Here is a 275,756-nt window from a genome sequence, read left to right on the forward strand (position 1 = left end):
GTGCTGTAACCTCTGATTTCACAGGTGCAGGCGCTTCGGCGGTGCCCCCTCAGCACCACAGCTGCCTCCTCTGTACCCCAGAGCCACGGCACAGCCAAGAGAGCCCAGGGTGGTTCAAAGGAACATTTAGCAGGCTCATTTTTGAGAAGGAGGCATTTTGGAGTCTCCTTTGGAGCTATTCAAGGCCTGTCTGGATGCCTACCTGGGCAGCCTGCTCTAGGGAACCTGCTTTGGCAGGGAGGCTGGACCCGATGATCTCTGGAGGTCCCTTCCAACCCTGCAGTTCTGCGATCCTGTGATTTCTGAATACCTTTAAAATTGACGATGCCACTAGTTGTTTTTTTTTTTTTTTTTTTTTTTTTTTCCCTGGCTGTTAATTAAAACCTGTCTCAGACAGAAGCACTTTTTAGCCAGTGACTCGAAGGAGGAATTCACCTTTCCTTCAGAAGTCCCTGGAAGTGAGCCTGCACAAAGGAAGCACAGCCGTCCTCCCAGGAAGGCAAACCTCGCCTCGGCTTTCATCTCTTCATGAAATGCGTTAATAACTTTTTTCTTTTTTTTCCCACCCATAATAACATGTGTCAAATGTCTAATAAACAGCGCCCTTCTCCTCTGATGCTCAGTAATCAGCCGCATGGCACATACACAAGTGAAGATTAGAGATGAGGCCGGGCTGGAGCTCTGCACCATGATTACAGCACAGGAGTCTGAGCAAGCTGGCAAGAGGCTGGGACTGCTCCTCCTCGCATGCTAGGAAATGGGGATTTTCATAATTCTGCTTCCGTGGCTACCATTTCATCCAAAATATAAATGGAGTTTTGGTTGAAGACCTGTAATTATTTAAGAGCTGCTTATGTTTACGCGTTACCTAACAATACTCTGAAGCACGTTATGAAAAGCAGTTGCATGCTTTTGATGAGCCCTTGCTAGGATTAGGAGAGGATTGGTTGTGCTTCGTGAGGATGAGCTCCACAGCTTTTATAACACCCTGGCATCGCATGCAGAAACTGATACTGGGAAGAGTTTGCTCAGTGCAAGGATGTCTTATTATGAGCGGGCACCTCGCAAAGCTTTCTCACCTCCGGCTGTTGCATTTGTTGCCTCCTGCATGGAGGGCACCAGCTCCGGGCTGGCTCGAAACAAAGCAAGAGCAGGGGATGGAAAGTGGGCAGGGAGGGTGGGCAGGGAAAACTCAGTGAAACCCATATAATAAAGAGAGAGATCTCCAAATCTTCTGACACAGAAACACAGCAGCTGAGAGAGAGGTCTCTAATAAACCCAACGTATTTATGGCACTTCATGGCTATAGATGAGGAGAAAAAGTTTGAGATAAAAGGAGAAGATATTGGAGGATTAGTGAATGTGATTTTTTTTTGTTATTTCAATGTGAAATAGGTTGGATTTGCATGAAAATTATGGTGTCAATTATAGTGAAAATGATTTCTGTTTCCAAAGACCCAAATTTTTAGCAAAATCATTATGAATCTGATCTACTTGAAATCTGGCTCTACAACGGAGCAAATATAAAACTTCATTTCAAAGACATTTCTATCTAACTAAACTTTACTATTTTTACATTATTTTTTTATTATTATTATTTTTTTTACAATTTTCATACTAAAATCAAAAAATAAATGAGTGTTTTTGTCTCTCTTGATACCTGTGTTATCCTACAAATGCTGACAGGGCCAGCCTGTCCCTGTATGTTTGATGACAGCAGATATGTGGCATCTCCATCTTTTCCAAATCCCTTCTTCTCCAGTTTAGGATTATTTAATGAACAGACACCAAGAAACCTACCCAAAGTAGGTTTAATTATTCCCTTTATCCCCTGTAAAAACAGAGAAAATAAGGAGGAAAAAAAAGGCAAAGCAAAAAAAAACAAAACAAAACACAAAGCAATCAACACCCAACCTCCCAGGCAATTAAGCAACATTTTTAGTTTGCAAATGATCTCTCACTTTAGAAGAGTAAACTTCTGAAAGATGTTAAAAAGCCTTGTTTTTACTGATTTTTTCATTTTGATGCTAAGAAGTTGAAGCTGCACAGTCAACATGAAATTATCCAACAGAGAAAATTCTTTGGGGACTTTTCCCCCGCCACCTTCTCTCACTTCGGACTCTTCTTCGTGACAAGTTTAGCGACACGGTGGAGACTTGCACTCAAAAACTTACACTCACATTCGGACCTCAGCATAACGAAAGTCCTGCTGGCTTTTGGAGTCCCAGATCTTGCTGTGCTTCAGCATCCTGTGCTCCTGACCGTGTGTCCTCCCCATGGAGTGCTTGCAAACTCCAAGGTAGTCCAGTGCTTTCCTCTTCTCCTTCCCTAATAGCAGGCTCTACTCTCGCTTGCCAGTTTAACCTGGAGCCCGCAGCTCTGTGCTTGGCTTTTGTGGCTCCGAATCTTCTCTTCTGGTGATTTTCAATCATGTCAAGGCATACTCTGCTCCCTGAGCCTCAGCCTGCACCAGGGCATTGCAATCCCAGGGGATTTCGCCTAGCTCTGCCCTTGGGTTCCCTCGGCCTGTTTTTTCCCAGACCTCCTCCCAGTCTGGTTTCTTACCAGGCACTCAGCCCGGGGCCCGGCTGGCTCCTCAGCCCCAGATCGGCCACCGGCCACAATCTCTCTCTCTCCTTTTTAATTACTCTCTTTAAAAACAGATTCTTCATGCAGACCAAACTTGCACTGGGTGGGTGCAGTGTTTCTTACACTTCACTGCTGCCCTGTCATAGACGGCCTCATTTACATGGGGTTAAAGGCACTAATTTCAAACGCACAAAGCAGGTGCCGCAGAATGAGCCCTAATCAGAAGTTAGGCCCTGTGAGGTGTTCTTCCAGATATTCCCCACTGACCAGGAATTTTCAGCTGTACCAGGCCTTTGAACACCTCTACTCAGCCAGCACATGGTGCCAGCTCTCTGCTGGCCTGCCCACGAAGCGGGGACGCTCTCCAAGGAACAAAATCCAACGCATCTTCCAAAAAAACCATGAAAGCCACGTGCAGCATCACCTCCCACCGCAGTCCAGCCTGTCTCCTCGTGCTGTGATGAGCCCTAGTGTGGTCCTACAACCCCCCAGAACCCCAAAAATGTGCATTTCTCATGGCTCACGCCCTGGACTTTGCTCTGTCAGTGCTCTCTGACTTGGCTGGACCCAAGCCAGCTCGTGGGTGGACACAACACCTACCCCTTGGTTCCCAACCCCGTCACAGGAACAAGGCACGGGAAGGGGTCCCCGGAGCGCACCGGCACAGCTCTCGCATGGGCCTCGGCTGCTCCATGCACGATTCGTAAGGTAAACTGCAAAGGCAAAGTAAATGCAACTTGTTTTATTTGAAGTTGGAATAAATTACAACTGGAAAGCATAATTTATTGCTTTATAAATTGTCTGCTCTCAAAAAGGCATTAATATCAAACAGAAACGAAACAAAGACACATTCAATTAGCAGTTCAGTTCTCTCAAGCTGTATGAACGACTCAGTAGGGTGATTTCACTCCATATACGACTGAAATCTGATCATAGGCTCATAAACTTGGCTTTGACATGCATTATGACAATTCTGACATACTGAGGGGCCTGTGGACGTGTTTGTTCGTTTGCTTTAGGATATCATTTTTATTGCAGTTTTCCCTAAACGTACACCATCGAATACCCAGTCCTTCATTCCTCACTTAAACACAGATCCCACTGGTTTTAAAAAAATCCTTTCAAGATTCTTACGTTTTTCGACTCCTGCAGAAGGAGGGCTTCCGAATCTAAAACACAAAATAGTCTGGTCCCAAAACTAAGAGAAAAACAAACTTTTCCTAGGTTAAAATACTGAAATCCCACATACAGAAAATGCTTGCTTCCATTTTGAAAACTCTAGAAAAAAAAAAAAAAATCCCAGCATTATCTGCACGAGCTGATGTGGATATTTAATATTTTTATTGTATGGTTACTCCGTGATTGAGACTGGTGTGAGTTTTGCTCAATGCCTTACTTCTTTAGGATGCAGACCCAGCCAAGCCCAGTCTGCCCTGAGTGCTGGGGCATGAGAGGCTGCCCCGGGAGGCTGCAGACACCCAACACTATGCCACATCCATACTGAGAGTGGGATCTGCCTAGCTCCTGCTAGATGCACCATTTAGGAGAGCCACGATGTCGCCTCCTTGGCTTCCCAGGGAGCCACAGCTCCTGGAAGCCAGAAAGAGAATGGACACTGATGGCTAACTCTCCTTGTACCAAGAAAAAGGATTCCACCGAGGCATCCTGCCCTGCTCTGGCCCTCTCTGGGAGCACTGCAACAGCCCCATGCTCCCTTGATGCTGGCTGCAGAAGAGCATCAACCTGAGCAATTCCCTGAGCGGGGAGCCTGCACGTCTGCTCTTGCTTCCCTGGCCATGTCCAAAGCAGCACAAAGTGAGCTGCCCTCGATCACACCAGAGGCAAAACTCTCTAGAAACGGAACCAGAGGCTCCTGTCTCAATCAGCATTTGGAACAAGCCAGACGTTTGCAGAGCAAATCTCCAGGGCAGCTTCTCTTCAAACCACGAAACTGACTTTAAGAAGAATGAATCACCGGCACGGAAAATCCTTCTAAAACTGGCTTGGTATTACTCAGGCAAATCCTATTTAGGGAAGGGTTTTATTTTCCTATCAGCACTCTCATGTTCTTTTCATGCCTGCAAACAGCAGAGCGGGACGCTGGGTTATTTTACACCCTATTACTGAATGGGGATGGCCAAGTCTATCACTGGATCCAAAAAACACATAGCAAACTCAAAGCAAAATACTATCACATTGATTCTAGTGCAATTCCAGTTTCCATTAAAATTTCATCAGTCATGATGTACATTTTATGCAGAACTTCATTAAAAAACAAACACCACCACCAACAAAAACTTTCTCCTTCTAAGCAGTGCCCTCAGAAGTTTTTGTTTTGTTTTTGTTGGGCCAGAACAGATGGCAGCTGGATCTCTGCGAGGCGATAAAGCAGATTTTGGGGTGCTGTGCTCACCAGTAACAGCTCCCAAGCAGTCAAGTGCCGTGGTGCTGAGCTTCGGTGGGGGGCTGGGAGCTGTAACTGGGAGCTACGCCCAACCAGGCCGATCGTTCGGTGCTCCTCAGTGTCCTCCTCATTTGGGGACGGGACAACCCTGCTTTAGCTCCCAGCCACACAGTAAAGTGCATAACAGTCGTTCCCCTTCCTCCACCTCAGCTCCTGCTTCGGGAGGACCTTTTGGAGAAGTGGTTTTGTGGCCGGGTTGTGCTAGCACAAAGGTATGCACAAAGGCAAGGGCAGGCACACAGCGCACACCTGATGCGAGAAACATAACTCAGAAACACGCAGGGCTTAAAATCATCAGTCATCTTCATGAACAGATTCTTGGCTGACTTCTTTCCTCAGCAGTTACAAATTTGTCTTTGAAGATGAGAGGGAGGAAAGCTAGCCTTCAGGGGGAGGGACAAGCAGAGACACTCGCAGATTAAAACGCACGCACAAGTCATCCACCACACCGCTGACCTGTGCTTTGTGCTTCACCTGTACTTTGCAGCACAACACCTTATTATTTGAACCTTAATTCCTCATCCCTTTCAGAGGTTCCCAGGAGCACTCCTTTCCGTGTCAGTGAGATGTCCTAGGGCACTCTGCAGAGAAAACTAATGAGAGCTGTCACCAGAACAAGTACAGGGTTGCATTCAAGCCACAGACTCCGGAGGAGCAGGACAGAGACCAGACTTATTCCAGGTTCTGGTGCAAGAGCCACAGGGGAACAGCCAAAGCAGCAAGTCTAGCACGCACAGTGAGAAGGAAGACAGCCTACTCTGAGATGTGGCTCCTGCTCTCCTATCTTTATTTCTAGTTCACTGAGTTTGGCCTCCAGCAAGGCACTCAGGCCAGCTCTGAGGTCTCAGGGAGTTTCAGTTCAGAGCCCTCCCGACTGACCGGGGACACCGCAGTAGCTGGCACAACCTGGGAGCAAACCTGGAAGCAGAGCTGTAACCGCTGTGCTCTCTTGCTTGCCCACAGGGAGCACGGTGCTCACCCACTCTAACAAAACATGGCAGGCAGCAATTAGTGGTTATAAAATGTTCTAGCTTTTCACAGCCCTTTGTAAGTGCCGAGCGTTTTAAGTGGCATGCCTGAGAATTCAGTGTAGGGTTAGAAGCCACCGTTCTCCTCTCCTGCAGTCCTTCCCATCACAAAGTGTCTCAGTGTCTATGCTGCGATTTTACCAACAGAGGAGCTGGGTCAGAGTTCCAGTGGCTGGATCAGGCCCCTGAAGCAGACGAAAGACTTAGTCAAGCCAAACAAAGTCTCCTGATGCCAGGCTCAGTGCTACATCCCCTCCCCGAGAGGTTATGAACAGGATACAAATAATTCCCCGAAGGATCTGATGCATCACCAAGGGCAAAGAGCCTCCGAAGCTGTGCACAACAGCATCAAGTACAGCACCTGTATGTTACATATTCAGCTCCATCCCTCTTTCCCTTGTCACAAGGGCAGTCAGTTGCTCAGACAATCACCTTCTGGTCAGCCTCTTACGTTATTTCCTACGGAAACGCGGGTAAAGGTGTGTATGCGACTCAGTAGTAGAACAGGAGTTTTGTTTTACACGGGCTGAAAGAATGCTTCTTATACCCAAGTGAGACTTTTGCATGCACTCACCCAGAAGCTGCCTCTGCCGTGCTCCATGCCTGAGCTTCATGCCAGGTTCGCCCTGTGTAGCAGGCATATCATACGCACACAGTGACCTGGTACAAGAGCACATTCTGCAGGCCAGGTCTCAGGCCAAAACTCACCTACAAGACCTAAGAATGTTGGTAGCTCTTTGCAGAGAATTGAGCTTTCACTAGGAATTAACATAAGCTGCGAGGACTAATCTCATACTCTGTGCACTTGCTTATTTTCTTTTCACAGTTCCACCGCGTTCTTCCTTAATACTAAAATGCTGAAGTCTTACGTAGCATTCAGAGCATTATTTTTTGCTGGCTGTGTTTCTCTATGCTCTAAGCCTCTAGCACAATGCATGCAAAGGATAATGTCTGAACTTGTAATGCTTTTAACTAAAAAAATACTTTTAAAAACATAAAACATAAATTATTTATTCCTCTTTGTCCATTTTTTTAAGCACTGAGTCTTCTCCCAGCATTTTACACAGTTCGTTCAGTCTCTGCTGCATTTTGGGAATTCCTGCAAGCTGGGACTCCAGTCTCTGTTTCTCCTCACTCAGCGACAGACGGACGGCCGTGTTCAGCTGCTCAAAGCGCCAGCCTCCTTGTCCATCAAACTGCAGCAAGTGACTGTGGTACTTCCTGCGTCAGAAATCAGAACATCAGTAATTTTGCACACACGTTTTTGCATGCAGTTTGGGTGTCTGTGTCTGTTTTCAGTGGTGTCTCTCAGGAAGATGAGTGTTGTCCAGTCCTGGATCACTGGTAAGACTTCCACAAGCTTTTCAGTGACTCATAAACCCAGGGTGCTCTCCTATAAGGGGTTTGGGTATTTCAAAGCCTGTCACCAGGACTTCCCTAGGCCTTCACCTCCAGTGACATTACAGATATCTAATCATAACCCCTGACCAACACTCCTCCCAGCTGCAGTCTGTTGCACACACAAATAATACCTTCTCTTCAGAGTAAGGAAAGGGAACGTGTGCCCCAGTGCATTCAGGCACGATGCACCTGATGCTACTGATAAAAGCAGCTTGTTCAAATTACACCCCAGTTTGTTCCCCTTCATTTTATAAGGTTGGGTAAATAAACCTCCAGTCCTAAAATACTGCAAGGAGCCAAATTAAAGTCTGTGTAAGAGTCACAGATCTTTTGTGTGTCAGGGTGTGTGCACTAAAAGTATTCAAAGGTGTACGTGTGTGTGGAGTTTGCCAAGACCTGACAGGACATTTATCAGGAGGTGCAAGAGTTCCCTCAGAGCTGCTGTTACGGCTGTGTAATTTATCACTATAAATTATAGAAGATGAAACATGTCACAAAACAGTGATTAGAAATTCCATCCGGGGAATGTGACAGTTTAATAAACTCAATAGCTTATGACATGAGGCTCAAAAGAGATTCAACTTCAGGCTTACATTCACCCCTTCTTTCATATTATTCTTTGTGACACAAAATGCTTAAACCGTCCCTCTATTTTTTCACCCATAAAAAATAAAATAAAAAAAAAAATCAGGAAGCTAAGATAGATGACTGAGACATCTAATTGCTGTGGTACAAGAAGGTAGCCAATATTTTGAATAAAAGAGCAAACAGTGTCTGGTATAATCATAAGGAGAAAGCAACATGCAGCCCTGATCTTTGTCTATACAGTGCAGTCCCTATGGAAGCATACCTGATGAAAGGCATTTGATGTTTATTTCTGAATACTCAGCACTTGTTTTTTACTTCTCCAGAACAAAGCCATCACATCCCATCTATCCACCAGCTTTTATCAATTCTTGATCCCCATAAGTTACCAGATTTCTGATAATTTCATTAATACTGTGAAGGCTACAAACCTTCCTGAACAGCATTAATACTAGAAAACAAGAAATGTCCATGGGAAACTGAACTCAAAGGTCATTCTCACAAGCTCTTTGGCAGAACTTCCCTCTGCATCATCACTATTTGTAGGTGGGATGCTCTCAAATACCTATATTCTTGAGCAGTGGTTTGAAATAATGCCAACGTCAAAAAATTTTTAAAAACCTTTTATTTTTAAGTATAGTTTAAATCATTTTAAAAATAAGTGTCTGTATGATTTTATTTTTCCTATCAGAACATCAATTTTTTCTTAAAATTCAGGTTCTGATCCAATTTTGTCATCAGCTTAAAAAAGCAAACAACCTGACTCTAGTAGAGACCAAGGACTTCAGAACAAATAGTCTCTGCTAATGTCAGCTTACACCATCTTATCTCCTTTTGCCCTTTAAGTATTTGGTTGTTTTATGTATTCATCAACTGTATTTACTTCCTTTGAGGGACTTGTCCATAATTAGCATCATCTCACTAGAACGATTTTTCTCAGAATTCTAGTGTTTATTGTTTTGTTTTTTTTAATAGACAATCAAACTTTGAAAGCTCATGGGCCTTACAGATACAGGACATGACTGAAGTTATGTCATATTTTTGACACAGTTTTTAGAGGACATAGTTTTAATATGGATGCATGGATTCCTCTGAAAGAACAAAGTGTAGGTGATTCACTTGCCATGTTCCCCATCTTCTCCCAAGCACTAGTAAAATTCCCCCGGACTGCTCATGGATCTCGTCATCTTTATAGAATAATCTGGTGAGAGGTATTGTGGCTGTGGTGTAGTGGACTAATTAACTGCCCCTTAGCTACCTGCATGTTGCTATTTATAGTTAATAACTGCCACACATTTAAAAAAAATTAGAAAGAGGAATATGTATGTGTCAAAGAATGAAAGAAATCAATGTTAAATGCATTTACATTGCTATTATTTTAGACAGGTTACCTTAAAAAGTGCAGTAGCTATTGATTAAACAACTGTCCTAGTTCATAGAACAAAGGCCAATCTATGTCTGCAGAAGGCTAAAAGCAAAGACCATGACAAATTCTTGGAGATACTTACCAAAGAGAAGGTCTGTGTGTTATAGAAAGCAGGGATATCCCAGCGGCTTTCGCAGCTTGGAATATTTTTCCTTCAACATCAATGCTTACCGCGCTTGTGCATTCATCCAGCAGTGCATATTTTGGCCTTGCAAAAGTAAATAAAGAATGTAAGTCATCTACGCTTTGGACAATATTCCCACATACGATGTTTAACTGAGAGGACAAGAAGAAGCAGAGAGTTGTTTTTTACAAGCCAGCTGCCCCTCATTTGCAGCTGGAAGCTGCCTAGCACCAACTCCAAGTTCCCAAGCATTTTTTAGGTGCAGACGTGGCTTCCAGGAAAAATGAGTTTTATTTCCTGGTCCCTGTGAGCACACAGTGATCTAACTGCTGTGCCCCAGTTTGACCTGGTGTTACTTCGTTCTGTCAACAAGGCATGCTGTAACTACAGGCAGCTCGGAAAGTTTCTGTTCACTGCTGGGTATGGACTGGGCTGCCTCTGCAGGGTTTGCCGTCTCCAAAATTAAAAAAAACAATGTGGAGCTTGGCTTTCCAACTCCCGTAGCCTCTAAAGCAGTCATCAGAGTGCTGCAATATTTGTAAGACAGATGTTGGGAAGGCATTTGTGCCCGATTAGATGCAGAAAAGAACATGCAGAAAATGTAACGCTACATTTCCAAAAGCAAATCTTAATTAAGAAGCATTGCCCAAACTAAAAGCAGAGATTATATGAGCAAATGACAAGGTCTGCAGTCCTACACAGCAGTCTAGCAGTAGGGCACACTGCATGGAAATCTCCATCTACAAATGCTCAAACTATTACAGCAAACCTCCAAAACTCTTCCTCGTTTTCAAATATTATTTAAATAACAAACCCAAATGCTTACTTATGATAAAACATGCGAGCCATGCCCATCCTTTGTTTTTCTCCTCCTGATAAGACATCTTTCCAGTCCATGATGGCATCCCAGCCTTACAAAAAATGCAAACAAAACATGTCAGGACAACGTGAGCTGATGAAGGAAATACACCTTTACTTGCAACATCTCTGCAATCCCCAACCAAAATCATGACAAGCACTTCCATTGCAGGAGAGACCTTCAGGGTTCTGGATCACTTCAGAAATACTTCAGTGCTTTTCCACTGGCACTCAGTTGGAAAAATGTCACAAATACTATGCCAACTTTGAAAGAGGAATTTAACTTTCTCCATCGTATGTTTACTGTCAAAAAACTCCACTTACCATCTCTGTGAAGAAACATCTCTGACCTGTGTGTAACTAACCGTTTCTCTGCCATGTTTGTTTTATGGAACCATTTGCTATACCTCCTTGAAAGGAAAGCGGATTTGAGTGGAAATTTAAAAACAAGTTCAGCATGTAGAGAGAAAAAAAATCCATAAACAGCAGCATCAGATGACAATGTTTAGTGCCTGACTCCTCTCACTGCTGTGAGTCAGCAAACTCGAGAGAAGCACAGATGCAGACCCAGGGCTGCATTCTGTGTGCCCAGACAAGCAGCTAATGCACAAACCCGTGCATGCAGACAGGAGGCTTTTACATACAAACTTCCTGCTACCTTGTATTTAGAAGTGACTCACAGCCATATAGCACTGGGTGTTATTATTTAATATTCTGCAGGCCTCCAGCTGACTTTTATCTTATCACTGTCAGCTGCATGCAAAAGGATGGGGATGTGTTGCTGTATCTGCAGTCTTACAGGGGGCTTGTGAATTATAAAGTAGTGTCAAGATTTTTTTATAAATGTGTACATAGATTTAAAAAGCACACGTGTGCATCAGAAATACGTCACCTTTGCCGATCCTACAGTGTTTCCTTAGTTTCCTTTCATTTCTTGCTTAAGGATCCCAGTGCTTCCCAGCACCTGGCTCCCAGCAGAGAGGGAGCTGTGAAATGCTCAACTGGATCGCCACCCAGATCAGCTCTGGGACAGGGGACAGATGCATACAAGCTGTTTCTGATGATCAGTCCCAGCACTGGGACCACACAGAAATAAAGCTGCAGCGCTGCCCCACCAACACCTGTAGGTTCCCTAAAAGATTACAAAATGCCTGGAGCCCTCACGAAAGCCACAGAAACAGCTACACTTCTGAAGGTGACATTCGAACTGCTGTTTATGTTTGCTGATGTTAAAGCTGAGAATATCGATGATCTCCAGGGCTGAGTTGTGATGGGAGCTCTGGATCTGAGCTAGGCTGTGGGTGGGTGTGCTCGTGTGCCCATGGAAGCGGCTCCTCTGCTCAGATCAGCTGCTTTATGAGTAATGGACAGAGAGAGAAGGAGGTTCATGGAAGGGCTGCAAAATGGGAAGGAAATCATAGAATCACAGAAGCATTAAGGTTGGAAAGGCCCTCCAAGATCTTCTGGTCCAACCATCACCCTGCTGCCAATGTCTCCCACTAAACCATGTCCCTAAGCCAGCAAACCCATTCTCTGATTTTCCTGAAGGGGTAAGAGCTAGCCTCAGCTCACCAGGATACAGCATTTCTGGGGTCACTTCAACTTATATTCTGACTTAATATTAGCATCTTGCCTCCTGCTACCTCGCTCCCTCTCTCAACTTCCCTGCTCAACCTTTGGAACGTCTTAAACAATAGACAAGGAAGGATCCACTTTCACATCATCCCTTTGCCATTTCAAAAATTATTTTCTAACGTCTGAGCTATTTCCTCTGAACACTTAAGGCAATCTCACTCCCAATAAACTAACTTCCTACTGTGCATTAACAATAATGCATCTGCTTGTTTCTCTTTCCTTGCTGCTGGCATGGAGCAGGTCACGAAAGGACCTTAGCGTTCCAAAACCATCAGCCAAGTCAGGGGCTTTCAGCACCTACAGCTACAGCCGTTTTACAAATAAAGAGAAGAAACGGCTTGTCCATGAACGCAGCACAACACTCTCAGAGGTACCAGCATAATCCTGGCTTTCAGAGCCCAAATTCCTCACCAGGCTCCTTGGTACACACAGCCTTTGACTGCAAATGATACGATGCAGATGCGATGAACAATAGATGCCACAGAAACGCCTTCTGCAACCAGGAAGACAAATAACACACGCAGTGTGCTGGGGCAGAGCACTGGTGACAGAAACACACACAGCTGTCAGTAGAAATTAGCGATAGCCTCATGACAGCAGCAGCTTGTTTTCTTGCAGGGTTTCTTTTACAATTCTTTTTCCTAAGTTTTCTGAAGGAAAAACAAACAAACAAAAAAGCTAAATTTGACTTTAAAAAAAGGATTACATCTGGGGTCTGTAGTGCTATGCATCCTGCATCCTTGTCCATCATTGCACTTACATGCCAGACAACATCCAGATGCCAAAAAAAAAAGAAAGAAGTTAAAAAGCTCCATTTCCCAATTTATCATTTTCCAATGCAGCTCAACAGACATGGGCTGGAGGATGGTAGCAAGACAGGAGAGAGGCCACAGCAGCAAACTACAGCCAGGGAGCCCACTCCTGATGAACAAAGAGATGATCAATGGCATGAGGCCCAGCTCAGCGTGGCACTGCAGGGATTTGTGGCTCTTTCAGAGCCACTGGAAAAGCCAGCAGAGCACGCCAGAGTTGCTGTCCGTGGCATTAACACAAGCAAATCCAGGGCTGAAATGATCAGATGGAAAAATCTCGGCGAGAGGAAATGTGCTTGTCAGTGTGCTTATACGTGGCTTAGCATAATGGCTCCCTGGACAAGACCCAGAGAAATGACAAATGTGCAAAATAATGAGGAATAATTATAATCTGGGGTGCTGAGAAACCATAAACAGGTTGAACCCGTTCAGTAATGTCATCAGCCCTGAGCGGGCAGGCCTGGTCCTGTATCCAGCAAGCTGCTACACGCACTCACGGCTTCCCCCATGTGACAGGCTGCCACGAGCCTATGGCTCCAGCGCTGTTGACACTTGCTAAATATATGCAGATTTTCACAGCAGGTCAAAAAAGACATTTTATGGATACCTACTGTACATCTCCGTAGTATTCTTCAGACTTCTGGATGTGCCTTTTCTTCACCCATGCTGCATATAACCTTGTTTTCCTCATTTTGCTAGCAACTTTGCAGATATTGATGGGGCACCTTACTGAATGCATTACTGAATGGCATTAATATCATGCACGCAAGTTTCTTTGGGATGACTCACTGCACCGATTACAATACAAGGTAATCTTAAATCATCAGCATCACCCCGCTCAAGCTTCTGCCAAGTTTTCTAGTATTTTACATGAGGACAAAGTTAAGGAGTGCAGACAGGCTGGAGGGCAAAGGTAGGCAGGGGAATGGCATTCCTCTAAACGCCGCTGTGGGATTCTGCAGGAAGGGCATCCTGGCCCCTGCTGCAAGGGGGGCTGCTGCCACGGGAATTGCACCAGATTTATGTAGGGCTTGGGCTCAGCGACGTCAGGAGTGGTGGTGTTGTGGGGGTGGTACTGTCAGTGGGGTTTCTGTTTGCTTGGTTTGGTTTTGGTGCATTCAGCTGCTACGGATTAAAAAAGATTTCGTAAGGGTAACACTGAAGATAAATGCCAAATTGGCCTCTTTATTCTTCTGACTATTCTACTTACTTCTAATTGGGTCAAGCCTTATTGCTGCAAAAAAATGGGAATTTATGCCGTTGGCAGCGAGAATAATATCAGGCTTTTTTTTTTGGCCACTTTACCCTTGGATTTTGGTGACCCTTCAACTGATGCAATGTGCAAATAACTCAGCCAAAGACAATGAAGTCACTCCAGGACAAACACATTCAGAGCCAGAGCTGTGTAATGCTGGCTCCATCTGCCTTTTCCTAACTGCCCACAGGGAGCAGACTTGCACAAAACTGTACAGCGTGGTATTATATGTGTGTGGCATTCGTGGTCAATTAAAGCAACGGGGCCGTGCCCTGCGGACCTACTGTCTGGTAGAGGCACAGCACTGCAGGGGATAGGTGAAAGGGGAAGAGACAGAAAGGCTACGGAGGTGAAGAGGATCTAAAGAAAAAGGATTGAGGAATTATGTTTTGTTTCTGTAACTAGGTGATTGATAGACAGCTCCATTCTTGGATCTGTTTATGGAAACTGGTTGAAAACAGCATTGATGTATTGCATATATACCCAAGAATATGGATAACTAAAATTGGTTTTGTTGCTGGCTTTTTTTTTTTTCTTTCTTCCAGATGCTGCACATTCACAAAATGTGCACAATACGAAAACAGAAACTCACTGGGAATTTTTCAGCAAAACTTTTTCCTATTGGGCAGCATTGTTTTTTGTCAACCATCAAAGCAGTTTGCCAAAAAAAAAAAAAAAAAAAAAAAAAAAAAAAAAAAAGAGACTATTTGGGGTAAATCCTTTGTTCTGCAAGCTTTACATAGGACTTTTCATTATTTTGCAAACAAAACATTCAATTTCTAATAGAAATAATTTTAGTTTAAAAATCTAATTTTAAGTAAAAGACTGAAATAAAAAATAATAAAAATAAAACAGCTCTGTATAAACAAAAAAAAAATAATCAATTGTTCACTCTCAAGAAACGTTTCTCTGGCTTGCTAGTTCAAAACCCTGAATACAAGCCTTTGACCCAGACGGGGGGAGCTCTGAAGAATACCTAAGTATATGAAATCCGTGTAACGTGTCGAATCATATGTCACAGATTTCCTGTCTCTCCTCCCTTTGCACTGCAAATGCCCATGGAGAAAAGTGACTAAGTAAGTGTATTATGGTCTTAAAAACTTCCTGGTATGTGGTAATCTCTCCCTCTGTTTTCCGGCTTTGCCCACTTGTGTCGTTTTAGATTGCAGTCTAAGAAAGTTTTTGTAACATTTGTTTCTGCCAACTTTTGCACAGTGCTCCCTTATCCTGACTGCAGCTTTGATACAGTACCAATGAACGTTAACACTGTCCTCTTTATAGATTGCTTCCTAAGTCTCACTTGTGCAGTTAGACAAGCAGAAGAGCAAGAATGGGGTCAGCAATAAAACAGGATTACTGTCCTTTGGCACAGAAGGTGGAGCAAGACTGATCCAAACCTGGGTTTTGAGCTTGGCAGCTCAGAAAACCAACCCGAGGCACTGGCATCTGAGAGGTGGAGCCCAGTATCTGCCCCATCATCGCTTACATGCTCCAGCTGCAGGGTCACAAACCACAGCGATGTGCCTTCAGAGACCACTAGGGATATGGTTTTGGCTGCTGAGGACCACGTGCTGTTCAGTACGCCTACAAGTACCAACAGGCCATGAACGCACACTCCGCCGTGGCTTCCTGCCACTTACATCTTAACTGCTTCTCCTCGTCCAGCTCCCCATGCCAGCACATCTGCTCATTCTGCAATCTGTACACCCCACGTAGAGAAGTGAATGACTCAGGGATACTAACTAATAGCTCTAATGTCAGTGCAGTGAGTACAGGCCTTCTCTGCAATTATTCCAATCACTGCGTTTAGTTCCCTGCCCCTTTTTTCAATCCCTGTGTCACAGTATCAGACTTGAATAACAACAAGAATTAGCACGATGACAGATTTTTATGTTCTACTGTATCTTGAGGGTCAACAGTCATTATTACTTTCTTAACTAAGAAGCATTAACCCACGACAAGATAAGAGTCTATCAACACAGCTGTGAGGTGGAGAACTATCTGTAGTCATACAATTGCTGCTGTAAATGATTACTACTCCCCACTCTAAAATCCAGTACACCTTCTGCCTTTTGAACAGACCAAGAGGCTGCCACGCAGGAATGGGAATTTAGACTCTCACTGGCTGAGGCACTACTCAGTCGTCACAATGATCCTGAGAGACTCCAAGCACACGTTACAAGGCAATGCACCCAAATGACTCTCTCAAAAAGGAGCACTGATGATTGGCAGAGTACATCACTGGTAGGGTACATCCAGCACTTCCAATGCCACCTCCCTGGAGGGGTTTGGAGAGCCTCCTTCTTCCCTCTAAATGGTACCAACTTTGTCCTATGTTTGTTTTAAAAGTGTAATGTTGGGGGTGAGGGGATTCAAACTAGATACTAGTGGCTGCTAGTGTGAACAACAGGAAGAAAATTAATGCTGTGCTGAGGGAAAGAAAAGCCATGAAAAGCTTCAGCAGAAGCCTTTAGCATTTCAACTTTTACTGTACCAGTGTATTTACACTGTCTCCTCTTTTGCACAGTTGGTGTAGTCAGTGACACTACAAGGTTTTAGGACACAACATTTTCTACAAATATGAAAGGAGATCTCATAATACCATGAAACGACTGGACTTTACAACAGAACAAGAACATTCAGCTGGGCATGGATTTGCTGCAGAGGAAAGGAGCAATTTAGCTCCTCTCCCTCCATTAGCAGCAACATGAAGTCGTGCAGCTCCCACAAACACAGGTCTGGATCCAGCTTTGCGTGTTCAATAAGTAAAAGTCAGTCTCACTAACACACACACACAAATAATGGATTTTGTGAAGCTTTTTACAAAAATAAGCAGTTTACCTCCTTCTCTTTGAACTATGTGGTACAGATGAACCATTTGCAGGATACACTCCAGATCCTGATCCTGGTAGCCTTTCTCATGCATGTCTTCCACGGAGTCTGGATAGATGACCTGATCACGTAGCGTTCCAATGGACATATAGGGCCTGTGAAACAATACAGAGAAACTGGCAATCCAGAGCTGGCTCCAGGTGAGTGCATCTTGCTGACAATCTGTGAGCACAGTATAATGCTTTAAGCACCTAAAATTGGATTTATCTGTGGTTGCATCGTGGGTGAATGTTTTCCTAAACTTACCTTAGGGACAACACATTGTTTACATAACAGCAGATTACAACATAGCAATATGGGTATTACTACCACAGAAACAAAATGACAGAATAAAAATCTACCTCAGAGCCCTTTTTGAAGGTTTTTATTTGCAATCAGGAGCTTCTTCTGAACCTCCACATTCCCTGACCTGGCAATCTCATCTGTCTTACTAAGATAAGCTGTCTCCACTTTGGAGCCAGGGCCTCAGTCACAGCCCAGTCCCTGAACCATGGGCAGTTTTCGCGTTTTGGGCTGTGCACAGCCCCTGGTACAGCCCAGGCCCGAAAAATTCTCCTAGTCTCTAAACAAAGTCATCCTGAAGAACAGTTTTACAGCTATTTAGATGGTATCAGGCCAACCAGGCTAGGATAGCAAAGGCACCCTAAGACACCAGCTGCCTCCCACCCATGTATGACACCACTTGGTGAGCCTCACTCACAGGCCAACGGAGCACATGCAGGACCTCTGACACAGCTTTTGTTTTAGTTTTCATTATTTCCTAATTAGTAAGGGAAAGAAATACACAAATGCCAACAGTAAGTGTGAAAATAGCCCTATCTATTTCAAGTGATCCAAATCCAGCTTCAGTTTCCAAAGGCCAGGCCTGTTTGCACAAAACATAAAGGCCCCGTGTTGGTAATTCCTGTTTTCACCTGCCCCATCCAGTCACAAACACGGTCAGTGACTGTGGCACCATGTTGGACCATGTCACCATGTATCAACCATGTTGGTGCAGTGAGTGGCCTGGATACTTTGTGAGGACTCACTGTAAGTCCTGGAGCTGATGTGACTGAAGCAGTTGAGGTACTTTAGGCCAAAATTTGGGCTAGCCTAGGGAACTCTAATGCCTCCTGATAAAATGTTGGTTTATGTACTCTGAGGGATCATTTTAGCAATCAGGCCGAGGATTGCTGGCCCTGGCAGCAAGATGAGGTGGCACCGCAGAAGATTGCCCTTGCAGCTTCTATCAGCCACCAGAACACTGAAAAGCAGCTGGAAAATCATGAAAACCATGAAAATCATGGCCCAGTGGACTGGAGGAAGAACATTCTGCAATGAGCTGTACAGGCAGCTCCGTCAGCCCTGAAGGAAAGGGCTCAGATGTCCACAGTCCTGGGAAGTCACCTGAGCTCCACGTGCTGATACAAACTGGCTTGTAGAGTGGTTAGCCAGAGTACATAAAGAGCCTGAGACACGGGTATCTGACCATCTCTTCTCCTATGGTGTTCCAAGGATTTCTTGTGAAGGACAACTATTCATCCTGTCTCGGAAGCTGGAAACACCCCAGGAATGATTTGTAGGGTTTTGAGTTAAGAGGGGAAGGTCAGAGCTGAAGAACAGTCAGGCTTAAGACCCCATCTTGCTTTTGGTACCAGGAGTTAAACTAATTCCCTCGAGGTTCATCTGCCAAAATAACACTCGTCTTACTAAAGCTGTGGTGCCCAGAGATGACGACATGGAGGAGGAGATTGGGCCAGCAACGAGGAATCTTTCAGGCAGCTTGCTCTTGCCACAGAGAACAGAGACTGTTGTTTGTGCTGCAGACACAGTCTGTACCCACCTGTAGTCATGCTGCTTCCACCACCAGCTGGCTGAGGGTGGGAAGAGCAGGGAATCTGAACTGCTCACAGACATATGATCATGTCTCTGCTGCAGGCAGGATGGAGCAAAACCAGAACCACAAGTCAGGTACTGGCTCTGGTGCTCCTCTTTGCTCTGTCTGTTCTGCTTTGGGGTTAGTGGGCTGCTGTACGAACACCAAGAGCAGTGAACCATTTGTATTAATGGAGACACTGCAAGACCTTAACTATAAACATGTAACTTAATGAAGTAACGATAACAATACTTTTCCACAGTGCTGTCCAAAAAAATCAACAAAAGTCTTTACTTATTGCACAGAATCCCAGAATCATTATTGTATGCAGAAATATGCATATGGAGAAATCACTTCATTTGCTCCAGACTGCTGCCATCTCTGGGACAGAAGACAGCAATTCCACCTCGGCTCAGAAAAGTTTAGATGTAGATGAAGGATGTGCATAAGGCTGTGTAATTTACGTGAAGCTGCAGGAGAGAGCAAGGAGGACAGAGTTACCTGTCATATAATTTGTCTGGGGATTAACACCTTACCCTGGTGAAGCATGACCCTATAATGACTAGCAGCTGAGATTTAACCTCCAATACAAGCAGGAAGGCAGTGCTCAGAAGCACCACACTAGGACGCTCGCTCCCGTGCTGTTTATTGAGTCAGCAGCACCGCTTCCTGGTACAACTGGATTTTCCTTGTGGCCTCCCATCTAAACGCACCAGTACTACCAGGATCACTTCTCCCCACCTAGTCTGTAAAACTGAAAGAAAAGCCCAGCCTGCAGTGGAATAGCAAAATCCATCAATTACTAACTAAGTAAAAGAAAAATGGTTTGTGGCTATGGGTCTGTCCCTGGAAGTGGGAGAGCAAGCTCTGCTTCCCCCACCTCAGAGGGAACCACTCACATCTCTGAGGGCACAATTCATCTTTCTTGGCATCTAGTTCAGGGCTGCGACTCTTGACAACAAAGAGAGGCAGCTCTGCGGTTGATTTATCCCAATTATTTTAGGGTGGGGATGAATTTCATCCTGGGGTTGTCTTTCTTCCTCAGTGGGGAGACAGTGCTTACAACTAGCTTAGGTAACTACCTTCTGAGCGTCTAGTTAGATGAGGTTAATCTCATACCAAACCCGACTTCTCTACCCATAACTTGAAGACAATAACCTCCTTACCTACCCATGGATGCCACAAAGCCTGTTAAAAGTCAGACGTTATTATAATCGAGTCTACACGTGTGTGATAGCTACATATTAGGTAGCAGAAGTCTGAGAAACTGGATACAGAAGGAGTGAAGTCTTGTCTTTGCTGGTAAGCTCCTTGTTAAAATATTGTCTTCATTAAATTTTTAGCAGTTCAAACAACAAAACCAGTCTTTTTGTCCTGAAGTTCTCCTCCAGTTTAATCACTGTTCATAATTGATTTCTTACGAAGTATTCCCTTTCAGACAGTGTCTGGGTATCCAGCTCAAAGAAAGCATTCTTTAGACTCCAAAAGGCACTTCTGTGCTGTGTGGGGTCATGTCTTTGACAGTAATAGCTTTGCAATTGCTATCTTTCTTTTCTCTCTGACAAGAGAGCTGGTTTTGAGAGAGGATTTAAGCCCAGTAACTCTTTTTTAGAACTTTGGTGTCAAAAGTTCAGAAAGCTGAGAAAATGTACTGATTTTTTCCTGTTTTTCTGGAATTTCAAGGTATTTATTGGAAGAGGCAATTCTAGATCCTACAAACGGACCTTCTTTAGCCAGTTTGATGGTTTTATTGCATCAAAAGTACCAGTTTGGTGCACTTAAATTCCTAGTAACGAGCTGTCATTCCCAAGGGTTAGGAATTCTCCCTTGGAGCACAGGCTTGAAAGAAAGATAATCCCAACACATACTGCAATCTGAAGCCTGTAGTGTGAACGATTCCCCAGTGCCCTCTTAACACATGACATTGTGTATGACACTGACAAAATACTAGAGAAATATAATAGGGAGGATGGAGATGTATTCAAAAGTTATTTTGGTCTTCTACACAATATAAACTCTACTGACAAAACTTCTAACCTGTTCTGACATCCATAATGCTTTAAAGAATTATAGTAACTAATCAATATACACTTTGAAAGTCTATAAAGCAATCTGAATGGGTCCCAGACCTAATTATAAGCACCCTGAAATAAATAAGGGACTGAAAATACATCTCAATTAAGTGGCTGGCGTCAGAAGTTAAGGGATTAGTCCAATGTAAGTGCCCAAGGAACTGCTTCCAGGTACAGTCAGATGATCCTATCTTCCTTGGCATAGACCTTGATTAACATTTTCTACATGGAAGGTGAAGTCTAAAAACATGAGGCTTGTGATTCTGGAACCCATCTCCATGCCACTAAATCAAGACCTAACTTGCCATTTTTGCCAAGTCTGTTTGCAGTTAGTACTGCACTGTTATTCTAGTTATGTTGCAAAAGCTCTATCCTCTAGAAAACAACGTGTAATACAGCTATAAATTCTTGGCTGACCTATCTTTTAAGTTTCTGTCTCTGTCTGACAAGGTCCCTCCATAACATACCCAAGGAGGAGAGAGAAAGGGAAACACTACTCCTGAGATTCTCCATTTCAGCTTGGATTTTCAAAGCAGATTGGGATGGTTTCAGAGTGCAGAGTGACGCTTTTGACACCTAAAGTAAAACACACTCCAAATGTAGGTATACCTATTCAAGAAGATAACACTGGAGCCCAAGCTCCAGCCGTGGAGATGCTTTCCTAGGAAACCTGAAAGATTGTGATGAGCCTGTGATTGCACTGAAGGATCTTCAATCCAGAAAGCTAAGGGCACAGCTCACACTGACAGATATGCCCAAATGCTCTTGAAATCCCCAGAAGGTCCACTACAGCAGGGACAGTGAAAAAAAGTTTTAAGTTCAACACAAACCACAGTGGCTACAAGAGATGCAAGATGAGGGGGTGTATATCAAGCTAACAGTTAGCAAACCTCTTCCAAGAACTAGGTTCAGACTAAGTTCTCAGTTTTCAGGGAATCATTTTCCCATTTTTCTAGGCTACCATCCAGGCTAAAGAGGAGTCAAAGACAGGGCACCTTCTCATCTTCCCAATGACGCAAGGAAATTGCTTCTAAGAGGCAGCAATCATGTGCCCAAAGATAAAATTATTGGAAAGGGCCTAATTATATACTACAGTGGTCAGAGGCCACAACTGGAAAGAAGGAGACTTTAGCACCAACCCCCATGAGAAACATCATCTACGTTGTTCCTTTTGTGTTCAGTGCTCTTTAATATGAAATGCAGTAAATGTCCCACTCCTTCAGTAGTGTTGTAAAACCAAATTAAAGAGGGTTCTAACCTTATTTAGGTGCCTGCTCTCAGGAGAGGGCTCATTATAGATGAAGGGGTTTAATGTTTAGCTCTCAGCTCGGCACCTAAATGTCCCTAAGAGGCAAGAGTTCATACATTCATCTTCAGAGATTCCTATGGCTTAACTCTAGGTGGCTCTCTGTACCTACCACATAGGTTTCCTGGATAATCCTCCTGAAGCCCTAAATCTCTGACTGCCTAGGGAATCCACCTGTATTTAAAACTTCCCTTCACCTTTCTGGTGCCAAGATCCTAATTTTTAGGTGCTGTAATGCCTCAGCAGGAGTCACCTCAGCAGAACTCCAGCTCTTGCCATGTGCCTGGTTTAAGTTAACAGGAAAAACTCCACATTTTCAACAGCAGCAAAGCTTGATCAGTGGTGATGCTCAAGAAATTCCAAGTTCCACTAAGTAAAGTGATCTGGGTTCTTTGATGGCATTAATGAAACAAGCAGCAAAGAGGCAAAGACAGCATCACCACTTTGAGAAATGAATGCTTTACAATTGGGGTGTATCTATTACTTTCTCTCACACAGAGGGTGCTATCACTAAAGAGTTAAAATAGAGAGAATAAATAATATTTAGCAAATAGGAACAAAAAGGAACAGGCTCAGTTTATTGCACTGTGTCTAGTTTAAAGGATTTTAGGGCCAGGTAAAGTTTCAGCAACCCTTCCAAAGACATAAATAATTGATCTCTCTGCAATATACTCTGCGCTGAACTTTCCTCCCCACTTGCACAGAACTAACGTGAACATCCTCTAAATATTTCAAATAGATCAGTTACCAGAGCGGAGTGTAACCAGCCTATAGCCATTAACATAGTTTATGGGAAATGAAGTGCTCAGAATTAAAGTCTTAGTTTTTCAACAAAATTAGGACCAAAAAAAAAAAAAAAAATCACACCAGTCACTTTGTGGCTTCCTCTGCAAAGGAGCCTTGTATACATCTTCAAGAAAATAATCTGGGAGAAAATAATAAAGAGAAAGATAAAGGAAGCCTCTAACTTAAAGCATTATTCATGCTCAGGTATCATCCCATCTGATGATTTACTTAGTCACCTTAGATCACTTACAATATAACTAGAACTGATCAGGTGACATAAAAGTTTATGGTGAACAATTCATGAATTTATCTTCGTGTTCAGTTCATTTGTTTCTTCTGATAGTGAGAACAGAAAGCACGCAGGAACACGTGTATAATTAAAAACAAAGCCCCGGCAATTTGTACAAAATACAAGCAGATATGCAGCCTGAGATAATTATACCTCCTGCAATGAATTGAATCAACCAGCTTGAGAAAGGAAGGAAAAAAATCCCCTTAAACACTCCATTTTAGCAGGCCTAGGCTTTTCATACAGGCAGTCCTGATGATAAAAGGATCAATTGGGTGCATGATCAGGAAGGTCAACAAACTGAAGAAAGAACTTTAAGTTACTCTTAAGTAACTTAAAGAGTAACTTAAAACAAGAGTCTGGCCTGCCAGTCCCACCAGGCATACCCCACCGAAGGGATGCTTCTGACCTTTATCACAGCAGTGTTACACAGTGAGCGAGGCATTTTCCCTCTTTTACAAAGATCCCAGCCTTTTCATGGCTTTGCAGCTCACCAGTGACACCTTACTTCAGAGAGATCAAGTGTAGGCAGTGAAGCAGCAATAGGAGAGGCTGCTTTTGCTCTGGGTTTCTACAATCCTTAGCTGCCCGTGACTTTGCTCTCCAATCCTCTGTGCAACACTTTGCTTTACACAAGGCAGAATGTGACAGCACGTTAACAGAGACACACCACATATGTGGACATACAGAAAGTTCAAAACGCATTATAGCCATTTTATGAGCATTTTGTCACAGCTGACCTGGGTGGGCACTGTCTCGGGCTGCGCTGCAGATATAACTTGGCCTTCAGGCCTGTGCTGCATGGCACTTATCACTTGGCCCCAGCACAAACTTTGCTGACTAATCATAAAACAGCTGGAGGCAGCTCCTGCTTGGCACTGGCAGTTACGCCACCTGCGTGTCCTTGTCTTTATCTTGAAGCGAAGCAGCATGTTATCATGCCAACATCCCTTTGCTTGACAGGAGAAATGATAAATGGAATTGCTTACTTTTAAGAAAGTCCTATCAGAACTCCAGAGACTGTAATGCCAACGAACCTTAGCAGGGATGGGATCAGGGCAGTATGTGACTGGAAGTCCACCTGATGCTGCAGAACTCTGGGCTCCAAGCACCCAGAAGGACATGGTGGTCACCGAGATGAGGAGGGAACTGGAGCTTCTCACATGTGGGAGAAGCTGAGAGAGCTGGGACTGGCCAGCCTAGAGAGGAGAAGGCTTGCACATGTTATCAACACTTATATATACCTAAAGGGAAGGTGTAAAGACAAAGCCAGGCTCTTTTCAGTGGTGCCCAGTGACAGGACAAGAGGCCACGGGCACAAACTGAACACAGGAGGTGCTGCCTGAACACCAGAAGCACTTCTGTGCTGTGCGGGTGACCAGGCACTGACACAGGTCACCCAGAGAGGTGGTGGAGTCTCCTCCCTGGAGATATTGGAGATATCCAGCTGGATGTGGTTCTGGGTGACCTGATGGCCCTGCCTGAGCAGGGGTGTGGATGAGATGACCTCAGGAGGTCCATTCCAACCTCAACCATTCTGTGTTTCTTTGGTTACCTATGCTATCAACTTATTCATTCCCATCTCCAATAAGAGGAATTTTAATTAATGCCTAACAGAGTTTGAATGCCTTTCATACTGGGATCAACAACCAACACATTCAGTGGCACACTGCAATAGTGAATCATCCCTTGGAGGCAGTCATTATAAAGCTCACCCAAGGAGGTCTAACCTTTTGCCTACATGAACTTAGACAAATTCTACCTTCAGTGTATGAGTTACTCGCTCTTTATTTTAACTTGTTGGGGTAGGGAGGGTTGAACATTTGTGTACAAAAGCAGCTGATGCTTTTCCCTCTGGGAAGTGGGTAGTTCCTAGTGAAGTCTGCATTGTTTGCAGGAGAATGGAGAACAGGCTCACCATGCTGAATGAAACCTACATTTGCCTCGGACACCATGGTGAACTGAGGAGGGAAAGAAGGTGACATCCTCAGCCTGCAGGCAGGCAAACACAGGACCAGACCCTAAGGAAGGTGTCTGAATGAGCAGATCACAGAGGCCAGGAGAGGGCTGAAGGTGCAGTTCACACTGAAACTGGGACACAGTCCTGAAACCCAGGCAAAAGACAGATCCTACAGTGCATGGGAAGGACTGCCACCTTCTCCTCAAGAGAGAGGTGCTGGCTAGGTCTACTATGTGGATACTTAAAAGCACAGGACTTTGTGATGAGTGCTAAAGTAACAAGGTGAGGAAAGGCCTTCTTCCTAGTGGAGAGGATACAGTTGTTAGTAGGGCTTTCAGCTGTCCCCCACCCCAAAGGTCAGCATCTTTTCGTATTAAGCTTTTTATATCAAGCAAGGTTGGGTAGATCGTTTTGCCCCTGTGCTTCCCAGTTGTATGCTGCCAAGCTGTCTCCCATAATTTGACAGTATCAGGCATTTGAAGCATACTTTGTGATATTCCTAGGTAAAATATTATTGAAATACTATTTTTCATTCTGTTCATCTATCAGAGATCCCTTACTGAACAGCTGCAATGTAGGGCATGAAGCTGGAGGGCACTGGCCAAGCTGGACACAGTAATGGCACTCCTCTGCAGGAACTAGTCAGTTTAAATGCAACCACCAGATTGCTTCCTAACATACAAGCTCATCCCTACCACTCTTAAGTTACACAATGCGCTTAGGTAACCTGTAAGTGACATTTTCCTACAGCACTGCTGTTAAAACTACGTTTTAGAAGAAAGTGAACTTTTTATCTTAGCAAAACGAACCTAGCACAGGTTGTTCTGCTGGATAGAATCTGTAAGAATCAGCCATGTACTTAGCTGCTATAATCTGTTTCATGACTTCGTATTTATAAAATGTTTGTCAAGCTTAACCTGACAATATACTACAAAAAAAATCAAAGCCTAATTTTCCCAGTTTTTAAATGAAGTTCCATAAACAGTCCAGCACATTGACAGATGCCTCGTAAGTGTTACAAGCAACATGTAATTACTGGTGCTGGATGTCAACTTCTGATACTCCAAATCCTATCAAAAGAAGGAGGTGGAGGCTGGAGGTATTGCAAGCTCATGCTGGCAAGAACAAGGTGTCCAAAATATGCTCTGAGAAACAGAGCAGATGATTGCCAAAGATCCTTGTGGAAATATTCCTGCAAATAGGTGTACTCACAGACAAATATTTAGCTCTGTAATGTTGAGGAAGACACTTCAAAAGAATGTAAATGGAGGAAGTTCTGCAGATTAGTGACACTCACTCTTGTGCAGGAGCCAAAAAAAGATTTATGTGCTTAATACTGAAGCAAGACTCAGAATAGGAGGGATGTTGCTTTGACTACAAGAATGGATTTCACCTTCAGGTTGCATACACGTCATGGTATTTAATCAGCCTTGCAGCTGACAGCACTTTACATTAAACCTTTGTGTATCTGTCACTGAGGAGAAACGCGGTGAGTTACTGAATGGATCTTAATCCTCGGAATGTTTGATTTCTTTCATGGATCACAAATAAAAGGAACTTGGCTTGCACTCTGATTCAAGCGATCACATTGTGCGCTGAGTGAGCCATCTCCATGAGTCTGGAGAAGGAAGCCTCTGCATCCAGCTATACAAAAGGTGGCAGTAACAGAACCTGCTTTGACAGAAAAGACCACCAGTAGTAAGAGGTGATACTGAAATTTCTGTAAATAACACAAGCCTGGACTTCCCTGCTGATTCAAACCCACCTTCATTTGTACCAAGTGTGGTGCTGGCTTCCGCGCTGCAGACAACTGCCCGCTAGGAAATGGGCTGGTCTCCATACGGACCAGAAGTTGAGTACAGGTCAACACATCTTGGTTCCTCACCCACGTTTAGTCCTTTTGGAACCTCCCAGAAGCACAGCTTGCCCCAGACAACGCCCCCGTCTGAAGGGATTGAGGCACCAAAACCCCAGAGCATTTAAGCCCTTCACAAACATCAGTTTAGCTGTGGCCTTTAAGACAGATGTTGGATTCATGCAAATACATTTTAAATCTAAACTCTAAACCCCAATGCAACAAGCTGACTAAAGCCTTCAGTCTGGGATTTCTGCAACTCCTTGCCTAATAAAAGAAAAGGCTTGTAAGCTGTGCTTTAATTAGCTAACTCTGTGTCTGGCCAGTAAGGAAGGCACCTTGCGTGTCTTGAGAGGGAGTAGCAGTTAATCCATAAAGCCATTTTCCACCTCTGACTATTAGGACAGGTGAATCTTGTTCACAATGTGATATGAAAAGGTACTGTACAGATATCCCTGCAATCAGTAAGAATAGCACAAGATAAAAACCTTCAAACTCTACAGCTGTGAGTGAGCCTTCAGTGGAAACAGAGGTCTCCTAAGGATCCTGCCAGGCAAAGCTTCAGCTAACCTCCAGGCGGCAAGGCAAGAACTTCTCTGTTCTACATGAGGCAAGAAAGGACTCCCTCCAACCAACGTGGAGAAGCACAAGCATTTCTACCTGAGTCACGGCAAGATGAAGTAGGAGAAGCTGTGCCCTGGCTGAGGGGATAGTCAAAGGGTCCTCACAGATGCCAGGCCACTCATTTTAATGATGAGCAGAATAGTGTGTTAACCCGCCTTCACTTGCTTCATCTTAAAAAAATAAATAAATAAAAAGAAAAAAACAAACAAAGTAGTAGGTAAAACTTCAGAATAAACCTGTATCAAAATTATCCTGCATAACTGAAGTACATTATTATATGTTTTACTTTAACACCATCTATCACAGGCATTTTTCTCATCTGTCAGATAAGTGTTGAACTTTGGAAATACGCATATTTAAAAGCAGTGCCATGAACTTGATAACAATAAGTATCACAGAGATGAAGTATGCAAAGGAGCAGATATCTGTACAGCATGACTCGAAATGATGGCAAAGTACTGAAGCAGCGAGTCAACGTGGTGGTACAACATCAACAAAATGCTGATGGGCAATGAAAATTGCCAGTGTGGAGTTGGCATGTGCAGAGTACAGAGTAACTCCGGCTGACCTCCACTAAAGGGATCATAAAGACACAGCTGTGGGAGCTGACAAGAGACATCAGGATGTGTAAAATATAACTTAGCATTGAGACATCTGAGCTTATCTAAATGAGTCGAGGCTACAGGACTTGCACAGGCATATTAGAACAGCCTTTCACTTGGACTTGTCTTATCAACAGCCCACACGCTAACGAGAAAGTAGTCTGATGCAGAAGAACTACATACATACACTCCATATGCACATACGTTCGTGTTATATAGGGTACCTGGAAGTGAGCACAGCAATTCTGCAAGATGACATTGTTTAGGTAGTCAACAATTGTCTAGAAAACAAACAACTTCTAATTGCAGTGGCTGCTACTAACTACCCTACTACCTACCTCCACGCTTAAGATAACTCTACAATTACATTGTAATTTGCAAGGTTTCATGTGCTTTTAATGTAAAAATTACTCTTAATTTATCACTTGTTTTTATTTATATCACTCAGAACTGAAATACTCTTGTTTGGTCTCGCCCATGTGATGAATACGCTTGGACTACTTGAGGCAGATCACCTCAGACATTTGGATTCCTCAGTAGAGCTGAGGAGAGAGAATGCATCTTAGTAGCTGATGCAGTTTTGTTTAGTAGTTGAGGATATTTTTAGAATAGAGAAGGAAAAACACCAGACAGGAAAAGACTTGCAGAGGATCTCATGATAAAACATCAGAAATAGAGCAGACATATGCAAAAACAAGCAGCTTAGGAGGGGCACAGAAACATTTAGTCTGCTATGTTCCATACTGCCCTAGCATTAATAGGGAGACAGCAAGATACAGAAACTTTAATGATGTAGAACAAACAACATTTGATACTGGTACCTCTTTGCTTGCCTCTGTTTTAGCATCTGACAAGCCAGGTATTGAAGGAAAACAATATTAGAGCTCTACTAGAATGAGCAACAGAAGGAGAGAATACAGACCTAGAAGCAGAGAGTAGATCATAGAGGTTGGGAAAGACCTTCAGGATCACCAAGTCCAACCATCAACCTGACCTACCATGTCCCATGACTAAACCATGTCCTTTGGTGCCATGAACCATGTTCTTTCGTACTACAATGTCACCGTCCTGACTGCTGAGCTGACCAGGGCTGTGTCTTCTATCAGAACACCACATGGAATTAGAGAGAAACTACACCTGCTGCTGGAGAAACACAACCCTCAAAAAATACCCAAATTACAGTAGAAACAAGATTGAGGGAGAAACCAGTGAAAATGGGCATGGAGAATGGAGTGCTCTATGAATTTTGCTACTTTGCTCTACGAATACAAATCAGTGAATCAATCCTCAAGGAAAACAGAGAAAAATACTGATGGATGTGTTAGGCGTGTGCTGAGAAGTCTGGGGAGTCAGGGTAAAAGGTTAGGGAACCAACAGGGACCGCATGATATATTCCTCCATGCAAATCAGACACATACAGCAGAAAACAATGAATAATTTATATCAATATCCCAACGGTGATTACAGCTTCACTGCAGCTTCGCAGTGGAGAGACACTGAATATTCCTGTGGCGTTGTCAAGGTAACCTGCAAGTATGTAGGTGTAAAATTCTGCTGGTATTTATACCGAAAGGAGAACTACCAAAATGAGAACCAACACACGCAGAATCTGTGTTTCCTTACAACTGAGGAAGCTGAGACTTTCAGTTAGAGGGCAAGAAGAGCACAAGTGTGTTAGGAGGAACTGTATGCTAAAGCTCACTAATTCCTGTCGTCCCATGTTTAAGGTAAATAGAGTAGGAACAGGGCACAGCTTGGGGAAATCAGACCACCTTCACATATGCTGCTGATGTGTTACGAAAATATGTTATTTAAAATAATGCTTCTGAATTCTGATTTGAATCGTGATTCCTTACCAAGCAGAGCACCCCCAAGCATTCCTCTTTTCTGTCCTACCACCTTCTTGACCAGTTAATTAACAGAGTAACGCAAAAAGGTGATTATCTCAAATGAATTTTACTTTGCAAAGGAGGAACAGCAAAGTATAAGAAGAGGTAAAAGAGTATATGCTCTGCTAGTCACTGAGGCTCTAATGAGATGTGATAAATTGTTAAGCTGTGATGATCAGGGGACTGAAGCATCTCTCCTGTGAGGAAAGGCTGAGAAAGCTAGGCCTGGAGACAAAAGAAATGAGAGGGGATCTTATCTTAAGGGAGGGTCTCAAGAGGATGGGGCTAGAGTCTCTTCACTGGTGCCACCTGATAGTACAGGAGACAATGGGCACAAACTGAAACACAAGAAGTTCCAGCTGAATATGAGGAAAAGCTTCTTTACCGTGGGGTGACTTGAGCACAGGCTGCCCAGAGAGTCTACAGAACCTCCTCCTTTGGAGATATTCAAAGCCCACCGGGATGTGATCCTGTGCAAAGTGCTCCGGGTGTCCCTGCCTGAGGAGAAGGGTTGGGCCAGAGGGCCTCCAGGGGTCCCATCCAACCTCAGCCATTCTGTGACTGTGACTCTGTGACAAATCATTCTCATCATACCATAACATTAATCCATTCCTCAGAATGAGCTGTGTTTGTCACCAATATGATGCTGGACTGCTTAAAGGGAAGACAGAAAGTCTCCCTCCCTTTTGCCCACCTCTTTTACAGGCACGTCACAGGCAGTGGTAGACATTCTCACAAAAATCCCTGGGCTTTTCTCTTCCTGCTCCCCAAAAGGGCAGTTTGTCTCATCAATATCCATCAGAACTGTGACTGATTAAGGCCAAATTCTACAGGCCTTGTCCCTGTGTAAGGGGAGAAAAAAATATCTAATATGACTTCAGAGAGGTAAAATCAAAAGAAGCAGAGTAACAATGCTAAGCCCTTGAAAGATATAAAATAGGGACTCTTAAGGCTCTGTTTTAAAGCCTACATAATGCTAGGTAAAGCTAACTACAAAGTGTTGGCACTGGTGATAAACTTTGGAGCATGCAATGAGATAATTCACTCTTTAATAACTCATACCTCTGTGTGTAGCCTTTGAACTCAGCAAAGACATGGTTTCCCACGCATTTTTGCAATGCTACAAACACTGTGATGTTTCAAGCAGAGATGAAACAATAATCTTTTCAGTGAGCTCCTATTTACTGCGGAGTATTTTGTGACTTAGCAGTCACTGTATTTTCCACCAGTCCCCGTGTGCAGATGAGGTTAGTGCATACGACTTGAAGAGGCCAAGAAGGCTGATGCAGAATTACATTCAGCCACAGGCAGAGATGAAGCAGCTCTCACCAGGCTCAGCTGTAACGATATTGATTCACAGAGAGCCATCTCCCATGTCCTTGCAACAGAGACACGTACACAATTACACATGTTGTCCTAATTCACTGCTCTAATAGACGTCCATCAACCTGAAAGCCTTTTGCTATGTCCCAGTTTCGTTTACCCATCAAATGAAAGTGTGAGGTAGATGATACCTCACCAGGTGATACCGTCTTACCACCTCCCAAATCCTCTTAATCTGGAGCCCAAATTTTCTCTAAAGTAACACTGCAAGATGTAGATGATGAAATGGAGGCAGGGCACCATCTTTTCCAGTCTGCAATTTTAAAGTTATTTCTAAACAAACAAACAGAAAGTTTTGACCAAGCAGCAATTTGTACAGGATTAATAAGCAAAATGGTTGCACCAGTGTGAACTTCCATCATAAGCTGCTTTAATTTCAGGACTTCACAATGATTTAGTAACCACTGCAGAAATTCTATATGTAATTTGGAGCCAGGGACAGACAAAAAAACAACAACTAAATGTGTAATTTATATAGGCCACAAATAAATGAGCTGTTAAAAAAACACTCTGAAGTGGAATAAAGGCAACAAAAATTGCCAGGACCACATAAGGCAATCTCCTGAAATGTATAAACCTCAGTTTAAAACTGGATCTCCTTCAAGTCTCTCCTTGGTGTCTCTGCTCTGTGCAGTGGTCTCCAGCAGCTGTTTCAGACTTGTGCACCACCTTGAAGAGTGCTACTCCTTCCCTCCCCCAACCTTGAGCACAGTCTGGGACCGTAATTCCCAGACGTTTCAACAAACTCCACCTGTTTGGAAAGAGGGTGGATCCAGACCCTGCCCTTCTTCCCCAGCTGCTCAAACCTTTCATCAGATATTCGGCAAAGGCTCTCAAAGCCCAGCAAGCAAATACGTTGAGCAAAAAGCAGCAGCTCAGAATCCTCACAGTCATCTGATGGCTGTCCTCTGCCAACCCCTTCATTGCACTCAGTCACACTGACCCACAAATCCCTCCACGACCAAGTCTCACAGTCCCTTTCGAAATACGAGGCGCTTAAAAGCGACGGGCCATGCTTCTGAGCCCACAGAACCCACACCGAGACAGCTGAGCCCTCCACCAAAGCAGACTTCAAAATATTCAGCCACAACGTGGGGCACTCTTGTCAAAAGAGCCCTCTCTGTCACTAACTGTTGCCCTCTGAGAAGGGAACACCCCTAAAAAATCTTCCAGGAGTGCAGAGCTCAGGCAGAGCCAAGGCATGACAATGTCACTCGGATGCACCCTTTCTCCTGGGGGATGGTATTAGGATGGACTTCATGGGATTGACACCTTCAGGGTCCCCTGCTAGGGTGATATGCCAGTCTCCACACGGCTTCAGTCACACAAGGCTGCAGAGATGCTGGCTGAATCTTGGTTTCTGACCAAGAGATCTGAAATGAACAGGTGTGCTGGAGCAAACTCCTCCAGCACCCCAAAGTTAGAGGGAACAGCTAAGAATGAACCACGTTTATGGAAACCAAACCCCAGCAGGTGGGATTCAATCTCCTCAACCAGCACGACGGCAAATCTGCCTGAACACCATGAGTCTACTGATTCTCTGAGAGTAAAGGGGACATCAGTGGGGAGGGCTGAAGGCCTCAGATGTTGCTCTGGGACAGAGATAGGATCACACAGAGAACAAAAGTGGTTGAAATTCAAAATTTTCTGCAACAGGAAAACACTCAGAATAGTTTTTGTTCCACCTATGAAAAATAATGACTTTAGAAATGTCTCACACAACAGGAATTCTGAAATACTGTTCTGAAAAAATTAATAAAGCATTTTGCTCCAACTACCTGAATGAAGCCCTCAAGCTTCTCGGAAACTGATGACTCAGTGTTCAGTCTGTCCCACAAGGGTGATGCTAGTGAACGTTGTCCTTCACATCTCTTTAGTTCTGATTTCTCTACAGAGTAAAAGCTGGCCAGGTCACTTAAACCAAAATGTCCACAGCTGGTCACTATCTGCAATCTTTGTTTTCTGCACATATGATGAACTTGATGAACTTTTAGAAAAGCTGAGCATTCACGAATCCAGCTGGAATTACCAGATCTTAATAAAAAATGTGTTATACATGTAGAAGACTTGAATAATCAGTGAATAAGAGCCCTGTACATTTCAAACTGATGATCCAACATTAACAGACACTTCAATAATATGGAATTTGATTTCTGCATGCATCCGTCAGTCAGGAATAAAAAATTGGGATTATAACTCTTTCCAAAATACTAAGGAAAAATAGTTTTCCACAAACATTCTATCCTCTGAAAATTACAGCTAATTATTACTCAGAGCTGCTTCACACTAGTCATTTTGAAGGTAACAGAATAAAAAAAGATTATGTCCCAAATGCCTTATAACAATTAATTGAAGAGAATAAAAATTAGCAGTCCTATTTTGTAAGCACCTTATAGACACTAATGTACTTAATTAACCTGTTAGTTTTATATACCATCTTATTTATATCTCCCTTATAACTGCAAGCTCACAATGGCAGATACCCAGTAATTATCAACTTAAAACATGCAAGTAACTTTCTCAGACAAACATATGATGAAATATGCCATGCAGTATCTTTCTACACACGTTTTACTTCTTGTTAACCATGATTTACGTACGCCACTGTACCTCAAGGAGGAGACATTTGTGCAGGTATAAACCTGGGACAAAAAATAAGAATTAAACTGCAAAACACTTAACAACTTGCCATAAACTCATAATGCTGTGGTTCTTGCAAAGGTGTTAATGAAAGGCTGTACTTCATGAAGACACAGGTGTAGAAATCTATGGCTTTAGAGCTAACATGAGAGCCATAAAATAATGGTACTAAAGAAGAAACCTCACATACTTCACCTTCCAACTCCATGTCTCTATTTCATAATCAAGTCCTCTTGATTTTTTGTTAGGAAGACTGCGTGTAGATAGGTAAAAATATATGTACAATTTACTTTTGTTGTCTAACTTGAAAATGAAATTTATTTTCTAGGCAGTAGCATTCAAATAACGTAGTGCTTTGTAGGAGAGTCTAGAACATTATCTGTGATGTACCATGATTTCAAAATTTTCTCTGGGTAGAACTCCGATGACAGTAGCTGGCAGTGAATTATACATAAATTTGAAAAAGTTATAGATAAATTGTCTGCATTACCTTCAACTGCAGCAAGGAAAATCTATTCATCAGTTAATGTTTTCCATTCAGCTTAATAACTTGTACTTTTTAAACAAGACTACAAACTGTGCCATGAATACTTCTTTTGCCCATGGGAAGAAATGAACTACAGAAAGCAATCAAAGATTCTCAGTGTTTGATTTTGCTTTCACAAAACAACCTAGTTAGAAGTCTCTGAGGAGATATTCAAGATCAACTGCATTAAATTATGTCCAATAACACGTCAGAGCACAAACGAAGCATAAAAAAGCCGTTTCCCTTTAGTGAAATGAACCTACATTATGAAAAAGGCAATTTGCCGTTAATATCGGATTGGATTCTTGTCTTGCAGTGTAAAAGCTGAAAAGCTGAAGTTTTTACCATTATTATGAACAATTCAAAATCTGGGAACCAAAACACTCTCAGTTATTTTAATCTTTGATTTTAAAATGAAATCAGAATTAAGATTAATTAAGTCTATTTTAAATGAGTTTCAGATTCTAGTCAGTTCCCTTGATCCCTTGATTCTAGTCAGTTCCCTTGATCCCAATCATAAAGGACTCTTTAGCCATCAGGGAAGCATAGTGTCCATCACAACAGTATGTGAGCTATCCCTTCTCAGCAACTAAAGGTTTGCATCACCAACAAAAAGTACTCTCTTCTTTTAGCTCTCTCGGTACAGCTGAGGTGGTGCTCACCACCTTATAACTGGACTCTAGATATCATAGATGGGAAACATGAGAAGCAGGGTCAAAATTCATATAACCAGGAAAAAAAAAAAAAAAAAAAAAGGTATCACCCTGGGCAAAACACATACCTTTGTGGTATATAAAACATGTGCTGCGGAGGGGGTTTGTAGAGAACTCCTTCATACACAGGCCACAAACCGCTTAGAATTCTGAAAAGCGAACTCTTTCCACAGCCATTAGGACCAGTGATTAGAAGATTCATGCCCTCCTCGACCTACAATAATAATGAAAATGAAAAGATGTCACTGTGCAGTAGCTATGACACAAGGTGCTCTAAGAACCCTAGAGGGAGGTATGCAAGCATTTATATCAAATTATCAACCCTTTTCATTAATCACCTGTACATTTTTTTATGCAAACATTCTGGAAACAGTGGAATTAGCTATAATAATGAAAATAACTTCTATAATGTCCGAGTGTTTCTATATGGTATGCTAATTATATCAAAAGATCAATACATCACAGTCAAAATCAATTATTCTAATGTGGATCAGGTCCAAAGTTACTGATGGCATACAGAGCAGTACTATGCCCATCACTAATACTAATTTAAGCTACGCAAAGATCAAATGATTTGGAAAAATTACTTCATGTTGTCCTTTCCTACTTAATTAACAGTGTTATTTTGGGTGCAATACACTTGGCTTTATTCATTTACATATTAACATGTGTACATAGGAGTATATATTTATGCCTAAACAAAATGTCAATGTTTTATATAAATATACTGACTGTAACATTATATTTTTTGTTGGTTTTGTCTGCTAAATAAATAAATAAATACTGACTGCTGAACAAATAAATAAATAAAACTGTTTCCTTGACTGTAGAGTTGTAATTTTACAATTCTGAAATTCCTACACTGAAGGCATAGGAAGCCCTGCTATAAGTAGGCCCCTGTCCTTCTAGCTTCTAATGCCTGTACTGCATAGAGGTGACAAAAGGAACACTCTGCTTTAGCTAAATTAAAGGACCTGCTGGAATTATTCAAGTTAGCGTTCCGGTAATTTCAACCATTTTTAAAAATAGTAATACTGGTACATCAGGATATGCATGGGAGTAATTCAGTAAAGGTCAACAATTAAAATCACAAGCATGTACCGAGTGTTATCTGTAAAAGCTTTTTAAAAACAATCCAAGTTTTTTACAGAATAAAAACTCCACTTTTACCAAGTAAAGGCTTGTGAACTATACTGTCAACTATTAGTACTGCTCTTTGTGATTCAACTATTAGTACTGCTCTTTGTGATCATCACCTAAAGCTAACTACATACTACATTTTTTCACTGTTGCTGTGAACTCAGACCTTAAAAGGAGCCCATGTAAGTAAAGCATCCCAATTTCACCAAGATTAAGTAAAATGGATGCAGATTCTCATATATGCTCTTGAAAATCCCAGGTCTCCTTTTTCAGCTGTCAACAGCAGCAGAAATCCTCTCTTCTCCTTCTTTGAGCAGGATAAACTACACATGTCTGCCTCTGTCGAGCTACTATGCCTACCTTTCTGGACTTCCCCTTTTATCCATATGCTCCTCCAAGTACTTAACATAAGGTACATGAATTCTGTGCTGTTTATGTTAATGGGATGGCAACAATCAGAAGATTCTTGCATATCATCTTACTTTGAAGTTTAGTCTGGAAACCACCACATCGCCATTCGGAGTAATAATAGGAACATTTTCACAAATAATTCCATGTTCAACGTCAATAACTTTTCCTAGAAAAAAAAACACAACAGCAATGTTTAATGTTTTTGAAACCTCCCATTAAGCAATATCTTGCAGCCTTTGTGCACAGCTGAGAAGTCTAAATTGGTGAGTTTCAACTTGAATAAAAAATCCGGGCGATGTATCTTAGGTGGTCAGAAAGACACGGTAGTATTAGCCAAAAGTGTGTAATGGATCCAAAATTTCATTATAGAAGAAATGCACAATATGCATTAGAAATACATAATTCACTATAAAGAGACATTTATTCATATCCTACCTGTATTTGTTGTATTTTGTTTTAAATAGGTGGTTGTTATCAATCAGTAAAAAAGTTCAAGGATAACCTTAGACACAGGCAGTCTGGTTCACCACCTGTTGGAGATTTCATTGGAAAATGGAATCTCCTTTAGCTACCCGCTCTGAAACTGAAAGCCCAGTTCAGCCTCCTCCAGCAACAAGAGCAATAGATAAAATATTTAATGGCTTGCTTCCATCTCTTTTTGAAGCCACAGACAGTGTAAAAGTCTCTAAGTATTTGTGGAAACCTCTATAATATTATTTCACTCCGGTAGGTATATTTACTATCTGGGTTAGTGGCAAATTTAAATATACAACACCCATCAGACATTTGGATGTATATAACACATGGACTTGGAAACAAATTCTTCTGGGAATAATTAAAAAAGAAATCAACTCTACCTTCTTGGTTGCCTGCAGACGGGTTTGTCTCACAGAACCCAACAGCTGGGTTCCAAAACAAGTACCAGAAATTACGTGTAAGATGCAAAGAAATAAAGATCTCCCTCTGTATTAGAAGGCTGCACATTTTAAAACTTGGACTAATCTGAATAAAGAAAAAATGAATTAAAGAAAAGTTGAGTTTATTATAAAGGGATCTGGTAGTTTTCCCTTCAGGTAATGTAAAGTCTTAGTCTTCCTTTAGGAGGCTCTTTGTTCAAGTTCATCAAACTTTCTCGAACTATAACGAAATGGGCAAAAATTTGTGTGTCATGTATCAGCCCAAATGTTCTTTTTTTCCTAAAGTAAGTTCTATTTATAACAGTTCTGAGGTGTTCAACATGAAATTATGGAAAACAAATGTGCTTTGCTATTGAAAAAAAAATGCAGCTTTATCATAGCAGGCTCTACTGCCTTCAGACTCCTCAAAGGCACCTGGTATGCAACTGAGAGATCAACCACATCACAGATTTTGACAGATTTTGACAGATTTGGCCAAGACATACTTCTGTAAAAGAGGGCCGTACCAGTCACTCCACATGCATACATCCACTGGAGTAAGCATTTATTTGCCTATATGAAGGATAATTTTCTGTGGAGACAATCTCAAGCAAATTCTGTAAGTCATGCATATTTTTGAGCACTTGGGTACAGGAGAGAAATTGTAAATAAATTTTTAAAAAAGGCTATGATACAAAATAGTAAGCCAAGTGAATATTAAGGAAACTTAATTCTCATTTCCCAACTTCAGAGTGTTTGACTGAAAGCTTAGCCTGCCCTTAAAGCTTGGTGTATGTATATAATCAGAAATACAATTTGCCAGTACTTCTGCAAGATGTACACCAGGATATTTCAACTTGAAAATTCTGAGTTGTTAGACATGCAACATATATAGTGGTATTATGGTCTGTTAAAATATTCTGATGTTTTTCCTATTTTCATACTGGTCTTATTGACAGTAGTGAATGCAAGGCACACAGCACAGGCATTATTTAGGTACAAAAGTTTACCTTTGATTATTTAAAAAGAATACATGTTGAAAAAGCCTTTGGAGAAGCTGAATACTACAATTTTTCTTTTCTAACACTGGAGAGGTACACACTGTGAGCACGTGTACTTTTATCCTCACATAAATCCACTCTGCAGGGATTTCTGAAGTATCAAGACTGAAAGACAGGAGGAAAACCAGTACACAATGGAACTTGTCATAAAAATAATATGGAACCTGTGGCCTAGATTCATCTGGCCTAAATTCCGTCTAAGTCCTTGTGTCCTAATGTTTTGCATTGGCTAGCTGCCTCTGAGAGCCTGCAAGCACTCGGTAGCAAACACTAGTCACTGCGACTTAGGAGGAATTCAAGCCAGATGAAATGTGCCTCTGTGGAGGAATCAGACCTCAGGAAAAGGCTGTAGAAAAAAAAGGAGCAGCGTATTACTGTACTAAACCAAAAGGGAACAAAAACAGCATTCTGTCACACATAAATGTATTTGCTTTTGTTTTTAAAATACGTATCTAAAATGGTCTCAAAATGACTTTGTTGTTCCAAACGGACTAAAACCCTTTTTTCTATAAGATGTCATTTCTTTCAGTGCCAGCCAAATATTACCAAGATTTACAAGATTAAGACATCAGCTGTTTCCACAGCTATCTATTATGCTACATCAGACTGTTTGTTTTGAAGAACCTTCTCAGAGGACCATTGAGAAATTTGTGCTGAAGGGCAATGCTGTTGAAATTGTAAAAAAAATATTTCATAAAGAGCATTCTGGTGCCTTCAACTCAACTGGTATTTTAGTTTTCAGAAGCCAGAAGGTGGGAAGGAGGCTTTCCAACACCAAAGAAGAGATGGAAAGCAGAAGGGGGCTGTTGGGAAAATTAGGAAAAGCTCATTGCAAAACCTGTATGATGTACCTCAGACAAAAAAGGAGAGAGATGGTACACAGACAGTGCTTTGAGGAGGGTGCAGATAGAAAAACAGTGGCACTAAAAGGATACAGGATAGAGACAGGAAGAACTGAGGAGGAACTGCATATTGATCAGATCATTTGGGAGATGGGGGCAATGGTAAAGTTGCCAGCCCATTTTCAGTTGACAATTCCCACTAAATGATGAAAAAATGAGCAAAGGCTAATAGTAGCTGACAACAAATTATTATTATCCCTTCTACCCCAAACAAAACAATGTGGTGTATGGGGATGAAAATTAATGTTACAGTCTCAGTTTTCTGGGGAAAAAAAATGTCAGAGGAAAGCAGGCACTGTTCCTGTAAAGATACTAATACCACCAGCACAACCACCACCACTAATGGTATAGTTGAAATACCTTTTTCACTGAAAGTTTTCACAGAATATACTTGAACAATCTTTGTGGAAGTGTTTTAGAAAAGCACTAAATAAGCACAGGGTTACAGAACAGCAGGAAGATAGAATAGAAGGCAACATGGTCTCTGGAGGCTGGTTTGCTGCAGAAACAAAACCTCTGTTCAACTACGGCCCTGTTGTACCAGCCAGGAATTCCCCCCCGAGAAATCTATAAAAATGTGACTTAATTACCCTTGATTTCTAAGGGCCCATTGATGTGTAACTCTGTTTTATCTTCATTTTTACTGTTGTTTTCAGACTCCTGAATAACGGCAGTTCTTTTGTAGATGCCTCTCTTCACCTCGTCGAAAACAGCAAACATGTTGTAGACACGGGCAGTGTATCCTGCTAACTCAGTTACCTGCAAAACAGTAAATGCCTCATTTCAGTTACACATCCCAAATTCAATAAATTAGATGCTTAGCCAAAGACTCACGAAAACCATTTGCAGCTATTCTAAGTCACTGCTTCTCAGATGTTATTCTGGAAGGATCAATGATGCATCTTTCGTCACCTATCAATTTGCCTCCGTTGAGATTCTGTGCTAGCCCAAACGCCACCCACAGCTCCTACCAGCCAGCAAACACAGTTTGAGGGGGAAGGATTTCAGCCAGTGTAATTTCCTATAGCTCCAGTAAATGAGGAGGTTGCAGGGACTGCTCTTTTCCACTGATCAGTACAGACTTCAGCCTGTGGAGAATAGCTGTTAGGTAGCTGAAAATAGCCTATCATACAGAAGAAAAACAAAATATCTGCATTTCCCAGGCAAATAAAGGCCAACAGCAGTGAGAAAAATATACACCCATAATTACTCATTTCCCTGTGTTCCCTAAACCCCCTTGTGAGACAGGCGTGCTTTTCCTTTGTAAAACAGGTAGCACCGGGGCACACGCTAATGTAAAATACAGTACAGAAAAGAAATGACTCTCCTATCAGCTGCATGCCAGAGCACCAGAGCTAAATCTGAGACCCTGGATTACAACTGGGAATTTTTAAAATGGTGAGGTCTCTTAAAGGGCTTCCTCATTTTTAAAATCCTTTTATCTCTGTGACCACCTGGTGAATACAGAAAGAACAGGTCTCTTGTCCTGGTGGTCTCTTATTCACAGGCACTGACACCGCCAAGAATGCCCAAAGAACTGCCTCCATCTGCCGGCAGCAAAGAATTAAACCTGGGCATCTTACTATATAGGTATGATTAGATGATTTTAAACAGGTAGATTTTTATACTAAATGCAGAGAACAAAATAGGAAGAGCAAGATACAATCCTGTGCAAATTTCACTGTTTGTGCAAGATTCAGAAGTGAGTACCGGGCAGGGCCATCATGCCACTGGAGGTGAACTGGCTACAACATCTCAAAAAACTCAGTTTTAAGAAAGTAATCAGCCACTGTTTCAACTCCATCACTTGGACATTGTCTTGCACTATTGGTAAATGCATTTACAGGTGGGAAAAGTACTGGGCTAACAGCACCTGAGGCTGTAGGAGCTGTAACACTGTTCTCCACACTGTAGCCCTTCTAGCACTGATTTCAGTGGTAACCCTTCTAGCAAATAGCAGTGATGCTTGATGGAAAAAATCCTGCATATGATGAATGAAATGTGTACCAACGGCACCCCACAAGAAATATAACTTGTAGTAAGTTTCTAAACCACGATTCTACAGCCTCACTTCGTCAAAACATGAAGTACTAACAAAACTATTGACCTGCAAACTGAGCAACACTGACTGGAAGAAGGCTGCTGTGGTGGATCAGGTGGGTAAGAACTGGAGCCTCACTACCACTATCAGTGGAATGAAGCATACTGTCATTTTTTGGAAACTGCCTGAATTTCTGCAGTATTTCTTGAAGAAAAGTATAAATACAAAATTAAGATGGAAGTTCTAAGAAGTGATCTTTGATCACACACTGCCTGAATTAAAATTTCACCACGTGGTAAAACAAATGAGTTTGCTCAGCTGTTGCTACTACTTTGCAAGGATTTTTTGTTTCCAAAAAATGAAACCACAATGTTTGTAAGTCCCCATGTACGTTATATAAATGACTAAATTATTGAAAATAAAATAGAATAACATCAGTGCATAATAGGTTATCTGGCAGTCTCATAAGAGCAGAGGTCAAGAAGGGACACAGCTATAGCAGCATAGGTCAAAATCATAGTCCATTAGAGAAGAACACTTTGTGAAAAAAAAAAAGAAAGACAGGCTCTGGCTTTGTCAGAGACTGTGTTTGAAGGCGCCAAACTACCTCTCCTCTCCCAATTTAAAAAGCTGCAGCTATTATGGCTGGATTCCAAGTAATGGAATCCATAGTCTTTGATTAGCTGCCCAGCTAATGTGTGCCTCCTCCCAGAAAAGGGGTTCTCACCAAAAGGATGAGCAAAAACCAGCTAAACAAACACAGAACCAAATGTAGAAGGGACTGTTGAGGAGAATGACACAGCTTTTCCTCTGCTTAACAGTCTGCACCTAGAGAAATCCCCCAGAGAGAACACAGATGAAAGTCCAACTTGACTAGAACTGGGGTGAGGTCCTGAACCATCTCTGATCCTCCAGATGAACATCCTGTATTTCTGGGCTGCCTGCAGTCCTAAGGTGGACTAAAATTTCTCTACTTTGCAAAATTATTTCAAATTTAACAGGTTCAGAAAATACTAAAAATGGCTCTATGGTTTAGGTGTTCAGAAAGTAAGCATTCAATTATTTTTTTGCACTTCTAATATTTCTTCATATATGGATGTATGCATATGCATAATGCATATATATGCATTTTTTTAAATAATTATTCAATTATTTTTGCATTCCATACACTTTTCTTACAGGAGGACAACCTGAACGCAGGTCTGTGCTCTGAACAGAGGAGGAATCTGAACCCTTATCACTCAGATTCCAGGAACTGTACTCTGATGACACCTGAAGACAGGTACAACAAATTACATTTATGTGTTGCATCATACTGGCAGCTGTGCACTTTTGACTCTTTGTGGACTTAAATCTAAAGACCAGACTTTAATCATTTCAAAGATCTCCATGGATTTAGTTGCAGTAGAATTTTCCTTAAAAATAACATACTTTCTATTGTTTAGTTTTACATTAGATATAAATCCTGTTTTGCTTTTCTTTCCTTTCTGGTTTGCATTTGACTGATGTACGATACCTCTTTGTATGAAGACATGATCCTTTCAATAGCATCTGCAGCAGAGATCAGCAGGTTTCGTGACGTGGTAAAAGTTTCTGTTCTTTCACTAACTGTTGCCTGTTTCTGGCCATCTTCAATCTCTAAAAGTAAAAAATTAAAAAAATGTTAGATATTCTTCTGAAAGTTCTCTCTACACAATAATGATTAAAACGTGAGTAATTATAAAGCAGCTTTTAAATTAAGAAAAATTTAACTCTACAAAAAACAGCCTTTGGAAAGATTTGGTGAATGCAATTAGCTTAGATAGCTTGGGAACAAAAAATAAGTGGGAATATAAGGAATTCATCTTCTTATGCAAAACATCCTATTCTTTTATACTGTTTGTCTACCTAAATAATTTCCTTTTAATACATAATGATGTAAGTTAAATTTTTCAAAATAGCAAAAGGTGAAACCTAATCTGAAACAGATTTCTGATAGAACGTTTACTGGTTTTGCAATTATTTGTTTTCAGCCTTGTTTACTCACTTAAAAAGAAACATTCATACTGATGCAAACTTGGCAACATGGTATTTCTGTAAGAATGCAATAAGTTATTCTATTATTAAAGGCATGTGTTTAAATAAGATATTTCTCTCTGAAAACATAGCTTCTCTGTTCATCTGACCTAAGAACAAGAGAATAGCAAACAGTATTTTTTTTCTTGGTAGCTGCCTCATTTGACTGACAAGATCAGGTTGTAGAAATCTACTGTCCAGAAATCTGCATGCAGTATCAAAGCCAGATGTATCTTTCTGTCCTCATTAGATACTTCAATCTAAATGTGTATTTTTTTCATTCACACATTCAAAAAGGTATCCCTATAAGTACATCTGAATCACTGAAACAGTCTATAGATTATTTACGGGAAACTTTTTAAACTTCTCATTTAATACATTTGTTCATATACACTATATAATCCTTTTTCTGTCCTCAGATGGTCTTGTAACTTTTTAGCAAGTGAGATACTTGTTCCCATTTTCTAGATTAAATTATACAGCACCAGTACACCATCAACTAGTTGCATGTCATGGAGCCACCTGGAACACAATGAGAGGTATGATTTTTTTTTTTTTAAAAAAAAAAAAAAAAAAGACAGGAAACCTCTTGCAAAGAAAGGAGGTATTACAAAACTCTTGCCCATGCAGTTCTCACTTATTTGGAATGTCATTTTCACTCCAAGAAGAGTAATCTTTAGTTAATTCATTACTATAAACTAAATTGAAATTTGTTTCTTCCTTCTCAGAGAACCAAATTTTACTGGTCTTGTTGGGAGCACAGCCCATGCAAGGTATGTAGAACTACCAAAAACATGTCATTTAGGAACTGCCCATGGCTGAACTACACTGATGCTGTATTACTCTTGGATGAATTTATTTAACACTGCTTCCAGCACCCAGGCTAGCTCATTTCGAAATAGTTTGGAGATCTCTACAAACCACTGCATCAGCCATTTCAGGCATAATTCTGGGGGTATTTGACAAATTAAAACTACAAGGCATTTATGAGCATTTCACTGTTGTGAAACAGTCTCTAATATTATATGCCTAACCCACCAAGACTGCTTTTCTCTAACTTTTTTTTCCCCAAGACATTTTTCATACAGCTTGCCTCCTTTGTTTAAAGTGGGGCACTGCAACAGGTCAGAGAGGTTATATATGCCTGAAATCTCAGGTCTGATCATGATACTGGTTTTGATATTTGGTATTGGTACTTTGATACCGATTCTAAAGCAATGAATCCAGCCCATCTAGTCCTTCAGATCTGAACCAACTTGCTTCTGACCTGCTGAGACACGAAGCACTGTTTTGCCAGCTAGATAAATGTTCGATCAAAGTTCAAGTCTGCTCAATTATTTGGATGGCTGTTATACTTCTAGCTGATCTTGACGATGTTGATTTATCATTAATAATGTGTTTATGAAGCATCATTATGATATGCCTCAGGGCTTGATAATAAGTTCTGTGCTTTAACATTTCATGTTGCTGGTAGCAAATATTCTGCTGCTTTACAGCATGAGCTATCTCTGTGTCTTTTTTCTTCTCCCACATTTGAAAAGTACTTATCAAAAGAATATCCATGAGTAACAGGAATGTTATTTAGTTTTGCAAGCACACAAATTAATTATCGCTCTTTTGTTCCATACACTTTCACTGTGGCTTAATCCCTGCAAAGGACATTCTTTTTCATTTTTTAATTCATGCTGTTAATACAAGGGAGATACTCACACTGTGTGGTCTTGACTGTACTCATTCTCATGCTAGCAGACAGACTCTTAAACTGATTCATCACTTCTCTGTTGTGCTGAAAACCTTCACTAGTTGCATGAAGTGAAATGCCTTGGTACGAATTAGTCTGTTGGGAATAGGACCTCCTGGTATTTTTGAAGCTGTTACCCAGATGCCAGCCTTGGTCCTGATATAGTGCCCTCCTGAGCCATGTGACGGCCAGTGGCGCAGGCAGCTGAACTCCCAGCCACGTGCAGGCACAACAGCAAGCCAGCTAAATAACGTGTGGGCAGGTTAAACCAAGCTTGTCCAGTTCAACAGCCCGGATTTGGAATGTAATGACCAAGACCTACACTGGAAACAATCCATTCATTCCTGGTTAAACGTATCAAACGTAGAATGCATCCTTCTGCTTACACTGTATCATCAGCACTTAATGAATCCTAGAAAATTTGTAATATATTCTGTGGTTCCAGTTGTGCATAAGGAAACCTTTTGAAGCAAACTCCCTGACTCGTCTCTCATTACCACTCCCTAATTATGCTTTTTTTTCTGCTCTCTTGTTCTTATACCATCTGCAATAACAAATTACTTGAGTCTTGTATCACTTCCTGGGAAGTTGTGACAGGATGACAAAAATGATGCCATGCCGGCCTGAAATATGAACATCATCCCTCTTCCCTCACTGAGTCAGGGGAAAACAGTGGTTCCTACCAGGCCAACATGTAATAGAATAACTAATTGTAATTACAGTATGGTTTGTGGGATGAGGAGATAAGCTCTCTAGGAATGTGAGTAAGTATCAGTTTGTAAAATAGCGGTAGATGTTGCAAGAACCAGCATGCCATCCCAACCACTAGTGAACAGGACTGCGAGTGTCATTACAATCTCACGTCACACCAGTATCCATTAAGTCCTGAAATCATGATGTTTATCAGGTCTATGTTTGAAGCTGTTTCTTTTGTATTGCTCCTTCCTCAGCTGACTTCCTATGCCTGAAAGTTACCCACGAGGCATGGATCTGGTAATAAAGTCTGTGAACAGTAAATAAATCTGAACAACGTTTAAGGAAAGAATAGTCTTTTGAGGAAGTATCAAGGAAACATTTGGAAATCAGTAAAAATGCTATTACCGCCATCCGCAAATCCCGTTGCAGTGATGATGGGCACAGCGACCATAATCATACCACAGCTACTCCAGACGTATTTCATCAGGAACTGCTCTATCATGATGTACCACAAGCGTTTGGATAGAATGAGATTCATTTGATCCGTCAAAGACTTGTAGCTTTTTTGCAGTTGTTTCAGTTCTACCTACAGTTAAAAAATAACAATAAGTAAAACATTTACACAATGCAACAAAGATGTATGTGCCATACAAGTACATTCACATATCTGCAGAAGCTAATCAATTATCCAGAGTTGTGGCTTTTAAATCTCATTTTCTGTGTGCTACTTCATCTTCACAGTGCTGCATTCTCACAGCAAAAGTACACAGCTTTAGGGAAGTCAGCAGACCTGGCTCTTATTTACATCATTGTCCCTGGATGGCCCACTGGCAAGTTTTCAGTTCTTTTAAGATCTCTGATACATGGAGGAACAACATACCAGGCAGTCACTATAGCTGATACTAGCAAAGTAAGATTGATTCTACATCCTTTTAATGAAGATGCAGCTGTAGAGTTTCACAGCAACCAAAACTTCCCAAATTGGAAAGCATTTGGGGATCAATTATCTCTGACTTGCAAGGGCTCATCACGGAAATGCAATGCTTCTTGTTTTTGTGAGCGGTCTAGAGGAAGAGAGAATTATCCCAAGAGGTTTAACAAGTCAAAGATAGTTCCAAGTCAGTGTGACATAATGCGTTCTGTTCGAGCCAGTATACGTGGGAATAAAAGAAACTGTTTAATGTAGCTGCACTTCAAAGACTACTACGGGCAGCTTTAGAGAACAATTGCTTTTACCAAAACAAACCATTTGCATTATATAATCGTTGCTAGCACTGAAAGTGTTAGTAATAGGTCAGGCTAGTTTCCAGTTTTCATTTTCACTTTACATGACACCACTTGTTTTTCCAAATCATGTTGGAAAGCTGCTACAGCCAAGATTCACTTCCAATAAAATATGAAGAATTGCTTAGTAAGGTGGCTTTAAAACAAGCCACTAGTTTATGTAACTGCGACTCCTGAAGTACTGTACTTAAGCTATTTTAAGACTCTGATGACTACATCTTTGCTTAGCTATGTAAAAGAGTGTCAAAGGTTGTAGCGATCTCTACTATCACTGAGTTTTTCCCTAGACTTTCCGGTGTGGTTTGGTTTTGATTTTGGCAGCATTAAATCTGGTAGCTCATAAACAAGGAAGAAAAAAAAAAAAAGCCTGGAAGAGTTAAGCGGAACACAATGGGTGGGGGAAAAACAATACCCACGATTAGCTTTCTAGAAAGGCATAGGGTACGGCTGCAAAACAGGAACACTGTCAGAGCATAAGGGAGCTACGCTCTGCTCCCCCCAGACACTGCCTGTGAGATTGCATTTTCCTAGGAAACGGGAAGTGCTAGCTGTAAACAGGTTTAAATGTCAGAAGGACTCTAAGTGCTCGGAGAGGGCGGCAGGGGAAGTCGGGGTCAGCTCAGGCACTGCAGGAGCAAGCCCAGCACCCTTGGATTTCTCTCCTCCTTACCTTGTGCCCCCGGTAGAAAGCGATCTCCTCCACGTTGGCAATGATGCGTGAGTGCACGAAGCGCAGGTAGCCCTTCTTGTGCGCCTCCTCAGCCACCAGCTTGCCAAACTTGGGCGAGCAGGCTTTGAGCACGCGGGCCGTGGCGTAGACGACAAGCCCGGCCAGGACCGTGGGCCCGATGGGGTTGGCGCCCCGGGACCGCGCCGTGCGGATGAGGGTGTAGGAGGTGAGCATGACATCCAGGATGGGCTTGGTGAGGTTGGAGTAGAGGTGCGCCACCGACTGCGAGAACATCATGATGTCCTCGGTGAGGGACTGGTCGGGGTTGGCCAGCCGCCCGTCCATGCTGATCACCTTGTAGTAGGTCTGGTTGGCGAAGTAGGTCTCGTAGGCGCGGTGCACCAGGCGCGTGCGGAAGGCGAGGGCCAGCTTGCACTCCAGGTAGCGGATGGTGCTGTTCACGAAGGTGGCCGGGATGGCGATCATCAGCCATTTGACCAGCTTGACCACGAAGCTGCGGGGCTCCTTCTCCACGATGCTCTTCACGATCTTCCCGTCCAGCGCTGCCACATAGATGGAGAGGAAGGTCCTGGACACCAGCGCAACGGAGTGGAGGCACAGCAAGCCCAGCTCGGCGCTCACCAGCTTGGGGAAGAACAGCTTGCGCAGCTCCAGCAGCTGCCTGAAGAACTCCGCGTTCACCGCCGGGGGGGCTCTGCCGGGGCAGCCGGCTCCCCGCGGCTCCCCCCGGCCGGCATCTTGCTCGCCCGCCCGCCTCAGGCGCCTCCGGATGACGGGGCAGAGCAGCCGCAGCCCGTAGGCGGCGGCCAGCAGGCACGCAGCCCTCTTGGCGGAGCTCGACCGGCTCCACTGCACCCTGCGGGCCGCCTCCTGCAGCATGCGGCTCATCCTTCCTCACCCCCCCCCGCCACCCTCCTCTTCCTCCTGGCGGTTCACGCCCGGCGGCGCGGGTCCCCCCGGCGGTCCTTCATGGCGCTGCCGCCGCCCGGCTCCCCCCTCCGCGGCGCCGGCCGACTGAGGGCTGCCTGCCCCCGGCCGCTGGGCTCCCGCAGCGGGCGGCCCGGCTCCTCGCAGCCCGCCCCACCGCCCACCATTGGCTGCGCCGCGCTGGGCGGCCCCGGCAGCCACCCGGCCGCCGCCGCTCGTCGCCGGGGCGGGGGGGAGCGGGGCTCCGGGGAGGGGAGAGGCTGAGCCCGAGGCGGCTCCGCCGAGCGCGTCCCTTCCCTTCCCTTCCCTTCCGCCTGCCCCGCGGCGTGGCGCCGCCTCCGGAGCGGGGAGAGGCGCTGAGGGGGGGCGGCGGGGCCTCCGCAGCTCGGAGAGCAGTGAGGGGGGAGCGGGGAGCGCAGAATCACAGAATCGTCCACTTTGGAAGAGACCTGGAAGGTCACCGAGTCCAGCCTCTGACCTGACACTAACCAGTCCTCCACTAAACCATGTCACTGAGCCCGACATCTAAACGTGTTTTAAAGACCTGCAGGGATGGTGACTCCACCACTTCCCTGGACAGCCCATCCCAACGCCTCACAACCCTCTCAATAAAGAAGTCCTTCCTAATATCCAACCTAAACCTCCTCTGGGGCAACTTTAGCCCATTCCCCCTCGTCCTGTCACCAGGCACGTGGGAGAACAGACCAACCCCCACGTTGCTACAGCCTCCTTTAAGGTACCTGTGGAGAGCAATAAGGTCGCCCCTGAGCCTCCTCTTCTCCAGGCTGAACAAGCCCAGCTCCCTCAGCTGCGCCTCATAAGCCTTGTTCTCCAGACCCCTCACCAGCTTTGTTGTCCTTCTCTGGACTCGCTTGAGCACCTCGATGTCCTTCTTGTAGCAAGGGGCCCAAAACTGAACACAGTACTCGAGGTGCAGCCTCACCAGAGCCAAGTACAGGGGGAAGCACGCAGGGAGCCCTGCAGTATCGGAGGGAGCTCGCCAGGCTCCCCGCTGTGCCTTCCCTCACCTCAGGGCTAAGGGAGAGCGGTGTCAGGCTGTGGCAGTGCTAGGAGATGGAACCAGCTGCCCTCAGCCCTTTGGTGTGGTGTCTGGCCACGGGAGCTGGCCGCAGCCATGCCAAGGGGTTGGCAGTAAGGGCAGTTGTTTGTTGGTTTGTATTTTCTCGCTCCCAAATTCCTTACCGCTGCTGCTTCACCTGTTTGGTTAAGGTGGTGTATCTGAAGGCACTGAGGGAAGATCAGAGTCCTTAAAGAGAGATCAGAGTACTTAAAAAATGACTTTGTGTTCTTCACGCTTTAAAAATGAAGTGACTGCGTCTACCGGTATATCACAAAGCATCATTTAAGATGTGGGAGACAAGCAGGTTCAGAAAACATGCTACAGGCATTCAGAGGAGTCCAGCCTTCCCCCAGGCATGCACTGTGAGGCCACGTAACCTCGCTGTGACTCAGCACACGCAGAGTTAAATTAAGTCTCATTACTGATATAAAACATCCCTCTTTGGACAGAGTACAATGATGATGTTTAGATAGTAAGGCAAGCTTCGGGGTGAAGAAATAGTATCTTTGGTTTGAGAGAGACAGCTTTGCTTATCATAACCTCCAGGTGCCATCCAAAACACCCAGCATGCCAAGGCCAGCAAGACATGACCATGTAACATCCATTGCTTGCTTCTTCCGTGGGAGGCTGCCCAAATCGTGTCCACAGTGGACTGAAAAGTTAGGTCAAGAAGATGTGGAGTAATCCTGGGACTTAACAGAATTTCTGCTGGTGAGGAAAATGGTGCTCTAGGTGGCTCTGCTTGGCGGGGGATAAGACCTGGTGGTCTCCAGAGGTCCCTTCCAACCTCAACCATTCTGGGATTCTGTCTGGACAGGCTACTGATCTGGATAGAGGTCCTTTTATTTTTTTAAAGCATAATTCAAAGCCAGGAAGATGTCAACATCTGAACTAGAGCAGTACAGCTAACTTTCAGTTTCTAAATAAAAGTAGGCCTGGTTTCGCTGCTGATTACTTCGTCAGTAAAGTAAAAAGGGTTTTCAGGACAGGAAGATATTGGCAAGATACAGTGGCTAAGAAATCGTCTTGTTTAGGATTTCTTATTTTTTAATCTTGATCTCCAGACTTCCCATTCTGGTTTGTGTGTATCACAGCATGCTCTTAGGGCTGTGTTGCCAAACCACAGTTATTTGCAATATTTCATTACTCCAGCATTTTCTTAGCAAGGGGAAAGTTCACAGATCTTTCTCAGTTCTGCATATCTGCTGACCTTTTGCTCCACAAGATCTTCTGATGACTTGGTAACAGAGCTGCAAGTGCAGACGTACACCCACAGTCAGATCTTTGGGAACATTTAGGTAAAGCACATCTGACTGCAGTGTTTCAGTCAATAAAAGCAATGTATTTCCTTCCTTTGATGAAAGTATGGAGAAAAGGCCAAACTTGTTTTAAGTACACCCTTTCTTCTGTTCTTGCTGCCTCCAGGCTTTTTCTTTGCCACAGTCCTGCTCTGTAATCCATAGACAAACTCCTTTGTGCGGAACATGGCCTTAGCTGGTAGAGTTTTTTGTAGTGGTGAAGGCAGCAATTTTACTATTTTTAGGCATAATAAAATTTCTCACTGAAATTTCTTACTGAAAAAAAACAACAACCAGAGATGCCGCAATATTGGTGTAGTGATCAGTTCTCGGTTACCTCCACAATTTCTACTGAATTTATTTAAAAACTGTTAAAGGTAAGCACAATCAAGTACTTTGAGTAACTGAGGCTGGGGGTTTGGAGGGAAGTTGGTAGCAGAACCAGAATATCTTTTTTCTCCTCTCTTAAGGGGAACTAGATGTTTTTTCTTAATGCCAAATGATTGTCATTTTAGTCGTGGTTAGTTTTAAGCAAACACATTAAAAAAAACCCTGAAGTTCTGAATATAGGAACCAATAACTGAGAAAATAAGAGGATTTTATTCTATTTTTATTATTTTTTAGTATTCTGTAATAATTTTTCATTAAGACAATTTCCAGCAGAACAGAGTGCCATAATTCTACTCCCAACTACACAAATAAAATTATTATCCAAACAGTGCTTCTGTGATAATCAAAGTAACAGAGTCACTGTATATAGAAACGATTTGTGCTTGGATGCAACCACTTTCTTTGGAGCAGAAATGGAAACAATGCATATCAGGCTGACTAATCTCCATGAATATTTGAACAAGTGGGAACCAGCATGTAATCACAGCAACACTGATGCCTCTTTTTTCTCTGGTTTTATGCCCATTGGCTCCTACACCACCACTTCATACAGGGTTTTGTGACTGCTGTGGAGATAGAGGCATTGGAACATGCAGGTCATGTAAGATCTCATCTAGCTTACCCAATGATCACTTTTTAATACTTTTGATTTAATGTTTGAAAAATTAAAATGTGCAATTTTTGAAGCAAAATGCCCTTTACCGGATGACGTACATACTCCTACCACAAGGTCCAATGGCTATAACATCAGTCTTGGCAATAAACTGGATTTTCCTCACTACTTACAGAGTTACCCAGTGTGCAATAAGGAGATACAAAGTGGAATAAAGGTACTGAAAAAATAAGATAAAAATTACAGATTTTGTATCATTGCTATTTGAGATATTTAACATTTAAACACATGTGGAACATGAATAAAGTACGTAGCTGTTTATAGGTGGATGAAATACATGTGAAAATGTGAATCCATGCAGTGTCCATTGTTTTCAATTTTGTACTAACACTGAACAGTAAATCATTTTAAAAATACCCTGTGTAGTATACTCTAATATGGTGAGCTGAGAACTTCTGGATTTTTTTCTTTAATTTTGAGCTGTATGGCTACATACTGGTGTGGGAGTAGTAGGCCTCAATTAGAGCCGATTTCAGCAGAGGACACTCGTGCAAACCCTTACTCAAGTAAATACCAAACTGAAGCGCTTCCAAAGTTTCTGTTGACTTTACTGTAATCACTTACATAACGATGGAAATACACCTAGAGATTTAGTTTGCATCATCGCGGCAAACCAATGACCAAACAGGCCTTTTCATCCAGAAACGGGGACAAGACGTGACATTTGATTTTAAAATTGCAGCAGCAGAAGGTGACTGCTTATTATGCCAGCTTGGCGTAACATTGGCTGTAGTCATATACCCTGGTAGAATATCCAGACGCTGCAACTTGTTTGGGATCTGGAGATCTAAGCTGAGCAAAAAGCTTCAATTTTAATGTGACAGATGTGGGAGCTCGCTGAAGAAGTGTCCCTGCGGTTAGGCTGACCTGATCCTACTGAGCTGCTGGTTCCAACTCTTCTGCTCCTAATCGGGCAGTGTTGTATCCAGGCTGGTCCGAGATGTGTTATGGCAAGAGGGGACAGAGGAAAGGTATGGTCCTGCTCTGTTGCTTGATGGCTGTTTGTGGTTTGAGTGTAGGCACCACAGCGATGGTGCAAATGGGGAGTGCAAATTACTGCATGAGTAGTCTCTACCCCTTAGTCTGTCTCCAGGGAGATACATGCTTGGTGCTGTAGATTTAAATCCTGCATGACTTGAAAGTTATGAGAATTTATCCATAAAGGATTTGAGTCGTCTGGCTGACAGCGTAATCCATAGCGGACCGATTGCACACAGTTCCAATTAATGAGAACAGCCTGATTCTAGACAGAATATGCCTCTAGAAAGAAGTGTAAACAAGTCATTTTCCCAGTAGAGAGAGATAGAGAGGGAAAAGGCCAAGGATATCGACGGTCAGGGTCAGCTGCCCCAATCACAGTGAACTGCTGACTAATGACACCAAACGAAGAATTACACATTTAATACTAAGGCTTTAATACATAGAAACTTTGACATCTGAATTTTTTAGACATACTTCTTTTGTTAAATTTATTTCTTATCTCATCCAGCTAACTCAGCTGAACCCAGCAATTCCAGAAGAACACAATTGTGCTCTTCAAAGCCTTCAAAGTCTCATATATCTTATTTATGTTTTTCATTTTTTGCTTTACAGCTCTAAAGGTTTCTATTCTCAGATCATCTGAGAAAATGCTCACATTTCTGTATCAAACCTTTGCTCAAGTGCATTGTAAACACTTCAGCTACGTGCCAAGTACAGGTATAAGTGGTAAAATCATGTAACTGGTATCATTCAGCAGTGGTTATATTGCTTATCTTGTTCTGCTCTGCAAAGGTGCAGGCAGGATTGAATCCACAAAAATAATCTATCCCACTCACGCATCTCAAATACTACATTTGCTGCCATCCTTTCGTCATGCCTCTAGAATTTATCTTAGGGGGGTGCAGCTGGTACACAGGACAACAGAAAGATTGTCTGCTGTAATTTGTTTATTAACACATATTTGGGAGACTTCTATGTATTAACAATACACAAGCTGGTTCAGACCAGTGCTCCACCTAACACAGTATTCTGTCTCTATCAATAGCTCTAAGCAGATACCCAAGGAAGAGGAGGAATTGTAATTACACGTGGTGCTGCCCTCTCCTCCAGCTTCATACTCTAACAACCTCTGACCATTTTTAGCTGTGTGAATTTCATGAGACTGTGAGGTTTTTACTATTAAATATTCCACTCTTGTGCTTTTTGAGTCTCTCTTGAGCTCCTATAAACTATTCCATAAATAATAACATCCCCTGGTAAGTATTCCCTCAGCTCTACTATCCCATATGTGAAGAACAAACTTTCTGTTTGTTTGGACCCCGGCTCCCACAAGCTCCATTTCATGGCCACCCATACCCATTCTGGAAGAGGCATTCAATAACAGAGCCCCCTCTCTCTAACTTTTCTATACCACTCAAGAGTTTGTCAGCCTGCGTCCCATATCCCCACCCTCTTCCCAGCCCCTGAGTGCATGGATGTAACTAAATATTCCCTCTACTATTCTTTCTGCCAATGGCAGGACCTTCCCCATTATTTCACAGCTTCTTTCTTAAAACCTTCAGATTTTTCCTTAAAAAGTCCATCAAGGCTATAGCAATTACTCTTTCCTACATGTGTATAAGGCAACACTTCTAAACCCAGAAGCCATATGCTGGCTCTTCATATGTTGGCCTATATTATAGTTTCTGCTATTTTTTGTGATACAGATGCATTTTTCTGGATTGGCCCAGAATCTTTTTGTTTGTTTTTTAATTGTTTCAAGTTTTCTAGCCTCTTGTCTCTAAAACCGAGTTTTAGCTGGCTCATTACACGCTGCTGTATATGTAATGAATACCATTTTGTCTTGGTGCTATGCTAGTGTTCATTATGTCTTATTGTCCTCTCCTATTGTTATTTCCACGTTGACCAGTTCCTCTGCTAAGTTCCCTAGAAAGGATTCCTCCATAAAGTTCTTCCCAGTTTCCTCATTTATGAATACCATTGTAAAATCTAACTTAACTTTTCTTTAACATCCATGTCTCCCCGAGCTTTTATTTTGTACTATGGCCATCAACTGTCCCTACAGACTTTCTAACAGGTTTTTGCTCGTTTGGAGTGTAGGAAGAATTATCTGGTAGTTCAGTGTTTTGTTGTTGCCCAACTCTTCTTGGCCTAATTATATTTTTGTGTTTATCAAAGTTTAGGTTCCCTTCTTTTGAATGTGGGATAGCTTTTTGTTGTGGTTTGAACAGCTTCTTTTCTACAAGTCTGGTATCCTTCAGCTTTCTCCTAGCCACATGTAAGAATTTAATTCTTTTAGCTCTCGCCCCTAATTTCTTTTTAACAAGCTTCACATTGTTCCCTTACTGGAGTTTAGCACAACTGTAGAGGATTCTTTGGCCTTTGTTGCTCCTTGTAGGAATGTTGTTTTTTTATGAAGTGGGGATTCCCCTGTGAGACTCTGAACCAGTTCTTGTGCATTGTTCTACGTCGAGCCAAGGACCGACTGCGCTTCATCTTGAGGGCTCATACTGTGAAACATAATCCCCTCATCATAATACCATTTGAACTTCACTATAAGAATCCCAGTGCTGGTTTTTACTGTTGTTGTTCTTTTATTGTTACTACACATTTATCTGCTTAGTAATCCTTTTCTTATAATCAGCATTAAGCTAGGACACTAGTAATGTTACAATGCAAGATTCATAAAGATACACAAGAACCATGTGGAGATAATTCAAATAAATTATTTAGAAAGACATCTTTCTTCTCTCTCACTCTCTCCAAATTTTGTATAAGCAGTGTCAGGTCACTCAAGGGAAAGATTGAAAGACTATCCTGCTTAGGGAAAGAAGAGTATCCAAATCTTCAGGATATGATAATGCTGTGGGCTGCAGAACACACTTTCACGTGATGCAATTTCACTTCATTTATCTAACTGAAATGCTGTTTTCTCTCTGGGTGTTGGGACAGTGTAAGAGCCTAAAACATGCTTTGAGTCATCCATTGGAAGACTCCCTGTGTCTTATTTGATTATACAGAAGTTCAGTGAGGATTTAGTCAAAGGTGGATGCCGAAAGTTGCATGGTCAATCTTTCAACACAAGCCTTCCTGGTGAAACATGGTCTTCCATCAGATAGTACACTGGTTTGGACAGCTTTGCAACATTGCTTTTAACTAGAGCTGATCTGATAATGAAGCAGCAGGTCAGAGAAGAAGACTCAAGTGTTGTAGGACTGTAGCTGCTTTATTTTAGCAACAGCTGGAAAGCTGCTCCAAAGAAGATGCTGCATAATACTTTCTTAACAAAGAAACACGAGATCTAGTTATATTGAAGAGTTAAAAAGTTAGAAAGTTTTTGTTAAAAAGTTAGAAATACGGGAAATCTTCAAGGGTCTTTTCTTCCTAATACTTCAGTTCCTGAAACACTGAAGAACTCTACTTGTTCTTTGTTTACTTCACTTCCCAGAGCAGTTATTAGGCTCCATGAAACTCATTATTGTGACCTTTTAAAAATAATGTTCTGCAGTTTTTTGAAAGTATTGCATCACTCCCAAACTCAATCAACTCTTGTAATTTTCTAATGTTGACAGTCAAGGTGCAGCGTTTAGCCATATGTGTCTCAGGTCTTACCTCACAGTTTACTTTGCCTTCAATGAAGAAATAAATAATTCTTTGTTTTACAACCATTCTAATTTTTTTTTTTTTTTTTAGCTTCATCTGCAGAAATTAATTTTGCATTAAAATATACCTGTCTGAAGCTGCCACATCACTTTTCCTGGATTCTGCTTCTGTTACTTACCAGATTCAAGAAATCACACAGAAAGAAAAGTGTAGTGCTTTAAATCCAGATAATGCTGTGGAAGAAAAAAAGTAAGGGTGGCACAGAAAATATCAATACTATGTTAGAAAAACAAATGTAAAAGGGATTTGATTACGCCACACCTGAAACTGTCTTTTAGAAATAGTATTAACAAGTTAAATATTTACACTAGGTGGAAATACAAACAAAATGGAAAGGATTATTTCAAGTAATCAAATGAGTTTAATCTTCCAGTGTCATCTGTCATAGTAGCTGTCGAGTTGCGCGTACATGCAAACACTTCAGATGTATATTTTACACTGAAAATTTTAATGTAGAGTGCTACAAGAAAAAAAAAATCATGTTAATCATAAATATCTGGGATATCACAATAAACAAAAAACATTCTGTCCAATAACTTTATTCAGTTTAATTGGTAATATTTTAAAGAAGCAGAAGACGTTTTCACTTTCCTAATCCTATAACCATGGTTCTATAAACTCTTATTAAAATTAAAAGAAAGAAAAAGCTTTGGTCATATTTAATAGTAAGCTCCTTAAATCTCTCTGAGCACTCCACACATTGTTGTACCAATGGCTATCCAGCATTGACACCTCAAAAACATTAAGCGGAAGATATCTCAGCAAAGGAACACCTCAGGAAAATATTTATATCAAATCGTAATGGTTGTTTTGTAAGTGGCAGCAAGTTGCTTCAAGGAGGAGGGTGCCTGCTAGTAACAAATACTCACTGATTCCCACCTCACCCCCAAAATACCAGAGGGTGGTAGGGTGGGAAGAAGGGTGCTTACCTCTTGCCCTACAGATGATGCCAATTGTAGCTGTGGCACCACAACATCAGCAGCTGTGTAACCCCCTCCAACAGCTGCAAATTTGATGCACATGGTACAGCGAGAGGACTGTGACTCCCCCACAAAGGGGCAGTGGTTTCTGTCAGCGGCCTGTATGGAAATGGAAGCGGTAGAGGAAAGGGGTCCGTGGTAGAGGAATGGTGGCAGCAGGCAGAGCTCATCCCTGTCCTTCTCCTCCTGCTGTCTGTCCCTGTGGCACCCTCTCCTTCCTCTCTGCTGGCACTGGGCAGCCTGGGAGCATGGAAGGCTGCCCTGTTGCCACTGGGGAGGAGGCCGCCACCAGTGGGCCCTGCACACCCAGGCGGGCGGCACATCATCCCTGTGGGGGCCATTGCCTGCCCTCCCCATCCCCAGCCCTGCACAGAGCAGCCTCTTCTGCTTCCTCTGTGGCTGAAAATGAACTGGGTTGGAGGCAGCCGGTGAGTGAAATATCAAGAGCTGCCAGAAATGGCTCCCGTTGGAGAAGTGGAGCTCTGCGTTTCAGGCCCAGTGTCCGTTCAGAGACCCACAGGGCCATGGGGTGTGTGGCAGGCCCCATGCCCCCTCACAACAGGGCATATTTCAGAATCACTGAAATATTAAAATAATCACCAGTAGACTGGTAACATTAAAAAACAAGTATGTTCAATTATTGAATAAATATTCAGTTTCATTGGGTGCCAAAACACCTGCCTATCTATTAGAAATTTAAACCTCACAGGTTCTGTCAGCATTTGAAAGTAGCTTTGCTAAGCACCATTTTGTAGTCATCCTGACAGTATATATAGAATCAAACTAAAATAAGGCTTTACGCAAAATAAGGCTTTCCAGAAAAATGAAGTTTCTGAAAGCTGCTGTGGTGGGTCAATCTTGGCTGGCCACCAGGTGTCCACCAAGCCTTCCTCTCACTCCCCCTCCTCAGCTGGACAGGGGTAGAAAATCCAATGGAAAAAAATTGTGGGTTGAGATAAAAGCAGTTTCATGAAAGAAAAGGTCATATGTGGAAGCAAAAGAAAATATAATATTCTCTACTTCCCATCAGCAAACGATGTCCAGCCACTTCCTAGGAAGCAGGGCCTCAGCACAAGTAGCAGTTGCTTTGGAAGAGAAACACCTTCATAACAAATGTCCCCCTCCTCCTCCTTTCTCCAGCCTTTTATTGACACCATATGTCATGGTCATTTTGGGTCAGCTGTCCCAGCTGTGTCCCCTCCCCACCTCTTTACCCCCTGAAGACTACAGCCTTTGGGCTTCTAGTTCTCAAATAAAAGTGCTAATCCTATTGACATAAACATTGCAGCTGTATTCACCACGTTCACAATAGTGACCCAGAGCTCCTATTTTATGCAGCGTCCTGCAACCAATCAATTTAAAACTATGCTTAACAAGTGATACATGTATTTTAAAGTATACCTGTCTCCTGTACAGCACAAACAACAGCAGCTCAATGAAACTTGTAGTAACAATCTTATTTATTTTTATTACAAACAAAATGTTCACAGTATGCTGTAAAGTTCTGAAAGATAGGAAGTTGTGCTGTGCTCCTTTGCTTTCTTTGCTAATGTGCTTTTGTAACTGTGTTGCAGCATGACGTAGGAAATTAGAAGAATTAAATATATCGATGTAGATTTTATGTAATGTTTTACGAAATTAAGAATTCATGATTTCTTGCATTACAGGTTAAATGCCTAAAAGCTTTTCCTTCTGAATTATCAATATATTTGATAACCTTTCCAGAGTAAATCAGAATCAGTCCAAGTGACTTCAACAGAGTTATATTGACTTTACTACCTGAAGGTTTGATCCATTGTAACAGAACAGGATAATTTGTTCCCAAAATTCTTAATAACATTGATGTGTAACTCAGGCCATGACTCAAGATTACACTTTTACAATTAAAAGAATAATTATTTGCATCTTTCAGGAGCAGAATCATATTAAAGCAGGAAAGGAGAAAGCAAAAGGTAATGTAGTAAAAGGTAGTGTAACACTTGTAACCTGTTTGCCTGACTGTGCTTAGCTTTTAGAACAGAATTAATTTCCTAGGTTTACTACACTGAATTCCAGCAGGAAGAGGAGGGAGTAGGAGAAGGCATGAATGAATACATGAATGTGCCCAATTTAAGTTTTACTGAATTACTTCTGTTACTATATTTTGGTGGTATGTGCTGACACACAGGATTGTTTCGAGCCTCACGGTGACAACCACATGGTCAGCTAGCCTAACACGTATACACAGCAGTTTTTTCTGTGCTACATAAAAGAATGTTAGGTTAATTGATGTATTTATTCTGGCACTCACAAAAGTAGGCCAACTTATTTGTATTTTAAATCTGAACGTGCAATAATAGAATCAAATTTATGTATTTATATCTGGCTTAGCAGAATACATTTCAAACGTGGAAGGGGAACAAAACAGTACAAGAAGATAGTTATAACTGTAGTAGGAGAAATCAGTTTTCTCCTCAGCAGCTGGGAAAAAAAGAGAACATTATAGGGAATGGAAACCCCACTGTCAAAGTTGGTACCATCCAATGCCCAGAGCAGATGGACTGGCATGTACAGGAGGAGAAATAACAGGCTGATGGTATGGAGCCAGTCTCTGAAATGAAAACTCTCCACCTAAGAGACAGTGAGAGATCATTGAGATCATTGCCTAGTCTCCTGAAGGCCTGTGAGTACTCAAAATACTTGTTTTCTCAGGGAGTCATTGGTCTAAGCTGCATCATTTACAGCTATGCAATTTGCTTCAGAGTAGGAGAGAAAACAGGAAAGGATCCAAGTAATTTAGTACTAAATTGTTGCACACAGTGGTGTTTAGTACTAAATTAGTGAACCCAATGGTAAGTTTGTAATTACTGTTACACAATTAATAATAATTCAGTAATTTAGAGGTGATTCAGTAATTTAGAGGTTTAATTTAGAGGTTTTTCTTCTTTACTTTCTCTCTCTCTGTGTCACGAGACCTTATTTATTGTGCCAAGGAAGACAAGTTTAGAGAACAATACACTGTTTGTTTCAATATAGATGACCACATGTATGTGATCTTGCTGATTTGTTTGCCTATTCATTAATAAGCTGCCTAAAAAGCTCAGGTTTAATTTTTTTTAAAGACTTTTTCCTTGCAGGATTTTGATATGTCTTTTATTTTAAAGAAACACTTTTAATGATCATACTTTGACTTTATTCAAAATATATATTTATATTTATAACATGTTATATATATATTATATGATACTTTATTTATTTATTTATTTATTTATTTATTTAGATTTATTTTGAATATGACCAAATTAAAATAGCAATCTTTTTCAAGTTAATAAAAATAAACTAAATTATATAGACAGAGTGTGTGAATTTTGAGAGATTTAATCATGTGTTTTTATTATTAGGATTTTTTTCAATATAATTATATATACTGCTAAAGTGTTATGAAGTTTCTGTCAAAAACTTGTTCTGTCTTTTTTTTTTTAAAAAGGAATTCTTTGAAAAGAAGAGACTTAAATCAAAGATGAAGCTTCTGGAAACATCATCTCCTAAAAGTTCAGCAGTCAGTTTAGATCTTCTCAATCTATATGTTGTTAACCAAATATCAACCAAAAAAGACAGCACTGGTGAGTTTAGTATACAGTGTTCTGACCTCACACTTAACCCAATCAGTTATCCTTTATTATTACTACTATTATTTCAGTTCTTTTTCCATTGCATTAATAAAATAAAATAAAATGTTGAAATTATAAGTAAATATGAAAATAATGACTGAATAAAAAATCAGGGCCAAATTATATTTCCAGGAACCAAATAACCTGGGCTACTACCTATTTCACCTTTAAAGCCTTGTACTCTTATGCATCTTCCTCATTCCATTCATTAATTTTAACCTATAACCATTTATTTTTCATTTTGTCATTAAATGGGTCTCCATTTGTATTCCACTGCCTGATTAATAACCTTTTTTCTTTTTTTTTTCATTTGGAATAGTCTTTCAGTTCTACCCAGAGAACTGACAGAGAACTTAAAATCTGTTATTAAGATCCTAAAAAATCCCTAAAACTTAAGTCCTACCTCTTATCCTCTGTAAGATATTCATAGACTAGACTGGGAAGCACTTGCTTTTCCGTGCTTATAAATATTAGGAGGTGACTGAGCAGGGCAAAAGAGCCTGTTCATACACCACAGTTGACCATAAATAATTTTATGCTATGCTAACATATAGAATAGAGCTCTTACATTGCTAGTAATAAAGAAAGAAAAAAAAAGGGGGGGGGGGGGGGGGGGGGAGGGCTTTAAATAGATTGCCTTTCTCCAAGTCCAGTGCTGACATTATAAATGTTTTCATTACAGTGAATCAGAAGAAGCCAGTTCACATTGATATCACTGGAGACTTTAAAGCTCCTGTTAGAAGGTACAATCTAGAGCTTCCCAAGTCACCGCTGCATAAACAATATACAGAAAACTTAGACCTCATCCAGAACAGGTACTTGTATAAAACAGGCAGTAGTTAAGCTACACTGAAGTTCTGAAAAAGATGTTTCATGATGTACTTTCATCTGCTTTCTAAAAAATTAAAAGGAGTTACCATTGCAGTGCAGAGGAAAATAAACCTGGTAATGATCTATTTTTTGTGTATATATTAACATGAATGGAAGGGTGTCACTTTGGGAGCAACTGGGTAACTGGGAGAAGAGGTCTAGGCCAGTACTATAGCACAGGAGTGTGGAGAGAAAGACTGATCTGAAACTGACCAATCTCCTGAGCATTTGATTAACTGATTGATCTCTTTTATGCTTATGCTCATGTGTGTCCTGCCTTGAAAGGACTGAAAAAATGTATATTTGGGGTATTAAGTAAGCATAAATATAGTATTCTAAGACAAAGAAGTTTCATGACACCTTCTGACATTCCAGTGATACTCCTATAGTGAGAGAATAAAGAAACATGTAAATTCAAAACATGAAGCTGAGTGATTTAAATATATACATATACATCTTGACTCATGTCAGATTGTTCATGCGCTAAGTGTATCTCACAGAGCAGACTATTCAAACAGCATCTTCCACTTACAGCATTTTCCGATTCATTTCAGACACCCTTATGTGACTGATTCATGGACTTTATGGTCAAATCTGCTTAAAATCAAGCCCTTTGTAGACATCTGGAAAAATATTGTTAAATTTCTTTGAAATTAATACTCTAGTTAGGATGCTTTAATCTTACAAATCTCATATTTCATGGGCTGTTTTTTATTAATTTTACAAGGTTACAAGAGCAAGTATTGGACAGCAGAAGGAAGCATCTCTTAGAGAAGGGAAAATACCAGCATGATGTAAGTTTATTGTTTCACTGATGTCAAAGTAAAAATATGTACTAATAACTGTATTTTTAAGTGATTTTTTCAGTGATCAAATCTCATGAATACATGTGAAGGCTTCTTCCTTAAGGCTACAATGATATGTTATTTCACAGTCATGTTTTATACTTATTCCTTCTATTTCTCACATATATAATGAAAAGCTCAACTTGTTTTAGGCAATCCAAAAATACTCAAGAATGCTCTAAGTAATGCTCTAACTAGTTGCAAAGGACAGAAATTATGGGAAAGTAACTGAGGCCAAGATTAGGTAAATTAAATACAATTTGCATAACATAAATTGATGAAATGTGAGAAGTATATGCAGAAGTGAGTCTTTAAGAGAAACTTATGTACAAGTCTCAGTGGATACAACTGGGAAGTTCACACTCTTATTGAGGTTAAAGTGCATTTTCTATATTAAAATCAGGATTTGTTAATGATAAATTCCAATGCTGCGTTAAAAAAAAAAAAGTTAGAAGATAGTTTATATTACTCAAGCTTGCTTGATAATATAGCTCCACTGACTCCTGCTGCCTATATCAGAAAGGATTCTGAGCAGAGAGCAATTGCAAAAAAAAAAAAAAAAAAAGCTCACTCAGTACTGTTCCATATCTTCTTTGCCCTTTCATGCTGCCAAGCCATCTTCTGACAGAAAGATAGATGTGTTCCTAGTTCCTCTTGAGTGGGGAAGACTTGCTTAGCAGGGGTGAAAATTTATCCGTCTAATGTGTTTCAATCAAGATCACCATGAGGTGCCACTACCTTTTTGGATATCGCATTAAGTCAGCCTTCTTTTACTACCCTTTTTCTTCTGATGCTTGAAGATATAGAGGCCATATTTCAAATTCAATGTGTCCAGGAATAAGGAATCAAACTGACAGCTAAGTTTCTCCCCAGACACTACCAGAATGAACAGGTTTATATCATTTCATCAAAACACATGCAGTGCACACACAGAAATTAATGTATGGACCAAAGAATAAAGGCTAAATCATGTTTATTGAAATAAAATGTTTTAAAAAGTTTTATGAGGTAAAGTGCATCCCATTAAAATAATTGTGTTATATCTGCTTTATTAGGCAGAAAAAGGGGCCATAATACTCATAATTTAGCTTTCTAGAAACTGGTGGCACAAGGATTTTGTGCAGGTTATGTACAAAGCTTTTGCATTGCACTAGTTTCTTGTATAGCTTTCACTGAATAAACTGGATTACAGGCAGTGCTTCCATGTAGCCGTGGTTGCAGAAGCATTTAATGATTTTTTTTTTCTTCAAATTTCTCCTGTGCTTGAGATAGCATCGTTGGTCTCACAACATGCTGGAGTTTTCTTCATACTGGAGTGAAATAAGTTTAATTTTCTACTTAAGAACCAATTCAACAGGTCATTTACCTAAAGCTAAAACTGTATTTATACCCATCTCCCCTCAGGATAACATTTGTGTGCATGCTTCAACTTCAGTAGGTACTTAAGTGTTTTCCTAAAATAAACACTTACTACTTTATGTTTTTAATTAAAAAATCATATCAGAATACATGATTTTTTTGTCTTTTTTTTTTCATATGTGGAAAGAGATGTAAAAGATATAGAAAGGTTTGATCTTTTTGAATTTTATGCTTAGATCAAAATAGGCTTAAATAAATTAAATCTCTTTGCTATCTTTTATCTAGTTACCACAAGTAACAGAACTATCTTATGCTGACTCTGGTATGGAACATGAAGACAACATAACAACAGCTTTTAGCACCTGTCCATTGTCCCCTTCTGTTTTTTGGTCCTCCAACTGTGCACAGTTTTCAGAAGAAAATTTCAATACAAACCTAACGGGCAACCCTTGGGAAGAGACCTATGAAGATAAGCAGCAAAACCAGGTTTGATTAATATTTTTCATTTCCTCAGAATTATTTTAAAATAAATTTCATTTATTTGGGGTATAGAATTAGTGTAATGTTGAAGCTAGTTACGAACAAGCAACATTTCTTGTAGGCTAGTGGCAATGGTTATTCTGTGTATACATTTCTGTGTATATATTTCTTCTAGTGGCGTGAAACAGCCTCAATTTGAGCCTATATTTGCTGAACTCTCAGTGTTGCTGATATCTGCAGGAAGGAAGTTAGCCACATACTGTGGCTGACTTTCATTTCTGTCTTGTAACATTGCTTGAAGAAACCTGAAGTATATTATTACAGTTATAAATACAGCTTTCTTGAATGTACCGTTAGTATAAATGGGCGTCGTATGATCACAGGTGATCCCATGGCCTAAGGAAACAAGAACTTCTATAGCTCTGTCATCAGCAAAAGAAAACCAAAGAAAATGCTGTCCACTGCTAAACAGAATCGATGACCTACTGACAAAGGACATGGAGAAGTCTGAGGCAATCAAGACCTACTTTGCTTCAGTCTTTTCTGGCAAGGTCTGCTCTCTGGCACGTTTTCAAGCCCAGTGTTGGAGAGAGACATACAAAACAGCAGTGAAGCAACAGGTTAAGGAATCCTTAGTAAACTGGACACAAACAAATGCCTGGGACTGGACAAGGTGCATCTAAGTATACTAAGGGAGATGGCTGCCATCACTGCAGGGCAGATGCCCGTTATCTCTGAAAGACTGTGGTGACCAGGACAGCTTCTCAGCGGTAAGAAATACACAAAAGTTATGCCCATGTGCAAAGAAGACAAGCACGATCCAGGAAAGTTCTAGATCTTCAGCTCACCTCTATCCCTCACCTGTTACAGAACCAGACCTCCTGGAGGTCATTTCAAGTTGCATGAAGAACAAGAAGGTGACTGAGAACAGCCAGCATACATTTCCCTTGGCCATGCTGTGCCTGACAAATCTGATTAACTTCTGTGATGAAATGACTAGCTCTATGGATAAGGGTCAGCAGTGATTACTTACTTTGACTTTAGGAAGGCTTTTGACAAAGTTTACCTCGTGGGATCCTTGTAGCAAAAGTGGGGCAGTATCAGCCAGAGGAGTGGATGATAAGTTGGGTAAAAAACTGCCTGTACCATCACGCTCAAAATAATTGTAAAGACAATTATTTTATGTCTAGTTGGCAACTGGCAGGGATGCCCAGGATTTAATAGCAAGTCTGATATATCTTCATCAGCAATTTGGATAATGGGACAGAATGCACCCTCAGCATCTCAGTGTGTTCATAAATGACACCGAATTGACAGAGTGGTCATTACAGTTGGAGGGCTGCTGCTCAGAGGGCTCTTGACTTGCAGAAGGCCAAAAGAGACTTCATAAAGTTCAACACAGACAAACGGAACTTCCTGAACCTCAAAAGAAATAACCCCACACATCTGTGTGGGTGGGGGACTGACTGAGTAGGCAGCAGCTTTGCAGAGAAGGACCTGAGAGTGACTGAGCAAAGAGGGTTTGTATAGCTTGGGAAAGAGAAAGCTATAAGGGGATGAGGTAGGAAATCAGACTCTGTCTTCCAGAATCTAAACAGAGTTACAGACAGCACAGAGTAAGAGGTGCACAGTGAAATGACAAGAAATAAAAGTCACAGGTTTAAAAAATGGAAATTCTGCTTCTATAGTAAAAAAATGTCACAAAAATAGCTGAACACCAAAATAGGTCATCTAAGGAGGCTGTGGAGTCTCAATCCTGAGCAATCCTGAGCAATCTGGACTAGCCTTGAAGCTGTCCCTGCTTTGAACAGAAGGTTGGATTAGGTATCTCTTGAGATCCCATCCACACAACAGCATTCCGTGATTCTGTGACCTTCGGTGGAATGTCAGCTTTTTCCAGTCTATCCAGCTTGTCGATATCATGGGAGCATGGGATGCTTAAAAGGGCATTTTGCATGCTAGCAGTGATATGTGAATACGGAAAAGTATGAACTGTATGGAACTCAGTTGGGCTGTAATATTTTGGCCTTTACTGTGAAGATAAAAAGGAGTAAAACCAGTTGGAAATCAGGTATATTGTTTGCAAACCCAACTTTAAAGTTTAAAATGCTATAACTATTCTATAAATTCAGAGTTTGACAGTTTTGATCATTTTCTCAGCCAGGAATTATTTCGGATCAAGACCCTTGGCTTTCAAAACACCTGAGCCAGTGTATTTTAAGGAAGTCTGATACAGCGCCTCCGGAGCTGTTTGAGCCAGTGCAAAGGTAGGCAGTGATCTGATATTAGAGAGAGCAAAAATCACAGTGAAGTAAGTAAGGGCAATACCTGAAACTTATTGTTACTTGATTTTTCACATATTTTTAGTGCTTTTAAAATAGAAAGTAAAATTAAATGAGAAGACCGAACATACAAAGCTGTTTAGATTTGCAGAGAGGCAGCAAACTATGATTTTGGTAGGTTCTTGGAACCACGGTCTAATTTTTGCAATGTTGTAAACAGAATGGTATTTCTCAATTCATCCAGAAGCATGGATTCACTGACAGGCCAAGGAGAGGGGAGCAGCTGCCACTCTCATTAGTTCTGGGCACTGTTGCAAGCGCTTTTCTGATGACCTTGATGTTGTAGCAATTGAGCAACTTTTCCACCTCCACTGTTTATATTTGGGATTCCAGGAGCAAAAAGGTTTACTCCCCTTCTCTTTCATATGTGATTCTACTATATATTCTACATATATTCTATATATTCTACTATAGCTAGAATTTAGAATTGATTCATAAATACTTTAATGAGAAACATAGTTTGTTTTTAAAAGAATAGACAGAAATCTAGAATTGCTTTCTCTTTACATTTGCTGATTAAAAATCTTTTAATCACAGAGGGTTTAGGGCCAGAGTCATTGGTACTGAACAGTTTATTTCACTGAACAGTTTCTTTCTAGGCGTTATTTCTTTGTATCTAGGCATCTTACAAGGCTAATTTTCTTTTATTCTTTCTATTCAGTAAGTCTGCTTTCTGACTGAAAGTTCCTATCAGTCTCTGGAGAGAGCCATAAAAAGACCATACACTACTCTGCAGTTCCTGAAGTATCTGCACTCTCTTTGCCTGGGGGGTCAATGCGCTGGGTAGCCCACTGACCACAATACCTTGATGGACACAGCAGTTTCCAGTCTTAACCACCCTAACTTTCTCAATTTTCCTAGCTCCTCTTAGCTTTCCCCAGCAAAACCTAAAGTTAGGACAATGCTCGCCTTGCTGTATGTCTTGGTGACTTCCTGATGAATACCTTGATGTTAAAGCCCTACATAATCTTACATTGCCTACATCTCCCTTTTCATTTCTCCACAGGCCCTCAGGTCTGCACTCTCCTCAGTCACGGCACCTCTCACAGTCCTCCACCCACTCATGGCTCACTGACAATGTGAAATCTCCTTTCCAACAGTTCTTCAACTCCATTTCCGTGTGCTTTCCTTGTGTTTTGTTGTTGTTGTTTGTTTGTTTGCTTTTTTGCTTGCTTGTTTGTTTTGTTTTGTTTTGTTTTGCTTTTCACCCATTATATCAATAAATTCCTTTACCTTAGTAGCTGTCAACTCTCCTGGGAAGGACATATCTTTCACAGTATGTGAAAAGTATAAACTTAAACAAGCATTTAACATAATTGTAGCATACTGCTGATGGAATAGATGTGCACACATCTGAGAGCTGTGAACCCTCAAGTTCATTAAATATTAACTAAAAATTGTAGGTGTCTTGTAAAAATAAGTCTTTCACTCTGAGTAGTGCTTAGCCGTTTCCTCATCTACTATTATCTTTTACTTAGTATTACAAAATGTTCAGCTGGAATTGCTCCACAAAATGTTTTTACCTTCCTCAGTTGTATCCAACCTTCTCTACATACAAACCGTATTATGTTTAGTCTTTTACAACTGATTCATGTGCACTTTCTCCCTTAAGTTCTCTAGGATCTTTTTCCAGTTCCAAGTATTTTCTGATCAAGACATTCTTTAATAAGTTTTTTCTTTAATAAGTTTTTACTTTACCACATTTCAATTTTCAAGTTCCACTGATAGCATTGTCTTTTTATGATCATTTTTGTTTTATTCTAATAAAAGGCATGTTTTGAATGCCCATGGCCATTTCTGCTAATTCTCTGCATATATAAATCTCTTAACTCTTCACTCAGATTTTCTGAAATGTCAGGCAAGAGATCAAACCTAGAAAGAAGTGACAAAATGTTAAATTAATATCCAAATAAGTGAAAGCATGATAGCTTTCACACTAATGATAAACATGATAGCATTCTTCAAAACCACTACTACCAGAAGTGGGGGAGGGAACTATGGGCAAAACAAAATGCCTGACTGGCCTCCTGACTGTAGAGTAGAAAACCTTTGTGCTTAATTAGGATTACAGACCTCAATTACAAAAAAAAAGTTGTCTTGCTGAAGAGACCAGGAATTAAGCAATGCTCAGATCTTGTAATGGGCTTTCAGTGCAAGAGTGAACTGTAGTCTTGAAGAATAAACGTTTTATGAACTGAAGAAGCTGTCTACCTCTTCTTTTTCTTCTTTTTCTTTTTTCTTTTTTTTTTTTTTTAAATTCAGAGTGGACTTCTTTGGTCAGTTGAGTGGAGCAGCAGTGACATACTGTGGCTGATTTTATAAATCACAGTTTCCTTCTCAAGGATATGCTCCATGTCTTAGCATGTTTGGAGATAACATAAAACAGAACTCTGTTTAAATCAGCCTTACTTTAACATGGAAATGAAATACAGGCACTCTTTCAGTGGAAATAACATACACTCAGGACAGAAGCAAGTGTGTTGAGAAGCGAAGTCTGAAATTTTTTTATCAAGTTGATCATTTGTAGTGTTAGCAGTTAGCATTTTGTTAATTTATATACTACACAAACTATTTTTTTTTAATTCCCTTCCCCCAAAGGCTGGACTATATGAATTCTGCCAGGAAAAATCCGGTGATAATGACCAGTAAAGAATCAGAAAACAGTGAAGGAATAAAAGAACCATTGTTTGGTGTCATGAAAGAAACCACAGAACTGAAAGCTCCCCAGCATGAAAGTGATTGTCCCTTTCTGGCACTGTTTGAAGATGAGAGCCAATCAATCCATAATACTCCTTCCACAAGGCATTTTAATCCTTTTGTTAACCAAAGCAGTACTCCCAATTTTTTAATTGATCTTGAAGACAGAAATCAAATGACCAACAGAGATTATACTTATGATACTGGAGAAGCTCATCCTGCAATTAAAGCCCAAAACAAATCCATAGACAGACACCTGAAAGGCATTTTCACAGCTCCAGAACAGGTTTTGTGTAAAAATAACAATGCATCACTTGCAAGCTACCAGAAGGGCAGATTTCATAAAACCCACCTGCAGGACTGTCATGAGGGACAGCACTACTTTGTACCATCTGGAAACAAAGAAGAGCCTTCGATATTTGAAAAAAGTGGTGAGTGTCAGCATTTTAGGGTCATATGTTCTATGTTTTATTCTTTTAGACACACTTTTATATATATATATATATATATATATGTAGGTGTGTCTGCTCTGACCTAAAACAGGTTATGAATCTTTGTGGTGCCGCAGTTTAATTTTAAATCAATTACTTTTAGAAACTGACAGTAGATATTTTCAAATTGTATTTATGCTACTGCATTTTTAAAACAAGATTTATTTTTGATTATAGAGACGTTTGCTTATTATCATGATCAGCAGACCAACTTAAAGGAGAATGTGCAGAACTATTCACTAAACAAAAGGTGAGTGCAGTAAAAATAGTCCATCTATTAACTAGTGACAACTGCAGACATCTTGCTGAATTGCAGAAACCCTGGCTAAGAGGACCTGAAGGCATAATTCTACACAATATTACTGAAGGCCTATTCCAGTGAAAATAATAGTGAGAAATGTGAATAAACTTACGTGCATGTAAGCTCTTTGTACATCTGTCTGTAATAACTAAAGAGGAAGATTCCCTGCAGTCAAACTGTTGTGATTTTGTTCTCTAAAAGACCTTGTCTCCTTTCACTGACTACAAAGGAAATTAGTGTCTTCCCTGGGCCAAAGTTAACACATGTGAGTGCCCTGCTTTTTTCATCAAGATAGTTTTGTCACAGACAGATACATAACAAAGCAGTGCTGTCTTCAGTCATCTCATAATATATTGGATTGTAACAAAAGTGAAATTTGTTAAAAAACAAAAACAAAACAAACAAACAAACAAACCAAAACAAACCAAAACAAAACAAAAAAACTTGGTGTAAAATCTCAGGTTCATAACTTAATTGAATTATCTCAGTTGTGGGAAACATTTCATGATTACCAAAGACAAAACAAAAATCGAATGCAAAGAAGTCAGCAGTAGTGACTTTATTTCAGAAAACAATTAAAACTACGGGGGAAATCACTTTTCAGAGAACTCATGTTTGCATCCCTCAGAGATGAGCCTGTGAAAGAAGCAGTCTGGAAACAGAATCAGCTCTTTGGATTTGAAGAGGTAACTTTTTAAAGATTTTTTTTTTTTTTGGTGTTACCTACTACTAAAGTGCTTGCACCATTCATTTGGGGTGAAGAAGGAATACCCACAGCAGTTAGAAACTGAATTTAGCTTCTCTGAATTAATTTACTTGGAATCTTCTTGCTTTATATGAGGAGTCCAGAAAGAACAGCTTCCAGTTAAGTGGTTCAGCCAGTCCTTTCAGGTCCCTAATTTACATGGTTTGATTCACCCCTAAGCTGATGCCTGAAATGCATTATAGAAGTTACTCTTTACCCTAAGGTCCGATTCCGTGGCAGGGTACAGAGGTTATATGCAGGATCCTTCAGTATTATACTGGAGCCCTATGCCATCATACATATAAAATCCGTAGATACTTTGCCTGTAGCAGTCACTCAGGTGGATATGGTGTTGCTCAGGGGTTTTGTACCCCTTAGCATAATCTGCATGGAGTCCTTTATGTAATAGAGAAACAGAAGGTTCCTCACCTAACCTGAGGTACTGAACCAACTGAGCCCTCGCTATTAATGCCTGTTTTCAAAAGTTTGCAACAGCACAAGAGGAAGAATGTAAGTTGGGAGTGAGTTCAAACCTTCACAAGATGAAGAAAGGTTAGTACCATTTATATATTATTAAGTCAAAAATCAAAATTTTCTCTATAAATGAAACTGAAACTTACTTTTAAAGCCAGGGAGAAGTGTTTTCATCTTTGTAGGGGTTTCATTTGATGCAGGTTCCTATTTTTGATTCATGCAGCACTGTATAGAGACCATTACCAGGTAACTAAGTATTAGCTTTTTCCTGAAGAGAGAAATTCAGATTGCCTTCTTTCTGGTGAGTATTAGCCACATATTTTTTCATTGTCCCATATCCTCCAAATTTGTCCCCTAAACTGAAAAGCCAGCTCTGAAAGTAGGGCTAGCTTCAAAATAAATGAATAAATCCATGAGAGAGGTCAGGTGTGTTGAGCTGAACATCACAACTCCAGAAACATCACCGTCTTGTAACAGGACCAAGTAAATGCCAGACATTGTCTTCCTTTCTATTCCTGAAGATCTCCACTGGTGGGAAAAAAAATCTTGGACAAGCCTTTTATATTATTTAATAAGCTCATGAAAGTTTTGTTTCATTTTACTAGTCTAGCCTTTACCAGTCTGTAGTCTCTTCCACCAGACTACGCTGTGCAGTTCAACATGTGCACGGGGTGAGGGGAGTCAGCAGAGAGATCCCCCATCCTTTTTGCTCCCTCAGTAGCTGTATGGGTCAGCCGTGCTGGCTGTATTTCAGAGCAGAAGACCTCTCAGGGTCCTCTGAGCGAAAAACATGAGCATAAGCCCACATAACTTGTACGGTAGCCAATGTCTGCAAGGTTTCTGCTGTATTCAATCCATTCCCCTGCCCTGCAGAACCCCTCCTCTTGGGTAGCACAAGGCTGCTGCCAGTGCAGATTAGCAGTTTAGCTTTAGCTTTGGGCCACCCGCCTCGCACATTCTGCTGTGATGTGCTGTCTCGAGAGAAGGAGAATTGACTCTTGCCGTATCCCAGACTGACCTTGCTAGCATGTTATTCCTGAAACGGTATCTTAAAGCTGCTTCAGAAGTAGTAGTTATGCTTAATTCTGCATTCTGTGCTTGGGAGTTGGATGTTTGGGGAATATTTCGTGAGTAACTTTTCTTTGTGTTTGAGCTCAAATTTCAGATGTGGAGTCACCACTCAGCAGCCCCTCACCCAGCTACTCGCCAAGACCGACAGAAAGCTGCTTCAGCTCTAGTCCTGACATGGTGATCACTGCTCCCTGATGAGTTTACAGGGGCTCATTTGAATGATATCTGTATGTCTGGGCACATCTAAGGGTGGTTGCAGCTGGAATCTTATTTATGGTTTTGTTTTGTACAAGGCAACTTCATATGTGAGCGAAACAAGAAATGATTAGATGTAAATTTTCCTAAGTAGTTAAACAGCCCCGTGGTCTGGCCTCTTGACAATACCGAGCCTAGTGGAATTACAATAACCCAACTGTGGAAAGATGCTAAGCAAGCTTCTGCTTTCTTCCTTGGGGTGTTGCTGCCTTTAAGTGCCAGTAAGGGAGGAGGATTAGACACTGTGTGTTTTTTCAGCCAGTACTAAACAAAAAAGGCCATAATATATAAATAAAAAAATCTGCATGACAGGAAAGATCCACCTTACCCACCTTCTTTCCAACAAAGGCCAGGCGCACACTCCGGCAGGAAGAACACAAAAACCCAACAGACACTTCTGGCCTTTCAGTCTATTGCATAACGTAATTGGGGGTTGATTGTTAACTTAGTTATGGAACTGCTTTAACAGTTACTCACACAGTTCTGTTCATACAGTCTGAAGAGGAAGACACAGCCAAGAAGAAGTATGTGGACAAACGGTGTTACCAGACAGGCAATGCCAACACCTCCGGCTCAGCAAGCAAAGAGACCCCCAAGGCCCCTCACAGTGGACCTGAGCCTCTCCAGCACTGCAGGAGTTTGACCAGGGCGGAAGACAACCATCTTCAGCAGAAACACACGACTTCACATGCCACAGAGGAGGCAAATAAAGACCAGGCTGCCCCAGGTGAGGGCGGCTCCTTACACCAAACCCGTAAAAAAGAGCACGTCAGTGCCAGTACAAGGCGTGATGGTTGGTCACAGACTGAGAGCTGTGCCCCAGAAGCAGGGAGGGTGGATGTTGCCACCCAGTGTGACACCGTGCGGGTGTGCAGCTGTGGGAGCTCCCTCCTGTCTGCCCGCAGCCCCGAGGGGCTCCCTCCTCCCGGCACCATTGGAGGGCACAAAATGCCAGAGCATGAGGCAATGCAGCCTGCAGGCACAGGCAGCGCAGCAGGAAAGGCAGCGTTTTCTTCTGAAGCCGAGTATCTGAGTTTGGCAGACAAAACAACTCTAGAGGTTCTGAACTACATCGATGTCATGAAGGAGAGAGAAAAGCAGTGAGCAAATAGAATGGCCTGTAAGGGATACTGAAATAAAACGTCCAAGTTTGTCTTGTTCTCAGTAGGTTTAATTTAATTGTCATATCTTGATTTTTCTAGCCTGGCTAGACAAAATATTGTTGTTATAACTTATTGTTGTTACTTATACATTATTACTTACTTTGGATCTCTATCTACCTTCTCCAACTATGGATTTCTGTAAATCTCCGACTGTTAACAATGATTTTACAACAGCTTATTGAACATAAACCTTAGGAACTAGATTTGCTTTCCCACCATATACCTGTAGGATTGTGTGTTTTGAGGATGATTTTGCTTCTCAGGAAGGTAGTGGAGAGATTCAATTTCACTTCAAGACACATAACTCTTAGTTCAGAACTACTGTCTGATTTTTACCCATTTTAACAGGCAAACTAGCCTTTGCCCTATGTTTGTACTAAATATAAAAACAAAAACATAAAAGTGACACAGAAAATGCAGATCTGCACACATAAAATAAAAGGTACTTTTAAAGGAACTAATTTATTATTTTTTAACAAAACAAACAAACAACAACAACAAACCCAAATGCTTAACCTTCCTTCCACAGCAGTCTATTGATTAGTCTCTGTTAATACTGTTAATACTGACTGTTAATACTGACAAATCTTTTATGTGTTTCTGTGTTTTGCCAGCAGGTTGAAAATATGAAATGATTTTTTTTCCTTATTACAGTATTCGTTTGAAGGTTCAAATAACAAATAAAATTTCCTGATAATATTGTTTCTAGGTTATATTCTTTCCATTTAAAATAGTTCCTAGTAAAGATGACTCACTGTGTTGCTGACACCTTCTGCTTATATTTCCATACATCCTTCCATAAACGCATGTAAGCTATGTTTCAGGCTAGTCCTTACACACTGCAGGTCAGTTTCTTTTATTTCTACTTTTTGTAATGAAAGGTCTTGTGGATGTTGGGATGTGTATCATCCAGCACTGAAAAGTTCCTTCACCATTCTTTGTCTCAGTTCTCATCATCAAGCCAACGGCTGTGTTTTCTTCTGGGTTTTATATTTGAAACCAAAAAGGCAATCTTCACTGCTGAACAGTTTGCAGGTTTATAGCTACACCATGTTAAAAATAGCATCTCTCGGAAATGTCAGTGGACTTTTCTTCACTTTGAAGAAAACAGCATTGTCTTTTATACATAAAAATTGCATACACAGGAAGTGGCTTCACAGCCGGACTTCTGAAATGTGGAACTATCATTTAGCCAATTCACCGCCCACTTCCTAAGGCTTGACATAAGCGGATTTTCTTTTTTAGGTTGCCTCAATTTATTGTCAAAGCAAGCTCCCTAGTCATTTCTTTAGCTGAAACTGCAATGATCATCTTCTTCACAGGGGGTATAATTTATCTGAATAATGCTCGTGATTTGCTGAAAGCTCAGCAGTTACCAGTATTTTGTGAGGCGCAGTTGTTCACTCAGCGTTATGAAACTTGCTCAGACTGTGCCACAGGAGCCTGATGGCTGGAATTAGGACATCTCCAAGGCAAGCATTGTCCCAGCTACACCCTGTACATCACCTGGCTGAGTCTTGCAGTGAGTGAAGCTACCGCAATTCGGGCAGATACATCTGATCTGCAGGGCGAGGCAGATTCCCAGTCTGTTCCAGTGAACCTACTGGGCAAAGACGGCAGGTCTGAGCTGGGAGAGGAGGACTGGTAGCACTGCATGGACCAGTGCAGGTGTTTCAAAGGAAGCAACACCTCCTCAGTAAGTTACTTCTCACATCTCACACAATTTAGAGCCTCTTACTGGCTGTAGCTTATTTTCTCCACTGCACTGATGCCACCGTAGAGAAGCTTTTAAAATCAGCCAGGTCTCAGGCTGGATTGCACCATTTCCCAGTAAGGGCTGAAAATATGCAGCTTGGAGCCAGACACAAATTTTCTGACTGCATGCAAGAGTTGCACACTTCTCTCTAACATGGCAATACAGCACTTGGGTTATGTCAATCAAAGCAGACCATCATGTTCCAAAGTCTTTGGCTGAGAGCCTATAAAATCCAATTGCTTTGCAATTTTTTACCTGTGATTACAAACCAAACGCAAGGATAAAAACTATCTCTGTAGCGGTATGTGTGCTGGCAATGATGATAAATAAAGCAGCATGTTCTTTTAAGCCACTGGAGGAGTATTTTAAAGTATTTATGTGACTGTTATTGCATTAGAAGAGCACCATGCCTCCTCCTTATCTCAGTGTCAGTCTCCCACTGCGCTCAGGAGCTTTCTTTCACCTCTGATTTCTTGTGACTTTTGGAAAGAGCTGAGCTCGGTTTGGCAGGAGTCTCCTCTGTCTGGAGTGGCAGCCTCCAACCCTGATTCCTTCAGGTGACATTTGAGCAGTTGGTGCTATTTAGCCACCAGTACTATGACCATCACCCATCACACACATCCCGTCACCACAAGCTTTCTCTGAGGCAAGGACAGACACAGAGCTGCTCCTTTTTCATCCATAGTAATCTTGCTAGAAGAGTGATGAGCCTCTGGGGAAGCCACAGGAATATACGTTGTTTAACTGCGTTCAGTGAGAATCAGTTACAAAATGAGTTTTGCTGGGGAAAAGGACAGAAGTGTACCTGTAATTAACCAAAATTAATTTGTTAATTTGTTGTATTGGTGCTTGAACATTTACAAACAAATATGGATGGAAAGACAGCTTCTCTTACTGAAAATATTACCCCAAGCTTCAGTCCTAAGCAGTTTTCATGTGCAGCTGGTAACCTGTTTTTCCTATCAAACCAGCTCTAATTACAGTAGCGTGCAAGGTAAGGATTCAGACAAAGTTTTCTGGGCAAATGCCACCAGGACCTTCATTGTGTTCCTCAGGCAGTGTGTAGCTGGGCATTGTTATGCCAACAGCCTCTACGAACTTTGTAGAAATCCTGATTTCATTTTTGTGAAGGATTATCATTGTGAGAAATGAGAAGCTTAAAGTCTTCATACAAGTGATTATTTCTCAGGTGGAAAGTGTTTGTGAATTGGCTTTTTAAGGGTTTTAGCAGAGAGCTGATTTAGAAAGAATGAGGTTTTCTGGAAAAAGCATTAACTCTCTGCATCCAAATCCTCCTCCGTCCCCAACAAATCAAATGGCATTTCTGCTACCGTCCTCTGACAGGTTGGAGGTGACAGTCTGAGTCAGAGCTGGCTTTTCCAGGGCTGGTGATGCTGAGCTCCAGAAAGGTCGCACGACTCTGTGAGCCAAACACCATCCTCCCTCCCTCTCACCTAGCCACAGCAGCCTACGGGCAGCTCAGGTGCAGCACCCAGATGGCTGCAGAGGTGCTGATATATCAGGTGGGTGCAAGGGGATGGGGAATGCTCCTCCAGAAGACATCAGAGAAGGTAAGGCAGGAGGCTGCAAGGGTGCTGTTGTACTATTTGAGGGTCAGATTAAAACATTTCCAAACCAGCTGTGGTTGTGCGAGCTCACCCAAGCCCTGCTCGGATCGGGGCCAGCTGGAGTTGAGCTTTGGGCTGCAGCAGCTGCGATCACCAGGCACCCAGGGAGGAATAAACCACACCAATGCCCTCAGCACCTCCCTGTGGCTCCCACCCACCATAACGTAACGTGACATATGGAGAGCATTTAAAAGCTGTCCCATCCACTGCCAGGCTGGGGGTGGCAGTCATCCTCCACCCAGCTTATGAAAACTTTGCTTGCCCTTAATTCCTTCCCACCACTCCTAGCCTTGGTCCCTGCCTGTGAGAGGAGAGCTGAAGGGATGCCGGTGCCAGCCCAACTCTGCAGCCACCTCCCCCTGCCCCAAAGGTACCCCAAAGGCCAGAGGACAGTGCGGAAGAAGCTGTGTGGCATCAGAGAGTGGCTCTGGCTGCAGCCATGTCTTGTGGCAGCCCGGGAATGGGGCACGCTGTCACATCAGACATCCTGGACAAAACAGGACAGCACTCAGATGGGGGTTGATGCCATCCTGCAGTGAAAAGATTAAACCAAGCACCAATTTAGCAGCAAGGCTTACTCCAGAGCATCACTTCCCAGCAGGGATGAGGCCACCCGCTGCCGGCCACTTTGGGGATGGAGAAGTCATCTTGTGTTAGCAGGGTGACACGTTGTGGGGCTGACAAGGAACCTCCTCTTCTGTTGTGATGCCAAGCAAGTGGCAACATGGAAACAGGCTATGAGCAAATGATAATGTTTGGCTCCATTTAAACAAAATGCACCAAAACACACTCACTGCTGTGCAGGAGGATGGCTGGAGGTGCTGGCAGGGCTGGCATGGGGTGCTGAGGGCCCTCCCTGTCCCGGTGCAAAGGGGAAGCCAGGGGCAATCCTCTGTATGTGTGTGGCTTTGGGAGATTAAGCGCTGACCAAATGCTGCCGTGCCCAAAAAATGTCAAAAAAAAAAAAAAAAAAAAAAAAAAAACAAAAAGAGAGAATAAAATAAATGGAGAAGAACAAGCTTATGAAAATCTGAAGTCTAGATAAAAACACACGGTACAGAGAGATTTAGCCTGTTCAATCTGTTTATCAGAAGGAGATTGAAAAGGAAACCTGATTACTGCATGGAGGAGGCAGCACAGGGAGCTAATGCAGGGACTACAAGGCTCCGATGCCTTCGATCCGCCCCTCCTGGGCTCTGGCAAACCTCTGTGTGCCGCGGTGTGGTGGCAGCTGCACCCCAGCCCCACGCTGCCCTGTCCCTGCTGTCCCTACAGCCTGAGAGCTGGGGGCTGTGATGGAGAAAGAAGGGGGGAGCCACATATTCTCCATGGCGCCGTGTCCCCGTGCTGTCACACTGCCGGCCTTCCCTTGTAGCCCCCACCCCACTTCCTTCCCCACCTGCTTCCTTCCTCCAGCCCCTGTTTGGGATCTGCTCTTTCCACCCTCGTTTCCTCGGCAACCTGAGCCGGTCTCAGTTTCACATCAGGGCTTCATCTCCACTAACCCAGCCCCTTCAGCCTGCTCCTGCACCTCCAGCCCTGATGGGCCCCAAAATGCTCCTCACTCCCTCAGACTTGGATCTCCCCGACCCAAATTTCCACCGGGGACGGGCACGTGGCTCAGTGCTTTGCTGGAAGGGGGCATTCGTTTGTCCTTCTCACACCTGGATTCCCCGGGGGCTGGAAAAGCCTCGCCCTGCTGTGGGGGCAGCCACCTGGCCCTGTTGTTGTGACGAAACGCACCCCGCATGGTGCTGGTCTGAACGCGTGACAGGGCTGCTGAATGCAGGACTTCTTTCTCCATGCCTACCCTGCACATCTTACAGAGCCGCGTGAGATGCCCTGCTTTGATTTTTCAGCATTACGGATTCTGTTAGCACTTCCAGGGGGTATCAACGTCCCCCAGATCAGTGTGCTAGCTAAGTCAAAGGGCTCGCTTGTGTGCCAAGCAAATGGCTGCTTGTATCCTCCTGAAACCCAGACCCAAATGTGTCCTAAAAAAACAACTAACCAAACCAAATCCTGACCTCTGGAGCCCTCTCATCCCTACCACGGGGAGCCCTCAGGGGGCTGTGGGGCAGCTGGAGGGATGGTGCTGGGGGGCAGTCACCAAGATCTCTCTCCAAACAGCTCAGCGCCACTGCGCTGGCCACCACCACGATCAGCAAGGCAGGGTTGTTACGTTTCACCGTCTTTAATTCCTGCTGGTGCTTCCTCCCACCTGCAGCAGCCCCAAAGCAGGCCCATGGTGCCAGGCCCGCAGCAAAGGCCTCACAGCACCCGGGGGGTGGCCTTGGTGCAGATGTGGAAGCACCCAGCTGTGATGTCCAGGGGCCAGATCCTAAAAAGCTGACAAAAATTTGGGAGCAAGTGCTGCTGGATGCAGATCAGCCTAGAATCACGTCAGCAGGATTAGATCTATCAGTAATTGCTTTGTGAGAGTAGCCGGCATGAAGGAAGCAAAAACCAGAGTGTTTGACAGCAGGGCCACCAGCTTTTCATTACCCCACAAAGCAATGTGTGGTTTTGGTGACAAATAATCTGAACAGCAGCCATCCGTCACCTTTACAAGCACTATCGGCCAGAAACCTAAAAACATAACCTGTCAGAGTAACTGATTAGCCTCCTCTCCCCGTCCCGGAGATAAGATCCAGCACCGATAGCGGCCTGCCCAGTGCTCTCCTTGTGCCTCCATCTCCCCACCAGGGGTGGGGAGCCCTCTGCAAGGGACCAAAAGGCCACACAGCTTTGTCAGGGGTGATGCTGAACTTCCCAAGGGCTCAATAGTGGGTGGACACAGCAGGGAGGAGCAGGACCCATTTCCACTTCATCTAGAGGATCTCCCACGAGGGTCTTCACTCAATTTTCTTAATAAAACACACAGAGCTAGAAACAATCTGTTTCTGCCCTTTCCCCCATTGGTAATCAAGTCTGAATGCACAAACTGCTGCCAGAAAACTGCTTTGTGTTTGGGTAGAGGACACTGAACCCCTGTTGGTGGATGTCAGGATGCGGTAGTAGTGAGCAGAGCCCCCTCCAGCCCCAGCCCCATGCTGGAGTTTGCTGTTCCAGTGGTGTGTTAAGGAGACACTTGGGCCACCCGTGCCTGTGAAAGGCCACAGAAGGCTTTTCAAAGAAGTGCATAAACCCCATTTCCCTGGTCATCCTTCACCTTGGTACTTGTCATCTGCCGCTCAGTGTGAGCTGTGGTTAATTACAGCCTTTAGCAACTCCGTCCCGGTGTGCCAGTCTCTCTCTGGCTTAAAACATATTATTTAAGACTACACCAATCATATTGAAAATTATTCTTCTCCTTCACTTATCTCAGGCAAGCCCATAGCCTGTTTTAGCTCATTTTTCTGGGCAATGCCGTTTTCCATCTCTAAAAGGTGACCTGAGTACCCACACAAATAAAGCATTGAGAAAGATTCTGTAATTAAGTATCTCACCTTTTATTTTGTTCATTTACACTTCTGGCACTGACAATTCTTTGAAGATATTTACTTTTATGTAAAGACCAAACTTCATTAAAGCAATCAGAAGAGAAGTCAATTAAATAATCATACATCACTGAAGTTTCAGAAAATGTACAACACTTTCATACATTATAGGCTTGACTGGTTGCAAAAGGAAATGGCACGCTCGACATTGTTAAGAAATAACTTGGACAACCTGACAATTAGTTTTTCCAAAACCTGTTTTGTACTGAACACCATACCATGTGTCCTGATGGCACCATATGCATGTTATTACTGAACACAAAAGTATTTATTTCTATCAATTTGATCTCCAATAATGTCCCCAAAAACCTTGAATGGAATTTGCTGCAGAAAGATCCGGTTGATGCTTTTGTAGGGTTGTGAGATTCCAGATGAAAAGCAGACACACGACTCGTGCCAATTCCCAGCTATGCCCCGGACCAGCAGGACACCCGAGCACATGAAGAATTTCAAGAATAATAATTCTAACAATTTCATGGGTACTACTCAAATACTTAACATCACACAGATGGCAGGCATGTGCTAGGCAGGAGCTGCGGTGTAAGGTGAGGCTGGAGCCCCAGCACCACAGAAACACGGCACTTCTTTCCCTGCCGAGCATCCCACCTGCCAGATGAAGTTTCTCCTGCAGAAGTCATACATTCAGTCCTCTCCGAAGTCTGTGTAATGTTTAAGGCAGCAAGAGAAATTTGCCTTTACTTTAACGCTGACGTTAAACTGTTTCCTTTAGAAATACATGGACATTATTCGTAATTCATCAGCGCTCCCCTTATTTATACAAATGCGATGAAATGGAAAACCAAATTTTGAAAAATTGTATCTTAGCAGGACTGAAGAGTGTAACTGAACCATAGTTGAAGCTTTATAATTACACAAACCAGGTCATTCAGATGTAACACACCGAGTAGGAACAACGTGAGGGATCTGGGTGATCTCTGGGTTCTTGAGGCCTAATTCTGGTCCAGCTTCCCCTGGTGTGCATGAGCTCTACTGAAGCTGACAAGTGAACGCCTCCAAGGAGAGGCATGGATAAGATTAAAAACATGCCGCTGGTTCACACTAACAGGTCATCGTGGCTAAAGTATATGCTCATATACAGAACTCTGGAACACCATTAACACCCATTTACAAAACACTACAGTGATGGTTATTGGCACATAAAAAACTCCTCCTCTATATGAAAACATACACAAAATAGATAAGAACTGCCATTTTTTTTCAGACTTTTAAAATCTATAATATAGTTGCCTTTAAGGAGTTTTTACCCCCAGTATCACAAACAACAATATTTCTTTAACAATGTTCACCTAGATTTTACTGTGCTGACGTTTTTAACACTGCCACAACCTAGACCACTTTGTGGATTATGCTTAACTGTACTGTACACAAGGCGATGAAGATCGATAGAAAACCACTAAGATTTTTGCACAAAAATGTGACTTGTTAAAATCCAGAGAACAATCGAGTCACTTGATAGGCAGCAGCTACATGTAAGCTGTAAATGTTACCCGCAATAAAAACACATTTTGCCATAAAGCACATATTGTGGAATTATCTGCTTCTGGCCTGGTACACAAAGCTCTATTTTCTTCCCAATGCAGAGGAATGGGTTTTGGTTAGCTTGACTACCTCTGAAAAAGTGCACAGATATCTTACTCTTTAAAGTGCTTCGCAGAACCCGCTCTTCTGTCTTTATTTCTACTCTGAGACCTCTGTACAACAAAGACTCTGCCCCTTCCTTGCCTAGCAATGTTTGGCTAACAGAGCCTCTTCGGCAAGTCCAAGTAGACTTCCCAGACGACCATGTTGGTGTAGTGTTAACATTGAGACATGGGAAGTTGGGTATAAAGCTGAGGAGCACATGGTCTAGCTTTAATTAGCCCGTGGAATGGCACCCAACACCCTCGTGTCCAAAGGGAAGACCCTCGCTCAGGGCTGGGGCCTTGCAGCTGCCCTCAACATCAAACCTTCTCCTGAGGCCCAATCGGAGGACTTGAAAGGGCAAAAGAGATTTCACAAAGGAAACTAAGCATTAGCTTTGCAAACTCTATTGCCATGTCCTCACCCCCTTCCTCCCCTTGGTCTGCCCATCCCCATTCCCATCCACAGGACCACCTGTGCTGAGCACCTGCTCTCCAGGCCCCACCTCTGGGTCCCCTGGTCCTTCTGCCTCACAGGAGGGAGGTCACCGACGGCTCCTTTCGGCTCTGGCACCCGTCCCTACTCAAACATGACTTTGTGGAGCTGTCAATGCATCATTTCTTCCTTCCCCGCTCCCCACCCTAACTCCCACTCTGGTGAAATGCTGCTTTTTCCAACTCTCACAAAAATAAATCAGCACTGGAACAACGCTCCTTAGGACGTATCCTCTCTTGTCACAAGATGTCTGACGGGGCTGTCACTGCAGCTCGCTGGGTTTCAAAAGTTTGGGAGCAATCTGAGGCGCATGCAATAGTGCAACTTCAGCCCTCCGAATGAGTCCTAGGGGCTTGATTTGTTTTATGTTTATTTTCAAAACAGGTTTGTTCCGCCTTTTAAAGCCTGATTTTGATCAACAAAGCGACAAGGGGAAGAAACTAGTTGTAAATTACCTCACCGCCCACCCCAACACTTAACGATTTAACATGGTTAATAAACTAGTATAGGTGAATTAAATTTTAAAAGATTAGAAGTGCATCAGGAATTGTTTCTTTTATGCTCCTCTTAGGCCAAAACCTGTAAAGAATCAGAACTACTAAAATATCTCAAATTGCTGTGCGCAACCAAGACGGGATTCATGCAAAGCTCTACCAGCATCATTAAGCTAGCACTCCTGATGCACAGAATACCTGAATGAAATGTGCAGTCCTTGTGAAGAAACCATTTCACATCTTCTGCAGAAAGCTTTCAATAGAATGATATTGTGCTTAGACACACTATTTATGCTACTTCATAAATTTAAGAAATTATTCAGCTTTTTATTCTTTTGTCTGGAATGTTACTACGTCTACCCCTAGCAAAATCTCTTAAAACTTAAAATATGCACAAATATAAAAAATCTTTGCAAAATAGAAACATTTATTTAATTTTCTCCATACATTATAAATGTTCACAGATTCTAAAAATAAAACCCTAATTGTGTAAGATTAATTTCAAGTATTTGACCTCATTTTTATGATACATAATGCTTGGTGCCAGGTTGGGTATTTCTAAGGTGTGGAATGTTTTCTTTGTGTAAAGCAACCTTTGTTGTCCTGCTTTTGGCTGGGATGGAGTTAATTTTCTTCCTAGTTGCTGGAACTAGCCAAAACCAGGACACAACCCTAGGAGGAAGACTTTAACCCAACTCTTTGCAGGTGGGAAACGGGTGACAGCAAAGAAGCCGATATTTTTTGCACCCTCATAACCAGTAGCAACTGGTGATGAACAAAATGGTTGTGTTTCGATCGCTTTGCCTCCAGAAAAAGGGCACGGGATGCAAAATTTCAGAAAACTGCTTCCAGTGAGACTGATTTGGTGTGAGAAAATGAGCCTAGCGCCGCACACAATCCCATGCTACTTTTGAGAACATCTGTGGAACAATGCTGGCAAAGAAAGATGGTCTGCTGCTGCTAGAAAGCCCCAGCACTGCCTGAAAGAAATAAAAAGAGGCTGATCTTGTGCCAGCGATCTTTATGGGGACTTTGTTTCGGTTATGCCACGGAAATGCTGTGGTTTCCTCTGCCTGTGGACATGAGCACAGCTGAGCAGGGGGTAAGCGCTGGAACCAGGAGCGCAAACCACTTCCACCAAGGGACCTGCAGCGTGAGGCGTGGGGTCGTTTGGGGGGATCAGAGCTGTAAGGCCCTCTTCTGAAATGCCAGTAAAGGCCCACTGAAATCTGTCTCTGTGTAGGGCACCAGGTGAGCACAGGGCGGGCGTTAAACACCTCTTCACGTGCTGTTCTGGACAATAAAACTGCTCTGAAGAAGGGTCTTCCAGCACATGGGTTTTCACCCTGAATTCACCCTGATTTTTTTTTTTTTGTCTGTGCCAAGCACCCCTTTCCTCCTGTTAGGTACTGCACCTTCGGTGGAGGCTCTGAAGAGTGCATGCAAGGCGCGAAGCACTGTGCGCTTATGGGAGAGGGAAGATCGAGGGCTTCGAAGTGCAGCCCCCTCGCCACCAAGGGGAGGGAGGCTCAAGGTCAGTCAGCTCCTCGCAACGACTCATTTGCAGTTCCCCCTGCCTGCTCTGCTTTCCCCTTTTTTTCCCAGTCAAGTTACAGAAGGATGCTCTAAAATGTTCTCTTTCTAAAAATACTTCTGTGATAAACGAAGTAAAAAAGAAATTAACCCAAAATATATCCAATCACTGAAATTCAATAATTCGAGTAAGAAACCCCCCCGTATAAGATCAGATAGTGTAGTGTCAGACTTCATCATTACAATGAAACCCCACAGATTACCCAATAAAAATAACTTAGTAACAAATGTCCAGTTTCATTTTGACAGTACTCCTACCCTCAAAATATTTTTCAACCTTAAAAAGTGCACAAAACATATCTATAAAAGCTAGAGAACCCAACAATTTAATCTTAAAAAAAATAAAAATAAAGGTATTTTTACCAAATAAATGGGGAGCAGCCCACAGGCAGAGGAAGCTTTCCACATTCTTTCATGAAGCAAATGTTTCAAAGATAAAAATTTGAGTTTTCGATGCTTTCAAACTCACATCTCTGAAGAATTAAAGCAGTGAAAGGAAACAGGAGAAGGAAAAAAACAGTATTTTTATGTAGCTGCATAAAATTCAATTTGCCAAGGCAAGCAATCATGGCAGGTGAATAAAATGCCATTAATATTTTCATTACCATGCTAAAGGCAGCCAAGTTGATTTTTGTGCCTGACATTTTCTTGACAGTTTTGCAATGCTTCAGTAAGGCAATTAATATGAGATGTAGGCTTCTGCCCAACACGAATATTTTTCTTTAGATCCAGCAAGACACTGGTTGACTAAGGGCATTTGAAGGAAAAATGTGCTGGGATTCACTTACTCTGCATATATGAAGATAAACTGAAGGCAATATGATTATTCATGAGCAAAAGGCACAGGAGGGATGACCACTGTGCATTTTGCAGCAGAAAACCTCTCCCCTCCTTCTATATCTTTTAGCTCATGAAATTTTGTGTTCAAAACTAGGCACAAACCCAAATGTTCAAATGCGAAAAAGGAAAACAAAAATCGTTCATTTCCAACTAACTGCAGCCTCTGTGTTGTCCATAGCAATATGCACCAGCTCATTTGTACACGCGGCCACATGCTTAGCTCTGTTTTCCTGCTACTGGGATGTTATTTTTGGCAGTGTATCTCACAAACACCAACTACTAATCGTAGTGTGTCCTCAAAGAGCAGCAGTGGCCAGACGGCCTGGGATAACACAGCCTCAATGCCACCCTAGTTAGACACCGCCTAGGTGACTATGGCTCTCTACTCGTTATCTCAAATGAACACAAACGCAATTCTGTTGGGGTAAATTTGGGCAATGTTCCCTCTGATAGACACATCAGATATTTGTAGTTTCATGATCAGATAAACCTTTTAAATGGTTACCATTACAGCAGCATCATTCGTTGTGTTACATAGCAGAGCTATTTGCTAGGCTGCTATGGGATGGGGATCGGACAGATGTTGGCTACTTTCTGATTAGCTACTGCATGATTTTAATTTTTGTCAGTATTGAAGATAAGGACAACCACCGATCACCTATATAGCCTTCTATATTCACCTGGTACAGTGCACTGTACGAAATACCTTGTGATGGTGTGGGATTGCACACACTTGGTTGATTTATATAATCGTGGAATTTAGTCTCTGTTGGAAGCCATTGCTTTTTGTTATCAAGAAAACATGAGCATATTGATTTCCTCCCAAACGGAGCATTTTTGAACATGAAGGCATTTTTAACTAGACAGTAGAAAGGAGAACCAGACCAGAAGCAGGGCAGTGAGGTCACCAGAGAGCTGCTTTTCCCCCAGAAGGCTTTTAAATGATTAAATACATCAGCAGCTGAAAATTATTCCACATCAGAAGCATCATTGTCAGAAAGATGGTAATTACTTCCCTTCACCCGAATATACTCAATATACCTCCCTTCATCAGAATCTGACATACCACATGTACATAGCCTGTTTTCAAACAAAGATTCAATTTCCTCTAGTTTTTTCCCTTTAGTCTCAGGAAGGCAGCCATAGATGAAAACGAGTCCCAAGCCGGCAAACCCTGCGTAGAGGAAGAAGGCTCCTGCAATGTAAAACAGTACGCACAGTCAGTTACAGAACATCCCATCCCCTCCTCTGCCTCCGCGCAGGGGAACGGCAGAAGCAGCAGGCTGTGGATATCAAAGGGGCATGTAAGAGCAAAGGGGGGGACACCACGAGCTGCTTGGCTGTGGGTGTAGAAGACTGCTTTACTACATCACTGCAACAATTAACAAAAGCAATTTAATTTAATATGGAAGAGAAGACTCGTCCTTTTTTTGGCAAGTCATTCTGCTGTTAAGATAAACAGCAACTAGTGCATAGCCAATAAAAAAAGCAGATATGGAAGACAAGAACTTTCTTAGTTATTCTTAACAGCAAAGGAATCACTAAGACAACTGCCAAAGATGAGAAGTTTCAGCAAAAAAGAAACAGGATTAAAACAATGTTTGTGACTCTGACATCTAATTATTACTTATAATTCCTCTGCAAAGAAAACTGGCAGTGAGAAAGAGCTCATCCCCCCCTGCTACCCACCTCAACCAGAGGGACAGAGAAAGGACTGAAGGACCAAGAAACATTTACCTGCCATTTGTTTCCAGACCAAAGACTCTAAGGAATGACAAGTGCTGCTGAAAGGCTCTGCACTAGTAATGTTATGAAGGGCACAAAAACTCAGTAGCAACTTAATGTAATTTAAATGACTCGTACTGGAGTGGCTGAGCAGTAATCTGACTATCTCTCCACAGGCTTCAGCAGACAGGACTTAATCAACAGCTGGGAGCAGGACGATAGCATCTTCAGCTACACGGCTGTTTCTGCAAGGACCATCTAATAATGGCCTTGGATGCCATCGCGAAATGGAAAATTGCTGATGCTGTCTTTTTAAGTGGAAGACAGCATTTTTCACCAAGCCAAAATGTATTTTTTTTTTCCAGCTTCTCTGCTTTATGCAACTTTCTAGATTTTCCTTCAAGAACAGAAAGAAATGTTTCTTATGAAAGCAGGATCAAACTCCAGGCAGGTCATATCAGGTCTCTGGTTTTACTAGACCACAGTTAGCTGAGAACACTGCGTTCACAGTTGGAATTTTACTGCAAAAACAACTTTGAGTCCCAGAACCCAAACAGAAGAAAATCTATGCACCAGTGCCAGCACAGCACCCATGGACACACACTGTTTCTTACCATAGTATGTCAGATATTCAGCTGTATGCAGAAAGGTCAGTGACACGAGCACGTTGAAAACCCAGTTGACTCCAGATGAGCACGCGTTTCCTGTACTTCTAGCCCAAAGTGGGTAGATTTCAGAATTGACAGTCCAGGGCATGGGACCCATCCCTAAGAATTAAAGAAAGATCAACCTCAACTTAATGGCTGGACTGAAGAGCAAGTTTAATGCGTAGCCTCACCATTTGACATTTTACCTTTATAATTTTTTACACTTATGCGCAAAAACAAATGTTTGCTTACCAGGTGCAAAGAAAATCAAGTACAAAATAAGGCCCAGAAGTGCTGTCCAAGAGTACGGAGTGGGGCAGAAATTGTATGCCCAAAACAAATCTTCCTTTTTGAATACAGTTTCATTGGAACACCTGAAAAATAACAGTAAGATCCAGTATTAAAGAATTTTCAGGGAAATAGATGACATCTCAAAATAAACATGGCACATAACATTGTATGAAAAGCTGACAAGTGTGAAATTAAGAGAGCAAAGCTCCACCCTGTTTTATCAAGAACTTTTGAGCCAAATACTACATTCAGAAATGTACTTTTTCCTGTGCCTTACAGATAACATTGTGCTTGATTGTGTGGCCTTAGGGAGAGCACCCAGTAGCACACTCCTGAATTTAAACATTTGACCTGTATGTACTCCTTCAAATGCATCGTCTTTACTAAGCCAGCAGTCATACCAAAGCCAATGAGGCTGTTCACATGAGTATCACACAGCGCAGCAAGAGCTGCAGCAGCAGGACTTTGAGCTCAAGATGCAAGAATTTAGGTCAAATGAAAGTTAGTCACCGTTAGTCACTGACGAGCTGTACGCAGTGCATGGTGGGTGTAACGAGTAAAGTCTATGGAGTGTGCCACAGCCAAGTGAAGTTGTACAGAAAAGAGAAATAAACTTTTTTTTCTTCACAGTGAAATAATTAAGAAGGCGGCAGTATTTCTAACTAGAAAGTAAAAAGGAGAATAAACAGAAGTAAACAGTGCCTGAGCTACTAAAAGAAAAAGTGATTTCATTGCCAGGACTATGCAGAAATTGCATATTTCTAGGAATAGATATAAAATCATGTATTTTCATCTGACTGCTAACAATATATTATATTTTAAAGGGATACTTGCAACTTAATCTTTTTGTTATAAATCTCAGTTTTGAAAATTAGCATTTGTCTAAATGGACAAGTTATTGCTGTAACTAGAGAAACTTCAGCTGCAATCACATCAATTGCTACCTCTGAAAAAATGCGCACTTCTGGGAGAGCAGACTTAGGCAGACACCTCCCTTTCATATGCAAACCATGTTATTTACTTGAGGAGCAGAAATCACAGAGTGCTGAACATCTGCCTGGACTACAATTTCCAGATTAGCTGAGTATGTATGTGAAGGATATACCCTCTCATCTGCACAAAAACTGGAATGAAGCCTGCAATGGGTGATAAATGATAGCTGGACAATGAAAAGTGAGATGGGGGAGCAAAGACACCCTGAAATGCTTCAGGGGACCGACCACTGCAGTTGACTTTCAAAAGCAAGTTCCAACCAAACATTTCCTCTCCAACTTTTCTGTTCTGCAACAACCAGCTGGCCCCAGGCTGAGCTCATGCTAGTGAGCACTGGTGGCCAACCCACCACGTGTTCTGGGGCAGAAACCATGCTCATGTTGGCACGAATGTACCCATAAAACAACATTTAAAGCAGAACAGCACTATGAAGTCCTAAACCCAGTTTCAGGACAGCTGGAAATCCAGAATTCAAATACACTTAAAAGGGAGGTTAAACCAAGAAATCCTGGAAAAAATCCATGTCCAAAACCACAGACAAACCCTTGCAATTATCTCATTCAACACACACAGATACAGTTTGGGGGTGAGTAATACATGGACAACAGAGTTCAACCAAATACCCCTCAAAAGATGTCCCTCAAACCCGAGTACAACAGGCCCGTGGCCTCAGCTGCCACCTGGCCACCAGATCACTCAGCAGCCTAAGATGCTGGCAGCTGCCAAATCTGATATTTTCACTATCTCTCAGCCAAAAGTACAACTGCCAGCCTTGTTATTTCTTCATTGTGCTTCTCTGTATTGCCCCAGGTTCTTTCTTATGTCACTTTGCGCTTTCACAGCTTAGCTTGGCGTCTCTTTTATGTTATGACAGCTAGGCCGGGATCACTCCCTGTTGGCGTCCACCTGACACTTCAATACTGCCCTACATTTCTCTCATCACAGATGGCTTAAATCACTTTTGCGCCATGTCTCAGATACAGAAGACTGAACTGTGCTGGAGAACTATTCCTCTGTTTAAGCCAGCAATTCCTTACACATTAAGAAAACAATGTCTGCAAGATTAATTACTTAACCCCTGGAGATGGCATTGCCGCCTTCCATCCTGGCCTGCTCTGTATCTGCACCACTGTGAAACCACGGGATTGCTCAATGTCACACATTTGTACAACTGCACATTTGCTTCTTTGCTGGTACTCTAATTTCATTTGCAGGTGTTTGGTAATGAATACAAGCTGATTAGCATTTTAAAATGTCTTGATGCTGAAATTGGTTTCTCCAGTTGGTCCAGCCAGATCGGCAGCTCCTCAGAGAAGAGACTCACGCTTTCTCTCAAATGTTGCTGTAAACAAAGACATACTTGGTTTATTATCTTGCATCCATCTCTGTCAGTGCAAACCAACCTGCTGATTCATACGGACACAACCGCAGGGAGGTCTGGATGTTTCTTTCCCCCACTACCTCTCCCAGATGTGTCCTACTTTCGACAAAGTGGAACACAAAGTACATAAAGGAAAAACAGATGTCTCTAAAGCCTCCTATTGCTGAAGCCACTGACTTCTCTGCTGTCTGACAGCAACTGAGAGGAAATTCAGTTGCAAGAAAGCAGATTCAGGACATTGAAACAGGAAAAATAGCACTGAAGACTAGATTTAACAGAAACCTTGCAGCAATAAGCTTCTCTGCTTTGCTTATCCTTTGGTAGCAAAATAGGATGGTACACGGAATAAAAGCAAAGATATCTGCATTTGCTGGAGTTTTGTAGTTCTGGATATGTAGAAAAATAGTACATCGCCAAGACTACATGTCTAAGGATTTACTTAGGCACTGTCACTGTGCTAATTCTTGCTGCACTAGCAGTCCTACAACTGCTATTATTTTGCTAACAAATACATTAATAATGGCTGTATAATATCAGATAAAATTCTGAATTTGGTTCTGTATTAAGGGAGCATCTATGATAGAAAGCAGTCAAGAAGCTACTGATCTCTTCACCAGCTGAAAAGCACACAGAAAACTCCATGTAAAGAACTCACACATGAAATTATGCAGTCAGGTACCACCCCAAGGAGTGTGTAAATAAAATGTTCTGGGTAATTAGTACAAACTGTGAAGAAAGACCACATCATTTCCTCTGAAATTACTGCCAAAGTGAAAACACGACAGAATTACGTTGAAAATCTTTACCATGAATTTCTTTCATTATGTATTTTCCCCAGACGATTTAAGAAGCTCATCTGTCATAATTAGTGAAAACCCAACTTTCTGACAATTGATGTGAACAATTCTACTGACTGGAAATAAATCAGAACAGCAGCAGATTTCTACATTATATGCACTATATATTTGGTTTCACAGTCACAGAATCCATCCTTTCTCAGACGCAGCCTGTAGTTCAGAAGATCTAAAGCCTTGAACCTCAACTCCTAAATTACTTTTATACAGCACATTAAAAAGGTGAAAGAAGGGTTGTTGCAGGTTGTCTAAGATGTTATTGTTAATAATAAGAGGATGAAACAGGATAAGACCAATTCCTTGATAATCAGTCTAAATTATCCTAATACTTGAGCCAATTTAGAAGTAGAATAATTCTCAAGTACAACATAGAAAACTACAAACTAGGGAAACTGTTAGATGTTATGTAGCAAAGGCCATGTTAGCACAGCACAGGAAAGCTGATTTTCTTGTCAAAATTCCATTAATTTTTACTTTGCTGCAGAGTGAGGACTGTGTCTCTAAAGATATGGCTTTTGTTGGAATTAAATGTTTCATTCTGAACAGTTCATATATTTTTAATATGAAGGTTACCGACTTCTCATTGTCTTTTATGCCCTTCAGAAGCATCTTAAATGGATTTAGATCTAAAAATCCTAAAAGGTCAAAATTCAAATCAAATCAGACTATGAAAATAAATTACTTCTAAAGAAAATCACTAGCGTTATCATTCATATCCCTAAAAAGCTTGTTAGAGCAGGCTTATTTCAAAATTACACATCCTGCTCTGAGATAAATTTTAACATCGGGGTCTGATGATACATAAAGAATTTAGATCTAATTCACAGTTTTACTAATCTGCTATTTCTTTGTTCCAACAGGAGTAAAATTACTTAAGGGCTGTTATTATGTCAGACTTTTGTGTCTGGGTTATCAAGATGAAGATAATTGACAATTTATCAACTTAGTCTCTGGTGTAACACCAATTCAAGGGATTTTAAAAAATCTCTGTGAAAGAGATTAAAAAAAACCCTCCTTGTGTAGGGTGCTGACTTTTATATCATGTCAGTCAGTCAAAATGAACAATATAAATTTGTGTCAAGCTTATTGACTCAGCTTTTCAGCAGAAATCTGGTCATGGAAAGGACAGAGCAGAAAACAGACGTAGTTAAGAGTAACAGGTTCTAGGACTACGAAAGGTTTTTATGAAAGATGTTTGAGGAAAACTAAAATTATTTTTCCACAAGCAATTACTAGTTCTGTGGAAGAATCTGTTCCTTGACATTTGGGTTAGTTCTTACAGTTTCTCTGTCTCTGCTGAAGATCTTGAGTTGTCTGAACAGACCTCTATCTTTAAATTACTTAAAGGAGATAATTTAGTATGGTTACAGTTTAATTGTGTAATAATTTCATATTAGTCAGACAAGTAACTAAGGAGAATTTTGGAAACTGCCTCTATAGTGTCCATCAGGTGAAGCTTGGGCTCAGGTTGATCCAAGATGTGCCTGGAATTAATATTCACTGGCTCTAGAGTCAGGGGAGTTCACAGCTACAGGTTCATTCATCTGGCTTCTCTAATCCACCAATATGGAAAAAAGTGACATTAGCATAATCCATAGAAACCAGTGAAACTGTAGGGTATAGTTTCACTATCAATCAGTATATTCTGATTTGAAGAAAAAGTTCTGCTCCTTACAGCACCTAATTTTATTTATCTGTATATATATACACATATATGGCAAGATGCTATCTGAAGTCTCAAACAGTGTAACTCTTTCCTAAAGGCAAACAATAAATTAACTTTGAAACAACTAATAGCTGAATCAAAACTGCCTCAGGATCCCCTAGTTACTGGACGCTGTGCTTCAGAGAAGAGACACTGGAGATCCATGACTCTCTGGACAAGTTTGCATCCAGTGCTTTGACTTTGTAGTTGACATGGAGAACTAACTCACCCATTAAAACAAATGTTGCTAAAAATATGCAGGTGAAACTTCTTATGACAAATGATGGCAGTTGAAAAAAACAGACAGAAAAGCATAAAACAGATGCAGCCTTGAAAAATGTACTCATAGAATTTAATAGTATTCACCTAGACATTACTTAACCTTCATTACATAAAAATATCATCAGCATTTCGGGACATTTATTGCAGCCATTTGCTAACACTGGAAATGATTTTTTAAAACATTAACATGCAGTCTAAAGTCTTGGAAATGCAGTTCAGTTTACTGCAAGAAAGCTCCTGTCAAATGAGTTTGCCCATCAGTGAAAAACTGTCTTTATCACTGTGAAGCTATAGGATCTGTCAGTTAAGCATGTAGAGCAGTGAGCAGAACTTGAACAAAGAACTGAAACCACAGCGATTTAATTGGACAATAGCTGCAGTAATTGCCACTGTCCAAAATATCTAAAAAATCTTATATTCAATAAAAAAAGTAATTTCTTTCTCCATGCAATGCATTCCATGCCAAGTATGTTTAGGAGCAGCTACTATGGCTAGCACAATGCCAACAGAAGGATGTTCTCCTTGGGCTGAATGACTGGCACTTCTTATTCTGCATCTGGGAGACTGAAAGCAAATATTCAAAGATCAACTGAAAAAATAATAGAGAAGCCTGGTCACTTTGCACATTTCAGAGCCAAAGAATTCAGAAAAGCCTTCTTTATTGTGTGCTATAGGATGGGAATTTCTAATAGTGTTTTACATTTAAATGAATATTTCTTACAGATCTGTGTGGAGACAGCTAACAGATATAGAAATAACCATCAGTTATTCACCATGACCACCTCTTTCCGTATTGGCTGTTGTCTTCTGATCATTCATTTGACTTCTTTCTTACAAAGAGACTGAGACCCTACAGACTGCTAAAATCTAAAATCAATCATAAGGAGTTTTTCACTGTAACTCATACACACTGTTAAGGTAAAAAAAAAAATACTTAATATTTATTGAAGCAGAAGACCTTACTGAAATAACTACTTCACAGAAATATTTCTAAGACATAACTGCTTTCCCTCATGCCTCTTGGTCTTGTCAGAAAGCACACCTGCATCAGATTCAGTACTGATTTACCTGTTTCTGACCACCTAGACACAGAAGCACATGCTTTTAATACATATGTGCAAAAAAAAATAAAATAAAATAAAATAAAAAAAAATGTTAAGGACTTTTAATTCAAACATTTGCATTTTCCCCAACTGAGAATTTTTTGCTTTGCAACTGCATCTGAAGCTGTCCAGTAAAGAGAATGTCAGAGCTATTCTTCAATGTGAATAGACTGAGACTACCAAATGACTGAAAACAGGACCAATTTTTTCCCATGAGAAATAACTCGCCCGTATTCATCACACGAAGAGGGTTTTTAACTGTTTGCCATGCTGGCTGTTTCAGTATTTGTGTGACTACTTCTGAGCCGAGGGTGGGCAGCACAGGTCCTGCATCTTTTGCCAAAGGAAGCAGCTCAGCTGTATGGCAGTATCCATTTGGGTGCTTTGTTAGCTGCTGGTCTAAGCCAGCAGCTTTTTGTGATTAAATAACTCAATGCCTGATGACAGATGTTCAGTTTTGGATTTGTTTTGGGACTGGAGGTTCTCTTTAATATTGCAATCCTATTCCTATCCTTTCAAAGTTCAACTTGCTACTCCTTTAGACTTCATTTACGCCACAGTGCTGTCTTCTGAGCTCTGCTGGCCTCCTCCAGGCTGCTGGCTACAATTGTCCCACACTGCTTTCAGGCCACAGCTGCTTCAAGCTTCATTTTCCATCACATCTACCGGGGACAGAGAGAGGCAGACCCTTGGTACCTACTGCACCGTTGTCAGGCATGCTTCTCTCATCATCTGCTCTGCTCTCCTTGCCTTGACACACAGACTCAAACAGGACAAGGGAAAATGGCTTATATCTGACGTTAAAGCCCTCCCAGCTGAGATACCGCAGCAGCTGGTAGCATTTGGTAGGTACACCCATAAGCCAGTCTCAGATATGGCACACTTAAAAACTAGGAACAGAAATATGTGAACACACATTTTTTGTTACATGACACATGATTACCTTAACCACACCATATATATTTGATTTCGTTTTCTTCCTGAACTTTTTTCCACTATTCTGAAGTAACAGATGGTAATAAAATTGTCAGGAAGCATCTGACGTACCTGTGTTCAAGAGAGTGCCCCCTTCTCGTCCTAATTCTGATCCTGATCGGACACACTCAGTTTCCCCCAGCATAAATTAAAGTTAACTAGCAATAATTAAATCGTATGGTTTCATAATTCTGTCATGAACAAATCATAAATAATTCAAATATTACATTAATAATGCATAAACTTGTGGGGGCTCATACAACAACTATGGAAAATAATCATCATCTGTTCACCTAAACAACCTGCAGTCATGCCTGCAGAATTTTAATGGACAGAATTAAAATTAAAACCTGATCAAAATGCAAACTCTTAATTAGATTTGAGTATAAGCATCTTAGCTTAACATCACTGTCCTTCATGCATTTCTACCTGTGCTCATTTCAATGACTTCAGTCATTACATAATAGGTCAGAGTTTCAAAATACGGTAATATCCTGTATTTCTAAACATCAGACACTTTCAGGTACCAAATAACTGATGGTACAAAAGTAGCTGCTCAGTCAAGAGACAACAATGAAGGAGAAAAAAAAATTAACAGAAAGATCATAAATCAACATTTTGTGCTTTTTAAAGGCTTTTTTGCACTTTCTTGCAGAAAAAGGCTTATAAATATGTTTAAATATGCATTTATAGACAATGCACATCTTAAAACAATACTTTAAATATAAAACTCAAATATCTAAATATATTACCACACAAACTGAGTGTACAGAGGTCCAATCTATAATATATATATATATTGGATATATATATATATATATATATACAAGTCTAAGGCTTAAACATCAGGCAGAAGGCTTGGGTAACACCCAGCTAAGGGATTCACAGGTTGAAATCATAGCTGTAAAAATCAGATGTGGTATTCTCAAGTTAGGAAGCCATGACACAAATGTATTCTTATGTATACCCAGAAGACTATTTTTAGGGTTTGGAAAAGTAAGGTTCAGTGACACCTACAGTAAGGAGAGATGACTCTTAAGATGGAGAATCAAATGCCAGTGTATACAATCAATAAACAAGAGTATTATCTGGTAATTATTTTGGGATAAATTCTTCATAAAACTTAGTAAATTATTTAAAGATACTTTTTTTTTTCTTTGTAGTCACATAGAGATGCTTTTGTTTCTTTAAAAAAATATATACACTCTGAAGAGCTTTTTCCCAGATGTATGACTCACTTATTAGCTTGATATGCTGATATTTAGCTGCAGAAAATATTTCTCCAAAATACCAAACAAAGCTTCACTGACCCTGGATGTCACACAAGGTCAAAGTTGCAGAAAGGTGACACTATAGAAGAAGCAAAGCCCACATCTGCTAAATGCTTTCGTAAGAAGAGAAAATAACATATTTTTGCAACTTTAAAGATCAATCTGTGTATTTGAAAGCTAAAAAAAAGGAGTATGAAAATGAATCAACTAAAGAGTGCGCTGTTTCAGGTATGGCTGAGACAGTGGACAATATAAGATTTTTGTCCTTTTTCCCCTTTCATGGACATACTCTAATGATTCACAGTCATTGACATTTGTTTACTTTAAAGACCAAGGCCTTCAGTAATTTTTCCTGCTTTTTAATTTATAGAACAAAACTTGTTCTCACAGCACTAACCTGTTTGGCAGTCCTTACTGAAATATATGCATGTAAACATTGGTTTTGTCCCATTTATTGACAGGCATATCTTGCTGCTAAAGCTTCTGCATCTGCAAGAGACTGTGCCTGCTGGTACATGAGAATTTTACCTGTCTCCATGAATTTTTGATTGAACAACTCGACTAACCCAAATCTTTTATCACTATTGCTCCATTATGACAGATTCTACCATTTCTTGCAGCTTCCAAACTAATGATGTGCATGAGGACTTCAACCACTTCACAGAGAAATGTGCTCCATCCAGCACAGTACCATAGCCAAGTTATGAAGCCTCCCAGATTCCAGTGCTATATTTAAAATGGTCTAAGCTGATCTCGACAAGGAGCAAGATCCAGTAAGAGAGAAATCTTTAGTTTGGTCCTCAGTCTTATACTGAAGAATTTCATGTACTAAATGCTGTAGTTTTCACTAATTCTTTCATCCAAATATCATCAAGTTTTGAAGAACTTCACCGGGGTGCAAATAGAAAATAATGTTTAGACAAAGTGAAATGCTCAGTTTGGGTAAATACAGTGGAAGCAATACAGGTTGCTTCCTGTGAATGGAGTGAAGAACTCAGTATGATGAGGCAAGCCCCTCTGGTAGAGCATCTTAAGCACCACGTACTGTTGTGTAGGGCTGGATGGTGACAGGACGCGAGAGAAGTGATGTATGAGATGGGGTTGGGGCTCACATCATGATTTGCACATGAAGCAGCTGGTGGGACCTGAGCTGCTGCCACCTTGATGACTGCCACTAGCCCCCCTAGCCCTTCTGGTCCTGCTCAGAGCAGTCAGGACTGAAAAGAAATATCTCTTCTCATGGTCATAGCCCTGAGAAAAAGCACCTGGGAACCACAGAATCGTTTAGTTTGGAAAAGACCTTCAAGATCACCAAGTCCAACCATCAACCTGACCTACCAAGTCCAACCAAGTCCAAGTCCTACTAAACCATGTCCCCAAGTGCCACGTCCACACATCTCACAAATATCTCCAGAGATGACAGCTCCACCATTTCCCTGGGCAGCCCACTCCAGTGTTTGACCACCCTCTCCATGAAGAATTTTCCTTAATGTCCTATCTAAACCTCTCCTGGTACAGCCTGTGACAGCTTCTTCATGTCCTATCCCTTGTCACCTGAGGAAGGAGACAGACACCCTCCTTGCTGCAACCTCCTCTCAGGTGGTTGCTCTCTACAGAGAGCAATGAGGTTCTCCCCTCAGCCTTCACTTCTCCAGACTAAACAACCCCAGTTCCTTCAGTCACTCCTCATACATCTTATTTTCAAGTCCCTTCACCAGCTTTGATGCTCGTATGTGCACACACTCAACATCCTCCCTGTAACAAGGGGACCCAAAGCTGAATGCAGTACTCAGGGTGCAGTCTCACCAGTGCCACGTACAAGGGGACAATCACTCACAATTTTTAGTATTAACAGGAGCACAAAGCTATCTGTGCACCACAACAGCTAAAAGGTGTTGTGGAGGCAGTCTGGAGACCAAGTGAACTGTTTATTCATTCCTGGCCATAGTGAGGGTTGGGAAAGACTCACGGACTCCTTGTGACCCCTGAAGATGCTTCACAGCTTGCCCAGTGAGTTCCTGGGGCTATACAGAAAAAGCTCACTTCTTTCTAGAACTGCTTTCTAGAACTGCTCCAGCAAGGAGCGCTCACACGTGCGTTCATCCAGCTGTTACTGGCTTCCCTTACTTCTCAGAAATGAGCTGCTCATTAATGATGTGGGAGCGATAATTTTGAGTTGGAAGAAGGCTGTCTGACACCCCAGCGGGGTCCTGGTGCGAAACTACACCATGCTGTGGTTTCTACCTGAAAACAAGCAGATTTGGGCACTCTCCACTGGCCTGTCCCACGTTATTATTTGGTACCTACTGGTGCCTGCAGACAGGCAGGCTTTATTCTGTTCCAGCTCCTTCAGGAAAATGGTGCTCAGAAAAGCAGGGCCTGTATGTATCTCAGTGTCTGTGAGAGAAAAGCACATCAGATATTTCTCTGCTGTGCAAACTCGGTGCTGTCTGTCTTACCCTGGGGCGCTTCTGCTGCTCCTGCCACACGTTTTTTGTCTTGTGGATATTTGGAGTCATCACTGGTTTTGCAGGTTTTTGGGAGCTGAGGGAGCATGCACAGGGCTCTGTATGGAATTACTGACAGAAACAGGGTCACAGAGCTCAGGAATTCCTGGTTTCTGCTTCCATATGTAAAAGCAGTTAGTCTCTTCAATTCTATCACCTTGCAGCATTAATACTTAATTACTGAAGGAAATTGATCTGAGAATTAGGATATAAAATGCAGCATTTTAGAATTTCATGCAAGTTTACTATCAAATAAATCCCTGCATGATATTTAATCTCATTTGCCTTTTTTTTGTTGTTGTTTTTTTTTTTTTTTTTTCCATCCAATTTTACATTTAATTTCCCTCATAATTAGAATTGTAAAGTTCTTCTGGTTACAAGTTCCTGGTTACTGGTGCTTCTGTGAGCAGACCCCTCTTTCCTACTTTGTACGAGGACAGATTGCCTTGGGAAGTCATGCTGGCACGGGCTAAGCACAGGGCCCAGCTCTGAGTTTAGAGGAGAAGAGGGAGAGGGGAAGGATTTTTAATCTCTGTGCAAAAGGGTTACGCTTAAATATTAATAAAAATATCAAAAGCAATGACTAATCTGTGATACTCTCTTAAAACTTCTCCTTTAAAATATTAACAGAATAGTGTGGAAGAATTGCTAGCACGATGGAACAAAGTCTGTTCTATAAAACACAGGCAAAGGCCAGCTGCACAGAAAGAACAATATGGACCAGCATCTTTTATTCCATCAGTCAAGGTGCCACAAGAGAGATCAAGGTCAACATTTCAGACATCTGAAGCTGAGTAAGACAAATCCCACCCACACTTCTTCATTGCACTTACAAGTACTCTTCGTTCACGTTTGTGCTGTTCACAGTGTGTCAGCAATACCAGCAGTATTGTTCAGATGAATGCCGTCAACACCTTAAAAGTATCTCTTCAGTTAGAGTTGCCTACAGTAAATCTAAGACCCTGGTCAGAAAAGACCAAAGACAAAGAAAGCCAGGGTGTTGTTGTAACTCAGTCTGAACGTGACTTGACAGAAATACTGACTGGAGGTTCACCTCCAAATGAAATAGGTTCTATTTCAGTGTTATAATCTTATCTTTCTGAATGCTTCTAAACACTCCAGCAAGCAATAAAGAGACAGAAAAAATCATATTGCTTCTAGTTACCCCAAAATTTTAGATGTGCAAAAGAATTGTGAAAAATATGCTTTTGTGTTGAGATTTGGTATATGAAGTTAGAAGTGAGTGGTGAGACTTTGCTGTCAAATAAATAAAAAATCCCACCCCAAACCCACAGGTGGGAAATGCTGGCAAAATTATACTGAGTTACAGATCTAGCACATAAAATTTTTATCCTTCTGAAATTTCCACTGAAGAGAAAAGCAGAAGGGTAAAAATACTTTTCTGAATCTGCTCTTTTGTTAAACCTGGGCAGAAGGACAAAAAAGTAAGGACAAAAAGCTTAAAGCACAGATCAGTATTATGTGTATTAGCATGCCTTTTTTAGCACTTCCACACTTTATTTTGTTTCTAGTTACTGACATATATGTGGAAAAATTACATGTTAATAGTTCTGTTAATAATGTTTTGTCCAACCTGCAGCTGAAGTACTGAACTGTTACGTTCAATTGCTGTAACCATAATTTAGAAGCAAGTCTTGCATTTTAACTATTGCCAGCAGCAGTTTTTCTGCCAGTACAATCAAAATCCATCTAGACTAAGAAACGAAGACCTTGTGTTCTTTCCTTAAATAAATTGTGGAAGAGCATTTTTTAAAACTAGCTTTTCCCTGATGCCAGTAGGTGGCAATGTCTTTGCCCTAAAAAACTCAGAGAAAATGCAGCTTCATAAGGTAAAAGCAGGCAGCACATCCCTTCCATACAGGGGGTACTGGGGAGGGTCTCAATTAAATTAACCAAGGGAGCTATATGAAGAATGATTCCTCAGCTGTCAGTCCTGGTCAATGCTCTGGAAATCATTAATTCTGTAACTGAAAATGGAGCCCCAAGGAGATTTTTAAAAAAATACCCAAAGCCCACTTATAACAAGGCAATTATTTTACATCCCATTTGTGAGAGCAGCCATTTAACATACAGTGTCACTCTGCTTTGATTTGTGCATGTGGGTACAATACCTATGGCAAATGCAAGGAATTTTATAAAATACAGAAACTATAAAAGGTTACACTTTCTCTAGCTTATGATGTTCATAAACGTTGCATACCGAGGCTCTCATTATTACATTAAACTCAAATTATGGTATCTGACAGTAGAAGAACTTAGCAGAAATCAAAATAATTCCTATTTTCCTTGGCCTCTGACAGATAAAATGAACTTTACATAAATAAGTGCTTTTTAACAGCGGTTATTTTACAAAGAAAGTGTGGTAAATGGGCATATACATCACCCTAATCCCAGGTCTTAAGGAGTAAATAATCATGCAAAACCTCAGACTTCTCTCTCATCAACTGGGTTAAAGGTTGGACTTGATGATCTTTGAGGTCTTTTCCAACCTGAGAAATTCTATGATTCTCTGACCATCATCTGTGCAAAGCTATCGTGACAGGGGTGGAAAGCCAAGGGGAAAAAATAGTCCAAACAGCCTACAAGCCAGAAGTGCCACTGCTCAGCAGCACGACCTGCTCTCTAGCAGACTGCCCATTTCCTAGCTGTATTAACAGATACGGCAGGTTAAAGTAAGGTCGCAACTTTAAATCAAATGAATCGATAACTCTGGCTCATCTTGTGCCACGGAAGGAGTGATGGTACCTTCTCAAGGAAATGACCCACACATGCAGACAGCACATACAATAATTTATATGAATTAAAATCATCAAGCATCCTGAATTATTCAACAGCCCTAACGTAGCAATGTGTTAATTTATTTTCCCCCAAAAGAAAAAAAAATAAAATCCTCTGAATAAGCTTTCATATTATGAAAAGAAGGGAAGAGATCACAGTTCTACTATATCAGATGATGTGATTGCTGAAGAATTACTTATTATGGAATAAAGGTGGGTAAAATAAGGACTTTGCATGCTGTTAAAGGTATAAGCTCCTGTGAGGAGAGCTGTTTTTGACCCTGGTGAATGTTCTTTATCAATAAAATTCCCCAAGAAATCAGCCTTTAAAACGGTCTTTTTCCTCAAAAGAAAGAAGAAAAAAAAAAAGAGAGAGAAAAAAAGAAAAAAAAAAAAGAAAAATTATATTTATTCAATTCAATTCAGAGTGTAATAACCTAAAAAATCTGTTGAGACAATTTTCACTGAGGATTTTTATTTAAATCTGAATTTCAGAGTCATTAGTGAATACACAAGAAAAACCTCTACTGGCAGTATTCCTCTCTCAGAAAAAAAAATATAACTATAATAATCCACGTCCTTCAAAACTTGAAGCTCTTGCCCTTTTGCTCTGGCTCCAAGGCAGAAGGGGAACTTCCCAGCCCTCTCCCAGGGGCAGCTCCCTGCTGTGCTCCCAGGAGAGGCAGCAGGGTGAGGCAAGGCCTTTCCATCTGCCCCTGCAAAGACGAGCAGCTGAAGAAGCTAATTAGCAGCAGGCTCCTACAGTCGAGAAAAGATCCTTTCCCCCAATGTACGTTTTGTGAGAGGGCGAGAAAGAGGCTGCAGGAATTATCCCTATAGTCTAAGCACCTTGTCATGAGACTGGCAATTCTCTCATGGATGTTGGCATGCTTTTTCTTCCCTTTCCTATCCTATCTATCTCCTTTGTCAACTGAAAGCTTTTTAAATGGGAAACAAGATTATTTCCCTTCTAGTCCCATCTCAGCCAGCGAATGGCTAGAATAACCAGAATGCTTTCTACTTCAACAGGATGTGAATTCAGATTTTAGACACTGCAGCATCTTCTTCCTTGGACCACTTTCAAGCAGTGAAGAGCAGTGACTCAAACATATTTTCCATTTAAATAGCTGTAACACATTTTTTACTGACATAAAGCAGCATTTGGGAATGGTTTAGCACAGGGGCCACTTTTGCTTTTCCATTCCAGTAGCCTCAGTGCTTTGCCATTTGAGTAGTAGCAACAGCAACTAACCCAGACAGCTGTCAGGATCTGTCTCTTCCTTGTTTTTCTTTCAAAATGCCTCTTAAATAGTAATATAGACTCAGATCTGGAAGCAGGGTTCACCAGCGACCTGCAATATCTACAAGCAGGTAGAGAACAAATGTCCAAATGGCATTTCAAACTAAGCAGACCTGCTTTAAAATCTTATTTTGTGCTGGATGTCTCCAACAAATAAACATTTTCTTCAGCAAATAAACTAAATGCTTCCAGAATCAGAACTTCACAACAGGACTGACGAGGCGTGGATTTTGTCCTTCCTTTCCTGCATCCAGAATTTGCCATTGGTTGAGTAGATGTAATGAGTAGGAGCTATTAATAGTAATTCCCAAGTAATTACCCTAAAGGAACATAAACAGTTTCGGTTTAGATTATCATGTAGCTCCGCTTGTTATTTCAGACCTAAGATACAGATGCAATATACAAAGGACCTTAATTGTTCAGGCATTAGATGCAGTCAAAAATCTTATAATTTCATAAAGTGAGATTATAAAAAATGCTCCCCCAACATTAAAAAGAATCATCAAAGGATTGCATCTTCTGTTAGGGTTGCAACAATAGTCCAACCTCATTTAAATTATTTAAGTAGATATTTAGATTTCACCGTATTTTTAAATGCTTAAAAAGATCTGATCAAAGTTATCAGGCCCACCATGTAATAATTTCCTTTTAAAGGACCTTAAAAACACAGTGCCTTAAAGATTTGAGGGGGAAGAGTGGCTGAGAGGATCAGAACATTAAAATTGAATCCATTTTGCTACCTGCTCCTGTGTCACCGAGAGCACAGGCTTCATCTGCAGCTGAGGACGCAATATTCTGCATCACCTTATCCTGTTCTTCCTATTTGCCCTTGGCCATTAGCATTAAAATAAGCACACAAGATTTCTGAAGTTCCTCCTCTGCCTCCCCAGCTCTCAGGAATCACCCCTCTCCATCCCACATAACCACGGTGATTACACCAGTGCCCCCCTCTCAGAAAAGACCTTGTTCTTAGATTTTCCGCCGACAAAGACTGTAATCAGTTTCAGACCTTTCTTTCATTTCTGTTTCCACACACCTCCCTAGCTTACATTAGGCATTATTACCCTGAAGGATGTCCTCCTAATCAAAGAGGACAAAGAGCACCGTGTGCCGAAGCCCTGCTGTTCCACACTTCCATCCTTACTGGCAAATGGTGACTGTAATCAGAATTTAATTCTATTTGAAACTGCAACTATTTTGTTTTTCTTTCTTAAATGATACCTGGAGGGAGAGGGGGGGGATTCAGTGTTCTGGCTCCCAGTGCGGTGATGAGTATTTCAATTTAGTAAACATTTAGCATGGTCCAGACAGAAATTTTACTAAGACTACTGGTTATGATGACAGCTCTTCTCAGCAATGCTGATGTACACACAGATGTAAATATTCTGTAGATATTGCCAGTTCCCTGAAGCAATTTACTCCCTTTACCACATTTCTACTTTACAAATGTGAGAACCACAATCCTATGCATAATCTTTATCATTCTGAAGACTTTGTAAGAGAAATACGAGTTTCTCTTCTAATTGCTGGTGAATTTGGTAATGCTTTTCCATACCATTTTAGAAAGATTCCAAATAATCACTTCAGCAATAAAATCTTTCACCAGCCCCTCCTGCATCACAGAAGAAGCCATGTCTACACATGGACAGAGGAGTTCTTCATCCTTGGAGCGCTCCCTGGTGCCAGCCTGCCCATGGGAACAGGAGAGGTTTGTACCTCCCTGCCCAACCAAGTCCTGAAAATAGGGTCTCAGTCTTTAACTGAGCGAAGACACACACATATTTTTGGTATTAGTAAAGCAGTCACAGCAACGTTTGCTAATGGACTTGTCTCACTGCAAAAGCATCTGCAAAAGATAGCAACTAGCAACACGAGTATAAGGAACTTATTCACATCTCTTCACTTAAGCAGCTAAAGGAACCTGATATTTCCAGAAAAAATCTATCATTGATCCAAAGAAAAAAGCATTCTAATAACTTCTATCACTCTCATCTGCTATGGATTAGACAACAGGCAGCTCAGTACGGATTTAAAACTCTCCAGAATATTTACAAGGCTGTGACAGATTGGCACGTCCCCCAGTGGACATAAACCAGGCTGTGGTCTGAGAACTCAGCTAATGAACTCCTCTTTTTTCTTGTAAACCACTGGAATCTAGTCAGCGTCCAGGCTCGAATGCTGAGGCCATGAGGCACATTCCTGTGGTGGAAACTCTCCTGAAGGATTTAGCTGCCACATCAGCTGCCTTGCATTGCCCATGCAGTTTAAACCCAGTTTTCCCCAGAACAGGTTTCTGAGGCACAGCTATGCAAAAAATGATGGACGTGAGCAACAGGCCCTGGTGCTCATATTTCACCTCCATACCCAATGTCCTCGGCGAGGAGAATTTTATATTTGCAAAAGCCGGATTCTCCATCAACCATTAAACTCCCATGGCAGGAAGATGTTCCCCTAACAAAGTTAATAAAAATGGCAGAAGAAAGCAAATCACTCAGCTCTTCTCCCTTTATAGATTTCTGCTCCCAATCGTCCTCCTCAGGGGACTGTGGAGACCTGCCAGCTAATTTTGTGGACAGGATGGCTTCTAGGCTCGCCTCTGATCTGCAGATGATGTTATTATTTCTTCATCATTGTTTACTGTATAAAGTCAACATCTTTCTCCCCAGAGGGAGATTGCTCAGAGTCACTCATGAGAGCCTTTTAGCTCTCAGTGGCGGGCCTACTGTGGTCCTGACAATATCCTCATGTCAAGGTTAATGTCATGTCAAGGCACTATTAGTAGCTCCTTTCCTTCCACGGTCATTCATTCAGCTGTAAGAATATTAATGTCATTTAAAGTTTCTTCCAGAGCACTCTTGGCTGGCCTCTAGGGTTATTGCAATTACACACAGGGAGAAGTTTCAAGGTTTCTGAGAGCACTGGGGGAGTAATTGAAGTTGTGGGGAAGAACTAGATCCTGGTTTATGCTGTGGAAGTGCAGAATTGAATGCAATCTCCTCCACATTCAGCACTGACTAAGAGCTGACTCTGCTTATGACCTCTGCTGTGCCACCCGAGCTGTGTATTGCAATTTTCACATCGCATCCCCATCTGTAACACCAAGATAATGCTTTTTTTATCAGCTCTGTGGGGATTTTATAATACGATGTTCATGAAGAGAACAGAACTGCCAGCTGTCCAGAACTGCCAAACACAAACTTTTGCAGACCTCGGAAAACAAAGTCCCAACACAGAACCTCAAATAACACCGAGAGAGAAGATGCAGCTCTTCTCCTTTTATTACAAAGTGAATAATTTAAGGATATTCTCGCTTACTGTCTTGAAACCATCCTTTATATGTCCCTGGGCAGAGCTGGAGGCAGCCAGGTTTGCACGTCAGCCGTTGTTTGTTAACTGATTCAGTGATGCCACGGGCTGCGAAGCACTGACTGTGCCGGTGAGGCAGACAAGATGCTCCTCTGTGTGTTATCCCAGTGTGAGAGTCAGGCTTATGTAACCGATTAAATAACAACAACAAAAAAAAATCTCTTCTCTTTGCCTTACGTGTATGATCTCGCAAGTGTACCAGTTGTGCACTACCCGTGCTGCTTCAAGGCCAGGCTTGGACTTGGTCTGATTTATTCTCACACTATTTCCATGGCATCCTTCCTCCCCTGGGACCACTGCTGGCCACGGAGTTCTCTATATTCAAAAGAACCAAAATGCTATATTCTTCTTGAAAAACATTTGGATGGTCTAATTGTCTCCCTTGGTTCCTATGACAACCCACAGCAACATAAACAGCCTTGTTGGCAGCCACAGGAGGCTGAAATCTCTGCTCTTTCCCCTCTTTTTCCCTTCCTTCCTTTCCCCTCCTCTTCTCCATAACTTCTCAATTTAGAACATACTGTAACTGAATAAATATGATTAACAACAACAACAAAAAAAATAGAGGTGGTGTCTAGTACACAAGGCTGGCACTGGGGAAACTTCTTGCAAATAAAAAAGCATTACTGTATTTTAAGATAACAGTCAAAACATTGCCTATTATGTCAGCGTTATGGAAGTACCTTGGGATCAACTGGGAAGAGCAAAGCTATAAACACACAAACAGAAGGGCTTTCTCTGTCAGCTTGTGAGGCTGTAGAGTGCTGTGAAAAATACAACGAGATCTCTCCTGGTGCCTCTGAGCACTTCTCACCTGGCTGGTGGGTTACACACCAGGAACAGACAAGCCCCTGAGTGCATGTCAGTGTGGTTGGGGTTACGATGGGTGCAGTTATGTGGCTGTACATACATCATATGATGTGACCATATGCACCTGTCCATGGCTGCAGCTCCCATCTTTCCAGCATGAAAAGAATAAAGCAGGCTCGAGCACAGCAGCAGAGAAATGCACCGCGTGGCACCATTAACACGAGTGCAGTAGAAGCCATTTCTCTGAACCTCCCACAGCATGGAAGGCGGCCAGAGCTGCTGCTTCTGCTAATACCCAGGCAAACTGAGGTCCAACAGATCCGAGACAAATAGCCCAGGTCTTCCTCCTCCCCTCGGCAAAATTTCTGGCCAAAGAAATTGGCCAGAATTAATTCTGGAGGTTTTAAGACATTAAGACACATTCAGCCAACCCTGGATGGCATTAAACCAGCAAAATACACAGGAGGCAAAATACAAAGAGGCTGCATGTGGCCCTGCATGTGTAGCAGATGTTCACAAGTCAGAAAATCATCTTTTAAACCATTAAATTAGTTTCTGATCATAAAAATGCCATGTATTTTTAAATACCCGCTGCTGTAAATCTAGCTTGTGACAACATAACTCTGAAACGAAGGGGTTGCAATATCTAGCATCGGCGCAGTCGTAACTTCTTCACCAGTGCAGTTGGTTTGCCTTAGGCACTTGTTCTCCCTGTGCTGGCAGAAGGACACAGATCCCTGCTGCTCAGAACAAATGAAAATGTAACTACGTGGTTTTCCCTGCTGCAGTCCTCTTGGTTGGAGAAGAAATCCTCTTTGTGGGACTGATTTTGCTGTGAAGCAGAGTCAGCATTTGAGGAACCAGAAGGGAGGGATATGTTGATGTGAACCCTTGTAAGTCAAGACCTGTGGACTATTATGTAGAAGTACACATATTTGCAAGGAGGAGAAGGAGGGAAAATGCATGCCTGTCCCACAGGGTGTGGAACAGAAGGTACCACCTGGTGCTATTTCACAGCTTGAAGGACCAGCTTGCTAGAAAACTTCCTGATTACACAGACCAGGTGGAGACAAGATTAGAAATTCATGAATTAAACACTAGAAATGGGGATGAACACATACTCTTTGGAGAAAGAAATACAGTTATTTCATTGAATTTATTTCTCAAGGCAGGAATTTTACTCTAATGACTACCAATATAACAAATTTAAAAGTGTAGAGTTTTTGCTTGAAAGACTTTGAACAAGGTCCTTATACTATGGAATTATTGTACAAGATGTAAATACTTAAATCTGCAATTTGAAATGGAAGTATTTCTTCTTTCCTATCTAACTTGCTCCAATAGGCTGTACAACAAGGAGCTGTGAGACTGAATCATGAATATAAAAGGATTTCTGATGCCTACATTTACTACATGTTATATAAGACTGCTTAATAAATAAAGTTTGACTCTATCAATCAACTATCCGTAACAAGTTTATGCTTCCATTTATGTCATAGCGCATGCTTTTATGATTTTGCTAAGTATAGACATAGTATTCAAAACTACAGCATATATGAAATGAATGTTGATGAAGACATTTGTTACTAGACAAACGTGAGAGTCCAAGTGCTGCTGAGCACATCAGGGTACTAGGTAATATGCAAGGTATGTACAACTGAAGACAGTCACAGAATATGCAAGAGGGACGAGCTATTGTAGTCTTCACAGCTACTTATTAACAAAGAGTAATTGCCACAAAATGATCCCAGTACTTTTAAAATAGGATTACGAAGGACACAAACTACCCTCTTCTGCATATAGAATGAGCCACGAGGCATAACACCCTAACAGTATTGAAACCAAAATGAGGGCAATTTTAGAGTAATTTTTAATTAACAATTTTACAATTAGTGGATATCTCCATACCTTCCAAATTCTGCCCAATATGACTCACTACCACTAAGATACTTGGAATTAACTTCTGAGAAACACATATGAAAAAAAAGCCCAAACTACCACACAAACTTTTGCATATTTCCCAAGTATGTTTATGATGCGCAGGTGGCATAGATAAGGTTTTATCAGCAGTAATTAAACATTTATCAGCAATAATTACACGATTCATTTATGGCATTCAACCATTCTTTAAAATATCTTAGCCCTGATCAAGTTTAAAGTATTGATAAAGAAAGCCCTTATGGGACTTCAATCCATCTCACAAAGTCATTTCTTAAGAACAGTCAGTATTTTGGAAAACCTGAAAACTGCTGTGACTTCACAGGGAATCATTGTGCTGCCTAAGAAAAAGAGGTGTGATATATTTTGCAGTTATGTTGGAGCTTTTTTTCTGTGAATTCACACATTTTTACACCCCAAGTGCAACGTACACCACGATGCTCACTTTAAGCCCAGTACAGAAATCTGTGCCTGCAAAGCATGCTTTTGGCAATTTGTACTTTTCAGATTTTTATAATTTTAGATTCTTCAGCAGAGTAATTAGGTTTCCTTATTAGGCCAATATTAAAAGTGTAGCTTAATTAAAGCATTTTAAAAGAAAATTAACTCAGAAGGCTTTAGATGTATATCTAGGGAACATGCCACTTCAAATGAATGGAAACCTTAGGGAAAAGTTAATTTAACTAATTGCTAGTACACTTTTGCCATACTTTCTAAGGGGCAGAGCTGGCTGCACACACCAGGGTCAAGGCTTTTATTTAGAATATTTGTTAGAATGTAATTACCCATCCTTTACATAGCTAAGGATTTCTTCCAGAATATCCTAAGAGTAACATTTTGTGTTTAAAAGTGTACTCAATAGTGCAAAATACACAGTCAGTAGATCATAAGACCAGAAAATCTTGAAAAGTGACATACCTGCCCCAAGCTGCTTTCATTGTAGAATCTTTATCAACAGGGATGCACGAGGACTCGACAACACTTGATTTATTCAGTTTGTAGCAGAGACCACAGTCTGGATCTAACATACATCCATTACAATAACTGAAAGAGAAAGAAATAAATACTTTAGGAAGACTTTATTTATTTGTACGTGTCAAAGCCAAGAGCACCACCTAATCATTTCTGGGATGCACATAGTCAAGCTGTCAGTGTTGGAGACAAGATAATAGAAACTACCCAAAACAGAATACAAATAGCTTTCTCCATCTTCTGTACCACGTTTTGGCAAAGGGTGAGCCCAGTTGCAAAGCTCCCAATGAATCTTGATCAGGCTGCAGGAGAATTCACCCAAAGAATGAATTTTAATTTAAAAAACAACAGCAGGATTTGGGCACATATGGATGTGGGAGTCAGTTTGAAATTATGACACCATGCGCCTCCGTGTGAGAACTCAGGCACTGAATTCCCATTATATTTAACGGACAGAGTGCAGTCAATTCACATACAGGCATCTAGTGCCCAAAAATACATCCTGCCTGCCCTTCATGGCAGTGAACAGTGCTCTTGAAGATCATTCCTGCGCTTCATACTTGCCAGCTCCATGCAGATGTCTCAGATTGCCTTGGGGTTCTCAAAGAGGAAGAAATGCTTACATTTTAGGCAAAGTTTGGTCAGTGCAGTCTTGCGATTGACTCAAGTGACAAGGCAGTAAACTTCTTCAGACTCTATTGACCATGTCTCCACTGACCCTACTGGGAGCTTAGGTGCCAAAAGCCCTATAGATATTTCATTTAGGTATCAATCTAAAACCTACCTCAAATGGAGTGGGATTCGGGCATGTAAACTATGAAGACATTCCAAAACTTTTCATACAGTGCGAGTTATCTGAAAGCTTCTGGCACAATCGTCCACAGATCTTACAAATGCTCAAGACCACTGATACTGTGGTTAAACTACCTGAGTGTTTAGCTTCCAAGAAGCCATCTGAGACTTGGAGATACACTCTTATCAGTAAAGTCCCTCATAAATTCTGAGGGACAACTTTAGGAGTTAAAAATAAAAGCATAAGAAACTTTATAACCTGGAGCAAACTTGTAAATTTTAAATTAAAATTAAACTTTGAAATATATTATCTGGGAATGTATAATTAAGGTGACCAAAATACCTTCAAAATGTATACGTGTAACAACAAACCCAATGAAATAATCCTAATAATTCTGAGTGTGCATCTATAACAATGACTCAGTGAACAAAGAAATAATCTGCTTAAGTAACGATACTGTTATTAGCAAAAGTAAAAGTAACTGCATAATGAAGTCACAAGAAACTAAATCAGAAAAGCAGATTATACAGATTTTAAAAGTCTGAAAGCACATTTGACATCTAGACATTTCAACTTTCCTTACTAAGATGTTTCTAAAAGTGGGATAATAAGGTCAGTTTGTATGGTAGTTGGCAAGAAAGAGTCTAGGAAAGCATTAAAAACAATGTATTCCTTTGAACCATGCATTTTCCCACTTTTCTGCAGTCTAAGAATGTTGTACTCTTTAACACTGAAGCTTTCTAAATTATCAAATTATTGCAGAATTTCCAGATTGTCTGCTCTTTAGAAACTAAATGTATTTTAAGTATACCTCCCTCTTCCATAAATGAGAGATCAAATCCAGGTTTGGAAAGCTTGCTCTTTTTTTTTTTTTTTTCTTTTTAATTGGAAAAACTGCATTACATTAGCTCTTATTAATCGAGCTATAAACTGCAGAAATAATTTTTTATAATGGAGATGAAACAAAACATTCATGCAGAAGTTGATCATATCTGACAGTAGTAAGCATTTCTTTCTTCTCTCACAAGCATAGATGAGAAAAATATAACCACAATTATCAACTATGAAAGGAAAGGACCACTCCAATATTATATTAGAGAAACTTCATTGCATTTCATTAATCAATATTAGGACAGCAATGGACAGCGAGCACCACAGTTGACAGGTACAGAAGACAGCACATAAAAAAAAATGTATTTTTTTATTTCATAAATTTTTAATAATCTATTTTATATTTGATGGTAATTTATGCTAATATGTGATTTTCATATCGTAAAACACCTTCCAACCAAGTTATGCTGTATATCAAAGTATCTTTTAACAACATGAATTCCTAAAAAGATTCAGGTTGCTAGTACATGCAGCACGCCTTCCTGGCACGGAAAGCAGCCACTTCTGAACACTGCACGCTATCAAAGGAGGTAGTGGATCTTCAAGTCAACTATATGCAAATTATATTTAATGTGAACATCACGTGCAAACCATGACACATTGAAGTGTCAATTGTAGGCAACAACTGTCTCAGGAAAATTTCAGGATTCACGATTCTCTAGATGTATTCTTCTTGTGTCTTACTTCAAGCAGGAATATATTCAAGTAAGCAGCACCAGCCAGAACATCAGCAAGGCACGAGAATGCAGAGGAATGACAATTAGACATGATGATGGGTATCGCTCTGATGGTGTTGCCCAGGGAGAACAGAGCAGGGACAGGATGCCTCGTCATTTACTTCAGTGTCCTCACAAAAATCGAAGCATGAGATGAATGACAGGACTAAACTGTGCACTCTTTACTGTGTCCTACTGGGCTCACTTTACTGATAATTCCATAAAACCACATACAGAGCTGGGTACTGGTAACCAGTCAATTGTGAAGTAGAAGGAATCTCATTTATTCCTCCTTTCCCACCCGGTAGTCCAGTAAAAAATCAAAAAATCTGACTATTGATCCCAGTGTCTGTCTATAGGGTTGTTAGTTCAGCTGCAACTCAGGCTTTATTGAGTATGCACAACTGTGTCTTGCAGTTGGCGTTCGACTTAATAAAGGTTGCTGCATTTCATGTGATGCCAAATGTCAGAGGTCACAGCTACTCATAACAGCTAAAGTAATTTAAAATTATTATTTTTCACAATTTGATTATTTTCCACAGCTTTTCTGAAGCTTGTCTTTCAGACTGAAAGTCAAATGACAAATATTTAAAAAACCCTTTACACTTATGTTAGGATTTTTTTATCGTTAGCGATATAGGGAGTTCAGGATTTGGCTTCAGAAGACAAGACCAATTTATGTCAGAGGAAACAAACCTAGATGTTAATATACATTAAGACTTAAAGCACTTCCAAATCTAACTCCCAGCAGATTTCGGCGAGGTTGTTGCTGTCCATACAATCCAGCTTTCTTCCGTGCTCTGTTTTAGCACTGATATCAATTTTTTATGTTGATTTGACAAGGCAGATTGTCATCATTTCTTTCCAAGATGGAGAACAATGGGTTTCTTTCCTCCAAAATTCCAACATAGAATCAACACAACTGTTTCATAAAAAAGTAAACAAATCTGTATCAGTTAATAATGAGCAATGGCTGCTGGAGACACAGACTGAAATAAGCAGGGAATGTTGTTTTTTGAAAAATAAGCAATTTAAAAACAAAGAAAAAAAATAATGTGCTGAAGCTCCTTGCTCTAAATCTCTTTCTCCAAAAATTAAAGTGGAAATAAAACATGTATTAGTTTGAGGCTTAAGCTCTTCTTCACTTAAGCCCCATTCCTACATGTATTTGCTAAATAGAAATATTTAATCAATTTGACCTTGGTCACATATTCTTACATATATGCTCAGAGTGATGTGGACAAATCAGGATGCACAATATACCAGGGAAAGAAATGCACAATATAATACTTACTGATATGTAACTATCAACTACAGATCTCCTTCCTGTCCTGAAATGTACCTTCTTATCAGTGCTACCCAGATATGCCCACTATATGTCAGAATAATGAAACAGAAAATAGAAATACTGCTACGTATTCAAATGTACACTGCAGATCCATTACGGCATTGAAAGGTCCATACCAGAATAATCCACGATGTCTATGTTAAGATGGATATTTGCATGCAATTATAGGAAGGAAATGTGTTCCTTGCTCTTTGCACTGAAATATTGATACCCATGTTAAGGTTACGAGGTAGTGCCTTGCAAACAGGTTCCTTTGTCAAGAGCCAGCTGAAAATTCCCAGACAGGATGGTTCTCAATCAGCCTGTCAATTCATCAGGACTGAAATATCTGGCAGAGATGATTTGATTTTGATGAAACCAGGCAGCATTGCAGCAGGAAGGTTTTACAATGTGCCTGGCTCCCTCACAGCTGGGCTCCTAGGCAACACAAGAAGGCAAGTGTCTAGACAGGTGCTTCAGCCTGTGGAGAGGAGGAACAACAAATAGAGAAGGCTCCAGAGGTCCCAAGATGTCCAGCTTCTTTGCAGCTCAGCTGAACGAAGTCTACAGAACAGAAGCCTCAGTATCCCGGCCCCTCAAAGTACTGGGAAGTGCCACAGAATGGGATTTCTGGGATCCTGCTTCATTATCAGAGCACGTTTACTGATAAAGTGATGGACAGTTAGGAGAGTAGATATCCCCAAGCCTGCAATTCCCCACTCTGGCTGCCAACTCAGTCAAGGCTCTTATATTCTTTTCATCTGACCAACTGGGAATATCTGACATTTCAAGTGCTGGCAATTTCTTGTCAGCCCGAGCACCGCCAGCTTTCAGGGTGCATCGCTCTGGAGCAGGCTGCCCTGCAAACATTTTCTGAGGCTACAGGTTGATCCCAAAGATGACAATTCCTTCCTCTTTCAGAGAGAACTGAAGTGTACAGATGTATTATTAATCGGCTAAGTGGACCCATCTGGCCTGATACTGAAATTTTGGTTTCCTTCCTTCCTAACAGTGCAGCTTAGTAGCCTCTGGTGCAGTCTCTAAAAAGACTGAATAAAATCTGTCCTGCTGAAGTGACCCTCCAGATGCCAATGAAAGGTTCACAATTGCTTCTCCCCCTGCTGTTTAGAATACTCCACACTTACATTTGGATTGCCATTGTGTTTTGTGCTCTACATTTGTAAAATGACCTTGTAAATACAGCTTTCCTGCAATTCTCAGGGGTCTCTTAATTTGAGCTGCAAATTGCACCTTGCCACTTTTTGTTGAGTGCTTTAGTAGTAAGAGACCTTTGTCCAATGCCTTTGTTCTGTAAGTGCTGCTGCTCTTTCTGTCAGATTATTGTATATTTTTTAGGCTGAACCTTGATTTCTGAATTGTTAATTTCAAGCATTTATCAATTTTCACTTTTGCCTCACTTCTAGGAACCTTCAACTTTGCCTTATGCATTTTGTTATCCAGTTATGGAAACTGTATTAATATATTCCTATCATCCACTTACGGAAATACAAACTGAGCTTGGTAATATATTGTGGACCACATAGTTCTTTCCCAGAATTTCCTAATATCGTGCTACATGGGTAGCAAGAAGAGCCTCTCAGAGTAAGAAGACATTCACAAAGAAGGATGTTTCATGGTGATGTGTTCTTTCCACTTGTATCGGATTCATCAGTCGCACTGAGCACATGCTGCACAGTCAGTCTGTGTATGTGAAGTAGTAGCTAGGTGTGAAAACTTGATATACTCACAACATGTAAGACATTTTGCAAGTGCCTTCACCAACTGTCTTCTCCATAAAAGAAGTTGCACTGTTGAGTGCCTGCCGAACCCACCGCTCCTGCTCTGCATGATGCAAGTTTTCATAATTCTGAACAAGGTTTTCCTCGTAGAACTGTGGCAGTTCTACATAAAATATCATCTTAGGCAGGAAATGCCTGATGTAGGGACAGAAGGGCCTTGCAGTATCTTTTGAGGATTAGCAAATGCCACCAAAGAGAACACAAGCTGCAAATCACCACGGGCTGGAAGGCAATGTCACTTTGATTGTGCTCTTTTCTACTCTTCCCAGCTTGCTGTTTGTCACACGGGAAACATGTTCTAGGCTAGATGGATCTTTGATCTTACCTGGCATGCCCTCGTGCTTACTCTTTGCTCTCAGAATTGGTTATGCACACAATCCTCTACCTTCCCTACTTAATTTTTATACACAAACTCCAATTCAGTTAGCTATTAGGACCTTGTTCAAAACAGTCTCATGCTTGTGTTTGAGGTCTAGTGCTGTTTGCACGTGCTTCACTGCACCTCATGCACGAAATCAAGTACTTCCTTATTCTCCTGATGATTCCTGTGTTGCTTCCAACACTAACCATTAAATTCTGATTAAATATCACTCTGCAAAGTATATGGGGGATGCTTTAAGTAGTTAAAATGCCTGGGAACTGCAAGATACTACTTCAAGCTGTCATATCTGGGACACAGGAAATATGATATTTAACAAAGAATGAGAAAAACCCAGCAGGACTTCAGGAGCACTTTACTGCAACTGCAAGAAACCAAACTACAAAAGCTTGTTTGCTGGGCTCTACTGACAATCCTTTAGGTAATGTGTGTTTCTGATCAATGATGCCCATTGGGAAAAGCTACCTTTTATAATCACAAGACTCACACTCTGCGTGCCGTTCTGTATCTCACCACGCAGCTATTTGAACAGATCTAAGTCCCAGTTACATTCCTGTACAATCAACGCCTTGCATCTTCAGATCAGGCTCCTGCTCCACCTAGTCCACTGAGACTGTTCCTTAGTGACCTGTTCCTAAGAAAACTTTCAGATGAGTTTTAAATACTTAACTCTTCTTGATATGCCAGCCACATCTGAATACATTAGTTCTCTCCAAACCTTCCTTAAAACCCTCTTTTCCAGAACTCCCACGCCTGAAATAAGCAAGATGATTTAAACAGAGCAACTGTTCTCAGCTTCTTGGTGCTTGCTGCTTCTGCTTTAGGATTGAGGAGTACTCCAGTGGCTCATCCATTTTTCCTACCTACAATACTCCAGTAGAGGAAACTGCTCTCTACAAACCTCACGTTGGTTAAGTGCTTAGGTCCTCACAGCTACATCTCTAGTACCATAAGCACCTTGACAGCAGACTGTGTGCTGATGCTGACAGTCCATAAAAAGCATCCTGATCTACTTGTACATAAGTATCAATCATCCGTCTTAGATTTTTTTTTTTTCTGAATTTATACTTTAGATGAGTAACCCTTCAGATTTTTGTATTTAAGTTAATTAGAGGAGTTTTTTCCTCAAATTCCATTCAAATTAAAGGTGCATGTAACTGACATAGTGCTGCCTGTTCCTTATGATTTTTACTTTAAATGACAAGTTTTGATTGACAGGAATAAGACACCAGCAAAAGGAAAAGCATCACCAACCGATATATCCTTACTATCTACTTAATAAATTTCATGACTATATTGAGATCACTCTACAGTTCTACAGCATAAACTGTCTATCAGAATCTTAATTACATTTCCTAAGAGCTAGCAAAATTATTCTGAAAAGTTTCTCTCTTTACATATTCATAATCTTCTGAACTTAATAGCAGTAACACATTACTATACTTATTATTGCAATCCTGAGTTATCAGAATGACCAGTAGATCAGCCACTTTGACACTGGAAACATAAAATGAGAATCATATTATAAAAAATACTGCTTCTGTGATATAGCAACAGCATGAAGAATCCTGATGTCCAGTTGGCAGATAACTCAGATTTTTAATGAGTTAACTAGGAAAAATAAAGTACAATAGCTAATATACTCACTCTCTCTATCTTAAATGCATTATTAGTAGAGTATTTATTTACTTGATGTATATTAAAGCTATTTAATACAGTAAAACCAGTTTTAGTTTCTGGGCTGAGCTTTTCATTCCTGGTCATTATAAAACATTTTTGCTAAATTCATAAAGAAAATACCTATTTCTGCCTATTAGCTTCCTCGAATATGATGTGTATCAGCACTAAGCACTGGTGCCTTCATCTCAGTGGTGTGCAAGTACGTGGTCAATGAGCTCAGGAACACGAACCATGTGAGGGTGACTAATTCAAAAACAAACAAGAGAAGCCTTGTGTGCCCAGACCAGCTGCTGCTGCCTGGATTGTTTTAGTCGAACTCTGAAGACAATCAGATGGGGAAGGAACCTGAGGAAGTTCTGTACAGGTATCATTTCCCTAGGGTATGAGACTCAGGGTTAACCTGAGATCAGTGCAGAAGATACCATTCCCACATCGCAGCATTACTTATGCAGCACAAGTTCACGTTATGTCTTGCACAGCTGACCAAATCTGAAGAGGTACAGTAAAAGAGATAGACACTTGAATGAAAGAAGACAAAAAGACCAAGAATACGAGGAAATGGGACGATGGCTACTGTCCAAAAATGGATCATTTTCCCAAAGCAAGGTGTGGATGGTCACACCTTTGATTTGTTGAAGATTGGGAAAAGCCAGAACATGGTTACTGCATGTCCCCTAGACTTGAACTCTTTCTAGAAGCAGGCAAATCCCACATAAAAAAGGAAACATGTTTATGGAGCTTTGAGCAGATGGGAAAACAACTGGAATAGCCAACTCATCTCTTAATTTCTCAGATGGCAAATTTTGGAATTGTGCTGTTTTGTACTCCTGAATTTACCTCTGAATTTCTTTATGGCTTTGAGGATAAGGGACCACAGGTATCCTTTTAAGGATAACAGACCGCAGCTGTTCTAGTGAATGAAGATCAAAGAAAGGTGGTCACACACTGCAAACACCTGTACCTTACCCGGGTTGAGTGCCAAAATTAAGTTTGATTTAAGGGTGGTACATGTGAGAGTGTTCACCTTGCTTTTCCACAGTGAGACACCCACCCAGGTCCACCTGTGAGGATGCAAAGAGACTTTTAGTGCTCAAGGATCCTGCTGGATTTGCATTACTTCCATGATGTCCTTACGAATAAGGATTACATTTGATTTTTTCATGGATATACATATTATTTTTTGACTGTTGCTCATCTATGATATTTCACCTCTTTACACCAAGTGAAAATGTTTTACCTGATATTCGCAATGTGTCTTATTGGTTTGTTTTCTGAAAAAAAAAAAAAAAAAAAACACAACACATATCTGTTTGCATGGCACGGCTCTTTCAGAAGGTAGTATTCAAGCCCTGGGTGCATTTGTCAGAACAGTGGCTGTGTTCTTCATTTGTCGGTCTGTTCTATCTTCATTGTTATTCCAGCAGCAGAAATTAATCTGTGCAGAGGAATACGGATCAAGGGAACAACAAACAAACAGACTGTTTGTAGTAGCTCTGAGGCTTGCATTATGGACACCCACACTTACTCTAACCCAACAGATCTGCAAACATACAAAGCATTTTTACTCCGCACAGTATCACCAAAACTTCTGTCAGCAAAATACATTTTGACAATGTTCTTTTTAACTTGTAAATACGTTTTGGCAGAGACAAAGGAAAGTTATAGTTAGAAACATCCCCATATTCTGAGCTGGCCATGCTGCATGCATGTTTAGAGATTTCTGAGACCTCTTCAAGGCTTGCAAGGTATAGTGCTAAGCAATGTAAGATACCAGCAGTTACACCAAAGTGAGCTAAAACATGGATAAAAAAGCAAGAGGCCACTGCCATTAACTTAACTCCCCCTACACGTTCACTTTTATCTTTAAACTAAGAGAATTCTTTCTTTTTCAAAATACTCCCAAATGAAAATATTTAAATTATTTTATTGCTCTTTGTTAGACCATTTGATTTTCTACCATATCTGCTTTTGCTCTCTTCCATGTCAGAAATCATGACAGACTAAAGCATTCCAATAACTAATTAAGTAACATGCCTTCTCTAGAACTAATTGCTTTAATTTTTCATGGCTTTGTCCAGAAGAACATGCTGAGCAAGCCATAGTGAATCCAAACTTGACTAGCTGTGTTTAACTGGAAAATGAAAATTGTGTCAAATAATTTTCTATACTCCTTAAGATGAACTAGTCATGTTTCTTCTATGCAGTTTTATATACTGTTTCAGGTTATATAGTCACCTATGTTCATTAGATATCAAATAATGAGTTCTGAAAATGGTGCATCAGCTGTCTACAGACATCCCATCCAAACAGTTAACTTAAGTCCTAGGCAAATCCTTTTGACATCTTGCTATTAACATCATCTTATTCTTAAACAAGAACATTTGAAAGCTTTTTCCACCTTTTCATCCTTTAATTATTTTGCTCGCCATTTGAGGAAAATGAATAGGCACATCTCAAAAATAGCAATATAGGTGACACTGCAGTGGAAAAGAAGGAAAAACATAGTTTTTGCAAGTTGCAATTCTCGTATCTGGTAGTATCTAATGTTGGAGTTATTAGCATCTGTTTACACTCTTTTGAAGACCTTCCATCCCCTTCCCAGGGTCTGTAAAATTTCACCTCCTTAGAGACAATGTTCTGTCATATGTGAAGCCATGAACCATATTTCTAACTAATACCTCCAAGAAACTAGATGCCTACTGCTCATTTCTTGATATTTATGTCTACAACCAGCACATGCAAGACAGATTTTGAACACAAATAAAAATTTCTTCAGCCATGTAGCCACTCTTCTCTCAGTTAGGGCACTGGTGTTTTCCAGCATAAGAGCACTCACACAAGAATAAAAACACACAAAATATAGAAAACAGCACGTTCCTAACACCTTAGAAGTAATATTATTTAAAACCACAACTGTATACAAAAGCAATGTTTTACCCACTGTAGAAAAAAAAAGGTCCAAAAATCACATTTGCTTGTAACTACCATTGTTCTAAAGATTTATTATTCTTATTATTTTTCTCAGTAAAACAAAAGGCAAGGAAAACATCTTTTTGACCAGTTCATAGCTGTTATATATGACAAATCTATGAGTGGACTAATAACAGCATGTATATTTTACAAGTTACTTTTAAAATATTCCAAACTGTGTCTGCTATAAACTGTAGCAGGTCTGATATAGCAGAGGAGATCTCAAGTGTGTAGTCTGGTGCTTAACTGCCTTATTTAATCCAAGAAACTCCAAGGGATTATTCAGAGCATTTAAGGAAAGAATCTAATTTTCTCTATTGAAGAAAGTAAAGATTTTAACTTTAGGTATTTAACTTAGTCCCTTGTACTGGACTGTGAGAATTCCATTACTTGCATGAAGATGTAATACCCAATTAACTGGAAAAAAATCTTCAAGAAGACTGGATGAATGATCATGAAATCTCACCTGTATTTTGTGCAGGTAGAGTTTTGATGTGAAGGATCTGGTGGATTAAGTGTAACTCTTGGCGAGACCTGAGCTGATAGCAAAAATCCCGAAGCTAGGATAATGAGTGCTACAGCAGTACCTAAAAATACAGATAAAGAACAATGTGATACTCCTCTCCAGAGAACATGAAATAATTCTCTATTGAGCCGAGCTATGCTCGGGAAAGCAAGGCACCCCATTATTATGCATACAGCATTTGCAATTATGCTGAGCAGTTGTGATGAGAATCTAAGAAAAATACCCTTTGCTACATCCCCATCTTGAAACGGGTTAGATATTAAAGTCAAGTACATTCAGTTTAATGTCCAGATATTAAATTAACAGGTCAATACTATTTTGTGGCATGTGGAATTGAAGACTGCATGAATGAACTGATATATTCTTCTCCAGTGTTGAAAATAATGCTGTAAAGGTAAAATTTAATAGCAACGTTTAAATCATCACACTTCCTCCCACTACCAGACTCGCAGGCTTTCCTGTAAAATAGAAAATAGCATCAGCTGTTTCATCAACTCTTCCTGCCTTTGTGAAATGAGAGAAATTTGACTTTTCATACAAATGCCACCAAAATGTGCAACTGCAATTTCTGAATTTCTTGTTTCAAACAGCACACATAACAAATCTGCGAGAGAAGAGCCCCCTCCTTAGGGGGGGGCTCCTGACTCCAGCAAATTCCTTGTGCATGGACAGGATTCATACTTTGTAAAACAGGTCATTACTAGAGCATTACATAGTTTTTCTACCTGATTTGTCACACACACACAATATGCTGTATCGTTTTAATGAAATTAATATAATTTATCACTATGAGTATTGCAGCTAACCCAAACTTGGACATCTTGAAACATTTACATCTACATTTGCTACAGGATGAGGCATCTAATTCTATCCCCTATATCTATTTGTATACTTGCTACTTATGTGGCATATTTTGGGAGGTCCCACAGACTGTGTATATCCTGATGTACAGACAAACAACACTAAAAATATGAAACTAGCTATAACTTCATTTGTAAGTTAGTTTCTGATTATTTAATGACGTTTCCCTTACCACACAAAAATAGACTCACGTACGTCCCAGTTGGAAGGCTGCACACATTTAGAAATGTGCAATGACATAGCTTAATGGTTAAGGGCAAATGAAGAATGCTTTATTTAATTAAAAATACTCCTCAGCAACCCTTTGCTCTGTATGTTAGAAATTCTCAGAAATGCATCTCTACAAATCTTTAAAAATGCCACTGCATTAAAAATATAGCATATCACTCTTGCCACTCTTTAAGAAATTATTCATTCTTGTACATGTTTTTTACTTGTTGGTTTTTACTGTTTTGGCAGTTCTGGGGCTGGGTCAGGGATGATGCTCTTAAAGGGAAAAACATAAGTTTCCTAGCAGGCAAACCCATCAAGTGTATGATTATTTTTTTCTGAGGAATAAATAATATCTTAAGCACCAAGATACCATGAATGTGTCTGTGCAGCAGCCATGGCTAATAGGCATGAATATGCATGAACTGAAGATTATTGGACCACACATTTACCTAGACGGAGACAACTAAGATCTTAAACTCAGTTACAAACTACTTGTGAGAAAGCACCTATCCACCATAATATGTAATTTCAATTTATTTTAAATTGGGTTTTGTACTGCTATGACTGCTAGGCATGCTGACAATCCTAGCTTTCTGGGCAGGAATGATATTGCCTGCATGATATTGTACTAGATCTACTGTACTTTCTGTATTTACTGTACTTTCAAAATGCCATAAACCAGATCGCAACATATATTTAGACGGGACCTATAATCTTATTTATATTCATTCTAAATATGCCTTGTCTGTCTTTCAAGTTAAACAAACACACTAGCACGCAGTTACAGTCCCTCTGCAAATGTTTTATTTCTTCGGAAAAGTACAGAGTATATAAAACTGGTAAATGAAGCTTATTATATGTTGTCATTCTGTGGAAAGTTTGTCTAAGATTAACAAAAACATACAATTACAGTATGCCATTAACTGAGATGAAAAAAAAGGTAAATAAATAAATAAACTACCCAAAGGTAGTTTAGATCCTCTCTGCTACAAACAGAGATAAAAATTGACAAATGCCCAACTAGCACCATGCTTTCAAATTGCCAGTTGCTGAAGGAGTAAAAGGAAAACACAAATAAAATGGATGCTGCAGTTGTGCCAAACTTTCCACATTTCCCAATGAACAACTTTGAAGAAAGAAAAAGAGGAAAAGAAAGATGAAGAACTGTTGCCAGGATAAACTTGTAGCAGCCGGCAAAGGTAGTAGTTTTGCCCTCGTTTTATATAATGGGAAATTTGAGCATATACAGCTTGTCCAAAGACCAGAAAAATAGTCGGTGTAATAACTCCATGTGAAGGTCAATTTCCTTAGAAACACAGACCAAAATAGGGCATTAAAATATAAGTTTATCACATGAGAAAACTCACTATTGAAAACAAATCCATCAGCAGATTCAGTAATTATAATTTTAGCCCTTTTGCTGAGTAAAGCACATCATACTCACCACAACCTAAGTCTGTGTCAACCCTTGCATAAAAAAAAAGCCCTCTAAATAGCACAGAGAGATGACATGATTTCATTATTGTTATTATTCATGTCTTATTTTCCTAAAGCAGGGACCATAGGATAAAGAGCACTGTAAGAACACAGCATGGATCAAGAGATGCTGCAGAGTGACAGTGGGCCACTGACCACAGAACAAGGAACATGGATATTATTAATAATTACTTTGTGTCCAGATATCATAAACAAATGACCTTTAACTGCATTATTCTCCTTTGTTAGTTCTGTGCCTTATTTCTATCTTCTCATCTGTTCCATGACTCATGCTTTACAAGACACATTAGCATCTACATTTCAAGCTTATAACCTTTGAATATGTCAATGAGAGCCAGAAAGCAAGGAGTTCTGAGATTCTATGGAAAGTCTGTGTGGAAATGAAACCTATATGATGGTTCCAGATAAGCAATGAACCCCTGAGGGGCTGGCCACACATATGAGGTATGAGGGCCTAATGTGTAAATACTGCATTCCAACAGAGTATAAACGAGAGGCAGCACCCACAAAACAAGTCTAGGGAGAATGTCATGAGGCTTGCACTCCCCAGAAAGACATGAAAACACACATGTACCACAGGGAAAAGGTGTTGGGTACAGGGAATGGTACAGGAGTCTGTATAGGACTACTCTCCTGTTGTGACCACATTTCTGAACTCAGATCACAAGTTCAGGAACCTAAAAACACTTTTGGATTCTCAACTCCAAATCAAGATGGTATCAAATACAGGTACAAAATAACTTAAAAACACCAAAGTGACTCCAAAGTGCATCTTTTAATTCACCGATTTGGGCAACTGTTTGAACCACAGACAACACTGCAGCCAGCGTTGGGCCTACACAAATGCATTCCACCGCTGTGAGCGCAGACTGGCTGCTGTCCCTAGGGGTCTGCAGATGGGCAGCGGCCTGGCAGGTGGTCCCCCCTCTGCCATGTCACATCAATGGCAAGCTGATGAGCTTTTCAGATGTTCAGCCAGGGCCAGGGACGTGCTTCAGCCAGAACGGGCACTTAGAAGGGCATGGGCCAGGTAAGCAACAGGATGCTGCTGAGTGCAGGCAAGACTGCTAGCTCTGCCCTTCCAGCTCCTAACAGGTGGCTGCATCACCGAGTTACAGTGTTTGAATATTTGGACAAAATGCAGAAATTCAGAATTCTGTGATTTTGTCCCTCATGCAAGAGACCAATTACAGTCACATGAATGCAGGTAATGCACTGACTGTATTGCATTTGAACTAACTGCAAAGAACTGCTTTACTTTTTAAAAAATACTTTGATGGTTGTGTGATATGCTTTCTCCAGTAGTTCTTAATAAAATGTTCTGAATTCACATTAATGAGCCAGAAATTGCATATCGCAGATGCACATGAGATCTAAAAACTAACCAGCTGTGAAGTTCCAAGCATTTGATTCCTTACACCAAAACAAACAAACAAAAAAGTATAAAAAGCTAAGTAAAGGCATTATCAAACATAGCTTGAAAAAGAAACTGCACATGAAAAAATAAGATGCTAAACCTCTATTTTTATAACTAGCTCTTAGCAGTGGTACTGTATTACTGTTCTTGAAAACCTACAGGATTTCAGCAAGGAGACAGGGGTCAACATCATTAGTTTGAAGAGGATTACTTTGATAAAATTAGCACTTGAAACTTTATCTTCATTTTATTCGTGTTACCATGAGGCCTATCCAATTCACTCACGAAGCACTCACCTGTTAAGCTGCCAAGCGTGAGTTTCCGGCGACCCATCCTTTCAACAAGCCAGACTCCCACGAGAGTGAAAATGAAGTTTATAAAGGCTGTGAGGGCGGCCAGCCAGATCGCCAGCCTGTCGTCTTGAACTCCCGACATCTGCAAAATGGTAGCACTGTAGTACCTGTAAGACAGACACCGCTGATTTGAACTTGGCTCATATTGTACTTCCTGACTGTAAATCAAAACAAATAACAAATATCAAGTGTGACCTCCTGCATATGCAGCCCCACACTGACACCCAATTACTCTGGGAAATCAGACATCACCAAGGCACAACTTGTGCTCGACTGAAGTTTTGGCTGAAGGACATCAAGAGGCGAATTGCCATTGCCTTGGCTGTTTGTATTTCCAATGGTCAGTCACGTTCTGCTAGAAATGGGGTTTGCATTTTTAATTTAAATAAATCCACACAGCCACTGCTTTGTGCTCTATTTTCTTTCTGCCAAAACGTGGGATTTCAGCACTCAGTGTACTGTCTAGGGAAAGACAGCTCAAAAATTGAATATGTTTTCACTCTCATTAAAGGTCACACAGAACTAATCTATGGCATCCAACACGTTGCAAGCAATCCTCCCAGACTCCCGGTTTTAGGTTTTGCAGCTTAAATGCCCTGCCGCCAGCTTGCCTGACACTCTCCACTGCATTGCTTCTGTCTAGCCAGAACATGATCGTTTTGAAATGCGTTAGCACCACATTGCAGGAATGTGAATCTGCACCAAACAGGAGAGTTTGACAGAAGTTTCTGTTTAATTTTAAAATGAATCCACCATTCCACACAAACGGGAACTCATAAATAACTCAAATGAACAAAATGAAAAGAAAATATATAAAAAAGGAAGCCTTCTATTGTTTTTCACAGAGATCAGATGAATACAGATATTGTGCCTGTGTTCTCAGGGAGAGCTCAATAAACCTTCAGGAAAACACGCAAATAGCTTTGTTCGTGTTGCATAAGCACTTTCCATCTTGTTCTGTTAATTTGTGCCGTCTGCAATACTGAATATTCAATCCCTCACATACCTAACAGCCCATTGGTTTCACGCAGTAATAACCATCAGAAATGTCAAAGCTTGGGTTTCTTTTTTTCCCTTGCTCAAAATGCAGCTTGCTTTAAATGCCACCCCATTGTCTTAAAACCCAGATGTGTTGCCCTTGGAAATTTTAGCATAAAAAACATGGGGACCACTAAGCATAAAACATTTTTATTTCAGACCAGTGATGGACGATGATGGACATGATGGACATGCCCATGATGTACAACAGGTTCAGCTGACTGCTTGTGAAAGCACCTGAGTCAGTTGAGACACTACCAGTCATAAATTATGACACCGATGGCTGGATGTTACTAACTGCCCTGTATGCTGGGACAAGGTCTTTAGCTCCTCTTGGTTCCCTTCCTCAGCTCCTCTTCCTCACCAATGCTGCCATTTGAGGCTATACAAGCAACTCCTGGGGTGCAGCAGGAGAGGATCCCCAGAGTGAAGCTGCTGGCACTGAGGACTTGGCGTCTCCACGTCCTCATGTTTTAGGCCTGGCTCCGTGGATGACCTGCCTTCTAGTCGCTGGAACATCTCTTCCATGCTCGTTTTGTCTGAAACAAAGAATTGCATCCTCCGGGATCACTGCAGCGGTGTGAATCTTGGGGAGATGGAGATTCACGAAGCATAGACGTGATTGGAATTAAAATGCTAATGTTCATGCGCCCTCGCTTCTTAAGGCTCTCTAAATTAAATTGCTAACTGCTTGTCAAAACTTACATCATACTGCACTACTCCAGTCACCAAAAGCATCCAGGCAGTCTCTGATCTCCTAATACTGCTTTTCTTTTTCTTCTTATAGGTAGAAAAATAACAACAAATGTCAAGACTTGGCCCGCTGACACCTGCTATGAGACTCCTATTTACTTCAACCAGACAAGGCTTCATGCAGCCACTTTTAACTCTACACATCTAAATCTTCTCAAAATCCAGTTCTATACTGTGAAGCCAGAAATTGCCAGTCGTCAGCAGCACTGCATAGTGCGTTGATACTAGATAGTTAAAAAAGCAAAGAGTAAAGAATCACTTGAAAGCGTGTCGGTCTACTTCCAGACCCATACAAACAGGCACCTTCCACATCCAACGCAGCTCCAAGTTGCTTTTTGCACCCGCTGGTTATATATTCTCAGCTAGAAGCTCACCGTTTATCCATAAATAAACAACATATTTCACTTCTGAGGAAAACAAAACAGAGGAATTTATAAACTGAAAATCCAAATGACACGCTAACACAGCTTGGCTGCTGGGCAACACTGGAGATGTTTATTATGGCATAGCAATCCAATTTCCAAAATTTAGAAGAATACTCGCATAGATTATGATAAGCACTAAATACGAACACTTTTAATACCAACCTGTGCAGCCCTAACGGCCTATTAGTGCAGTCTTTTTAATTTCTTCCTGACAGGGAGAAAAACTGTGTGGTAGAAAAAGGTCAGGCTGTGATATTATACAACCACAGTAAATACAGCAGCTCCTATGGGGAATGCAATGTCATTGACAAAGTTTGGCAGCCCTAATTTATTTTCTAAAATGTAAAGAAAATGACAAAAGCACGTGCATCTCCTTGGAATTTTAAAGCTTTATCTTTATCTTTCAAAACAGATAAACACAATTACAAAACCACATGAAGTAGCTGAGTCAGATAAATATAAAATATTTTAATATGGATCATCCGTAAGGATGTCAAAACTATAATGTTGCTCTATCAAGAACAAAAAAACAACTGAGGCATTTCCACAGTAAAGAATACCCAGACTAATCTTTCTATGACATATTTATACTGAAAATGCGCAGTATAGATTTGAAGCAAATTATCGCCCTCACTTTCCTCCCTCGCCTCCTGTAAAGAGTCAGGATTTTTATAAAGTGACTATGTCTAATGTTTGCAGAAATGGAGAATGCCCCCTTTGAGCAGGTCTTTAGATGATTCGAAACACATCAGGCCCCAGGTCAGCTCATTCAGCAGCAGAGGAGATCATGCCAGGCTTGGGAGCTCTCAATCAAAACCAAAAAAAGCTTGTGGATAAGCTGCCAGGTTGTCTGCATCACAGCTTTGATTGCCCCAATCTTTCAGGAGGGGCTGCTCCAGCCCATCTGTTATACCTGACAAAGTTTCTGTCTAATGATGTCAGCTTTTTTGGACAGAATTTGTCATTCTTCTAAAATTAATGAATAAATCTAAATAACCTAGAAGTACCTTTCAACATCTTAAAAGCATTTATTTTACATTGTTGCTTTTAAGAAAATGAAGATATAATACCCTGGCACTGGTTTGCAAGGGCTTGTTGAATTTTTCTAGCACAATACTTTGGAAATCACTGTCCAACTACTCAAACTACTCGGTCCAAGAAAAACAGTCCCCAGAGATAATGAATCCCTCCATCTTTTTTGCAACTCAGTTGAAATAACACAAAGCGAAATGGCAAGTAGTGCCAGAGCCAAGAAACAAATGATTAAATGTTGAAGGAGTTCCAAAATGGTGGCAATTTCAACAGATGTACACACTCTTTTTCTGCAATTGTGCATGACCTCTCCTTGTGCTCTATCAGGTCATTTAATGTCACAACTACCGTACTAAGAGAAAGAAAAGTAATCATAACAAAGCCAACCCACATTTACAAAATGGTCTTGCTTCTACACCTTGACATTGTTTCTCTTCTTTCTCTCTTTAGGGAATCCTAAAGCTTATTGCCACCAAGTTTGATGATTTCCAGCACAGGCACTGCACTGGACCAGGCACCAGGCTGCAGCGCTGCATGGACAACACAGTGAGGGCACTGCAGCATCCCCTGCCCCACACAGCTGTGCTGTCACACCCAGGGCTGTCAAAACCTGCTTTTGGCTACAGCCCCAACAAGAGTGACCTGTGCTGCCAAGCAGAAGACAAAGTGCAGTTATTTTTAAAAAATAGTTGTGTTTTATTTACAGCATTCATACAAAGTCTTGCTCCCCAGCTGACTTCTAAGTGGTGAAAGGTTCAGGGGGGAGGTGGCAGGTCCACCATTTCTGGTGTGGACACTTGCAGGCTGGCCGTGTAAGTGCTGCAAGAAGCCATGGAGCAATCTGCCCAGCCAGGTAGCTCATTGCTATGGGACTATGCCAATGACAATCAGGATGCTTGTCACCATTTGGACAGATACCAACCTGTCAGAAGAACTGAGGGTCTAATGCTAATTCACATTGATTCAAACAACAGTGTTTAACTCAAATTTCAAATGTTCTGACTTATTCTGTGTCTTCTTCCTATTGCAGACCATCACACATCCCTGTAACTACAGCCGTAACGTTCTCCAAGACAGCCTGTTCTGATGCATGCTTTGACTATATACATCTGGACAAAGATTAGGAGAACAGGTAAAGCCATCCATAACATTTCACCTTCAGGTGACAACACATCAAGATGGTTTTACACGTTGCTAACCTGAACTGCAACAGCCCAACAACTGGGATAGCCATCATGTGCCACACAGAATCTCTGCAGCAATAAACACATGGCTGGGGCTGGCTTAGCATCCCACATGCTGCTCGCTGCAGGGGAAGGAGGTGGGGGAAGACCACAGGCTTCCAAATGCAGGTCCTGAATCACTCCACTGACTCAAAGACCTGATGTGACTTTGTCCATGATACACTTTTGTTGAATACTGAAAATGAACTTGAGCAATAGTGCTACTGTTATTAACTGTTTTTAACCCTACAAATGTACCTGCCTTCCTCTTTTGTGTGCAGCTTGAGCCCAATAATCATATAATGTCTGGCATTTCTGAATATTCAGAGGCGTTAAAGAAAGAGCAAGCACAAGCCAAGAAACTCCCATTGGAATTATTGCTACTGGAAAGAGGCCAAGCATATGGAGTAACTGCAGGTTAGTGAAAGATGGGCTGTATGAGCTAGAGAACAACTTCTAGAGCAAAGCAGGCTTATGGAACAGCACACTTGCATCTGCCTCTCCCACTTGTTTAGACCTATGTTATGAAAAAGGGTTAATCTAGAAAGTTTAAGCTTCCATTTTCATCACTAAAAGCCTGCAGGATTACAACAGCTTCACCAATGTGTTAAACTGTGGCAACTCATCTGTGCAGATGAACTTACAGAAACAGCAGGAGAAAGCAAGGGCAGCATATGGGAAATGAGATGTCAAAGTAATGGAAATGAAAACAAGATAGGAAGAAGCTGGTATATCTGGAAGGAGCCAGAGACAGCATATGTTCCCAGCGTGGCGGCTCTCAGGAAGGAGGGATGCTACGGCCCTGCTAAGCACCATGTGAAGCCTGGAGAAGGGAAACAGGCACATTGGCAAGGTGCTGCAGAAACAAACAATATTCCTTGGTTAGACTTGTTTGAAATAAGGACTGCAAAGCAATATGGCAGCATTTATTGATATAATTGGAGTGTTGGATTATGTGATTCTACCTCCCAATTTCACGTCCCATGGCAGTGACAGGGGAGATGCAGCAGTTTCCACTCACATGCAGAGGCTGCACTCAGAGCAATCATGGACACCAGTCTGGAGACCTGGGTAGGTATTCAAACTCTGCTACATTTCCTATCATGTCTGTCTAATCTCTTACCTTGGTTTTTAAACGTCCCTGCTGGAGCAGGGGGTTGGGCCAGATGACCTCCTGAGGTCCCTTCTGGGCTCAACCATGCTGTGATTTTGAAACATTGCTTTGCACAATTAGACACTGGTTTGGTTGGCTCCTTTTTGCATTCCTATAATAAAGCTAGTAGTATTAATATCAACAGCAGCACTGATATTACAAAACACATGAACGCAGACACAGCTTTCAGTGGGAATTGCCTTTGTCAGACAAAATGTTTCAGATGCTGAATTTCTTTTGGCTATGAATAATGAAAATGGAAAGTCACAGAAAGGATAAGATCTAACCTCATCTTTGACATTAGGCATATAATAAAGCTGATCACAAAGGCTGTAAAAATCCATTTCATCACTTTGATTCATCACCATTCCCAGGACTACTGTGTTAATCAGTTTACAGCCTTTAGATTCCTTAAAAAGTAATTTCCCTTTGGTCTTTTCTATGCAACAGATCAATGGCTCATTTAGGTTACAGAAACTCAAGTAAGTTGGGAAAAATATTATTTCCTCCTTTGTTTCTTTATCAAAATGAGATATACAACTATCCAATGTTATCAAACACTCCTCTTATAGTCATTAAAACATTTACTTTCCGTAAGCAAGGTGTGGTGTTGTTTTTTTTTTTTATCATACACTTCAAAAGAACAAAGTGACATGCCTGTAAGAGACCTCTTTGGTCATTGAACCCCTTGAATGTACAGCTAACCACCTCACAATAATAGCTTTTAATGAAATAAAACTGTTCCATCTTCAAATAAATTGACTTTTCCTGTCCCTGATAATCCTAATGAAAAAAGGTTTGAGACATCTCAAATTTTTGGTTGATAAAAACTTCTTCTAACTTACAATTTTTTTCATGGCAAGGTCACACATACATTCATTCATGTGCCAAGATCGTCATAAAAAATGAAGAGATTTTCTTCCTCTGAGATGTTTATTCTCTGATTTTAAAAAGCAATCATAATTTCTCAAACACCTTTCTGCTAGGTTAAGTGAGCTACTTAGTCTCCTTTTGGAAGATGAGTTCTCCAGTCTTCCTGAACTCCCTTTTAGCTCCATATTGCACCATTTTTTACTTTTAATTTTTTTTTAAAATGAGGATGTCGATAAACATATAGCAAGAAGCACTGTAACATGGTTATAGCAATGCTTCCTAATACCTCTTGGATCAGCTCTCCCAATATAGACATTTAGCAATACCAACATAGCAGTAGGACAGAATGATGACTAAAAGAGCAAGCCTCTCCTCTCCATTTCCAACTGGTGATATCCAGATTTCTACAAAAATTCTCTTAGACCTGAAGATTTATAACCTTGTACTCTGCTATTAAACTGAATCTACTTTCAAGAATTTAACTGCTGAGAGGTGATACTCTGGTTTTCTGCTCCTCCCATTTGATATTCCCATCTTCCTCCTGTTGAGACCTTCCACCAGTGTTTTTTTGTCACTGAACTCCTACTCATTATCAGTGTATTCCTAATTCAACAACCATAATATTAGTATATCAAATAGTTCAGATCATGGCACAAAACCACAAGGAAAAGCCATTTAATTCTTAAAGCATCAAAACATCACCTCTTAAGTTGAAAAGGGAATACCGAAAAACCTCGACAACCCCTTGGCAGCCCATATGGTGGGCTATACAGTGACAGATGGGGGTGAATTTGCCCACCCACAGCAGTTCTGTCAGGTCTTGTATGATTCCCTCACAGTCTCTGCTCTCCTCTGATCCAACCTGATTGTAAACTTTTTACTCATCCTCTTAGTTGATTTTTAAAATTATGCTGAAAACCTCTTGCATGAAATGACATGACTTGATTGCTTCCCTCTTTAGCATGTACACTGTCTTCCTTCAATTCCTGTTTTGAAAAAGTACCTCACGACCCACACTTGTGCTGTACTGCAGGCTGGCAGCACCCAAAATAACAGGATTAACTTATCTCGAGGTTCTGCTCTGCACAATGCAGTTTCAGTTGCTGGTACCTCCTGCAAGACACTGCTGTCCTCTAAATAATAAAAGCTACCATGTCTCATAACTATCAGTAAATCTAGTTTCATCTTCTGCATTTGAAAATCACAGAGAATATGAAAAATGATATTTACACAAGAAAATATTGCAAGTTTGAATACATATTGTTTGACACACAGTTATATACCTACGTATACAAACTTTGTGGCTAATTTATTCTCAACCACAACACATCCTCCTATGATGAATCAATCACTTCAGCAGGGCAGCAGAGGACATCTTGTCATATCTATTGTTGTCTTCCAAAAGTTGCCTAACAATCATTTCAATCAATTATGACACTTCTACTGTTTTGTGCACGTCACTGGCATCTCTTGTGGCAGAGATGAGACGTGCGTGTATGACAATGAAGAAACAAAAAGTCTTTTATAATCAATGCACTGGGTGTTGGTGCATTGATTGTAGAAGTGCTTGACCACACCTTGTGGAGAGAGTGGTCAAGCATTGGAAGAGGCTGCCATGGGAAGTGGTGGAGTCCCCATCCCTGGAGGTATGTAAGAGATATGTGGACGTGGAAGTAAGGGACATGGTTTAGTGATGGGACTTGGTAGGTCAGGTTGATGGCTGGACTTGGTGATCCTGAAGATCTCTCCCAACCGAAATGACTCCACGATTCTATGTCAGTAAGACCCTTCCAGCTCTTTAGCCCCAAAGGCAACTGGACTTAAGCTATGATACAGGACTGCTGGAAACACATGGGCATCCTTTACTGTCAGTATTAAAAGCCAAAATATCTATGAATCAGATCCTGAAATCATACTTAAGTCCTCCAATTCATAGCAGATTCTTCTGATTTACAGGCTGCCAAAGACTTAAAGAGCGCTTGAAGGAAAAGCCTGCTGTATTTTCCAAAAGTCTGTACTTGATTTTCAAAAACAGTGCCTGGGAGGCAAGCTGGGGGAGTGCCATTGTACACTTACGTATTGTAATTACATCTTTGAATTCCCTGTTTAGCAGTAATAGTGCACTGTGTTATGAATGCTTTCAGCATAGAGTGAAATGACATAGTGACTGTCTTATTAAAAAAAAAAAAAAAAAAAAAAAAAAAGAAGTTAATTTTGATGATAAAAATCCTTAAAATTTGGTCCTGTTTGATAGAAAACTCTTTACATCATCCATTAGGTTCTCTGATTCACCACATGCTATGCACAGGCAAGACACGCAAAGGTTTTAAGGATTACCAATTAATTATGTTAAAAAAACACTGGATTTTTTATTTTTTATTTTTTTAGTGTGTAAAGAGACTAAATTATATAGCTATTAAGCAAAGTGAAAGTACCAGTGTTTGACAGGGATTAAAAATGCCTTCAGAGGCTTAAGATCACCAGGATACACAAAGGAGCATTCACTTTCCTAATTTAATGGGATTCTGTCACACAGCTATTGGGTCGTTTTAAAATACTGTTGCAGTATCTGCTGTGAGACTGGGGAAAACCCATTTCCATTTTTATGCTTATTCACCCTGCTGCACCAGGTGCATCTCTGCACACAACCACACTTTTTAAACTCAGTTATCACCCCCTTTTATGTGGGTCTTGCACAGACGTCACCATGAGAAACTACAGGGAGGGAAATTGTTTTCTTCTTCATAACAGAAAAATGGTAAGATACAAGGATTTCAGACTACTATTTAAAAGGAAAAAAAATAAAATACCGACCCTCAACCTAAGTCTGTAATTGACAGAGTGCTCTGTAAATTTGAGGACAGAAGCCTGTAGTCAAACCCATTAAAGAAATGGGTTGAATTTAACGACAGAGTTAAACCGAAGTTTCCAGCTCAGGCAGTGCTGGAAATTAAATGAAAGCACCAGGAGCAACAAAGTCTTGACCTTCCTCCTCTTCCCAAAATACAGATGTAGTTTCCAGAATAGAATGAATAGGCTGCTCTCTGTAATACCTACAGCTTAGCACTGCAATGAAGAGCAAAATGTCAACATTGTCATCTTGTCTTTGGTACTTTCACTCAATGTGTAAGTGCCTAACTTCAACAGAACCCTTATGAAGGGGAATCACCACCATCATCCCTATTTCATAAATGTAGACCACCAAGGCTTTTGGGAAGAGGAGAAAGACAGATGAGGATTCGCAGTCATCCCCCAGTGCTACCTGGACCAGAATAATGACACTCCAGAGTCTCACTGCAGATAACTGCTCTCTGCAAATTAATAAGTATAAGAGCAGGGAATGAAAATCCCCCAGGTATTTCACAAAAACTACCTCATTCAATTACTCATTTATTCTGATAACTTCAATTTAATTTAAATTATGTTTAATATTGTAGGATATTCTAATGCTGGAAAGCACTAGTGCCTGCCATAAGGTGTCTGGGATCCAGAAAAACAAATCAGTCCTCATTAAAATCAATAGACTTGCTAAATGTACAGAGCATTAACAATATTAAAAAAGAATGGGAAGGGAAGGGAAGGGAAGGTAAAAAGGAAAAGGAAAACACAGAAGGAAAACAGTATATTAATAAATGCATCACAAAGTGTTAAAAAATAAATAATTTTAATGTTCCTTATAGAATCTGACCTTTCAGTCATTTTTCAGTTAAGAAAAAAGAGGATTAGCATGGCAAAGTGCTACTCCACTTTCACAGTGCTTCTTTTCAGATAGTACATCTTCAAAATGCTGCAGCTCTAATGCTTTCTTTCACCTCCTAGCAGAGTCAGATTCCCTATGTGTACTCTGTGGAGCTTCACCTAGGGTGGCTCTAGTAACCTCAGCTGGTGGAGCCTCCTGTGGAAACCATTTTACACTACATTAGATAGCACTGACATAAGTGCCATAAGTTACCTCCCTGGTAGATAGAAGCTGGAGTATCTGAACTTTATTTCCTTTTTTTTTTTTTTTCCTTTTTCTAATTACAACAATGTATTTACAATCATAACTTCAATATATACACAGACGAACTGCAAAACAATGTCAGCTTAAAAATAGCCCTTTCCTTGGCTGAGATGCATGACATCAGCCCCAATATTCCCCTCCACGACAAACTCATTAATATACATTCATGGATCTTCTTGTAGAAGGACACAAGCACATTGCTGCTTGGGAGAATGCAGCTGATGCAGAGTGATTAGGTAGAGCTAGGAGCTCACAAATGATGTATCTACCATTTTCTGCCAATTACTCACAGAACACAGTACTGCACACTCTGTAGATGTTGCTGCACCCACACAGCGAAGGCGGGTGGTATGTACTTATAAGCTGGAGAATACACATTAAATAAATGAATCTTCCAGCCACAAAACGGCTATTTCGCCATTAATTCAGCCTTTTATGGTGTAATGAAATATGATGCAATCTTTACAGATGGGATCACATTATTTCACATTACCCTCTGGTTCAGGCCCATTTACTCTGTGACTGATTCCTGCTTTCTGCCCACGTATCCTGCTGCCACCAGGCTCAGGCCAGCTCCTGCCACTTCTCCCACCTCCCAGAAGCTCTGTCAGGATCCTGCTCTCTTACCATCCTTCCATCCCATTCCTTGCACAGTTGATTATTTCTGCCATCTCATTTCTGAGTGCTTCATCTTGCACATGTGTTTTAAAACATTATGAATCTAAAAATTCACAGTTTTAAGTATTCATACAGCACCAGAAACGAGGTATCTTTGTACATCTCCCAAATCTGTAAATGTCTTCATTAAAAACCTCAGTCCTCCACATGTGGAACTCCATTTCCATATTGAAATCACACAAGTGATCAAAATAATTTGTCTATGGCAAAAAAAAATAGTTAGTATTCCAGTGACACTACAAGTATTAGTTCATATGTGAAATCTTATTAATATTCTATCCTTTTGAATTTTAATTAAAAGCTGTTGCATTAATAATGTTTATCTTGCACAGCTTAACATTTTTAGAACTCAGCCCACGAGAATGATTGCAATGAATTCTTACTAAGAATCAAAAAATTGGTCTAAAATAATCAATGGGTCATTGCAATATCTTCCAATCAGCAAGAAAGAAAAACTCCAGATGGCCATAATAAAGCCTTTGTGGATAACAAGCTGTTTATTTATTTATTGTAAGAACCTGACTGACCATCTAACACAGATCTCCTGAGAAATTTTAAATCTAAGTCTTGTCTGTTTTGTAGAAATCAGTCACTTAGTGCTGTATTAAGCCTCCTTTCTTTCTGAGGTCGCTGACCTTGATACCAGCATCAATTTTAAAACTGATGAAGCCAGCAAGTGCTCTTCAGCTTCCTTCCTCCTTGCCCTAACATAACAACTATCAGGGACAGGTGGCCAGAGACGATGCTGCTCTTGAGCATGGAGCAGCTAGACAGCTCCAAAACCATGGCAAGTCTAACTTAACTACCGTAGAGGCTTTGGGTTTCTTTGGATCAGGAAGAAAAGAAAAAAGGAACTCCCAAGCATCCAGCATTGCTATATTGCTACGGAGGAGCTCTTAAAGCCACCCTAACACACACCCCCAGTGATGTTGGAATAAAAGGCAGAAACCTACTTTGAGAACTTTACAGTAAATGCACACTTTTCTTCTCGTTCTGAATTAGTCTATTACAGCACCACTCAATAAAACTTAAAAAAAATTATTGGCACCAATCCCACAGCCATTCAGGGAAAACTCCACGCTGAGCAATGAGGAGTAACAGCATGCATATGTGCGTATGAGAGCACCAGAGCTGCACTCACTACTGGGCACGCTGCCCTTACTAGTAACAATTTTGAGCATATGTCCTATGTAAGAAAAAAATAAATTCTGGGAAATAACTGGCACAAAAGTCTTCCCTGGGCTCAAACACACAGATGCACCCATATTATCAACACTCATTCCAGGACTGTTTAAAAAACAAACCAGAAAGAGTAACTCTGCTGTGACACCATCTCAGCTCACTGCTTGTGGTGGCAGATCAGGTCCTTTTCTGGAAGACAGGTTATGGCAAAAATATCCAAAGCCAACAACCTCTGCTGACCATTCTACATCTGCACCCAGGAATTTATATGTTTGGAGGTTTCTAGCACCAAATACCATGAAATTGCAACTGTTCAACACCTTTAACATTCATGCCACTTGTGGTGCTTTAATTGAGATTTCTAAATCCAGTCTCAGGTTTTAATATTCATACAATCAAATATTACATCTGTAATATATTTCAGACATACGCTGCACATAGTCTAGATCTCAACAGACTTGTATTTTCTCCTTCCTTAGAAAACAAAATTAATTGCACAGCAAACTTAAATGTGTGCAGTGTGAATATTAATTTGGCAGTGTCTGCTTCCATCTCAGTCTTTTCTGTTGTCTTTCATCCCATCTGTTCCAGCAGAGAAAGGAAAAATCATGGCAGACCCCAGGAAAATTCCTTAGAGTGACATCATCAATATACAGACTTTTTTTCCTTTCATGTTCAGGATGGATAATACCACTGAAATAACATTAACAATTGAAATAACATTAACACAGCACATAAATGACAATCAGAAAACCAAAGGTTTTGATTTCTGATGTCTGAATGATTAATCTACCTGCATGCATCCTCCAGCTGCTGCTTTTAAAATTTCTTCTTCAAGAGCTAGGTCCATACAACCTCGTTTTTTACCTCTCACTTACTACAAAGCAGTCTGTGAGCATCCCAAGTAAGCGGTTCTGCTTTTCTTCCAATAAAGAAGCAAAACATTGTTCTCAATTTCTTCTGCTCTAACCTAAGATTTTGGTTAAACCTCTTCCCACCCATGCTCCAGCCCTCCATTTGCTCTGTGGAGATGCTCTGCTCACAGCACAGGTGAGAAGTACTGGATTCTATCTCCCAAGCCAAAAAGTTTTATACAAAGCATAATATCACCAGCTGGGAAGACCCAGAACAAGCTTGCCTTGAGAATCTCTAGAGAATTGCCCTCTCAAGCTGAGTTTATTTAAAAAAAATTTGCACCATCTGGTGCATTATGTGCCCAAATCACCAAGCCCTACTGCACCTTAAAGTGACCTTGCTGACCTCTTTGGAGAAAGACCTGCCCCAGGTCAGACACCTCACTCTAGATGGAAATTCATGCCTGAAAACTATAAGAGGAGGCAAGTATCACCCCACTCTGGAGGGAGCTATTTGTCCCCTTGCCATCTCCTACAGCATGGCTTGTTGTTTCCTCTGCTCAAGCTATTGGCTTTAGCAGATCCCCTGCACAGACCCTACGGTCTGCTTACCTTCAATGTGCAGAACCCAGAAATTTTACCTGAGGAAATTGAATTTACTCATTCCACCACGGGTTTAGCTCTTAAATTGTACTTTCTTAATTGTTATGTGGGCGCAGCTATGTTTCCCTACTGCTGTGAGGTTTGCGACTTCCCCACCAGCAGCCATTCATAAATGCTAAGTATAACCAGCATTACTCTGAGGATGCAATGAAAAAGTTAAAGCAGCTAGGAAATAGGCCTCGTTTCTAATGTACTGTGAAAAATAAAACTGCACTTCGAAAAACACTGAATGGCTATTTTGGGAACGTATATTTCTACATAGCCTGCACAATGAAAGCAAGGCAGTGCTTGTGAATGTGCTACCTATGTAAAAGGCCAAACACATTGCTCTGTTCTTCAGTATGAGATGTGGCAATTAAGTACCACATCGACATTATTAAAGCTATATAAAGCTCTGCGAAAACTAATGCAATAAAGACCAAGATTCTCTACTGTGTAGAATAGTTACCTTTTAATCTATGAACCATATGTTGGGCAATAAACTTGTCTGATAACCTCTGGAGCACATTATACGCTGTATACTTACATTCCGCAGGCAAATTCTCCTTTAAATTTATATAGACAACTTTTTAAATGTTCCTATATATGAATTACTTACCCATATAGGAGAGACTTTACTCTTTATACCACGTACACAGTTCGGTATTCACCATTTACTATGCTATAGATAGATAGATAGATGCTGTATGCTATATATAAAATTTAAATATACTTTGAATTAAAAGATAAAATTGTGTGAAAATTTCTGACACAAGACCAAGAAATAATGGATTTTTGTTAAAGATTCTATGCTGGATATTTTTGAGTTCCTTCTGAAACTGTGCTTAACTTATCTCTGAAGTAGTCACTGTTACTTGTGAACACCTAGTAGAGGAAGGATAGAGAATGGTCTTTGGGTTTAAATGCTTCAAACAAACACTTTCCATATCAGCTGTCTGTTTTCCTTTGTTGCCTCTGGGTGAAGATCACTTTCATGTTTATCATTTCCTCGTCACAACTAATTAAGCTGCCAAGTTTTAAATCCCTGGCAGCTCACACTATTCAGACCAATTATTCCATGTGCAAGGATAGCAAATACATACAATTTATGTTCTCTGTACCTTAGAGTTCATCATTTGAACTCAAGGCCAAGATCAAAAATCTAAATTTTAATCCCAGCTCTCTGACTTTGTAACCTTGGAAATGTCATTTCACTCCTTTATATTTGTTCCTCCTCTGCAAAAGCTTTTAAAATATATTTCCCACACCTCTCATGAGAGCATTCATATGTGGATAATACTTGAAAACCCTTGGAAAAGAGAAAGGAAACAAAGGTAGGTATTCATCCGTTGTCCTAACACTCACCAGAAGCACCCTACGGAGGTCTGTGCTACAGTTTAGGAATAGGCTGAACAGCAACAGTACTCTGGAAAAGGGGGTGAAGAGTGGGGTTGTTTTTCAGGGCAATGAAAACAAAACCTGGAGCTATCTTTTAGATTGTTAAGGAGCTGAAACTGTCTTTTGCTGACTTCCAGACTCTTCCATAAAAGTGTACTGCCAAGATCATCTTCCATGCCATGCACAGAGCCTCTTGTGCAAAGAAAGAATGAGGGGACCGGCTCTGTTTTGAACACAACTTGCAGTAATACTCACAAAAACTTTAACACTGATGTGCCCTAGTGATGAGCACTTGAGCAATGCTTCAAAAGGGTACACTGGTAATGTCAGCACCAAGCCCAGCGCTCGGCAAACACTATTCATGAAAGCAAACTGAAGAAAAACTAAGGTATTCTTTCTTAATTAAAGGAATTGAGTGAAGATATGAGGAAGAATAATTACTTTTATTTAATTGTGTATTAATTCCATAATTTAATATAAAATTAACCTAATCATAGCTTGAATACAGAACTAATCTTAGATCCGTCATTGTGCTACCTTACTGGAAATCAATGCTATGTACCAAACAAACAGAAGCACATTGGGTTATACAACCCGCAGCCAATGGCAGGACACAGGGCTTCAGTTGAGCAGAAAATGCTTCCATAAGAAAGATTAATTACACATAAATTGGTATGATGGCAGGGCCCTGGGATTTCCCATGTTGCTTCTGCTCCACTGGATCAGGTGCACATTTACAACAATAATAATAATAGTGATGAAAATCAAAACTCAAATGCAGCCAGCCTGCTGCATCTTACTGTAGGAAGTTATCCCCTTTGAGCTCTAACACTGCTTTAAAACAGAAAAAGACCTGAGAGTCTTGTGTAGCCTGGAGAAGACAATGTTACGGGGGATCTCATCAGTATCATCCACAACCTAGGCAGTGTTACCAGCTCAGTAAATCTCTTCCCATATTGGAAGGACTAGAAGCAATTACCACAAGTTGCAAGAAGTAAAATTTCAGTTAAAATAAGGGGGAAAAGTTCTCCACCACAAGAATGTTTAAGCCCCAAAAGGGGTTGCCCAGAAAGGCCATAGAACAGCCATTCTTAGACACCTTAAAATCTCATCTGGACTAAACCCTGAGCAACCCAATCTATCTTTGAAGGTAACTCTACTTGGAACAGCAAGGTGGACCAAATGGCCTCTACAACTTCCTCTTAACTTGTATTATTCAGGGATTTGAACTCAGTACAAGTTAACTCAACAGCTAAAGGCTGCTCCATCATTTTCACAGTCAGGCATTAAAGACATGTGAGTACCATTTCTAACCTTCTTGAGATTTATCTAAAAGAAAGGACTAGAGTAAAACTCCTAAATCAATCCTGTGCTACTGCAGGAAACCACAACACACTTCATAAAACCAGTTAAGCTCCACCTTACATTGTGCTCTACAGCCATCCTCTTCCAGAGGTTAGGAACTGCCTTCTCATTTATAGCCTGTATTTATTGCCAGTGGCAATAAATCCTAATTTTGCTTCAATTTTATTGGCAAAATGAAACCTTTGGCACTAAGGTCTACAACAGGAATGCTAAATAAGGCAAGATTAATTACTCTTTCCAGTGCAGTACCTTTTCTCACAGCCTTCTGTCACATCATCTTTGCTTAGACCTTTACTTATCTTACGGTTCTTGAACAATGCCACCTACCCTTGAACTGAAGCTCAATTACAATTTTTTCACATGAACAATAATCAAAACATGGGTGGTATCCAGATAAATGAAATTTTCAGCTTTTTCTCATTTTAGTAAAAACAGTTATTTATTCAAAGAATAGCATCTGGTTGATCTACAGCTTGATTTTTCTTTGTTAAATCAATGCATTATAGCCTATTTATCCCACTTCATCCAATTATTCTTCATACTTTTAGTCAATTTTCCTTTATTAGCTTGCACTACTTGCTCTCTATTTGGCTATTATTTTATCCTAATTTTTAATTGCAATCTCTTGAAAAAACAGCTATCCTTTTGCTCTATAATTCTACACCACACAGCACAGCACTGTCTTGCTCCCCAAATGAGCTTTTAAAACATAACAGTAATACAAATAAGTTCTATCATGCTAAAGGCTGGCTACTACAAAATTTCCTGGTTTTCCCACTATTTGGTGAAACAATTCTATGTTTTCTTATATTCATATGCAATTAGAAAAGCTTGCTGTTAATGGATAAAATGTTTTCTCTTTCTGGAATTCTCTATGATTCAGCCATAACTAGGTTGGGGAAGAAGAAATACCCTTTCAAGAATTCCAGTAAATGACACACCAGTCATTGCTCACTTTTTTTTTTTTTCTTCTTTCTTTCTTTAAACACTACCAAATACTTAAAATATAAAACAATGGATGCAGAAATCCAGAGAAGTTGAACATTCAAATTTATGGACTCAGGGAACGAAAAAAAAAGTCCAATTGTTACAGCATGAACAACAAAGAATGAAGATGACTATGCCATCACCTTATTCATAAAATGAATTGTGTTTTACACAGAAATTGGTTTTATACACCCTTTTTAACACTCAGGCACACTCAGCCGGTAAAAACAAACGGCAGTCTGCACAAGATTTGTGTAGAACAATCTTTAGGGTTCTATGTTAATAATGTAGTAAATATCAAACTGCATGATATTCCCTGAGTTTTCTTATATAGACGAAGGTAATTCACTTACAGCATTTTCAGAAAAGTATTCTACCAGTTTGAGTATTGTCTAAGAAAATGAACAGCAAAAATGCATTACAAGAATGCCCAAAATCACTTTGATGAATAACTTTAATTCTTCCTTCTTTTTTCTTTTTTCTTTTTTTCTTGTGTGTGTGTTTAATAAGCAGTTTTATGATCATCTGTGCACTGCTTGTGAACTGTAATGTCTAAACAAACTTATTTAGGTTTATATTCACATTTCACTCAGTAGGTTTTAGTGAACTGGTTATCTGGCAAATACTTATCGTTCCTTATTAGAACAGGTTACATGGAAATCGGAATGAAAGATTTCTTCTGACAAAATAAGAGAATTGTGTAAAATTCAAGTGAGAATAAGGTTGAAACTCTGTTATCAGAAGCCTTGTTAAGGTCTCCAGAGAAAACCAGTCTTCCTGACAACTTTAATTTAAATCTCGCAACTGGGATTTTGCTCAAAAATGTCACATTGAACAAAAATTTACATTTGAGACTCTCCATGACAGGCATCCAGAACTTAGGGGCATACAAGAATTTGAACTGAAATATTTTAATGAAGTAGCAATTACAGGGCACCAGGCATCAGCTTTCAGACAAAGTCAGTTCTTCCCAAAGGTCCTTTTAGAAATAGCAACCTTGAATGAAAACTGCATCCAGACCTGACAGCCCAGGTGATGGAAGATGACTGCCCTCACAACGTGCAAGACAGATGATTTACTATTCCGCAAAATATTCCACTTCAGCCAATTGAGGACTGTGGCTGTGTATCCTTATTGCACAGCCCTTGTTGGTCTGCTAAGGAGGTCTCCAGAAATAGCACTGGAATAAAAGTCCTTTTCTTCTGGAAGTAGCCAAGATAAATTAATCCAAGATTGGCAGGAATAGTGAAATTGATAGGAGAAAAAACATCCCGTAAATGAAATTTCTGTGAGTTTCATTGACACAAAGGAAAGGTCTTCTTGCCTGAGGACATTCACTTCCAAATTCCTAGTGCTTATTGCAAGGCTTCATTTATAAGAAGAGAAGAAAAAGGCAAATAAAAAATGGAGATTTACAAAAATACAAAGCAGAAGAAGAATGAACTGAGCAGATGCCTGACTTATGGGGCAAGCTCTAATTCTAGTTCAATTTCAAGGGAAAAGCAAAAATCTTTGCAAGCAGAATTGTCCACAAACAAATTTTTCCTTTCTTTGAGGGAGAAATCCAGGTGAGGGGTAATCTGTACACACATGTTCCCACTTTTTTGCACTGATTGTCCTGGCCATATAACCATCATTTGGGTCACTTGCTCAGAGATGGCCTGCAATCCTTGAAGCAAACCACTTCTAGCAAAACTTTGTACCACGTTTATCAGATGCAAGTGCCACCAGATTGCTGTATGGCCTAGGATCAGATAACTTAGTTTCTCACTCAGCTACTATTTTTTAAATATCTTTTTATTTTTTTTAAGGTGTGACAGAGTTATATTCGTCAGCAGGTGACTCAGTGACCAGCAGGATGATGCTGCCTTTGTTCTATTCATTTCTACCCAAAATATCTCTGCACAAAGGAAAGATGGCTTTTCTTGTTATATCTGCCTTCCCATCAATTACAATCTGATTGCCGTTGTTTTGTCATAGCCCACCTTTTGTGCTTTGGAGTGTTTCAAATGATATTAAAAAGTAAAATCAGCTGGATGGCAACCGCTAAGTCGCACACAGGCCAGCCAAACCATGGCTGGCTGACAATAAAAAAGTTAAAAAGTTAGCAAAATGTGGGATGTAAAGCAATCCCTCAAAAATTCAAAGGTCTGCTACTATCTTATATAAAGAAACCTTTAATAAGATACAAGCCCCGTTCATATTTGTTCAGAATATTTCCCATGCCAATATAGCAGAAGTTAACAGCAGCATATAGCAGCAGCATGCTAAAACTCCCCTATTCATCTCAAATCTTGCTTGTGCTTCTGCCTGTTTTTCCCTACTGATTGCTCCTTTTGTCTTCACTCTTCCTGGCTTTTTATTCAGTCTTACATTGCTCAGAGGGTGATGTGCAATCTCCTTCATATTTTTTTTTTCTTTCAGCTAATGCCTTTTTGCTTTCTTCCTTCACTTTGCAAGGCATCACACATTTTTTTTTGCATTGGCCTTCTAGTGCTAATTCCCACTCTTTCTGAATATTGCCATTTCAATGAATTTTAGATTAAAAATTATGTTGAGTATATTTCTCTTAATTCCATCCCAGAATTTAGTTATTGCATCAAGAAAAACATCCAGGATTAACCCAAGTAAGGTATGTCTAAAAAATCCAGTTTGATTTACTGAAACAAAGGCTGTTTGGGGATCCTTGCCAAGAGAGGAATATATGTAAATACAGCAGCAAGACTCCTCTACACGCATGCAGCTACACTACCCCTCATAACAGTGCCTCCAACAATGACATGAACCTGTAATATCTTATTTCCAAGACTGTAAAGTGATGCTAACACACATCTTTAAACAAAGCTTCTGCAAGGGTGATCTCTTAAAGCTAAGTTGCCATTTCATTTTCTACTTCTACAATACACCTACTACATTTTCACAATTTTGTTTATAATTTTACCATTTCCTCTCTGTCTGAGCCTCAGCCTTGGACTCTCCCCACCTGCCTGCATCACCCAGCACTGGATGCTGCTGTCACCATGTCACGGTGACCATCAGGGTTTCAGCAGGTCTGTGGCTCCTGTGGCGGGGAGAGCCTGGCACTCTTCACAGGGCTGACCGCTGATCCACACCTCACTTCAACTCTGAGAAGATCGATAGCACTTCTGCAACTGCTGTTGTAATTAGCGCTGCCTGGCAAACTACCCAGATTATCAAGGTGTTATAAGAAACACACAGTATTTAATATAAGATGGCACACTGGAGAGGCCAGTAAATTCTTATCAAATCTGAATTGACAGATTCTCAGATCTAATACTAGACAGTCATGTTCTTCACTTAAACATTGTAAAATAAAGCACACTGAAGTATAGTGACAAATAATTTGGGGTTATAAATTAAACTGAGCTTTGCTAACTACAGTACACTCAGACACCAACACTGACCTGCACCTACCATCCGTCTATGTCTGTACTGGCAAAGAAGGGTGACATCTGAACATCTTTTCACAAATAATTTTAAATTTCAACTTTATTTATTAAAAAGAGTGTCCTATATAATCAGTAAAGCTCATTTTCCTTCCCACAACAGATAGAGAGGACTATCTACCTTTGTTTTTCTTTAAGAGGGAAGGCTGCTTTTGCTAGAGGCATGAGGTACTTATGGCAGAGAAGCGGGTAGTTGCTGCCTGTGACCATTTCACAGAATCACAGAATCAATTGTAGGGGTTGGAAGGGACCTCCAGAGATCATCGGGTCCAACCCCCCTGCCAAAGCAGGTTCCCTACAGCAGGCTGCCCAGACGGGCCTTGAATAGCTCCAGAGAAGGAGACCCCAAAACCTCCCTGGGCAGCCTGTCCCAGTGCTCCGTCACCCTCACCGTGAAGAAGTTCTTTTGCATGTTAGTGAGGAACTTCCTGGGCTCTGTTTTGTGGCCATTGCCCCTTGTCCTATCCCCACAAACCACTGAACAGAGGTTGGCCAAATCTCTTTGTCTCCCACACCTCAGGTATTTATACACATTAATAAGATCCCCTCTCAGTCTTCTTTTCTCCAGGCTGAACAGACCCAGGTCTCTCAGCCTTTCCTCACAGGGGAGATGCTCCAGGCCCCGTATCATCTTTTTGGCCTTCCGCTGGACTCTTTCCAGGAGATCCCTGTCTTTTTTGTACCAGAACTGGACACAGTACTCCAGGTGAGGCCTGACCGGGGCAGAGTAGAGGGGGAGGATCACCTCCCTTGACCTCCTGCTGGCCACACTCCTTTTAATGCACCCCACGATCCCATGGGCCTTCTTGACCATCAGGGCACACTGCTCGCTCATTGCCAACCTGTCATGAACCAGGACCTCCAGGTCCTTCTCCACTGAACTCCTCTCCAGCAGGTCATCCCCCAGCCTGCACAAGACTACGGACTTCTCTCCGGATGGGAAAACTCAACCAAAACAGAGCAGGCTTTCCACCAGTGCACATTAGGGGTAAGGCGAAAGAGGTAAATCAGAACATCAAATTCTACAGTGGGATAAAAATAATTACTTATGAGAGAACTGCCTGCAAAATGACCCCATCAGAAATGAACTGCAGAATAGGCTCATTCCCAAAGGTTGCTGGCATTACTAAATGTCTGTCACCCCCACTGGAAAGGACTTGGTGTGCTAAGTGCTATATGAATACAGAACAATTAAATGACCTCTCTGAGAAAGCTTGCAAAGCGAACACAAGGCAAAAAGAGAAGAGAAAAAAAAAAAAAAAAGAAGAAGAAAAAAACCACAACCTACAAATGGATGCTGGCAGATGGGGAGTGATGAGATAATGAGAAAGTGCCACTCCTCTCCGCCGTGCAGCAGTGTCAGCATGCCGACGCCACCGGCCTCTGCTGCTCTTGCTTTGAGAGGGTTTCTTTGCCTTATTTCAAGAAGAGATTTTGATCAATTTTCTTGAGTGGTCCACTGTGCAGCTACCCAGCTTATCTGCCTGACAACTTTGTCCTTTCTTCAAGAAACAAGCAGAAAGTAAAGCAAAGGTGTGACTACAACTAGCCCAGAGGCTACAGCAAGCTGCTGTGCCACTGGGATGAGTTAAGAAGCTAGAGACATGTGCATGGCATAAGCTGGAGCTCACTGTGCTCCTCTTCATCCAAACATACAGCAGCAGTGGCTGAATGCCTGGATCACTGCCACACCATCATGTTGGAAAGAAGCGAGCACCACTTCTCACTGGCTGAGCAACAGCTTTTTATCAGAATTACCTCTGAGAGAAGCCAAAACGATGTTTGCTTTGTCTTTGAGTGCTGAAGGTTTGGGCATCTCCTGAAGGTTACTGCTGACATGCTGCTCCTCCTTCTGGCTGGTTGCTGCCCCTCACCAGGCTCGGTAACATTTTCTCCAAACAACCCTTAAGCCAGCTGCTTTTCATTCAAGCCCTTATCTCATGCTGGCACTCAGAAATCTGAGTGATGTCACAGCCTGCATTCAATGGGAATAACTGCTGAGCTGGGAGTTGTCAACATTTATTATAGGCATAAAGAGACTGCCACATAATGCGAGACCAGAGAAAATCAAAGACAAAAGTGTATGATACAAATACAGCTTCTGAAATAAATGAATACTAAATATTCACTTTTGCTAATTGTGCTCTCACATGGAGGGGCATTAAAAAAAAAAAAAAAAAAAAAAAAAAAAAAGAGAGACAACACATTTAAATAGATGGGAAAAAAAATCTTGAATACTTACTGGGCAGACCTGTCTACGTAGGTACCATGTTCAAAAAATTAACAGTATTCAAAATATAACAAGTAGTAGCATGCATACAGCAAATAATTGTGCCTTTTGCCGTTAGAGTATGCCTCTCTTCAGTGTTCTTCACAAATATTTGCAGATGTGCATTGGAAGAAATTTTCCTCAAAGGTTGTGTCACAAGGACACAAAGTAAATTACTGTGTAATTCACAGAAAAATAAGTTTACTTTGTTGAGCAAGTAACAAAATATTACTATTATTTGATATGTTGTCCTTTTCTGGATAACACTTAGCAGGAGAATTAGAAAACAAGCCTTCCTTACTGCTCTTGGGGAAGGTGCCACCTTATTTGTGGGATCAGGTTTCCCAAGCAAAGGCCATGCTCTCCAAGTCAGTGGTCAGGCAAGAGGGACAGAGAACATGGGTTCAGAAGACTGCAGAACCAAACCTCTAGAGCAGTGATGGATTGAGAAATGTTTGTTCTAATGCCTTCTCACCACCCAGTAAGACAATTTTTCAGTCTTTTCCAAAAGCTAGTAAAACTTCACAAGCTCTCAGGACATCAGTACAATGTCCCTGATTCCCTCAATGAAGACTAATAATTAGTTAAATTTGTCTTAGATATACAAGGATTCTTGAATTTACCATATCTAACATAAATTTTGTAAATAAATTTTATTTGCAAACACTGCAAGCAGATAAACATATAAAGCACCTTTATCAGTATCAGCAATATGTAAGATATGAATGCTTTGCATGTTTATGCTTTTACCCATACATTGCAAAAATAAAGCCGATTCAATCTACATACTACAGAATAATAGCTTATTTTAAAACTGCCATGTCTTCATCCTTTCTCTACCCAGAAATAGTCCATGTACTATTCATTTATCTTTAACCTAAAATTTCTTATCAGTTTCTAGTACCTCTAGAATTACCCAGAGATAGGAGCAGCCTGCAGACTTCAGATACATAACTTGTATTCTTGTGGATACAAAAGAGCCAACAGAATTATAACATTTATCTGTTGATAGAGTTATTATATATACAAATTATAATTATTTATGAACACAATATAATTAGGTGTTGTTATTTTGAGAAGAACTACAGGTGTCTAAGTAAAGCAGTGTAGGTGTCTAGGTAGAGGTGAGGACAAACTGGTGGGCAGTCCACTCTTAAAAGTGAAAAACACAGTGCCACTATGAAGTTTCAGTGCTGATCTTGTTGTTCTGCTATTTTAAGGAGAAAAACTAATGTAAGCATTATGGTTTGCTCCCATTCTCTCCCTTTCACTCATCTCTTCTCACAATACCTCTAATTTCACATAGGGAAAGAGTTACTGCCCTTTATAGAGCAGTTTTTGCCTGCCCATTCCCTTCCACAAATTAAGGTTTTGCTGCGTTTAGATGCTTACAGCACAAGCAAGATTATACCAGGCAGCCATCTACTTTTTCCTTTCATGAAATACATGCATGTTTAAAATCCTGCATATAACCATTTATTTAGACAGAGAAATTAGTTGATACCTTGAATTTTCCAGAAAGCTAACTGATATGTTAAAACAGCCAAGCCATGTCATATTGCTCTACTTGATTGTTAATTAGTGTAATGAACACTGAAACCCCGCTAGATGGGATGAAGTTGTGACTCAGAGCAACAGATGTGGTTCTGATCTCAAGTCCCCGGGGAGTGCCTGTGACAGTGAGCGTGGCAGTCAGCCTGAAGAGCAGTACCATGGAGGAAGGAATTTCTGCCATGAAGGAAGAAATTAGTCCTTGAATGGCAGTTAATTTGTTCCAGACAACGAATTTTTTTCTGTTAGGAAAGGAAAATGTCTTATATGAAACCAGGATAAATCCCCAAACAGGCAAATTATTTCAACTCCGCGGAAAACGTCTAGTTCAGAAAGACAACAAACATCAGCTGCCAATACCCTCCTCATAACTATATATAGGTACAACAAAAATAAGCTAATATGCAGAACCTAAGACATACTTACATCATTTAAAATGTTAAAACGTGGATGCTACATTTACTCCTAGAGTTTCCGTACATGACAGTCTATCATGCAGCAAAGCATGGGATTGCTACAAGATAATGTTGTTAGCAAAAGCCAAAAGCTGGTTTGCAGCAAAGATGAGGCACACATCAGCTTTGATACTGCAAGATGAATGGTGGACCTCAGAGCTGCCCAGCTGAGGCAGTCATCCTGCACCAGCCACCCTGACCAACCCAATGCTGGAAGGCTCAGGGGCACCAAGAGCTTTACTGGAGCTGACCCACGATTTCTTCCAAGGTACAAACAAGCCAAACTGAGCCTCATAGCTGAGTTAGAGAAGCTCAAAAATATGAAATCTTATCACCATGTGAATACTAGTGCACATTACAAACACATCACAGGAAGCTAAAAGCTGTCATTTTATGGAAGTGCAGTAAGTTACTAGTTTAAGTTAGAAAATGTGCTTAAAAATGCTTTCAAGAGTATGTATATACTAGTGTGGCTACCTGAGAAAGAAGTTTTATACCAGCATCTTTCCTTCTCTTTAGCACAGCCATTTGCTCCATTATATTCTCAAAAGACAAAGCCAAAATGCTGCCACAAATGACTCAGAGCTACTTGCTCAGCTTTCATAAGGCAACAACCTCAACATGGCTCCTGTTCTGTGGAGAGGAAGGGCAAGCAAGCTAGGCCTCTAGCGAGGGAATTCATTTCTCGTTCCAACAGACACTTTGCAGTACCTTTCCAAGCACTGCCCACCTCAGCTAAAATGTTTTTCTTCTCTCTTTCTGTACTTCTTTTTTCACTCTTGTTCTCTACTGTTAGGTCCTTCTCTAGCATTGTCCAGTCTCCCCGTCACACCAATTGCTTCCAGTAGCATATTACGCTATTAAGAGAACAAAGATTTCCAGAACTGGACAGGAGTTCACCATCTCAAACTGCTCACCTTTACTTACTATCTGGTAAATAAGCATTTCTCCACTGAAGAGTTTCCATAGATGGTGGCATAACATACAGCCACGTCAGGAAAAGTCACTGCAGGTGCCCAAGCACAACTGAAGACAGCATTGGACAGCCAAATCTTTTGCAGAGATGCTCCAAGAAGAGGCAATCAGTCCAGACTTTCTTTATCGATGATCTGGACGAGGGCATCGAGTGCACCCTCAGTAAGTTCGCAGATGACACCAAGTTAGGTGCGTGTGTCGATCTGCTTGAGGGTAGGAAAGCTCTGCAGGAGGATCTGGATAGGCTGGACCGATGGGCTGAGGTCAACTGCATGAAGTTTAACAAGGCCAAGTGCCGGGTCCTGCACCTGGGGCGCAATAACCCCAAGCAGAGCTACAGGCTGGGAGAGGAATGGTTGGAAAGCTGCCAGGCAGAGAAGGACCTGGGAGTGATGGTGGACAGTCGGCTGAATATGAGCCAGCAGTGTGCTCAGGTGGCCAAGAAGGCCAACGGCATCCTGGCTTGTATTAGGAACAGCGTGACCAGCAGGGCTAGGGAGGTGATCGTCCCCCTGTACTCAGCTCTGGTGAGGCCGCACCTCGAGTACTGTGTTCAGTTTTGGGCCCCTCGCTACAAGAAGGACATCGAGGTGCTTGAGCGGGTGCAGAGAAGGGCGACGAAGCTGGTGAGGGGCCTGGAGAACAAGTCCTACGAGGAGCGGCTGAGGGAGCTGGGCTTGTTCAGCCTGGAGAAGAGGAGGCTCAGGGGTGACCTTATTGCTCTTTACAGATACCTTAAAGGAGGCTGTAGAGAGGTGGGGGTTGGCCTGTTCTCCCACGTGCCTGGTGACAGGACGAGGGGGAATGGGCTTAAGTTGAGCCAGGGGAGTTTTAGGTTAGATGTTAGGAAGAACTTCTTTACAGAAAGGGTTGTGAGGCATTGGAACAGGCTGCCCAGGGAAGTGGTGGAGTCACCATCCCTGGAAGTCTTCAAAAGACGCTTAGATGTAGAGCTTAGGGATATGGTTTAGTGGAGGGCTGTTAGCGTTAGGTTGGAGGTTGGACTCGATGACCTTGAGGTCTCTTCCAACCTAGAAAATTCTGTGATTCTGTGATTCTGTGACTTTTTAGACAGACAGACTCTTCGCAAGTGGCAAGTGATAGGACATGAGGAAATGGGCTCAAGTTGTACCAGGGGAGGTCCAGATTGGACATCAGGAAAAAGTTCTTCATGGAGAGCGTGAGCATTGGAATGGGCTGCTGTGGGAAGTGGTGGAGTCCCCATCCCTAGAGGTATTTAAAAGACACATGGACATGGCTCTCAGGGACATCGTTTAATGATGGGACTCAGTAGGTCAAGTTGATGGTTGGACTTGAGGATCTTGAAGGCCTTTTCCAACCTCAATGATTCTATGATTCCATGAAACCAACCATATGAGAATTAAAATTATTTTATGGTTAGTTTAAGCTAAAAAATGTCATAAATCAGGAAACAAACAGTGAGATCCAAATGCCTGTAGAGACCTGACCAGTATCTTGCAGAGCTTGTGTCCCAGATATCCATACACTCAATAATATTATATATCCATGTTACCACGAGAACATCCTGTTCCTGCCTCTGTTCAGAATTCTGGCAGTGCTCGTGTTCATTTTTCACAGTGTGACAAGAACCTCCCCCCAGAATTGTTCTTTGCTGTAAGATATAAGCATTCAAAGTAGGACTATATACCCTGGAAAATACAGTGAATTAAGCCTTGATAATTTTACTTATTTAAAACTCTAATAAAGCAAATGAGACAGAAAAAGAGAACAGTTTTGTATTTGACAATTTTCAAATTATAAATGCTTAAACATGATGATTATTTCTCTATCATTATATGAAACTGTATGAAAAGAAAGAATGGAAAATGACTCAGAATGAGTATGTGTTTCTCTTAAAAGCTGTCCTATTTCAATAATAAGCCGCTCTCCTTACATGCATCAGAAAAAACATCAGCCTGTATCCCGTCTTTTATTTCCTCTGCAAACAAACAGCATATATCATATATATCAGCATATATCCCAACTTAACAGAAAAATGGAAATTTGATTCTTGAATATTAAAATTAAAATGGTTGTTGAAAAATCTAAGATTTTTGGAACGTGAAATTGAAAAGGGATCATCACTAGCAAACAAACTTTACACTTCTCATTCTTTTAAGATCCCTTATCTTCTGTTCTTGTGTGCAAATGGAAGGGAGCTGCTGATGCTGCACACTGCTATGATTTCTTTCAGGACTTTGTATCTCACTACAGCACTAAACTACGGTTGCAGTCTCTTCTCCCTTGTTCTCCAACCCTATTAAAGGCTCAGATGTAGGATGTAAGGAGATTTTTTAAAAGGTTACATTCAAAACTTTGCTTAAAAAATAGCCAAATTGGTCCAAGTTTTACTGAGATCTTACCTGGCTCCTAACAGCCCTTGCTGCAAAAGCAATGAAACAGTACTTCTGTCTGCTTCCCTCTCTTATCCACATAAAGAGGCAACAAGTATTTCTTTAGAGCACTGACAGATCTAATTCTTAATATTGGAAAAGCCAGTAGAAAGGGTAACATTTGAGGGATTAAAGCATATGTGACAAATGGTTGTCTTTTCTCATGAGGTAGACCAGAAAAACCAGGAGGAAAGCCACAACTTGCCTCCCTTTCCACCTGACATCATGGTTGTCTTTCCCATTCTGGCTCATTGAGGATACATTTGCAATGCACACAGCGACTCCACTCTGTCTTGTGTGACTTCTGACAATTTGCCTTGAAAGTAACAAACTGAAAAAACTAACGAGAATCTAATTTTTTCCTTAGAGTTTTTCTCAATTCTTAAAAAACAAATTAATTACTCTGATGCTACACCTATGACTTAAAGACCTGAAGTTGAAAACTGTTGTCACCTTATAAAGTTTAATAGTTCAAGCTTTCTCATCTCTTTTCTCAGTCTACAAACATAGAGCAGAAATAATATAACTAAGTAAGAAGTTGAGTATGGGTAAGAAAGCCCAAATCGTCTTAAATGATTATTTTTGTCCCCCTTCCCCTTCTTCTAGAAATAGTTTCTAAAGCACCTTCCATGCATAATCCTGACCAAAAAAAAAAAATATAGTTTAGGTGAAAAAGGAGCCTTCAGAAAACAGAAGTTTGAATCAGCAGTATGCTATTTATGTGCTCTTCTTTTCCTTTACAAAATGTAAAGAATAATTAAACTTATTGAAAATGCTTGAAATTGTGCTGACAACTTAGTCTTGCAACTTTTTGCTGTTTTCCAAGACATCTGTAAAACATGCCTTTGGGAGGATGCGATGTACAAGTAACTACTGAAAGGAAATACAATACTACAAAACGATCTTGCTCTTTCTGAAAAAGTTCAGAATGCATTAACTAAAGTATTATTACCTCCCATAGGCCTGTTATTACTCTGAAAAAAAAACAACCATGTTAAGCCATCAGAGGTGAGTCTCCTCTCCTCACCTGGAGTGGATCCAACTCAGCTTGCACCCATCAGATTTCCCTCCAGCTCTGCTAACCCGTGATCTTCAAAGAAACTACTGGAAAACAAATGCAGGAAACACATTTCCATTTCGTTTCTGGGTCCTGACACCCTCGCTTATGCCCTGGGCTCTCCTCGTTAACACTCTCCCTGTTACGACTTATTTCCCTCACTGGCTTTACATTCTTCCTCACCACACTAAATTAAGAGTCTCTTCAGTGCTTTCTTATTTTTCTTTCAATTTGGTGACTGCACTCCATACCACACCTTCTGCATGGGCAATTTTGATCACAATAATCTTTCTTTTGCAGACTTCTCACAATAACAGCGTCTTGATTAGCCTTTAAGTGTCACTTTTTCTTGCCTTTTTCTCCATTTTTTTTTTTTTTTTAATTTATATCCATTTCTGGACTATTTCCATTTATGGTAACTTCTTGCATTGAGCATAACCTTTCAGTGTGAATATATATATATATATCTTTGTTCTGTCTCTCAACCTCTGTTGCATAAAGCATTTTGAGTAGACTGCAGTGATTTAACTCCTATTGACAGACTCCAAAGAATCCAATTTACAGGGCTGATTTCTGTGCCCTTAAAGTAAAGGTGAATAAACAGATCTAAAGGGCATCATATCTCTTACTCTGCGTTTGAATGGGATCGGTAATATATTTCACTGAGGCTTTTGTGTTGGGGTATTGGGCAGCATCTAATCAGGTGACCTTTTATAGTTTAATTTTGTATCTTCTCAAGGTGTGTTGCGTTGTGAGTTTTGAATTCTTTCGCATGTATTATTCCTTGTTTTCTGTTTAAGTAGACACTTTATTATTGCTAAGAATACATTTGAGTAATACATGTCCTTGTTTTCACAAGTGAGCCACCCAGGACATAAACAAAATGTTCTCCCCCTACTGTACCTTAAGGAAAACTGAATTAAATTGGTCGCTGATTGCTACCTGATTTCCTGGTCTCAAAACCAAAGAATTGATAGAGATACCAGAAACATACATACAATTCAACAAAATTATGCCTACTATACATTAATAACTGCATAAGAAGGGAATTTTTACAAGAGAAACTGTCAAGACAGAACAGTTCTCCAGAAGCTATCCAGACGAATAATACATTAAAACAAACAAGCAAACAAACAAACCAGTATTACTATTTAGGGAGCCTCCTCCAGCATTCGTTCATGAATGATTTATAAACAACATTGCTACTCTGACTTCATTTCATTACTTGGCTTTACATATGAGCAGCATGAGTGAGATGCATTTAACAGACTTCTCAACAGCTACACCACATATAGACAAGAAGTAAAACAAAGCCGTTTTACTCCAGGTAACTGTTTTACCATAATTGCTAATAACCCAAGCCATATGTTCCAACAAAGACTTTGCTCCCACCCATGCAGTTCATATATTTCCTCCTGTATGGTCCTGCAGTGAAGTTAATACCGACTTTGTGACACGAGAGTTATTACCAAGGCAACAGATAGAAATCAAATAGCATTATGATTTCACGAAAGGCAAAAGGAAGAGTAGAATCCCAAAGCAGAAAAAAAAATGGGGGGAAAAAAATCTACTGAAGACAAAACCTTCAATAACAACAAAAGAAATGCTAGAAAATATCATTTTGAGTACATTTCTTCTTTAAAGAAATACTTTGGTTTTGAGTTTTCTCCAAAGTGCCAATCCTTCTTCAAATATGGTTTCACATCCTGGAGAACTATTGGAAAAGATTTTTATCATCTATCATTTAAAAAAAAAAAAAATATATATATATATATATATATATATAAAGGCAAAACAACAACAAAAAAGCCCTTGTAGCACAACGGTTAGTTGTTTTGCAGTGTTTTGATAAAAACATCTTAACATTCTGGCTAGTCTAGCACTGAAAATTATATTAATTTTTATGAAAAGCTGGGGAAGCACAGGGGGAGATGTGTGCTTGTGCACATAGTCCCTGCTGATCAGATTTTATTAAAAAGAAAAAATCCTTCTAGCTAATAACCCAAGACACTAGTCAAAAAAGTAAGGAAAAAAAGGAAAAAAAAAAAAAAAAAAGGAAAAGATTTTACATTGCACTTCTTTAACTCATGAAGTTAAAGGTCCAGCTTTGGGGAAGAAGTAAACAAACATGTTCAGCAACAGAGAAATCAGAAAAAAAAAAAAAAGTATTTAAAGATTTATGAAATGGAAAAAAAAAATCCAATGTTTCAAAACAGGCTGAAAATCTATAGTTAAGTACACGTTATAGTACCCTGAACCTGCTTCCCCTCCAGTTAAAGTTTTTTTCATTCTTTGTTTTTTAAATGTGAGAAAAATTATAATACAAATAAACATCAGCCTCAAGATCAAGACTGAGGCTTGGCAAGATCGACCTCTTGGCAGTCTAAGATTTTTTTTATTATTATTTTATAAGTTTGCTTAGGTTTCTTTTTGTTTTTATAATATGTGTATAGCTTAAGAGAATTATTGGGAAAGGTTGTAAAAGTTTATGATAAAGGAAACTTGTTTAACATGAACTTGCATTTACCTTCTATTACAGAGCTGCTCATTCAAACACCAAAAAAGAAAATGTTATTTCAAATACAGTAGAGAATGTACCAGTTCAAGCAGTTAGAAATGATGAATGTTTCCTCCTTTGCCTAAGAGACACTCTCAGTGTAATATCTCCAAGAACTAAAGCATGTTCTGATAATCATTCCAGATTTTACTTTTCTTAATTTCATCCCATTATGCCCATTATATAACCTCTCGAACTACTTCCCTGATCTCTCCGGTACACGTCCCTTGAAAACTCGTATGTCTGAATTACTCATTCTTTGATCTCCAAGACTTAGGACAAGGACGCATCCTTAAAAGCCGTCTCCCAAAAGCCTTGGCTAGTTAAATTGGCAAAGCAAGCGGCTTCTTAAATGAGACGAACATCTTACAGCTTTCATCTAGTTAACAGCTCCATCATGATTCGCTGGTTTGTTTTGCATCTTTTTTCTTCCTTTTAATGGCTTAAAGGTGCAGTTTTTCTTTCCTATTTCAAAAGGAAGGAAAACACGAAACGCACACGAAGTAGCACGAGTGGCGAGAGGCTCCCACCTGAGAGGGAGCCTTGCAGCCCCGTGCAGGGCGCTGCCCAAATAACCCAAGCCACAGGTTTCTGCTTGCTTGCTTTACAGTGAGTGGTAAATCTATACTTGCAAACCGATTCAGCCTAGTTTCTCATCACCACACAAGGTCAGCACAACAGGAGAAGGAAGATCCATATTCTGTTCAATGTTATTTTTAATTTGAAACTGAGTGGAGTGTGGTTTTTGGTGCTATCAACACTGCCTCACGGGTGACATTTTTTGTTGCTCTTTTATGCAGATTTACTCTCTGACTGGTATCCCAAGCAAACTCTCGCAGTTATTTCAGCTGATAAATTACTGCCTTTCGAGCTAAACCACTAAACCCTTAAGCTGGTGAGATGTGCACGTGGTCGTACTCACACAGCGTGGGGTGACACAGGCCATCTCCAGCAAAGGACACTCAAGAATAATCCAAAAAAGCATTTTACTCTATCTATAAACAGAACTTGTAAAGCGCAGGAGTCATCTCCTGACACAGAAGGTGATACTTCTGTGTCAAAAAACTTCAGCAATATCATGAGAAACTTACAAAATTTCAAGTTTACTGAACTGCCTTCCTGAATCAGGGTTTTTCTTCCCTTTCCAGATACCAGCAGGGTGCTCAAGTCACGTTCCAGATTTAAGTAGGAGGCAGCTCCAGCTTTTCCCCCCATTCCAGCATCCTCTCGCTCAAGGAAAGAGTTAATTTTATTATCAGACCTGCTGGAGTTTTCCTTAGCTGGCTGGCTTGTTGTTTATTTGCTTGTTTTTTAATTCCTGGGCACAGCTGTTGGCATCCCGTCACCAACACATCTGTGTGTTTCAGCCACCTCCTATAAGGTTTGCTCCCCTCACAAGGCAGAAGCAGAGATGACTTCAGGGCAGGGGGCAGAGAAATGATGGTGGGGCTTCTCCTGGAGAAGCTCAAGGAGGAAAACAAAACAAAACAGAACATCTAAGTTCCAGGGCTTGGAAAACTTGTAACAGAGTCTGTTTTGTTGTTGTTGTTTTTTAATGCAAGAATCCAGTGTCTGATAAGGACAAGATGGTGAGTATCAGGTGTTTGAAGCTCCCTCCTTAATGTTTATATACACATATATATGTTTATTTAATATATATATTTATTGCTTCCTTTATTTAAAAGGAAACAAGCTCAGCTGTGATAATAGTACATTGCTATGGAAAAGTGGTTGCTGAATGTGCAAACCTTTTAAAACACCAGAGTTAGGGGTTCATTTTCCTTCAAGTACTATAAAACTGGTACAGGCTGCTTCCATAAACACTCATTTGGAACATTTTACTCTGAGCAATATGAAATTTCTTTATTAGCTAAAATTTTTCTTCTGAAGACATGTTATAAATTAATTATTTCTGTATAGCAGGTATAACAGAGGCATTTGGTATAACAGGACGGTCACCTTCCCTAGAGTGCTAGGCTAGACTTGAACGTTTTTTTCCCAAAACTGCCTGAAAAGCAGCTAGATACTATACCAGTCATTTTCTAAAGATGCATCTCATTTCTCCACTGAAGTTTTTTTTAATTATGAGCTTGCATGCAGTACTATATAAAGCATCTTTCAATATGAAGAAAGGATAACCCTGTAAAATGAAGGGTTGCTTCTCAAAAATAAAAATAAATGCAAGTATTTATCAAAACTCAATAAAATATTTAGAGGATTATTAAAAAAAAAAGCAAGTGGGCCTGCAACATAAGCTGTCTTTTGTTTTTATTGAACACCTTCTAAAGCCTAAGGTGAAAATGCTATATTTAAGAGAAAGATATAAGTGAGAAATATTATTCACAAAATAATATCAAAAGGTAAAAAACTGAGCAAGTAGCAGCTTACTGTGCTGGAGTCAGAGACAGCTAGACTTGTCAATTGCCAGAACTTCTCAAAAATGTCTTGACAACATTACAAAGTCTGTGTTTTAAAAACATTAATGCAATTGCCCCTCTCTTCTGTAAGATTTAGATCACTGTTGGGTATAAGAGGTCAACTGGCCATACAAAATAAAAGGTTACATGGCAATCTGCTTAAACGTTCCTGTCACCCAATTTAAATCTAAATGGAGACCTCAATAAAAGATATATTGTTCTTTAATAAATGCTGTGCAACTTGGACAATATTTTAACATTTTTAAAGCTTTTTTAAGTATGCTATTTTCTGGATTTCATTTTAAAATGCACAACCAGAGAATACAATAAGAAATTTATACAACCTTAAAATCAATGCTTAGCTACAAACCACAAGAAAAATGTGACCCACTGTTATATTTTTCCAGTACAACCTGTTTACAGATGCCGACAACTTTCCAACGCACAGATCAAGAGTCAGTGGTCTGGCAAAGCCTCCTTTCAATAACCAATTTATTAATTATAAGTCTGGTATAGTTCATAAATAATTTACTTTTTAGATTATAAATCTATCTATGGTTGCTGAAGTTGAAGGAGAAAAGCAGGTTGCTACTACTTTTGCTGTAATTCATGAGACATCCTAAATAAGTACCATTTGACAAGACACTTTTCAATGATATCAATCAATCAATCACAGAATTTTCTAGGTTGGAAGAGACCTCAAGATCATCGAGTCCAACCTCTGACCTAACGCTAACAGTCCCCACTAAACCATTTCCCTAAGCTCTACATATATCCAACCAAAATACCAAGGGTTTATCTGGAGCCTCTGTCCTATGCTACCTACTCAGTATTTTATTTTTAAAAAGAAGTTTAAGAACTGGAATCCAAAGCAGAGTTACTCAATTTTGACTTTCCCAATCCCTCTGAGGGTTAAATCACATTGCTGTGTCCAGGCAGCCGTCCCCAGGGGCAGCAGCACAGGGAGCAAGCTCCTGCTGGGGCGTGATGCTCGGCAGAGGTGACTGGTGCCTGGGGCTCACTGCGACTACCAGGGGCTGAGGTTTACAGCTCCTTGCAGGTCTCAGCTTGTAATTGCTGCACAATAAACCTGACTATTAAAACTGCTGGGAAATGTTCTTTGACTCCATTAAACTCCTCACTAGCATCCATTACGATTCAGAAGTATCCTGGCTTCTTTCCAGTCTCACTCCTTTTCTCTCACTCCCTCATTTACATTCAGTATGGTATTCATTCACTTCTCATGTTAATTGTTTTTAATATTCTTAACGTATCTTCAAACCTTCAATTTCCGCTTGTTATATAACCTCCTCTTGTCCTCTTTTGTCTTCTCCTTTCTTTTCTCCAGCTTCTTCTCCTCTCATTACTCTGAGCTTTTTCCCTTTTCCATGTAGCATTTTCTTCCACTATTTCTTGCCAGCTGGAGAAAGTTGCTTTTTTTTTTAAACATCTCTTTTTTTGTTGTTGTTGATGTTCTTTTGTTTGCTTGCACAGATTAGGGGGGAAAAAAAAAAAAGCCTGGTAAAGCTCAAAAGCATCTGTGGACCAAATCCAGACATGAATAAATTTTACATGTGGATTCACTTAACTTTTAGGAGATGCAAGGATATCTTAATAAAAAAAAATCATTTTATTAACTAGGAAAAACAGATCACATACACCAGCAAAAACACGAACTTAAATGTTAATAAAAATGCTGAAGGCCATAAACTCTCTCCGTCAATACATTACACCACGTTCCTGTTACAGAAAGCTTTTCTAACGCAATGTGAAAAGATAATAGCAAATGACTAAATTAACATCACATCAAGCTTACTGACTCAACTGCAGAACAAATTATTTTGTTTGGCTTTCATCAAGTCCACTTTTCTTTAAGTTTGGTGAGAACAGAATTAATTAAGATGATCCAGCTGTCTCTTATCTCAGACAGAGAGTCTTGAGGGCACAGGCAGCCTGCGTGAAAGCACATCGGTCAGCCCCAAAAAGAGCAGCACTAACTCCAGCACAGGCAACAATACCTACATGCCGTTCTGACAAGACAATACTGAACTGTCTCCAATTATGGCTAAATTACCACTTAGCATTCAAGATCACTCAGGATTTTTCCAAAAAGCTTTCTTGCCTGTGATTTTTTTTTTCTTGACTGCAATAAAGCTGCACAGTATCAGAAATGTTTTCAGAAGTCACAGCCCTGCTGGGATTTGAGAATATAGCTGAAACGCCGATGTACTCTATTGAGGGTTTTCACCAGACAATCTGAAATAGCCAGATCTTTCAAGCCCCCTCTCTTTCCCACTCCAAAAATGTGATTTTCTGCCTTTTTTTTTTAAATTATTATTATTTTTAAGATGGAACTAATGGGAAATTCGAGCTTGCAGTTTTACCATAAAATGATCTTCTTCTCCAATGTTCTAACTACAGATCACAGTGGGCTTGAAAACACCTGCCTACCACTGTTTCAACACAATTCTTGGATATGTCCCTATTAAATAGCTAACTTGCTATCCTGGACCATAACTTCCTTCCCAGAGCCCTTTCCAGTATACAGGCAGATTTGTCAATCTAGGCTTGAAAGAGTGAGCTTCTGTTTTCAAGATGAGAAAATACCAAAATGATAAGGAAGGGAAAAGTTAAACCATTTCAGACCTGCTTGCAGCAGTGTTAGAGATGCTTGTCTAAAATTGTGTGACTTTATCTCTTACAGGTCAGTTAAACTGGCAAAAGCCAGGACAAAAAGGAAACATTTCTTCTACTTCAGGCCTTCTAACAGCAGTGGTATCCTTGTTCTTAGGGGAAAAAAAAATAAAATAGAATCAAATCAATAGGTCACTGTGCTTTATTCTTTTATTGACTAAATTTATCATGCTAGAATTTGTTCCCATGAGAGACACACGCTCCTTAGCCTATTTTTACATTTTGCTTCCGTTTTAGATCCACCCCCTCGATGCAGAGGTTGCTCTGCACACAGTCCTCACCATTTCAATAACATCTCGTTCAGCACCGCGGCTCCTCACGGTTGGATCTCGTGCACATACAGGGCTGATACAATATGAAACTTTTTCTGTGCAAAAACTAAATCATTTTATTGCAAAACAGCATGGCAAGAGCACAGACCTCAAGAATTCTTACCGCAGTTCTCCTTTCACCATTCTCAGTGGACATCCAGCTACACATGGACTTCGTTGCTTTCACTGGGTCCACTACTTGTACCCAATTTTTAACCAGAAAATTAACCCTTAAGTACTGAAACTCTAGATTTTTATTGTTGACTCCATGTGTTTTAGTTTGTGGGTTTTTTTTTCTTTGTTTTTCCACTGCTTTTTAGGATCTCTTCTACTCCTGGGAACAGTTGGTGACTATTTTTAGACCCCTGCAAAATTTCTCTATATAACTCCCTGCCTCTAGCACCCACAGTTTTTAAATTAAAATTTGTGATTTCTTAAATAGAAGAGCTATTCAGTAAAGCGTGTGCAATTTGGGGAAGTATTAAATTATTCTACAACCGCTTTCTTCCTTCTATTTTCATTTCTCTGTCCTGCTTTGTGATTTGATTTATTATTTTTTTTAATTGAATTTTCCAGACCCACACAAACCATTCCTCTGGCCTTTCCTTCTTATATTAAAATACAAGATTTAATGAATTCTTCTGCATCAGAAGTAATGGAATGCCCCAAGTCAAAAGATCAGAACAAGTTGGGGCCCATTATAGACACTGCCAGCTTAACTGGTCACAGTGCAGAAGAGTCCCATGGAAATTTGTAAAGGCAAAGGGGAAAAGTGGAGGCTGCTAAATTCTCTGCAAGGGAAAGGTTGCCAAAAACAAGTCAGAGTTACCTGCCCCTTCTCTTGCAGCCTACAAAGGGGTGTAGAAGAAAATAGGATTCTCAGTAGCACCAAAAATTTAAGTGAACAATAACCATCCAAACAATTTTGGTGATCAACACATTTTGGTAAGTGAGTTTGCAAAACCAGTGACATCCACACAACCCTACAACATCCATTTTCCTGCTGCTACAAAACAGCAATTCCAGAATGACAGAACCAAATGTTATGGTGAGGAAAACAGTGCTTAGAGAGTTAATGCAACCTGACAGTTCTGTAAGGTACCACTTAATTACTGTGTTAAAAACCAATCATCAACTTCTATGCAAGTAAATCGTCAACAGACAGCAGATTATTTATATTTGAAAAATCTCCTTTCATAGGAGAATGTTCATCCTGCATACCTGATAACCAGAATTGTACTTATATTGGATTATTGAAAAATACTGGATAATTGAAATGGTTTACAAGGCTGCCCTTTAACAACAGTGCCTTCACGTGTTTATTATAGGCATTTTCTTATTTTGAAGTTAAGATTCCGCTATGTTTTATAATTGCAATTCTGTCCTCCTACACATTCGAGAGCGAATTAGGTCAATTCCAAACTATTTGTAGAACCTCCTACAGAGAAAGTAGTTTGAGATTTTACAACACATGAAGGTAAAAATAAGCAGAGTCAACCTACTGGTGTCATAAGACTTGTGAACTGTCAATTTTTGGTTCTAGCCTAATAAAGATCCCTAGAGTAGTAAGAACCAAAACAGGAGAAGGATTGTCCTTGGCCAGAGGTTGCATCCACATCATGTTTACTAATACTTTAACAATGTTTATTATATCAGGTTCCCCAATTACCTTGTAAACTTATTTCTACTTTTGGCATCTGTAACATCCTGTGGCAATGAGTTCCACTATATAATTATGAACTGCATGAAAAAATGTTTCCTTCTGTTTATTTTAAACCAACTGCTGGGTAAGAACCAGGAGTCAACAAAACTATGTTATAAGAAATAATGAATAACCATATCCTCCCCAACTTCTGCGCAACATTAGCAGTTTTATATATCATGCATTTCTTCTGAGCTTATTTCTCTTCCAAGCTGCAGAGTTCCAACCATCCTGTTCAAATGCTGGGTCTCTCTCTCCACATACAACCTGGTTTATCAATATTTTAAAAAACGACATTGACGACTGTTTGCACTGTTCCAGCCTGGTCATGGATATCATCGTGGTGTTTGTACAGAGCTATATTCAGCTTCAAGATCTCTAGCCAGCCCCCTCCTGTAAGCATTATTGAATAGTATTAAAAAGTTAACGCTTTTGCCATTTTATTAATCTGTTATTTTGTATCATCTTCCCACAGCTGTTCATTTTCACAGATTTGGGGATTTTCATCTTCTGAATAGTGTATGAGTACAAGCTGATTTTTGCTGTTTAGCCCCTTTCACTGACTTCAAAATGCTGAATAGTAAAGACTTCCACATAGATCCCTGCAGGATCCTACTCCTGACTTTCTTTCATTGTGATAACTGATATTTCATTCTTATCCTTTATTTCTTAGCTTTGTTTCTTAAACCAAGACTTTTCTCTTACTTTTTTGACCACCTGGTTTCTTCAATAAACTCTGGCAACTCCTATCCAACAGACTTGCAAGTTATAGTAGTCTACAGCAACCGCGTTGGCTCTTCTTTATTATTTTACTTTCCCTATGTGCTTTTTTTTTCATATTTACAAACACATCTTCTCCTTTGATTTTAATACAATTTTAATTTTGATATGGACAGAAATAAAACTTTCTGGGTTGCAGCTTCACACAGAGTAAGCTACATTTCCAAATTCTTTTTGACTACGTATTTGAAGTAGTCCAGACTTGTTGGGTGTAGGCTGATTAGTCCAGGCAATTTGTTATAATTCATTTTAATCAGCTTATCCTAAAATTTCTTCCCCTGACACTTCAATTTGAAGCAGACCTTCTGAAAGCTCCAGTGTGTAAGCTCCAGTGTGGGAACTTTGATATACCTTCCATAACTGACACAGATGCAAAAGGAGTCTTTTAAGATTGGCTTCTGCAGATTTATCTTCTGCTACTGTTCTCACAGAGCCTTGATCCATACTGGATCTTGAAACCCTCTTGGGTCTCTTGGTTCTGATGAGCTTGAAGATCTCCTCAAAGCTCCTTCTGTGCCTGTCCTCTGTTTTTCACATTTAACTTAGCAGCTATTCACTCTCCTGTTTTCCACTTTGAGTTACAATTTCTACTGTATAAAGTCCCTCTTTATAAAGAGTGTTACAGATTTCCCTTATTTGCAGTTTAACAATACTGTATTTTTTTCCCCTTATGATAGATGGTAGATATTTACTCTAATATTTAATATGGTAGCTCTTGATACCACTAAAAGCTTTATTATTTTACCTGTTCATTATAACTGTTTCCTAACTATCTTCCTCATTTAGCTGTAGTTCTCTCCATAAGACGTTACTGCAATACATTTTACACTTGCTCTTAAACCAATATGGAAATCATTTGTTATGGCTACTTTTGCAGGATAGCTCAGCAGTAATTTCATCTTAAACTAGGTCTTGTGCACTGCACATTTATCAAAAGCGACTCCTCATGTGAGCTGACAGCTTATCAGAAAACCCAATATATTCTTCTTCACCTCTACATTTGCTGAGTCTTCGTACACGTAATAGAACATAGAATAATGGCAAATGCTTCTTGCCTCAGCATCTTACCTCCTTTAGCACTTCACAGTAATTTTCCATCCCATTTACATGGTCAACAGTCCAGCCCTCATAGTATTTTGATCTATTTGCACACAAATTCAAGCCATAAGAGTACTTTCTTATCTACACTTGCATAGCTTTAACTGTAAAGCCTAAAATATAATAATGTCACTCAGTAGTTTGCACTGTCATCTCTATATAAATGTTTATCCTTACACAGGCATCTTCTCATACCTATTTTCTGAGATACCAAATATACCAATATCCAGATTTAAAACCAGCATTCCAGCTCTCACACTCAATTTTTCACATTTCAAAATTTGTCCAGAAGCCCATCTACAACTGCTATTGGTCTAATTGACTTTTAGAAAAAATATTTTAAAAGTATTTTTAAAAGAGAAGCAAGCAGTAAATACATACATGACGGTGTTAATCCCTGACAGTTGTTGAAACATCTGCAGACCACAACCCACAATTAAGGCTCTTCGAGTTGGAGGGTATGTTAGCATTCTGCAGATCACAGGTCCAGCTTCAAAAACAAACAAACAAAACAAAACAAAACAAAAAAGAATACGTAATAGTTCTTAAGTGATCTCTATCAAGACAACGTTCCCAGGCACAACAGGTTTTGCACCTTAGCTTCAAACAAGTTTGGGCTATTTCACTTATTTTTGAACAACTTTTTCAGTTCAGTTCTGCTTTTCCATGTTGTACTACGTTAAGATGATTTTCATGAAGCTCAAGCAAAAAAATGAAACAATTTTTGGACACAACGTACAGTGTAATTGATGGTAGATGCACAGCTCTCCTATATCGTACCAACAGATTGCACATCTGTTGTAGCTGAATGTACTCAAAGTTATCACAAAATATCATTTTTGTTCCTTTTCTAAAAGTTCCCACTGTTAACTGAAGGGTTACTTCAGAAATGCCATTACATACTGCTCAAAGCTGAATCACACTGATAAATATGTGTCCCACCAATGTTCTCTCAATTTCCAAAAAACTGTTGCAAGTTTGGGTATTTTTAAGGTGTGGGCGAGGTCTATGCTGCACAGCTGTAAGGCCAGTAGAGGGAGCATAAAATAATTAAACTTGATCCATACCTTTGGTAGCATTGGTATGACTCAAAAGTCAGAAAACACTTTATTACTGAAGAGAAAGCCAAACATTTGTGGCAAACAGAGAAAGTTTTCTTCTCTGCAACTTTTAAATTTTTAAAGTATCCTTAAAAAAATTAATACAGAAAACTATACAAAACCAGGCAAAAATAATTTTTTGTCTCTACTACTTACTTGCATTTCTTTCTGCTTAGTTTGTTGTTTGGGTCAGAAGAGTTCACAAGAATATGTTCTAAGTTTTATACATCTTATCACACCTGATATACATACCCAGAACACCTAACTAGATGACAATACATACAAGGCAAAATAGTTGCCATCAAAATAAAAAAAAAAAAAGCTTAATACAAGTTGTAACTGGAGGTGAAGAGGATCTATACATGTATTTTATGGCTACACTTTTACATTTTCATTGAAGTCCTCCCTGAACATACAGAAAATATTACATGTATTGATTCAAAATAAAAACCATTACTGGTCTGTTAGCAAAGAACAAATTACACACAATGAGTTTTGATTTCGGACAGGTCCTGCCGTATAGGTGCAGCATGACCTCCAAAACATCTCTCTGTGTGAGTGAAATCAAGTTACTGATAAACAGAGCCAACCTCAAGCAAGGTAAGATATTCTCATACAAGATGCATGGCACGGCTGGGCAAACAACTCTATCAAAGGGTTCAGGAGTCAAAGTGGCATTTCCTTGGTAGCAGGACAACAAAACATTTGCTGCTAGCTAGGAACCGTCCACAGCTCACACATACTCTCAGATTTCTCCTCCACTACAAGCTTTACACAGAAAAAAAAAATGCTAATAAATGCATCTCTCAAGCATAATTCACTAATATCAGCCATCAGCTTTCCATGCTCTGCATCCCACTTGAGCATGAAGGCTTTGGGCTTAAAACTCTTGGTCCACAATGGATTCTGCAGCATCTGTCGTGAACCCTGGCTGGTGAATGCCTATGAGACATCATCTGTTCTTCATAAACTTCTTATAAATTCCTTAATCAAGCTTAAAAACTGTCTTTATCTTTAGAAGACCTTACACAGCTCACCTAAATCTTGACCCAACAATGAGGCTTGTTGAATGAGCTGGAACTCTACAGCAGGGGTTGGTAGGAAAGGAGGCAGAAGTTTCACAAGGAACTGATGCAAGGTTTTTAACAATTCCCGATCCATCAGCTATTCAATGAAAGTTACATGAAACTCTCTTCACAATAAGGCATTGTACAAAACAATTAGAAAGAAGGCATTGAAATGAATAGCTCGAAATTAAAGCAGCTGTTCCCAGACAATGGCTTGCAACTCAGAGGGAGTCATGAACTCTCCGCAAAACTTAATTGCAAAACTGGGTTTGTATGGCTGAAGTGGGTCACTGCAGAAAAGTGTGAGACCATGTATTGAAGTCTGCCTAGACCTTTCCAGCATCCAGTCACCTAAATTCACTAAGTATTTGTGGCTTTTTTTTTTTTTTTAAATCAGATTTCTGACTAACTGCATCAGAACCATGATGCTAAAATCAGCATATTGGTTTATGTCAGAGATTAAAAAGTTTCAGTGCAAATCTGTATCAGAGCAACTGCACATATGAATAGGCATACACAAAATTAAAGGGTTTTCTTTCATAAAATTCAGGTCTACAAACCAATAAACAGACTGAAAGACATAAAAGAAATCATTATCTCTATAATAAAGGCGCTTTTCAAACTCAGCTAAAAAATCAAAGGACTTGGACTATAAAGTGTCTGTTTTTTGAAATAGAAAGGTTTGAAATTTTTTCTTAAAAATACCTGGCCTTAAAACTATCTAAACTATTTTTGCATTTTCCTGTCTTCAATCCCACCATCCATCTTGTGCTGTGCTCATTTACTACAGCCATCTTGAAACTAAGCAATCATGGTTGTTCCCAACAGAGGATGCTTCTAAACTGAAGGATGCAAAAGTTTTCAGAATGAAACACATTTTTCTACTGAAAATACATCTTTTGAAAACTAAAACTGTAGTTCAAAAAAAATGTAGGTCAATAGTTTCTGATAACTGCTATATTTCCTCTTATTACAATAGACTAAAATAGCACAAAGCAACAAAATAGAGAAATTAAAAAATGGAATAAAAACAACAACAAAAAACATTTGGCAATTTTTACAGTGGAAAAAATAGATCTTTATCTCCAAAAGTCAGTATTTTTTGTTCATGATACTTCTGCCTTCAAGCTATTGTCTTCTCCTTAGCTAGGAGATTTAGGCACATTCCTGCGCTTGAACTTGAGAAACCACTGAGGTGTTTGTTTTTCTCCTTCTACACTACGAATAAAAATGAAGTCAAAAGGATGAGACCTACTAAAGTCATCATTAATTTAATGAGACTAGATTTGCTTTTTTGTACTGTGCCTTCAGATAATTACTTTATCTGCAAAATACGCTCTAGTAAAAGCCAGCTGAAGCTTTTTTTTTTTTTTTTTTCTCTAGTGAAAGTGCAAAATGGCAGCAACTGATAGAGAGTAATGGGAAAATTGGGATACTGCTGTTGTAGAGGTGAAACTGCATGAACGACTGCTGTGTTCAAACTGGCTTTTTCTGAGCTTGGTCTAAGCTTTCTAGCTAACCAGACATTCATCCTTGTAAGAAAAAGGGGGGAAAAAAAAACAACAGTAAGATTGGGGAGTTTGGTTTTGCATTCAAAACAACAAAACAAACCAACAACCCAAGGATGACCTCTTTGCTTATGCTGAGATAAACCAAGATGGGGAGAAGCTGTTCTCAACAAATTATTATGCACTCAGAAGGTGAGCCATGCTTTCCAAATGTTACACTGTGTTAGTTACCTGAAACTTTTAACACCAGCTTCTTATATTTTAGCTGGTCTTCTTGTTGTTAGGTATTACCTGTAAGTAAACTTGGTTCAGACGTTCTGAATCACTGGGGAAGGCTTTCTGGTTTTCATCTGTAGGGAAAAGGGATAGCGTGGAAACCATAGGAGTTTGGGTGTGATCCACTGCCAACTACATCATCTAGAGACTTGTCAAAACCAACAAAACCAACAAGTCCTAGTTCTAAAAGGATTTTAAATAATGAAAGATAAAAGTAGAAGAATGGATACTAATGATTTCTCAGCATCTCCTCCTGAAAATATGCTACGTATAATTCCAGGGGAAAAAAAAATAGAGTAGATAGACATAAAGCCAACCTGAAAATCCCTCAGCAAATGCGAGCAGGCATCTGGTGCCTGGAAACCTTGTGATGCCCCAGCCCCTCAACTTATTAGTGCAGTACTTGGCAAAATTCCTCATGCAGGAAACTATGACGAGAGACTGAACTGTGCCAAAGCCATTTACAGGTTTGAATACCCTTTTGCCAACCAATCGAGGTGACAGCTTGTAGCAACAGCTTAAAGCTACCTAGGGCTCCTGCCAGCATTTTGTGTTCTTGCTGTAAAGGAGTGTTTCTGAAAAAGCAGGCTTACCAAGCACCAGGTTTAGCATCAGTTAAGCTCACCCTACAAATTAGTTTTGCAAACCCATTCTCATCCTAAAATTAGTCGATACCTTCTCTTCCATCCAGACACGCCTTCAAAGAACTGGTCTACAGACAGAAACGGAAGGCTGGTGATGTGGATAGCAGACCACTGATGCAGGAACCACTCCTCTTGTTTGGCCTTTCCTTACAGAAAGGCAGCTTCTAGCCCTGCTATCTCTGCATCAGCTGGAAAACATTCCTCTGCTTAAGACCCAGAGCTATCACAGGTGTGATATACTAAAGCAAACACTCTTCCCCTTCACTAGCCTATTATTATTTCTAAAAGTATCAACTTCATTCATTTTTCCCTTTTGTAAAATCGACCAAATTAGGAAATAGCTTACATAGTTTTGAGATCAAAACTGCATTATTTATCCTGAACAGATAAAAAACAATTGTACTTACAAACTAAGCTCTTCCCCACTATTTTACATTTCTACTAGCATCAGAAGAATAACTTGCAGCACTAGAGGAAGCTTCCTAGTCCATACAGTTCTCTGTTCCTTTGAGAAAGCTCAAAAGGTTGCTTGTTTGAGTCTTTTTTATGTCAGTCACCCATCAGCCAAGAATGAGAAATTCTTGATTCTTAGGATTCTGAAATTCTGATTCTTAGGATTTTTAGGTTTTCCACAGCAAAAACATCCAATGGTATAACAACAGAGCCTGCTCTAATAGAAAATAAAAGTATATTAGACACAATCTTTTTGGTTCTAAAGTTAAGGAATGCAAGGAGTTTTTCCATGCCTATTTGAATTGAAAGAGGTTTTTTCCTTGCTCAGGAAACATAGATTTCAAATAAATGGTCCCTCTAAATTATCTTTTTAATCCATACAGAAACACTCAGAACAAAGATTTTTTTTTTCTTTTTGTTTTGACAAAAAGTTGTGTTAGTCTTCTGGGAATCATGAAAACAAAGCAATTTTCTTCTATTTGTAAAAGGAATAAAAAAAAACATCTTTCCCTTGATAACACATTCTTTGACATAAAGCTCTAGTGATGGAAAATCTATATGACTGAGTACTGGCACAAAGAAAGCAGCAGTTAAGAATGCCTTTGAATAGGATGAGAGGCAGTCAAAAGTTGGGAAGCAAAAAAAAAAAAAGTTCATTTTGGCTCTGTATTACATGTTCTTTATAAAAAACAGATCCCACTGTAATGAAATCTGTTCAAACTGGAGAAAGCATGGCAAAGCAGGTAACAGCACCATTTACATGATGCCAATGGGAGCTGAGAGAAGTGCTCACGATGACCAAAGAGAGGCGATGACCATGGGGCTGGACCAGAGCCTGGTACTGTCAAAACCTGTGGAGGAGGGCAGTGAGATGTTTTTTTTTCCTGTTTATTTGGTAGGAAGACTGGGGTAGGGACAAAGAAAAGCAAGTGTCACATTATGGTTTGCTTCTGTCTTGATAAGTACCTTGGAAATAAAGGCATTAAGGATGACTTGGACATACCCACAGCCTGCAGTGTGGTTTTCTTTTCATAGTCTGCTCCAGAAGTGCTTTACATAGGAAATGGGAACACGATCCTCACAGCTGGAGAAAGCAGATGAGGAAAGATAAGATGATGTACCTAGACTTACGCAGGCACAATCGAAAGGAGCCAAGCATTTTAACAGCCTGAAGATCTTCCCACTCCACACTCTCATCACCTAATGAATGGTAGCACAGAGCGTTTATCAATCTGGAATTGGAAAGCTTTTTTTCTTTCAGTTCAAGTCAAGGAAAAACACTTAGAAGAAAATTGCAGTGAGGACAGTTTCGAGAGTGATTTATTTACTTTTTAATTAAAAAAGCACAAGAAAAGCTGATGACTCAGAGTTCCCTCTAACCTAATCAGTAATCTACTATCAAGTTGATCTTTCCAGCTGTTACTGTATTAACACTCATACTGATATTGTATTTTGTTTCCAACATGGCACAATTCAAGCCTTACATTTTTGGCAAATTTTTCTGCCAAGATGTTCAAGATGTTAGGGTTTTGCCTTTCCCCCCCCCGCCCCTTATCCTCTGTCCTTTGTTTCCAAATGAAATATTTGCCTTCCCGCCCTAGATCAGTGTTTTTAACAGTGGAAATAGATTTCCATTCCTTGCACTCCAAACAAATTAAACACAGGGAGACACTTCCTGGAGGGAAGGAAAAAAAAAAAAAAGGAAATTTAGTAGAACTGGAAAAAGAATTCTGGAGCTCAATGAAAGTCTCAATGGGAACTTTTGGATACGATCTGTTGCACGCTTGTTCTTTTGCTTACTGTCTTAATAGTGTATTTAGTTTAGACCTTCTCCTTAAAAGGGGAAAAAGGGATTTATCTGTGCGATTTATCTGAAAAACTACTGTATTTTTTTTCTCTTTTTAAAGTTCAGATAACGTGAGAAGAGAAGAGAAGAGAAGAGAAGAGAAGAGAAGAGAAGAGAAGAGAAGAGAAGAGAAGAGAAGAGAAGAGAAGAGAAGAGAAGAGAAGAGAAGAGAAGAGAAGAGAAGAGAAGAGAAGAGAAGAGAAGAGAAGAGAAGAGAAGAGAAGAGAAGAGAAGAGAAGAGAAGAGAAGAGAAGAGAAGAGAAGAGAGCCAAGTTTTTGCTACTGCAGATTAGATCTCACTGAAGCAGCAAATCCAAACCAACTACCTGCTTAAGTATTGTCACTGGCTGAACTAGTAATAATTTGCAATTAAAAACACAGAGAACAGATAGCAATCTCTTGGGCTATGATCTTAAGAAGTATTTTTATCATGAGAACCAAAGATTATGAAAAGCTGACGTTCATGACAGTTTTCAAATCTTCCAATTTCTGGAGGATTCACATACAGCCTATGCGAATTAAATTTGAGCCACTCTGGAGTTTCAGACATAATAAAGTACTTCACAACAAAGTATGACTCTTGACAATCTCGCATCAGATATAATCATTAGCATCAATACAAAACCAGCATGGAGGCAGTTTATTTTGCACAAAAAAGACTCTATGGAGAGCCAGATTAGGAACCTTTTCTCATTTATTTCATAATGCTGTCAGTGGTAGCAACAAATTTCATCCAGAAAGATTCACGGATTGTTTTTAACGTACATCCACCACACAGTTTCCAGATTAATTGGAAATTGACTGTTGTTAATTCTGGTTTCCAGCATTAACAAGATCTTTCCTCTGCAAAAAACTTTAGAGAATGCCTCCAAGAGCAGTTTTTGCTAAGGTCAGTGAGACTGGCAGCAAGTAGCTGGATCTATATGCAATTGTTTGGACAGCTGAAATATTTTTTGCCTGTTGGTTAATAGGAGAACATACTGCGGGTCTTGCTTTCATTAAAATGTTTCTTAAAAGTAATTTTGAAACCTTACGTGCAGATGTCCTGTATCATCAGCTGGGACTGAATCACCGAACAAAGGCTCATAGATAAAACAGAATTAAAGAAAATATATGATAATGCTGCACAGAACAGCAGGCAAAAGGTATCTTCTCATGTCATGATTCTGTTTTTAGGGAAAATAGGATTAATATTATGTAACAGACACTTCAAGGTCCCTCACATACTATGAACAACATGAAACCTGAGAGCTGCTTAGCTTATACTGAGTGGAAACCCCTCTGATCATTTTCAGCATAAAGGAGACAGAATGGCATTGCCTAAATGCCATGTTTATAGGAAGTTTCCATATACATATAAAATACTTTAAAGGGCAGTTCTTAAAAAAAATCTTGAAAATCCAGTGGAGTGTAAGATGATACTTGATAACTCTTCCCTAGTAAAGCATGTTTTTTCCTTCAAAAAAATCAATATATGTATCAATCTAAATCATACATAATTAACTGTGTATATAACTGTGTATATTAATGCTTGCTTGTCTTACAAGATAAAATCATGTGAGCATGCTCATTGCTCCTTCTCATTGCTCCTATGCAGCTTTGCAGATCTAGCAGATAAAAAGCAAGATCATAAAGATTTTATTAAACTATTTCAAAACCTGGGGCCTATTTTTCAAAAGGATACAGGAATGCTGAGATTTCCTCGTGAATTTCAGTAGGTAGGTTTTCATCCTGCTTTCATACCCTCAGCAAGTTGAAATAAAGAATAATATCCAAATGATAGATATTGTGCAGAAAATGTTTTCATCTGTTTGCTGTCCTGCTCCTGTGCTGAGCTCTGTTTTAGAATTTTAAGGTGAAATTTTAAGTTTTGACTGATGTCACCTTTTTAACCTGTGTTTCTGATGCAGCAGCTTACAGCTGACCCTAGGGAACACGGCTCCAATCACACCAGTAAAACAAAATCATTAAGAGCGGGTCCAAGCCTCAACAGAGCTGCCATTCCAAAGGGGCACATTTAAGCAAAGGGACATTTCTCAGACATTTGCAGTGATCTGAGCCACTTCAGTTTCCACTGAAAGACATTTCTTTTTTTCCACTATAGGTACCAATAAAAAATATTAAAATACCAATTCTAAATTTGTCACAAGAGGATTATTGTCTCAGAAGAAAAAGGAAAAGGAGCACCAGGATTTACTGAGAGCAAGCATTGCACGCCGTGACTTGCAAGCCAGTGAGAACAAACGTGAGGCTCACAGGAAAACTGGGATGTTTCAAAAAACATACACGTGTTTTGATGTAACTACCAAGGAGTCACACTACCCCACACTCAGTAGGAGATGCAGGAAGACTGAGTGATCTCCAAGCCCACCCAGGCAAGGAGAGGGGAGGGCAGAGTTTGTACTGAGAATGCTCCCCTCCAAAAGGCAGCGTGCACACACCTCACCTACCTGCTGTAGGACTACAGCTTCCAGTTGTTGCTTGGGCACTGGGAAGGGCTCCCCAGGGAAGTGGGAACAGCCCCAAGCATGCCACAGTTCAAGGAGTGTTTGGACAGCGCTCTCAGACACATGGTCTGGTTTTGGGGTGGTCCTGTGTGGAGCCAGGAGTTGGAGTCGGTTATCCATGTGGCTCCCTTCCAAGTCAGGATATTCTGTGATTGTGTGATTTTGCCCACAAAACATTATCACAGTAAAAGCAACCCAGCTTATCACAGAGTGATGTCTAATATCATTTTTCCAAAGAAGAACAAAGGGCTGAGAAAGCCACCGCACATCAAAAGATCGATGTGAGGTTTTAGTTAGTGGTTACAGTACAGAGTTTCACCAGCATATTTTTGACTCCCAGGACATGCAGAGATATTTCAGAAGGACACGGGTGTGGTAGCAGGAGAGCTGGTAGAGACACTACCACAAATCCAGAGGAGTTACGGGGAGGAGATGATTTTGTTTGGAAAGAGTTGATTTTGCCCCCATTTCTCTGGTGCAAGGGCAGCATCTCCAAAGCACCAGAGACCATCCTAGAGCTGCATTCTTGGGGCCGTGCTGACCAAGGGAGCAGGCACAGAGGTCGCCTGCCTCTTCCCACCATCGGGTACTGCTCAGCTTCGTGCAGAGTCCTGCCTGGGGAAGGGTCATCCTGCTGTAGTCCTCGGAGGCCACATCAAGCCCTGGTTAGTGGGATAGGCACAGATGTGTCCATACTGGAAGAACCTCTAGAACAGAGGCTGCTTTGATTCACTTCCACACTATTTTAAGGAATAGAAACGTCCAACTTCTATTTAAAGCACTACGTAAAAATTATGGGTTTGTTTTCAGCACGGGGGTGGGAGCATTCTCACAGAACTGAAGTCTGTTTATCTGACTCCCTGTTTCACGGCTGAAGGTCAAGAAGAATCAGGGCTCACCCTGTCCCCGTGCACCAGTGCTCTGGTTTTCAGCTCCAAATGAGAGCAAAACTCCCCTGCACAGCTTGAACCGCCCTGCACCACTAGACAACACAAAGGAACATGCTCTGGTTGCCAGTGAATACTAAATTAAAAATAAGTAAAAAATGGATTTGAAGGAAAACAATACTTTGCTTTGAGCTGGTCTATATCCACCCTCTGACCAACAAAAGAAAATTGCTATTATACTACAAAAAGCATAACCATCTACTAAAAACAAACAAACAAACAAAAAATCTCTTCAGCTTCCTTTGGTTTTTGTTTTTTCTAAGCTCTAATTCCCCAAAGCCATGTCCCTGTGTCTATACATCTGTGCCAGCAACCTGCTTCCTGAGCATCCCAGTTGTCCTCAAAAATGCTACATGGGAACATGTCACATTCGGCTCCCTCCTAATTTCATTTGTTAATGCTCTTTTTTTTGCAGGGAGACAAAAGAGCAAGGATGGAAACAGAGCTAGCAGCAATGGCAATGTCAGGACACATACAGCAAAATCAATACATATATTTTATATATAAAAAATACGGGAAAACACACTTCAGGCTAATTCTTGCACAAAGAAGATGCTATTAAAATGTGCTATTCAAATATTTTTGGTCTGTTCAAGTTCCAGACCAAGTCTGCTGGAGTTCGGAAGGAATGCCTAGTGAAAAAATATCCACATTACAAGCTCACTGACATTTTTAGGGTTTCAACGTTAAGATTATGACTTGCATAAACGCAGAAAGCATTCTCAGCTGCAACGCTATTTCAAAATGACTTAAACTCCATTCTTAAAGGCAATAAGAGCCTCAACTGGGCTAAGGGAGAAGTCGATTATAGGACCAGTACAAATTCTTATCCAGGGCTTCAGATGCATACATGCACTAGCTAAAGCTAAGCATGAAGCCGGACAAACTTCCCACAGTGATTCACAACATCCCAGTGAAAGCATGGGCTCAGCAACTAGCAGATACTGAATAACATCTCAGTTTCCCCAGGTTTTCCTTACTTTCCTTTCTTTTTTTTTCAGGAAAAAAGTATCGCTAGTGTGGCTGGAATTTCAGGTAACCTTGCTAATCTTCATAGCTCCAGGGCAAACTTCACAGACTGTGATCAGGTTGTGGTTCAGAGAAGGGGCAGGAGTTCACGCAGCCATGCATGTCCTCTATAATAAAGAGTAACTTAAAGAATAAAGAATAACTCCGGGATGCTTAACTTCTTCCTAGAGGCAACACACCTTGTTAGAAGAAACAGATGCTTTAAAGACAAGCCCTAAAAAGAGCAGTATTAATTCCTGTAAACCAAAAAAAAAAAAATATCAAAAAACCTACTCCTATTACTGCAGTTAGAATTTATCAGCTTCAGGGGCTGACAAACATGAAGGTGTCAGCAAATCTGCTTCAAAACATTAGGATTTACAGCAGCATGGTTGGCATCAGATTGCGTCAGGAAATAACGAAAGTTCATTTCCAGTGTTAGATATAAGAAGCATCTGCATCTTTATATGGATACCAGGAAAATATTTTCATGTTTCACAGAAAGAGCATCATTGCCCAACTGTGCCTTCTGCCAACTGTCACCAACCTATTAAGCAGGCTGAAAGGAAAAATTCTTGGGCAGGAAGTCCGGGGGAAAACTTGTAAACAAAACCAGAGGGAGAGCAAAGCTGGAAGAAAGCTGCAGCGTTTGGACCACCTACGTTTCATGGTGGATTTCCAAATATCTCCATTCACTGACCTCATATTTGCTGGCTTTCTCTGAGCTGCCACTTAGTCACTGAGAAACATCTCTGATTCTGATCACACAAGCTGTGCAGCTAGCCGAGAAACTAATTCCATTCTCTACCTATATACAGCTATCTATGTTCTCCCCTGTAGATATATCTATAGACATTCTCTACTGACACAGCTGAGATGAAGACACCAGCAGACAAGCAGAGAAAGTGGACAGTGGAAGTAAGAACAACCTGACTACAACACATGGGGAAAAAAGGCAAATATAAAATTAAATAAGTATGAACTGAATGGAAAAATCAAGCTTACAACACAGAAATAACACCATCTTTGATGAGCTCACAACTTCACGTTTACTTTGGACAACCAGACAAGCAGAGGATGTTTTCTATTTTGGAGACCACTAAGGTACTACACACTAGCCATTGGTAATTTTACGTAGAAACGCCAACAGAGAAAGAAAAAGCCCATATGCCTGTAGTCATAAACCAATTTCCATAAGTATTTTGCCTAATTACCAAGCTATGAATGCATGAAGGAATTCTCATTCAAGCACTTTAACATTCACCTGAAGGAAATGGTGGATGTTTAAGATCAAATATAGTAAAAAATGCAGAGTAACACCGAGACATGCTATCTGTGTGTCTCTATTTCTGCATCTGACACAATAAAACACAAACGAATCACTTGTGTTACCAAACATTACTCGATTGTAAATCCACAGCCAACATCAAGAGTAAGCAGCAAGACTTGGGATGAAAAGTTTGGGCACAGCAGGGCAGCTTTGAGATCAATTCCTCCACCAAGAAGAGGAATTTCCTTAAGGAGAGACAATACTGTGAGGTCCTTCCCTCTTTGGAGAAGTGCTAACTTTGATTGGCAAAAGGGGCGGATACATATAACCCAACCAACCCCAATTGCTTTAAAAAGTTAATGACTTCCCTGTACACTGTTATACAACATGCTTTAATGAAACAGTTCACTCATTTACAAAGAAAATTAATTCCACTGGGCAACACACGGTTTAAGAAGCAGGCATGGCCATGTGCATCTCAGCAAGTCATGCAAGCAGCAGGTGGGGATCATCAGGTTGAAGCAGTCTGAAGCCAAGGCCCATCAATGTACACAGCCCATGATTTGTAGGTTTTCTGCTAGAATGGGTATAGTCTGGTCCCCGAGGCAGAGTATTGCCACTCGGGCCGTTAGAAGCTGCCAGAGACCCTGTCATTGATTTGAGCATTCACATCTCCAAGAGGGTCAGAGAACACTGAGGGTATCCCTGGAGTGGACCTCTTGTTTTGGTCCCCCAAAAGCATTTTTTCCATGGGCCCTAATACTGCCTCACCATCCGAACAGGCAGTACATGGGGTGACGATGGGAGACGAGAAGAGACTCACTGCAGAGCTACACCGCCGTTCAGAGACGAAACATAAATGCAGATGTAGTCAATGCATCTTTTAGCAGCTGACAGCAACTGGAATGGTTTTGCATAAAACCAAACCAGGAAAAAAGCAATGAGCTGCTCCTGTAAACTATTAGGTTTTATTCAAAATTAATATAGAAGTCTACGACAAAATTAATTCAGTATTTTGTAATGCTAGCTCAATGAAATAAATTTTGCAGCAGCTGCCTATGGGCTTGAGCTTTTTTACTTTTTTTTCTTCCCCTCTATTACTAAAAGCTGAGAGTCAACGCAGGTCCTTGACCATTATTGCTGGCATTTTTTGGCAAGAAGCAGATTTTTTTTTCCCTCCAGAATAATTGGTTTTTGTTTTGTTTTGTTTTTGCAACATAATTTTAAGGTCCTATGCCCTCCCGCAGGGCTCTATGTCTTTTTACTAGACAAGTTTAGGAAGTAACAATAAAAAATGTGTGGTGGGGCTTTAGGGGGCACAGTAAAGGCAAGCTCTGATAGCTGATTATGTCCTAAGCCCTTTGCCTGCATCCTGGATTTTCAGGACAACCAAAAGGAAGAGACTTTAGATTTTAAAATAAATCTGTCAGAAGAGGTATGGAAAAGTTGAATAAGCAGGTTTTCGCTTTTAAAAATCAATTTAAAGGAGTGTATACCATATTGCTGCTAAAAGTTGTTGGAAATTAAAAGTAAGCTTTCAGGTCAAATGTCAACCCAACCTTGTGCATTAGGAACAAAATTAGGTGCATATTATCATCCCTAAGCCAACGTGAATTTAGATACCAAAGAGATTAATGCGATGTTACTGAGATGTGTCTCCACAGCCCAAACCTCAGGGAAGGCCACAATTTAAGTGCATTTTAAATCTAAAGCTTTCAGATCCAAGCCCTCACACCAAACACGAATCACTCTGTACTTTCTGCTTTTCAACACCACCACAGCTTTGGCCTGACCCGCACACACCTTCTGCAAGGCAGGAGCCTGACAGAGAGCAACTGTCTGACATCGGCAGGCGGTGTGGTTCTTCCCCTGGTCTCAAACCAACCTTTGCAGCATTAAGAAAAAGAAAAAACACAAGATTTTTAAAGAAGCTGGGTATGAGGTATGAGTGGAGAAGGAAAGCAGAAACTTGGGGCTGTGACTCCGGATATAATTTATCAAAAGAAAGAACAACAAAAACAGATCTTCTCAAAGAGGTAGTTTTAAAGAAAACAATTTGCTGCTGTCTATAGATGAGAATGCTTAGGAGAAAACTCTTAGATGTGCCACAGAGCACAACAGGTCTCTCCCCTGCATGAACCCACCAGGGCACTCACAGTAGGTGTTTTCGGGTGTGCTGAAGACCTGTGAGGAGGAAGGCTGCTCCTGCTTCTCCCTCGGCCAGGCACGGGACTGTCCACCAGCAGCCAGTTCTGCTCAGATGGGCAGCAGAGGGCTGACGAGGCTATCCAGGTGACAGTCACACCCGGGGGGCCAAACAGAGCGTTTCGTAGAAACACGACACACTACATCATCTATAAAGCAAGATATGGAAGTGGTCTGATATTACTTAGTGGTCTAATATTACTTATTGCTAAAGAATAGCCCACAGTTTCCTGTGAGAAACCCTGAAGCTAGGCTGTAACTCACCTTTCTCAGTGAACTAAGGGAGAAGAAGCAAGGATCAGGGACCTGTCCTCTGCTGCTTGATGGAGAAGGGTTTACCTCAGGAACACCCAGCCACCCCCTGCTGCAGCCTGCTGACGGGCACTCAGACCCTCCACCACAGATTTGGAGAAACAGGATTTCACAGGGGAAGTGCAAGCCTCAAAAGATGTGATAAGTGATGCTATTTATAGGGAAAGGGAGGCTGAACGTTTTTTGCATTGATTCTTCCAGCTAATTCACTTGGCAAACCAATCTGTGAGGCTAAGCATAGAGAAAATTAAAGCGGCGTCACCCCGTTCTGCTACAGTACAGGAATTCAGATTTGAAACAAGTGACCTTCCCTAGCAAAGGACAGCAATTCAATCCCGTGATTGAGAAGAGCAGTATTTCGCTCTGCCATTCACGTCTTGATAGATGGCATTGCCATGACACTGATTTGAAGTGGGAGGCTTCTCTACTCTCAGCGGACAGAAACAATGATCAGAAATGTCACCGACGTGATACGCGGCTTCCCAGGCCTTGGGCAAGGAGAAGCTCCCAGAAGCAACTGTGTTTGACACACCAACAGCAAAAACACTGAGCTCCACCTAAGAAAGAGACATCAAGCTTTATGTAACCATTTCAGATCAGCAGCATACCAAACGAACACCAGAGAGCCCTCTCCTCTGTGCAAGGTGAGGCTGAACTTCCCACAAAGCTCTACGGGACTGATCCCTGCACTGGGTGTTTGTTAGCTGATTTCTTACTGAAAGTCAGGTCTCTTAATAGCCTGCCTAACACCACACCCTACTTACACTTTGTTCCTCCCAAAATCTGGGTATTTGCTTTATAATGTCCAAACTTGCTGATGATACCAACTCCCATTAGTTGGTCCTTGGCCTATGGCTCCCATAGGCCCTTATGACATTTCATCGCAAGGGCCAACTCCAAAGACTGTACCAGTTGTAATTTTTCCACAAATAAGCTGTATAACATTCAAATAGTAAATAAGGCCTTCAAAAACATGCTGATGTAAAGCTTAGTGGTATGGTTTAATGGTGGACTTGGCAGTGCTAGGTCAAAAACACCGAAAACAACCTCAGTAATTCAGCTCCTGAGCAGCGTGATGCAGATGTAACATCTGGGTCTCCAACATTCCCCCTTACTTTACATGCATGGAAATAAATACTTAAAAAGGTAACCTGACATTAATCTGTTGCTGAAACAGTGATACTTTTGACTGTTCACGTCTGATATCAATTGGAAAACATGCCTCAAACACATGTAGATACCAAAGAGCAGAAAACCAAAATTAATCACGGCATGACAACGGCTTTTCAGTTAATAAGAGCGGAACAAATGTTTATGAATTTTTGCTTGTTCGTGTTTTCTCTGAGAACACTGCAGTGATGCCAGTGGTTTGAAATCAAAGGAAAAAGTAAAGTGAATAATGCAAGACTTCTCAGAATGAACTATACAAATAATTCAGTTGCTCCTTAAAATGCGCTTCACATTTTATATACAAAACAGAGGAAAATATATCCATAGAATATACTTTAAAAGAATCTTTCTTACATTCAATGGACATATTCAGTTTCAAGACTTGAAGAAAAGGGTAAATGTATGCAGACAGGCACTCAAAATGAACGTTTCAGCCAACCCTTCCAGGTACACTGAAGACGTGCCTCTGTTGGTCTTGTTTGCCCCCAGAAGTAACAAACCTTTCTGGATACGGTTAGGCCAAGGGGTTTGGACAGAATTTATGAATAATGTATATCTGGGGGGAGAACAACCAGCATCGTTACAACACGACCATCCTAACAAGTAAGAAAGCAATTTTCTTCTTCTTTCTCACAGCTCTTTCTCACAGTCAGTTGTTCTCACTGATATTTTAGATTCTCAGAATTACTGGGGAAGCTTCAGCTGTGGCTTTACCAGCCCCAAGTTTGTTTTTCATTCCAGTGTCACGACACTTTAATGAAAATAGCACATACAAAGCTTCCAAATGGATCCTTTGGAAAGTACATGAGCTCTGGGTAGGACATTGCTGAGATGCACCACAGAGCCACGGGCTCACAAGTGACGCACTGCACTAATGGAAATTGTTTTATTGCAAATGCCACCTGATGGAATAACACCATCACTGAAAGTATGAAATATCCATCACCAGAGATGATCCCAACTTCTTGCTGACATATAGGAAAAGTTTAGGATATTTTCTTCCAAGGACTAGCTCGCAAGACATTGTATCTTTCTAGATGTGACAACTTTAGTAAACAGGCTATAAAATAAGAGAAAATTCATTTAAGGCAGGCTGACAAGACAGATATAGACCAACAGTAAACATGGTCAAAATTTCAATCCTGATTTCCCTCAAGTATTGCAAAACCTGTAGTTGCAATCATCAAGTCTCTGTTCAATTTTTCTTAAGTATTCCTTGTGGATACCAATTCATTAGCCATTGCTACTGAAACAGCATTATAATAGAAGAAGAAAGAAGCATCTATCCCCAGAAGGTACCACAAGAATTAGGGAAATCAACAGACAATGGTAGATCTCAAGAAGCAATAAAAGCAGGTTAAGAAAATGAAGAAAATATGAACCAACTAAAAGCTCTAGGAAAATAAGCACTGCCCAAAGCTCATTTTTCAGGGGGCCTGTACTTCAAAAAAGCATCAGGGCTTTAATTTTTGGCTACAGTTTTGACTAGACAGCTTTTCATACAAATGGATGTTTCACCTTCGAACCAGTCAAGATGTAATGTGCATAGATTGCCTGTCTACATCTGTCTTTGGGGATGCACTACCCTAGTTTGCTAGGAGGTACAATTTTTTTGTAATCATTTTCAAATTTCTTGTTCGTGTTGCTTTGTATTAATTTTTAAAGAGACTGTGAGAGGGATACTGTGTGTCTGCACATGGCAGCTCAGCTTGTGTAATGAGAGCACAGGAACAGGCTCCACTGACGGCGTAAGGTTTCTGAACAGCTCAAAAGAAAAGCAACATGCTACTCCAAGCTTGGTGAAAGCACAAGCCAGGCACCAGGCTTCAAGCAGATATCTCTAAAACCCTGTTTCACAGCACCATATTTGCTGAATGTTTCGTGTTTGTCTACTTGATACCTATAGACCACACAGAAATCCTCCCCACACACATCCAGGATCCACTGGGATCCAATGGTACAAGTCAGCAATACTTTGTCGTCATTTTACACACATACAAAATATTCCAACCAACCTTCCAGGAAGGATATACAAAAGAATATCATCCTTTAGGAAGTGGAAATGTATTCAAGGACCAAGATGCGATAAGCTATGGAATAAAAGCCTGAATACTTGCTTGTTTTAGCACCACACATTTTGGTACGTTTGACAGCAGTGTCAGTACCAAGTCAGCTTTGTCAATACTCATGCCTAAAGCTTCTGAAAAGTTCCACCCATGGCTGACATCTGCTGTCCCCTCGCCCCAGGGTGCAGATAGGTACTCATGTAATTTAGCATAACATTTTGAGGATGGTATAGTGTTGCCATGGGTAGCTGTGGGACATGAATCCCCCCACAAGCCTCACAGGATCCTTCAAAACTTCCTCTGGTGAAAATCCATCCCATTTTCTCTCTTCAAAATGGGAATAGTTGCACTTCATTCCATTATGGGTTTTGAAAACACCGTTATTGAGAACAAGAGTTGCACACCTTCTGTAGTAGGGCATTTCCTACTTCAGACAGTAAACCTGAAAACCACACATCTAAATGCACAAGAACATCTCCTGAAAAGCTGAAAGAAAACTCAGCGTAAAACAGAAAGTAACAGAATTAAAACCATGATTAATCACTCTGTGGCCGGTCTGTAGTTAAAGTTTAAGTATGCTTAACATACTAAAAGTGTGCGTGGGGAGATCAGACAATTTCATGGATGATAAACCTCAAATGATCAGAAACTGGAAGACTACTTGGGTAAAATATCATGTAAGTTGATGATCTTCCTTTACTCTTCCTGTTTTTTTGCTGTTTGTGTCTGCTGGATCAAGACGAGACTAATGGAATTACAGGAATAAACACGTAAGCAAAATTACAGGCAACTTACTTCTTTCACTTCCACAAATGTGTAAATGCTTCTCTTTGCTTCTACATGTCCTTCTAATATTACTGCTGAATGTTCTTTTGGTGTTACCAACACATGTATTTTGGTAATTAAAAAATAGTGCAACCATCTGTTTGCAGCCTCTCGGGTCCATACATACCTTTACGAAGTGCGACGAGAATAATCCTCTAGCAGCAGATTTATTATCACTAGGAGATGCCAAGTAACAAACTGAATAGTAAATGGCAGACGCGCATTTCACAGGTGGCACATACCGCATGGGAACTGTGTTGTGGCTCAGAAAGATGCTGTAGGCAAAGCACTTGGTACCTTGGGTCTGTTCTTAGTTCTGCCAGAAATTAAGTCAGACCACCTCAGCTATTCTTTCTGTAAAACAGTGAATTGATCTTGAGCTCTCCAGCAACTAGCATCTTAATAGTGGGGAAGTTATCAGAGGAACTGAAGCCTTTATCTTCAGTCCACCTTATAGGCTCCTGCCCAAAATGCTTCAAATGGTGGAAAAGAGGAGAAAGTGAGCTTTGAATGAGAAATGAAAGCTGGAGCTTTTATGGAGTTTAGTTCCATGCTGTGCTTCCCAGCAGTGCAGGAACACATTGCAATTTTTACAGTTCAACAATAGATGGTTTGTTTGTGTTTAAAAAAAAAAAAAATCTTGTTTGGGGGAAATTACAAGTTACTTAAGTTATTTTACCAAGCACACAAGAAGTTTGTGATGTATTAGCACAGGAGTAATATAGTTACTGCAGTAGTAGATATTTTTTGCAAATTTTTGCTAAGAAATATTACAGACACAGAAAAACTATATGCAGCCCTGATAAGATGTATCTTTTGTTGTCTGCTTTATCAACACAGAAGAACAAATCACTGAAGAGAAAATAAATAAACAAGCAAAAAAACAAGCAAACAAAAAAAAAAGCACAAACAAAAAATGACAACCATGCAGATTCTCAATAATGGACAAAGGTTTGCAGTTTGCATTATTAAATCCTTTAAGTCTCTAGCAATGTTGTGGGTTTTGTTGTTGTTGTTGTTGTTTTTTCCAGTTGAACAAGTACATTTTAAATGTTCTTGAATTAGTCTAAGTGTTAAATCCAAGTTTACTCCACAGGTAAAGTTTGGGATGCATTTCTACAACTGCATTCCTAATGGTAACATAGAGTAAAAATAGTTTTATGTCGTCGAAGGCTTATACTCTCGATGCAACTCAGGCTGGAGCTGATACTTTTTCTCTCTGTAGCCATTTCAATTATCGTAAGCTGCTGGAAAGAATCCTGTAGAAAACCCTACTGTGCTCATCACCACGGCAACAAAATACTACACTTTGAGTATGATGCTGGGCAGGATTTACACAAAATTGATTAGTAGCTTGCAATGGTTATATTTTACAATTAGAAATCTCTCACAATTTGTCTAATGTAACACTAATGTCTCAATTTCATTATTTCTAAATGTAAACAAAAATTAGGTCTAATACTGACACCAGCATAAACCAACATCCAAATTTGCAAGCGGTTGAAGAACATAGAGGGGAAATTTTATCACCAAACAAAATTAATGCATTTAAGAAGAGCCACGGAGGGAAAAGAGGATTGTTTTAAATTATCCAAGTCATGATAAATGAAAACTGCTTTGAAACTGCTATGCTAAAATTGAAGACAGCCCTTCATGAGGTTCCTATCAAAAATACAAAAAGGCATGTACAATTTTTTTCAGGTTAATTTATCTCTACTAGAGTTAGGGAAGAAAGGAACAAAAGTTTATCAGCAGGGCAGAAGAGTGCAAGCTTATTAAAACTACATTTCAGAATAACCCTCAGTGGAGTTTGAAAACCAGTTTCAGCAGATAAGAAGAAAAAAACCTGTAAACTCAAAGCATATCAGAAGCCCGTATTTTAAAGTTCTTTTGTCATGTCATATCTCCTGGCATACCATAAATTGCACAGTCTAGGAAACTGCAGCTGCATCCATGAAAGGCCCGTGAAGGTTTTCCAGAGCTCGCTTGTTCAAGTGTCTGCCCACACCTGTACAGAGAATGTCATGACCGCCCCCGGCCCTGTTTTGGGGGGCTACACGGAGCAGCTGATGGTTTGTACGTGGAGCCAGGGCATACAAAGCACCAAAGACCATTTGGCTGCAGATGGTGGGGAACGTTTCTTGGCTGAAAACAAAATGCTAAACTGAGCAACCTTCCCAAATTGGTAAAATACAAATTATTTGCCTCAAAATAACTAAACAACAACCAAAAAAACCCTCACCCCTTAACTCCTTTGTAATGCTGCTGGGTTGTTTATTCAAACATAGAATAAATTTAAGCTATATTTTAAAATGTCCCTTTTTGTTTATTTCAGGGATTTACATCAACTAATACTTTATGTCAATAAATATTTTAAAACACTATCATTATGCAGCACGGGGGTACATATATTACTTGCAGGCGCCTAAGATTATTCATTATCCATAATTTGTTCCATTTATACACAGATTTATATAAAGCTGGGCAGTTTTTCCCTATTAATGCACCAACACCAGCAGATTCACTGACAGCCCAGCAACCCAAATCCCTTTCCTTATATCTCAACTATTTACATTATTTGCTCTATTTCATTCGCTGTCTTTGACACCGAGTAGTTAACCGCAGTTACATGAATTACCAAGGACAACCACGTGAGGACCTACTGCAAGGAGGGAAATGAGTGTGCCCCTCATGGATAATACCAGAAACTCTGCAAATTTAAGTTGCTATTTACACATTAAGTATTCTCAGGTTATAACTTTGAGAAACTCTTGCCTGTTGTGGCAAAAGAAGATTTCGTAAAATCTGATGTTAAGATCAACTGAAGGATCCGGTTTTTACCACACGCTCCCACCCTGCTGAGTGCACGTGAACGTTTCTTCTGGTGTTTGACAAGGTCTGGGTCTGTTAGGGCCCACGACACATCAGTGTGAGTGACCAAGATACCATTTGTTTTTTACGGATGCACGCACTATGCTTAAATAACTGCAAATTTGGACTTCAAACATCATCTTACACATGAAATAAGGTGCCCATACTCCTTTATTAAAAAAATATATATAAAAAATAAAGAGAAAAAGAAATCACCCCACAGCTATGCAATCCTCAGACTCCTATAGTCTGTCCTACCGATTTTCAGAAGACCTGGAGACCAAACAACCAAACAGCTTGAAGGACACCAGCTATGACGGATGGGGGCAGGATGATTAATTTGAGGTCACTTGTTTATGAATAGGTGGTATTTGGATATTCCACAATGGATCATTCCTCTGGGAATGTGCTTCAGCGGGGTTTTAGGCATGTAAAGCTCACAACAATCCAATCTAGAGATGAAATGGTGTCTCAGACCTCTTCCATTGTTATCCTGCGCTGCAATTAGAGTAGGATAAACATTTCTTATATTTATTTGCAGCCTGTGATCCCCTACCCACCCCGCCAATCTGGTGTTCTTTGGTAAATATTGCTTTAATTTATCTTCCTTTCCAAGGCTCTTAAGCCTCTTGTCTCCAAGTACCACTAAAAATAATCACCACTTAACAAAACATTAAAAATTTAAAGTCCCAACATACATGAAAGATGAAAAGGTAATACAAATCACCACTGAAGTTTAAATCTATTTGAACATAACAAAAGATTTGTATAACATTTATATGCAGAGTCCTATTTTTCCTAGACAGTGAAAAGAAAGAAAGAGAATTTAATGGGGAAAGAAATAAATACCAGGAAGAGCTTACAATTCCAAAATTTTTAAAGTCAAGTATGGGGCAATTTAGATCAATTTTTCTTTAATAGAAATATTATTTTCTTTTGGCTACGGAATGAACTATTCTGCAACTGCCACCTTCATTTTAGACTAGCAACAGTCAGAACCACCTACATTTTAAATTTGATTTTATTGCCATAGAAACGTATATTTGCTTTAACTAAAAAGGAGGTCTACTGGCTCGGAGCCAGTAGGCTACTTTCCATATCATACACTACAGAAGGTATTATAATTTATCCATCTATAGCCATACTTGCACTCTCTTAAGTGAGATCCACCTCAACTGCAATGAAAATTGCATGTATTTTGTGTTTTATAATATATTTATGCATTTATATATAAATGAAATCAAACTAGTGCAATCCACTGCATATCATCACAAAAGGACAGATTTTTTTTAGAATTATTTATGTTCTTCAATCGAATTTCAAGTATGCTTTAGATGACTTCTGCTTCAATAATAATTTGATGCTTAGAGCAGTTGCACACCATTAGATTCAATATTTGCAATTAAACTTCTCCATTTTCAATAAACGATGGCAAACAGGTCAAAACACACTGAAGAAAACTATTTTTGTCCTCTTTATAACCACTGATGCCATGGAGAACGCAGACAGAAATGAAAGGTTTTCAGCACTCTGAAAATACATGTGTGTATATTTATGTGTGTATGCATATATTCATGCAGTTTAAGTACCAAAACAAAGACCTACAACCTTCTTTCTGCCCCGAAGAAGTGTTCTGCAAGGTGTCAGAGCAAAGAAGTGCCTGGAAGCCCTCACACCCCAATTCCCATGGGACTGGGGACACCAACACAGCCCCACAGAAACCATGTGGCTGCCACCAGCAGAGCTGCCGGCGGGTCCAGGCTACCCTGTTTTACAGCAAAAATGCCTGTTTCATTATTAAAGGACAGAATAAACATGCAGCATGTTCAGTTAAACATAGAGAAGTAATTACAAGCAATCCAGCTACTTGAACTTTTGGCATTCTGTTAGCAGTTCTACAAGAATTGCAACAGGAGAGGGGAAAAATAATAACGTACTAGGTTTGATGATGTGAAATATTAGCCTAAAATTGACTCTGTATGGGTGAATTGGATGCACGCTAAGCATGGCAGGGAAAAGGAGACATTTTTCTAAGACACTTAAACGTATTCTGTAACCAAAGAAACTCACAATATTAGGAAAAATGATTTCTTCATTCATCGATCACTACAGCTGCATGGTCAGATCACTTAGATTGACTAGATAAAAACATTTTCCGTATGACTTTTGGCAAATATTTGAGTATACTTAGACATGGAACTATATTGTTTTTGAAAACATTATTTCTTATTCTACAGAAACAGAAATACAGAAGTGTGTCCAGAATCAGGACAAAAAAGTTGAAAATGACCATTACACAGAAATGCAGCGTCTATCTCTGAATGTTCGGTGGAAAAGAACGCACACAATTTGATGACTTCTAGAGCACTGGGATGACCCTTTCCTCAGAGGACCGAGGGAGAGAAATTTACCAGGACAGTGGTTTCCTGGAAAAAAAAGAGAGTGCTAAAGGAGTGCTAATGACTTCTGGAGACCATTCTTCATTTCAGAGTGCCAGAGCAGGAAAGTTCCCCAAGGAACTGGGTTTGGTTGTGTTTTTTTTTTAACAAAACAGAAACCTGAAAACACAGGGAAGAGGAAATCACAGTCTTGCTGATTCTTCTAAGAAATTTCGGTTTGGTAATTGAGCAATTTAGAGTTTTCTTTGTAAAGGCATTTCTAGAACATGACTGAAACACAGCTTAATATTTGTCAAAAACACAATCTCCAAAGAGTTTATACTGAAAATGTTAAGTATTCACTGCATTTGTTACAGCTTCACACAGAAAAATTCCAAAGCACTGTAACACTTCCCAAACAAATATGTCTCAGGAAACTGCAGTTTCCCCACAGACAACTGACAAGCAGAAAGGAAGTCTAAATTAATTAGACAAATTATTCATTGTGAATTATTCACGCTGCATTAGTTACCAGACACACGCGCTTCAACCATATACAAAACCCCCTAATCTGCGCTGACATTTTCCAGGAGGCCAACAATATCTTGGCACACAAAAGGCTCCAGTAGCACAATACGCTTCCTAGAAAGCGCTTTACTGCCAAAAAACAGCCCATGAAAAGAGTAAGCCCACGGCCTCATTCATCCAGGTGACAAAAGAAGAAGGTGGTGCTCCCCCTTCCTATTCAGGAATGAAATAATGCAGAGAGGAATCCTGCTCCTTCCTTCCCAGCACCTTGCTTCTGAGTCAAGGCTGACACACCGATGGCTCCGAATTGGCTCATAAAATAAAAGGAGAAGCTTCTTTTTATTTACTGGGTAAAAACACTGGATCTAAATCTATATTCTGATCAAATAATCAGCATAGAAGCACTGTATCATTTTTCATGCATTTTCAGAAGGACAAAATTCCAGCAGCTTGCCTTCTGGACATAGGGAAAGCTCAAAATTATTTAAGGGAGAACTCAAAATGCATAGCCTGGGAGTCACAGCAGCAACACAACAGCCAACTACTTTAAGCTATTCTTTTTTTTTTTTTTTTTAATCCATCTTCAGTCAAAGGAAACACAACCCACACCACATTGCAGCATGACAGTCATGATAGACTTCAAATTGGTTGACAAGATTTACCAAAATGCTCACTGCATGAATATTTTGTATTAACTATCAGGAGACATGGAAGGATAGGTGCTTACTTTGAATCAAACCCCTCAGGAAGAAGAGCAGAATAAAGGATCTTGAAAACAGAAGAGATTTTAAAAAAATCCCCCAAAATAACCCAAAAAAAACAACCCAACAAAATGCTGTTGTGATAAAAAGCCAGGCAGAGATTAGCATTGGACAAAATCACAGACAATGTTTTGGTGAAGGTGTCCAAAGAGAATAAAGATTAGATAAGTATGATATGGAGTTACATAAAAGGAATGGAGTCAAACAGTTTTAAACCCTTTTTGCTCCCCAATGGCTTCTTCCTATTAACAAAGGACTTCAGTTTCAACAGGTTGTGCAAACACTGCATTCATGTTAGGGTCCACAGACCCTAAGAAAAGCTACTGCTGTTGAAGAGTTGCTGACATTCAATGAGGGGTACCAAATTCCACCCTTGCACCAAACCCTTCACCTCAGTGGCAGCAGTGGAGGAAGAGTCAGCCCTGCACCTTCTTGGTTCCTACCACACTGAAAAGCAATTTTAATATTAGTAATAATTTTTAGTGATTGTAATGATCACACTGAAAAGGCTAAAATGGCATCAACAGTTTAACTTTGCTCAGCTACTTGTTTGTGGTATTCACATGGTTGTGTTGTTATTAAAACCATTAAATCCATTTTAGAGCTTCCACTCATCTTGACAAGGTCAGGGAGCAGAGAAGCTACAAGATTGTCTCCAAATTCTGTTACAGACCCTGCTCTAAGAGCTACATAATTAATCATATCACTAAGCTTAGTGAAGTGTTATAATTATTCCTTAGCAGCCTAAAAACAAGTTTTCCACTACGCCCATTAACAATTTCACACAACTCTGTGTATTTTGTCCAAATCCCTGACGCACATAAACACGCAGCTCAAGCTGGAGCATCCAGCTCAGAAGTGCGGATTCAGACCAGATGCTGGATCCAGCAGGGAAACGGTGAATATATACATACATTTAATTTTATTTTTTAAATTAAGTGAGCTCTTGAATTCTGCTCTTAGCATGGTGTGTGCCCATCCCTCATGGAAGTATACCCAGGGAATCTGACACGATGCTTCCTGTTTCTGGCAAAGCTGGCGTGCCCAGCAGCCTGATGGCTCCCCATGTTCAGCTGATAGCTCCAGCACTCCTCCATCAGTTATTTTCCATCCAGTCCAAAGATGAAGGTGATGTTATTGGGAGGCCATGGGTGGCACGGCTGGTGCATTGCCAGGAGCCTTAAGCCTTGAGCCAAGTGTCGTAACTTTCCTTTACAAACACGTGTGCCGCCCATTCATCCTATCCATCATTAACATCCCACACCACCCTTCACCACTACAGGCTTCTTTCTCTGGCCCGCCTCACTTCCTCAGACTGAAAAGCCCAACCTGTGTCTTACAGACAGCTTATAGGTGTCTCCCACCATTTAGTTTTTCTCACATTTCTGTACTGGGTAAGAAACCAGCCTTAGTACTCTTATGAACAGGCTTTCCATCCAGCAGTACAATAACCAGCACCTCCACATCTCTCTTTCTTTCTTTATTTTATTATTATTATTATTTCTAGTATTTTCTGATTGCTTTGTTCCTTTACTATCACCCATTCAGTGCACACCCATTTTTCTTTTTACTGACCAAGAATGTTCTCCCCAAATCTTCTGAGTTCACTTCCTCCAGGAATCTTTCCATGCAGCTTCATTAAAATAAAACTTACCCCGCGCCACCCTGCTTTTGTGTGTTTCACCTGCACCAACAGGGGAGGAACTGCTGTGCATGCAGTCACAAATGTTGTTTGAAGTTTATTCTATTATAAAGCAAACTTTTAATAACCAGTCAAATTATACAGCTAAGCACTACTTCTTCCAAAGCCCCAGTTCCTAACAAAAACTGTTCCTGTTTCTAAACAAAATACCTGATCCTAAACCTGTTCCTAAACAGTTCCTAAGCAAAACCCAGGGAGCAGCTGTGTCCAGCGAGGCACTCGGATTTGGAGCAGCACCCAGATCTGCTTTCAGACTCCCAGGCCCACAGGCTACCTGAGATGAAGAGCAGCAGTTAATACCACCTAAACATCTGCAAATTCAGCTTTAATCTGTGAATAATGTCATTTGGCCTAAAACAAAATAATTAGGTGCAAATATATTTTTCAACTACAGAGATGAAAAGGAAGATTTCTCAGTTTTTAGACTTCCAGCTTTGATTTTCTGTAAGCTTCAGAACCCCCAGACTAATACGAAGATAACAACGCTGCCAATGGAAAGTTAATTTTACTTCCAGAAACTTCAGAATGAATCTGAAATGGGGAAAAAAAAAAAAAAAAAAAAAAAAAAAAAAAAAAAACACAGAACAACAACCCTCTTCCCTTATAATGGTTCTCTAAGCTTTCGTGCAGTTTCATGCAGTTCCATTTTTCCCTTCCCTTTAGGACTCTGCTATACAAAATCTGCTTGAACCTCAGGTAAAGAATTTGTTCCACTATGTCCACCTGAGCAGTCTACCCTAAAATAGCTTAACTTCAGAGGCAATTAATGCCCATTTCCAGGTAACTGTTTAATTTATGTAGGCACATTGAAAACCCATTGCACATTGATGGACGAAGGGATTGGTTTTGGCTACGAGCCACTCAAGCAAGGTCAACTCCAAACGTCCTGCCAGGTATAAACTCTGTAGGGGTCCCTCAAAGCACACAGGAATTCACAAACTCTTGGCTACATCCGCAACCTGAAGGGATGAACAGAGCTCTAACTTACCAGAAATGAACTATTATTTTTAACATATAGTACTACATTTCTAGGTATGGCAGGAAAAAAAAAGTGTTGTTTTTTTTTTTTTATAGACTCATATAGACTTTATAGATTTTTCAAAGGTCATACTTCTGAGAATTAGCCAGCCTTTTAAAAGGCTTTAAGGATAAAAGGGGAACCAGAAAAGCTTTTTATCTGTCTTTATCAATTGTTTAGTACAGTAATTCATACTTTCAATATTCCTTGGTGATTTCTGTAGAAGGCTTTTCCTCATTATCTGATCATACCCTGAATTGAGTTAGTGTACTTTCACGAGATCAAATGTCTCCATGTTTTACTTGCCTGCATTATCTAAATTTTAAATTAGCCAGGAGATTGTTTTTATGGCTTCAAGTAAAAACAAAACAAATTCCAGTGAAGACGTGCCCCCACACAAGAAGAATTTCTGTTCTTAAAAGAACAGACAAGGAAATAATTCTGCTGCTCAACCAGTTAAAATAAGAGAATGGAACGAGGCCATTCCTTTCTAGTACCTCACGAGCTGGCCATACTCCCCACGAAATCTAAAGGCAAAACCAACCCAGATCTGACCCTTGCATTGGCATTGTCACAAGCAAGAATTTCTGGCTGATATGACGATCAACCATATGGGATTTGGGGTCTTCTTGGACATGTCCTTGGCTGAACTCTTTTATTCCTTTTGCCTGAAAGACTTCCACCTAATTTCTTGGTTACAGGTAACAGCAGCCACTCGTTCCCACGAATGAGGGATTCATTTTAAATAAGGATTGGCGTCCCTAGAGCTGGAATGGTTCAGAGCTCTGCAGAACCCTACTAGAGCATCACAGCATTACCAACTTTCATTAAATAGATTCTAGCTGACATCCAATAACAATAAGCATGTCTATATCCTTTTGAATTCCAGGCATGTCAGACAATTGCATAGGATAAAAAGGACTCCCAGAAGCAAGGAGAATATTACGATTAAGACTGAAAATAATGAAAGCTTCCAGTATCTCCCTAGAGAGACAAGTGTCAAATGATTGCAGCCAAAGCCATAGGCAGAAATACTGACAAGTTAAAATATTATTTACGAAGGAAAGTTGAAAGAAATATAAATATACTGTAGCCAGGAAGAACTGAGGGGACAGCTCTCTTCCCTGATAACATCCTATTTTAACTGACAGTTAACTGGATAAAGGTATAAGCTGAAAACTAATGGTAATGAGGTGATTTTTCCTTTATATGACAACACATTTATCTCCTGCAGGGAAATACAAAACCTAAAAAAGGAGACTGACTCACTGATCCGATGGCAAATTCAGTAAAGAAGTAAAGCAAGTGAATACTGCAGGAGTAAAAGGGTAAGAGTGGTATGAATACATTGTTCTTGGTCTCAAAAAAAATAATACAGAATTACAGAACATTCTGGTACGGACACAGAATGGCAGGTTAAACAATACCACAGTGCAATGATGAATTTTCTAAATCACTTAGTAGACTTCAACGGAAGCAGCACTGTTCCACACACCACTAAGCCCAGCACAACTTTTACATGGAGAGAATTACAAAGCATAACATGCAAAAACATCTTCACGATCAGAAGTTGACTCTCTTATATGCTTAAAAACAGACTATAAAACGGAAAGGTCCACCTGAGCGGAGAAGGTCAAGAGTCTCAACCGTAATTTGAGAAATATGGACTAAATAGGGCTGGGGGAGGTTACACTGCTCTCCTAGGGTAATTATGATCCGTGGCTACACACACTTTATCTACACAGAAATAAAAGTCTAGTCTTAATGCAAATGATATTTATTTTGTCAGGATGTTAAGTTAGTACTATACTCATCATTACTGATTTTGTGTGAAATACCAGGCATCCTGGCACATCACAGGTCAAGACTGACACAAGTGGGGCGTGTGGAAAAAACAAGCAATTTACAGGTGCTTTCATCCAAAAAAAGGTAATACAAATTGATACTTTTCCATGATTTTCTTTGAATGTTGGACATCTGTTAAACATCTAGGATTAGGAGGGAAGAATCACGCCTGAGCCCTCTCTTGCACTACAGTCCTGACATCTGAGAAGGTATTTAAATATGCTGATCAATTGGACTTGACCAAGGTTCAACTTGTCTTGTGCAAATGCAATGCCTTTGCATAACCACTCACAGGGAAAGTGTCACAAAGATGCATTCTCTTCCTGATACCAACCTGAAATGCTAAAATATAAACTGCTAAGCAGTATCGTCACCAAAGACTTCTGAAACCAAAGTGGTTGCTCAAGACATTTTTCCTTTTTACAGAAGCTGCTTGATGACCATATGGAAACTGCAATGAAAAACTCTGGTATTATGACAGACATTAAAACTAAACCTTTTGAGAAGTAGCTTAAGCAACACAGACGAGGCTCCCCTGTGATTCATTATTTCAGTGACAAGAATAGCTGATGAAACAGTTATAAAAGGCTTTACAGTTTTTAGTGTGGGACTGGACAATATGTTTTGGTTGCATTCTGTTCCTCCCTTGTAGAGAAGGAGTCAAACACAGGCTTGTTTTCAATTAGAAAGTGATGCCCTGACGAACTGGCAAAGATGTTTATGTATCAGTTAATGAAAATCTGTTCTTTTTCAAGAGAGAAAGTGACAGAAAGGAACAGACTCTATTACCTAAAAGTAAGCAGGATGATTTTTGATCTACAAAGTTGTATTTTGTTGAATTGCACATATTCCACGTTGAACAGCAACGTGTACCACACATTGTGGTACTCCTGTACCACACATACCAAATTCAATACTGACTAACCAGGTAATGCCTCAAGAAATTAAATTAATTACAATTTAACACTGCTTGTAAATACCACGTGGAAGTCACAGACAGGTAACAATAGCAACCTATGTCTTGATGCTGACATACAACATACCTTTTGACAAAAATGAAGACTATGGCTGAAATGGGATGAAGTGCAATTACAATCAAGTTATTATCAAAATCAAGAGTGACCTTAACTATCTAATATGTCTATTTCCTAAGCATTTATAACAAGTGGGACAGCACATACTCATAATTACCCTCACTTTTTAATGCCATTTGATGATGAAGCTCTGGATTGCCTACAATGAAAATGCTGATTTCTCTGTAATCAAGCTTTTCCATGGGAATGTGCTTGACTTATCTAAACTCCAGCAAGACAATGTGTTTTGGAAAAGAATCAAGAGACCAGAAAGCCTCATATCTAGTGTGCCAGTCCAAGTTATGGCTGTACTGAGGACTGATTTAATAACTGAGCTGGAGTCAGTCCTACTGCAGTCTTACAACAAAAATATATTTAATTTGCAAATAGTGAAACAGCAGAATGAGGAGAGAGAGAGAATATGAATGCCACACTGTGTAGCCCAAGCACTACAAATACAGAACAGAATGGGTCAAACACCTGCTCCTTTTATTTCTACAATGCAGAAAAAACTTTAATACCAGACATTAAATGGCTCTCCCTGGAACCAAACAGCCCAATGACTACTATGACCAAGAACCTTGGAACAGGACCCAACCTGTTCTATGAAAATACACTAAAGCTCTTCATCAAATTGACTTCAAGAAACTTACTTTTTTTCCCCGATGAAGATTCAAAAATAAAAAGAAAATAATAAAATAATAATAATTAAAAAAAAAAAAAGCATCCAAAAGCTTCAAAAACATAATGGGAGAAAAATCCAGCTTTACTTCAAATCAGTGATGAATACTTTAAAAATCTTGTCACTAGAATGCACCAAATAACTTTTTCCAGATAAGCAAGTATTCATTTACTGAGTTTGGCCTTAGAGCTTACAATGAGGCAATGACATTAGGTACTATCAGATGTCAAATCTCAATTCCTACAGCTGTAAAATAACTTGCATTTTTCTTTCCGCTATCTCTGAGAAGTTACAGAACCATGCTATCAACATTTAAGGAAGCAAGAACTAAGGCAAGTCTTACTTCACAGACTTAAGATTCCTACCCTAACAGTTCCAGAACATAGCAAAGAAAAAATATTTAGTAGACAACAAATAAAAATAGTCAATGGAATGGTAGTCTTGCTTCACAAATACATACTGAAGTACACAGAAAGTTCTGAGCAATTATGGCATAAGAATCCAAAAACAGTGCAAAAGTATTTGATTTAGATGCTTCGTTCTCTTGGGCAGACCTAAAAGACTTCAGAAGTTGCCTTCACTGAAAAATGATTTCTATATTACATGACTAGGTTTGTAAATCTTTCCAAAGTCTGCTTACCTGGAATTATCATCAGCCAGAATATAAACTCTGGATAAATGAGTAATGTGAATAAATGTAAAATGCCTTCTGATCTCCCTAATGGCTGTTTGGTCTTTTCCACTGAGGAAAGAAACCAAACTTCATTTTATTTCCACTCTTCAAGATGTGCACTCTTAAACTGAGTAATTTTCTGAATGCAATTCTCACATAGCTGTAGCTAGTATAAACTTAGAATCCTACACAACTTTACTTCTTCCTCGTTTAAAAAAATCAGAACTAAATTTAAAACTGTAGGACTATAAAAACATCTGCTCACCTCAGAAATTACCAGTATATGAAATATTTCAAATAAAAGCATTATTGTCAAGAAAAGCAAACAATCCAGTTCTCACAGTCTACAGCTTGACCATTTTGTCTGATTTTTAGCTCCTCACTGATACACAGAGATGCGAACAAGCATTCAGCATACCTGCTCCAACTTCTTTTTCTTCTTCTTCAATGTTGTTTTTGATGCTGTCATACTCCTCATCGATTGCCTGGTTGCCGCGCATCTGAGACAGAATCCTCCGTGCTCTCTGAGTCTGGCCTTTCTGTATCAACCATCGGGGACTTTCAGGAAGAAACAGGAAACCAAAAAACTGTATAACTGCTGGCACGGCTGAAAGCCCCAGCATGTACCTGGAAATAAATAAACAAAAAAACAAACTTATCATATTTGGCTACAGCAGCGTGCTACGAGAAGACTTGCGTAGACGAGCTCAAGACCAAACCTCCTCCCTTCATATTCTTTATTGCCAGAAATTAAGCAGGCATGAATCCTATTCTTCCAGTACTGTAGAAAACAAGACCTTCGCTTTCGGTTCCAGTGTGTCTCAGGACGGGCTGAATGTTCTGCTGTCTCTGACCCAACAGCCACTGCTTCAGAGGACATTCAATCAGGCTAAATAAAAACTCAAACATTCCAGTGGTTTCAAAACTGATAAACCCTTTTATGAAAATATAAGAAAAGAATAACAGAATAAGAAAGCAAAGACAGAGAGAACAGCTGGGTGCTGCTGATGACAAAAATGAGACTGAAATCCTGCTAATTGTTTTACAGACGTATAAAAAATGATAAACTCCAAACCAGCCAGCCCTAAATGCTTAATTTGATCAGTAAGTACGTGTATACAGATACGCATTGCCAGGGAATAAGCCTCTTGTGTAAGGAGATGCCTGTTTCTGACTGGAGACAGAAACACTGAAAAAAGTTCATTTAACCAGCACTGCATCCATTTACACTAGATCTTTCAGATCTCTCTCCTAAATCTTCAGGCAGCCGCACTGTTGTTTTAAATCAAAACAGCATTTTAGGTGCCCAGAGGGATTTTACTACAGACAGCATTAATGCCAGTTCTCTGTTCAGCAGAGAATTACCTCTGGCAGGAGAGCTGCGCTTCCAGGAGCCAGCACTGACACCTATGACAACACCCAGAGACACCACAGTTTGCTCAGACTAAAGCAGGGCGAAAGGCTGTGGAAGATGAGCATACCCCCATCTTTCATGGGTGGTTCTGATCCACCCACTTCACATTTTTGTATTCCTTCAATAACAAGAATTACGGAATACCATGTAATTTTGTTCCGCTTTTTAAATCTTTTTCCCTACATCTGATAAACCATTTGTGCTAGACACATTATTTTGGCTTCCATTAAAGTCCTTAAATGGAGCTGGTGTCACCTGCGCATTATTGCAAATGACACAGGTTTCACATCAGTTGTTCCAACCAGTACAGCACCTCCAGAAACCAGCCCTCAGACTGAATATTGGGGCAGCTTGTACTCATAAATAAGTTCACACCTTGAGATCAATCAGGAAATGAGGGGGATTAGCAAAGCTCTCCTCTAGCTCCTCTTTTATCCTCAGTACACGTTTTCACACCAATGGTTCTGAATTCTCTCCCATGGATGTCTTCATAAGCTTGCTATGCAGTGAGATTGTCAACAGAGTAGGAGAACACAACCATTAAGAAAAACCTAGTTTTGGGACAATGAGCCACATGAGCCATATTTAACAAGTCCAAATGCATTTTGGGTGAAAATGGAAAAAGACTTTCTTAGAATAATATTTGCAGATCTAACAAAGAAAACCATGAGTAATATAACAGGGCAGAAAAAATGGAGAATGGGGAGAAAAAACAAACAAACAAACAAACAAAAAAAAACAGACAAACACACAAAACGCAATGTAAAGAATATGGCCATCCCTGGATAACGTGCATGTAAGGCCAGCCTTCCCATCCCCAAGCCAAGCCCTCAAGTTTGTCCTAAACTGGGCAAAAATTTCCAAAGGTCATACCAGTACATCTTGGTCTGGAAATAAAACTGTAAACAAGTCATTCATTTTCTAGCATTTTAAAAATGATACAGTTCATTGTTAGTTTTTGTTTTTGTTTTTTTTTTTTTTTAAATGAAAACAGGAAAAAGAAAATAAATTCAAAATGCAAAGCTTGTGGAAGGACTATTAGTTAAGCAGTCGTCAGCCACCATATCTAACAAGTGTCACTAATGTTCTCATCCCTCATTCACTAATGTTCTCATTCATCAATGTCCTCATTTCTTCCTTTGCTCCTCCCTCTCCACAAACAGTTTTTTGGAAGCTGTATACAGAATCCCTTTAATATATACACCGCTGGAACTCAACAAACAGTATATTCAATATCTGTATTAGTGTGCCATTCAGAAAGCCTCTTCTATTTCAAATGACAGGGAGACCAAAGCCATAGAAATTAAAAGCACAATTGCTGCATTCTGCCAAACTGCAAGCAAGAAGATCTCTTGGTACATCTAAGTAAACAGATATAGTCCTTTACACTCAAATCACCCCATTTCTGTTCCTCCAAAGCCCTTCACTCCCTTAAGTGCAGCAGAACCTCCAAAATTAAGCAGTTGGGTACCTGCAATCATCTTAGGAAGGAAAAAAAAATAAATTCAATGGAGGCTCGTGAAAGCTAGATCTAGCCTGTTAAAACTACCAGTTGGACTCTATTGGATTGTTTATCACAAACAAGATAGAAAAGATGAGCAAAGAGCTCAGTCACTACAGTCAGTTTCCAATTGACATGTTTCTGGTCAAAGTGGAGTACAAGGAGCAGGGCAGGAGGAAAATGTTCAGTTAAGAGCATACATCCACTGCAAGTTCACGAGTCATTGCAATTTTCAGATCAAGCAACTTTGATATAACCAATTTAGAGTAAAAGCAGGCAATTTTGGACATTACATGCAGTGAGCCAGCCTTCAGAAATCTAATATAGTTCTTTTCTATACAGAGTACAAGACTTTGCATTCGAAGCCAGATGTCTAGCAGACCTGAAAAAATCCAGCATGAAATTTAATAAGGCTGCTGTAGCATTTCTCCTTCCGAGACATACTGCTGCAATACTATTAAGATGGCATTACCAAGGTTTATAAAGCTAACCTGACATAAGAGTCAGGTTAAATATTTGTTTTCTTTTGTTTGTTTTTAATTTAATATCCTGCATTTCCAAGACCAACCAGAAGTAAAGTTCCTTCTTGGTTTTTGCTGCACTCCAATGCACAGCCATTCAGTCACTAACAGCTACGATAATTGCTGTAATTTTCCTTCTTCTACGGGATGACTCAGGAGTGAACATCTGGGATGTCTCGCCATGTGCACGTTGGCCACTCTTTCCAGGTGACAGACCATCTGTACACTTCTCTGCTCAGCCTCAGGTTGCAGTAAACTAGCTGAGGACAGAAGAATAAGCAATCCCCAAACAACAGCTCCAGCACTGCAGCTGAGCATCCCTGCATACCTCACCATGAGCCCAGCCTCAGCTTCTGCCCAAAGCATCTTCAACAGTTTCACCTCATTTAGCTCGGCTCAGTCCTGCAGAACAGTGCTTGGCATGTACATAAGACACAGCGTTATTGCATTAGCAAAAGATATCCAGTGTGAGCCAGCAGGCTGCAAAAACAATTACTCCTCATTACTCAAAGCACCACGCCACATGCAGAAGACTGGGACCACCAACATGAGAGTGAGCTACAAACCAGGGATAGCTCAGCAAAGGATCAATAAGATGAAAAAGCAACAGGAACACACGAGAAAAGAGGCTGAGGGAACCTAGTCTGTGCTGCTCAGAGAAGAGAAAATCGAGGGGGGATGTAATTGCATCTTTCACACGTGAAAAGGAGCTCATGGAGGAGATGAAGACAGACACTTCTCAGATGTACACTGTGGAAGGCCAAGAGCCAATAATCACACATTGCAACAAGAAAAATTCAGATCAAAGCTGAGGAAAAACAATTCTTCACAGTAAGAGTGATCGAACATCAGTGAGTTGTCCTGAGAAGTGGAAATGGCTACCTGTGGAGATTTTCAAAAATCAGCTGGACAAAGACCTGAGTAAATTAATCCAACCTGATTTAACTTTGATGCTAACCCTGCTTGAAGAGCTGTAAATTAGCCTTGAGACCCTGGAGTACCTTCCAACGCATTTTTTTCTATGATTCAGAATGCACAGTAGATCCATTCTTAGCTTTCCACAATTTATTTCTACTACCTTGAAAGCTGTAACATTTCCTTCCCCTTCACCACTGGCCTCGCACACAACTCCCTCTTTTCTAGATGAAAAATTCAGGCTAGCAGATTTTAATTTATCTGAACAGCTCCAATAAGATCAATACTTGTTGGATACTGTGTTTACATGGATTTTTCTTCCAATATGGTGGCATTTACTGAAACATACGGATTTCAGACACATCCCTATCTCATATGTATCAGCCCACTGAAGGGAAAAAAACACAGATACATCCACAAAAGCTTTCCCCTGCTAAAACCCTAACCCGTGAGGTAAACAAAACCCCCAAAAATCTGCCCAAAGAGAAAGCACACAGACATTTGTAACAGTAACAGTGACCCAGAGCTCCATTTCTAAGTAAATATCTTTCCTGTCCATTTGTCAACACCCAGCTCCATGCACAGGGACCTATGTTAGCAAATTAGTTAAGCTAAAAGTGAATTTAAAATAACAACACAACAACTGGGACAATTGGCATTGGGGGTCAAATACTTCAGTTTATTTTACTTGGACATGCATTAGTGCATATCATGATTACCCTTTCTAAAAACTGACTGTATTTCATTAGTTGCAATAAGGGATTAACCATCCTATAAAACTAGGACAACTACTAACAATCCTATAAAACGTTTCTTTCAGTGAAGGCTGTTTCTCAATCCTCCATAACCGGACACGTGGTCTGTGGAAGCATGCAGATGCATAGCAATAAAAAGGTCATCAGAAGCGTCAAGTGAAAATGTGAAATGCTATTTCCATTTCAGCTAGAGTATACAATGCATTTTCAGAAAGCAAAAAGCAGAACTAGAATTGACTATATTAAATAAAATCAGCATGAAGTGACTTTTTTTTTTCTTCAGGTCAAAATATGGCATCTTTTTACATAAGAGGCAAAGGAAGCAATTGTATGGACAAAAAGCAAACTCCTCAAACTTCTTTAATCTTCAGACATACACAGACTAACCTGTAGATTCATCATGAAACATTACTTTTGTTTTAATGCATATTTCTTTACATACTACAGAAAGATCAGCTTCTAAGCACTTCTGAATACCAAGTCCCTGATGAATTGTTCATAACTTCAACAACAAACATGAGTCCACCTAAGGATTTCTCCTTATTCAGCTCCATCAGAAGCCAGTGAAAATAATAATATTTAATTTGCAAGCTTTTTGAAGGTTGGAGGATCATTCAAATTACGATTTTCAAATAGCAAAACAATTCCAGGCTGTAGCAAACAGAAATTGAAGACCTTACAGCAACATGCACCTCTTTCCCAAGAGACTTTCAAGAGAACAGCACACATAATTAAGCACAAGTTTCCAGAAGCTGGAATGTGTAGTATAAGTTATTCCTCCCACACAGTTCTCTTAATGATTTTTTCACATCAGCACTGCAAGTAAAATACTGAGCCACAGAAATGTCTAATCACTCAAATGACACACCAGCAGAAAGAAGGTAGGTGCAGTCCAGAATCACTGAGCAATGTCTATACAAAGAACACATCCAGAAAGTAGAGTAAAAGAGATTCCTATTATTCTATATAACCCAAACTTTTAACTATAAAGGTATACTACAGTATCTGTCACTCCATTTCTCATTAGATTGCTACTGCTCAAGTTAAGAATATTCAGTCTACACCTCTGTTTTGTGCACGCAGCACCACAATCACTGGAAATTTGCCTTTTGAAAAATCAGGATGTAATTATTCTAAATGCAAAAGGCGAGCTACTTTTATAAACATCATGACAATCATACAAGCTTGTTGATGCATATTTATTGCTCATCCATTTTAGAGTTTAGTTAAGTCAGAAAACCTAAACATACTGTGAATGTTAAGCTTAAGTGAAAGCTTACCGTTGTACATCATTTAGCAAAAGTTAATTATTCAAGTCCCATTTCAGTATGCAGTTTTACCAGTTTTTATGTGAACTCTATTTAACTAACACAAATTACGATAGCTGTCAACCACTAAACGTTCCTTCAATTATTTACCTAGCCTTGCCCAAATCATAACTATGCCTGTTTTCCTTTTAGCAATGAAGACGCACAAACCTCCATCCGTCCTTCGCGAGGTAGCTGAAGAGTCCGTCCACGACACTTGCGAAAAACTGCCCTCCGGTGATGAACAGAGTGTTAATGGTGACTAATCTGCCTCTTAAGTGTGGTGGAGCAACTTCTGCGATGTACACGGGCACTGTCATAGATGCTACACCTACAAGAATAAAGCAAATTGCATTTATGAAACTGAAAGAGATATTACATCCTTTTTTGTCGTGAAATACTAAGATTGGGATTGTCCAGGTTCCAGAAGATGACAAGGAAGAAAATACACCTAATGAACTCCAGAAGAAAATCCAGAGCAAATGGGCACACACACTGGCTGCTAGTGACTGCATCCCAAGTTCAAGGATTAACGCAACAATGCAAGGAATAAGTCACTAATTCACACTGTGTGTACACTGAAGTTAAATAAAATACATAAATATATTTACAGTTTTGAGATAACGAGAAGCTATGATCCCAGTAAGCATATTTAACAGAAAGTGGCTAGATAAAGGTTTTACATCAAAAGACGCAAAGAGTTCTCAGCTCTGTTATTGCTACACAGAATCGATTATTTCTGGACTTTTCTGGAGTTTAAAACTACCCCAAACACCATACTAAAAGTTCTACCACCATAAGGAGGCAAGGACTGAAGCTAAAGCACGGATGCCTTTTCTTCTGTCTTGATATTGGCAATAATTTTTGTGAATGTAGGGCTGGCTCTGAATGAGCCACTTGTGCCAAAGACAGAAATGCCCACGTGGAAGACAAACACACGCATGCATACACGAGCCGTAAGAACAGATGTCCGGTGACGTATAAAGAGCTGAGCTGAGCACAGCACACGATGGGTGCCATATCCACCAACAAATTCATGCTCATTTAAAGGAAGTTTGTATTCCTTTTTCATTAGAAGAACCAAGAGCGACATCCAACTATATATATATAACATTTTTTTGGTAAAAAAATGGAAATATGTTGGCGGCATGCACTCAGAAGCCCATTTCTCCTGAAGCCACTTGAGATACCACCTCAGTAGAGTGAACGCAACCTGACCAGCAGTGGGGACAACACTTCCCCTCGCTCATCCTCCCCGAGGCAGCCCCACCGCCTCCACCAGCACAGGCCAACGCCACCCCACAAGCTGGGGTCGCCTCACTGGGTGCACAGGTTCCTGAAGCACAGGGATGGTTTCCACCACACACAGTGGCAGAAAAGCCTCGTGGCGTAAATACTTGGCGGAGGGTTAAGCAGGCGCCCACTGCCCAGCTGGCTCACCAGACTAAGAGCACAAAACCCCCTGCAGCAACAAGGTTAGCCTGACAGAGCTGCTGGAGCCTCCCAGAGCTCGAGCGAGGAATACAAATTGTTTAATAATAAAACAGCATCAGAAGATTTTTTGTTCTGATAGGGAGATGCTTGCAGCAGCCGCTCCGTGCGATAGCCCACTTCCCGGCAGAGCTCCTGGGACACACCGGTGCCTCCTGCTGCTATTGACTCAGCAACCCACATACAACAACAAAAAAAACACATAAAATGTCAGAAGAAAAAAAAAAAAAGAAAAAAAAAAAAAAACATTAAAAATTTATTCAACCTTTTTTCAAAGTGAACCAGAAGGTACCACAGAGAAAAGCATTCAGATGGCCTCTTGCGATATAGAAGCAAATTTTCAAAGACGCCTCACCATTAGGGATGTTTCTCTTGCATCTTTCACATCAGTGTTTTCACTAATTACAATTGCAGCAATGGAGATAGCACACATATAATGGAAATGCCATTACAGGAAAGCGTAGGAGTACATCTGCTTTCTCAAAACAAAAACCATCAACCAAGGACCAGCCACAGAGACCTAGGAAAGGCTCGGCAGTAGAAGAAGCACCAAGCAGCAAGCTAAATGGGTTTCCAGTAATCACCAGGTTTGACAATTCATGGACTAGAGATGTCTGATATCTCTGGAGGGTTTCAGTTTTTTGGTTGTTTGGTTGGATTTTTTTTTTTTTGAGTCCATTTATATTTTTCTCTCCACTACTCTACTCAGAGCAATCCTCACTGAAAAGCCACAATGCCTCAAAGCTGGAAAGAAAACACTTTGCCTGCCAGTGGCTATTTAATCAGATGGGCCATAACCACCTTCCCCGCTGACTACGAGAGTGACACGGAAATGAAAGGTGATTGAATTCAGAGCAGCAGGAATGATGTGGGAGACCAAGTTCTGCCAACAAGGAGCCTGCAGGTACAGAAACAGGATTTGGTCTTGCAATATGGACTGGGGAGAGAAATATTGTTCTGCTTCCCTCTTTCAAGGGACAAGAAGAAAACCGGCCTTACATCTTTCTCTTGGAAGCTACTGGAAGTCAGTCCTGAGTATTCACCCTCCCCATGGCTTGCAAATATGGGTATCATTAAAAGCTTTAGAAAAATAACACCATTCCCAAGAAGGCTACTTCTGAAATAACCCTCCAGTGAAGCTACTTCAAGAGGTAACGATGGCAAGGTCTGTACACGGATTTTACTGGAAAGTAGCTAGAGGGACATGCACAATCAAGAAGAATAGATAACCTGTAAAAAAGCTACCTTTTACACACTCATACTTGAGGGGCATTTTAGTCCATTCAGTTCTTTCTGATGGTTGATTTTACACTGGATCTGCAGAGAAATCTTGTTCAAATTACGCCAGCCAAATCTGCTTCTGAGGCATCCCAAAAGCAGAGCCATGCCACTGAACAGAGCACCAACAGCTAGGGCCAGAGCTGGAGCACGCCATCAGCCTTGGAGCCACTGGAACCACTGCTGGAACCACTGATAGCTGTGGGCAACACTCACCATTTACTGAAAACCTAAAGCCTGTTGCTGTAACATAAGGGTCGTGCAAAGTTTAAAACACCTTTGTGAAGTGTCTTGAACAAGAGCTGAGAGCAGCAGGTTCACTGTTTCTGCTGTGATCTCGCCAGAAAGTTAATGGCTACAGGACTTAGCAGGGAAGAGGGGAGCCCGCACACACGCAGCAGGCCAGTCACAAGCTACCCAGGGAGTGCAGGTATGCAGCTGGCATTAACACAACAGTTGTAAGGATTTCTTTTCAAACCTGCAATGAACAGCACGTGATTTCTTAGAAAAACCTATGGAGTTAAGAGTAGTAGCTCAGAATCGCATAGAATTGTTTAGGTTGACAGGAAATTTTGGAGATCATCTGGTGCAGCTGGCCCAGGACCTTGCTCGTCTAGGGCAAGGTGTCCCAGCCCATGGCAGCAGGTTGGAACTAGGAGGGCTTTAAAGGTCCGTTCCAACCCAAACCATCCTAGGAGCCTATGCTTTATTACTCTTTAACCATCTTTGTGGGTGTATGATCTCCAACCAGCACGATTCTGTGATTCTGCAGCTTCCACATCAGCTTTCTCCCCGTGACACTCTTCACACCGTTGCTGCCTTGCCTTGTTCTCTGACCTTACTGCCTCTGCTGGGTTTCCCAAAACCTACAGGTTCAAAACATCGAAACTGAAAACTCAGTTCAGCAGAAAAAAAATATCTCATCTCTGAGCCTGAAACAGAGAGCAGCCAGTTTCAGGAGATGGGGGGAGGTGATTAGGAAAGCCTCCCCAGTTTGACTGGCTGCCATCCAGCCAGCACCCATACACAGAAGCAAAGTTATTTCTAAAAAAAAAAATCACCAAGAAATATATATATATAGAGAGAGAAATAATATATATATATGCTATTCTGACACAAACCAAATTAAGGAAGAATTCATACCACTTTAAAGGAAAAAAAGCAATATTTTAGACTTGATAACATTATTCACACTACAGTTTTGCTTTCAGCCACCTCAGAATGCATTCGGCAGATTTTTCTTTTTCAACTGAAGACCCGCTACAGTCTAGGAGAGCGAGTTAAATGTTAATCAACTATAAAAACATCTAAAATACATAACCAGTATTCATTATGTAGTTATTTTAATGGACAGATATTAATCAAATTTGAAAGCAAAGAACAGCTTTCCTTGCAAAGTAAATATGGCTGCAATGTAATCTTTTCTTTATCTTTCATATGAGAATGCTTTCATTTACACTTAGATGACATTTTCTAATATGCTCTCACTGTTAAAGTGCTCACACCAAATAAAAGATCCTTGCTGCAGGCAAGTATATTACTACCTAACTAATAAAGCTGATAAGTGACAAGATGTGAGGAAAAGAAAATGAAAACAATTAACTGGAAGTCTGTCAGAGAAACTATAAGCTCTACATTGTGTACCACAGCTACAGAATCTGAGAAGGGACAGCAGAAACCCCAATCTTTATCCACTGGAGTAACCAAGGCATTAGCCTCCTGACCTCGGTAAAGAATATGGTTCAGAAAAAATGTAATTGAAGGTTCTTTAAATTTAAACCACAAGATGCAGCTAATTATTGTACAGGAAATGTCAGATGACTTGATGGACTGAAATCATCATATTAAATGTATTTTCCACTTCTAAAATAGTCACTTACGACACTAATTACTAGAACTGCTACTATAATCTGCAGATTTACCACTGCAAAGCAGAGACGAGAGAGAGCACACAGCCCAATTTTAAGACAATCAATAGAAACCAGGTGTGAAAAGGCATCTTAGAATCCCATTACCATCCAGAAAGGTATTTTCAGTATGAGCACATACGCATTATAAAGAGTTCATTACGAAGTTCAGGAATGAAGTCAACAAACTTACTGACAGGAGAGTTAGAAACGATGGGATGGCTGGCTTGGGTAGATGAGGGGAGATGAGAGGAAGTGTGGGATGGATGAGTGGACCACGAGGTGGACTGAGAACTGGCTGGATGGCAGAGCTCAGGGGGCTGTGGTCAGCCGTGCAGACTAGTTGGAGGCCTGTAGCTTTTGGTGTGCCCCAGGGGTCTGTACTGGGTCCAGTCTTGTTCAACTTACTCATCAGTGATCTGGATGATGCAACAGGGCACACACTCAGCAAGGCTGCTGACACAAACCTGGGAGGAGCGGCTGACACACCTGAGGGCTCTGCTGCCGCTCAGAGGGACCTGCACAGGCTGGAGGAAAGGGCTGAGAGGAACCTCATGAAGTTCAGCAAAGGCAAATGCAGGGTCCTGCACCTAGGGAGGAATAACCCCAAGCACAGGCTGGGGGCTGACCTGCTGGAGAGCAGCTCTGCAGAGAGGGAGCTGGGAGCCCTGGTGGACAGCAGGCTGACCATGAGCCAGCAGTGTGCCCTTGTGGTCAAGAAGGTTTAACAGTATCCTGGGGTGCATTACGAAGAGTGTTGCCAGCAGGTCAAGGGAGGTGATCCTCCCCCTGGTGATCTACTCAGCCCTGGTGAGGCCTCACCTGGAGTAGTGTGTCCAGTTTGGGGCTCCCCAGTACAAGGGGGACATGGAGCTACTGGAGTGAGTCCAGACGAGGGCTACAGAGATGATTAGAGGACTGGAGCACTTGTCATATGAGGACAGTTTGAGACAGCTGGGCCTGTTTAGCTTGTAGAAGAGAAGGCTGAGAGGGACTCTGATCAATGTGTATAAGTATCTGACGGGAGGGCATCAAGACAACGGGACCAGTCTCTTTTCAGTTGTGCCCAGTGAGAGGACAAGAGGCAATGGGCACAAACTGAAGCACAGGAACTTCCAGCTAAATATAAGGGGGCATTTCTTTACTGTGAGGGTGACAGAGCACTGGAACAGGCTGCCCAGAGAGGCTGTGGAGTCTCCTCCTCTGGAGATATTCAAAACCTGCCTGGTGCCATCCTGTGCAACTTGTTCTGGGTGTCTGTCTTTGGACCAGATGATCCCCAGAGGTCCCTTCCAACCCCAACCACTCCGAGATTCTGTAAAAAGGTCGTGAAGGAGAAGCCCCAAGATAATTAGAATGATTAATTATGTATTTTAAGAAATTAGATTAATGTAGCAAAACAAAAAGAATAAAAACAAAATCCAAGCTCTTGTTCATAAAAAAAAAAAATACTACGGAGATGGAATAACTTAGGCTTTTTTTTTTTTTTTTTCAAGATCAGATAAATACATTATAAACATATCCTGTAACAACTAGGACTTCCACTACAGTTCAAATCATATCTAGCAGACAGGAGGGAAGGTGCGTCATATAAACAACAGATGAGCAACAAAAGCTGGAGACAGGATATTGAATGAGATGCACTTTTACTCCTAACGTAATAAAAAAGCTCTAAGGTACCAGGGATGTAAGTGTCTATCATTTCAACAGCATCAACAAATAACCAGCTTCAGCAGCAGCAAAAATACTGGGAAGGATTGGGAAGGATTCTTGGCAATTTTTTTGGTGTTGCTGTATTGATTACCAAAAAGGTTCATAAAACAAAGAAACAACACACCCCACAACTCATAATTGTCAGCCTTTCGTGCTTGGGGAATAAAAAAGGCTGATCATTAATATGAAGCACTAAGGAAACCCTTACAGGAATTGGTGCCTGTGTGTCATTTTGTCATTCTGTCTCTCCTTCCCACCAGCTTGTACCAATCCTTTGCACCAACACAACTGAACCCACTGGTAAACCAGCTCTGTTACCATGTGTGGGTATCCCCCTGCCCACACAGGCTTTTATACCACTAAGCTCCCTTAAATAGTTCACCACAAGATCCAAAGCCTGTACTGGCCCCATTGGCAGAACCACGCATGGTAACAGAGATTGGCCTAAACCACCTTGGGACACCACACCATCTACTTCCAAACTAAAATCAGGACGTGAATCACAAAAAAAATACAAATAGCAAAGATATTCCATCCTGTTTCAGTGCTCTCACAGTCCAGTAGTAGAGCCATTAATCTCCATTAACATCAAAGAACAGTCAGAGCTCATTACAGAAATTTCTGTTGTTAGAGGTTCCAAATAAATAAGCAGAAACAGAAATTACTGAAACATTTCATTTCAGGAGGGAATGCCTCATTCACTGGGAAGGCATGCTTCGCTGACATATAAAGGTGCACTGAGATACTTAAAAAAAACATAACTCTTATCTTGGTTAAAATATTCTCTATCACATATCTTAAGATGAACTGTCAAGAGCAAATTTTCATTAAAATGTTAAACTTTAATGCAAGTACCTTTAAATTTTTCTTCATTAAGAAGCTGCCTGTGGTGGTTTATGCTACTTGTAAGGGTTCCAAGCAGCTGTAGCAAATGGCTCCCCAGATGGAGGATTTGTGGAGGCCACTTGATAAAGAAGTGAGTTCATGGAGAAGAGAATCAGCAATGAAATATTAATAAACAGCTGAAAAGATGTTATGCTATGAGAAAGTTGGAATAGGAATTCAAGGTGGGTGAAATGTTTTGGTTTTAATTAAATAGGAAATCTGATAAACTTCTTATGTCTTGGACACTGGACATACAATTTAAATTTAATGTCTTTAAACATTACTGATTCCAGAAGTAGATCAGATTATACAGACACTTTCATCAATAATTTTCTTTCTGCAGTATTCCCACAAATTACAGTATAAGGTTGATACTTCGTTTCTGACAAGAAGGGCACTCTTGTCATTACATAATTTCAGAACATTTCTCGCATCTGAGTAGTAATATTCAAAGGGATAAGGGCAGGAAACACATTAACTTTGTGAAAGTAGCAGTGAGTTCCACAGTAATCCTATATTCTTGATTGTCAGCCACAAGAAGAACCATTTAAGTAGTTTGTGGGAAGAAGGATGTCTATCATTAACGAAGGACACGTTTTAACCACAAAGGGTATTTATTCTAAAAGACCATTAGCTTTCAAAAACACATATGTGAGCTGGAACAGTCACCAACCTTTATTCTACAGGCAGCTCTGAAGCATATTGTAAAGTCATCACCAATTATAAGAATTCACCAAAACAAAAATTAAGCCTTTCTGTAGTCTTGTAGAGTCCTTGTTACAGTTAACACTTCAGTTTTCAGTAATGACAGTCAGCCTGAGGGGATATTAGAGTGCCTCATTAAACAAGCTAATGGGAAATATTTGAGAAAGCAGCACATTTGTACACTGTTCTAGTACACTAACCACTTGCCTAGCAGATAAAGCTAAAATCTTCATTGAAACAGCTCTTATTTGAGAGCAAATATCAGGGAAAGGCTCATGTCCCCACTAATACCTAAGCTCTCCACCCACCACACGTATCTAGTAAAGGCATTAACAGCAGTTAAAAATGGTTACTGGAAGTTGTATCAAGGATGTTTGGCAGAACTCAGCTACAGCAGAGCTCTGAAATACGTCAGCTCAGTGGGACAAAACACTAGCACTGAAAGCACATTAATCTGTGAGAACACAAATCTCAGTAACCAGCAGATTTAAGCGCAGCTCCTCTAGACTGGGGGTCTAACGTCAGCAGACTTCACCAAAGTCTTTTACTTTACTTAAACACTAATTTATCCAAGCAGAATGAGCTGTTTCATCTTAGAGAAACTGTATTGTTGAACATCTAATACACAAAGTTGTTGCTGACGCTTATGTTCTTATCCAGACACTGACCCAAACCAGACTGACTATTATTATTAGTGCCAAAAACCTGTGTTGTTATATAGCGTCCAACTTGGAAGGAGTCCAATTCCCTAAAGAATCTGAAGGAAAATAAATGAAACTCTTACCTAACTGATATCGTTTCAACTGTATACAGCAACCTTATCTTAATGAGACAGAATGAATAACTCTTTCTGCTGTCCACTTGAAGACTCATCATTGTCATGGATATCAGTAGGGATCAGGAACATAGAATCATTATTCAGAAAGAAAAAAAAAATAAGATAAAAAGATAAAATAATAAGTGTGCCACTAGAAATAACCACAACTGTCATATTGTAAATGCAAAACCAATTGAGATACCATTAATCTTTGTGAATTGCATCACATGCATAAACTCTCCTTTGATCAAAAGCTACAGATGCAAACCCAAATCTTTGGAAAAAAGAAAAAGAGAGAGGAAAAAAAAAAAAAAAGAGAGAGAGAGATGCCGAGTACAACTCTTGTGTAACAAAAGTGCTAAGATCTTTCTCTAACATCTCCAGGGCGGTATCTGGCAAGAATAGTATAAAGAAACCACCTATCATAGCAGACACACGACTATCTAACAAACCCAGTAATCATGAAGGAACTATTCATCACAGGAACTATTCAAATGGTTACAAAATGGGGAAAAAATGAGCCAAGACACTTCAGGCAAGATTGAAAAAAGCCTACCATTTACAGGCTAGAGCACGAAAGTTTATGAAAATAAAACCTAGTTTGTTCAGTTTGTTACTTAGCTTACTAAAATAAAAATTAAACCTGAAATCAGACATAAAAATTTGCAGGAATCTTTAGTGGCTTTTATAACTCACATAGAGTAAATATTATCCACAGCCAGAGAACTGCAAGCATTCAGTTCTATCAACTACCATCTGCATGCTGAAGGCAATACAAGACATGCCACAATCAGTGGACAGCTAGAGAATACGTAGGAGAGCTAGAGGGGGAAAATACAATTTTCACAATAGGAGGAAGGGAATTTTTCACAAAAGCAAATAGAAGTGAGAAAGTTTTTAAGGTCAGATGAAAATTAATATTTAAAAGCATTGGAACCACTTCAATTACAGGGTTCCCATTCAACCTCAGCCTCAACGTTAGTACTATAGAACAGTTCCTTTGGGGCATAAATTTAAACATATATATTTTATCCAAAGTCACTTTAAGATTATTCAATGTTACATTAGTCCAAAAAGATGTAAAGAGAAAATTTAGTGTGAGTGTCAAAGTCAGGAGAGACTAGGATTTAATTAAATGCAGACAAAATACAGGCCTGCGTGCACCTCATGAAGTTCAACAAGGCCAAGTGCAAGGCCCTGCAGCTGGGCCAGGGCAATCCCCAGCACAAACACAGGCTGGGCAAAGATGGATTGAGAGCAGCCCTGAGGAGAAGGCCCTGGGGGTGTTGGTGGATGAGAAGCTCAACATGAGTAGGCAACGTGTGCTTGCAGCCCAGAAAGCCAACCATGTGCTGGGCTGCATCAACAGCAGCACTGCCAGCAAGGCAAGGGAGGGGATTGTCCCCTCTGCTCTGCTCTCATAAGACCCCACCTGGAGCCCTGTGTTCAGCTCTGAGATCCCCAGCACAAGAAGGACATGGATCTGTTGGATTGAGTCCAGAGGAGGGCAATGAGGATGATCAGAGGGCTGGAGCACCTCTCCTGTGAAGAGAGGGCTGAGGGAGTTGGGGTTGTTCAGCCTGGAGAAGAGAAGGCTCCAGGGAGACCTTACAGCAGCCTGCCAGTGCCTAAAGGGGGCCTACAGGAAAGCTGGGGAGGGACTCTTTGTCAGGGGGTGTAGTGATAGGACAAGGGAGAATGGCTTTAAACTAAAAGAGGGGAGATTTAGATTAGATATAAGGAAGAAATTCTTCACTCAGAGGGTGGCGAGGCCCTGGCACAGGCTGCCCAGAGAAGCTGTGGATGCCCCATCCCTGGAGGTGTTCAAGGCCAGGCTGGATGGGGCTTTGGGCAACCTGGGCTGGTGGGAGGTGTCCCTGCCCATGGCAGGGGGTGGCACTGGGTGGGCTTTAAGGCCCCTTCCAGTCTAAGCTATTCCATGATTCTGTGATATGTCTTTTTTTGGGTCACTTACAGAGCTATCAATATGTATTTAATAATTTGAAGTTTTCAACATTGAAATGGATTTTCTCTTTTTTTTCTACAATGAACCAGGCAGGAATAGATGTGTTATTTCTGGAACAGCATTTCTACGAAACCCAAAGGGGAAGAAAAGCTCTTTCAAAAAATATACATATATGCACATAGGCAGGGAAGAGAGTATCACTGATTTTCAATACTGGATTTGCTATGGCTCTCTACACCTGACAGGTACCAAAAATTGTGATGAAGTATGTTTCAGAACCATTAAAAGAAAACAAGACTATTAGCCCTAAAAAGCTATTAAAAAAACAAACAAACTACTAAAAGCACTGAGGTAGACAGACTCTGTGAACTTAAGCTGTGGAAAATACTTCATTGTGAAACAGTGAAGCAGCATATATTTACTTACAACTCAGTGAAACTTTTATTTTTTAGCCATAGTACTGAGCTTTTCACGTCAGGAAAATAAGAGCATTTTATTTTTCTTCCACTTAAAAACCAGAAATACAGCATAGTTTTCCTTATGATGGCTTGTATAAACACATAAGACAGACTTTATTTCATTGTTTTGAAAGCGAAGCTTTAAGTTTTAATAAATAGCAATTGGTATCAGCAGTGCTTTGCTATAGACTTCTGTTAGCATGTGCAGAGCTTGCATAGTACAGCTGCTCACTTATATCTGGGAAAAACAGGCAGGTGAGCATGGCCAAGGCACAGGGAGAGATAAGGGGCTGCTTCCTCAGCCGGCTGCTCCTCCCCTTCCAGCAAGGCAGGGGATCAGGATGTGGATCTGCACCCGAGCAGCTCCTTTCCCACTCTGGCCTTGTCATCTGGTGGCTGACGTGGCCTTGTGCTAAGGCACGGGATCAGCACAAGCAGGAACAGAGCAGACGTCCAGCTGGTTCTGCTGACTCAGCCCAGCAAACAGCAACTTTCAGCCAGGAAGCATTGCCTTAGAGTGACCCTGAAAGACTTGGCAGAACCCATCTGCATAACCATTCATTTATGCTAGAAAGCCAGCATTAAAACAGTGCAATCCTTACATGTTTGTTTAAAAAAAAAAAAAAAAAAAAAAAAAAAAACACACAAGAAGAAAACCTACATACACACAACCCCACGACAACGGCAGTTGAACATTTCAAGGCTTAGGGAAGATTTTCTGTGCAGATAAATTTTATTTTTAGAGGACAAGGTTAGGATTTGGAAGTTACACAGTAAATGAATACCCCTTTTACCCATTTCCAACTTTGCACTTCTGTTTATAAGCCACTTTTACTGTCCTAGTAAAGTGATGCTTTATCCAACTTATGGAAGTACCCAGCTTTACCCAACTCTAAGGGAAGTGATATTTAAAACAAACGAGGCAAGCGTCAGAAGCTGAACTTGAGAAGCATGCCTTTAACTTAAACTGGAAGCCCTACATCTTCAACTAAGAAATAACTTGGTTTTAACTCTGTCTGTTTCTACAAGAGCAATTATTAAAACAATTGAGCCGGTTAACTTTTCTGTTCACTGCTTTAGGTTTCACTCAGTTAACTGAAAATCCAGCAATGGACTCCAAACACGTAGCTTAAGATGAAGAAAAGAATGTGGTTTCTTAGTAACCACTTGTCATTAATTTCAAAAACAAATCTAGAAAGAGTAATTTCATTGCAAACTTAGTATTTTAGAGAAAAATTATGGAGTAACATTGAATGTGTTCACACACTATTCTGGAAAGCCAGAATATTTATAAAAATACTCTGTCTAGTTTACATTCCCAGTAATTCTTTGTCTACAACACGTAAATACATCACAACTATCAATGAAGAAAACCATATTTTAACACAAATTACTGTATTTAGTTACCCAGTTATGCAAGACACAGGATCATTTCTAGGAAGACAGGTATCAGTTACAGGGCTTTATAGCTATTACTCTGAAGAGAAAAAAAAAGAAAAAAGAAAAAAAGCCTTTCTAGCCTTTAACAACCTAAAACACAATTTTCAAAAATAAGTTTCAATTATATCATTATAATGCAAGTATAATGCATTTGTGAATGTAAGCATAAGTATCATTGTCATGAAAATACGTCACAGTGAATGTTTTTTCTTTCTGTGGTAGATATTTCATTCACAGTGTTGTGTCTATGTGCTACATTTAAAACAAGTGATCCATGTAGAAATAATAAAACACATTTTTGACCGTACAGAAAAAAAAAAAAAAAATGGTGTCTTCATTTGCAACACTGAACATTGGTGTGGGGGGATAGAAATCAATGTAAAACTTCTTCCTCAAGATAACTACAGGTTTTGCATGCTAGGGAGAACAAGGGTGTTCCCAGTATACACAGGTTAAGTCAACACCGTGAGTTTATAGTCCAGGCACTGCACATTTCCTTGCTTTATGAGAAGTGGCCTGTCAAATACCTAGCTGCCAGGCAAGTCCTCCCCAGGGTCTGGAGCTTCCCATTTCAATTACAGTTGCCTGGTGCCCGTGAAATGTGACTGTAACAGGAGATGGACCTGACAAGATGGAGAACCCCAGGTGAGGATCTCCCACGTAACGTGGTTAAGTCCCAGAAAGGATTTTGGCCGCTACAAGGACCTTGCACTGAAGTGTCCTCATTAGATGGAAATTTCTTCAAACCAGTGCTGAACTTCCTCAGGCCCCGCAGGCTTACTCCTAGAAGTGGCTTGTGATGGTCTAGACCAGCAGTCACAACTGCAGGGCGAGGTGATGATTCACTCAAGCTGTCAAGGAATACAAGGGTACTTCAGCCTGTTTTGGTGTGCATTTACTTCCCTTGGTTGCTTGTGCTGGCAAAAGAGAGATGTTACATGTGAAAAATGAGGCTGCTGTATCCACAGAAGATGACAAACAAGAGCTGTCAAGCGCTGAAGGGAAAAAAGGAACAGATCAACTACTCCATTATCAACATCTAAAGGGCAAAAGCTGAGGAGTCTCAAAATTAATCAGGAGCAGGCGGGAAGAAATTACTGCCAAATTTTCTCAGGGCAGTGGACTGCCAAAGAGCTTCCTAAAAACAAGCCTCCAGGCCTTGAGGGAGAGACTGGTGGTAGACAGAAAATCCCAGGAAAGCCTGGGAGATGTTACCTTCACGGCTTTCAGCTTCTGACAACTTGCAGTCTCTTAGACACATCCTGATGGACAGACATCTTCCAAGCAGCAGATGTAATCCTGCTAACAGGATTGCTTTATTTAAAATTGAACCTTGCAGAGCTTGTTAATAATAGTGCTCAGAGGACAAGGATGCAAAACACCAGCTCACAGCATGAGGAGCACAGGTCCTGGGCCACCCCCACAGAGAGGCTCTTCCCTTCCCCGTGTTTGTGCTCAGGGCACATTAGTGGTGGAGAATTAAGACAGGGCTGGAAGCCAGCCTGCAGTCAAAGGTGAGCAGGCATCCTAATGACCTCAGTAAGTTTTGTTAATTGTTACAAGACCCTGGAAACTCCAGGCTCCCTAACGATGAAAAGGAAGTAAAGATGGGTATCCAAAATGCCCTCTGCAACACTGAGCACTGTACCGATTCTCTCATCTGGCAGTCTCCTCCTTACTGGATGTGGGCAGCAGGGAAGGGAAAAGAAGCAGCTTTAAGAATTAAGAGTTGTCATTCAACATGGCGTATCTGACAGAATCTCATTCCTGTTAACACAGATGCAGTAAATATCCTTGTTAAGACAAAATCCACTCTTCCTGTGAATTGTCCTGCTCCAGTTGTAATACATCACTGTAAGTCGTAAGATGACTAAACAGACAACGAAACGTGCTCCTCTTTAAGTGTGCCAACTTTCAGCCTTAAGTGCCTCATCTTTTTTGTACTCTGAATCACAGCTGCTACAGTCTTCTGTTAATTTTATGAACCTCCTTTGTGCCTGCTTCTGCTGATACACAGATTGTCCTGAAAACTGAAAGCTTTACAGGTAAAAATAAAGCCACTTTCTCTTTTGCAGGGGGAAGACATTCTAATGTCAGGTTCAAGTCTTAAATGAAAACACTCCTGCCACAAACCACCACCAAGAAAAACGACTGAGGCCAGGATCTCTCTGAAATACAAACTTCACAAGCTCTGCACTTGCATCATTACTCTGCCTTTGCAGAGAAAAGTTATGAAGAAATTTTCGTATTTGAGGACAACTGACAGTCCTAACACTAGAGCGGAGAGGGAGCTCTGAGTCCTTGCCGAGCTCTTTGTGAGGTAACTCTATGAAGTACTGATTGTGTCTCATCTTCTTTTTCCCTATAACCTAGTCATATTTCACCTGATCTTTTAATTAAAGTTTTCATAAAGCAAGATCTAACTGGAACATCAATTATAGCAAAATCTAGCTACAGATAATTGAATTTTCATTCAAATGTGGAAAAATTGCTTTACATTTTTTCAAACATCTCTGTTTTGTTTTTTTTCCCCCAAATCAAAACGGTACAGATTGCTAACAATACTGCAAAAAGGGCAACATCAGGAGGCAGAATTAATTATCTACTGGAGAAGAACTCATTAAACTGAGCACGAAGAGTAACTGTGAGTAGGAAAGAAACCAGTCATGAGAGCTTCTAATAAAGCACCAAGAACTGGCAACAAAGGACCAAACAGCTCACGGGTGACTGGATTTCTGAATTCCTTATTACCCTCTCCTACCTTCCCAGTTAATACCATTTATATTTGTACACAGTAAGAAACTAATAAAATACCAGAGTCTTTTCCCTATAAAAACAGTTTTATAATCCACTGCAAAGCTGCTGCTGACAGGTTTATATGTAGATAAGGCCTGAAGGAAGTCTCTGGTCTAGCAGCATGCTGCTACTCTTGGACTGAAGATGACTCCTTTAATAGCAGAACCCCAGTCCTTAATGCCTGTGACCTCCTGCAGTACTGTGACAAGAAAAACTTCCCAGGATCTGTTTCCAATGCAGAGCAGCTGCTTTCAGCACTGCAGATGCCTACTGTTCGTTACCTTCAGGTGCAGCGTGACCCACCTTTCCAACACGGTCAAGTTCACATCCATGTTCATCCGCTCGCTCTGAGATTATGTTGCTCTCCTTTCTTAGCTTAAAGGACTTTTTAATTGCTAAGACGTACAGACCCTTCACGTACTGTTTCAGCACATCACAGCAGAAAAACTCAAGCTTAGCTGGAAAGTACCACAAGCATTCAGTAACAAAGTCCTTTAATGAATCTTGTGCTGACTGCTTGTAAGGAATAGAAAAGGCTCATGGGAGTAATTGAAGAATTACAGCAGTTAATGATACAGCATGTCAGGTTAAATTCTGGAAATTACAATCTACGTAACTCCACTGAGATGCATCTTAAAAACATTTTTATAGACCTGAGTTGATTTAAGGTATCTTTTCTGAGCAATGACAAGTATCTGACAATTTGTATATGTATCAATGAACACATGCTTTGTGTTTCCAGTTAAACAGAACAGCACACAGTTACAGAGCCAAGTGGGAATTATATAACAACCAGTAATTGTAAGATTTGCAATAAATAATTTAAAAGCATTTCAGTAAGAGCTAGAGCATCAGGCATCACCAGGCACAGCACTGACTACTGCCACTGGGGGTACTGCCTGCCAAACACATGGGACGGAGAGGAAGCCAGAGAGAAGAGGTCTGACTGTAGGAGAAGTCTGAGAAATGGAAAATCTACAAAGTGCATTCACATAAATCATAATGTTGAACAGATCACCACTGATGGAATTACAGATTTCTTTTTATTATTTTTAGTTTTTAAATAAGGTGTTGTTCACCTGCAGTTCCCAGAATGCCTTCCAAAAATGCAAGCAAACATCAATCAGCCCCACCTTACAGAATGGCACCTGAAGGCACAAAGTGCCACTATTACTTTGAAGTCAGGTCACCAGGCAGCAACAGATCCAGGAGTTACAGACCAATCTCATGTTCACTTCACAAATACCAGTACATCTGACATTTGGGGTCTCGCAAAGCGCAAGTGAGGCCTTTCAGCAGTATAACAGGCATTTTCTTATTGCAAGCCTTAAGTTCACCAGCTTACTAAGTGCCAAATTAAAACAGCTATGTGTATTTATTTAACCTAACACAAGGCTTGTTGTAATTCAACCTCAAGACCATAAAACTGTATGACACTGCACAACATCTTGCCATAACATGAAATATTGCAAAGATGAGTTCAAGGGCATATCTCTCTTGTCCTTTGCATCAGCATGAAATATGTTTCTTTTTCAGGATTTATTGCTGCTACAGCATGCAGCATCACTGGGTGGGTTCCAGCTCTTAAGACAGGCAACCCAAGCTGGCATTTGCACTGGCAAAATTTTTTATGACTTAGAAAACTTAGATGGCTATAGATCCCATAACAGGACAAATTTCCAGAGCACAGAACACACAAAGCAGTTGTGAAAATGAAATGCAGCGGACCAAACACATTTCAGTCTATTATTGCTTCAGGGTTGTATGTATTTTTGTGACAATGCAAATTGAAATCCAATCCAGAGCAATGGTGTAAAGGAGACACAGCAGACCGAACACTTCCCGGTCCATTACTGCTTTAGGGAGACATGTATTTTAGTGCTGATAACACATAACAAATACAAATCTAAACCAAAACGAGAAATATATTGCTTCTGAATGATTCAGCTACACTGGGAACATATTTACACAAGACTGAGAAGTAAGCACACAGGCTTTTTTTTCATGTTTTACTGCAACTTACTGAATCATTTAGTTTAAGCAAGAAACAGCATTTCCGCAAGCAAAATGTCATAGAAGACAAATGTAAGCATTTCCAAAGAAATATTACACACTTCATCTTCAAATACCAACTTAAAAGTCTTAGAAACTTCCCTAACAATTCTTTCTGAAGTTGTATTTTTCAGCTGTAGCTCAGTGTGACATCCGTATCTACCTTACTTTCCTAAGAACCTGCGATTACCTGATGAGCAGATTCACATCTCCTGTAAAGTACTGTACTAATTAGTAGTTTATCAAGATTGTGAGACAAAGTAATTAATGTGGCAGTAATGACAGTGGAATCACGCCGGCTGAGGGCTGGTGAAGGAGTGCTGAATTAGGCCTCTTGAAGTTCTCTCTTACTCACTGCCACGGCTCTGATGAAAACCAGTTACTCTCTGTAGGTGTTAGACCTCCACGTTATCTAAGCCAAAAAACATACATCCCTACGTGATAAAAATTTAACAAAGGGGAAAGAATTAGGCCAAGAAACATATGCTACCACTACAGAAAAATCTGAAGAAGCAAACAACTGCTCCATACCCCAAAGCAGCTCTTCATACCTTCTGTCCTCCAGAGCCCAGCTGTGGAATACATCCCCGAAGCAATCACTCTGACCACCTGCACAAGTGGTTTATGTTATCCTTTTGCATAGCCTCCTTCCATTACACTTTTTTCCTACCACAGAAACACAACCAATTCCTAATTAGAATATCCCCCAATGTCATTGCATACCATGCCTTGATCCTTCCTGTGCATGCTGGCACAGAGGCTTCTCTGGATGTCTGGATTCTGGCCTCCCAACATGACTGCCTAGGACACCTGGACCACAGATCCCTTCTCACCAACGTAGGCCAGGAAATACAGAGTTGGCAGATGGGTTACTGACGTACAATTATTGCTGCTTCAACACTCACACTTCCAGTTCTCCCTTCTACAGGCCAACATAGCAGGCACGGTTCCCTTTTATCCCCGTCCAAATGAAGTTCCCTCATTGGCAAAACTTGGCGATAAAGAAGCTTTGGCAACAAGACAGAGATAAATGGAAAAGCTGAGTATTTTTACTGTGTAGTGGTCCATAAGAAGTCCTCATCACACCTAGCATGTAGTTTCACTACACGGTATCCTGGAAAGAGGAAGAAAAGGAGAATCCACACAAAAGACAGCAGGCTAACAAGCAGGGCATGCTTGCCCTCAGCCAGCCAGCCCACAGCCATGAGTACTTACACCTCAGCAAAGCATCCAATGAAAACAGTCACACACACAAATCCACACTCATGGACAAAAGATGTCCATGTTCATAGACAAAAGATGTAAGGCAGCATATGACCGTGAGCATCTGGCTGACTACTAAACTAGCCCAAAACAGGTTAAGATTCTAGGTAAGGAAAAACAGAAAACACACAAGGTGCCTAAGAAGTTTCACTACTATAGGGCAAATTGCTCAGAATTAACTTCTGAATACACTAAACATAAGTATTCTAAACAGGTGGCTCAGATCTTGCTAAAGATACGATTGATATTACCGAGGAGAAAGCCCTGCTGGTCTTAAGTTACCAAGTAAAATCTTTTCTGCACTGCTGTGTGTGTTAGCTCAGAGCACCATTTCCTTCTGAGCAAGGGAGCACTCCACATCTAAGAGGATAATGATTAATCACCCAGATAGCACTTGGGTGTCAGGCAAAGCAATTAACTTTGAGTCAGGGAGAGGCCCTGCAGAGTGATACAACAGGCAGCTTTTGGCTCCAGGGAATACGGATTCAGAAATAGGTGGGGACAGGCAGAATCAAAGCCAAAGCACGAGCTGCATCTTTCCTTATTTTACAAGTCACCACCAGCAGACACAAATGAAAGCAAAAACAACAACAGAGCTTGACCTAAAAATTATACATTAAAACCAAAGCCTTTGCAGAAGGAGAAGCACACAAGCTGTTGATCATGTTAACATTTTGTTTGTCCTCCCCTACTAAAACGGCAGGCTTGGAGCAGGAGAGGAGGGAAGCACTGAACCTTCAGGACATTAGGACACGCAGAGGTAATTACAAAGAGTGTACAGGTGTAGGCAGCCCTCCCCTGAAGCCAGAATTTTAGGATAAATAGCACCTTTCTAGCCAAGCTTTCAGATAATTTAGTAAGCACGTTCCCGTTTACTAGAAGAGAGAAACCAAAGAGAAGTCGGTGTTATTTGTGTGATGCTCTACACTATGTGAGAGCTCCTGTGCTGATTTCTGCTACACACACCAATAATTTTTCCCAGGAACGTTCCAGTTAATCATTACAATAGAAAGAATCTACTTTCTGTGCCCAATTCCTCCTCCTACTCAAGAACAATACACAGCACAAAACCAGACCCTGGTATTTGGCTCTAAATGTTACCACAGTGACCAAATCCCTGGGCTAAAAACATCCTGAATGTCTATGCGCAACATTTTGCCTTTTCCACCCCTTTCTTCAAGATCCTGAAGCTGTTGTCCAGATGTCTCTGACTTTCCATCCGAGCTGATCCAATGTGAACTGGACTGGTGAGGTCAGCAGCACCTATGATTAATGCAGCAGCAGGGAGCCTGTGAGGCAAAACTCTCAGCTGGTGAGCTCAGTAGTGAATAAAACTGGACTTACCTTTTCCCCTCAGGCAGATTCCCCATTCCTGCGCTGACATAGCTACTACTGACCTCAACAGTCCAGTAATCAAGGACCTGTAAACAAATAAAAAAGGTCACTTTTATGTAAATATTTGCTGAAGCGCGTGCTTGAAGTACAAGGGTTTGGTGTCTGCCTGTACGTCCTCCATGCTCCTGGTGGCCTCGTTTATCTCCTGCCACACCGCCCTGCCTGGATGTCAGGCTGCCAGGATCCATCACAGCCACCCTAAAAAAATTCACCAACCAAATCAAGGGAGCAAGTATTTAGTGGCAACTTCCCTTGTCTTTTTTTTCTCCTTAGCTTCACAGATTAAACAAAACTTCCTAAATATACAGCTATAAACAGAAAATTAAGGTAGAAATAACAATCAGGTAGTTATTCCTAACTGGCTTAAGATTTATGAATGTAGCACATTGATCTGAAACTTCATTATACAAAAAAAAAAAAAAAAAAAAAAAAAAAAAAAAAAAAAAAGTTAACAAAGTGTTTCTCTCCTTGTTTCTCTCCTCCTATTCTTATACGTTCCACAAGTAGGTAGACTCCACACTGGCACTGCCTCTGACTCGAAGCATCTAACTTCAGGATCCTGAATCCTCCTCGTGGGTCTCTCTTCACCGTCTATCCAAGACCATAGGCTCCCCATTTTCAGTGCTCCCTACTGCAATTCAGATAGATGCTCAGACAGACAGCAAAAACCTTTCAGCACATCACACAAGCTCCACGCTTCAGTTTTATTTCTGGATTTCCAAAGCTGCTCCAGCTTCACTACCACAGCCCTCACTAACATGTTTAGTTTTCTACCAGTTCTCCTTTTGTATCTATATATATAAAAAAAGCTCATCAGGAGTAAGTCATTTATTAAACATATTAGCTTTTCCCTCCAAACATTTCTAAGCACCTATGAGGAAACATTATAGGCAGCTCGGAGCAGGGCACAAACCAGGATGACTACCATCGTTTTCAAGTACTACCAATACCTAGTAAATTTTTCTGTTTGATTACAATCAATGCAACCTGTAGCTTCAGAATCGTGGCACTAACCTGATAGCAATGCATCAGCCACTGTAACAGTCATTAAATGACACTTCGTTAGGGTCACCTACAGGTTTTCATGACTTTATCAACATGAAGAGAAGAAAACGGTGAGACAGAAACTATAGAGATAAACCAGCAGGTTGAAAGCAAAAAAAATCCTACACACCCCTACTCATTAATGGTGCAGTCGGTCCAAGACAGGCTTAAATTTCAAGCTGTTGACATCTTCAGTTATGTATAAGTTCAAAGGTCATACCTGGTAAACCGAGAGCAGGAGTGCTACAACTATGAAAATATACCTAGAAAACTATCAGAAGTTACTAAGCAGGATAAAAAATAAAATTAAAAAGTGGTAATAGTATGGAAGGATATCCGGCTTCTCCATGTTCATTTAGAAGAACAGCATGGAGGAAGTTGTTCCCTTAGGATTTCTCAGGGCACTCCAGACAGCCCTGGTGGGGCTAGTTTTCAATATATATATATATATATATATTCTTTTATTTTATTTTTGTCTTCTTGGCTGAAAATCCTGGCCAAGAAATTTGAGAACTAGACCTGTTATGAATAATGAAAGATACATGGATAGAAAACTAATATGAGAAAGATCTGCAAGTAGATTTTTCAAGGAATTGTAGGGTCTTGTTGTCATTCTCGTACAGATTGAGTATTTGCAGAATGGAGAATTTCTCAAGAGCAATCAGAAATTAAAGTCCTTTTTCTATTGACACGTGCCAGTGATCTCTTCGGATGAGTTTCTCTCATGGCTGCACTTGCTGGAACATGTTCCCAATTTACTGCAAGACTGCAAGCCAGATTGTACGGGCAATACGAGGTGTGTGATACCAGGCATGCTCTCAGTCCTTTTCAGTTTGAAACTCATTGGACTGGGCTTCCAAATCAGGACAAGACAGCAGAAGATTCATGGCCACACACGAAGACGTTCCTAAAACTCAACCTTCCTTTTCCAAAGCGATTACGTCCATGGGCTCACTACAACCACAGCTGCTGGCTTTGCCTTCCTGAAAGCTCACAGCAGAAGCTACAGTGGAGAAAATCATGCACATGATGCCCCAAGCCAAATGAGATTTTGGAAACAGAAGGGCTGTAACTCCATGTTTCTGCCCAAGACAGAAAAGGTTAGCCTGCAGAAAATTCCCACTTCTGAAAAAGATTGGAAACTGTTGCCTTATGGCTGCCACTGAGAGCGTAGATTTCGCAGAATATTTAAGTTTGTCTAGACTATGAAAATATGGGCTACTGCCAGGTGAATCTCATTTTGGGCACAAATTTTGTTCTGCACAGCAGGTCTGCCACCGTTTCTGACTTCTGTGTGCGTGTGCCTAGATCAACCATCACTTTCATACTTACCTAGCTGCAGGTGCTCAGCTGGCTGCTTGTTACATCAGAGAGCCCCTCAGCGCTCCTGCTTGGCAGGAGCCCCGTGGAAGTTCAGGGCTTCTCAAACATATGAAAAGAGACCAAAAAGGCCCAGACCTGAGGCCTGAAAGTGCCTCCTGGGGAAGCCCTGCTTCTTCCTTCAGGCTGCTGGGTCTTGCAGAGGACCTTTCAGTCCCCATGCTGCAGACCTCAGGGACCAGCGGGGCTGGGGAGCCTGCCCGAAATGCCTCAGGACTCAGGAGCGCGAGCACTCACTGATGTGAAATGCTCGCTAGTGAACAACGAGCTCTGAGGCTGCTGCCAGGTGCTGCTGGAAAACATCAGCTCTAATGAGGGCCAAAAAGCCTTTCGGATCAGCCACAGAGGGAAAACCTGCTCCAGAGAGGTACTCCCTGGACTCAGCAGACAAATTACACAGAGAAATCAAGAGCAGGGGGAGAAGAGTTCAACCAGGAGAGCTGGGGTGACTGCTCCTGGATATAAGCAGCTGGAAAACCCACCTCTGGGGAGGATGGAGAGGGTGCTTGAGGGATCACTAAAGGACAAGGCTGTATCAATAAATACTCTTTTTTTTTTTCTTTTTCAATCCTCACAACTGCTTCAGTGTCAGAGCCTCCTAACCCAACAGCCACACAAAAAGAAGAAAACTTTGCTCCTAAGAAAATTGGCATGGGAGCGATCCCTGGGCACGGGTGGCAAGGAGATGCTGCTTGAAGGGGAGGACACCAGGAGTGAAAAGCAAGACTATATAACCCCGCTGCAGAAGACAAAGGCTTTTAACATCCTTGCTATTTAAATGAAAGCCAGCTAAATAAGAGCCTAAAAAGAGGAGGGAACACATTTACTAAGGGCACAGCTCAAAGCTGATCATGGCCCACGTGCAGCCAAGCCAGGGGCTGAGGGAACAGCACACACGTTTCACTGATGTAAGCGGACGTGACTTGCAAAGGAAGAAGGCACCAAGTCCCTGAGCTGAGAAACCCAACTTCAGTGACTGGGTATACAACTACTCAGAGCGAGAAACCACATGTGAAAAACTCTCCTTCAGAAGAGGCACGCACTTTGACTGAATTCTTAATAGAAACACTTACCTAAAGCCTCCCACAAAACACAGGAAGGTCAGGAATGGAGAGAAAAGAAAGGTGGGTTTTTAAAATCTTGATTTCTTCTCCAAATATCATAAGCAAAATGCATTTTACACTCAAGTTACAATGTAAGACCTACAGAAGGACAGGTTAGCTACAGTTGTGAAATGATTGTAACCCTCATCCGGAGCTGTGTTGCCCGAGATCTCCACAACACATTCACTACTGCTTGCCTTGCTCTTTGTCCACAGGCATAACCATCACGTAAAGAAACTGAAAGGAAAACTCTCCTGCATTTCAGTGGTCAATGGTTTTAGGCCTTCAGCAGCGAGTGTCCCACAGGATCCGGCCTCTTCAGGAGCTTCACATCAACTGTACAGTAGTTGATAAAAACTCAGCTCTTCACCACATACGACAAAACTGTTCATGAGGCCCGTTACATTTCCACGGTACCACAGTCACAGTGGTCTGGTTTGAGTTCAGCCATTTTAGGTAGAAATAATTGATTTTCAGGGCTTCCTGAAACACAAAAGCTCACCGTACTTTGATGGAACAATCCCTAAGATTTCTAAAATGCCCCATTTTAAAAGAAACTAACATACCTAGAAATCCAACATATTCTATAAATATATTAAGAAAAAAAAAAAAAAGGAAAAAAAAAAACAACATTTAAGAACATACAAATACTGATAATTAAATAAGAAAAAAAATCATTAAGAAAACTGTTTCAGCACCCACTTTCAGTATTTCTATTTTTTTTTCCCATCACTTCTCAGGATGCAACTGAGTAAGTACATACTAGTATGCTCAGAATAAAAATGAAGTGCATATTCTAAGGGCTCATAGCAGAAGTCAGCGGCTAGCATTTGAAATCTGCTACTTGGGCTGTCCTCAGATACCCTCCGTTATACCTCTTGCAATGGGGCTGGGTACAGGCTTCAGCCAAACAAGTTACTTAAAGCCAAGAGCTGCAGCCAAATGATTTAACACCATCACACTTGGTAAGTGGATGGCACCATCCTCTTCTTCCTGCAGCAAGCAAGGCATTTTGGAAATACGGTCACCTGTGGGTATCCGTGTGGGTTTTTCAAGACACGTAAGGAAATACTTGTGTTTAACCCCGTAAGTTTCCTTCAAGCTGCCTTTCTTACGAAGAGTAAGAGTACCACAGAAGTTGCAATTTATGCAACGTATGAACTGGATGTGTTGTTTCAGCATGAACAAAAAACAGTTAAAATACAGCAGGGAATATGCCTTGATAGAAGAGTAGCAGTTTAACCAAGTACAGGGAAAGTTATTTTATGAGATTTCCATGCCTCAATTTCAAGGTTTATGAAGTATGGGATTTTTATTATTTTTCTTTCAGTTAGATAAAAACAACAACAAAAAGCCCCAAAGGAAAAGAAACACACGCACACACAGGAAACACCCTTATAACTTTAAACAATTTCTGGAAGAACCATAAGATAAGAACCAAACATTCTCTTAGCTATAACTCACTGTGTATACAGCCTTATTCTGAAATGGTCCCCAAATATTTGCCAAAGGAGGCAATATTTATGTATAAATTGCTGTTTTTTTGGTATTAAACCAACAACGCAGCATCTAACCAAACAGAAGCAAAGCCAGCGCTTGCTGCACATCGCAGCACTGTGCATAGGCTCCAGAGCACACAGCATTAGAGGACTTCAAAAGATAAGGTTTTTCATCCTAATATATCCCTGGTACTCTGCAAGATCGCAGCTGCAGGCAGAAGCTAACGCACCCTTCCAGTAATGAACCAGATCTTCTTGCCCAAGAGCCGACAGATCGAGCTTTTATGATGTACAGAGCCAGTTCCTGAGCACACACAGGAATTTAGGCAGCTACAGAGCCTGGAAACTCGGAGGAGCATCTCTGGTCAGTGGCGGCACGGACCCCATCCCAGCAGCAAGGCCGCTTGTCTGCCACGCCCCACCATCCCCACGGCAACCTTATACTTACAAACCATTGTCTCCAGAGTCAAAAAACAGCCTGTGAATCTCTGGATCGAAAATTACAGGCCTCTGCCACAATGTATTTGGGAGCTGAGGGTGTATTTCTCCTCCAAAATGTACCAAGGAATAAACTCCTTTAAAACTGGTTGAAGTCCACTTATAAAAACAGACTGAAGATTTCAAGCTTCCCATGGCAGGATGGAGGGGGGGAAGAAGAGGAGATTAACCTGCAATTTTCCAAGAGAAAAACGCACACCTGCAAAAAGCTCTGTAGTACACTTCAGAAGTAAAACAACAAAAAGCATTCCCTCATCTTGATCGCACTGGTTATTTTCCAATACTTCCACATATGACAGGGCTCACTTTTTTTTTTTAACCACTGTAAAAATAATATAGAGCTGTGTTTACCTGATGCAAGCACTTTAGTTATACTCCGTTACTTTTATTTGCTCCTGGCCCTACGTCAGCAAGAGCCAGTCCCATCAGGGGAGCCCTGCACCATATGCCAGCCATTTCCCCTCCTGCCCGGTTCTGCATAGATCCTTGTTACCTCTGCTCGGGAAGTGACCTACATACACAATAAAAAGATGCTCCAGGAACACTATCTATGCCATGGTCAAATACAGCACGTAAAACAAATGCTAGACATTTTGGATAGCAAGCAAGCAGTGAGCTTGCTTGCTCAGTGGGCTTGCATTGCAAAGATACGCCCCGAACAGCAAGCTATGCACTGAGCAAGAAAAAATGCTGAGGAGCTGCTCATTAATTGTGTACCAGCTATTCCGCATGCTGAACGAGGCAGGGGAATCTAATCATGCAACTGATGATTGTACATTATGACAGCAACCAATACTGCACAAGTGAGCTTAATTCTGCCACTTCCTAAACTCTGGGTAGCTTCAACAGCTTCCACAGCTGGTATCTAAGTTTTTTTTGAAAGCCTGATCTGGGCAGCAGGCTACCTGAAACACCATGCCAACACCCACACTCATCAGCTGCGCACTTAACTTTGCATTATCAGATGCAAAAGGTCCAAGTATGCTCCATACCGACGCAGTTCTTCCCAGCTAAGCTCACACGAAGCACTACCAAGCCCCTGCGATCCAATTTTTCAAATGTTTGCCTTTCGCCCACGTTTTTTGTAACGAACATCCCTCCAAATGTTACATTCCTGAGAGCAGGCTCAGCCAAATTCCTGAAGAGTCAGGGACATCAGAGCTGCTTGGGAAGCAGGGAATGATGGCTGCAGCCTTGCTCCTGATCTGTTTTACCGCAAATTTTCTGAAGAACTTCAGCCTGGGATGGACATTCACCCACTGCATTTCTTGAACTTTGCATTTAAAAACCCAGACTTGAAGAGACCTCAGCTTATTAGCTCACTCATCATGCTGGATGTGGTTTCCATTTCTGGCATTCCATATATTCTGAATTTACAACTCGGGGGAAGGGAAGGAACAACACAACACGACTGCTTCCAGCCACAAAGACCTGCTCAACACTTGCAATATGCAATATACGAGGACTCTGTTTGTCCTTGAGAGAAGGTCTTTATTTTCCAGAAATATCTTCTCTAAGTGCTGGGGAGAAAAGGAGAGCTCTTCTGTCTACAAATAGCTCTGTGGAAAATGGTAAGAAATGGAGAAGACAGGTGAGAGATGTTGCTCATTTCAGCCCATGCCTTGTGGTTTTCATCCTTCAGTTTAACCACAGCCCTTTCTAAATCACAGCCGCAGGAAAAAAGCCCGCTTTCTCCCACAGACACAATCAGCACAGATCCACGCTGTACCAGATAGGGCTGAACAAAGTCACACAGGCAACCACCACTCACTCCATCTACTTTCAGAGCACCGCAGTACCGCACGTAACACAGTAGCTCAGTAAATAAATGCACACGTATGGAGTGCAACTCTTGTTGGGCAATTCATAGAGTGCTACAAGAAAGACTTCAAAAACTTCTCAAATTATACACAACAGTTTTTACTGATTTGCAGTTTATTTCCTGCCCCTACCCCTTTCTGCCTCTGCATTTCAGCAGCTGGCACTGCAACCGAAGCGACGCTTCACCGAGGGATCTCCTTAAACCAGGGCTAGGAGGCTCTTGCTTGCTGTTGGCAGCCAAAGGAGGGAGAGAAAAAAAAAAACTGATTAAAAGTTCCTTCAATTTCTAACGCCTTCATGAAATTATCCAGGCTCCCTCTGGTGGAGGATTTAGTGCAGCATTTAACAACGGTGAATGCCGTTTGCTGCGTGAGAACAGTTTTCAACCCCAATTTTTTCTTTTGTAAAATAAATCTGACTAGGATTTGACTCTCGTGGTGTTTCAGTGACAGCACTCTAAGGCAATGCTTTGTTTTCAGCCATGAGCTCTACCACACGGAAAGAAGAGCAACCTCTGATAAAAAGGAGGAAATAGCACTTTTTTTTTAAATTATTGTTTATAAATTAGTGTCTTTGTGCTCCAAAATTCTCAGGACTGTTCCCGGTCCTTACATCAGCTTTCCAGACCCCAGCAAGAGACCACCTCTCTCCCTGATGTGTGTAGGGAACAGAGATCTCTCTCCCCAGGCCACACATGAGGTCCTTGGCTCTACAAAACAGCAACCCCTTAGCTCCCACTTTCCACTGTGATATTTTATACATTAAGCACCAAGCCTGACATCCCTCAGAGGACACCACTGGCATTTATTTGCGCCACCATAAAACAATTCAAACAGGCCCATGCACCCTGCTGAGACATACATTCACAAAAGTCAAGCAAACCATCCCCTTTCCTCTCCACTCCCTCCACCTCCAAAGATGTCAATGTAACTGGTTATGATCAACAAATAACATGAGAAGCTTTTTAAGTGCACAAGAGGGTCCCATTTGGTATTTCAGTAGCTACCACTAAACATAAGGACACCCTCAAAGAACCCATTCTGCCCCCTGACATCATAATTCTGTTTTCTTGTCTCCCAAGCGTTATAGAGGTTATCAACATTTGGCAGTCTGAAGCCTGGATTTAAAGTATAAAGGGGGTAAGGGGGTTAGCACTTAAAAAAAAAAAAAAAAAAAAAAAAAAAAAGGAAGAACTAAGCCCCCAGTTTGGGGTAGGAAAACCGCAAGTGAAAGATGTCCCTTACGGCACAGGAAAACCAGCAGGAGCCCTTCTGAGGACGGAGCCGGTTTTATTTCCGACAGCCTTTATTATGACTCACTAACTTCTTTCCTTAATAAGACTACGAGCTGCATCCCAGCTAGCGTGTTTACAGCATGCCAGAGGATTCAAAAAAATCATTCAATGGTTAAGGAGCTGAACACAGTTAACTAGAGGAAACCAGTCTAATTCTTAACCTGTCCTCATGCTTTTAGATAGGGAGGGCTGCAAGGCTGTAGCCAGACAGATTTACTTCTTTTTTTCTTTTTTTTTTTTTTAGATACTATATTGCAAGGACTTTAAACACCCTCACAGTGCCTCTCCCTGATGATGAATGTCGCCCAAACTACAGCCTGATAGGGAGGCAGCTGAAGAGCAACCAAAATCCTGGGGATATTTAGGATTTACTCGGAGCAGAAAGGAGTCTGAAAGCTTGGAGAAAACGCTCCCCATCGCTTCAAGCTCTCTGGGACAAGTAGAGCGAAAGTTTTAGCAGAATCAACTCCTTGTGAGTTACACAACGGGTACAGGTGAGCGTGTTCTGATGTCCTTAACAAAGCCCAAAGCCTCCCAAAGCAGATGTCTTTGAAGAGAGGCTGCTGCCTCACCGCTACTACCTGATTTTGTCCCCACAGCATCCCCTGGGTGCCCCATAGCATCTAGAGCCACGCAGGGAGCGGGACGAGAGGTATTTAGGGCCAAGAAAGCCGGGCATGCTTCCAGCCCCCCTCAAACCCACCTTACGGCGTGACCCCCTGGGCTGGACCGGCAGAGATGGGGACCCCCCCCCTCCTCCAGCAGCCTCCCCAAAACCCCACAGCACCCCGGATGAACCACCTAAAACCCCACAGCGTCCACCTCGGCGCCCCGCAAGCAGCCCGTAAGGGGGGGTCCCGGCGGGTCGGCCACTCACCGATGCCCAGTCCCACCACCACTCGTCCCCCCAGCAGGGTCTCCTTGTCGCGGGCGGCTGCCAGCACGCCGGCCCCCGCCGTGAAGAGGCCGCTGGCCAGCAGGATGCAGGGCCGGCGGCCGCACAGCCCGTTGAGGACGCCGCCGGCCAGGGCGGAGAGAGCGGCGGCGCCCACCGTGCTGGAGACCAGCAGCTCCTGCCACAGGGCGTCCAGGTTGAGCTCCCGCTTGAGGAGCAGCAGGGCCCCCGACACCACGCCGGTGTCGTAGCCGAAAAGGAAGCCCCCCAGGGCGGAGAACACCGACACCACGTAGACGAAGCCGGGGGTCTCGTCCTGCTGGAACTGCCGCCGAGCCGCCCGCTCCAGCTCGGCGCCCGACGCCGCGCTGTTGAGGCTGGAGCACGACTCGGCGGCGATCAGGCTCCGCTCGCCCGCAGCAGCAGCCGCCGCCGCCGCCGAGCCGGCGGCCCCCTCCGCCTGCTGCCGCCGCCGCTTCTCGCCCATCAGGTTGCTCAGGCTCCGCAGCGTGTACTCCACATTGTCGCTGGCCTTGCGGGACATGGGACGGCCGCCGCGGGTCCCGCCCCGCCCGGGGGCAGGGCAGCGGGGACGGGGGAGGCGGGCGGGCGGCTGCCGGGCTGCTGCGGCGGTGGCTGGAGGGGCTGCTGCCGGTGGTGGCGGTGCTGGCCCTGCCCGCCCCTCCCGGGCCAGCGCTCAGCCGGGTCGCATAGCCACACTTGAGGGGAAGTTGCCGCCGCCGCCGCCGCTCCCAGCGCCCGGGCGGAGCTGGAGGCGGGGGCGGGCGGGGACAGCGGCCAGCGCGGCCCGGAGGGAGCCAGGGGCCGCCCCTCGCCGCTCCGCGCAGCCGCCCGGGGCCGCGCCCGCGCACTGAGAGCCGCCATGGCGCCGCCCAGCGCCTCCCTCACCCCCATCATCGCCCTCATGGCCGGTCCGACGGGGAGAAGCCGCCCCGTGAGGAGCACCGTCCCGCCGCCCGGCCATTTTGTCGCCCTCCCCGCCGCGCCTTTCGGCCCCGCTGCCGAGCGCCGGTCCGCCGGTGCCTCCGCCTCACGGAGCCCCCGCTGGGGAGCCGCGGTTAAAATCAATAAAGTCGGCCGTTTGTGGAGCTAAATTGAGAGTTGTGGTTTTTTTTTACAAAACCTGTGGTGTTGTAAAGCGCCGAGTGGTCAAAGTGTGTGCGTGTGTGTGTGGTGGGGGGGAGATCTAGGGCAATCCTTAGTGTCAAAGAGGAACAGATTTGTTAGCGTGAAAGAGGAAGAAAAAATAAAAAATCTTAGGGATTTTTTCATGTTTATTCGCAAAAATGAAAGCGCAGCGTTTTGGTAATCCCATCTTCAAGCGTTTTTATTTGGGGTTCTCACCGGGATAAAGATGAAGGTTTAAATCAGACGGAATACAGTGGAATAACTCATTTTTTTAATCTTTTTTTCCAGTGGTTTGGTAGGAAAACTGTGCCTCCTGGTGGAGAGTACATGAAATAAAAGTGCGTGTTTCCTTCAGAGGAAACGGGAGCCTTTGCTGGCCAATACCCATGGCAGAGCCTCCTAGGTGCAAGGCAAACCTTGACAGAAGTCATAGCAGAATATCACCAGATGTGCTTCATTCCTGAGGCCTGATCTAACGGCACGTATTGAAATAAATAAACACAATTTTCCTACTGACTAAAATGTCTTCTGTAAAGGTCATCGTAACGAGCCTGGCCCATAGATGGAAAGTTTTGGTAATAACCGGATCAGCACTTCTCAGCCCACACCTTGTGAGCAGTACTAGTCACAGCCACATCAGTTATTAACTGAGAAGGGGAGCAGAGTCCTACAGGGCCTGCTGCATGCAACCATGTCTGTGCTTTGCCTCTGCCTTTTTGAGGCAAGCTGTGAAAGGCTGGTGCTCTGTGCTCCATCCAGGTAACACCGACTGAATACAACAGTGGGCTCTGGCTGCTAAACACAAGATACGCACAGCTGTCTATGCAGTGAATCCAGTTAGTGACAGATGTGGCAGAGGATTTTTAAATATAATAGGTCAGCTTCCACTTTTGAGAAACCTAGGTAAGAATTACATGTTAACATTCTGATGCTTTTAATAGAGATTTGGATGATATGGTGTAATTGCCACAGAGCGTTCCTTATTCCTTTACAGCCTGTTACAGCCCAGCCCAGCACTCAAGCAAGACCCAGGCAGCCCATCCAAGCTGTAGGATCAGGAATAAAGGCATGCTGCAAGAAACTCTCACCCCCTCAGGTCCGGGAGCTCTCCAGGAGCAGACTGGCTCACATTTCTAAAATGCCACCAGTGGAGAGATCTGTAATGTTCCAGAAACCTCCCGACGCACCCAAGAAGCACAGCACTCAATACTTGTATGTGCAAGGCCCAACTATAAAATGTGGGACACAGTGCATTAAACAGAAAATATTCACACCAAATCCCCAGCCAGCTAGAAGGAATACTCTCATAGCATATTGTCACAGCAGCTGGCTGTCACAAAAACAACCTGTCTTTTTAACAGCCATCTCAGAAGCTGGAGGCATTCTGTACGTTATAGTCAATAGGGACTCAAGAGAGCTAACAAAAAAAGCTTTCTTTTTTTTTTTTTCCATGGCTGGCCCAACACAATCAAAAATAGACATATTTCTCTTCAGATCATGCTGTCAAGCTTCTCTCTTGAAAGTATTCCCTGAAGAAACACAACAAAGAAGTTCAGCTGCAGGATACACTACATTAAAGGGTGACTGCATGAGAAAGAGGGAGGATTTGTTTGTCTTGTGTGTAGATTTTCATTACTGTGATCATCTCTCCGTAGCACCTGGATTTCGTGATAGCAGCTGCCTTATAAATGATTTCACAGTAGTGCAATATGTCATGGGTGTGATTAGTAATCTAAGATGTGGGGGTCAGATCCAAAGAAGGATTTGTGTGGATTTTAGCCACGTTATTCTTTCAGGAGAGTAAATGTTTAATTGTAAGACTGTTCAAGACTTGCTGCACCGGTTCATCCCTCCCTTCAAGGTGTGTTTGCACAACTGTTTGCAAGGTCATGTTGTGAACTAGGTCAAAGAACTTGTCCAGCTTTAATAAACCCCACATGATTTTTTTCCATTTCAGCATACAGCAGGAATAATTACAGGATTTTACTGCTTATATATTGTTAGTACATGGCCCAGAACTCCCCCAGGCCTGAATATCTGGGAGTTAGCTGCTGTCTCAGGATTTATTGGCATTCAAAAGCAGGTGGATCAGTGCCTAAATCTCCTGGCTATTTCAATCCAGCCAAGATGCACAGTGAGATTCAGTAGGTTTTTTATTTTACAGCCTAATGGTTCACCTAGGAAGCAGGACACCTGAATCATGGGTTTGCTTCATCCCAAGAGGATTTAAATGTCTCTCGCACCTCCCAAGAAGACTGTAGGTGGTCTTAAAAAAAAGATGGTGGTCTTAAAAAAAAAGAACCCATCTTAAAAAGATGGCTTCTTAGCAGAAACTGGGTTGCTGTGCAAGAATGTAAAGCCATGGAGCTACGTGGACATCGAGGTAGAAGATGATCTGACTGTGGCAGGAGAAGGTTCTGCCTTCTCAATGCTGGTTATATTTTGTACATGAAGCAGACAGTGCATTTAAAAAAAAAAAAAAAAAAAAAGATCCTGAGGTAAAGGATTCTTTCCATCTCAGTCAATGCTTTGAGGGTAGGCAGCTGGTCTTTAGCCTCATGCAAGCTTTAGCAATACAGTGTGCAAGTCCTTGAGTTTTTGGGCTCCAAAACTACTTTCATGTTCTTTAGGTTACGATGCCTTAAACTGTGATGGGAAACCCCCTCTGATATTCACAATATTTTGCTATCAGCAGAGTTGCTACATAAGTTTAGAGATATCTATCACTGCATTGGTCTGAGGGAAATCACCTAGCTAAAAATGAAAAAGAAAAAGAAAATAAATAAATTAGCAAATACTGTTTCCAGTAGCAGTTTATCTAATGTCTTTAACACAGGAAAAGCAATGATCTTTTGTTGTTCACTGCTAGTAATGTCAAAACCCTCTCTTACACATTTTCTATGTTTGTATGTAGTTCTCAAGGTTCAGAAATCTTCTGAACACAGAATGACACATTGCCAGTTTGCCAAGGAATGTAGTTGGGTACCTTCTTACAAGTCGGCCCTCTGACAAGGCACAAATCCTGATCCTGATTCAATCACATCAGTTGGTTGAATTTGTGAATATGTGTTGGTTACAGAGGGCTGGGACTGTAAGGAAGGCTGTAGTTTAAAAAAGAAAAACGGAGAATGTAAATAGGAACTTAAGAATAAATATAATCTGAAATAAACTGTGTATTGCCTTAAAACTTCATTTGTTCCAAAATCCTCCTGTTCTTGCAACGTTCTTTGGTTTCTTTGGAAAGAAGAACAGTTTTGTGATCCTCATACAGCATTCCTTGTCCAGCCATTTCCACCCTTTTGACACACTCATTTTGTTCACTTATCTGAATCTACCCTTACCTCTCAAAAAATCAAACACAGTTTTCCTTCTCGTTCCTGCTTTGGGTTCTCCTTTATGTTCCCAACATCAATAGTTGAAGAAAAGTCACTCTTCATTTACATTCTCTTCCATTTAACTCTTTCACATTTTAAATTTACTCTTTTAAATTTCTGGGCGTCCTGGTGTGCAGGATGCCTTTAGGCCAATAATTTACCTTCCACCTCAGTTACCTGAATCTGGGGCAACACTACAGACATCCTCTGTAAAACCCTTTCAAAATTAAAGTCAGAAGTTATTAGTAAGGAACCTACTGACACTGCACATTTAATCCTACTGGTCAAGTGTTGGAAATAATTTGCTGAGCAAGTGAGAGGAGCTGCAGTATTAGCAGTGGATGGTGAGTGCAGGATGAAGCTGACAGAACTGTGGGATGACACATTCCTTGCCTGACAGGCAGCGCTGGCAGCACTGGAGCTATGGCTGCCGAAGACTTCACACCATAAGCTTTTTTAATTCCATATAACTTTACCAAAGTAATCATTTGAGCTCATATTTTGCATAATTGCTCTCTCTTTCATGCTAAATATATAAATCCCAGCAAACCCACTTCAGACCCATTGAAAACGCAATTGTAAGAGACACGTGTTTTCTGAAGTTAAATTTTTCTGGCTATTTTTAAGACCTCCAGCTTTTTCATGCTGTAGAGTGGGGACGGGATTTTTGGCAGGAGAACAGTTCCTTTCTGCCTTTGGCTGTCAAAAGAAAGAACTAGCAAGATTTGACTGAAACAGCCTCCGATAGTCAGCAGCAACATGTGTAAGAGTGCTGCTAAACCCAAGCGTGCCCTGCGTGGGTCTGCGGCCCTGGTGCACCGATGGCTGTGCACTGAGCTCTCTGCAGGCTTCCCAGGGTGAGACGTGGCCAGCCCACTTGCATGCACTGCCTCAAAAAGCAGCCCCACGTATGCTGAAAGGCAGTGGCAGTGCAAAATGGAGGGGGAGGGAGTCTTTTACTATTGTACAGTTTGGGAATTTTTACATTCATGTACTTGAAATGATGGCTTACCGTCCTTATCAAGTCATTGTTACCCTCCAGAAGTTGTAGCTATGTAGCTACAACACCTGGCAGCATAAAAATCAAGGACTTCCACAAGATACAAGAGAAGCACTGCTCTCAATACACCATGTCTTCAACCTAATACATGTCAACATGGAATGGTTCCTCTGTCTGCCAACGAGAAACCTCTTCAAGAGCTGCAGGTGGGCCCAGAACAGCAGCTCATCTCTCAACAAACACAGGTTCTTGGGATCATACAGTAACCAGCTCTTGTTTGAAGATGATCATCTCTATCACCTAGGAAAGACACGGGCAGGAAAAAGAGAACCACATGCAAAAATGTCAGTTTTAGTAAAAAGCCCTTGATTCTGTTGGCCACTGAACAAATTTGATTTCTGAGGACCTATCTCTCTAAAAGGTAGACAGTACTTCTAAACCAAATCCTCCCACAGATTATGTCAGACTGGCGCATCAGTAGTCCATCAGTTAATGAAATAAAACCAAAAAATAAATTGGAAAGGCTTTTAGGCTTATGGATCACTCCACACTGTTCTGCATTCCTATAAAAAGTAGCGGCTGACCCCGTATGAGTTCACTGCCTTATAAGCTCCCACCCCATCAGAGTAAAATCTAAGCTTCAAATTAGTGTCCCACGAAGTGGAAACCGCATTTTTTAAGCAGCAGGCTATGAGCTGCCTCTGCCATCGGCCCTGACATAACATCACCGCCAAGCAGGATGCTGTACAGGACGGCTGTATCCCAGGTTTGCAAATGAAACCGAAAAGAGGCTGGGAGGAATTCAGTTACTGACTCAGTGAGTTGGTCGTAGCCTCCGGATCTGACAGATGGCGAATCAGTCACAACGTGTTTGGTGGTTTTTCTTTGACGGAACTGTACAATGGGGGATAAGCAAGTTTGAAAAGGAAATTGGACCACATGAATTCCTTGCGCAAAGGCAAAGTAGACACATAGGGTGCTTAAAATGGGCTGATAGGAGCCAGAACATCATCCTGGCACATGAAAGATGAAAGCCAGCACTTTCCGTGGTGGGGAAACAGGCTGGAACAGCAGCAAGCTGAGACTTTTATCTGCCTCCTTGCTTATTTCTTTCTGTGCCTGTACTTCAAAAGTCCTACTTTCACCACTGCAGATAGGCATCTTTTTTAATCTATTGGACTAATTTGTTAGACTGACGGCATTAAAATCCGCTGCACTTTTTAAGTAGGTCCTCTGTGAACTGTTTTATGGAACTCCCTCTAGAAATTTTAACGAATTCCCTGACAAGCATCACACCTGCCAGAGTGATAATTTTAAACATGAATTTAACCACTCATGAAAATTACATTACGGGTGATTCTTGACCCCTTCAAAGCAACCGATATTGCGTATATGCTAATCTCATGGGCAGGTTAATGCTGTCAGTAGGAAGCGTTGAACAGTCGCTGATACTCACTGCAGAATGACACCTCTGGTTCTCAGAAAGCCTCTCTGGGCTCGGTGGGGACTCCTGCTTACAATCTGGCCCTGCCAGGTGGCCACAGACACATCTAGGAGGCACTTCTGGCCTGGTACTCTAGGTGAAAGAGGAGGGGTGGGAGTTGAACCCATAGGGTCTCTTTCTAGAGTCCTTCAAAGGTAGTGGTCTGTTTTCATTAATTATGGAAAAATTGCACACCTGCCTCCCTCTACAGCTGCAAATTATGCACCTGGCCACCAGGGTATATGCTATCCCTGGGACATTGATCTGAAGGAGTGTCCTGGGTAAGAAGACAGCTTTTCTTTCCATGTAAGAGGTGGTTGTTGGGCACCACGGGTGTAGTGGCACGAGGGGTCCTGGGCCCATGCTGGAGGGCTGTGCGAGGCAGGGAACCACGACTGCTGCAGTCACATTCCCACTGCTTGCAGGGATGGTCCCTGCAGCAACCCATCCCCAGGTTTTGTCTCAGAGCTGAGTGGTTTGCTCCGAAATGGAGGCTGGGGTGAACTGTTTCATTTAGCAGGGTCAAAGACCCTCTCTGCTGACCATGTAGGGAGCTGTAGCTCCTGCCTCTTCATTTCTGCTTACACGCTTAAAGCAGATGGTGTGAAAACCCACCTCAGTGTAGGCAACTGGGCATGCTGCCTGTGCTAACGCATTTACTATGGAAAACAATTAGGTCCCTGAGAGGCTCAGCCTCGTAATATAGACATAAATGTGAGGTCTTGGCTTACAGAAAGCAACATATGGTATTGTCAGTGGAGAAATAAAGCAATATGCATTTTATTTATTAATATGCTAATTTGAAATATATGAGGTAATAAAGATGATTTAGTATTCAGTCTCACTCTAAGAAATTAGCAATGCAGTGTAGGATACGTGCAGCTTCCAGCTCTGACAATGACAAATTTAGGTGACTCTAACTGTGCAGTTAGCACAGAAACAGCACGTAACTACTGCTAATCAATAGCGCAGGTATCCTGAATACATCCTAAGGAAACTACTTATCCTAAGGATGAGGAAATCCTCACTACAGGAAGGACATTGAGGCCCTGGAGCATGTCCAGAGCAGGGCTACAAACCTGGTGAAGGGCCTGGAGCACAAATCCTGTGAGGAGCGGCTGAGGGCACTGGGGGTGTTTGGTCTGGAGCAGAGGAGGCTCAGGGCAGACCTTATTGCTCTCTGCAGCTACCTGAAAGGAAGCTGTGGGGAGCTGGGGGTCGGCCTCTTCTCACAGGGAACTGGTGACAGGACCAGAGGGAATGGCCTCGAGTTGTGCCAGGGGAGGTTCAGGCTGGCAATGAGGAGCCATTTCTGCTCAGAAAGAGCAGTCAGGCACTGGGACGGGTTGCCCAGGGAGGTGGTGGAGTCACCGTCCCTGGGGGTGTTCAAGGAGAGATTGGACGTGGTGCTTGGGGACATGGGTTAGTGGTGGCATTGGTGGCAGGGAGTGGTTGGGCCAGGTGATCTCGGAGGGTTTTTCCAATCCTAATGATTCTGTGATTCTATGAAACACAGCCAAAAGCTCACACGGAGGTATGTAAATGTAAGGGCATGGGGAGACAACACATTGAAGGATTGCATTTTGAGTTGTGCAGTGAGACTGATACTCTTCACAAGAAGATCATGAGACTATAAACAGATTAAGAAAGTGTGAGAGGTTGGGCTAGTTGAAATGTGTGCTTACTTATATCAATCAAGACTACACAACTTCCATTTTATTTGTTGCAGTTCTGCAACTGTATGCTAATCCTTATGAAAACTTTAATTTCAGAGGAAAACACCTAATTAAGTAGTGGGAATTTAACTGGTCTATATTTATCTAACAGTAAACAGGTGAATAAGAACTAGTCGAGGAACATGACAGTGAATGTATTCACCACTAACATAAAAATACAGTTCTGTGAACAACGGGGTGGCTGTTGCTCTGCACCAATGACAAATCATGAAGTGATGCTGTCCTTTTATTCTTAATGCTCAGCTCTTCAAAACTGGCAACTAGAGATCAGAGAATGGGAGAGAACCAGTGTTAGCTTTAATAGCACCACAGCAGATAGCATAAAATAAGTGAGAGGAAAGAAAGAAAAAAAAAAAAAAGAAAGAAAAAAAAAAAAAGAGTGAAACAGAAGAGAATAAATTGGCAGGGGAAGCAAAAATCGCAGTACAGTAGAGAAAAGTCAGAATCAAATACATAAATAGGTTTGTAGCTTTTTGGAAACTTTCAAGCAGTGAAGACGGAGAAAGAGAGAGACAGGAAAAAAAAGACGCAGAGAGTAACCAGATGGAAATCTAAGTTTTAGACACCGGTTCCAGCTGGGTTAGGTCAGGAGATCATCAAGCAGCAGCTTTTAAGACAAAAATTCAGAACATTAATGATATTTGGAAGAAAAGGAGTAAACGAGCAATCCTTTTTATGACACTATCTCTCCCTATGCTCCCTCTCACTTTTGAGATTGACATTGTTTTGAAGTCCCAGTTGCCTCATTTGTAGTCTGACAGAGAAGCAGTGCATCAAGGAGCTGCTATTTGTTAACAGGAACTTCCACTGAAGCACAAGACAGACCTTTACCAGGTTTCCTTGCAGGAAGCATGAGCCTTGATATTATTATTTTTTTTCTTGGTCTGTCTCCAAGCCTCAGCCCCATACCCAGACCTGCAGGTGATTCTCTGTCAGGATCCTGCCCAAGCTTCTTGTGGAGGAGGCCCTTTGCAGGACATAACACAGCTGCTTGCTCTCCAAAAGGTTTATCCTCACCCAGCCTCTCTGTGAGGTGGGGACGAGGGGAATGGATGGGCTTCTCTTCTACGTGTAGCCTTCTTTCTCTGAAATCAGCCTTTGCCAACTTAGCCTGCCTCAGCAAAAGCATTAGTGCCCTGAGGTTTCAACCCATGCCCAAAGGCTGCGATCACTGGAAGATGCAGGCGGGCCCGGTTCCCTGGCAGTTCCAGCCCTCCCTTGCTGCTGGAGGACGGCAAGTGGCCACCAAACCAGGAAAGGCTTGCATTTTTGCAACTATGTCATTCATCATGGACACACAGATGAGGTCAGGACGAGTTTGTCCCCCATGAAAATGGCTGTGAACTGGCCTCTGGCTCCTGCACAGCGTTCAGCCTCCTCATGACAGACACCTTCCCTCACCTGCAGCTCACATCCTCCAAGCCTTGCTCCCTGCTTTGGTCCCTGCAGACCAGGCTGGCTGCTGCCCTCCACACACAAATGTCCTCTTGCAATGTATTTTCTCCTATTCCTCCAAGCAGCACACTTAGAGAAACTGCTGTGTTGACCAGCTCTCTTTGAACAGGAAAAATCACTTCAGCAGCACAGCGATCTTTCTATTTTCCCCGATAATCTTGCTGTGTATATTACGTTGTGCTTTGGGGCCAGCAGAGCCTCAAAACAATGTTAGGTTTTTGAGCAAACAGCAATCTTAGGAAACAGATCCTGCCCTGTAAGTTTAGATATAGTGAAAACGGAGATGATATATAACGCGAGCAGTTTGCTGTTATGTTAGCTGCACAGTCCTTTTTATTGCCCACCAGAGAGAAAGAGGGGAAGGTAGGTAGGCTGGGAGACGGATTATTTCTTACAGGCGTGATGATTCCTCAAATTTATCCATAAAAGGGGAACAGGGAAGAGAGGCAGGGCACTGTGGTGTCACAAATTACCCTGGAACTTTCCTTAGTATTAATACATCAGTGCTTGTCACTTGAAATTTCTGCATCAGCCATTGCTTTGGGAGTTATGTGAAAGGACAAAAAAAAAAAAAAAAAAAAAAAGTACGTTTTTAGTCATCAGATTCTCATAACTAGTTGCAAAATAGGGTTCACCAACAGACATCAAAGAAAGTGTATGAGATTTAGGGTAAGAGAGGAGATGAGGGAAGGATCCTTCCAGATGTTTAAGATTCCTGAGGAAAAGATTTACTAATGAAAGAAAATAAATCTTTTTAAATAGAGCATTGATTTGTTGGGGATGGGGGGAAGGAGGGAGTTACAAGTGTAGCAATATTCTTTCCTCCAGGGTGTTACCTTCTTTGTGGCCATGTCAGCTGCCACCATTGGGATCTTCCTGATGCTGCCTAGCATTACCACCCACCAGACCCAAACATGTTTCCAATGGGCACCCTGGGATGGGACCTGCTTCTATTCCTGATTAAATTGGGTATGCCGCTGCAACTCTTCTGGATGCTACCTACAGCTCCTGAGATGCCCACAGGGTTAAGCTGCTGTTCTCTGGGCACCTCAGTTCAGACCATCTTTCTAATGTGATGCAATTTTAAGAATCACCACGTTATCCTGTTTTTATTTTCTAATTGCTGGTCATTTAGCGAGTTAAGTCTCCCCTTCGATGAAAGGGATGGACTTTCCATTCTAGACAGACTCCATCCAACCCTTCAAGAAATCAAATAAGCTAAGAAGGGCACAAAGGGAGACCTGCTGTTCAGGGCCAGTACATGTGTCTGCTTGAGACCAGCATTTCCAGAGTGGGGCATATCCACTTCAGCTTCATTTTCTGAACAGCTGAGACTCTCTCACAAGTCTCTACTGAGATCTGCTTCCCAACCTGTTTGTTTTCTTGTTTTGTTTTGTTTGTTTCCAGAAGGTTTTAATGTGTCTTTTTAGAAATCACAAAACAGACATTCGAATCCAAGCCCCTCTGCTTCCCAGCAATCATTGTCTCCTGAGTCCAAAGCAATGAGATTGTGGGTCTTCTCAATACAAAGAATAAGAATTGGATATTTTGTTACTGATGTGGTCAAACCAATATGTTCTTTCATCATTTATTCCTTAGAAAAAATTACCGTTATTTAGTTATTTACCATAAGAAAAAAAAAAAAAAAAAAAAAAAGCAGACTGAGATAAGTGACAAACTGCAGTCTAATGAAGTTAGAACTGTGTCTTATTTCCAATGGGAAGAATTGAACAACTTTAACTGAAGAATTGAGAGTACCTATGCACCACACATTGCAGCAGCTTCAAGAATATGTATCTGAACTAGAGCAGGTTGTGGTACACCTAGCCACCCAAGAGATCTCTTCAGGCTGCGTTGTCATTCAAAAGCACAGGTTTTGCTAGTGTAGTGCTGAATATTGCATTAATGAAAGCCGCGTTGAACTGGTAGCCCAGGTACCACTGAATTCTTGACAATTCAGTAGCACATCTGCACCACTCTTTGGCTTACAGCCTTCCATTTTATTGCACTTACCCAAGTCATTTGATAAAGAACAACTTCATGCAGGCAATATAAACTCTTTCATATTAGTAAGCCATACCTGAAGATGGTAACAGCTGGACCTCACATTCTCCTGTGCCAGAAGAATCATTTATTATTTCCTTCCTATTCAGTCATTAAGAACGTTGTGTCCCCAAACTGTCTGGTTTTGATGAAACAGAGTAAAACACTTTCGTAGCATAATGGACTACATCTGTTGTAAGCAGTGGTGGTACAGCAGCAAACTGCCACACCAGTTGTGTTCTGCAACATGAATTTATCTTGGGGGTGAATCCTTTAAAAAAAATCAACCTAGAGGTCACAATGGGTTCAAGGGATTCTACTTACTATATATAAATAGTTAAAGGGTCAGGCTTGCTTGTACGTGCTATCCAGCAAGAAAAAAGCTCTGAATTTTCAAGTGAAGCTTGTAAATGTTCAAAAATACCCCTGAAAACAATAATGTACCAAAGAATATGTTGCTTTAAAGGAAAGTATTACGTTGTTTCATAAAATAGACATTCACCAAAGAAAACTAGATATGACAGCATTACTCTTACATGCGGATAACAGTTACAACATATAGTGTCTCAACAAGGTCTACAGCAAGAACTTTCTATGGCGAGTAACCACAGGGGCAGAAGTCACATATAGCAAGATGGAGTACAGCTCCGTTTTGAAAAGAGGATTGACCTTTTATAACATGGGGCTAATGGGGCTGGTTGTGCCAGGGAGTCGAGTCTGTGCTCAGGGTGCAGACAAAGAGGGTACGGGGCCAGGCATGGGCACGGCCAAATGGGCCGGGGCCTGAGCTGAAGCACAGCTGCTGAGTGAAGAGGCTGCTTCTCACAGCTCTTCCTCACACAGCTACTCCTCACATAGCTCTTCTTCACACAGCTCTTCCTCACACAGTTCACCAGCACCAGGGTCACTCAGCAGCACCTTCACCTCACGCACAGACACACAACCCCAGGAGTGGGGAGCATGCTTGGGGCCCTGAAACAAAAAGAACAAGACCCCCCAAAAAAGAGTGTATTGCTGTATAATTCCCCAAATGGCTGGAAAATAGCATTATCCAGACATCCTTCAGATGGGACTGAAACTGCCAGGACCAAGGGAAGAGAAGGTGGCAGTAAAGTGGAGGCAGTTTTGGTACCTGAGGTCACACGTTCCTGTAGCTGCAGCATGTGGTAGGACGCTTCTGGCTTTCCTTAACTGAAGTTGGCTGATGAAAGCACCAATTAGCTTCTCTCCGATAACCTGCATTCATTCTTGCTGTTATGATCTCCCTGTCTGAACCTACTTATTGGACTAAACCTATCACTGAAGTTCATCTGACCAGTCCTTTTAAATTTACCACTACTTTTGATGTTAAGCAATACTCTAGGTTGTGATGGAAGTCAGTCTCTTCTGGGATTTCTGAACAAAAAGCTGTAGGGCAAATATAAACCTAATTATCCTCCAGCATCCCAGGCTGCTAAAACAAACCCAAAAGAGTCAGCAGCTTTATCAGCTAAGTTCTGCAAACTGTTTCATAAGGAGTTTCAAACATGGAAACTGCTTTAGACCCTGTGTGCTGCAATCCATCGCATGTGACACTTGGAAAATGGCAATGCAGATCTGGAGAAAAGTGGTTACGAAGTTTTGGCAGTAAGAGTTAATATTCATTCTGTCTAATAATATTGACACAAACATACCACTAACTCTCAAAAACAACATTTTGTTTCCTAGTTTAATGCAAGAACATGGTTCTCTACAGCTGTTATTTTGATATCAACATCTGTCGATGCCTTATGGAGATTTTGATTTTAAAACAAAAACTAACCTAGTTTATGCCAGTTGCTGGAATTTATAGAATATTAGTGAATTAAAAAGCATTAAGAGCTTATTGAATATTGCAGTGTATGAAGAATAAGAAGTGTAAGGTGAAGTAAGGCTGGATGTGGCTCTGGGCATATCAGCAAACTTACCTGGTGTGTGGAAATCCCCACCTTCCAAATCACAGCTTCATGGAAACTTCACCTTGAAGCTATTCTGCTTTTCTTGAAAGCACCGAGGTTTGTCACTTCTCATTTTCACATGTAAGCATTTATGCAACATCATCAATCACCTTCACAGCTGAAGACCACACTTCTTATGTTTCATATTGGAAGATTTATTTTACAGCTTCTTATTTATTTTTCAGGCTTTAATTGTGGGCAGTGACACAGCTTTCATTCAATACACATGGAGGTATTTATTCACATATACACACTTTTCTCCACTGCTTACTGAGGTTTTTCATTTCTCATTCCCACATGTAAGCATTTATGTAACATCATCAATCACCTTCATAGCTGAAGAGACCACACTTCTTATATTTCATATTGGAAAATCTATTTTACAGCTTATTATTTATCTTTCTGGCCTTAATTGTGGGCAATGACACAGCTTTCATGCAATACACATGGATGTATTTCTTCATGTATACACATTTTTCCCCACTACTTATATTTCTAGATGGCATGTAGGAATTAAGGACTTTATTGAAAAAACTGGGATAAGACATACACTGAATATCATACCATCGTGTCCAACAAGATGCACCTAAATCTTTCCCATGTGTGCTCCACTTCACCTTTTAAAACAGATCTTTCAAGTAGAAGAGTAAAAAAGAGTGCTAAATTCAGATGCAACATTTTTGTTGTCGGGAATCAGCATTAAGATTTGTTGCCTTGAACCTCTACCACCACAGCTGACAGCCTTCAAATTACCTGTGCTGGCTGGCTGCTAGCATAGCAGCTTAGTTTGGAGTTCCCACTGCTTCCCAGAGCCTGGAGTGAGACAGCTCAAAATAGGACCCACAGGCAGGTAGCCAACAGACGTGGGACCTACTTATAAGTTTGGAATTGAAGGTAAAAGGGACATCCTATAACTATATTCTATATCCTTTACCTTAAAGGAGACACATTTCACACATTATCCTGCAACTTATTCAGCACAGCTGCTGTGGCTGGTGGGCTGGGAACAAGGGACACTTCATGCTTGTGCAAAATAGAGCATTCCTGTGCAGTTGCTAAAATTATCCTGAGGACTGAAAGAGAGTGAAAGGAGATAGCAATTAGCGGCTTACAGTTGCGCAAATGCTGATCAGAATTCTGTGCTATGCAGAAGAAATGCTTCTGAAGCCCGGTGTATCTCCCCTGGTGGATATCAAAAACCTGTTACAAACCGAGGAGTTGAGAGAGATTCTTAAAGAAAAGGCAACACTGGTTCTTAGATCTTTTCTTGATACCAGTCTTCCCCATCTGCACTCCTCTTCCTTTCCCTTCCTTAATAAATGTTCTAAAACGTTTAGCATTTGAACATACAAGCATTACATTTACACCGAAGTCAGTAGGATGACCTTCTGTCCAGCCAGTACTTAAGCAAAGACTCCCCAATAACAAATATTCAGACATCAGAGAACTCTACCCACCCAATACAAAGAAAAGCATCTTCACGTCACATAAATGCACTTCCTAACCTCCTGAAGCAGGTTTTACAGTGTGTTCAGAAGACAGACATATCTGGCTCTTGCAGAAAAGCTGAGGAATCTATTTCAAACCATAGAACTCTTTCTTGTAGGAAGACCTGCTGTTGTTCAATCTCTTTTAGGGCAGATGATTTCTAACTCTACTTTTGAGGGTGGTTTATCATCATCCCAAAACATCTCAAACAAGGAGATCTCACAGATGAACACCATCTGTCTTGTTTGTGCTCTCTCCAGCTATTTGGAGCAAGCACTTTGCTGAACTTACAGTTCACATGCTACCTTTTCTCAGTCTTGCTTAGCTTCTTATAGGGAGTTACTAGTGACAACTAGTCCTTGTCAGCCTCAGGCTGTAGACCCAATACCTACCACGCATCCAAAAGCTTCCTTGTGCCTTGTAGGTGTTTCCACCTTCTGTGTAGGGATGACAGACACAGCTACTGCTCACATCACATAGCTACAAAAATGCCTTAGGAAGAAAAACAGGCTCTTGACTAATGTGCACAGTCTATGAATGGTGACCTACATAAAAACAAAAAACATGTATGAAAGAAAAGACGTGTTCCTTCCTCCATTTCCAATGGAATATTTTTTTCTCAAGGGATAAAATACTGAGAAAAAGACTTCTCAAATATTTTTTCCTCTAAAGAATGCCACACTAGGCATGGATTGCCCATTTCACCCCCAAATGGTACACTGTGCTTTCTGATTGCCTCATCTTCTGAGCATTGGGAGCCCAGAGAAATAGAGAGGCGGCAACAGTGCAAATGCCTCACAGCCCAGCATCCTGGAAACACAGGAAAGACTACTGATGAGGGCATCCCAACAAGGTCTCACAGGAGCCAGTAGCTGATTCACTACAGGTAAATGTCCCATGGAGGCATTTGTGGTGACACATGCAGTGCATCAGCTCGGTGTATTCAGACCAGGGTCTGCATCTCCTACCAGGAGTCCCTGCACGCTTTTCCTTTGCAGTATATCTTGAGACCCAGTCTTTTGCCATTTGCTATATTAATATGAGCATTTCTGTTGAAGGGGCCCTATGAAAGCAAAGGATGGGTTTGATTTCCATTGAGATGGAAATGCCTGTGTAAAGTAGGCTAGATGTTCTGGTGAGAGCTAACATCATTACTAACCCCCAGTACATGCTCCATGAAAGAACTATCATCCCATCCAGGCATGCATAGGCATCTGAGTAAAATGTCTGTACATGTTTGGGGCATCTTTTGCAATTTTATTGTACTGTCAGTTGCTACAGGTTTATTTTGTGCTCATTTGTGCAGACCATATGGACAGTAGCCCTTTCTCTATCAGCTAGCCAGTATCTGCATGAGCTCTGCTACAGAACAACATGAGTTCCTCAGCTCAACCTTCGGCTTGGCTGCACAAGATGCTACACCCATTCAGAGAAAGAGGCCTCAGCTCTTTATTTCCCCAAGGACTGAAAGACCAAAGTCACAAGTTACAGTTAATTCTGGACAGACTTTCCAAAATCCCAAGGAGCCAGTAGCTTCTTTGGCACCAGCTCAAGTGTGCCTCTTAGGACAGAAGATGGGGCCAATAGCAGCATCTGTCAGCAGCCCATATTTTAGTACATTCCTGTAATGGTGGCAAATATGGGCTCAGACAACATTCTTGGGAGCTTTTTTTATTTTTTTTTTTTCTTTTTTTATTTTTTCCTGAGAGAAGGTAGGTTTCATAATGAGGGTCCTTCTTCAAAGCAATCTGCAGTAGCACTTTAGATGCAGCTGGGATCGTGAGCAACAACCTGGTTAATAGTCAGCAATCAGAAAGCAGACTTCACCTTGCAGATGTAGTTGCCTGGCAAACTGAGAAGAAACTCAAGAAAATCAGGAAACTTAGAACTGAAATGACATGAACAATAGTAATAATGCTTTTGAGTCACAGAGGTACCACATGGGGCCCAGCACAGATGCAGCTTCTGAGTGCCCATCCTCAAAATAAATTGGAACCAAAACAATGCATTTTAAGATGCGTTCATACCCTCTGTTCCCATCACATTTAGGGAAATTTATGTTGAAATTCCACAGCAGCAGTACCCACAATGAAATGGGTACCATTCTCAGTGTCTGCCTCCATAAAGGAGCATTTGCCTATGTGCCTCTGACACAAACAGAACTGGACCATGGCAGGAAGTGGGGGAGAAAGAACACCAAGGACCATCTGGGACGAGGAGTCTCAGGGACTCCTTATCAGCCCCACTGAGAAGTACAGCCTCACTACCCAGCAATATGGCTCTGGGAATACAATTCTCTTCTAAATAAAATATCCATAGCTCTTTGTGAGTAAATTTTAACGAAAATCTTGCAGAAATGACTGAGTAGGTTTCATTTTCTGGTCACGTAAACTGTTTTACTCCTACCAGTTACTTCTCAAAATCTGACAGTTTCAAAAGAAATTGGTATTACAGTGAATTGCTAATGTGGTAAACAGCCTGTGATGCAAACGAATTGAACATTTCATGAAAGAAAATCTGGAAATCAAAATAAATGGTGGGAGCTGATGTACAGCCAAACCTTCATTGCTAGAAATGGGAAATTTTCCTCCCTACCCAGCAGTGTGAGCAGCCCCTATGTGGGCAAGGGCCATCCCAAACAGGATTCTGAAGGGTCCTACCCTGTGCCCCTGGTCTGTGCCAGCATAACCCTTATTGAGTTTATGTGGGGAGGTTTTGGTAGCAACAGGGATGGCTGGGTGCGGGCTGCAGGGGTGGCCCCTGGGGGCAGAGCCCAGCAGCTGCCCCATGTCAGATCAGAGCCAGCTCCAGACGGCTCCAAAGGGACCCGCCACAGGCCAGAGCCGAGCCAGTGAGTGATGGTGGTTGGGCCTCTGGGAGAGCAGATTTAGAAAGGATAAAAAAATATTTGGCAACAGCTTGGACAGAAGAGTGAGAAACAGCCCTGCAGACACCAAGGTCAGGACAGGAGGGCAGAAGGTGCTTCAAGTGCCAGAGTGGAAATTCCCCTGTGGCCTGTGGAGAGGCCCCTGGTGGAGCAGGCTGTCCCCCTGCAGCCCATGGATCCCACATGCAGCAGATCTCCACGCTGCAGCCCCCCCATGGGTGGAGGAGCCCCCGGCGGAGCAGGTGGATGTGGCCTGGAGGAGGCTGCGGCCCATGGAGAGCCCCCACAGGAGCAGGCCCCAGGCCGGAGCTGCAGCCCGTGGAGAGGAGCCCACACAGGAGCAGGGGTCCGGGGGGAGCTGCCGCCTGTGGGGACCCATGCTGGAGCAGTTTGCTCCTGGGGGATGGACCCCGTGGTACGGAGCCGTGTGGGAGCAGTTCCTGAAGAGCTGCTGCCTGTGGGCAGCCCCTGAAGGCTCAGTTTGGGAAGGACGGCATCCCGTGGGAGGGACCCCACATGGAGCAGGGGCAGAGAGTGACCATGAAGGAGCAGCAGACCCACAAGTTTTTTTCATCAGGTTTTCTCTCCCTGTCCTGCTGACAAGGGGGAATGAGACATCAGCTTGGTGGGCACCACAAACACATCAGGAGATCATCCTGGTCACTAACCACACCATGGGGAAGGGCAGTCAGCCTCCAGTTGTTAAGAGGAGTAAGCCCTATTTGCAGCTGTCTAAAAGAAGCAAGATTCACCTGCAGGTGTCAGAACTGTCCCCAGGGTGCTCCTGGGGAGTACATGACATGACCTAAAGATCTGGAAGATGCACCAGGAAAATGGCTGGGATAGGGGTTGCACCTCGCAGCACTGAACAGCTGATGATGAAGTTTGTCACTTCCACAGAAGGCAAGAAGAAGAAGTGCTTAGAAGGCACTTAAAGCAAGGGAGGGCACTGTTCTGTCTCTGTGAAAATCCTTGCTGAGCCCTCATCTTAAGACTCATTTGCAGCCCTACTCCCCCCATCTCAGGAAGGAAATAGCAGAGTTAGGGAAATAACACAAAAGGGCAACTAAAATGATGAAAGAGAGATCAGCTGCTTTGCAAGAAGAACCAAAAATGCTGAGAAGGCACATGAGCCAGGCTTACAAAATCATAAAGGTGGAGGAAAAGCCAAATGCAAAACTTATCCACCAAATGCTTCAATACAAGAGCTACAGACCACTCCCTGAACATGTAGGACTATCCTATAAATAGGGAAAGCCTTTGCTCTTGCAGACCTTGAGGAAGGAACTCAGATGTTCACAACAGGAGCTTAATCCTCTTCCACCAAACAGACAACTTCAGGGACTTTATACAGAAAATCACTGAACTGACAGGGGCACAAGCTTAGCAAAGAGCATGATTTGGGAGATAATTGTATATTTGACCTATGCAGGGCACTGGAGGCTGGGGTGAGCAAAACCCCACAAGTTTCAAAATGGTCATAATTTGAAACAGGATAAAGCATGCTGTGCGGTGGTACAGTCAGAAAATTGGGCCCAATTTCAATGTTCTATTAATTGGTTAAAATAAAGATAAAATGAATAATACGTACATTAATAACACAGAGATAACATTTCTTCCTATATACATTGCCTTTCCCTATAGACTTTGGCCTTCCCAAGTATAACACCACCACAACTACTGTGCAACAATAACCTTACTTACCAACCAAGGATCAATGATGTACACAATATGATGACAGCATTTGTATTCAGGATTGTTTTTGATAAACACCACTACACCACTTCTTTTTTCTTTTCTTTCCCCCTTTTTTTTTTTTTTTTTTTTTTTTTTTTTTTAAGTACCTGAGAAAATACTGCATCAGGGCAGATAGCAAGTCCTCAAATGCTTGCCTGTGGCTTTCTTAACCTCAACCTTTTTCTGAAATTATATTAAGGAATTTAATCTGTGCAACAAGAAAAATGGACTAAGCTGTCATTCAGGGTTGCTTATGCTGCTCAAGACAAATCAGTGGTGAAAGACATGTTAATGTCACTGTGAAATATATTGTAGCAACATCACCCCCAATGTACTACTTGACACTGCCCCCTCCTCATCTCACTAGGCTGTATCAATTTCTCCTTGACCTCTTTTGTTTAAGTATGAGCAAGTGGCTGACATGCTCTTTCAACCAAATCTAGTCCTTTTACTCAGGCTTTTGGCAAAGACTTAGTATAAACACAAGGGGAACCTTCTGTTCTTAGCCCTAAGCCACACACAAGTGTTATTCCAAGAGTCCGTTCCCTCATCCAGTAGGGCTTGTTTGGGTTTGATTTTTGTTTGTGTATTTCTAAATTCTTTCTCAGATTCCCATTTTTAGTAGTTGTTTCTCCTTTTTCAGACTTGGCAGCCACAGGTCCCGGGCTGCCAACCCCAAATAATGAGATTTCCCCCTGTGGCTGAACCACAGGCTATGGCCAGAACCTACTATTAGTATTCGGAGTCTGGTGCTCATTTGCCTCAGCAGTGATTAGCTCAGCCTAATGCAACTATATTTGCAAGTTTATAAGGCCAGCTCATCCTCTGATGCATTTCCTTTGTGCCCAGAGACTTGTCTGGCTTTTTAACGTCTTTTTAACTGAATTTAGAGTCACAGAAATATGTTTATAAACATGTAATGTATTATATTGTATATTGAACTGAATTTGTATTTCACTGTCTGGTAAAGTTTATCAATCACTAACTTTTATAAGTACCATAAAAAACACATGACATAAAAGGTAATAAAAATAGAGACAAAGACTGACAAAAGAAGGTTAATCTCAAAAATAAAACATAATGAAACAGAACCCAGATCTTTAATCCAATCTCATTACTTATTTATCTCAAACCGCCCAGGAATTCCTCCCAAATTACTTATATTATTAATTATTATTGAAGAACTTGTTTTCTGTTGTTGCTAGGTTGGCCACATCTGGAAACTCACCTTTGCAGGGAATGTTAATCATCAGTTCTGAAGCAAAGTGGGCTTACTCACTGCCAGAGCTACTTGGAACAATGGAGATTAAGCATGGTATCTACTAACCCCGAAGAAGTATGTTTTCCTTTAAGCTCAGTGTCAGATGGAAAGGTTAATTTTACAGTTGACTTGTCTGAACAGAAGATTAGGAAAAATTCTTAGTACGTGAACCTGAACGTACTAAGAAGAGGTGCACCTGAGTCCTGACAGAGCAATGCCTGCTGTGACAAACAGCCCAGCCCTCAGTAATTTAACACGGAGCACCATATGCTTTCCAAACACATTTTGCTTGGTAGTAGGAGACCAAGCCAACAAGCACTTCATCTTTCAGAAAGTTTCCTGGTACTAACATTCTCTGCTAATCCAGTCACTTCATATTTATACAATACTATGGTATTGTCACATACTGGCTTTGAGAAAGCCTCAAGACTTCATTTTATTCACATGGAAATTAAGAATAACAGATACAAACTAAGATTTTAAAGCTACAGAAATGGCTGTGCAAGAAAACAAACACTTTTTAAAAGTTTTAAAAAGTTTAACAGCTTATAAACCTAGTTGGTCAGCAAGAAAGCGACTAGCTTTTCAGAAGTTGAAGTGGCAAACTAAAGAAAACTGAAATATAATATATTTTGTTGCCTACCTTTTAATGCACAGTCATAGCCTGAGCTAGTTTAAATGCACAGGAATTATGTATGCAGCACAAGTCTTTTCCATCTTACCCCAGAACAGTTTAGTACATGGAAAATAATAATAATAAATAAATAAATAAAATCATTGTCTAATCAAGACTACAAGATGATTCAAGCCTAGTTTCACACTTCTGGTATACTAACTGATGTGGGCAACATCTAGCATAAAACAGCTTTTAGATTTTCACCTGCTGTTGTTGAATGGATTTTCTTCTGCCACTGACACATTTTAGGATAATTTTAAGCATCCAGAGAATACAGTTAGGAAATAAGTTTTCCATAGCAGTAGTAGCAAAGAAAATTTATGACAAAGTTTTAGTCCATTCAAAGGTGAATAGGATTAAATCCAGCTGAAGGCCAGTCACTAGTGGTGTCCCCTCAGGACTCAGTGCTGGGGCCAATTCTCTTTGATATCTTTATCTTTTATGGACAAGGGGATCAAGGGCACCCTCAGTAAGTTTGCAGATGACACCAAGTTAGGCTCAAATGTTGATCTGCTTGAGAGTAGGAGGGCTCTGCAGAGGGATCTGGAGAGGCTGGACCGATGGGCCGAGGCCAACTGCATGAGGTTCAACAAGGCCAAGGCGCTGGTCCTGCACCTGGGGCACAACAACCCCACATAGCACTACAGGATGGGGAAGAGTGGCTGGAAAGCTGCCAGGAGGAAAGGGACCTGGGGGTACTGGTCAATAGTCAGCTGAATATGAGCCAGCAGAGTGCTCAGGTGGCCGAGAAGGCCAACAGCATCCTGGCTTGTGACAGAAACAGCAGGACCAGGGAGGTGATTGTCCCCCTGTACATGGCTCTGGTGAGGCTGCACCTCGAGTCCTGTGTTCAGTTTTGGGCCCCTCACTACAGGAAGGACATCGAGGTGATGAAGAGTGTCCAGAGAAGGGCAACAAAAACTGGTGAAAGGTCTAGAGAACAAGTTTTACGAGAAGTGGCTGAGGGAGCTGGGGTTGTTTAGCCTGGAGAAAAGGAGGCTCAGGGGAGACCTTATTGCTCTATGCAATTACTTTAAAGGAGGCTATGGCAAGGTGGGGATTGGGCTCTTCTCCCAGGCACCAAGTGGTAAGAAAAGAAGAAAAGGCCTCAAGTGCCAGGGGAGGTTTAGGTTGGATTTTGGAAAAAAAATTCTTCACTGAAAGGGAATTTCAGTGTAACAGCACTATAACAACAACAATCAAAAAGGTCTTATGTGACTATTAATGATCTGAATTTGACCTGATAAGAATGCTATTTATATAGGATCCAAAAAGCCACCATTGAAATTATGCAATAAAAATTACTTGAAAGAAATGTTGTACTTCAGAATTTAATATGTTGTGCTAATGCGTTGTAAACACCTCACTGTTCCCTGTCCAACAAATCCTATGCAAAAGTATGGGCTTCACTATCTGAGATCTTTTATAGTATACAACTAAAACTCTATCAGCATATATACTTCAAATATCCTTGAATCAGACTTTAAATTGATGGGAAAAAAATAAAATAAAAAAAAAAAAAATGAAATGGAAGTGTTGCTTTCCTCTCAATACTTATATAAACCATCATTCTAAACATGACAGATATAATGTGTCTGCAAGTACTGGAGTCTTTCACAGCATAAGGTTGATCTATTTTATTTCCATTCACTTAATCAAAAGGCACACCTGCCAACAGATACAGAAATAGTTCAAGTGGCAATGGTCAGAAAGCATGAGCTTGCAAGGAAACAGAGAAAGTCCTAAGCAAACGCAGATAGGAGTGAAGTGGATGCCCAAATATAGGAATACTGTCATTATATCTACTGAGAAGTGATTGCTTTTACAATGGTCAGCATTGAACCACAATTCAAACAGGAAGGTTATAAAACTATTTAGAATTACGACAGCTTCAGATTCAAGAGATGCAGAATTTCAATGTATGCTTGAGATATATGGCTCTAATTTCAACTGTGATTGATTGTTGTCTCAGATAAAACTATTGCAAGCCAACAGACATCTTTCAAAAATTATGTCCAAGTCAGTTCAGAAATATCTCAGTTCACTCAGCCAAACCAATTGTTATCTCCTACACAAATGGTGCAATTGGTAATGATGAAGATGTTATCATCAGCTCATTGCTTAGGCAGCATACTTTCTGTGCTCTGCATCGTATTAAAATCTGCTTTTCAGCCCAGCAGGACAAATAACGCTTGGCCAGTAAGTAATTGCACAACCAGCAAAGGAAAAACTCACTTAAGGAAACACAGATAAAAATTAACACCTGGAGTTATCTGAGTTTTGTGTAGGTACAAGTTGTGTAGATTGGTACCAGGACTCAACCTGTCCACTTCTGATCAAATAAGATTGAGGAGCTTCTGTTACAGATTCTCATTAATGGGATGGTAGGGAGGAAGCTGACAATATATCCTGCAATGCCCAGTACTGAATAAGAATCTGAACGGAAAGGCTGCAGATTTAGTCTTCTTTTAACCCTCCCAACAGCAAAAGGGCCCACATGCAGCTTCAAAGCATGCCTGAGTAGGAGTTGCCAGCTATCTATATTCAGTGTTCAACCCGTTCTGCAGTATAACTCGTATGTCAGTTCTTGTAACCAGTCACTTTGCAAAAGCAGAAGGACTATTGCTTTCATTTTTTTCTTAAAAAAAAAAAAAAAAAAAAAAAAAAGAAAGAAAGAAAATGAAGAACTACTTCCAAAACCGAAAACCTCTTACTCTTCCTCAAAAAGAGTAATTACAAACAATCATCTGAAAATATTGTAAATTAAAGCATTAAGAAGTATATTTTCTTTCTCTTAAATATTCTTCAATGTCCTGGTGAAATCACCTTAAGAAGCAAAACCACTTGCCTATTATTAGTAGACTCTTTTCTCCATGATAAATCTGTTGTTTCATTACCAGACTAGTTTGGCAAGTAAAATAATCCTGCTTGGACAGACATGGCCATGAACACTACCATCAATCAAACAGACACATCTTGGAGACATGCACTTTTAATATGCCATCTCTGCAGTAACTTACAAAGCAGATGCTTTCTCTTCTTGCTGAGTTTGGTCCAGGACTGCATAATCCAGGTCAATTTTGGGCTCCTTCCAAAGGCTAGGAAGGCTTACCAGAGGCTTACCAGTGAGTGGTAAGGGGAGAAAATGAGATAGCACTCAAAGGTTACAAGACTTAGAGTTTCCCATTCTTTACCTCCCTAGGTAAGCAAGATTTTATTATACCAACCTAAAATGGTCCTAGATATCAATGGTGCTTCTTCAGCAGCAAGAAGAATAACAGGCTCTGAAAACAATTTGATGTCCTTAGTGCCATAAGCACAATCCTTTCAATGTACTAACCATCCAAGTCATCTCTGAAGCCAACTTTATAACAAGCTGAAAAAAAATGAAAGTCAAACTTCATCCCATGCTCAACAGGCCTCCAGCACCAGGTGCTGCATCACACTTGACAGCAGGTACCCCACTCATTAGTATAATTTGTTACTGTCCTAATGAGTCCACTAACTCATCAAGAGCCCTGCATCCTCTGTTCTCTCAAGGATGAATAATTACATGCTTTTCAAAACTGCTCTCACAAGATTACAGGAAAGTAGAAAAGTGTGGATTGGGATGATGAAGTCATGGTGAAAATGTCTAAACAATTACACTCAGCTATCTAGATGTCCTCAATTTGCACCTAAAAGGAAACAAAACCAGTCAATACTCCTGAGAAGCTAAATCTTTCCAAATGCTTTTATTCTTTCAGCTAATCTGAATTGCCCAACCGTCTTGGTTTCCTAAAGCTGAATAGTTCTACCACACTGTCAGTCAAAGTACCCAATGGCATGCCAGATTTTTTGATCAAGCTCCAGAACATTTCAGCCAACAAATGCCAAGATTTTCACCTGACTGAAGCCCACATGCTACTTCACCTAAATGTGATTTTGCATCAAACCAAAAGCAATTGCTGCTGCCTCCTGGTAGTAGCGTAAATTTAACATGACCAAAGTAATTATTGATATGTTTCCTGCCTTCACAAGGAAAAAGTGGAACTTCCCAAACTGACCTTGACATTGTGCTTTGACTATATCACATAAAACTTTAATATAATTATGTTTACAAAATTGTGGAAAATCTCAGTGTTCTCATATTACAGAAGTTTTACTTACATACTGTTTGTAAGTCTTCAGTATAGTAAAATTTTGCTTTAAAAACCAATTCAAAATCTAGGAAGAAAGCGACTATAAAATAAAGTGAGTTAGAAGAATTACCTTTTGTTTTCATTTACTGTCATACAAAGCTTAGATTCCAGTTACAATTAATTGGCTAGTATCCTTTATAGTTTACATCTGTTTTGAAAATATAATATAAACTGAAAATAATTACCCATGCTGATGTGTAATTTTAAACAGTCTCATCATGAAAATGTAAAGGCTTTTGTAGCCCTCTTAGTTGCCTGACAATAATAAAGCAGAGGAGTAATTGTTTTCCCTAGCAGTGGGATCATAAAAAATAAGCATTCTAAAATCTGTTTATACAGTCATCTTGTAAAGGTGTAGGGATACAAAGAAAAAAGGAATGGTTCTTATGGGAAAGCTTTCCAATCATTTTCCAATTAAAATCCTAGCCCTGAAACAGTTCTCAGCTTAGATAATGAGAACACTAAGACAAGCTTCTAATTACTTTTTATTTCTGTGAAAATTACAAGGTATTTTGAGCGTAATCGGTACAGCTCCTCCTACAGTATTCCTCCAAAGGCACTAGGAGGAGCTCTGATTGTTCCCAAAAAAGGGACTAATTACCACATAATTGCTGCTAAGGTAGACCTGGTTCATTGGGTTTGTCAATGTAGATTTTTACCTAAAAGGTATGAAATCTATCCATACCCCAGAAACATATGGTTTATTGCTAGAGTTAAAAACAGAAAACCAAAACAAAACCAAAAAAACAACCTCCTGCAGATCAAATTGTATCGGTACCTCTTGCTTTTCTTTACATGTGGCTTTTAATAAAATGTCTTTAACTTAGTAGCAATGCATATTTAAGCTGTGTGTGGTTAGGTACCAGAAACTGCATTACAGTTACCTCAGGTCACATTTACGTGGACAAAAACATCTTCCCAGGGGAGCAGTTTCCCTTCTGCAGCCAGGCAGCACAAAGCAGAGCACATCTACTCTATCACATCCACACTGCACTTGAAGGTCTCAGTATCCATTCTGGGATCTTAGATCTCCTCACCTACATACTTCCTTATTACAAATTATGCACTGAATGCACTATTTGCCCGTTTATATCCCAGTAACAGGTGCCTTAAGGATGGCTCCTACCCTTGTGTAGCACTCCTTACAATGGCATCTGCATGTGCTGCTCTCGATGCCTCCACATCCACTGCATTTGCTCCTTGTGCTCCTGTCAGAGAACCTCTGATAATCTTTTCTCCCTAGTTTGTTGGTCTGGCCTTTCCTACAGATGTATCACGAGGACTGCCCCACAGACCCTTGTTTTTACTCCAGGTTAAGCAGGACATTGAGCTGCCCATTCAGGTATGTGGTACTGCTGTGGCTGACAAGCTCACCTGAGCCATTGTGGTTCTCTTTCTGATGGGAACAGTTGATGTATACATACAGGGTGAACAACAGCAGGAGCACAACAGCTTTCTGGATATCACAGAACCTAGCATTCGCTATTCACCAATAACAAACCATCTCCCAGGATACGGTACTGCTGGAAATAAGAGTTACCATTGCCCTCTACGAGCCATGCGATCACCTTTCAACCAGAAAGGTAAAACCAAGATCCTCTGATCCTCTTTTCCAGGCACAGATACCAGCCTGTCCAAAGTTCAAGCACTAGTGTAAGGCTTGGCAGATATTGTGCATCCCCTTCTAACACTACCGTGCAGGCATTCACTGAGGCACCGCCACTGCCTTGACCATCTTCAGGACCTTGAGTTGTGTCTGCATTTGTCAGCTGAGCTCATGATGGCAAACTTCCAGGGACTGGGTGAATGCCAATTACCCCAGCCCTAAATGTGGCTGCTTCCCCAAATATACAAAAGTTCTGCAGCAGGCCCTCGGGTAGTTTCCTAAAGGAAATTGCTGCTGTTTTTAATCAAAGGTCAATGCCACCAAGCGAAGATCCATTTGCACATAACTCTGAAATTCTAAAGTATAGACATTTCTATTTCAAAAAAATAGAAAGAAAAAAAAATCACGATAGTCTGAGGGGCTCAGCTCCGGGTGCAGTTTGTACCCTGAAGGGTAAGAACTCTCCAGTTGGCATTAGTAACTGACGTCTGTGAAATCCATAAAGAATCCTGCCAGTCCTGAGGAGATGATATTTATATTTCTGCCTACATTCAGAGCCAGAAGACATCGCTACAGAGATCTGTGGGTAAAGAAACAGTGAACTTGAACAAATGGCCTGTGCAGACATGAGGTACTGAAAAAGGCCAGGACCAATTCTCTGGCCCTGAGGGCCAGTAGCACCATACAGCTCATGCCCCTACAGCTAAATAGTCTTCTCCCACCAAAAATGGCACTTGGGAACTGTCCTTTGCCTGTGTTTTCACATATCCATGACAAAGCCAAGGAGTTTGCCTACAATTAGCTGACTCTGACCAAATGCAAAACAATTAAAGGAGTTCTTGAATCTGGCCAATGAAGAAGGAAATAGGAAGGGCATGAGCTCGAGATGGATTGAGCCAGCAGAGCCCATGGAACAGCCACAAAAGCACCTAAAGCTCTCTCAGTGAACAGCTGAAGAACAAGAAGCTCACATATTGACTGAGAAAACAGTGTGTGCAGACAAGGTGTTGGTCCCAAAAAGGGAGACGTCCCTCGTTATGTAATTTGCAGTTAAGAAACTACACAGTGGAAAAGTTTCATGGACTTTCCCAACTACAACACCTTACATAAAAAAATACCTTGCATAAAAAAAAAATATAAATACCACCATAACTGAACAGCCAAGTGACCTGCCCAGAAACCAGGTCTATTTACATGAGACAGTCCAGCAAAGTCAGGGGCCAACAGAAAGATACAGAATCCCCAGACCACAGCCATTCCTCAGTCCTGCTCCTCTCTTTGTCGCACATGCAGGTGTCAGCACAGGAGAAGCGATTGCTGTGCTCCCACAGCAGTGATGCATCAAGGAGCAGCAACCACCCGCCTTTGCTAACCAGGTAAAACTCCAGTGGTGAGATTTGTTGTCTCATTCACATAAAAAAATAAATAAATAGATAGATAAATAAATAAATAAAGTTGAGGTTATGTTTATGATATCAATCGGAGGTGCAGAGAACCAGTATTTCCCGGCTGAAGAGGCTCCAGCTAGATGTTCTCGTGCAAAACACAACCCCATTAGTTACAAACTGAGCATTATCTACCAGCCTAGATAATCCCTTCACAGTGACACTGATGTTCAAGTTAAACATCCACAGGCTCCAAACTCTGTGGGTATCCGAGACAGCTGGGAATCATTTAGAAGACTGAAGCATCCATGTACATGTTGGTAAAACTCTGATCCTGTAGTGTACCCTTTAACTTCTCTCTATCAGATAAGACAGGTGACAGATATTTCATCTGTTTTAGAGAATGATTTGTTAATAAGAGAATGAAGAAAACTGATGCTGACCAATGGAGCCCTGAAGTGGATAGCTACATTTTTTAATGGAATTCAGCAAAAAAAAATCAGTGCTATTCAGGAAATGAGAAGCAATTGATACTGTGACCATGAATTATGACTTTGGGAACTGAAGGAACTTTAAAATGTACTGGCAATAAGTTCTATTGACTAAAACCAGCAAAGGATGTTTTGTGAGAACCACATGATGTACCTGGGTGTTCAGAAGAAAACCTGTCCATCTAAGCTCCAAGAAATTTTCACCGATTGTGACTCTTTGCCATTAGTAATGTTGCTACACATTGATCTGCTTTTCAGGAAGGCAGATACAAATAACTCTGGTAACATCCTAGTAACTACAGAACACGACTCTCAGGAGTCACCATTTTTGACTTGAAAGCAGAAAGCTGACACAGATGCTTGCAAGTCACAGTTCTGGGTGGATTCCATGCTTGGAGGCATTCTGCTAGCAGCAGCCGTCACCTCCTCAGAGAGGAGGTTATAGTGACGAAGAACTGAAAATCCAAGGATCACCCCAGTGTCCACACAGCGATGCGTGATCTCAGAAATATTCTGTCAGTTATGTTGAGGAATTCATGACCAAAACTGGAGCCAACTCTTTGCCATTTTGGAGGTCTTTAAAAGACGTTTAGATGTAGAGCTTGGTTATATGGTTTAGTGGAGGATTTGTTAGCGTTAGGTCAGAGGTTGGACTCGATGATCTTGAGGTCTCTTCCAACCTGGATGATTCTGTGATTCTGTACTTGAATAGAATGACAGTGAGGAATGGTGTGCCTGAAGTTAGCATCTGCTCTGCCGAGAGTCCCTGAAGTAGTTAATTTGACAAACATCTACAAATTCAAGCTCAGCTACCCTGAAGAGACACCATCACAGCTACACTTCTCCAATAGTCCTAAAAATACCTGCCTAAGAGAAGCCAGCCCTCTATGCCAAATGTGCCCTCCTTCATGCACCTTGGAGTCAGTGGATATATCCCACAATTCTAACAACCTACAGATTTCACACTTGTGGACCCAGTTCTTCAGCATCTGGAGGATCATGGCCATCCTCTGTGAAGTCAGGAAGGAGTTAACACATGTCAACGGGTGATGCAAATTCTTGTTTTGCCAGCTGAACTCCCCTGTGGGAGCAGCGCTAGCAGAGCTGAGGAAGCAGAAAAAGCACACTTCTTTAAAGAAAGATTTCAAATGTGTCAGATGCTTGGGACCCTGAGCAAAAGCTGGAGGGAGAGGATTAGAATCACTTTGTGGTTTCAGTTTTCAGTGTTGTCACACAAAAATGAATTGGGGCAGGAGAATTTAAGAAGGGGAAAGATGAAGTGAGCTGTTTGCAGGCAGGTCAAAGGATAATGCTCAGAATATCAACAGTATAAAACTGTATAAAATGACAGTCTGCCTCCATCTGTCTGAACAGATTTCTGTGTTGAGTTTGGTTTTGGCAGGGAATAGGGATTAGAGAGCTTAGACAGAGACTCTGGTCTCTGTCTAAACCTCTTCTCTAAGTCCAGAGCTGCACTTGAAGTCTGCTGATGAGCAGAAGAGGACAGCCTTTCCTTCCAGCATGTCATTGCACCGTCCTTTGAAATCAAACATGCTGCAGCTGGCAGCACCACGCTTCATGCATACAAATCTAGCTAAATAACCCAACTGTGAGGGTTCTCTGTGGTGGCTACCATCTATGTTAGCTACCGATGCATTCACAAACAACCAGGACCTCTACCTGATGAACTACCAGTGTTTTTGACACCATTTCTTGACTTCTGTATCAGTTTCAGCATTATCACCACATTTTTGCCATTAGACCCACTCCAACTTGAACTGCTCAGCACCAGTACAACCTGTTATGTGTCTGCCATTTTTAGCCACTATCAGTAATCTCATACTCCTTAGATTTCGACTAAACTAGACTAGAATAAAATAGGCTTCAGTTGGAAGGGACCTACAAAGATCATCGAGTCCAACTGTCAGAATACTTTGGGGCTGACCCAAACTTAAAACCTATCATTAAGAGCTTTTCAACTGTCTCAAGCACTGACAGGCATGGAGCATCAATGACCTCTCTAGGAAGAGAGTACCAAGTGCATAATCTGTCATTTGTTCGTGTTAAATTTCACGTCATTGCTGATGGCTCAATGCTCCCATCTATCTAGATCCCTCTACAAGGCCTCTCATCCCTCAGGAGAGTCAATAGCACCTCCCTGTTTAGTATCATCAGCCAGATCACTGATAAAATTATTGAACAGCACCAGATCCAAGGTTGAGCCTTGGGGAAGCACTGATTGTGTTCCAGTGTTGCTCGTTTCCTGCTTCAAGTCAGAAGACAGAGCTGTCTCTAGCCTTTCATTTCAGATAGAGGCTGGCCCAAACATCTTGGCTTCATCTTCTAATAACCAATTACATTCCAGAGCATCATTGCTGCGAGGTTTATCCTGACATGTGGTGTGCAATATGGCACAGAGGTGGCAGCACAAACTTGTCGAAAATCATGTAACACCACAGCAGGTTGACAGAAATACTGCAAGAGCATGAATAATATAAAATATATTTCAGAGCAGCATAAAAGATAAAACCTTCATGATAGACAACATAGCCTTGAATGTGTTCCAACTTGCATTTTCATCAACAATTTCATCTAAGTTCAATTTTTATAATGCCATAACTTGTTATTGATTGCTGTTAACATCTGTATGGAAAAAAAATGCGTGTCTGGGTGAGAGGTGGAGCATTTCATATTAAGTAGCTGCTGGCATTTGCCAGCTTTTGGCATTGACTAGATCATGTCTCAATCGGTCTACGCTATACAGAGCAGCCACAATACCATTTTTTTCAAATTATATTTGCTGAAAAAAATATATAAAATTAAATATATATATATAAAATTTTAATATAAATTATATAAAAATTATATAATCAGATTCTGTTCAGTCACTAGTAGGAGTCTGGATATGTTCACTTTTTTTCTTTTGCACAGAAGACAAAGAACACATTAAGTTACTGCAAACTCCTGCTTGATATTTATGTAGTTTAATTATTTTTCCCTACTTTTCCAGACTGTGGTGTTCACAGCCCTGTCACCAAGCTGCTAGCTGCTTCCATTTTGCCTTGGATTAATAGTAATATTTGTTTAATTGTGTTTTGTTTAATGACTTTGATACAAATATTTTCTGGGTTGAGAAGGAAGAATTCAGTGAGTTAACAAAATATAGGTAGAGACTGGGATACACAGTTGAACAATGCATGTGCAGGGAAAGGAGAACAGGAAAAAGAAATATTTTAATATTTTAAGAACTATTCTATCTGCAGTCAGAGATGTTGCCCACCCATCACTACCTGAGACATTAGACCCTCTAGGATCTGTCTCCTAGACAGGCATAAAAACTCTCCCGTGAGGCTGCATGTACCACTGCTACAGCTGCTAAAGATTATGTCCAAGATCCATACAATCATTGAAGAGAAATAGCTCTAATTAGAATAGATAGAATCATGTCTCTTCAGCTGACTGCTGTATTTAACTATTCATTAGCTCTGGAGAAGGGGCAATAAGCAGAACATGTCTGCATGAAACCATTAGCAAACTACAAAGCTACCATATACCACCTCTACTATTCTGGCATAGGCAGGAAATTAGCCTTGCTAGGAGAAATCTTGGAAGTTTTCTATAAATAACACCGAGTCTCCAGGAAGCAAGGATCAGAAAAAGGCTGCAAGTGCTGAGCCACACGTTCTGAATTCAACTGCAAATATATTTCTCACAGAAATATATTTATATATATATAAATATATATTTCATGTGGAAATATATATATTCTGTACCAGCGACAGCTTCTGTGCTACTAGCAAAAACATCCATCTTTTGTACTGATATGATTTTGCACCCAGTGCATAGATATCATTGATGCTATTGGCATTTCAGATCCAAAAGGTCTCTTTAGCTTAATTAATGGCTCAGTAATGTGCCCTTCTTACAAAAAGGGCTAATGGTATCTTGGGTTTCCATAGGAGGAATGTTGCCAACAAGTCAAGAGTTGTTCATTCCCCTCTGCTCAGCACTGGTGGAGCTACAACTAAAATACCATGTCCAGTTTTGGGCTCCCCAGTTCAAGAGATACATGAAGCTACAGAAAAGAATCCAGTCAAAGGTCACTGACATGATTAAGGGACTGGAGCACCTCACATATGAGGAAATCCTGAGAGAGCTAAGACTGGCCAGCCTCAAGAAGAGGATGCTCAAGGGGATCCGACCAATGTAAATAAATACCTGAAGAGAGGCTGCAAAGATGAAGCCAGGCTCTATACCCCATTTCTTTGGTTTCCACATTTCTTAGTCTCATTGAACCATCAGGACTATTTCTCATTTTGGTGATGCCTTCCATTTCCTCAGCTGCACAGGTATTTCAGGACAAACTTCTCCCCAGCATTTGCACAGCAGATGAAATTAAAACCTTGAGTGCCAGATTATAGCACTGCACAAGCAAGTGGGAACAGACTGCCAGATGTCAAGGTTTGATCTGAGCAGCTCAGTCCAAGCTTCAGCTTACTTCCAGGAATTAGCACCTCTGGGACTTCCTCAGGCAGAAGTGAATCTTTGTATTTAAGTTGGTCACTGACATTTTTCCTCCATGATTTAATCAAATCATTTCTGGAAAACAAGTAAATCTTTAGCGTCTACAATGCCCTGCGATGAGCAGTTCTACAGCTGAACAGCATGTTATGAAGAATTATCTTTTGCATTTGTTTTGGACATACTACTGGCTAGTTTCATTTGACACCCACTAATTCTTGCACAGAAAAAGGACAGAAGTTCCCTACACAGTGTGTGCTATTCACAATTTTATGCGCTTCTAACCCAGATCAGTTCTCTTTTCTGGACCAGACAGTATGGCTGAGGAATAGTTTGCTGAATCCTTGTACAGAAATAATTTCATTCCTTGATCGCTGTCAGAAAACCAGCCACCTATTAGAACTTTTCCAGTCCTACTATGTTCTCCTTGAGATGGGAGGACCAATTATAAAATGTTCAGGATGTCAGCGTACCACAGATTATACATTAACATAACCATTTAGTGATGAACAGCTCAAGAAAAGAGTACAAAAAAGGATGTTGCTGAGAGAGAAGATGATGTTAATTGCATCTACTGAGCCTCACAATGGAGCATGATGGCTTTAGAGCTGTGAATAAGCCTGGGAAGAGAAACATTTCTACACAAGGCAGTGAAAAGGACTCTTGTGACAGAAACAACAGCTGCAAAGAGAGAAACAAGTAGCATCTACAGAAAATGTTTTAACCATTCATGAGATAAGTCACTGCCACAGGGGTGATGTACAAGACCATGGAAACAAAAATTACAGCTACGATAACTTTTCCAGCATGTGTACAGTAAAGTGTGTACATGCAAAGTCTGAGTAATTTTTTGCCTCTCCATACAGAAAAAAACATATATTATAGTCCTTTTTTATCAGCACAGATGCACCAAAGATGAGAGAAGAAATGTTATTAACTGTTACTTATTATTTTCATAAAGAAGATGGCAAAAAGCCTTCAGATTTTTGGGAATGTATTCATGAAAACTCCTGGACTATACCACAGCAAAAAAGTCAAGTATCACTTACAAAAATGCTGGCTACTCTTGTCAATAACAATATTGGGTTTGCTTAAAATGTGGCAAACACTCAAAAATTGCTTATCATGGCTCTACAAGAAAGGATGCTCTGCTCATATAAGAATTCCACATTCACAGAATGCTTTGGGTTAGAAGGACCTTTAACAGGAATATATGCTGGCCCTACTGCAATATGCATAACTAATTCTGAGTTGCAGGGCAGTGTTAATTGTGATCTGATCCCAGTACCAGGTGTGCTCTTCTGCTTTGGGCAGCTGTGAATAAATTTGCTTCAAGTTCTCTGGATATTTAGCTTAATTTCATACAATCGTTTGAGTTGGAAGGGAACTTAAAGATCACCCAGTTCCAACCCCACTTTTCACCAGACCAGGTTGCCCAAAGCCCCATCCAGCCTGGCCTTAAACACTTCCAGGGATGGGGCAGCCACAGCTTCTCTGGGCAGCCTGTGCCAGGGCCTCACCATCTCCGAGCAAAGATTTTTCTTCTAACATCTAATCTAAATCTCCCCTCTTTTAGTTTAAAACCATTCCCACTTGTCCTATCCCTACTTCCCCTGACAAGGAGTCCCTCCCCAGCTTTCCTGCAGGCCCCCTTTAGGCACTGGCTGAACAACCCCAGCTCCCTCAGCCTCTCTTCATAAGAGAGATGCTCCAGCCCTCTGATCACCCTTGTGGCCCTCCTCTGGACTCAATCCAACAGATCCATGTCCTTCTTGTGCTGGGGATCTCAGAGCTGAACACAGGGCTCCAGGTGGGATCTCACAAGAGCAGAGTAGATGGGTACAACCACATCCCTTGACCAGATGGTCATGCTTGTTTTGATGCAGCCCAGGGCATGGCTGGCCTTCTGAGCTACAAGTACGCACTGCTGGCTCATGTTGAGCTTCTCATCAACCAGCTGCCCCAGGTCCTTCTCTTCAGAGCTGGTCTCAATACATTCTCCACCCTGGCTATATTTGTGTTTGGGATTGCCTCAGCCCCGGTGCATCACCTTACATTTTCAGACTGTTACCTTCCTCAGTTCTATGCTTTCACTGTTTGCCAAAGCAATTGGGGCCTGAAAAAAAAAAACAGCACGTTAGCACAGAACAGCAGCAACTAGATTTCCATGGTATACCTCCAAAACAAGTGCACATTACTCAAAGGCATATTCATCAGCAAGAAACGCAGGCCTGACATCAAATATATGATGCATGCCATTGATGCAATGACTGATTTTCCAAAGATAGATCAACATTTTATGGCAATAACAGGAAGCAATACTCACATTATTTTCAGCAACATCTAAGGAGTGCACATGCTGAGCATTTGTGCCCTAATGAACACTTACAGGTCCAACACAAGAAGTGAAACACAAAAAGGACATTCACAAAACAGAACCATGCTTAAAACAAAACCCCAGGTTAACCTCCGTGACATTTGCAGAGGAAATGGGAAAAAACAGTGCAAGACTGAACATTAAATACAAGGATTATTGCAGGGAGTGTAGTAAGGCTAGTGAATGAGATTGAATCGCATCAACTTTCTTGTCAGACTTCTCTGCTCTAACAGGATAATGGGCATATAGGAACACGGCACATTTTTGAGTCTCATTTATGAAATCTTCAGTTAGCAAATTGAAATTATCATTGTTGCTTTTTATCAAAAGCAAACTTTTAGCTATTTTTTTTAAATTCCTGACGAGAAGCACTCTGACAAACAATGATAATGGCAAATTACCACCATATTTTTTTTTAACTGTTCTAATAGCCCTGGATGTTTTAAACATAAAACTTGAATTCTGAGCTTATTCTTGTATGTGTATTTGAGTGAACTTATTGAATGTATGGCTTTTATATAGACTTAGATAATTTGGACTGTTAGTTCAGTATTTGTGCAAACAGCTATGGCTCTAACTAGGTTTCATGTGCAGCAGCAAAGACATCTGTTACACATTGATTTAACCCTAACAAGTTAAGGCGCATGCTTTCCAAGTTTAAAACCGGAGTGAATACTGGAGGACTGGAACAAGGATAAATTTTGGTGAGGCAATGAACATCTCACTGCTGCACAATGTGTCCTCCGGCTGTGAGACTGATGCCACCACCCTTTCCATTTAGGTGGTGTCTTACTTTTGTAAGAGCTATGCCAGAGAAAATGGGTGAGGTCCAAGCCATATCCATCATGTGAACGTCTAGAGCTCTCAGTCCTCAGGCATAACCCTTCAGCTGAGCTGTAATTCAGAATGAAGCTGGCAGGGTAGAACCCCCCAGATGTCTCAAGAGAGCAATTAAAAAGTCATCTCAACGCATGTATAATTTCTAAACCACATTTTGTGTGTGAGTTTGGAAATCAGTGCCTGGGGTTTCATGTTGACAGCTTTCTTTTGCCTCCTCCACCTCAAATAAAGTTTAATAAAAATATAATCACTACAGAAAAAAAGCTGTGGTGAGGGAGAAGGACTTTCCCCCCACACCCTTTGTAATGGAGGGCCAAATTTCTACACTAGCACCTATTCATGAGCTGAGCTGATAAGACAGCACCACGAAGATCCACAG

The 275,756-nt window shown here is 41.0% G+C and overlaps 3 protein-coding genes and 1 long non-coding RNA gene across 9 annotated transcripts; 1 reads left to right on the top strand and 3 right to left on the bottom strand.

Moving 5' to 3' along the window:
- Window positions 1-3,316: 3,316 nt before the first annotated feature.
- ABCD2 (ATP binding cassette subfamily D member 2) lies at window positions 3,317-49,650 on the bottom strand. Its single transcript, XM_084525943.1, has 10 exons — window positions 48,467-49,650; window positions 46,918-47,098; window positions 43,537-43,658; window positions 40,570-40,738; window positions 37,192-37,286; window positions 35,638-35,783; window positions 17,019-17,164; window positions 10,444-10,528; window positions 9,576-9,701; window positions 3,317-7,302 (listed from the first exon to the last, which is right to left on the bottom strand). Exons 1-10 carry the CDS (start codon window positions 49,373-49,375, stop codon window positions 7,092-7,094), a joined length of 2,190 nt encoding a protein of 729 aa, XP_084382069.1. The 5' UTR covers window positions 49,376-49,650; the 3' UTR covers window positions 3,317-7,091.
- A 2,630-nt stretch (window positions 49,651-52,280) lies between these two features.
- REDIC1 (regulator of DNA class I crossover intermediates 1) lies at window positions 52,281-75,555 on the top strand. Of its 3 annotated transcripts, XM_084506745.1 has the most exons (13): window positions 52,281-53,013; window positions 60,393-60,432; window positions 61,947-62,082; window positions 62,813-62,945; window positions 63,728-63,794; window positions 65,490-65,690; window positions 67,845-67,951; window positions 70,625-71,154; window positions 71,392-71,464; window positions 72,120-72,201; window positions 72,746-72,812; window positions 73,900-73,982; window positions 74,556-75,555. In XM_084506745.1, exons 3-13 carry the CDS (start codon window positions 61,980-61,982, stop codon window positions 75,162-75,164), a joined length of 2,055 nt encoding a protein of 684 aa, XP_084362871.1. In that variant the 5' UTR covers window positions 52,281-53,013; window positions 60,393-60,432; window positions 61,947-61,979; the 3' UTR covers window positions 75,165-75,555. The 3 variants fall into 3 exon arrangements, with proteins under 3 accessions (XP_084362871.1, XP_084362870.1, XP_084362872.1); XM_084506744.1 differs by lacking the exon at window positions 60,393-60,432 and having other exon boundaries at window positions 52,281-53,827; window positions 72,144-72,201; XM_084506746.1 differs by lacking the exon at window positions 52,281-53,013 and having other exon boundaries at window positions 60,301-60,432.
- Window positions 75,556-75,666: 111 nt separating this feature from the next.
- Window positions 75,667-238,820, bottom strand: SLC2A13 (solute carrier family 2 member 13). Of its 3 annotated transcripts, none has more exons than XM_084506749.1 (11): window positions 237,694-238,820; window positions 208,183-208,342; window positions 202,017-202,225; window positions 169,245-169,353; window positions 127,454-127,617; window positions 123,110-123,230; window positions 112,035-112,160; window positions 89,795-89,916; window positions 89,510-89,662; window positions 88,237-88,365; window positions 75,667-77,784 (listed from the first exon to the last, which is right to left on the bottom strand). In XM_084506749.1, the coding sequence occupies exons 1-11, from the start codon at window positions 238,253-238,255 to the stop codon at window positions 77,744-77,746; spliced, it is 1,896 nt and encodes a 631-aa protein (XP_084362875.1). In that variant the 5' UTR covers window positions 238,256-238,820; the 3' UTR covers window positions 75,667-77,743. The 3 variants fall into 3 exon arrangements, with proteins under 3 accessions (XP_084362875.1, XP_084362876.1, XP_084362874.1); XM_084506750.1 differs by lacking the exon at window positions 75,667-77,784 and adding an exon at window positions 82,036-85,717; XM_084506748.1 differs by lacking the exon at window positions 75,667-77,784 and having other exon boundaries at window positions 82,036-88,365.
- LOC311430035 lies at window positions 225,214-228,422 on the bottom strand. Of its 2 annotated transcripts, XR_014688507.1 has the most exons (3): window positions 228,127-228,422; window positions 226,071-228,045; window positions 225,214-225,953 (listed from the first exon to the last, which is right to left on the bottom strand). It is a non-coding gene; the product is annotated as an uncharacterized lncRNA (long non-coding RNA). The 2 variants fall into 2 exon arrangements; XR_014688508.1 differs by having other exon boundaries at window positions 225,214-228,045.
- Window positions 238,821-275,756: the final 36,936 nt, after the last annotated feature.

This window comes from Aythya ferina (assembly GCF_964211825.1).
Source record: "Aythya ferina genome assembly, chromosome: 1".
In the NCBI taxonomy this organism is placed as follows: domain Eukaryota; kingdom Metazoa; phylum Chordata; class Aves; order Anseriformes; family Anatidae; genus Aythya; species Aythya ferina.

Bases quoted from the DNA above. Each gene is read 5' to 3' on its own strand.
- ABCD2 (XM_084525943.1), bottom strand. From the start codon at position 49,375: ATGAGCCGCATGCTGCAGGAGGCGGCCCGCAGGGTGCAGTGGAGCCGG. The intron at 43,659-46,917 runs GTAATAGCATTT...TTTTACTTTTAG, and splicing joins AACGGGATTTGCGGATGGCG to AGATTGAAGATGGCCAGAAA. The intron at 37,287-40,569 runs GTAATTAAGTCA...TTTTTTTTCTAG, and splicing joins TGGGCCCTTAGAAATCAAGG to GAAAAGTTATTGACGTTGAA.
- REDIC1 (XM_084506744.1), top strand. From the start codon at position 53,804: ATGGCAAGAGGGGACAGAGGAAAG. The intron at 53,828-61,946 runs GTATGGTCCTGC...TTTTTTAAAAAG, and splicing joins CAAGAGGGGACAGAGGAAAG to GAATTCTTTGAAAAGAAGAG. The intron at 67,952-70,624 runs GTAGGCAGTGAT...CTTCCCCCAAAG, and splicing joins CTGTTTGAGCCAGTGCAAAG to GCTGGACTATATGAATTCTG.
- SLC2A13 (XM_084506748.1), bottom strand. From the start codon at position 238,255: ATGTCCCGCAAGGCCAGCGACAATGTGGAGTACACGCTGCGGAGCCTG. The intron at 202,226-208,182 runs GTTTGTGCGTCT...ATTTATTTCCAG, and splicing joins CTCGCGAAGGACGGATGGAG to GTACATGCTGGGGCTTTCAG. The intron at 89,663-89,794 runs GTAAGCAAACAT...TTTAATTCTTAG, and splicing joins CTTGATTTTCTTTGCACCTG to GGATGGGTCCCATGCCCTGG.